This window comes from Salvelinus alpinus, chromosome 11, assembly GCF_045679555.1.
Source record: "Salvelinus alpinus chromosome 11, SLU_Salpinus.1, whole genome shotgun sequence".
NCBI classification, from domain to species: domain Eukaryota; kingdom Metazoa; phylum Chordata; class Actinopteri; order Salmoniformes; family Salmonidae; genus Salvelinus; species Salvelinus alpinus.
The window spans coordinates 29403916-29635623 of NC_092096.1; the positions used below are offsets into that span (position 1 = coordinate 29403916).

At 43.3% G+C, this 231708-nt stretch overlaps 2 protein-coding genes and 1 long non-coding RNA gene across 8 annotated transcripts; 1 reads left to right on the forward strand and 2 right to left on the reverse strand.

Moving 5' to 3' along the window:
• Nucleotides 1-15689: 15689 nt before the first annotated feature.
• On the forward strand, nt 15690-72927 carry LOC139533901 (pleiotrophin-A-like). 4 transcript variants are annotated; one of them, XM_071332385.1, is made up of 5 exons: nt 15690-15858; nt 56104-56198; nt 56528-56701; nt 65482-65643; nt 72081-72927. In XM_071332385.1, exons 2-5 carry the CDS (start codon nt 56105-56107, stop codon nt 72134-72136), a joined length of 486 nt encoding a protein of 161 aa, XP_071188486.1. In that variant the 5' UTR covers nt 15690-15858; nt 56104; the 3' UTR covers nt 72137-72927. The 4 variants fall into 4 exon arrangements, with proteins under 4 accessions (XP_071188486.1, XP_071188483.1, XP_071188485.1 ...); XM_071332382.1 differs by lacking the exon at nt 15690-15858 and adding an exon at nt 25272-25607; XM_071332384.1 differs by lacking the exon at nt 15690-15858 and adding an exon at nt 25651-25733.
• LOC139533902 (uncharacterized) lies at nt 57311-63223 on the reverse strand. The gene is made up of 2 exons (XR_011666880.1): nt 58648-63223; nt 57311-58352 (listed from the first exon to the last, which is right to left on the reverse strand). It is a non-coding gene; the product is annotated as an uncharacterized lncRNA (long non-coding RNA).
• A 176-nt stretch (nt 72928-73103) lies between the features above and the next one.
• Nucleotides 73104-153300, reverse strand: LOC139533900 (muscarinic acetylcholine receptor M2-like). Of its 3 annotated transcripts, XM_071332378.1 has the most exons (3): nt 153087-153299; nt 149203-149353; nt 73104-83229 (listed from the first exon to the last, which is right to left on the reverse strand). In XM_071332378.1, exon 3 carries the CDS (start codon nt 83163-83165, stop codon nt 81648-81650), a length of 1518 nt encoding a protein of 505 aa, XP_071188479.1. In that variant the 5' UTR covers nt 83166-83229; nt 149203-149353; nt 153087-153299; the 3' UTR covers nt 73104-81647. The 3 variants fall into 3 exon arrangements, with proteins under 3 accessions (XP_071188479.1, XP_071188481.1, XP_071188482.1); XM_071332380.1 differs by lacking the exon at nt 149203-149353 and having other exon boundaries at nt 153087-153300; XM_071332381.1 differs by lacking the exons at nt 149203-149353; nt 153087-153299 and adding an exon at nt 86757-86931.
• Nucleotides 153301-231708: the final 78408 nt, after the last annotated feature.

Consider the following 231708-nt stretch of genomic DNA (forward strand, 5'->3'; position numbering starts at 1 on the left):
GTTAACAAAATTTGGAAAAAGTCAAGGGGTCTGAATACTTTCCGAATGCACTGTATGCAGCTGTCACCTTTCCAATATCTCTTAGGAAATATATGGTACAGACTAGCGTGACATAAAACGACAACAATCGTAGTAACAAAAAAATCTATTCCATCTAGTGAAGTACCTACTAGTACCTGTGTTGTGAGAACAGTACTTTACCACTAGATATCAGTAAGTATCCAGACATTGCAACGAGCAACCGTTATTACTGTGAAACACATTGCAAAACTATATTGTAGACTGTTACTTACTGCTGGTAAAGACATGGTAGTATTACTTAATAGGGTATAAATATACAGACATGGTCATCCAATGAGATATGCTGTTATTATTATTATGTTATTACTTTTAATTCTAGATGACAAATTGTCCTAAATATGTCAGACACGAAGGGTTACTGTCATTTTATTAGCAAGCAATTCCAACAGCCTCAACTAAATGTTATTGTCTCCAGTCTCTCTCTTTCTCTCTCTGTCTCTCTCTCTAGATGGAGAGTGGCAGGTAGGCAGTGCGACGGACGCAAGCTTAGTGATTATTTCTCCCATACTGTCCAACATTCTCTCAGTTAGCCAGGCAACTTGGGGCCTTATTGGGGCTCCAAGTTGACAGTACAGGGGACAGACTCTTTTCACACAACTTCGAAACAAAGTGATTTTCGTAGCAGGTTAGGGCAGCATTTTTGTCTCCTAACCTGCTACATTAATTATCCTAAACTGCTGAGTAAGTTCTCCTAACCTGCAGCAAAAAAGTCACTTCCTAATGGAAGTGGTGAAAAGAGTGTTTTTCCACAGTACAAAGTGAGTGTGCGGTGCACTTCCCCAAGGGTTCTGGGGAGAGGAGAGGGTGCTGGTTCCCCGTGCCTGTCCCAAAATGTCCTCTTCTTCTTAAGCTGACAGCACTGTATGAGAGTTTGCTGAGCACTGCCCAGCGTTGTAGTCAAGTTCCTAACCTGGACTCGAGTACTACAACACTGGCACTGCTCCCAAGTGTTCTGTGAGAGAACAGAGTGCTGGGGCCCAGTGTCTGTCCCTAAATGCCCTCCTCCTCTTGGTTCGATGTTAGAATTGATCAACGAGGCGATGTAAGTTGTGATGGCTTGCTGGATCAAAGTACAGGTTGATAGTGTTGAAATGGACTCCACCCACAATGACCAGCAGTTTCTATATGTCATTCCCATTATGGACAGTTGCCAGGCAACAAAACCGAAACTTACAGTCACATTTCACTCTGCCTGGTCCAGACAGAAACTAAGGCTCAGGCTCAGGGGTGTATGCACAATACTACCAACCAGTGGAGGCTGCTGAGGGGAGGACGGCTCTTAATACTGGCTGGAATGGAGCGGATGTAATGGCATCAAACCATGTGTTTGATGTATTTGATACCATTCCACCTATTCCGCTCCAACCATTACCACGAGCCCATCCTCCCCAATTAAGGTGCCACCAACCTCCTGTGCTACCAACCCACATAATGACAATCTAACAGTCAGATAATAAGTATTGTCTTGTCAAACCAACTGGTATCCGTATATACGGTAAATATGCAAAGAGAAACAGTTTTTACTGTGAAACATTGCAAAACTACATTGTAGACTGTTACTTACTGCTGGTGAAGACATGGTAGTATTACTTAATAGGGTATAAGTATACAAACATGGTCACCCAATGAGATATGCTGTTATTATATGTTACATACTTTTAAATCTAGATGAAAAATTATCCTAAAGTAAATCCAATTTGTTTCAAATATGTCAGAGACCAAGGGTTACTGTCCTTTTATTAGCAAGCAATTCCAACAGCCTCAACTAAGTTTTTTTTTCTCTCTCTCTCTCTGATGGAGAGTGGCAGGGAGGCAGTGCGACGGACGCAGGCTTAGTGATTCATTATTTCTCTCATACCGTTCAATGTTCTCCCAGGCAGCCAGGCAACTAGGAGCCTCATTGGGTCTGAGAATGGCTGTCAATCCCCCTAGGTTCTAATGAGCTTGGGCAGTTTGACATGCAGTGTTCCCTCTTACTATCCTCCCTGGGACTCGTCTCAGTGACGGATGCCTTCTGGAGAGTATCAGGACCCCTCCACCAGTCTCACACCACTATCAGGGCATTACAGAGCTGATAGTACATGGGACAGACGAACACGAAGTGATTTTCGTAGCAGGTTAGTGTAACGGGTGTCGTCCGGAAGGAAGAGACCACTGCGCAGCCTTATTAGAGTTCCACATAATTTAACTAAAACGAATACAACGACCGAACGGCTTCGATGTGCAAACTCCCTGCACACTAACAAAGAACAAGATCCCACACAGAAAGAGGGTAAAAGGGCAGCCTAAGTATGATCCCCAATCAGAGACAACGATAGACAGCTGCCTCTGATTGGGAACCACACTCGGCCAGAAACAAAGAAATACAAAACCTAGAAATACAGAACATAGAATGCCCACCCAAATCACACCCTGAACAAAACAAAATAGAGACATAAAAAGGATCTCTAAGGTCAGGGCGTGACAGTTAGGACAGCATTTTTGTCTCCTAACCTGCTACATTAATTATTAGTGATGCACCGATAGGATATTTTTGGCTGATACCGATATCTGATATTTTCCTTGCCAAAAAAAAACTGACAGCACAGTATGACAGTGTGCTGAGACTGCCCAGCATTGTAGTCAAGTTCCTAACCTGGATTCGAGTACTACAACACTGGCACTGCTCCCAAGTGTCCTGTGAGAGAACAGGGTGCTGGTGCCCACTCTATTGATAATGTTATTATCAATTGAGTATAACGGTGTCACATTTATTGCAGCCTCGTATAAACCGATTCAATAAGCTATTAATCTGCTGTGCTACAGAGAGAGAGAGTGTCACGACTTCCGCCGAAGTCGGTCCCTCTCCTTGTTCGGCCGGTGTTCGGCGGTCGACGTCACCGACCTTCTAGCCATCACTGATCCATTTTTCATTTTTCATTGGTTTTGTCTTGTCTTCCATCACACCTGGTTCCAATCCCATCAATTACATGTTGTGTATTTAACCCTCTGTTTCCCCTCATGTTCTTATCGGTGATTGTTTGTTCTATGTATTGGTGCTAGTTATGTTCTGGTGTGCGACGGGTTTTGCACCCGCTTATTTTATTTTGTATATGTTGGTTTCCGGAGTTTTTGAATTTTTATTAAACTGCTCCGTTTATACCAAGTCCACTCTCCTGCGCCTGACTTCCCTGCCACCAGCACGTACCCATTACACAGAGAGAGAGAGAGCCTCAAATGATCACAGTGTGAATAACTATCAATGGAACAGGTCTGTAGAGTAGTCCTTGGGTAAATAGTGGAAGACATTAGCAGATGAATATCCTCAAGCTGAAACACAACTGTAATTGTTACAGCCCAGAGATGGAAGAAGGCCATGGTGCTTGGACTGTATGTCATGCTTTATCAATATTTCCTATTCAGAAAAGAATAGTTGTGTGACGTGTCGACCAATCATTTCCATTCCCTTCACGTTCTGAGTAGTAGAGGACCACCAGCGTCAAAGGAAATAAACCTCAAGCACATCCATTTAATCAGAGGAGAATTTCATTTCTGCTTTGCACACATTAATTGAGGCCTCTATATAAATTGGATTAAATGCACAATGTCACCAGACTGGCCAGGCTGGCTGCTTACCAAGTACCAGTTACCTTTTCGGTCATATTGATTTTTTTTATCCCTTCTCTGTATGGGTGGAGGAACTCTTGACAACAATCTCGTTCAAATATTTTTTATTGAACACATACAAGAATGGTGTATCGGTATAAAAGCCAGGTATACAGTTCTTATCTATACATAAAATAGCAGACAGAAACAAAAAGACCCAGGGTTCCGGGTACAAAACAAATATTACAAAACAAGACATACAGAACATGGACAGGTATAAAGAAAGAGGGTAGGTGTCCCCCCTTACCCCTCCCCCCCTTCTTCCCCCCCTTTATCCCTACCCCTTATTACCCTCCCCACTGCTCGGGTGGCGGTGCCAGCACACGCTGACCAAAGGTGGATTAAAATATTACAATTGAGAGTGCGTTAAAGAGTACAAATTCACAGCGCCACATGGTCTAAGTAGTAGAGGAAAGGCTGCCAGATTTGATCAAATGTTGATAATTTATTGTTCAGAATATATCTAATTCTTTCTAAGTGTACAGTGTTTGCCAATTCGCTGAGCCATAATTTGGTAGTGGGCGCTTCCCTCTTTTTCCAAAACAACAAGATTAATTTTTTTGCCGAAATGAGACTGTAAGAGATGAGTTGTTTTTGGGGGTTGGTTAGTCCGATTAGGGAATCAGACACTCCCAGGATTATCAGAAGCGGGTCTGGATCAATTGAAGTCTCCAAAACTTCCGAGAGGATCCTAAAAATTCCACTCCAGTATCCATACAAGCTAGAGCATAGGGCAAAGCAGTGGAGTAGTGTACCCTGCGCAGCCTGACATTTATCACACATAGGGGATGTATCAGGAAATATCCTATGCAGTTTGGTTTTGGAATAGTGTAATCTGTGTAATACCTTGAATTGTATGAGACGGTGTCTGGAGTTAATGGAGCAGGTGTGGATGTACTCCAAGCTATCTTCCCAGTCTGACACTGAGATGTCAGTCCCTAGTTCTTCCTCCCATTTTGCCTTAATGGCATCTGTAGAAGGTGTGCTAACAGATTGAAAAGCATCATATAAACGAGATATCAGTTTGTCTGAGGTGGGGGATGTTTTTAGGCATCCGTCAAACATGGAAGGCTTAGCGTTCCCGAATGTTGGGAGGTGTTTTCTAACATAGTCTCTGATTTGTAGGTATCTGAAGAAGTTACTTCTGGGAAGATTATAAGTTTCCCTCAGCAACTCAAAGGAAGCAAAGGTCCCTTCTATATATAAATCCCCTATGGTACTTATCCCCAACTCTCCCCATTGCTCAAAGGTGTTATCAAGGTTAGAGGGGGCAAAGGAGGGGTTCCTGGCAACAGGGAGCATGAATGACATTGGTCTAAGCTCGAAGTGGGTTTTAATTTGCTTCCAGATTCGGACTGTGCTATGTATAATAGGATTGTTACGATAAAGTGACCTCTCCAGATTGACAGGCGACAAAATCACAGCACCGATAGAGAAGGGGTGACACTCCTCACGTTCCATACTAAGCCAGCTGGGTGACGGACGTGCGTCATCCAGCAAAAACGTAACCGCGCGGAGGTTAGCGGCCCAGTAATAAAATATAAAATTTGGGAGAGACAGTCCTCCTTCCATCTTGGATTTGCAGAGGTGTTTTTTACCTATCCTGTGTGTTTTATAATCCCAGATGAAAGGATTGATAATTGAGTCCAGTTGTTTATGAAAGGATTTAGGTATGAATACTGGGATGTTCTGGTATAGGTAGAGTAGTTGTGGGAGGAAGACCATTTTAATGGCGTTAATTCTTCCGAGCAGAGAAATTGGGAGAGTTCTCCAAAATTGTATGTTTGTCTTGAGTTTTTGCATCAGAGGGGGGAAATTCTCTTTAAATAGTAAGGAGTATTGTTTGGTAACTACAATTCCTAGATAGGTAAATTTTTCTGAAGATAACTTAACTGGAAGATGTTCTAGCCAGGAGGTGTTTTGTAACCGTATGGGCATTAATTCACTCTTGTTCCAATTTATTCTGTATCCCGAGAAGGTACCAAACAAATTAATCACATCAAGAATAGCTGGAATACTAGCTTGGGGTTCTGTTACATAGAGGAGAATGTCATCTGCGTATAGGGAGATCTTATTTAGAGTATCTTTAGTATTATAGCCGTGTATTGCTGGATCAGATCTAATCGCCTGAGCGAGAGGTTCAATGATTAGGGCGAAGAGCATAGGCGACAGCGCACAACCCTGCCTTGTCCCTCTGTAAAGGTTAAATCGGGGCGACAGTGATTGGTTAGTGAGTATTCTCGCACAGGGGTTCCTATATAAAAGCTGGATCCAATTTATGAACCCATCTCCAATATTAAATTTCTGTGGGACTTTGAACAGATAGGACCACTCAACTTGGTCAAAAGCCTTCTCGGCGTCAAGAGATATCACGGCAAGGTCCATGTTGGTTAACCTCTGAGAATACATAATGTTGAAGAGGCGCCTGAGATTGAAGTATGAGTTTCTGTTCGGGATAAAGCCGGTCTGGTCCGAGTGGACCAATTTGCCAATTACAGTGCTAAGCCTGTTAGCCAGGGTTTTTGCTAAAATCTTTTGGTCTGTATTAAGGAGGGATATTGGTCTGTATGACCCTACCTCTTCCGGATCTTTACCCTTCTTATGTATAACTGTAATGAATGCTTCATCCAAAGTAGATGGGAGAGCTCCCTCCTCCTTGGCCTGAACCAACATTTTGTGCAGGTAGGGAGAGAGCATGTTGCTGAATGTTTTATAGAATTCACCAGGGTATCCATCTGGGCCCGGGGTCTTGCCACTCTTTAGAGATTTAATTGTTTCTCGAATTTCTGCTAGAGAAATTTCCTTATTCAGGAAGTTAGAATCTTCCTGGTTCAGGGCAGGAAGATTACAGTCCTCCAAAAAGTTTTGCATAATTAAGGGGTTAGGATCTGCTTTAGATGTATATAGAGTCTCATAAAACTGTCGGAATCTGTCATTGATGTCTTTGGGGGAAGAGAGTAATTCCCCAGAAGTCGATTTAACTTTGTGAATCATTCGGTCATTCGGTCACTCACTCATTTTTTCGAAGTTGTCTGGCGAGTAATTTGTGTGGTTTTGACAACAATCTCAGACAGACATGAAACCAATGGCAGAAATTAGACTCCATCCTCCTTGGGCCTCACATTCCAGATCTCCAGGATTCACTGGGAGCCCAGCTGTTATTGGGTGTGCAGCCCTGCATACCTCCACCGTTGCAAATAGAGTTTAAAGGAGCAACATCAGTTCAATAACCCACACCTGACGGGACAGGTCAATACAGCACACCCACTCTCCACTCCCCAATCTAATTCTTATTTTTATTTTTTATTCCCAAGCTTTCCTTTAAACTCTAGCTGAGGGAGAGAGTGATTACAAGGTTGTTTCTGGGAGATGAATTTGTGCTCTGCAATGACTCAAATCGTTATTAGTTTTTTCTCTGGCTTCATGATGGTACGAGCGAGGAAAGTGCTCCTGCTGTAAGGAAGGTTTTCACAATCACCTTCCTGAAATTGTGCTTCATGTTATAGATTTTTTTCCCTTCAATGTCCTGAAACGGTGACTGGGGACAATTATGGAAACACCCACTCTGGAGAGATAAGAAACGTTACAATGTGATTCAGATCACAGACGCAGGCACTACATCACGTAGACATCTCCAGACTACGGTGTTTAGGGTAGCGATCATTTTATAAGGGCTGATCAAAAAGGTTGGTACCAAACCAATGTGGCAGATTGACCATCTCCAAGTAGGTCACATGGCCTACAGTGCAGAAATGGTCATTGTCACTGGTGAGGGGCCTAATCCACTGTGGTATGCTGGGATAGGCTCTAAACTCTGGGCCGCACAGGGAAGAGAAGAGGACTAGCTTCACACCACAGGCAGATAAGGAGGTAGTAGCTAGAGGAAACTGGGAGTCTTTTTAGAGCCAAGATGGATGGTTGTGATGCTCCATCATGGCACAACAGGGCCTCTGTCCCCATGATAGGGGATATTAAGCGCTGTCCTGGGAGAAAGGATTCTGCCCTCAATAACTGTGTGCTAGTGGGGCATATAAAATATGGGAATGGTTAAAAGGCGCTATATAATCCTCCATTGACCTCTACCAGCCACCTGCATCCGTCTCAGAGCGGAGGTGGAGTTCAGGGACACATCCGCTGCCGCTGGCTGGAAATAGCGTGACTTGTGTGGGGTTGATTCATGACATGATTGGGTCCTTGGAGACAGTGGATAGTAGATGGTGCCGTACAGTAACAATACATGTATCTTCGTCTGAGACATCACTGTTATATGTGATTACATTGAGAGTAAGAGATGACGTGAAGCCTCTGCATATGTCGTTTTCCCATCCTGATCATGGGGGGGATTTAATTAATAAAACCTCTTTGCTTGCAGGAAGCGATTGTTACCTTCTCAAATTCGACAGTTTCCATGGGACTGAGAATGCAAATAATCCTTTAATCTTAGCAGTCGGTCTCAGCCTCACAGCCGCCCTCCTGCATCCCTCATCACATTACAACTCACACAACTCACATTGGTCCTAGCAACCCTTTGTCCCATGTCAAATGCTTCAGGCTCGTACCCATTGTGGGGTTCTAATGCTTTTTATTAGTAATTTCTTAGAGGTTTGGTGCGCTGGCCTCCTACTGAGGGGAGATGGCAGAGAAAGTAACATTCAGTAAATTATCTTCCCAAAGTGCATCAGCCCAGTCTTTAAGCACTGACCCGTCATACTAGTGTGTTAGTGTAGGAAATCCCGGGATACTTGAACTGCTGAGGGCAGAGAAAGTACCATTCAGTAAACAATGAGGAAGTAGAAGGTCTGAGTGAGTCATCAGGGAGTTTTAACCTACAGATAACGAGGAGTAGGCATGCAGGTGACATAACAGGTCACACAAACAGGTCACCAAACACTGTGGTGCCCTGGTTTAACCGACAGTTACTCATAGCTCAAGTCCATTCAGAGTTTCAGTCATCAGTGTACATTAGCCTACATCCTCTTTGTCATGCAAGGAGCCAAAGTGGCGCCGATGAATGAAACGGGATGCCTGTCCCCTTACTCCTCCTCTGTGGGTGGACGCTGGACAGACTTAGTGCCGTTGCCAGGCTACAGCAGAGGAATGTGCCGCTTCGTTGTGTCATTTAACAACCGTGTGGATGATGTCACTAGTTTTGTACCTTATTCGTCTGACATTTCTATCGAGGAGGACCGGGGATGTGTCCCTGACTGACTTGCAGAACTGCTGACAGTAAATGTCAACTCTAAGGCCTAATGATTTTTAGTCGTTGACATGTTTTAATGTGTCCGTTATAGTAGAGCGAAACCAGTCCATTAAAGAGAAGATGGCAGAGAGTGGAGAGAAACTGATAAGGTCTATTTTGTATCGCCCAGTGCCTTTCAGAGTGAAATAATGTGACTTTTTGAGGAAGTTAGAAGGCTTCGTAATAATTGTATTTGGGGAAAATGACAAGGAAATAGAATTGGGGCTATAGTCTTAAATCCTGGTTTATAGTCCTTCGTTCTCTTACTCATAGCAGACCATCGACCATCCAGCAGGCGACGGCTCCAGTCCGTGACTGTCACAGATGGACGATGCCGAAGTACCTACACATCAGGCGTGTATTAGTGTGTCTGCACTGTTCATAAAACAACAAAGTCCCCTTTCATCATTCTAATAGCTGGTTATTAAAGATAGTCTCCTATTTTACCCTCTGCAACGTGATAAACGATGGCCATAATCTGACTGCCATCTGTATCGACTGGGGCTGGGTCTGGGGCTGGGACTGGGGCTGAGACTGGGGCTGGGACTGGAGGAGTGGACTGGAGGAGTGGACTGGAGGACTGGACTGGAGGAATGGACTAGAGGACTGGACTGGAGGAGTGGACTAGCCCTGAGAGGAGAAGAGATAGGAGAGGCGGGTTGTTTAAAATAGTAGCAGTGCAATCAACCATTGATCTGGGGGACAAGGGGGGAGAGGGAGCCGGCCCTGCAGCGGCTCAAATTAATGCTAGGGTTTACATTTTGATAAACAATGATGTATGAGCCGATGCGGAGAGACGGGAGAAACGAAGCGAGATAATTGTTTTGTTGGTGTTCGCTCCCTCGTCCATGGTGCCCAGTGAAGGTCATGCTTTATTGAGTGTTTGGCAGCGTTTTTATCCATAACCATATTTGAAACACGAAACTATGGATAATAGCACTATTGATTCTAGCGATCGCCGGAATCGTATATTTTACGAGCCTTCAACGCGGCCCATAAAGATGCAAAATGAATTTCTCCATTCAAGGTGACAAAAAAAGCTGCCCATTAGCCAAGAGGAATTGGAGGCTGTTATATTTCTAATGCAATGCCATTGAGGGGGAGTAAAATATACATATGCAATGGTTTACAGAAACGGTAGTAGGCCCTATAGGTGTCAGGTAAGTGGCATTCCATTTGTAGTTATGGACATCAGAGGCTGATGTTTCATTGCTGTGAGGCAGCTCTGAATGATGCAGTTGACTGCTGCTCAGACAGTGGAGCAGAGAGGGAGGTGACATGATCATCATGACAACAGTGATGCAGTCGCTTTGGGTTATCATTGCCTGTAGAGAGAGGACTGCTGCAACCGCTCTCTCTGTCTCTGCCTAGCCCTGGTCCCAGATCTGTTTGTGCTGTATAGCCAACTCCAATGGTTGTTGATATGCCAGGCATAGCAGGCATAACAACCACCATAGTAGACTACACAGCACAAACAGATGTGGCACCAGGCTAGTCTCTGACACACTCTCAGCCCTACAGCTTCATAGTGACCTCCTTCTCTGATAGTCTCGTCACTTTCCAGTACAGGGTGATTGATGTATGGCGTCCGCTGGGTGGATGGTGGGATGGTTGTTTCCAGTACAGGGTGATTGATGTATGGCGTCCGCTGGGTGGATGGTGGGATGGTTGTTTCCAGTACAGGGTGATTGATGTATGGCGTCCGCTGGGTGGATGGTGGGATGGTTGTTTCCAGTACAGGGTGATTGATGTATGGCGTCCGCTGGGTGGATGGTGGGATGGTTGTTTCCAGTACAGGGTGATTGATGTATGGCGTCCGCTGGGTGGATGGTGGGATGGTTGTTTCCAGTACAGGGTGATTGATGTATGGCGTCCGCTGGGTGGATGGTGGGATGGTTGTTTCCAGTACAGGGTGATTGATGTATGGCGTCCGCTGGGTGGATGGTGGGATGGTTGTTTCCAGTACAGGGTGATTGATGTATGGCGTCCGCTGGGTGGATGGTGGGATGGTTGTTTCCAGTACAGGGTGATTGATGTATGGCGTCCGCTGGGTGGATGGTGGGATGGTTGTTTCCAGTACAGGGTGATTGATGTATGGCGTCCGCTGGGTGGATGGTGGGATGGTTGTTTGCAGTCAGACACAGACCCTTATGATGGGTTTTTGTGTGGGGTGTAAAGGTCAACGCGGTGTGGAACTCCCCTGCCCAGAGCAGACCTCCTCTCAACCTCATTAGAGAAGAGCACAGAACTGCCAACACCAGACAAACTCATCTGTCTGCTAACAGACTAATAAACATGTCAATGTGTCTGGAACGCTGCCCTGTCTGACCCCCAGTATGCAAAAATCACTTAATAAAGCTGTTATTGAACACAAACAGTGTATCATTCTAACAGCACCTGCAGATTGAAAACCAGATGAGGAAAGGCGTAATGAAATCAAAATGGCCGCCCTCTTTGACCACGGGTGACCCCACTGAAATTTGATGGGAACACGTCAAGTTCCAGTATCCTGCACGGATATTAACTCTAGTAATAACACTAGATATATTATTAACAGTAGTTACAGTATATTTCAGCCCTGAGAGAAGCTTCAAATGAATGGTACTTCATTCTCATCAAACTGGGGATTAAAGATAAATCTGCCTTTATTTTGTTCTCTTGTACAATAATGTGTGATCTTTACAGGTTATGTCTCTTCATCAGTTGGAATGTCATGCTCCTTATTGCCATGGAAATTAATGCACACCCAGCGCACTTCAAAGCATTCACATTTGAGTTGTGAATAGATTTTCATTAATAATCGAAATGAGCTCTGAATATTGTGATCAAAGTTAAAATCTGTGTTTAAAGAGTTCCCTTTTTATTGTCCGTAATTACAGTGGATTATGTGGGATTAGTTGGGAAGCAGTGCCATTAGATTAGAGATTATGTCACTCGCTCTGATGTCCCAGGTTGTTTCATAACCTTCGTTTTTCTTCGTCCTACCAGAAGTGTTCTCAGTGATGACATCACTCACCAGATGCTATAGCTAAAATCCACACCCATACATGTACCTATAGATAACACAACTACAGATATAGGATCTTAATTTGATCACTCTTTTGTTGCTGAGAATTTTCCTCCGCTGGATACGCAGATAAGCTTCTGTGATTTCCATTAACTCACTGAAAACTCACACTAACACACGGTTATATTAACAGTATTGTACTTTTCGTGTATCCTACTTTTTAGTCCAGCTAATAGCATAACCACCGATCAAGCAACAATATTGACTAAACTTTACAATCCTGTTGCTGAAGCAATATTTTGCTGTGACAATTTACACCACTGTCCAAAAGTTTGGGCACTTAGAAATGTCCTTGTTTTTGAAAGAAAACCACATTTTTTGTCCATTAAAAAACATCAAATTGATCAGAAATACAGTATAGACATTGTTAATGTTGTAAATGACTATTGTCGCTGGAAACGGCAGATTTTTTATGGAATATCTACATGTGTACAGAGGCCCATTATCAGCAACCATCACTCCTGTGTTCCAATGGCAGGTTGTGTTAGCTAATCCAAGTTTATAATTTTAAAAGGCTAATTGATCATTAGAAAACCCTTTTGCAATTATGTTAGCACAGCTGAAAACTGTTGTTCTGATTAAAAAGCAATAAAACTGGCCTTTAGACTAGTTGAGTATCTTGAGCATCGCCATTTGTGGGTTTGATTACAGGCTCAAAATGGCCAGAAACAAAGAACTTTCTTCTGAAACTCATCGGTCTATTCTTGTTCTGAGAAATGAATGCTCTTCCATGATTGAAATTGCCAAGAAACTGAAGATCTCATACAACGCTGTGTACTACTCCCTTCATAGAACAGCGCAAACTGGCTCTATCTAGAATAGAAAGAGGAGTGGGAGGCCCCGGTGCACAACTGAGCAAGAGAATAAGTACATTAGAGTGTCTTGTTTGAGAAACAGACGCCTCACAAGTCCTCAACTGGCTGCTTCATTAAATAGTACCCACAAAACACCAGTCTCAACATCAACAGTGAAGAGGTGACTCCAGGATGCTGGCCTTCTAGGCAGAGTTCCTCTGTCCAGTGTCTGTGTTCTTTTGCCCATCTTAATCTTTTCTGTTTATTGGCCAGTCTGAGATATGGCTTTTTCTTTGAAAATCTGCCTAGAAGGCATTGTAATGGTTTGATGTTACAGTATCCATTACCATGAATCTGCTCTAGTCCAGTCTTGACTCTAACCCAAACTGCTGGTTGAGGAAGACTGATTACAGATTACGAGGCACTTTCTGTGTGTCAATGCTATGGATTTTTTATTACTTTTGTACTGGCTGGATTGACAGTGAGCACCTGTGAACGGCGAGGCAGCAGCCCACTAAACTGAGGGCCTGCTGCCCCGTGCCAATCAAAAACAATTCAGTGTCTGCTGAAGAAGCAGCACGCCCTAGTAGTGAACGAAAGCCATAAATAACGCCAGCGCTTGACGCCGTCCCCATCTGATTATTGACGTTAACTAGGTTTGGTTTCTTATAACTTTTTTAGTAGTACTTTCTCAATCGTTTTTTTTAAACATTTGTCCCACAAAGGAGTTTAGAAGGAATGGAGATTCAACCTGTTTCTCCTCAGGCCTCCGGCGAGGTCTATGCTGCCTGTGGTAATTTATTTTCCAATCGATTTCCACTGCAGGCCCCTCTCTCCTATCACTGTTGTCCAGTGATCAGCTGGAGTGAGACAGAAGTGTTTTATTATGGGGGTATTGCGATCTATATAAACTGCATGGAAAGATACTCTTTATAAAACACAGCGAGGCAACCAGATGGAGTGGTATGTATCACACCGTTTACAGGTCACTGTTCTGTCTGCCTCTGTGGTAGGAATGGAGGGGAAAGGATGGGGTGAGGAGGGTAAGGGTGGGGTGAGGAGGGTAAGGGTGGGGTGAGGAGGGTAAGTCGTATGTCTAGTCTGCATCTTCTGCCACGTAACAGCTATCAACATGAATGTTTCGGAGAGAGACAGTTCCTCAATGTCCTCAGGTGATACTGAATAGAGAGGTTAATTTCCTGGCCACAGCCCCATCTCTGTCTTGCTCTCCAGCGCTTTACACAGGAAAGATAAAAAGCTAGACCTGAGAGCAAACAGCCAAACCCAGTGGCAACAGACAAAAATGACAAAGAAAGAGCAAACTGACCTAACCAAACACAGAGCTTGTGGAATGCTCCCGAGGGCCCAAGGTTCCATCATCTGTAGCAGCCCAAGTCAGGCTTGATTCACCTTAACTCTCTGTTCAGTGTTCACTCCCACTCACACTAATCTCAGTGTTCAGTCTGCTGCCAAGATCACTGACAGTTCGCTCAGAGAAACACAGAGGTTTTCCTCCTCCACGGTTTAATGCTACTGTCTGTCTGTGTCCGTGTGACGTGCAGCAGACAACTGGGAGCACTGTTAACCCTATTCTTTATGAATGGCTCACTTCCTCTGTTGCTATGAAGGGACTGGTGTAGTCACATGGGCCAATCAAGGGCATTCCTAGATGACATAGGGATGTGTAAGGTGCATACTGTACATTAGTTACAATGCATACTGTAGGAGGTGAAACCATTATCTTCTTATTAGAATGACAGAGAGAAGCATTTCTCATGGATTTCGACCACATGGCTCCAGTTCAGACTTCCACAGTAATTGTATGTATGTATTTTAACCTAGTTTGAGACCGAGAACACAACACTGCATATTAGGCAGATACATGAGAAAAGGAAAATTATTATTTTTCACTAGATTTGTCATGTTTACAATGTACTTTGAAAGGAGAGAACGAGCGAGGTGTGATATTGTGATAGTAGAGAATAATGCACAAACATGTCTGAAGTTTGTTCTAAACAGGATTCATAATCAGAGCACACAAACAAAACATGAGTTCAATATTTCACCAGATTATTTTGAGACATTTCTTGAAGAATCTTCGAGGTTGATCAATAAAAGTCTGGAAGATAGAACACATATAAATCACATATCTAACAGAGGTTTTCGTCACCTCAGGGAATAGATTTCAATTATAAGCAGTGACACAATACTGCAAGACCTGCCCCCCCTTTCTCTCTCACTTTCTGCCCCTCTCTCTATTCGTCTATCTCTCATCTCTCTCTGCCTCTCTCCCCTCTCCCTCTCTCCCTCTCACACCCAGTCCCACGCTGCTTGCAGCTCTAGTCATTATTTTAGTGTAGGTACATCATCCTCCCGATCCCAGAAGACTGAAGTAGAACTTGTATTCAAATGCCAAAAAACAAAGAAGAACTGGAGGATTTAATTAATACAACCTCTTTTCTTGCAGGAAGTGATTGTTTAGCTTTGTTTGACTGCAAAATTCCTTTTTGTGTACAAAATGGACCCTCAAATAAAACATTTAGAATTATAGTTCTGCCGCATACGATTGAAAAGCCATGAATAAGAATAAGAGCATCCTTGCACATTGAAATAAGCCATTAAAAATGCATGAGTTTCTGAGGTGAAGTGTCTGTAGGTGGATAAGCGCATGGCGACTGGGTGAGAGTGTCGAGCTGAGAGACAGATTGCACTCGTCCAGGCTGGCTGTTGCTGCTGCTGCGCCAGCGCTGTCACGCTTCAACAGCCAGACAGGGTGTTTGGCTCCTGCAGATTAATTGTCAGGGCTAAATTAACTTTCCTTCCATCCAATTGCAACCTAAAACAGCCTTGGCTTTCGAGGCTCTGGGTTCTCGAAACAGGGGAGAAGGGCAGCACATCAGGAGCTGTCAGATCCCACACAAGTCCACAGAAGCATCAGGAATCAGTTCACTGGGAGCACTAGACTAGGATTCATGGTGTCTGCTGTCTGAGTGGGTACAAGAGAGAAGGCTTCAGTTGGATCAGTATCAGAGGTACATTCAGTTAGAGATATTTAGTTCAAACTGTAATGCATTGTGTAGTAAAATCCCTTGACACAGGGAGAAATTCACTTTGAACTGTGCATCCTATTCATATGATACAATGAGGCAGCAGTAGTAGTAGTTGTGATAGTAGTTGTAGTATATTCAAGAAAGAGTACACGTCGACCTGAAAGACTTTTGCATAATATAGAACAATGAAATGTTCCTCAGAAAGTGCATTGCGAAGGCTTTCATTATAGGGAAACATCATGCTGGTAAGGGTTGTCTTGGGTGGGTTAGAAAAAACCCTCTTTACTTTTATAAGCAGTGGCACAGACGCATAAATATTAATACTCAGCCGAGAGCTCATGATTTTTTTATGCAACTGAGAATCTTTTGAAATTAAATCGGCATAATAGAATTTCTTTCATTACTTCATTTTGAATAAATGAGGGCCATACATTTTTTGGGGAGTTTAAACAGCGTTGGAGAGGACTTGATCCCGATAAGAAAAGACTGTATTGTGCACCTATTTGTTTTCCAGCCAGTGAAACACCCAACAACATGGGACTGAGTGGCCTCGTCTTTGACATGTTTGCCAACCTGTCAGATTGTGTGAGGTTTTTCAGGATTGGAGTGGGTCCTGTGACACATCCAGCCTGGTTGCTAGCCAACAGACCCTCAAAATCACATACAGTGTGCTCCAAAGTAATGATGAGTGAGAAAGTTAAAGACCCACAAATAGCACACCCCAAGACAACCTCTCACCATTACAATAAAAGGGGAGGTTAGCATTTCTTGGGGGGGTATGATATTTATGCCTCTAACCTTCTCACTCATCATTATTCACGTTTCATTCAGGATTATCCGTAATCATGGTTCCATCCATATTAATGTAAAAGTGTTTACAAACATATTTTATTCTTATTTACAATAAACGTGACTCTAAAGTGACACAATACATTATTTACCATTCATTTTTATTGGGCACAAAATAATCTGAAACACAACCAAATCAAAATGCAAATGAGTCACAATCTTGATGTAGTCATTATATTTTGTGAATATGGGACCAAATACTTAACTATTTACATATAAGTGAATTTGTCCCAATACTTTTGGTCCCCTAAAATGGGGGAACTATGTACAAAAAGTGTTGTAATTTCTAAACGGTGTATCCAATATGGATGAAAATACCCTCAAATTAAAGCTGTCATTCTGCACTTTAACATCATAGTCATTGTATCATTTCAAATCCAACGTGCTGGAGTACAGAGCCACAATAACATAAATGTGTCACTGCCCCAATACTTTTGGAGCTCACTGTAGCTGGCGATTAGCGTAGTCAGCCAGATACTCATTTGGCCGTCATCTCAGCCTGGAGAGTCCTGGAGGCAATTATGAAGTGAAGAGCAGATGTCATCGGATTCTGAGCGTCTTAACAGATAATAAATAAATGGATCCAAAGAGTACCGAAGGACACTGACATGTAATCACCAGGCTGATAGATTTTAGACGCTCCACGGTGACATGCAGTGAAGAACAGAGTTACCCCCTGAGAACTCCTCAATGATTGGGTCAGCAGATTGCCATCACTTTCACCTGTATTGATGGGTTCCATTCCCTAGGCCCCTCCCCCTCTTGGTTTTGTTCGATCTCAGTCTCTTCCAGTGCCCCAGAGGTGCTCCAAATGTGTTTGTATGAAGTCAGCCTGTTTGTGTGTGTGTAAGAGAAATTAGATGGGGGTGGGGGCATGAAGTCCACATGCTGAAGTTGGACCATAAAATTTTAGGTCAAAACTTTCAATCACACAGACGGTCAGAGACTGGTCTAGACATTGTCTCCATTTGTTCTCTTACTGTCTCTGTTGGACCTAAAGTTGATAAGATTCATTGGATAAGGACCACTGTGTAGTATGGATCCAGACAGAAGAGATGGAGTCTTGCATGTGTTATAGTTCTATCTAAACACAGTGTGTTGCTGTTCTGCTGTGCTGTGTGACACTGGAGAGGACTAGCTTGACAGACAGTGGCAGCCCAGCCTGGCTCTGTGCTATTCTGATCGAGACGCATGGAGTTACCTGTCCTCAATGGCCAGAGTGTTAGCTGTCAGCCTGGCTCTGTGCTATTCTGATCGAGACGCATGGAGTTACCTGTCCTCAATGGCCAGAGTGTTAGCTGTCAGCCTGGCTCTGTGCTAGTCTGATCGAGATGCATGGAGTTACCTGTCCTCAATGGCCAGAGTGTTAGCTGTCAGCCTGGCTCTGTGCTATTCTGATCGAGATGCATGGAGTTACCTGTCCTCAATGGCCAGAGTGTTAGCTGTCAGCCTGGCTCTGTGCTATTCTGATCGAGATGCATGGAGTTACCTGTCCTCAATGGCCAGAGTGTTAGCTGTCAGCCTGGCTCTGTGCTATTCTGATCGAGATGCATGGAGTTACCTGTCCTCAATGGCCAGAGTGTCAGCTGTCAGCCTGGCTCTGTTTGCGTGGCTGATTTATGTAATTTCCACTCCTCCACTCGGAATGGACTCTCGCTTCCATCAAGGTAGAGGAGTTTAGACTCCTTTCGACCCAGCAATAAGTTCAATCTCAATTTCCACTCAGACACATAGCAGAAATGGAACATTTGCAAGAATGAAAAAAAAAAGTAAAAAAAAGTAATTCTCCCTTTCCGCCGTATGCTCCCTTTTAGCGATGTTTCCCCAACAATATTGCTCTCTGCTCAGCAATTTTCTCCCAGCCAACGTATTTGTGTCTGGGAGATGACAGAGCGAACGACAGCCGGGTCTCTGGGCCTTGGGTAGGTAGGTGTTTCATATGTCATAGAGGGAGCGGCACGACGGCGTTAACGGGGGATTTCATTTGGTTTCATCAGATAGACGCTCGACACACACACACACACACACACACACACACACACACACACACACACACACACACACACACACACACACACACACACACACACACACACACACACACACACACACACACACACACACACACACACACACACACACACACACACACACACAGTCCTTAGGGACTCGGATGGGGCTAACCTAATGGTACAAACAGGGATGGGATGGGGCTAACCTAATGGTACAAACAGGGATGGGATGGGGCTAACCTAATGGTAGAAACAGGGATGGGATAGGGCTAACCTAATGGTAGAAACAGGGATGGGATGGGGCTAACCTAATGGTACAAACAGGGATTGGATGGGGCTAACCTAATGGTACAAACAGGGATGGGATGGGGCTAACCTAATGGTACAAACAGGGATGGGATGGGGCTAACCTAATGGTACAAACAGGGATGGGGTGGGATGGGGCTAACCTAATGGTACAAACAGGGATGGGATGGGGCTAACCTAATGGTACAAACAGGGATTGGATGGGGCTAACCTAATGGTACAAACAGGGATGGGATGGGGCTAACCTAATGGTACAAACAGGGATGGGATGGGGCTAACCTAATGGTACAAACAGGGATGGGATGGGGCTAACCTAATGGTACAAACAGGGATGGGATGGGGCTAACCTAATGGTAGAAACAGGGATGGGGTGGGGCTAACCTAATGGTTGAAACAGGGATGGGGTGGGGCTAACCTAATGGTAGAAAAAGCCCTTATACTCTGCCAGGTTCATAGGGCCAACAACCAGCTTAAACGGATTAAAAATAATGAGGTAGGAACTGGACCTGCTGGAGAGAGCAATTTTCAACGTCCTCTGCTTGTGAATTGTGTTTTTGAGAGTGGTGCCCTGTGATAATGGTGAATCCACAGTTGTTCTGGGTTGAATGAATAGAATAAAACGGCTGGTGTTGACCGAGACCTTTTTCATCGCGTCTCAAATTCATCGTGTCTCATTTCTCATTCAATAAGTTGATGAAAATGGCATCATTGAAAGAGCTCAAGAGGGACATACTGGGACATATAACACACTTAGGGGAGGGGAGCAAATGGAGTGAGTTCATTATTGATGAGAAGAATATGAGAAGGAAGGGGATGGTGGAGTGGCATATCACCACCTGGGACCATGACTCATACTGATGAATGACCATTGATGATGTTTTCCTGATGATTGTCTCAAATTAAAGAGTTACTTTAATTATAGTGTGACACCGATAGAAGAGGCTGCATGTGAGCTGATGGTTCAAATTGGCATTTTAAGCATATAATGCAGTGCAGAGCTTCCTCTTCCTCTACCAACAACACAGGGTGGGTCCTCCTCTATAGATTGGACAATACTCAGTCCTTTCATTTTGTCTAATGCGGTAGAGAAAGGCACTTTCCAGCAATCTAAATACATTCCATAAAGAGATTAGATCTTTTCAAACAGATATTTGATTTCAAATTGGATTGATGAAACAGACATTCAACAAACATTCTGATAAATACTTCGAAACCAGCATCAAAGGCCTGTCTAATAGTACGTCTAGGCTCAAGCTCCTGTTATGAAACACAAGGCTCTTTTTTCAATGTGTGTGTGTTTGTGCCCGCATGCCTGTCTGTATGGGCAGTGTTAGTCTGACGTCAGTATTGTACATGGGCTGTGGAATGTCCAGCGTTAATGGCACGGGTTATTGATTCAGTGTGCTGTAATCTGTCGAAACCGGTCGGAACCAGCTGCAACAGGGGGCGACGCTTCCTATAAGGTCATCTGCAGCCATCTGCTCCGCAGCGGACGTGATTATCCTCCTACCACTTGTTAAAGTGCCACCATTAAGAGGATCCCACAGCAAATTAGAACTGAAGTTAATTGAGAAGACGGAGAGTTTTCAGAAAGTTACTTTCTTTGTCGAACGCAGTTGTAGTCGACAGAAGTACAGTGCTGTCGATTGAGAATGATACCAGTTAAAAGTCTAACTGATCCAAACTCCTATCACTCAATAGTATTTTGACTATACTCATATCGAAAAAAAACAATTTAAAATAGTTTTAGATACCTTTTAAGGATACATTAAATATAAAAAATTGGCCAAATTATGTATAATTTGTATTTTATTTAATGCATTTGAAATACATTCCAAAAATATATTACGGAATGTATTTAAAATGTATATATAAATGTATGTCAAGTCTATATCACAATATATGTTAAATGCATCAGAAAATGTATTTACTATATTTCAAAATACATTCTGAAATACATTAAAGAATCAATTTTAGAATCTATTTTCAAATGTATTTGTTGAAATATTTGGTAAATATATTTTAAAATGTATTTGGAAATGTTTAGTAAAATATATTCCAACATTCATTTACATATATTTGTAAGAAATATATTTTTAGATTAGAATGTATGGCAAATACAAAAAATTGGCCAAATCATATTGTAACAAAATGGTGACTGTCTTAACAATGAAACTGTCATAGTATGCTCTTTGGTATCACATGCACTTATATCAGTCTCATGAAGACTGCAGAACTGGCAGTGTCCAAGCATAACCTTTAAAGGGAAGTTTCTAAATGTTTCAACTTCATATTCATCATCACTCAACAAATTGGATGCAGTCTATTCCAGTGTCATCCGTTTTGTTTCCAAAGCCCCATATACCACCCACAACAGCGACCTGTATGCTCTCGTCAGCTGGCCCTCGCTACATATTCCTCGCCAGACACACTGGCTCTAGGTCATCTTTAAGTCTTTGGTAGGTAAAGCTCCGCCTTATCTCAGCTCACTGGTCACGATAACAACACTCACCCATAGCACACACTCCAGCAGGTATATCTCACTGTCATCCCCAAAGCCAACACCTCCTTTGGCTGCCTTTCCTTCCAGTTCTCTGCTGCCAATGACTGGAACAAATTGCAAAAATCGCTGAAGTTGGAGACTTATATCTCCCTCACTAACTGTAAACATCAGCTATCTGAGCAGTTTACAGATTGCTGCAGCTGTACACAGCCCATCTGTAAATAGCCCATCCAATCTACCTACCTCATCCCCATATTGTTTTTATTTACTTTTTTGCTCTTTTGCACACCAGTATTTCTACTTGCACATCATCACTCCAGTGTTAATTTGCAAAACTGTAATTACTTCACTACTATTGCCTATTTATTGCCTTACCTCTTCACGCCATTTGCACACACTGTATATATACTTTTTTTTCTATTGTGTTATTGACTGTACATTTGTTTATTCCATGTGTAACTCTGTGTTGCTGTTTGTGTTGCACTGCTTTGCTTTGCTTTATCTTGGCCAGGTCGCAGTTGTAAATGAGAACTTGTTCTCAACTGGCCTACCTGGTTAAATAAAGGTGAAATAAAAAAATAAAAAAATAATCTCCAGCACCACACTACCAGCAACATATGTGAAGATGGCACGTTTCTATGTTTTGTAGTAACAAACATAGAGGAATATGTGTTTCCAATGACATCAACCAATTAGTAGACGGTTTGAAACACTTACCTAGCAGTGATTACAGCTGGGAAACTCTAAGAGCTTTCCACACACAGATTGTGCAACATTTGCCCATTAATTTTTTCAAAATTCTGCAAGCTCTGTCAAATAGGTTGTTGAACATTGCTAGACAACCATTTTCAGGTCTTGCCATAGATTTTCAAGTAGATTTAAGTCAAAACTGTTACTCGGCCACTCAGTATCATTCAGTCTTCTTGGTAAGCAATTCCAGTGTAGATTTGGCCTTGTGTTTAATGTTATTGTCCCTCTGAAAGGTGAATTAATCTCCCAGTGTCTGGTGGAAAGCAGACTGAACCAAGTTTTCCTCTAGGATTTTGCCAATTCCTTATTTTTTTATCCTGAAAAACTCTCCGGTCCTTAACGATGACAAGCATACCCATAAGATGATGCAGCCACCACCATGCTTGAAAATATGGAGAGTGGTACTTAGAAATGTGTTGTATTGGATTTGCCCCAAACATAACACTTTGTATTCAGGACAAAAAGTTAATTGCTTTGCCAATTTTTTTGCAGTGTTACTTTAGTGCCTTGTTGCAAACAGGATGCATGTTTTGGTATAGTGTGTAGGCCAGTGCCAAAAATCTAAATGTAATACATTTTAAATTCAGGCTGCTATACAACAAAATGTGGAAAAAGTCAAGGAGTGTGAATACTTTCTGAAATGAAGTGCCCTTTAATATAGACCACATGGAGAATTCAATCAATTAGATTTTCAGTAAAGGCTAAAGTGACAAAAATCAGTATTTTGACATGTCTCTCCGTGGACCCTCTGAGACTTCTAGGAAGATTTTAAGCCACAAACACCCCAAAATGCTTCAAGTTTTCATCATTATTGTAAAGCCATAGTTATTTCGTTGCTTTGACAAAGTTATTTCTGATTTTTTTGATTTTATTTCAAGTGATTAGTGATTTTTACATATGTCCCTCATTTTAAGGTCAACCCTGTTACATGAACTGAACTCTTGTTTTAAGAAACTATTCCTTTTTAAAAATGTATTTCAAAAGAAAAATTGAACATCTAATAGTCAAATCATAGTGTAAAAGCAGGTGAGCTGGTTCTACTCTTTTTGGCTGTTTTCTGGTGCTTTGTGGTGAAAAACTGAACGGCTTGAGCATAATTTGTCAACCCTGTTACCCATAGATAGACAGGCTAGAAATGTATAAAAAAAATGTATATATTTTTTGAGGGGCACTCAATTGCCCCTCCCTGCTGCAGTCAACAAGCTTCCTTTCCCCCTGTCACAAGGGGCTTCATGGCTGATTTAACTACTAATTACCAGTTTGAGTGCCGTTCAAGTGGATTTTCCCCAGATGAGGTAAATTCCAACTCCCCACTTGGATACGAACACACCATAACCCAGCTAACCATCCACTGTAGATCCATAAAATACCACTCATTGGAAGCACAAGACCTACACCTACATTTTGACATATTGTGGAGTGTTGTACGAAGTATAGTTTTTATTTAAACCGATAACTCAAATACCATATTTTTTAAATAGCTTAGCTTTCTTGTCATTATTTAATTAAGCTAAAGAGAGGCTCTTACTACAGTAATACATTTTTTCTTTTGAGATGGGAACATTTTATTTTATAAAGTTGAACATTCTCTTTATGAAAGAATGTTACATTTAGGTGAAATCAAAAGTATATTTTTTTACTCACCATAACAATTTTGGGCTTGGTGGACCAAAAAATAATTATCGCCATTGATCAATATGTAATCAGTCATTTAAGAAGCTGACAAAGGAACCACTTTGACCACCCTGTAGACTAGATGTCACTGCCATTCATTTCTGGAATATTGTCAGTCATTACATGCACTTGAGCAAAGATGCAAATGTATGTACATGTACACTACCGGTCCAAAGTTTTAGAACACCTACTCATTCAAGAGTTTATTTTTATTTTTTGAAGACATCGCAACTATAAAGTAACCAAGAAAGTGTTAAAAATAATCAAAATATATTTTACATTTGAGATTGTTCAAATAGCCACCATTTGCCTTGATGACAGCTTTGCACGCTCTTGGCATTCTCTCAACCAACTTCCAGCTTTTCCAACAGTCTTGAAGGAGTTCCCACATATGCTGAGTACCTGTTGGCTGCTTTTCCTTCACTCTGCGGTCTGTTACTTAAACTCTGTGAAACATTTATGTGGGCTGCAATTTCTGAGGCTGGTAACTCTAATAAACGTATCCTCTGCAGCAGAGGTAACTCTGTGTCTTCCATTCCTGTGGTGGTCCTCATGAGAGCCAGTTTCATCATAGCTCGATTTTTGCGACTGCACTTGAAGAAACTTTCAAAGTTCTTGAAATATTCCGTATTGACTGACCTTCATGTCTTAAAGTAATGATGGACTGTCATTTCTCTTTGCTTATTTGAGCTGTTCTTGCCAGAATATGGACTTGGTATTTTACCAAATAGGGCTTTTAAATGTATACCCCCCTACCTTGTCACAACACAACTGATTGGCTCAAATGCATTAAAAAGGAAAGAAATTCCACAAATTAACTTTTAAGAAGGCACTCCTGTTATTTGAAATTCATTCCAGGTGACTGCCTCACGAAGCTGGTTGAGAGAATGTCAAGAGTGTGCAAAGCTGTCATCAAGTCTGTCTTCAAGGTAAAATATATTTTGATTTGTTTAACACTTTTTTGGTTACTACATGATTCCATATGTGTTATTTCATAGTTGTGATGTCTTCACCATTACTCTACAATGTAGAAAATAGTAAAAATAAAGAAAACCCCTTGAATGAGTAGGTGTATCCTGTCAGAGCCCATCTGTAGCTAACCCCACCCCACCCCAACCCAAATCAACCCAACCTCTCGCTCTCTCGCTCTCTTTCTCTGTCCCCAGTGTGACTACATAGCTCCAGTTCTGTCTCTAAGTGCTCCCTCTCCTCCCTCCTGTCTCCCTCTCTACCCCCTCTTTTTCTCTTCTCTCTCTCTGAGTGCTGCTCCCCTGCCAAGCGGGCCGTCCCTGGAGTGACCTTGTGGCAATGAGATCCTGATCACGAGTCAGGAAACCAAGCTTTTCAGAACGCCCTCCTCTCTCAGCAACAGAAATGAGAGGGTGAGAGAAAGAGAGAGAGAGAGAGAGAGAGAGAGAGAGAGAGAGAGAGAGAGAGAGAGAGGGGTGGAAAACAGCTATCGTTTGCCCAGACTTGTGGAGAGACAAGAGTGAGAGTGTAAGTGAAAGAAAGAGAGGGAGGTAGAGAGAGAGAGAATTAGAGAGAGAGAGACTGACAGCAGGGGTGAGGAGCAGATGAGAGGAGAGTTCACAAACTATTGCAAAGCGTTGGAACAACCACCAGACCTCCAGTTCAAAGTAAGTACTTATAACCGGAGCAAGGTGCACACTTGGATGTGTGGTGGTAGTTGGGTGACCAGGAGAGATGTGGCGTGTGAAGCTATTGGGGCTGAGATGAGGAGGGAGATTTCAGAACTGTGAGAGGTAGACACGGACTAGCAATGTTGGGAGGCTGTGGAGTATGAATGGGCCGAGACTCAATCAGATGAGTCCAACTGTAGCCTAGACAGATATGGACAATTAGTGATGGCAGAAGGAGCGTAGGGGGAATGTTTGTGTTGTGGGATAGCGGAACTGGTGTCTTTGAGTTGGCAGCATCATTATTAACTCTCTGTTTAGTAAGTGTTCTCTGGCTTGCTTTGTTTTGGATGTCGTGCCACGTCCCAGGCTAAAAATACACTAAACACTGCGACAAACCAAAGTATAGCTCGAGAGCCTTTTTGTGAAGTTTTTTTTCTCGATTATAATTTATGGTTTCAGATACTAATCACCACAAGCTATGGGTGTTTTTTTTGTATCCCTTTCAGCACACTGCTGCTGTAAACCATCTTGATTGTCCATGTGTTTTCCATGGTTTATTCAGTTCTGAACGTGAAAGGCTCAGGTATATGAACATAAAAGCTCTTGTTTTTTCATTATTAACAAAGGATTTATAATTTAAATTGGATATATTTCCCTTTCAGGCTTCGTATGAGAGACAAATAGAGCAGTAAAGAACAAGAAGCTCAAAACAAGCTCATGAGGAAATGAAAACAATAGTAGAGAAAGCTGCTTTGTGTTTACCGTCTCCATGTAATATTTAGTGTTTGCGTTACAGTAAGGGATTAACTCCAAAAGTAGCATTTATCCAAATACTTAGTATGCTGTAGGACTCGTTGCAAACTTCAAGACTTCTAAGAACATCTATGTTTCCTCTAGTCTAAAACCATATTTCATTTTTCTTCATATTGTAGCACAACTGCTTGAATCACTCCATCAGTCAAGTTTCACAATTCTACAGAGGTGCACGCCCACCAGACCATAACCCATTCATTCTCCGAGCATATCATTAGACTAGTCATTTTATTGCCTCTGTTTGGTGTCCTCTTATAAAGACCTAGGCTTGCAGTGTATGTGAGTGTGTTTGACAGAGAGTATTTGTGCGTGGCCGTGCATGTGCGTGCGCATGTGTGTTGTTGGGGACAGTGTTTTTCCCAGGATATTGTAATTTGGGTCAGGCCTGACTGGAATGAGAATCCGAGGGCATCGGTATTGTAGCACTCCTATGGTTGAGCTGACCTTGCGCCTGTGTTGCCATAGTTATGTTCACCCCTGGTATAGGAACCCAAACTTCAACCAACATCTCTGGCATTCCTACTGTGTACAAAAGAGCCCTGGTCTCGATCTAGCTTTAAATGAGCTTTGGCCAGTTCATTGCTTTAGAAGTAACACACGGTGTGTTCCTAATGAAAGAGCTGGGAGATTAAACATGAGGCAATAGGTGGAGAGATGAGCTTGAGAAACCAGCTTTGGTCAGTGGTAGGTCAAGCTCATTGAGAGACCCGAGGTGGAGCTGAGCTGCCTGGATGGAAGCCAGGAGGGTGAGCTAACTCTCACATAACCAGTCCCATTTGTAAATGTGCACTGGCATTTATGTAAGGGCTGCCATTTGAGGAAGATAAGGCGAGGCACATTTTACGGATCCTGCTTTCCCTCAATGTTAAGTTGTCCCTCACATTTCAAACACTTTATATGTGTGACACTGAGAGATACTATTCAGCATGGAACACAAAGCCAATGCATTTCACCCATTTATACAAATGCTGTGTCACGTGACCACTCTCCATGGAAGACCTGGAGCAATAAGGTAGAGAATGGTCTGTGAGATGCCTAAGAAGGCTGCTTCACAGTGGGGAAGGGAAGCACTCTCAAAGGAGCCAGGTCAGGTCTATAGGGAGCAAGTGGCTGAGAGAGGGTGGGAGGGATAAGGAAAATGCACAAACATCCTCACATTGAGTGGTTGGTTCATTCTTGTGGTGTACACATTGACCCCTCACATCACATGTAGGCTGAATAGAGATGGGGTCTGGGGAGGGAGGGAGAGGGCTGCTAGACCCAGTCTAGGCCCTGAGCAGCCGTTCCCCTGTTTGCACCGAATAGCCCTCTCTGGCTCTCGTTATGCCAATGACGACCTAGGAAGTTGGCAGTACAGCACAACAGTTCTGGGACCAGGCTGAGCTCGGAAGTGCATGGGCTGTATGCTGTTTGGTACTGTAGCTAGACTAGAGCCGTCAGCTGGGACCCTGCAATAAGAGAGGCAAGGTTCAGCAGTATCCACTATCGCAGAGCTAGAAGAGGCTACTAAGATACTATGATACTAAGAGATGACTAGCTCTCTATTTCATCAAATCTTCTCAGAAAGTCCATAGGTAATCATGGCATGGGATTTAGTCTGAGCTGAGGCCCTGTGTCGTTTAAATGGTTAAATTGTCAATTGAGGAAATGCACATATTCTAATTGAGATGTCAATTAGACGGCTATTTCATTACAACAAAACCGTAACAATCTCTGGCTTACTGAACATCCTTAAAGCCAGTGGCCCATTGCTTGACATGACAGAGTCTCTTTGTAGGGAGGAACATCGTTGATGGCGCTGGCAATGACTTTTGTTGTGGGGAATATGATGGGTGCATTTTTGTGTGAATCATGTCTGTGTCCATCTGTTCGTGTGTCTGTCTGTGTTTTTGTCTATCTTACTGTGTGTGTGTGTGTGTGTGTGTGTGTGTGTGTGTGTGTGTGTGTGTGTGTGTGTGTGTGTGTGTGTGTGTGTGTGTGTGTGTGTGTGTGTGTGTGTGTGTGTGTGTGTGTGTGTGTGTGTGTGTGTGTGTGTGTGTGTGTGTGTGTTTGATGGGACAGACTTCGAATCACATAACCACGTACATCGAACTTCAGATTCAGACCACCTTTCCACTAATGGCCAAATAATATATTCTTAGGAATTTTATGAATATAAACTGTCTGGAGAGTATCTGTATTGTGGAGAGCTAGTTTGCCTGTGGTCATATAAAGATCTGTCTCTGACTGTGACGTACTGTGGTTTGGCCCTTGTATCGGCCTCATTGGCTGTATGAACCTCTGAGGAACAGTGACGGCCAGAGGCTTCCACCCTGATCAATTAGTTCATTAGTCTCCCACAGTCACAGCTTGGCCGGCATACTCCTGGCTCCGTCCCTTGGCGTCTGATTGGCCCACACTGCTGGTGAGGTCATAGGTCAGGGTGTTGATGTCTGTCTACTGTACATACCAATTACACAAGAAAGGAAAACTCGATATGTGACCTGACAGGGTTTGTGTGTGTGTGTGTGTGTGTGTGTGTGTGTGCCTGCACGTGTGTGCATTCCCATGCATGCGTATGTAATCAGTCAAGTTGAATCAGATGTTTGTGACTGTGGAATAGAATGCAAATAAAGCCTCCCTACATTCCTGTTGAATTTTAGCCCTACTGTCCAAGTATCCTTGCCTCAAGGGGTGACTGGTGCCCTGAGAGAAGTTTGGAGTCCAGTGTCTGTTTGATAGAAGTTTGGAGTCCAGTGTCTGTTTGATAGAAGTTTGGAGTACAGTGTCTGTTTGATAGAAGTTTGGAGTCCAGTGTCTGTTTGATAGAAGTTTGGAGTCCAGTGTCTGTTTGATAGAAGTTTGGAGTCCAGTGTCTGTTTGATAGAAGTTTGGAGTCCAGTGTCTGTTTGATAGAAGTTTGGAGTCCAGTGTCTGTTTGATAGAAGTTTGGAGTCCAGTGTCTGTTTGATAGAAGTTTGGAGTCCAGTGTCTGTTTGATAGAAGTTTGGAGTCCAGTGTCTGTTTGATAGAAGTTTGGAGTCCAGTGTCTGTTTGATAGAAGTTTGGAGTCCAGTGTCTGTTTGATAGAAGTTTGGAGTCCAGTGTCTGTTTGATAGAATTTTGGAGTCCAGTGTCTGTTTGATAGAAGTTTGGAGTCCAGTGTCTGTTTGATAGAAGTTTGGAGTCCAGTGTCTGTTTGATAGAAGTTTGGAGTCCAGTGTCTGTTTGATAGAAGTTTGGAGTCCAGTGTCTGTTTGATAGAAGTTTGGAGTCCAGTGTCTGTTTGATAGAAGTTTGGAGTCCAGTGTCTGTTTGATAGAAGTTTGGAGTCCAGTGTCTGTTTGATATAAGTTTGGAGTCCAGTGTCTGTTTGATAGAAGTTTGGAGTCCAGTGTCTGTTTGATAGAAGTTTGGAGTCCAGTGTCTGTTTGATAGAAGTTTGGAGTCTGGTGTCTGAGTGTGTATAGGATGAGCATGGCTCCTTTTCTGTGTTTGTGTGTACAGGCTGCAGTTACCACACCATGGGGGACCAGCCTGTTTGTGTTTGTCTAATGAACTGAGAGAACACAGGAGGGAAACGATAGGAAGATGGAGAGAGAGAGATATAGGGATGGAGAGGGAGGGAGAGGACAGAGAGAGAGATAGGAAAGAGATAGCAAGAGAGAGCGAGGCAAGAGAGAAAGCGAGAGAGAGAGCAAAAGAGAGAGCGAGAGAGAGAGAGAGGGCAAAGAGAGAGAGCAAAGAGAGAGAGAGCAAAGAGAGAGCGCAAAAGAGAGAGCCTGCGAGAGAGGGAGAGAGAGAGAGATCGAGAGAGAGAGCAAAAGAGAGAGCAAGAGAGAGAGAGGGAGAGAGGGCAAAGAGAGAGAGCAAAGAGAGAGAGCAAAGAGAGAGTGCAAGAGAGAGAGAGCGTGAGAGAGAGCGAGAGAGAGAGAGAGAGAGCAAGAGAGAGGCAAGAGAGAGAGGGTAAAGAGAGAGAGAAACAGAGATAGAGAGCAAAGAGAGAGAGCAGAGAGAGCAAGAGAGAGAGAGAGCGAGAGAGTGGAAAGATAGATAGAGAGAGAGGAAAGAGCAAGAGAGAGGAAAGAGAGAGAGAGTGAGAGAGAGCGAGAGAGAGGAGAGAGAGAAAGAGAGCGAGAGAGAGGAAAGAGAGAGAGAGGAAAGAACAAGAGAGAGGAAAGAGAGAGAGAGAGAGTGTGTGAGAGAGAGAGGAAAGAGAGAGAGAGAGAGTGTGTGAGAGAGAGAGGAAAGAGAGAGAGAGGAAAGAACAAGAGAGAGCGAGAGAGAGCAAGAGAGAGAGAGAGTGAGAGAGAGCGAGAGAGAGGAAAGAGAGAGAGAGTGAGAGAGAGGAAAGAGAGAGAGCGAGAGCGAGATAAACGTTCTGTGTTTGTGTGTACAGGCTGCAGTTACCACACCATGGGGGACCAGCCTGTTTGTGTTTGTCTAATGAACTGAGAGAACACAGGAGGGAGAAGATAGGGAGATGGAGAGAGAGAGTAGATAGAGGGAGGGAGAGGACAGAGAGAGAGCAAGAGAGAGAGATGAGGTAGAGAGAGAACAATGAAAGAGAGGGAGAGGGAGAGAGAGAGGAGGAGAAAGAGAGAGAGAAAGGGAGGGGAAGAGAGAAAGAGGAGAGAGAGAGAGTGAAAGAGAGGGGAAGAGCGAAAGAGGAGAGAGAGAGAGAGAGAGAGAGAGAGAGAGAGAGAGAGAGAGAGAGAGAGAGTACGAAAAAGAAAGAAAGGGGGGGAGTCAGTGGAATAATTGACCGAGAAGGAGAGATGTAGGGATCTATGCTTTCATATCTGTGTCATGTGGCGTTATGGATTCTTGTATGTGGTGTGTAGAAGTGTGATTCAGAGCCATTCATCAATCATAAAGCAAAATTCTACATAGTGACATTTTATAAAAGGATGGCATGATAAAATCCATCCTTACAGTACATTGCATTGTTAAAATCGACTGGTTTACATAAGCTAAGCAGGGTAGGGCTGGGTTAACCCCTGGATGGGAGACCACATAGGAAAGTGTGGTTGCTGTTGTTGGAGGTGGTGCTGAAGGGCCAGTAGTAACCTTTTCTCCATATGATATTAGGGAAACTCTCCAAGTACTGAACATGCTGTAATGGCTTTCTTCTTCCTCCTCTGATGAGGAGTAGTAGGAAGGATCGGAAGACCAATGCGCAGCGTGGTACGTATCCATAATGACTTTAATAAGAATGAATACAACAAAATACAAACTAACAAAGTGAAACAAAAAGGAAAACCGAAAACCGTTCTGTCTGGTGCAGACACACAAAGACTGAAAATAACCACCCACCAAAACCAACAGAAAACAGGCTACCTAAATATGGTTCCCAATCAGGGACAACGATTGACAGCTGCCTCTGATTGAGAACCATATCAGGCCAAACACAGAAATAGAAAATCATAGAAAAACTAACATAGACAACCCACCCAACTCACGCCCCGACCATACTAAAACAAAAGACAAAACAAAGGAACTAAGGTCAGAACGTGACACATGCTTACTGTTGCATTTAAATGCACTATATAAATGCAACAATCCATTACATACAACATTAAATGTGTCCTTTTATGCGTATTGGGAAAATAAAACTTTCCACGTCCCTTTCAGCATCCTTTCCTGGCAATAGAGGTGCCTATATAACATTTAACACAACTTGGGAGCACAATAACATGACATACAGTCTATGTGCCACCTCCAATGTAAAAATCTAAATGTTAAAATCTATGAAGGCAATCAATGCTAATCTCATTTTATTTTACCTGACCTTTTAGTTGCACTGTGGCTGAGTTACTTCGATCCACCGTAGAGGATTTTATTCAATATTATGGCCACTGTTAATCAGAAAGGAGACTGTCGTAAGGCATAAACAGTGCAGGGCTAAAAAGGAAATACAGAAAATGATCGAGACACCCACCAAGAATACTCCCCATATTGGTTTGATGAACCACAGTCCGTCCTTAGGGGACTGTCAGTCTGTCTGCCCTTGACAGGTAGGCTGTACAGACAGACAAAACTGAGAGCCATTTCCACTGATGTGGCCAGTCCACTCAAGGTGAATGGAAAGATTAACTGAGCGCGAGCAGTAACCTGCAGCATTCTACCACTTTGTTTTCTTATTCCATTCTCACTGCTAATAGGATGGCTAATGCAAATGAGAGATGCAATGGAGTGGGGATAATAGCCTAATGACAAGGCATTGCACGGCTCAAATGGAAAGTTCTGATGGAATTAAGTTAGACAGCCTATAGTCGATATACTGTGATGCGTAGATGATTTCGAAACTCTACACCTCTGTGTAGCTAGCTGATTGATGAATGTTTATGATGAATGTAAGGATGTTGCCAACAGACCATCATCACAAATGACATTCGAGCCAATCCTTTTGTCAATAATCTGTTTGTATCGGTCTCTGACTTGATCAATTCTTGTTAAAAACAGGAGCATACGTTGCATGTCCATGATCAAGCCTGCAATCAACGCCAGATATCCTCTTATCTTTGCTTAGTTCTGGACGTGTTTTTCTTTTTTTTTATCGGCATCAGTTATGGATGACGGCTGTTTTTAAAGTTGCCTGAATTGGAGATGTTGCAAAAAGCTATATTTCAAAGTCCTTGTTAAAGTCAAATGTAATCAGACTTTGTACACTAAAGATGGAGCTTAATCCTACTCCATTTATAACTCACCAGGTTTTAATCGGACTCTGTGGAGAAGTTCACAAGCTGATAGCCTTCTGGGATGTTTTTATTTCTTTGAGGGCTGCATTCAGGAGTGAGAGAATGATTTGATAACATTACCACATAGAATGGCTAGGGGGGGGATTAGGTAAGCCCACTCTATGGAGCTAAGACCAAAGCGGTGCTTGTGCCCACCAATAGGTGATCAGAGCTTCAGGATCACAACAATTATGAGGAGGGTTGCCTTCAGCAGCGCCTCAGGGGGACGTTCAAGAACGCTTTTTATCCCTGTTCTCATTAAACCTCCCACTAAATTCCCCCAAACTGACTTGTGTGGCTCAGAAATCCCTTTGCAAATCCCTCACTAAGGAAACAATCTTCAATGTGCTTGAAGTTGCGTCTTCAATGTGGTGGATTATGGCTCACACATACTGTGTTTGTTGTGGAGAGAGGGAGAGAGGGATAGAGAGAAAGAAGGAGAGACAGAGAGGGAGAGATGAAGAGAGAGAGAGAGAGAGAGAGAGAGGGAGAGAGGAAGAGAGAGGGAGAGAGAGAAAGAAGGAGAGAGACAGGAGAGAGAAAGGAAGAGAGAGAAAGAAGGAGAGAGAGCGGAGAGAGGAGAACGATGGAGAGGGAGGAAGAAAGATGGAGAGAGAGGGAGAGAGGAGCACAATGGAGAGGGAGGAAGAAAGATTGAGAAAGGGAGAGGAAGCGGGTTGGAGAAGGAGAGAGCGAGAGACAGACACCCCATTAGTCATACATTAGTATTCTGTCCACAGCTCATAGTGAGAGACAGCCGGTCTACACTAACACCAGAGAATGGGATGGCTCATTAGAACTTTCTACTCTTTTTTTACCAATAGCTCAAATTCTCCTGACCCTATACAAAAGGCAGAGAAACACCTCCATGTTTCAGAAGGCAGAGAAACACATCCATGTTTCAAAAGGCAGAGAAACACCTCCATGTTTCAGAAGGCAGAGAAACACATCCATGTTTCAGAAGGCAGAGAAACACATCCATGTTTCAGAAGGCAGAGAAACACCTCCATGTTTCAGAAGGCAGAGAAACACCTCCATGTTTCAGAAGGCAGAGAAACACCTCCATGTTTCAGAAGGCAGAGAAACACTTCCATGTTTCAGAAGGCAGAGAAACACCTCCATGTTTCAGAAGGCAGAGAAACACATCCATGTTTCAAAGGGCAGAGAAACATCGATTCCAACGAAGTTCAGGGGTGTACTACTTGTGTTAGCGAACAATCTTCCATATTCTCCTCAGGAATTTTATGTCTCTGGGAAAGGGGGGAGAAACCCAGGTCCAGAGAGAAAGGTAGTCGGGCAGGTAGAGGAAATTGTTGAAGCAAGCTTGTTTCTCGTACCCCTCGGATGAACACTAACGGTTTGCCCCATACATGTAACTGGGTAATGCCCCTGGTGATTTCAAATCAAATCAAATCAAATTTTATTTGTCACATACACATGGTTAGCAGATGTTAATGCGAGTGTTGCGAAATGCTTGTGCTTCTAGTTCCGACAGTAATAACCAACAAGTAATCTAACCTAACAATTCCACAACTACTACCTTATACACACAAGTGTAAAGGGATAAAGAATATGTACATAAAGATATACTAGGAACGCGAAGCGAGGCGGCCATCTCGGTCGGCGCCGGAAGTTGGTTAGATTTGAGTCTGCTGGTTGAGGGGGCTTTTTTGTCCTCCCCCTGTGCCGGTCTCCCAGGCTAGACACCCCTGGCGCTGCTCGGAGAGAGCCTCTGGGGGCTAAATGGACCAGTGCATTGTGAGCTGAACACTGATGCTGCACTGTGGACACTGTCAGACTGTTGTGAGAAGGAGCCAACAGCTAAACTGGCATCAACAACCAGAGTTGGGTAGGTTACTTTCTAAATATAAGCCGTTACAGTTACTAGTTACAGTGTCTGTCCAAAATGATCAGTAACGTACCTTTTGGATTACCCAAACAGAGTAACGTACTCTGATTACTTTTGGATTACTTTCCCCTTAAGAGGCATTAGAAGAAGACGAAAAGGATCCCTCAAACGCATTTGATGTGACATCATAGTGGTCTCTGATTCGCTCAGGTGGAACAAACTTAAAATTGTGCCTGTTTTCAATGCTGAATTGAATGTCATTGAGAAAATAGAAAGTTGTCATGTCTTTTTTTGCAAACATCCTTTCTGAATTTAAATGTAATCCAATTAGTAATAGATTTTTTTTTTAAGTATTGGTAATCTGATTACAATATTTTAGCTGGTAACGGATTAGTTATAGTTGTTTTTGTAATCAGATTACATGTAATTACTTACTCCCCAGCCCAGTGAACAACCAATTTATGCAACTATGGTGGATGTGTAACCAGGACAACCCAGTACAGCTCAGCTTGGTTTGACTCAGTAGTGTGAAAACGGTATTAGATAACTATACAAACACACACCCAGACAGACAGGTCAAGATCATAAAAAAACGTGTGATTTGAAATGAGTTCTTCAGTTTTCGCGTGCCGATCTGTTGTGATGTATTCTCTGAGGGGGAAACCACATATGCCATAACTTGTTTGTCTGTGTGACCCAGTTCAATGTGACAGAGGTGGTCAGAGAAGGCATGACACGTTGCACAATCAACCACACTTCAACTCATGGAAAAGGAGTGTGTTTCTGCCCAGTCTGGCGTAATGTTCTGTGGCATGTTGAAAGGGCCCGGTCAATGCTCTGGGCTGTGCTGTGTCTGTGAGCAGGTGGCCGGAAACTATCTTGAATCCCACCATGACCAGAGACAGTGATGGAACACTGCCAGAAACATTTTGTTCTTCTGAGAAGAAACATAGGGATTGAGTGGAGGTTGTCATGTATGCTGGCTCCCAGGAGTGTTGTTATTCCCTTTGAGGAGGATGAAAGTGGAAAGCTATAAGCACTCTATAGCAAAAAATAGCTCCTCAATGTACTTGCAAGTTGTCCTTTGGAAAGAAGCATGTATTTAGGGTCTACTAACCACCGGTCCTGGCAACCCACACTGCGTTCACCTGGCAACCATCATTGCGCACACCTGCTCCCCATCGTTAAGCACACCTGGACTTCATCACCACCCAGATAACTCTCCGTTCATATAGCCCTCAGTTGCCTCATTCATCAGGCAGTGTTGGTTTTGGTTACGTTCAGTATGCAGCTTCTGTTTTGTATTATTGTCATGTTTATTATTAAACTCACCTTCTGCACCTGCTTCCTGACTCCCTGCGTATACGTTACAGATACTCATGTTGGTGGGTTATCAGGGTGTGCATCCCAAATGGCATCCTATCCCTAGGGGCCCTGGTCAAAAGTAGTGCACTATATAGGAATAGGGTGCCATTTGGGAACCAGGATAACAATACATGTGTGATGGATGGGGATAGCATGTGTTGAAGAGGCCAGTGATGTGAACAGATGAAGTTGTAGACAGGGTTGGCAGATCCTCAGTAAGGAGAATACATGAAATAGCCTCTGAAAACAAACTGAGGCGGGAATTTCACATGCAAATGCTTTTACTCGTGTGTGCGTGCGTGCGTGCGTGCGTGCGTGTTTGGGACCTTTGGTTTTGGCAATGGGAGTGGATAAAGCTGACTAAGACATTGTGGAGTTGATGTTGTATTTTATGTGTGGTACTCTGATTCAAATGTGCCGCAAATGTGCCGCAAAGGAGACGCTAATTGTTTCATGACAGAATAGTTCTGGTTAGTATGGCTTGAGACGATAACATTCAAAATACCTAGCTAACAGTGGAGGCTGCTGAGGGGAGGATTGCTCATAATAATGTCTGGAATGGAGTCAATGGAATGACATCATTCCATATCATTGGTTGATTCCATTGACTCCTTTCCAGCCATTATTATGAGCCGTCCTCCCCTCAGCAGCCTCCACTGCCAGCTAACTATTAACACTTTTAGGCTGCTGGAACATTTTCATAATAAAGGGTGGACTTGACTTCATACAGTGCATACAAATATGAAACTCTTTAATGACAAATCAATGCAACGACAAATATTTTTTCTCCGATGAATCTTTCAGCATCAGTAAATAATGTGTGCATATACTGTAGTACATTCCACAGCCATAGCACATAGAAACAGACAAACAAGCTTCTGTCGGTTTTATTGTGGAATAAATTAGGCAGCGTTGCTGTGTATTGAATTCCCATCAGCCCTCTCTGCTGACTGACGTCACAGGGCCCCAGGCGTTGGATCTCTCATGGCTCTGCTGCACATGTTTTCGACAGTGGCTGGCTGGCTGCATGCACTTCATCAAACAGCTCTATTAGCCCTATATCTCTACACTAGCAGATCATCCAACAGCTCTAGTATCCCTATATCTGTACACTAGCAGATCATCTAAAAGTTCTAGTATCCCTATATCTACACACTAGCAGATCATGCAACAGATCAGGTATCCCTATATCTCTAAATCAAATCAAATAAATCTAATTTTATTGGTCACATACACGTGTTTAGCAGATGTTATTGCGGGTGTAGCGAAATGCTTGTGCTTCTAGTTCTGACAGTGCAGCAATATCTAACAAGTAATATCTAACAATTTCACAACAAATACCTAATACACACAAATCTAAGTAAAGTAATGGAATTAAGAATATATAAATATATGGATGAGCAATGTCTGAGTGGCATAGACTAAAATACAGTAGATAGTATAGAATACAGTATATACATATGAGATGAGTAATGCAAGATATGTAAACATTATTAAAGTGACATTATTAAAGTGACTAGTGTTCCATTTATTAAAGTGGCCAATGATTTCAAGTCTGTGTATGTTGGCAGCAGCCTCTCTGTGCTAGTGATGGCTATTTAACAGTCTGATGGCCTTGAGATAGAAGCTGTTTTTCAGTCTCTCGGTCCTAGCTTTGGTGCACCTGTCTTGACCCCGCATTCTGGATGATAACGGATTGAACAGGCAGTGGCTCGGGTAGTTCTTGTCCTTGATGATCTTTTTGGCCTTCCTGTGACATCGGGTGCTGTAGGTGTCCTGGAGGGTTGATAGTTTGCCCCCGGTGATGCATTATTGTGCAGACTGCACCACCCGCTGGAGAGCCCTGCGGTTGTGAGGGTGGTGCATTTGCCATACCAGGTGGTGATACAGCCAGACAGTATGCTCTCAATTGTGCATTTGTAAAAGTTTGTTTTAGGTGACAAGTGACAAGACAAATTTCTTCAGCCTCCTGAGGTTGAATAGACGCTGTTGCGCCTTCTTTATCACACTATCTGTGTGGGAGGACCATTTCAGTTTGCCAGTGATATGTACGCCGAGAAACTTAAAACTTTCCACCTTCTCCACTGCTGTCTCGTCGATGTGGATAGGGGGGTGCTCCCTGTTTCCTGAAGTCCATGATCATCTCCTTTGTTTTGTTGATGTTGAGTGAGAGGTTATTTTCCTGACACCACACTCCTAGAGCCCTCACCTCCTCCCTGCAGGCTGTCTCGTCATTGTTGGTAATCAAGCCTACTACTGTTGTGTCATCTGCAAACTTGATGATTGAGTTGGAGGCGTGCATGGCCAAGCAGTCATGGGTGAACAGGGAGTACAGGAGGGGGCTGAGCACGCACCCTTGTGGGGCCCCAGTGTTGAGGATCAGCAAAGTGGAGATGTTGTTTCCTACCTTCACCACCTGGGGGCGGCCTGTCAGGAGGTCTAGAACCCATTTGCACAGGGCGGGGTTCAGACCCAGGGCCTCACTCTTAATGATGAGCTTGGAGGGTACTATGGTGTTGAATGCTGAGCTATAGTTAATGAACAACATTCTTAAATACAACTTAACTGACCACAACCAGATACAAAGCATTCAGAAAAGATATTGAACTATATACAGTACCAGTCAAAAGTTTGGACACACCTACTCATTCAAGGGTTTTTCTTTATTTTTTATATTTTCTACATTGTAGAATAATAGTGAATACATCAAAACTATGAAATAACACATGGAATCATGTAGTAAAAAAAAAAAAGTGTTACACAAATCAAAATATATTTTAGATTCTTCAAAGTAGCCACCCTTTGACCTCATAACAGCTTTGCACACTCTTGGCATTCTCTCAACCAGCTTCATGATGAATGCTTTTCCAACAATCTTGAAGGAGTTCCCATATATGCTGAGCAGCTGTTGGTTTCTTTTCCTTCATTCTGCGGTCCAACTCATCCCAAACCATCTCAATTGGGTTGAGGTCGGGTGATTGTGGAGGCCAGGTCATCTGATGCAGCACTCCATCACTCTCCTTCTTGGTCAAGTAGCCCTTACACAGCCTGGAGGTGTGTTGGGTCATTGTCCTGTTGAAAAACAAATGATAGTCCCACTAAGCGCAAACCAGATGGGATGGCGTATCGCTTTAGACTGCTGTGGTAGCCATACTGGTTGTGTGCCTTGAATTCTACATAAATCACTGACAATGTCACCAGCAAAGCACCACCACACTTCATTATCCATGCTTCATGGTGGGAACCACACATGCGGAGATCATCCGTTTACCTACTCTGCGTCAAACAAAGACACGGCGGTTGGAACCAAACATCTCAAATTTGGACTCATCCGACCAAGGGACAGATTTCCACCTGTCTAATGTCCATTGCTCATGTTTCTTGGCCCAAGCAAGTCTCTTCTTCTTATTGGTGTCCTTTAGTAGTGGTTTCTTTGCAGCAATTTGACCATGAAGGCCTGATTCACACAGTTTCCTCTGAACAGTTTATGTTGAGATGTGTCTGTTACTTGAACTCTGTGAAGCATTTATTTGGGCTGCAATTTCTGAGGCTGGTAAATCTAATGAACTTATCCTCTGCAGCAGAGGTAACTCTGGGTCTTCCTTTCCTGTGGCGGTGTCACGCCCTGGCCATAGAGAGCCCTCGGGGTTCTCTATGGTGTTTTAGGTCAGGGCGTGCCTAGGGGTTTTTCTAGTCTTTATTTTCTATGTTGGTGTGAGTATGGTTCCCAATTGGAGGCAGCTGATGGTCGTTGCCTCCAATTGGGGATCATACTTAGTCTGGTCCTTTTCCCACCTGTGTTGTGGGATATTGTTTTTGTTTAGTGCTAATGTGCGCTACCAACTGCACGTTCGTTTATTCTTTGTTGTTTTAAGTTTCACTGAAATAAATATGTGGAACTCTACGCACACTGCGCCTTGGGCCACTCTTGTAATGAACGTGACAGGCGGTCCTCATGAGAGCCAGTTTCATCATAGCTCTTGATGGTTTTTGCGACCACACTTTTCAAAGTTCTTGAAATGTTTTGGATTGACTGACCTTCATGTCTTAAAGTAATGATGGACTGTCATTTCTCTTTGCTTATTTGAGCTGTTCTTGCCATAATATGGACTTGGTCTTTTACCAAATAGGGCTATATTCTGTATACCACCCCTACCTTGTCACAACACAACTGATTGGCTCAAATGCATTAAGAAAATTCCATAAATGAACTTTTTACAAGGCACACCTGTTAATTGAAATGTATTCCAGGTGACTACCTTATGAAGCTGGTTGAGAGAATGCCTAGAGTGTGCAAATCTGTCATCAAGGCAAAGGGTGGCTACTTTGAAGAATCTAAATTCTAAAATACATTTTAATTTGTTTAACACTTTTTTGGTTACTAGATGATTCCATATGTGTTATTTCATAGTTTTGATGTCTTCACTATTATTCTACAATGTAGAAAATTGTTTAAAAAAAAGAAAAACCCTTGAATTAGTAGGTGTGTCCAAACTTTTGACTGGTACTGTATATATTTTTTATTATCTTTGAGAATTTAGAACTAACCATCAAATAAAAGCTAGACAGTCAGCGAGAATAAAACAAAGTTAAAGGCCATTCAGAGCACCTGCCCATTGACTTTGTTATAATGTTTGATAAGAACACAGCATTATCCATTGCAAAATGCATAGAATTGCAAAAAATTTAATACTGCAAAATTGTCTCAGCTCCATGTCAAACTGTGTAGAATTGTTGGAAATTAGCTTCGAAGCTCTCCTAGAGTTTCCACTTCCTCTTCCAGTGAACTGTGGGGAGGTTACATTAATGAACCTTTCTACCAAATCCATTCATTTTAAAATGTTGATTACTTCTACTTGCCATTATCATTCACCTGATGATAAGACAAGACACACATCTTTGGGTCGCCGGTTGGCCTGGGAGGGGGTCCCTGGGCAAGAACCATTTGAGCAATGTTTCTCAACCTCCGGTTCTGGGACAAGCATCGGTCCCAGAGATGATGCTGACCGGTACCTCTGATGGTTCACTGACATGAATGTTTTTGTCAGTTTTAAAGTTAGTTACAGTATATTGTAATCAGACCCTTAAGTAGGAAGTACCATAGCTTACAGAAAACATTGGAGAAACACAGGATTTGAGGAATATACTTGTATACTGGAGGCATGGCCCATCCCATGGCCCTCCATCCAAATAGCCCCGAAGACAATGCAATAACATGACTTGTTTTGGCTTGGAGTCATGTCCTTGACGTAACAGGGTTGTCCAATCTGTTCACACCCACCATTTTCAATAAATAACCTCCCTCTCTGCATCCCGAGGAGCTGAAAATAAGACTGTCTCTGAAAGCAGGGATATAGTGCATCTAGCCCATAATGACAGATGGTGTAATTCATTTAAATTAGCAGAAAGTCAGAAATAGAAGTGCAAGTAGTTAAATAGAGACAGCGCTCCATCCACGTGCCTGTAAATATCTTCTGGTTCCATATTCAGAACACACACACACACCCACTGGGCAAAAATTGGTTGAATCAATAATGTTTCCACTTCATTTCAACCAAATAATTCAACGTGATGATGTAGAATCAATGTGGAAAACTGATTGGATTAGAAAAAAAGTAATCAATGTTAGGAAATTTCATCATTTTTTCGGCCAACCTTTAAGCTAAATCCAATAACATGGTGAACTATTTTGTTGATTTCACGTTGAATTTACGTTAGTTGACAACTCAACCAAATGTCAATCAAAACTAGACGTTGAACTGACATCTGTGCTCAGAGGGAATGCAGTGTTTGTTTGCCGACAGACACTAGAATAAGACTCTCTGGAAGAGAAATTAGACTATTAGATGTACATGGCAGACGTGAGCCTCTCTCTCTCATGACAATCTGGTGCTTGTACCACGGAAGGTGATCATTCTGCTTTGACTACTGTTGCATACTTGCTGAATTTTGATTGATTGGGCACTATGACCAAATGTATTTCTCCATTCAGACTGTGTTGCCTGTCTTTGTTGTTTAGTGTCCAATCCAAAATGGTGGGCACTCAGGAGAAGCACCAGTGTCAAATTCCTGTTCCGCCACTACTCGCATTAGATCAGCGTCTCATAGGACTGATATTTGAATGATTCAGGCTCAGTGGAGACTTGGTGTAAAATCAAAGCCTGCCAAAATGATTTGTTATCATAGGTTAATAGTTTTCGCCTCAGGACACAGACCACCCTTAACATGCCAGACACAACAACTCCTTCATAGTCCATGCATAAGGGAATACATGATCTGAACGTCACAAACATGTTATTCAGCCATAGTACTGAGCCTGCCTGTTTATGAATGACTGGAAACGTCCTATATGTGAAATCATACAGTAGCCCTCTATCACTAGGAGGATTTGACATTTTACAGTAACTCTCATAAATGTTATAACACTGGTCCTCATTTCTCCAGGCAGTACCTAGGACAGCCCAGAAGAGGGCAGTGTGTAGTTAATGAGAAGGACTAGAACTCAAGCGTTTCCATGACTTTGAATGCAACAAAAGCTGTTCTCTCAAGAGACAAAAAACACCTACACATGGAGGTCTCAGTGAAGTTGTGACCATAGATATAATTTAAGCCGCTGAACAAGAAATATTATGAACAGAAATCAATGGAAACACCCGCTATACTAAGACAAAAAAGAGACTCCAGATGTGTGGAAGCCAAGCAAGGCAGAGAGCTGTAAGCATGATGAAGCACAAGGCCATTGCTGCCTGTATTAGCAGAGGAAGACAGTAGAGCCTGTTCAGTATTTCATGAGAGAAGGGATGTGGGCTGCATTCAGCAAGTCACAACGTTTTGGAAGAAATAGAAACTGATAGAAATATAAACTGTAGAACAATCAAGCCTCTGTAGAAGAAGGAATAACGTCCGCTCTATTCTTGACTTTCGACTTGCAACGTTTCATAAGGGTTGCCTATTGAACAAAGCCCTGGTGCTCGTTTAGGATTACACAACAGAATGGAGGGGGAGAGAGGTTGCTGTCTGTCTGCAACTACGACAGATCATGAGAGCCTTCTGCTGTCTGTCAGTTGACTCCAGTCGGTGCCCAAAGTATTTAAAAGCAATTGGATCTCTACGTCATACAGTTGGAAGATCCCAGCCGCATCAGAATTAACAAAATCTGTTCTGGAATCGTAAGAGCATTTGTTCATGGTGGAGTATTGAGGTGTATTTAACACAAAAGCTTCTGTAGGTCTATATGATAAACGCTTTATAAATGAAAATGTCACGGTATAATAGTAAGGGTTACGATACATGAGCACTCTAACACTTGGTGGGAGAGGAAGATTAGGTTTTAATCATAGGAAGGATGGTAAGAGGTATAATTCAGCACACCCACTATTTACCACCAACATGTAGACATTTACTGTATGTCGTCAAAACGTAGTAACTTATTCCTGATGCCGATATTAAGGTTGCCTTCATTTCCCCATCTTCATACTCCAAGCTAAGGACCTGCTCCAACAACTTGCTTACGATCAAATCACATGAACTTGATTAACCTTTGAGGGCTATTAAAATTCAGTTATTGATCGAGAGCTCAAAGAACATTTTCAATCCTGTTTAGTCTAGACTACTATCCACCGAGACCGATCACCACAGACACGACATCATCCCCGGCTGTTTATCTACACTTCAATGTTAACTCCAATCTGGACAAACAGAAACGACTGAACAGAATATATTGCACATCCACACACAAGTACAATAGAGGAATGCTTTCATATTGAATTAAAACCCTCCCTCTATGGATATCTAACCTGAGACAGGTGCTTGTGGAATATATTAATAAAAACAACTTGGAAAAGGTGTTTGAATGTTGGGCACAAGCACTAATTTGTTCACTCCACACACCTGCTACTAGCATGTGGGTACATCTGGAGTCAATTAGGACGTCAGTGACAAGGGTCTCAAGAGAAAATGACTGAAAATAACCAGCCACAATTCACTTGTACAAAAGTGAACAGGTTAGTGATAACAAACTAAAAGTTTTAATTATCTGAAAAGGAACTGAAAAATATAGGTTGTGTGGAGGACTGGAATCAATGCGACACAGGACATGCATTTACTTTGTTTAAGGGAACACAAACCAATATGATTTTGGACCACCTCAAGAGGAGCTATAGAAGGACAGGGTCATTGTAATATCTGGAATGGAATATATGGAACTGTATCAAACATATGTATATCACATGTTTGACTCTGTTCCATTAATTCCATTCCAGCTAGTACAATCATCCCATCCTCCTATAACTCCCCCCACCAGCCTCCACTGCATTGGTCTTATATATCCCACACACAGTAGCAATCTCTTGTCAGGGTAAGCTGAGGTGAGACACTAAGCGAAGGGAATTTACTACTGTTGGCTTTTGTGTATGTCGTAATCTTCACCTAAGCCTCGTTCCCTCGCCCAGCTTACTGTCTTGTCTCTGTCTTTTACAGGCTAGTTTCCTAGAGGACCTTGGTGCATTGAGTAAAGACACCTAGGTACCCCTGACTCTAATAAGGAAAAGGTAGACACTGCCTAGACATGGTTATGCTTGGAATGTCAAAAGTCCATTTGGGACGCTGGTTTCCATATTCTATTCCCTTGCGCGAACCATGGGTTATCCATTTGTGGGAGCTGTTCTTTTTTGTGCCCTGAGTGGTAGGCCTGGGATGGTGGTTTAAATGGGTACGAAAGTAGTATAGGATTAGAGGTGACTGACAGCTTTATATCTCCTCTAACAGCTTTAGCCAGGCTGGTTCCATCTTGTTCTCTAGCAGCTTTAGCCAGGCTTGTTACATCTTGTTCTCTAGCAGCTTTAGCCAGGCTGGTTCCATCTTGTCCTCTAGCAGCTTTAGCCAGGCTGGTTCCATCTTGTTCTCTAGCAGCTTTAGCCAGGCTGGTTCCATCTTGTCCTCTAGCAGCTTTAGCCAGGCTGGTTCCATCTTGTCCTCTAGCAGCTTTAGCCAGGCTGGTTACATATTGTCCTCAAGCAGCTTTAGCCAGGCTGGTTCCATCTTGTCCTCTAGCACCTTTAGCCAGGCTGGTTCCATCTTGTTCTCTAGCAGCTTTAGCCAGGCTGGTTACATCTTGTTCTCTAGCAGCTTTAGCCAGGCTGGTTCCATCTTGTCCTCTAGCAGCTTTAGCCAGGCTGGTTACATCTTGTCCTCTAGCAGCTTTAGCCAGGCTGGTTCCATCTTGTCCTCTAGCAGCTTTAGCCAGGCTGGTTCCATCTTGTTCTCTAGCAGCTTTAGCCAGGCTGGTTCCATCTTGTCCTATAGCAGCTGTAGCCAGGCAGGTTCCCTCTTGTCCTCTAGCAGCTTTAGCCAGGCTGGTTCCATCTTGTCCTCTAGCAGCTTTAGCCAGGCTGGTTACATCTTGTCCTCTAGCAGCTTTAGCCAGGCTGGTTCCATCTTGTTCTCTAGCAGCTTTAGCCAGGCTGGTTCCATCTTGTCCTCTAGCAGCTTTAGCCAGGCTGGTTCCATCTTGTTCTCTAGCAGCTTTAGCCAGGCTGGTTCCATCTTGTCCTCTAGCAGCTTTAGCCAGGCTGGTTCCATCTTGTTCTCTAGCAGCTTTAGCCAGGCTGGTTCCATCTTGTCCTCTAGCAGCTTTAGCCAGGCTGGTTCCATCTTGTCCTCTAGCAGCTTTAGCCAGGCTGGTTACATATGGTCCTCAATCAGCTTTAGCCAGGCTGGTTCGATCTTGTCCTCTAGCAGCTTTAGCCAGGCTGGTTCCATCTTGTTCTCTAGCAGCTTTAGCCAGGCTGGTTACATCTTGTTCTCTAGCAGCTTTAGCCAGGCTGGTTCCATCTTGTCCTCTAGCAGCTTTAGCCAGGCTGGTTCCATCTTGTCCTCTAGCAGCTTTAGCCAGGCGCCAGGCTGGTTCCATCTTGTCCTCTAGCAGCTTTAGCCAGGCTGGTTCCATCTTGTTCTCTAGCAGCTTTAGCCAGGCTGGTTCCATCTTGTCCTCTAGCAGCTTTAGCCAGGCTGGTTACATCTTGTCCTCTAGCAGCTTTAGCCAGGCTGGTTACATCTTGTCTCACGCTTTGAAACCCTTCGCATTGTAATGCCAAGCTGTCGTTGAGGAGGGGGTGGGGATGATTGTGGAAGTGGTGTGTGACACAGGAGGTTGGTGGCACCTGAATTGGGGAGGATGTTGTCGTGGTAATGACTGGAGCGGAGTAAGTGGAATGAATCAAATACATGAATTCTATGTGCTTGATCCCATTTCATTGCTCCGTTCCAGACATTATTATAAGCCGTCCTCCCCTCAGCGGCCTCCCTTGCTCTGTGAATGTGTCGGTTTGAATGAACATACTGTATTGTAGATGGGTCTTCACTGCTCAAAACAAAGCTTCTAAAATCGATTGAGTGTTAACAGTACTATCATTTTAAATCAGTCCTCTTAGGTTTGGTTTGTTCTTTCAGTTCAATACTTTTTCTACTTTCAGGTTAAGTGAAACATTTTCAGTTGCTGATTCGTTGCAAATTCATGGTTGGTAAGTCAGAAGTATAGAGTCAAAGTTTGATTCCAAAAAGTATTGAGTGATGTTAAAAGTAAGCCTGTGGCCTTTAAAGTTCTGCAGTAGACTGTTTTGCACCTATAGTAGTGAAGTCAAGACACAGTCAAGCTTCCACCGTCAGAGCTAAAGAGCACATTGGAGCTGGTGTTTGCATAACATTGTGGGTTTAACATATTGATATCGCACTGCAGTTAATTAAATCCTTGGGGCCCTTCGACACTATTCATGCATCTATAATGTTAATGCAAATAGTTTATTGTTAAAGTATTATTCATTATTTAGCCTCACTGTCTTTGGCACTGACATTCACGTTGAAAACTATCAGTCCTTTGTGATAACCTCCGTCGTCCACTCAGTTTCCTATGACTGACATCAAAACAACGCTCCATAGCTGAAAGAAAGTAGCATAAACATATGAACACACTGCCTGTGTGATAGAGGGAGAAAACCAGAGAGCACGTACGAGAGGAGCGACAGCGCTTTAATCAAAAGCCCAACAAACTCCCCAAGGCGTACACAAATGCTGTCTTTCAGACCTGATTTAATGAACTAGTGTCTCAAGGTGCTTTCACCAACGTCTCTTCAATTGTCTCTTCAATTAGGAGGACTGATCTAAATTGGAAGCTTTTGAGAGAGAGCTGATAAAGGTACACACACACAGAGAGAGAGAGAGAGAGAGAGAGAGAGAGAGAGAGAGAGAGAGAGAGAGAGAGAGAGAGAGAGAGAGAGAGAGAGAGAGAGAGAGAGAGGGAGATGAGGAGAGAGAGATATGGAGATGACTGAGGTGCTAACAGTGTGAGGCTAGAGGGACAGGCTGCTGTCACTTGGCTGACAGTCAGGCCTGCATGTTAGAGAGGATCAGAGGAACACAACTGGCAAGAGAGACAGGATCTAAAGTGAACAAAAAAAGCTGCTACTTCCAGCAAACAAGAAGGATTCAAAACAAGACGAAATGAAGGACGGATTGGAAAGGGGATACCTAGTCAGTTGCACAACTGAATGCATTCAACCGAAATGTGTACTCCGCATTTACCCCAACCCCTCAGAAAGAGAGGTAACACATCTCTCCAATAGCCAGAGGCTTCCCACAGCTAATTCAAGCGTGACTTCCACCCGTCTCACTATGATGAATTCTGATCAAAAACGAAGAGGGGGTAAAAGCGCTTCCGGAAAATGGTAATATTTCAGCTCCGCCCTAGTACCGCCATCTCAAGTCCCCAAGTCCCTGTTAAAAATGAATATTCATAAAATATGCTAATTTGCATGAGCCAGAAACGAAACACAAACAAACATGGGCATCTTTGTTGAGTAAAGCCTTCGAATGCAGAAGACAGGAGGACTAATGGTAATGCACCGTAACAGTGTTTAACATGCTAAACTGCTGAGGCAACGCAGCTCGAGCTGCACGCTAGCCTGCAGGGGTGCACGGAGACGCTTAAAGGAAATCTTTTTACTTCGATTTTTTCTGGAGAGTTGTGACGATCCACATGAGCACAAAGCTGCTCATTTTTTGAGAGACATTTAGGTAGAGTAGACTTTTCTAAAACAGACATGGGATTCCCATCTGTCTTACTTCAAACAGCTCACAGCTCAACAGATATACTGGCAGTCAAGTGGAAAAAGATCTAAATAAGAGATATTTGCATTGAGACTGTTTATCATCAAGAGGGGCTGTTTGTTTGGAGAGTTTATACTCTGGTGGTGGTTAATGGACTGTATGCTTTTTGCAAGGGAGAGATCCTAGGATCTTTGGATAGTGCGTGTGTGTGTTTGAAAGTGTGAGAGAGAGCGATTGTTGAAGAGAAAATGGAGAGGGTTTAGGGTGTGGGATACAGAGAGTGGGTGTCTAGATGCTAAATGTAATTTGTTGAATGTAATGGAGGCATTCACGCATAATTTGATGTCTTCCATTTGAGTCTTTTCAGCTCTGCTGCACTCACTGAGCCCCTGCTTGTCATCATTATTAATGTGTTTTATCATTAAACAAGCCTGTTGCCTCGGCTATGTAGATTCCTGCTCTATTCGGCACCTTGCAACGCACACACACACACACACACACACACACACACACACACACACACACACACACACACACACACACACACACACACACACACACACACACACACACACACACACACACACACACACACACACACACACACACACACACACACACACTGTTTGTGTTCATATGAGGATATCTCTGGAGATTGGTAGTGCGTGGCTGTTAGTAGAGATAATGAGGACGGTCTGCACACAGTCACACAATAATACAGCAACACAGTCACACAATAATACACTCACAAAATAATACAGTCACAAAATAATAGTCATACAGTCACACAGTCCCGAAATAATACAGTCACAAAATAATAGTCATACAGTCACACAGTCCCGAAATAATACAGTCACACAGTCACTCAGTCACTGCCTGACCTTTCCAACTGAGAAATATGAATACACACACCATACACACAACATACACACCTGAACACTGAAAAATGGCGACAAGCCTCAATGAAGGATGGAGGATCATGAGTAAAGACTTGCTCCCCCTCAGCTTGATAGCTCCAAGGTTGATGTACGGAGACAACATTTACCCACAGCCATTGTTAACCATGACTTTGACTATGTTCCTCTGGCTGGTGGAGGTTTGTTAACCGTGACTTTGACTATCTTCCTCTGGCTGGTGGAGGTTTGTTAACCGTGACTTTGACTATCTTCCTCTGGCTGGTGGAGGTTTGTTAACCGTGACTTTGACTATCTTCCTCTGGCTGGTGGAGGTTTGTTAACCGTGACTTTGACTATCTTCCTCTGGCTGGTGGAGGTTTGTTAACCATGACTTTGACTATGTTCCTCTGGCTGGTGGAGGTTTGTTAACCGTGACTTTGACTATCTTCCTCTGGCTGGTGGAGGTTTGTTAACCGTGACTTTGACTATCTTCCTCTGGCTGGTGGAGGTTTGTTAACCGTGACTTTGACTATCTTCCTCTGGCTGGTGGAGGTTTGTTAACCGTGACTTTGACTATCTTCCTCTGGCTGGTGGAGGTTTGTTAACCATGACTTTGACTATGTTCCTCTGGCTGGTGGAGGTTTGTTAACCGTGACTTTGACTATGTTCCTCTGGCTGGTGGAGGTTTGTTAACCATGACTTTGACTATCTTCCTCTGGCTGGTGGAGGTTTGTTAACCGTGACTTTGACTATCTTCCTCTGGCTGGTGGAGGTTTGTTAACCATGACTTTGACTATGTTCCTCTGGCTGGTGGAGGTTTGTTAACCATGACTTTGACTATGTTCCTCTGGCTGGTGGAGGTTTGTTAACCATGACTTTGACTATCTTCATCTGGCTGGTGGAGGTTTGTTAACCATGACTTTGACTATCTTCCTCTGGCTGGTGGAGGTTTGTTAACCATGACTTTGACTATCTTCCTCTGGCTGGTGGAGGTTTGTTAACCATGACTTTGACTATCTTCCTCTGGCTGGTGGAGGTTTGTTAACCATGACTTTGACTATCTTCCTCTGGCTGGTGGAGGTTTGTTAACCATGACTTTGACTATCTTCCTCTGGCTGGTGGAGGTTTGTTAACCATGACTTTGACTATCTTCCTCTGGCTGGTGGAGGTTTTTTCTATCAAATCAAATCAAAGGTTATTGGTCACGTACACAGTTTTGCAGATGTTATCGCGGATGCAGCGAAAGGCTTGTGTTTCTAGCTCCAACAGTGCAGAAATATCTAGCAATACAGTAAGATCTGTTTTTTTCTGGGGTTTTGTGAACTTTTATGTTGTTCAGGTCATACTGTTGTTCCGGTCATACTGTATACCTGGTGGCTGTGTTTGCAACCAGTCTTTCACTGCACTCCGTAGTCAAGATGTTTTTCATCTGTTTAGAAATGTATCTTAAGGTGTGATGATGAAACAAACAGGCAAAAACTGAACAAGAAATACATCATTTTAATGTACTGTGTGTCTGGATGAAGCATTTTTCTGCTTCTCTAAAATATAACTAAAACATCTCAGAGGTGTATATCTATGCTACTTTCCCCAAGGACAAATAGAAAAATACTCAAACTTCATTTTCCCTTTCAATAAGAGTCAACAGAAAGTAATAGCTAAACCAACAAGTGAATTGTGTTCTTTTGAGATAGTCTGGCATCACGTTTTAAACTAGGGGCCACCATCGAGAGTGACGTGATGACCTGATCTTACTAAGGCCTGGAGTTTCTCACAAAGTCAGGAAAAACTCCTGGCCCTCTCATAGCTCTGTACCAGGCATTAGAGGTTGTTGTACCTACTGTAGCTTTATTATTGCTAAGTAATAAGATATCACAATGACGTCTTAAGGAGTATATAAACCCGCCAGGTGTCCAGGCAGTTATAGGACTCTGTAATCTGAGTAATCTGTCATTTCCAGAACTAGGTTTAGCACCCTGGTTTAGTGACATTGATAGCCATCTCTCTAGCCTACATAAACACCGTTACACCGTTATTGTAGGTCACCTTCTCACTAAGATAACAGAATATTGTCATGTACGCATTACATTTTGCAACAACAATACTAGGCATAGGACAGGGAGGGAGTTACTTCTCCCTGTTCACAAGTTTTAGGCCTATTTGTTTTCCTAATCTGTGAGCGGCTGAGGTTGGATGAACAGCGGAAAGTTTATTTAAACCTAAAACAATGCTTTGGAAGGCTACACTTATCTCTAAATACGATCTATGTATAATTGAATTCTTGCTGGTTTAAGAAAATGGGGATTTGCCTCTGAGCCTTCAGGGGGATAGAATTCAATGCATGTTTTATTTATGTATGGCTACTTACCACAGCATGCTAGTGCATGAATCCCCCTCATTTGTTAGGATATTTCCCTCTATCATACCAGTAGAGAGTTGTAATGGTTGGATTACCATTTCATCTATTCCGTTCAAAATATTAAAACATGAAAAAAATATAAAGTGTACATCTTCATTCTTTGGAGGATGACCGTGGTCCAGTATTTTGCATGTAGCATTAGAAAGCTAATAGAAGCTAGTAGAAAGCTAACACCCCCCAGTCGTTCCTCTTTCTACTGTCTTTTCATTTATTCGTTTTAACGGCTCTTTTCTTCCACGGCTAAAAACTTTATTGCCTCCGTTCCTTTGGTTGAAATGCTACTGAAAGGATCAGATAATATGAATAGATGATATGAATAGAGGCTTTAACTATTGAAGCAGTATCAATGAGAGAGGGAGTGGAGCGGGAATGGAGGGGAAGGAGTTTGTGGTGAGCTCCACAAACTCACTGAGCGCCGCCACCGCTGTTCACAGATCAATGGGGAAATGGAGTGTTTGATAGGACTAATTCTGCCTGGCTCATGGACTGTGTCTGCCACAGTGTTTCTGTCGAGGGCTGAGGAGGACTGAGGTGCATCTGCCTGCTTGGCAGCTGGTGAACGCATGTTCTCCTGTGGTCCCTAAGCCATGTCATCCTCCTATAACGGATTGATTGGGGTTGGGCCTCACATGCCTACCCAGCACTCCACACTGTGATCTTCCCCGCTGATCCACAGGAAAGAATCCCACTTCATTGTGACAGATAGGAATAATGACTCATCGTATTAGGCCTTCTCATTTGGCTTCCAGTGGTATTCAAACTTTTTTAGCTTGCACTCCATTTTTTTCACACCAGAATTTCTGGGGAACCTACTTTTTTTTACAATAATTTCTCGCAACCCCACCCATCCCAAATCTAATGACAACCTTTGAAGCGGTAAATGTACATTTTTTTTTACATCAACATATAACCTTCAATTCTTATTGAAATGAAAAGTAACCAATAAATACTGTGAAGTTGACCATGCATTTGGATTTAGCTTTTGCAACAACGCAGATCTACAGACTGGAATCAAATAAATCTCTAACCAAAGAAAACACAGGCTTCAATCATGCCTGTAAACCTGGCAGTAGTGCTGAAACATTAGTGCTTTGAGGTCGGTTTGGTTTCGGTTAGATTATATATATTTTTAAACGTTTTCGATTTCGATTATTTGTGTTGAAGGCTGTAACAACACAGAATAAAACAATACAAGTCCCATGATGGTAGTGACTGTTCATTACTTCTTATCACTTATTAACTATAATTTATTCACATTACTTTACTTTAATAAAATATTTAAATTGTTGTGTATATTACATTTGTTTTATTTGATTACTTTCTTAATTCATTCCAAGTCATCATTTAATCTCAATAGAGCTGCTGCCTATGCTGTCTGACAAATCACAATTTTGTAGTTCTTCAAAGTAAGTAACACATGCTTTTATGACTGCTGAATACCAACTATCAATTACTTTGATCATGTATTTTCAGGTAGAGATACCTGGCCAAGCAACAGCTGATCTCTACATCCCCTCACGATACCGCATTCTTGTCTCCTCTGTAGCAGGCGTAAAGAAACATGCATAGTTTCATAGTGTACTGTCTTTGGAAACACAGACCGGACAATTAGATTATGGTCATTGTAGTTAATTACCATGTTTTATGCACTAAACTATGTAGAATATTGGCCTGCTGGAAACTACAACTCCCTACTACATCACACAGTTCAGGCTGGATCTGATTAATCTATAGATATACTGTGCAATTTGACTATTGAGCTCAAAGAAAAAAACTGAATGATATAGAACTGATGTTGGTTAATCGCTCAGCACTAACCGGCAGCAAGCCAACCTGTTACCTGGATGTCTTGTCTAACAAGCAAAGAAATTATAAGCTTCTTGTAGCAATACATATTACCCAGAATGCATCACAAACCCTACCAATTACCTAATTGACAATCAACTTCAATAAAGGTATGAAAAAGGTACAAACACATTGAGGCAATATATTCCACATGATAAATATCCCCACATCAATAAATGTGCTTTCATAATAAACAGGTGTTAATCGACGTCTGGACATACATAATCAGGCAAGACTTTTGCTTATGTGACAGAGGACATTGGACAATAGTCACGAATACATTCACTCAATAAAATTGTATTTTTCAAATAGTCTTTCTCAAAAACGTTTGTATATTGTCCCATACAATAATCTGTACTCTTATTTTACGGTAAAAAAAAAAGATAGAAAGATAGAAAAATGTACAATTTTGGCAACCGAACTGGAGGTTCATGACCCCAACTTTGAATCCCACTGTCATAGGGTGACTTGTTGTGTCTGGTTGTGATATGAGAAGATATACATTTGAAATTATCTATGGGTGGTGGGAGGGAGAGTGGGAAAAAATCGTAACTTTATTCCCAAATACAAGTTAAATATCATACGATAACCTGGGTATGTTACAGTATGCATGGTGTGTACAGTATCTGAGAACTCAGGTATTATCAATCGACTCTGTAGTAGTAGGGCGGCAGGTAGCGTAGCAGCTAGAGCGTTGGGCCAGTAACCAAAAGGTTGCTGGTTTGAATACCCGAGCCAACAAGGTGTAAAATCTATGTGCCCTTGAGCAAGGCACTTAAGCCTAATTTGGTCCAGGGGCACTGTGCTAGTATGGCTGACCCTGTAAAACAACACATTTCCCTGCACCTATCTGGTGTATGTGACAACAAAAACATCTTTCTTTTTTACAATGGAAATCCAGGTTACAATGGAGACGCACACATAGCATCTAAAAGTCAGGTGTACTGAATCAATCCATTCATCCATTATGGAAAGTGTTGTCATGCTCTGAGAGACAGAAAGGGATTTGGTGTAAATATTTCATGCACAGCACCAGTGAGTGAAAGGTGGAACACTTGATTCCATTGCAATGAGGGAAACCCTGTCTACCCCTCAGCAAACTATTCTGTCTGAAAAGAATGTACTGAACGCTGCAGGAGGTTGATATCCCCCTTTAACCTGTAGCCCTCCTCAACTACACCTGGACCTGGACTGTAACTCATCTGCAGACTGTTTATGAATCATTAAGGGGAAAGACTTCTCCTTTGAGAAGTCACAATGCTTTAGCTTCCAAACTCCTGGTTGCAAACCAGAAGTACGATTGGGGAATTTCTCAGAAACAACTTTAGACTTTGCAGGTTGTCAATTTTTAGAAACGATCAAAGGTGTTGGACTAACAAGATTTTTCTTGGAATAGAGAGAGGAATGGAACATTGACTGAACAGTTTGACTGACACAAAACTGCTTCTGGCAAGAAAACAGTCTGTCTAAAGAGGTTCTCAAATCAAATCAAATGTTATTCTGCCTCTCAGTTAAAGTGGGCATGCTGTATGCTTCCACTGTTGGGGGTTCAAGCCCTGTATTGTAAGGGTTAAGATGAGTTAAACTCAGAGTAGACTCATTAAATATAGATGCACTGAGAGCAGAAGTGAATTCAACCAGTGAGCGCTCTATTAATAATGGCTAATAATAAAATAAAGGAGAGTTTGAATGCCATCTTTTTAAATTGATTATCACGTTGCCTACATCGCTAATAGACGTGACGTGCATCAACTTCTGCAAAGTCTCAAACTGGAGAGGACTAAAAATACAGGGCCAAATGTGTCAGGGCGGGGGTAAGAGCCATGTCAGCTCATGATTAATTAAAATTGACAAATGTAAATGATTTCCCCGCCAGGCTGTACCTTTTGCAGTAATTTGGGCACAGTGGAGCATTTTGGCATCCAAGACGCTCGGTAATTGCTTAAATCTCACGCTGATTCCCCTTCTGTGGGTTTTTGGGTATCTCCAAAATAAACAGGGGGAAAGTGAAAGAAGGAATGAATGAGAAACGGGGATGGTGCGCTAATTCCACCACCCAGAGTTCCCTAGCACAGCAGCACCCGCGATTAGAACGGGGCTTCTCTTTATTGGGCCGCTGGGAGGCCAGAGAGCGCCTGGATGGGAAACAATTAGTCTATTCATAAAGAACATGCAAAAAAAGGTTTATTTCTATTTCCAAATCGTCTGTATCATTGTCTGACAGCCGATAACTTCCCCATGTCATCATACACATCTGTAGACACGAGCACAGTGCAGCACACAGCAGGCCATTGTAGCAAATAACAACCATTTATTCCACAAATAGCCTGAGCTTGCCTTCACTGTGGTTCTTTGTCAGGTCTGCCCCTTCATCTGAAGAAATGAGAGGGTGGTGAAGGGGAGGCCTTCGATGGAATGTCTCCCACAGAGTTACATATGTTGCTGTACTTGTTATTCCTCTGTGTCTGTTCTCCCTCTCTCCTAGCATGTCAGGGCAGCAGCAATGGACGCTTCTGGCCGTCATGGCCCTCCTGGTCCTCACAGTGACAGCAGGCGAGGGGGGGAAAGCTGAGAAACAAGGTGAGAAACACCGGCAGATTGGCAGCAGTCAGACAGACAGATGATATGTGGATGGAGGGGGGTCTCCTATTACAGTACCTGCTACAAGGTATGAATGGTAATTTGATGTAAAGCTCAAATCAGGTCAGATTTGTGCATAAATACACTTTAAGCAGGGGGGCTCACTGCAGACTCACAATGACAGACGCATATCTCGGTGCTTTATATATTTGAATACTTTCACCTTTCACGGTGGTAGTGTAGCTCTAGCCTGGCCTAATTACAGCCCACATAATTATGTCCCAGACATGACTGCAGTATAAGGTTGGTGTGTGTGTGCGATCCTGCAGGGAAGAAGGAGCGTAAGTCGGACTGTGGGGAGTGGCAGTGGAGTGTGTGCGTGGCCAACGAGGGTGACTGCGGCCTGGGCACCAGGGAGGGCACACGCACTGGCACCGACTGCAAGCAAACCATCAAGACCCAGCGCTGCAAGATCCCCTGTAACTGGAAGAAGCAGTTTGGAGGTGTGTGAGTGTGGTCATGGGGAGCGGACTCACATTTATAATTCAGCACGAACATGACTTGTCTAGGGATTTTATGTCTTTTTGTTTAGGTAATATTTTTTTTATGTGTATCCATGTCCATTAAAGGGGAAAATATTCTGCTACTCAATGGAGTAGGATTTCAGTTGTGTTTCCAATTCAGTCTTCATGAATGGACATTCCCAGAGAATGATTGCCTGGTTCAGGAAATTACAGCCTGGGTGTATACAGCAGAGATGTGAGTCATCTCCAAACAGAGCATGGGCTACCTGCCACTTTCCCTACTAGCTTCCTCCTGATTCAGCTCACACCCAGGCTTGAACCCAAGATCTCTGCTTTGCTAACACACATGACTGCCCACCTGAGGAGTTTAAAGAGGACTCTGAATATAATGTCAGCGCCACCTGAAAAGCTAGCTATTCTCTGGCGCTAGTGGAGACACTTCAGGCTGAGGAGTAAGTTTCACACATGCCCATATGCTACACGTGTTCACTGCCAAGTTATAGGTACAGAGGCACACGCTTTTAGAGCACTCTGTTTTGAAGATCCCTGTAGAATTCCCAGAACAATGGTCCTGTCAACCCCTCCTCATCCAATCAATCAATCAATTTTATTTTATATAGCCCTTCGTACATCAGCTAATATCTCGAAGTGCTGTACAGACACCCAGCCTAAAACCCCAAACAGCTAGTAATGCAGGTGTAGAAGCACGGTGGCTAGGAAAAACTCCCTAGAAAGGCCAAAACCTAGGAAGAAACCTAGAGAGGAACCAGGCTATGAGGGGTGGCCAGTCCTCTTCTGGCTGTGCCGGGTGGAGATTATAACAGAACTATGCCAAGATGTTCAAAAATGTTCATAAGTGACAAGCATGGTCAAATAATAATCATGAATAATTTTCAGTTGGCTTTTCATAGCCGATCATCAAGAGTTGAAAAACAACAGGTCTGGGACAGGTGGCGGTTCCATAACCGCAGGCAGAACAGCTGAAACTGGAATAGCAGCAAGGCCAGGCGGACTGGGGACAGCAAGGAGTCACCACGGGCGGCAGTCCCGACGCATGGTCCTAGGGCCCAGGTCCTCCGAGAGAAAGAAAGAGAGAAGGAGAAAATTAGAGAGAGCCAAGATTTTCAAAATTTCCATAAATGACAAGCATGGTCAAATAATAATCAGGAATAAATCTCAGTTGGCTTTTCATAGCCGATCATTAAGAGTTGAAAACAGCAGGTCTGGGACAGGTAGGGGTTCCATAACCGCAGGCAGAACAGTTGAAACTGGAATAGCAGCAAGGCCAGGCGGACTGGGGACAGCAAGGAGTCACCACGGCCGGTAGTCCCGACGTATGGTCCTAGGGCTCAGGTCCTCCGAGAGAAAGAAAGAGAGAAGGAGAAAATTAGAGAGAGCCAAGATTTTCAAAATGTTCATAAATGACAAGCATGGTCAAATAATAATCAGGAATAAATCTCAGTTGGCTTTTCATAGCCGATCATTAAGAGTTGAAAACAGCAGGTCTGGGACAGGTAGGGGTTCCGTAACCACAGGCAGAACAGTTGAAACTGGAATAGCAGCAAGGCCAGGCGGACTGGGGACAGCAAGGTGTCATCATGCCCGGTAGTCCTGACGTATGGTCCTAGGGCTCAGGTTCACAGAGAGAAAGAGAGAACGAGAGAATTAGAGAGAGCATACTTAAATTCACACAGGACACTGGATAAGACAGGAGAAGTACTCCAGGTAACCAACCGACCCTAGCCCCCCGACACAAACTACTGCAGCATAAATACTGGAGGCTGAGACAGGAGCGGTCAGGAGACACTGTGGCCCCATCCGAAGAAACCCCCGGACAGGGCCAAATAGGAAGGATATAACCCCACCCACTTTGCCAAAGCACAGCCCCCGCACCACTAGAGGGAAATCCTCAACCACCAACTTACAATCCTGAGACAAGGCCGAGTATAGCCCACAAAGGTCTCCACCACAGCACAAACCAAGGGGGGGCGCCAACCCAGACAGGAAGATCACGTCAGTAACTCAACCCACTCAAGTGACGCACCCCTCCTAGGGACGGCATGAAAGAGCACCAGCAAGCCAGTGACTCAGCCCCTGTAACAGGGTTAGAGGCAGAGAATCCCAGTGGAGAGAGGGGAACCGGCCTGGCAGAGACAGCAAGGGCGGTTCGTTGCTCCAGAGCCTTTCCGTTCACCTTCACACTCCTGGGCCAGGCTACACTCAATCATATGACCTACTGAAGAGATAAGTCTTCAGTAAAGACTTAAAGGTTGAGACCGAGTCTGCGTCTCTCACATGGGTAGGCAGACTGTTCCATAAAAATGGAGATCTATAGGAGAAAGCCCTGCCTCCCGCTGTTTGCTTAGAAATTCTAGGGACAATTAGGAGGCCTGCGTCTTGTGACCGTAGCGTACGTATTGGTATGTACGGCAGGACCAACTCGGAAAGATAGGTAGGAGCAAGCCCATGTAACGCTTTATAGGTTAACAGTAAAACCTTGAAATCAGCCCTTGCCTTAACAGGAAGCCAGTGTAGGGAAGCTAGCACTGGAGTAATATGATCAAATTTCTTGGTTCTAGTCAGGATTCTAGCAGCCGTATTTAGCACTAACTGAAGTTTATTTAGTGCTTTATCCGGGTAGCCGGAAAGTAGAGCATTGCAGTAGTCTAACCTAGAAGTAACAAATGCATGGATTAATTTTTCTGCATCATTTTTGGACAGAAAATTTCTGATTTTTGCAATGTTACGTAGATGGAAAAAAGCTGTCCTTGAAACAGTCTTGATATGTTCGTCAAAAGAGAGATCAGGGTCAAGAGTAACGCCGAGGTCCTTCACAGTTTTATTTGAGACGACTTTACAACCATCAAGATGAATTGTCAGATTTAACAGAAGATCTCTTTGTTTCTTGGGACCTAGAACAAGCATCTCTGTTTTGTCCGAGTTTAAAAGTAGAAAGTTTTCAGCCATCCACTTCCTTATGTCTGAAACACAGGCTTCTAGCGAGGGCAATTTTGGGGCTTCACCATGTTTCATTGAAATGTACAGCTGTGTGTCATCCGCATAGCAGTGAAAGTTAACATTATGTTTTCGAATAACATCCCCAAGAGGTAAAATATATAGTGAAAACAATAGTGGTCCTAAAACGGAACCTTGAGGAACACCGAAATGTACAGTTGATTTGTCAGAGGACAGACCATTCACAGAGACAAACTGATATCTTTCCGACAGGTAAGATCTAAACCAGGCCAGAACTTGTCCGTGTAGACCAATTTGGGTTTCCAGTCTCTCCAAAAGAATGTGGTGATCGATGGTGTCAAAGGCAGCACTAAGGTCTAGTAGCACGAGGACAGATGCAGAGCCTCGGTCTGACGCCATTAAAAGGTCATTTACCACCTTCACAAGTGCAGTCTCAGTGCTATGATGGGGTCTAAAACCAGACTGAAGCATTTCGTATACATTATTTGTCTTCAGAAAGGCAGTGAGTTGCTGCGCAACAGCTTTTTCTAAAATCTTTGAGAGGAATGGAAGATTCGATATAGGCCGATAGTTTTTTATATTTTCCGGGTCAAGGTTTGGCTTTTTCAAGAGAGGCTTTATCACTGCCACTTTTAGTGAGTTTGGTACACATCCGGTGGATAGAGAGCTGTTTATTATGTTCAACATAGGAGGGCCAAGCACAGGAAGCAGCTCCTTCAGCAGTTTAGTAGGAATAGGATCCAGTATGCAGCTTGAAGGTTTAGAGGCCATGATTATTTTCATCATTGTGTCAAGAGATATAGTACTAAAACACTTAAGTGTCTCTCCCGATCCCAGGCCCTCGCAGAGCTGTGCAGATCCAGGACAGCTAAGCCCTGGAGGAATACGCAGATTCAAAGAGGAGTCCGTAATTTGCTTTCTAATGGTCATGATCTTTTCCTCAAAGAAGTTCATGAATTTATTACTGCTGAAGTGAAAGCCATCCTCTCTTGGGGAATGCTGCTTTTTAGTTAGTTTCGCAACAGTATCAAAAAGAAATTTTGGATTGTTCTTATTTTCCTCGATTAAGTTGGAAAAGTAGGATGAGCGAGCAGCAGTGAGGGCTCTTCGGTACTGCACGGTACTGTCTTTCCAAGCTAGTCGGAAGACTTCCAGTTTGGTGTGGCGCCATTTCCGTTCCAATTTCCTGGAAGCTTGCTTCAAAGCTCGGGTATTTTCTGTATACCAGGGAGCTAGTTTCTTATGACAAATGTTTTTCGTTTTTAGGGGTGCAACTGCATCTAGGGTATTGCGCAAGGTTAAATTGAGTTCCTCAGTTAGGTGGTTAACTGATTTTTGTCCTCTGACGTCCTTGGGTAGGCAGAAGGAGTCTGGAAGGGCATCAAGGAATTTTTGTGTTGTCTGAGAATTTATAGCACGACTTTTGATGCTCCTTGGTTGGGGTCTGAGCAGATTATTTGTTGCGATTGCAAACGTAATAAAATGGTGGTCCGATAGTCCAGGATTATGTGGAAAAACATTAAGATTTACAACATTTATTCCATGGGACAAAACTAGGTCCAGAGTATGACTGTGGCAGTGAGTAGGTCCAGAGACATGTTGGACAAAACCCACTGAGTCGATAATGGCTCCGAAAGACTTTTGGAGTGGGTCTGTGGACTTCTCCATGTGAATATTAAAATCACCAAAAATTAGAATATGATCTGCTATGACTACAAGGTCTGATAGGAATTCAGGAAACTCAGAGAGGAACGCTGTATATGGCCCAGGAGGCCTGTAAACAGTAGCTATAAAAAGTGATTGAGTAGGCTGCATAGATTTCATGACTAGAAGCTCAAAAGACGAAAACGCCATTTTTTTTTTGTAAATTGAAATTTGCTATCGTAAATGTTAGCAACACCTCCGCCTTTGCGGGATGCACGGGGGATATGGTCACTAGTGTAACCAGGAGGTGAGGCCTCATTTAACACAGTAAATTCATCAGGCTTAAGCCATGTTTCAGTCAGGCCAATCACATCAAGATTATGATCAGTGATTAGTTCATTGACTATGACTGCCTTTGAAGTGAGGGATCTAACATTAAGTAACCCTATTTTGAGATGTGAGGTATCACGATCTCTTTCAATGATGGCAGGAATGGAGGAGGTCTTTATCCTAATAAGATTGCTAAGGCGAACACCGCCATGTTTAGTTTTGCCCAACCTAGGTCGAGGCACAGACACAGTCTCAATGGGTATGGCTGAGCTGACTACACTGACTGTGCTATTGGCAGACTCCACTAAGCTGGCAGGTTGGCTAACAGCCTGCTGCCTGGCCTGCACCCTATTTCATTGTGGGGCTAGAGGAGTTAGAGCCCTGTCTATGTTGGTAGATAAGATGAGAGCACCCCTCCAGCTAGGATGGAGTCCGTCACTCCTCAGCAGGTCAGGCTTGGTCCTGTTTGTGGGTGAGTCCCAGAAAGAGGGCCAATTATCTACAAATTCTATCTTTTGGGAGGGGCAGAAAACAGTTTTCAACCAGCGATTGAGTGCTGAGACTCTGCTGTAGAGCTAGTCACTCCCCCTAACTGGGAGGGGGCCAGAGACAATTACTCGATGCCGACACATCTTTCTAGCTGATTTACACGCTGAAGCTATGTTGCACTTGGTGACCTCTGACTGTTTCATCCTAACATCGTTGGTGCCGACGTGGATAACAATATCTCTATACTCTCTACACTCGCCAGATTTAGCTTTAGCCAGCACCATCTTTAGATTAGCCTTAACGTCGGTAGCCCTGCCCCCTGGTAAACAGTGTATGATCGCTGGGTGATTCGCTTTAAGTCTAATACTGCGGGTAATGGAGTCGCCAATGACTAGGGTTTTCAATTTGTCAGAGCTAATGGTGGGAGCCTTCGGCGTCTCAGACCCCGTAACGGGAGGAGTAGAGACAAGAGAAGACTCAGACTCAGACTCCGACTCGCTACATAATGGGGAGAACCGGTTGAAAGTTTCTGTCGGCTGAATGAGCGACACCGGTTGAGCATTCCAACAGCATTTCCCTCCAGAAGCCATGAGAAAGTTGTCCGGCTGCGGGGACTGTGCGGGGGGATTTATACTAACGTTACTATCTGTACTTACTGGTGGCACAGACGCTGTTTCTTCCTTTCCTACACTGAAATTACCCTTGCCTAACGATTGCGTCTGAAGCTGGGCTTGTAGCACAGCTATTCTCGCCGTAAGGCGATCGTTCTCCTGTATATTATGAGTACAGCGACTGCAATTAGAAGACATCATGTTAATGTTACTACTTAGCTTCGGCTGTTGAAGGTGTTGACGAACCATGTCCAGATAAAGCGTCCGGAGTGAAAAAGTTGAATGAGGGAAAAAAGTTGCGATGGAAAAAAAACTAAAAATATAAACGGTAATTAAAAACAAAAACAAAACAAAAAAACGTAAAGTTGTCAGCTAGCAAAGTAAAGTTGGCAGCAAAACGCACAGCAACAAAACGCACAGCAACACGTCTGCAGATTCAACAGGAAGTGACGCAATGGATTGTGAGATTTAACAGAATTTAGATTTAACTCATCCCCCCCTCCACTCCCCTCAGCCGAGTGCCCTGGGATTTCAGAGCCAGGTGACAGTGGCCCAAGCTTTTATCTGAGAGGAGTAGGGAAACGAGTGTCACAGCCAAGAGGGAGCTACGCCAGAGTCCAACAAAAGGAAGGGAGAGAGGGATGGAGGGATGATAAACACAAACACACACACATGAATGCGGACACACATTCTTACACACAAGAACGGGGCATGGCTATCCTTTCCTGGAACAGCCCTGCATCCTTGGGGGAGGAGTTTAAAGAGGACTCTGAATATAATGTAAAATAAGATCCTTAATGAAATCCAGTCTGTAGACTGCTTAAATGTTTTCTTTCCATAAAGAGAATAAAATATAAAGTGAAAGAGTGGAGGCCCTTTTTGAAAGGCAGAGAACGCCAGACAGTCTGTGTATGGGAAAGACAGATGGAATCTTCAGAGTGGAGAAACTGGGCAAAATGGAGCCTAAAGGAGACAATCCGGTCTTGGCAGGGAAAGCCATACACTAGATAATAACACGGTGCACCAGTTGGTGGTTGATAAAGAAAGTCCTGGGGCTGAGAATAGTTGGAATGTAAATCTTTTTGCAAATATTACAGGTTCTGGTGTTTTTGAGTAGAAGATCAGATTATTTAACGGATAAAACTAAAATAAATCAGACATTTTATGAAAAAAATCCCCTTTCCAGTAAAAGAAAGGATGTTCCACAACAGTTCTTTATTGCTGATTCTAGGCCGATAAATGTAATTACATTTAATTTTCTACTTGATCAGTTGTATTCAACCTATGGGATGTCTTCTGGGTGCTACAATCACCATACAACATAGTAAATATCAATCTGGGACAGTCAAATTAGTATGATATGGTATGTATTCATTTGTGGATGTCCATCATCCATTTTGTATGATATGTTACAAATTACAATTCTTATGATATGTTACCAATTGAAATTCATATAATATATTACAAATCTGCAATACGTATAATATGTTACGAATTCCAATTTGTTGTGAATGTTAGCTAGGTGGCTAAATGGCTAACACTAACATTAGCTAGGTGGCTAACGTTAGCGAGGTTAGGGTTTAGGGTTAGGGTTAAGGATAGGGTTAGGTGAAAGGGTTACGGTCAGGGTTAGGGGAAGAATTTTCTAACTTGAAGTAGTTGTAAAGTAGATACAAAGTAGTAAGTAGTTGCAAAGCTGCTAATTAGCTAAAATTGTCTATGATGAGATTTGAACCTGCAACCTTTGGGATTTTAGATGTTTGCGTTATACGCATACCCATCCACCCCGACCAACCATCCACCATTCGTTTTTGCCTTAATTAATCTTCTGTCTTATGTAACAATACCAAACATATGCTATGTTACGGTTAGTCTATGAGACCAGCCTGCTAAAGGGGAGCGTGCGTTACCACTAATGGCCGACAAAAGCTTTGTGTTTTTGTATCTTAACCTACACTGCCGTATACTACTTCCTTCACAGAACAGCGCAAACTGGCTCTATCTAGAATAGAAAGAGGAGTGGGAGGCCCCGGTGCACAACTGAGCAAGAGGACAAGTACATTAGAGTGTCTAGTTTGAGAAACAGACGCCTCACAAGTCCTCAACTGGCAGCTTCATTAAATAGTACCTGCAAAACACCAGTCTCAACGTTAACAGTGAAGAGGTGACTTCGGGAAGTAGTAAACAGCGTTGTACGAGATCTTCAGTTTCTTGGCAGTTTCTCGCATGGAATAGCCTTCATTTCTCAGAACAAGAATAGACTGATGAGTTTCAGAAGAAAGTTCTTTGTTTCTGGCCATTTTGAGCCTGTAATCGAACCCACAAATGCTGATGCTCCAGATACTCAACTAGTCTAAAGAAAGCCAGTTTTATTGCTTCTTTAATCAGAACAAGAGTTTTCAGCTGTGCTAACATAATTGCAAAAGGGTTTTCTAATGATCAATTAGCCTTTTAAAATGATAAACTTGGATTAGCTAACACAACGTGCCATTGGAACACAGAAGTGATGGTTGTTGATAATGGGCCTCTGTACGCAAATGTTGATATTCCATAAAAAATCTGCTGTTTCCAGCGACAATAGTCATTTACAACATTAACAATGTCTACGCTGTATTTCTGATCAATTTGATGTTATTTTAATGGACAAAAAATCCTGTAAAATGTGTTTTGTATTGAACATGTATCTCTGTTGTAACCATGTCTCTGTAGGTGAATGCAAGTATGACTTCCAGGCCTGGGGAGAGTGTGACTTGGTGACGGGAAAGAAGAACCGGACTGGGGTGCTGAAACGCGCTCTCATGGATGCCACCTGTCCTAACACAGTGAGCGCCACCAAGCCCTGCGGCAAGATCCCCAAGACCAAGCTGCAAGGTAGGCTGAGGGGGAGTGTCGGAGAGCATATCAGCAAAGCCATAGATTTACATATATGTCTTTACCAGTAGTGTATATCCTGAGGGATTTGATTGGTAAGCTAAACCACTGCAAAGGGAACACATGTTTAGTGAATGTTTAACTTACAATACCAGGATTTTAAATTTATTTTATTTTATCTTTATTTAACTAGGCAAGTCAGTTAAGAACAAATTCTTATTTTCAATGACGGCCTAGGAACAGTGGGTTACCTGCCTTATTCAGGGGCAGAACGACAGATTTGTACCTTGTCAGCTCGGGGATTCGATCTTGCAACCTTTCGGTTACTAGTCCAAAGCTCTACCCAACCACTAGGCTATGCTGCCGCCCCAAATAGTGTAGGTACCAGTCAATATATTACTAGTCTAAAAATGTATACAGTACCAGTCAAAAGTTTGGACACACCTACTCCTTCAATGGTTTTTCTTTATTTTTTAAATATTTTCTACATTGTACAGTAATAGTGAAGACATCAGCACTATGAAATAACACATATGGAATCATGTAGTACCCATAAAAAGTGTTAAACAAATGAAAATAGCCTTTGCCTTGATGACAGCTTTGCACACTCTTGGCATTCTCTCAACCAGCTTCACTTGGAATGCTTTTCCAACAGTCTTGAAGCAGTTCCCACATATGCTGAGCACTTGTTGGCTTCTTTTCCTTCACTCTGCGGTCCAACTCATCCCAAACCATCTCAATTGGGTTGAGGTCGGGTGATTGTGGAGGCCAGGTCATCTGATGTAGCACTCCATCACTCTCCTTCTTGGTCAAATAGCCTTTACACAGCCTGGAGGTGTTATTTTACAATGATGGCCTACCGCGGCCAAACCCTCCCCTAACCTGTATAACGCTGAGCGCTGCTCTATGGGTCTCCCGATCACGGCCGGATGTGATACAGCCCGGGATCAAACCAGGGTATGTAGTGACGCCTCTAGCACTGAGATGCAGTGCCTTAGACTCTGTGCCACTCGGGAGCCCCTATCCTTTCCTGTGGCGGCCCTCATGAGAGCCAGTTTTATCATAGCGCTTGATGGTTTTTGCGACTACACTTGAAGAAACTTTCAAAGTTCTTGAAATGTTCCTTATTGACTGACCTTGAAGTAATGATGGACTGTCGTTTCTCTTTGCTTATTTGAGCTGTTCTTGCCATAATATGGACTTGGTCTTTTACCAAACAGTGCTATCTTCTGTATACCACCCCTACCTTGTCACAACCCAATAGATTGGCTATAATTCATTAAGAAGGAAAGAAATTCAGCATATTAACTTTTAACAAGGCACACCTGTTAATTGAAATGCATTCCAGGTGACTACCTCATGAAGCTGGTTGAGAGAATGCAAAGCTGTCATCAAGGCAAAGGGTGGCTACTTTGAAGAATCTCAAATATAAAATATATTTTGATTTATTCAACACTTTTTTGGTTACTACATGATTCCATATGTGTTATTTCATCGTTTTGATGTCTTCGCTATTATTCTACAATGTTCAAAATAAAGAAAAACCCTTGAATGAGTAGGCGTGTCCAAACTTTTGACTGGTACTGTACATGGTTGGTAGAGGACAAAACACAAAGTTAAAGGATCCATTTTAAACACAATAGTCAATACATTGGAGAGTGAATCTCCATAAATGTGCGGAAGCGTTGGAAGATGATATTACTTTTGGTTAATTAAACCGTCAGAAAAGGACAATTTTCACCTGCTCCCTTTATGCTTCATATTTAAAGCACGTTGCCACTTTCAGTCCACTTTTTTCATCCTTTAACCTTGCTAACGTATATTTATTAGCATATTATTTGGCAGTACTTTCACAGCTCACACCGATGACATCCTGCTGAAGATGATTAATTCTGCGATAGTGCTAGACTTGTCAGAGATTCATGTTTAATCCAGCCCCGCTATGGTGGAATTAGCCCCTTCACTGAGCCTAAAAAGTTCAGTCGGAGTGAGTCTTCAACTAGGGTGAACTAAGGTAAATACAAGTATTGAGCAGTACACGTATGAAAATGTAATGCTGCGTTCCCTCAGTAACTGCCAGTAGACATCTAGACTCATCCATTTAAAGAAGACAATATGAGACGTCAAGAAACATCGATTTTTCTCTTTCAATTATGTAAAGCAGTGAGACTGAGATGGTCACCGAACATGACATAGAGGATTGCAGATTGTGGTTTTAGTTGGCAATTCCCCCAACAGACATTATAGATTTCTAATGTATTTAGTCTTGGTTCACTTCACCCGTCTGATACAATGAACTAGATGAGTATCTTAATAGAATGAAATTGCATATTCAATATTTAGGTGAGTCACAGTTAGCCCTGTTTGTCTAACTACTTCATTCAATGCGCTGATGAACATTGGCATTCATCATTCCTCAAACCGTGTTTAACATAAGACATTTTTCGCCATTCAGTTTGTTATAAGATGTATACCTCATGTCCAAACTTTACAAAATGTTCCTAAAGTAAATCAGATGAATGCTTTAGTTCAATGCTCCATCATTAACACAGTGACAGAATGTTACCAACATATAGAGGCCAACACAGAGATTTTCATCTATTTTCCCCACATAAAGGCTTTATTAACAACGCCCACTTGTCCGTTATTTAGCTGATGACTCCCACTGTTAAAACCAATCAAGTGAGAGCAGAAGTTGTTTAAAATCTAATGAATGCTGCATGATGTTGCCAGTAAAGGACTCATGAGGCTAGTGTGTACATTGTGTCCAATCTGACTGCGTTTTGACAAGTAGGCTACTGTGGTGATATGTTGAGAGTGTGAAACTGGATACAGGGTAGATTTGGCAGCAGCCCTGACAGTAATCTGCTGTATGAGAGGGTGTGCCAGAACAGAACAGACTCTCCAGGAGCAACTGGACCAGAGCATTGTGTGTCAGGCAGGCGGCTAACAGTTAAGACTGCTCGAGGACAGATAAAAACACGCACTCCTGTCAATCTGATTGGGATTTTGGGTTCAATTCAAGTTTCCCTCGCATCCTAATAACCTGGGAGTTCGGGAAATCAAAAGGGTAAAAAGCTGGTAAGACAAATCTCACTGTGACGGAAAAAAACATGTCAGATTGACAGTGGAGTGGAACCCCTGGCTTGGGTAGTGGTTCTCGAAAAAACGACAATATCTTTAACATAAGCCGAGCAAAGCCTATTTAGGATGTCACGTGTAAGGAATCTGATCCAAATTAAAATCATATTTGTGTTGGTGTATTTCTTCGGTGCACATGTATTTCAGTGACAGAAATAGCAAGGTGACATACAGAAATAACATTATTTCTGCAGTGATTAGCATTTAATGGTAATCTCTATACAGTATGTGCGCGCGCGTGTGTGTTTGTGTGTGCGTGCGTGCAAGCACATGTACATGATTGTATAGCACTGTACCTGTATGAATTATCATATACTCCCAAATGAATCCTGTGTGATGGAGGCCAGTCCTGTTTTAAGTTGGGCCTACTGCCCTGGGGAGGGTGAGAACCACAGTATGAAAGGAGGAGTGGGGGATGACGGTGGAGAAGAAGAATGGAGAGAGTTGAAAAGAAAGACCTGCTATCTGAGAGTATGATTACCCATGTCTGCCATTTGACAGATAAGCCCTGGTAAGCTAAGGGGTTACTGGGAAACAGAGAGGCTGACGATGTTTGTGTGTGCGTGTGCGTGTGTGTGTATGCGCTTGCCGCTGTGTGTTTGTGTTGGAAGGGGATTCCAGGCCAGGCAGAGTCACAGAGGAGGGATCAGAGGACTTGTAATGAACTCCGGCTACAGAGCGAGGGACTATCTCACTTCCGTCTGGGGCCACCATATCCGCCCAGTCATATTTACAATTCTAAACAGCCACCTTGTCTGCTGCTGCCAGGAGCAATGGAGAAAACATCTGTCAGGCCCATAGTCTTGAGGAGACAATGCTGCGAGGCAGCGAGGGAGCGATCTGAGATTCAGTGTCAGCTTCTCCCTTGTCTAACCTCAGGTAGAGATGGGCCCCACGGAATGAAACGGAAAGGCCGGAAAACAGAGAGTGACCGAAATGAAGCAGAAATGAAACGTTATGAATACCTGTAGAATTCTCCTATTCTCCTCCCTCCATACTCAGAAGAATGAGCAGGGGAGCCACAGTGGGTAGCGGAGAATGTCAGAGATGATTTTCGGGGAAACAAAAGGCTTTATAGAGATCAAAACCCTGTGGCTGCCGTCGAGGAGTTCTTTTGGAGCCGGCGATGGTTTATCATTCCCTTGAGAAGGGCTGTGTCGTTGTGTCTCTGTGTACGAGATAGCCCATTCAGACACCGAATTCAGTTTTATTGCACTCAGCCTGTTTCACGGCATCCCGGTTCAAAACATATTCTCTCAGAGCCGCTCTGATTATTATGAGTCTGTGTCAAAAGTGCGGTGGCAGAAATGAGAGCGGAGAGAGTACACAGTAATGTGCCTATGCAGCAGAAAGCACTCCGGCATGGTGAGAGCTCCAATCTCACAGACAGAGCTCACAGAGGGAATATGATTCTCTCTGTCTCCCTAGGGAGCCATATGTGCTGACAAAGGCAAAGGCAAAAACACAGTTAAACAAATTAAAACTGGCCAAACAAATGGAGCGAGGAGCAATTTTCTGTGTTTTGTATGAACACCCCCAATCTCCAAACTCACAGAACTCTCTTGGCTTGTCCACAATATGATTGCAATACATGTGCTTATGAGAAATGTATAGATTAGATAGCAGGTCCCTGGGGCATTGATGTCAGCATTATATTTTAGGAGGATTCGAGTGACAAACATTATGCATTTTGGTAGCACAGGCAACATCTGGTAGGCTATCACCAATCAGTTAGACACTTGCGATTCATGAGTCATCTCTAGGTCTGTACATTGGCCTGAGGCATATCGACTCTTACAACGAGTTCATTTATACCCACTTATTAATGATTTGGCAATTCTATACGAGCAAGGAATCATTACTTCTGTATTTACCGATGGATTGCATTGTTTGTTTATCAGGGATAAAAGATTAGCATCGGGATGATTTACAATACTTTATATGCTGATTATCATCACATTCTTCACGTTAATGCTCCACTGCTGATCGGATGTTTCACATAGATTATTAAAGGGCATGTGAAGGATAAGCAAATGATTCCTCAATGTTTACATGAATATATTGGCTAATGCTGCATTGATGGTGAATAGATCGATTCATGTGCTGTAAATTTAAATCCAGTTTGAATCGTTCTAATATGTTGAAGTGGAGCAGCAACATACAGTAAGTAGTATTGATGGAGTGTTTAAATGTTTTATGTTGAGGGCGTTTTTCTCAGATTAGCTGGAGAGGGTGACAAGGCTTTCATCAACAAACTGACGTGGGAGGACCTTAAATTAGTGGCAGGTGGGAACTTGCTTTAGATCAGGTACAAAACAATCAGGTGTTGATTACCAGTTGACATCCTCGTCTGTTACCGCCCACCAACAACATCCCACCCTGTAATCTACAATGATAGGAGCTCCTGGGGGAAACAGACTTTAGATGAGTCCTGCCTTTTCCTTGTTGTTTACTTTCCCCCTCACGCTCTTCTAAACACAGACAGACATGCAGACATGCAGACATGCAAACAGGCAGACAGGCAAGCAGACAGGAAGATAGATAGATAGATAGATAGATAGATAGATAGATAGATGATAGATAGATAGATAGATAGATAGATAGATAGATAGATAGATAGATAGATAGACAGACAGACAGACAGACAGACTAGCAGACAGACACACAGACAGATAGACAGGCAGATAGATTAAACAGACAGATAGACAGACAGTCAGACAAGCAGACAGATAGACAGACAGACAAGCAGACAGACAGGAAGGCAGATAGACAAGCAGACATGCAGACAGATCGACAGATAGACAGATGGATAGATAGATAGATATATAGCAGAATATATGTATGGAGGGTGGGTTATGTTGCTCCTGTTCATCAGACCAGAGACGGGGTATGGACTGTGGTTCCTGTCATGGCTGTCAGGTACTAAAGCCACTCTTGTGGGACGATGATAAAGCACTTTTCATGTTTGTCCACATGCACAGTAAACCTGCAATCCTCAGGCCAGCGGTAGGATTAACAACACACCCAGTGAGTGTTGAATGAGTGAGTGAGACAGGAGCTTGAAGTGAAGTGCCAGTTAAGGCCCAAATAAAAATATCAGAAGATATTCCCTGTTTGAAGACCAATGACAAGTTCCACTAAAACCCAAATGGTTGATGATATCTGAAAAACTGGCAAATTCACTTTTCATGGAAGACTGTCTGAAAGGCAGGTTATGGTCTTCAAAAACCTTCTGACTGCAGGGTAAGTGACAGTATGGATGTAGATTCTAACCTGATGCCCACCTGTTCTTGCAGATGCCAAGAAGCCGAAGCGGGATGGGAAGAAGAGGGAGCGCACTCCGATGGACTAGTGGTGCATCATGGGAATCAGGGAGTGGAAGTTGATGCTTATACTGCCCTATCTCAACATGGTTCCTATTTGTTTGTCCTGTAGGTTTATAGGGGCCTGTAGCAGCTACACAACAAAGAGTTGGATAGTAGTGATAAAATGTATTTCTTTCCAAATTTCTCATAGGAAAATCTTGTAGGGGATTTAATACTCTGCGTGAATAATACAAATTAAGCATTTCTTACTAAAATGCTTACCTTATAACATTTTTCAGGGTCATTTTTGGAAAATCTAAATAAATTGGATTTTTGTTCATATTACATAACATCCTTTTTGTTCGAGGTGACAACTATTCTCACTCAAACAATTTTTTTTTTCTTGCATGTCTTGATTTAAAGCAGCTTAAAGTTAAAACCTCATGCCTTTACTGGGGTTTTAAAGGTTATTTTGCTGGTACCCTCAACAGCAAAATTGCTAACAACTTTTCTAACAGTTTTTGAGGGCATACATTAATAAGAAACATAAGTACTCATTGATGTAAAGGAAATTCCTTTTCTAATGTTATCTACAGTGAAAGATGTAAACTATTGTCAGATGACTGTATAAATTAGCTACTGTCCTGTACAGTTGTTAGTGTGTAAGAGCTTGTGTCCAGTATTAGTTCTGGTCCTTCTGCTATTATACCTCACTTTGTAGTTCCCCCGCTCTCCAGTTGAACTCTGAGTAAAACTGTTATTGTAGTTTACAACTGGAGTTGACCTGTCCTAATTATCGATTACATAAAAAAAAATAAAGTTTGAAATGATGTCCAAATATGTGTGATGTTTACTCATCCTGATTGAAGTAATTACATGTTCATATGAAATTATGGAGGCTTAATATGAAAGCTAAATAAAAACCTAATGTGTGCAATTTCCAATTCCGACCACACAAGTGATACATTTCTCCACACCACTATCATTTCAATAATCTGGATACAAAATACCATGAAACGTTTTTCATACATTTTATTTGAATTGATTTAAAAAATGAATATGCCACCATAAATCCACGGAATATGGTTAATATTTTACAGCTTCATAAGTGAGTGAGTGGCCAGTGATATTAACACTCAGCTTCATTGTCCAGAACTATTAAACAATCAACTAATGGAGCAAAGGAAATCATTAACATTATTACTGTACATTAGGGGTGAGGGAGTATCATATTAGGACAAGGGAGGGTGAGAAGGGAAGAGAACATTCAGATAGCTATTAAACATGTGTAGACTTATGTACATTTCAACTGTACCTCATCCAAATGACATATAATGTATACTATAGAGATATATACAATTAAAATAATACGTTTTAAACAGACAATATATCGACCGTATTAGGAGCCATGAGCCACAGTGGATGAGAGCACAATGATTCGATTTACATACTGACGCAACTGAAAAATGAACACCCTGTACACTCGTAAGAAAAAAAAGGAGCTATCTAGAACCTTAAAGGGTTCTTCGGCTGTCCCCATAGGATAACCCTTTTAAGAACTCTTTTTGGTTCCAAGTAGAACCCTTTTGGTTCCAAGATAGAGCCCTTTTGGGTTTCATGTAGGACCCTTTCCACAGAGGGTTCTATGTGGAACCAAAAAGGGTTCTCCCTGGAACCAAAAAGGGTTCTCCTATGGGGACAGCTGACACCCTTTTGGAAGAGTGTACACTGCTGTATATACATTTTCCACAATATAAGTTTTCATCATTTGTATTCTGTTTGTCCATTTGAAGAGATATTTAAATGAAGTCACACCTACAATGGTTCAAAATGGTTCATTCCCTCAAGACAAGACTTTGAATATGTTTCAATAACAATTCCCCCAGATATCTGGAAGAAGTCCAGATGTTTCCAATACTACACTGCATGTTGTAGCAGCTGGTCTCACAGTTTCTCCCTACGGTCAGTCTGTGTCCCTTTTCGCTCATCACTCATTTACAAGTTGAGACAAAATGGATGCCAAACACACATCCCTCTTGGCTGATCATCAGCACTTCATTGTTTGTCAGTAATAGGGTTTTTTCTCTACAGATTCAGCAGGTTACCACTTGATTCTCGTCTTCGACTGATCGTCAGTCTCACAAAGCCCAAACATGGGACAGAGTAAAAAGAAAAGTTAACTGGGACAGTTGAGTGTACTTTAGTTCAGTTTGAAATGTCACACGGCAGTGGTCCGTTCTCTCAGAATTGCATTTGTTTTCTCATTCACTTAACGATGATTCTTTCTTTCCCACCATAATATTGTCACTCCAATAAACACATGTTCAGTCTGGATGCAGTACTCATCTAACACATACTGATACACTGTTCAATTCTAGATTTTGTACAACAATATAATAGATATAGCTTTATAAAACGTGATATAAAATGTACAGTATGATGATCATATTGTGTTTACATGTGTTTAGGCAAAAATAAATGTTTGTCTTGTATCTTTATCTTTCAGAGTGTGTCTTTGGAAGCCACTTGCTTTTGAGACACTTTCAAACAGGGAATGTGAGGTGAGGACAGAAACAACATTGTTTGTTGAATCCTTTAGTGTTTCTTGCCCCCCTGAATGCAATGTGTGGCTTGTGTTTCTATGGGGTTGTCTTTATTTACAGATGCCACTTGGTGCTTTGACATGCTGAGGGTCTCTTATAGAGCAAAGCAAAGCACGCACGCACGCACGCACGCACGCACGCACGCACGCACGCACGCACGCACACACGCACACACGCACACACACACACACACACACACACACACACACACACACACACACACACACACAATTGTACACAGACAGACAGACAGACAGACAGACAGACAGACAGACAGACAGACAGACAGACAGACAGACAGACAGACAGACAGACAGACAGACAGACAGACAGACAGACAGACAGACAGACAGACAGACAGACAGACAGACAGACAGACAGACAGACAGACAGACAGACAGACAGACACAGAGGCATCATGCCCATAGGGGGCATAGAGACACGTGCCCCCCTCAGATTTGTCCTGTTTAATTAATATATGTGTGTGTGTGTGTGTGTGTTGTTGTCGTTGTTTTCTCTGTACTACTACCCACCATACTACTAGCCACCTTGCAATTTTATAAAGTTGGTTTTAGCTAGCCCAGATAGGTTCCCAATCTCCCGACCACATAAATAGCTACCATGAAGCCATTTCAGGCTATCAAGTTAGAGTAGCTAGCTTGTCTAACTATCTTAGCTGGCATGCCTGCTGGCAAGGTTGGCAGACTTTAGAAAAGCAAGCAATTACTAAATGTACTGAATAAGACTCACATTCCTTTCAATCTTTTACCGAGATTTTAGCAGAGATGCAGAGAAGCATATTTAGTTTGTTTAAAAAAAGAACCACCAGTCAGGAGGATGCAGACAGCTCACGAGGTATAGACACATTTTGTTTTGACATATAATTAAGCATAATGATTATGTCTCTAGATTGCAGAAAAAAGCTATTTCAGGTGTTTGAAAAATGCCAAATTAGCCCCCCTCAGGACCACCCCCCAGCCATCTTCACATACATTTTTGGGGTGCATGACATCCTTGCACACACACACACACACACACACACACACACACACACACACACACACACACACACACACACACACACACACACACACACACACACACACACACACACACACACACACACACACACACACACACACACACACACACACACACACACACACACACACACACACACACACACACACACACACACACACACGTGTTAAAGTACCCTCCAAACCTCCAGGGATGAATTAGATACGTTTTCCCCCTTTTACAAAACCTATGCCTTCCACGACCACAAGGAAGAAGGAGAAAATAAACATTTTAGGCTTTAGATGATCTTGTGCTTTTCTACATCTATGACTGTCACCTTAAATTGCACCACCATCTAACAAAGATTTCATCAACTGAAAATATAAAACATCCATTTAAATATCAATGAGCAATTATAAGAATGGGTAATAAGTAATAAGGCACTTCAAATTGCTCAGTATACAATGTGGCGATATATTTGTCGGTTCAGATACACTTCACATACCACATCGCCTTGGAAACACGGCTATAAGTGGCAGAAGCAGCCCAACTATCTCAACTGGAAACAGAGACTCAGGATGCTCCCATCTCAATGGGTACTAACCCTCTGCTCAAGAACAGACCAAACAACACAGTAACAATCTAAATAAATACTCTTTCACACATTTGTCAAGTACACTATCAAAACATCACAATTCTAACTAACTAACTACTAAACCAAAAAATCCCCCAACATTTAATCAATCACAATCAAACATTTAGGGAAAAATACATCTCCCTAAAAAGGTTTAGCCCTTTGAAACAAGCCGTGTGAAGAGGAGCCCAGCTAGCTCAGACGGCACATGATGATCTGTTGACGCCATGGAGACAATGTTTATGTGATGAAAGGGAAATAAAACAGTGGAATGAGGCTCTTTGTACGTTGACAAGTGAATCCACTCAATGAGAAATACACCCCCCCACATGGACAGAGAGCTATGTCCTGTTGTTACAGTATGGTAATAAAAAGTCTAGCCAAAATCCATCTGAGAGTTACTGTACTCCATCACTTTGTTTCCATCATTCTCTAGACTATACAGTAACGTGTGATTCCTGAAGGACGGGTTATTTATTTTATGGAAACCTTCGGCTGACCCTGTCTGAAATGTCTGACAGTATCCAAACATGGAACCTAAGATGTGAGAGCCTGTTGTGTATCCTGTGGACGACAGGCCGCCTCTCTGCAACTGTGACTACAAATGCGGGCTTATCGGACCGTACAAAGTGGACAGCGCAGGATTTCTTTTGTCCTGTTAGTCAAACAATATGCTGTTGACAGGTGAGGAGTGCTAAAGGGGTGTGAGCTTTCCACTTTGTCTGAAAGCAGCTGAAAGAGCATTCCGCGGAGACTCAGTGAGTGACAGCCATCTTGTCTGGGGGCGGTGAACCCTGTCCCTCCATTGGTGATAAATGGCTGTCACTTTCCATCAAACACCCAGATAACTGTTCTCAAAAAAGACCCAGACCACCAGTTGTGTTGGAGAGCACTTACTTTCCTGCTGGTATCACTCAAACAACAGCTTAGCCTGAGCTGAATCAGCCGTTCCGTTCTGGGAAGCCAGGAGGCTCTTAGCAACACCAACCACTGAGACGTGTGACAGATGACACCCAGACATGGGTCCACTTATCAACCTGACGGATGGCTGGATTGTGAACTTGGATGGATGCCTCGCGCACACTGCTGGGCTCGGGCAGTCGAACAGATTGACTGAATTATACGTGCCAGGCTTCCAGAGGACAACCTGCATTTAAATAAGGAAGACTGCAAGGATTCAGATTTATCCTCTTCCACTTCCTTTGCCATCACTATTTCCATTAAAAGCAGAACTTATTAATAATTACTCATGACCTAAATTTTGTGTTATTTTGACGCCTCTAGTGAATTTGCAGTAGGTTGCGTTGTCTTTTATCTTTATAATATTGGGGGCGATGTTAGTCATAACAATGTCATTAAGGGGGAGGAGACACTGGGGGACAATGTCAGAGAGAGAGAGCGAGAGAGAGAGAGAGCGAGAGAGAGAGAGAGAGAGAGAGAGAGAGAGAGAGAGAGAGAGAGAGAGAGAGAGAGAGAGAGAGAGAGAGAGAGAGAGAGAGAGAGAGAGAGAGAGAGAGAGAGAGAGAGAGAGAGAGAGAGAGAGAGAGAGAGAGAGAGAGAGAGAGGGAGAGGGAGAGGGAGAGATAGATAGTAAATGTAAATATGTTGTTCCTTATGTTTCACAGGCCTTTAAACAATGCCTGATATAGGGGACGTCACAGTCACACATAACGGGATCAGGAGCAAGTGGGACACTAAGTGGGACGGGAGGGGAGGGGCTGTGTAAACCGAGCGCGTAACGGCCAATCTTTAATCTCCAGTAGGTGTTCCACATCATTTTATAATCTGATCAGGCTCATGGTGAGTTTCCATTAAAGGCCTGTCCCATATCTCTCTTTAAGGAGCCTGCCTTAAGGGGTTGCTCAATGCTGGTGTCATTTTCTGTTAAGCCCCCCTAGCAACCAACGTGGCGACCATCCCATGGCTGCTTTATATTCATTACTTAAATTGGAATACATTAGCATGTCAGAGATAAATGGACTGTGTTGGAAAACAGCATACGGTGTGGACGAAGTGTATGGACACAAACAGTATGGCACAAAACCATGGGAATTCTAGTATCGTATTATTTCTAACGTCATTAGACTGTGATCTCATTAAAACAGACATACATAAACAGTACAGACTTCATCTATATTCTATATTCATGTGATGAAACACACACACACACACACACACACACACACACACACACACACACACACACACACACACACACACACACACACACACACACACACACACACACACACACACACACACACACACACACACACACACACACACACACACACACACAGTATTGTACAGCTATACCTTGTGGGGACACACAATTCAGTCCAATTCAAAATCTTATTTTCCCTAACCCCTAACCCTAAACTTAAAACTAACCCTAACCCATACTCTTATCCTAACCCTAACCTTAACCCTAACCTTACCCCAAAAACCTAGCCTTAACTCTAACCCTAGCTCCTAACCCTAACATGCTGACCACACCGCTCACGTCGCGTGCGCTCGTTGCAAAATAAATGTAAACATACATGTTATTCAATTATTGCATGCCGCACTGCTCGCATGCGCCAACGAGCGTCTGCGTTCCCAAGCACTAAAATAGAAGTCAGTTTTATTTGTGACGCTGAACACGGTGCAAGTCCTGCCTCTCCCATCTCCTCATTGGTTTATAGAAGCAGATACCCACGTGCCATCTCCTCATTGGTTATACCCACGTGGGTGATTGAAAGATGAACTGAGTTCGGTTGGTCGTCATGGTAGCTATATAAACTACATAAAGTCCAAAGAAGACAAAGCGTGGAAGGAGGAGAGATGACTAGAAACGATTCGGTTGACCGTTTGATGTGTGGATGAATTGTCGGAGTAGAGGACCTTGTGCATTTCAGGTAAAATAACAACTCAACGTTTATATCCCAGGACAAATTAGCTAGCAACAGCAAGCTAGCTAGCTAAATTGCCATAAATGTTTAATACTTTTTGACCTGTCCACAAATTAATGTAATTGGTTCAGAGTTAGTTTTTATATTTTAACCTGCGTGTCTTGATCGCGTTTGGGGGCACAAAATCAATTTTGGCACGATGGCGCATGCCGGTTTGGGTATGGTGTGACCCTTGCTACTAACCATAACCCTAATTCTAACCTTAACCCTAAACCCCCCAGAAATAGCATTTGACCTCGTGGGGACTAACAAAATGTCCCCAGTTGTTCAAATTTTTGTTTGTTTATTAATAGTTAAACACCTCCACACACTCACACTCACACACACACACACACTCACACTTTCAAACACACACACACACACACACACACACACACACACACACACACACACACACACACACACACACACACACACACACACACACACACACACACACACACACACACACACACACACTCTCAGACACACACACACACTCACACTCTCAGACACACACACACACACACACACACACACACACACACACACACACACACACACACACACACACACACACACACACACACACACACACACACACACACGTAGATGAATTAGTACATCTAACATCGAGTAGCCCTTATAATTCACAAGGCCATGGCCTGTAATTATTGGTATTTAACCCCATTCCGGAGTAACAACAGAAACATGGACTGAAATAACCTCTAAAATCTCCACGATATGACACTCTTTCAATCACTCTACAACCTTGGTAACCCCTACTCAACGAATAAAAACCACCTCTGATGACAGCAAGACAAAAATACAATCCTTTTCAATCTTTCTCTTCATTATCAGTCAGGACTGACATACAACAGGTGGGTGGCTCTTGTTACAGGCTGTAACATCTGCAACATAGCAGGATCAAATTATGTTGAAATTCCAATCTCAGGAGAATATCCAACTCACCCCTGGAAAAGCACAAGATCCCTTCCTGTATAATTGAATAGGCTTTGGCTCCAAGCCCCTGCCAACTGCCACCCTCTGAATGAATTTACAAGCTCCAAGCATCAATACATTTTTAGAAAACAGGCTCCAAAAGGGTTCTGAAGCTGTCCCCATAGGAGAACCCTTTCTGGTTTCAGGTAGAATCCTTTTTGTTTACAGGTAGAACTCTTTTGGGTTCCATGTAGAACTCTCTGTGGAAAGGGTTCTACATGGAACGCAAAAGAGTTCTACTGGAACCAAAAGGGGTTCTTCAAAGGGTTCTCCTACGGTGACAGCCAAATAACCCTTTTTGGTTCTAGTTAGCACCTTTTTTTTCTACGAGTTTAGACTATCTGACAAAAAAATATCTTAATATACAATCAAATAAACGTCAAACTCTTCATGTAATGAATTGTAAGAGATCAAATCAAAAAGTATGTGGAAAACGAATAGCAAGCTAAATAATGTAATTGAACAATGCCTTTTTGGATGTATTTTTACATTATCTATTTATTTGTTTACTTATGACCTTTTTTCAAAACAAGTTTCCTAACCTCAGTCCTACGTTGTGGTGAGAGGTGACCCTGGCCAGGCCTGGTCTCTGTCCTGCTATGCCCTTCAGGGGCCACTTATGGTCCATCCCTGGAGATAGGAGGGCTCCCAGCCATGTTACTCAGTCGTATATGAACATGCCAGAGAGGCAGTTTAGACAAGCTGCTCTGCTTTGTGTTCCGCCAACACAGAGAGCCACCAGCATACAGATAACAGTTTGTAGTATGTACTGTATGTCGTTGTGCTGTCTTCACTGGCGGACATCTCCACTGAAACTGTGTGATGGATCATTCTGTCACGCTCAGACAGATGCACACACACACACACACACACACACACACACACACACACACACACACACACACACACACACACACACACACACACACACACACACACACACACACACACACACACACACACACACACACACACACACACGTTTAGATTTTGCGTATACATTGATATATACAGGTTTCTTTTTTTTACACTGAATTTCAAACGGGAAGTATGTGAATTCAGTCAGCCCTATTTTCCCTTAGAATTCGTCTTGTGCAGTGCAGAGCTCTCTATCCAACTGACCTTTTCATGTTCGATGTATTTGTTCTCCTGGCTGTGCTCTTCTTTGTAAGTCTTATGTCTCAACAGTTGCATCACAAATCTCATTCATCAGAGCCAAACCCAACATGGCTGCAGGATACATGTTTTCTTATGAGCCGTAGAGTAAAAACAAAGGAAAGGGACCACATCATAAACCTCTCTCTCTCTCGCACACACTCACGCACGCACACACATGCACACACGCACACTCGAACACTCGCATCCATATTCATCTAGCTGACCTAATGTTTTTGTACTGGCAGAGGAGGAGATGTTTGAATGTCTTTTTGAAAGTGGCATTGCAGAGGGCATAGCAGGCGGGGTTGATGGTGCTGTTGATGTAGCACAGCCAGTAGCCGATAGTCCAGACCGTGCTGGGGATGCAGCTGGAGCAGAAGGTGTTGATGAGCACCATGACATTGTAAGGTGTCCAGGTCGCCACAAAGGCCACCAGGATGGCCATGATGGTACGGGTCACCTTCTTCTCCCGAGACGGTGGCGCTTTCTTCTTCTTGGGCGGCTGCTTGGTCATCTTCACGATTTTCCGCGCCACGTGATTCTGCTTCTCCGTGGCAGGGACAATCTCCACCGTGGCGTTGGAGGGCGTGTAGCAGTCCCCCTTGGGAGACTTGGTCTTAATCTTGATGCAGGTGAGTTTGGAGCCGCCTGCCTTGGCCCGGTGGCGGGTTGGCTGCTGAACGAGCTCGGTGTTGCAGTTTGCTCTGGATGGCACCGCTTCTTCTTCTTTGTGGTTGGACGCAGCTGCACTGCCAGATGTCGAGTCGTTGGAGCTCTCTTTCTCCTCTCCGTGGGCACAGTTCTCCCTACCCCTGTCCACACCCTCCATCTCCCCCTCTCCACCCGTGGTGGATGGGCCCTTGCCGTTCTGCAGTTTACCGTCGTGCTGGTTGGCCACGTCATCTGTGGCTTCGATCCTGCCCTGCTCTGTGTCCTCTGCTGTCACGTTGTTGTTGATGGGCTTGGCAGAATTACTGCACCTTGCCTGCTCGTGGGACAGGGCCTCTAGGTTGGGCCCTGACGGCTTCCTGGTCTCCTTCTTTACCCGGCTTTTACTGGCTATAGAAATCTGTATGTAGAGAATGACCATGATGATAACGGGCAGGTAGAAGGCTGCGATGGCCGTGCCGAAGGTGACTGCTGCATTAGAGAAGAACTGAATGTAACACTCCCTCTCAGGCACTGTCCGCCCGCCCACGATGAACTGCCAGAATAGGATGGCCGGGGCCCACAGAATGAAGGACAGGACCCAGGCAGCAGCAATCATCATCCCTGCCATCTTGGTGGTCCTTTTGACAGGGTAGCTGAGGGGCTTTGTGACACAGAAGTATCTGTCAAAACTGATGATGAGTAGGTTCATGACAGATGCGTTACTCACTACATAGTCCAAGGCTAGCCACAGATCACACACCACAGGCCCTAAGGGCCAGTAGCCAATCACTATGTATACTGTGTACAGGTTCATGGAACACAGCCCGATGATTAGGTCAGCACATGCAAGGCTGAATAAAAAGTAGTTGTTGACCGTCTGTAGGTTCCTATTGACCTTAATGGAAAGCATGACCAGGATATTTCCAATAACGGTGACCAGGCTGAGGGACCCAGCCACCAATACGATGAATACCACCTCCACAGTCTTGTATGGGCTTTCGGGTTCAATGACAGGCCCTGCGTCAGTGCCTTCTGAGGCATTCCAGTAGGTGAAGTTGGTGAAATTGAACATCTCCATTGCATCTGGTCTTGGGGATGTTCTTCTATTCAGTTGGAGTTCAGGCTTTGAATCGCCTTTGCACCTATGGAGGGAAACAGAGGAAAACAATGGATTAGATAATTAAGTATCCTACAAGCATCCATCAAAATTCGAATTTGGGGAAACTACTGAAAACTAGGGCTACTTCCACACATATAACATCATTAACATGTATCTTTATTTAATAATAGTGAATGTGTGCGACAAGGTGATTAGCGGAGATATGCTATGAAAACAAAGTTGTTTACAAACAACGACGAGGACTAATGAGATTGTCAAGTTAAAACAAGACATTCGACAACTTGCTGGTGGTATACTGCTGTTGCAAACAGGCCTGGTAAACAAAACTATTGTAGCCTACATGGGAGGAGATACTTTCAACAGGACAACGAGACAACCAGAAGTTGGAGAGGAAGCCACATACTGACAACAGTTACAAGAGAAGACCCTTTTTGTCTCAACAAAAGAAAACAACACCGCAAATGAGATGTATTTCCTCCTATTGTTTACAAAAAAGCAATTGAATTGCGTTGTGTTAGGTTATCTTACATGCAACAACATCTATTACTGGTAGGCGGTGATTCAGTGTAGGCCTAACAGGGCCATGCAGTTCTAGCAGGAGCTCCCCACATCTACAGTAGCAATGCACTCTCTCACTATGCTGTTCCTTCCACCATTTCACTTCATGTTTTCACCCCGTACCTGATAAGCTACGTGCGTTTCAGGCAGGTAAGAGCTGGTAGTATTATATCCAGCTGTTTGGGGGACGGGCTCTGCAGCTCAAAGAAAAGACAAATTGATCCATGTGTTTTCAGGCCCCTAGTATTTTACCTTGTTTCGTGGCCTGTAGTCTATCCTGTTAGCCTGCCTCAGACGAAGCTACCAGTCTCAGGGTAAAGTGTTTGGAGGGAACATGCTCTCAGAGGGAGGCTCTGCATGTTTGCTACATCTCTGACAGTTTAATAACGGTTCAGCTGATGGGCGATCTCATTTGGTGTACAGCATCTGACTGAGTTACTCAGATTGTCTCTGAGTAATTTGTCACTTTGAGTAGTTGTTTTGTGATACTGGATGGTTCAGCGACCTGTTTGATTGTCACCATGTACAATTGGTTGATGTGAATGGGACTTAATGAGGAGGTATTGGCTGACAGCTCACTAACTGACACTGAACAACTCCTTCTATCTTAGGTCCTTTGCCCCTTAACAGTTGAACACAGCCTCTGAATAACTAGCGATACAGTAATTTACTTATCTGCTCTGACAGAAATCCCTAATCATTGCATTAGGCACAGAGCTAAACTGGACTAATCCCCATCAAATGTTTAAGTCCACCAATTTATATGTTAAAACATCCAACAATACAAACAGGACACACTTGTGGCTCACTAGAGAGAAGTGGATTAGAGAAAGGAAGTGGATGATTCAGTGAGGAGAGACTGAGGATGGGGGAGTCAGTATGTCCCTCGGCACATCTTTGTCCACCTCCAGCTAACATAAGCCTCGTCCCACACCTGAAATCTCTGCCATAACAGCCAAAGCTTTGCCCTTCCGGAATCAAACAGAGACAGTCACAAATCCCCTCTCTGTATTACCATGGCACATAAATGTTGCTTAAGGGCCTCTAGAGAAAGTCTTCTTCTAAATGTCTCCTCACCTTGTCATGGTGACATCACCCTGCTGAAGACATTGCATTCACACTCTAGGGAGCCCAGCCAGTCAGTATTTGACATTTCCCTTGAGAGGATGGGACACAGATGCCAGATGCCCGATCTGGGGCTGCAGTCTGGTTACTCATTTGACTAAATGGGTAACACCTTATTTGTAGATGCTCTACGGACTATCAGTAACATTTCAACTAACTATCTACTAACCCTAACCCTAGTCCTAACACTAACCGTAACCCTTATCCTAACCCTAAACTTAAGCCTTACCTTAGCCCTTATTTTAAACCTAACCTTTACCCTAACCCTAACCTTAGCAAGTAGTTGCTTATCAATAGATAATGTGTTGATAGTATGACCATTTGTAAAGTATCCAGACTATCCAAATCAAACGTGACCTAGATGGTGTTCAACAAGTAATATTTATTTTCTCTCTAAAATGTAGGGGTCAAAATCATTGACACCCCTAAAGATTCTTATAAATAAAATAGTCAAAAGTTTAATATTTTATCCCATGTTCATAGCACGTAATTACTACATCAAGCTTGTGACTACAAACTTGTTGGATGCCTTTGCATTTTGATTTGGTTGTGTTTCAGATTATTTTGTGCTCAATAGAAATGAATGGTAAATAATGTATTGTGTCATTTTGGAATCACTTTTATTGTAAATAAGAATAGAATATGTTTCTAAACACTTCTACATTGATGTGGATGCTACCATGATTACGGATAATCCTGTGAATAATGATGAGTGAGAAAGTTACAGAGGGTCAAAGATCATACCCCCAAGACTTGTGTCTTGCCCAACTCACACCTCCCCCTTGAGCTTAATGAGCTGGCCTAGGTTATCCCTGCTTCAAGCCTATTACCCACAGGCATTGCCCTTCCAGCCCAGTCCCGATCCCAGCAACACACTGATACCAGTGGCGTAGAGCTCGGCGGCCGACAGCTGGAGTGGAAGAAACCTTTTTATTAAAAACCACTCAGTGGGGTGTCCAGCTCAGGGGTAGGGCGACCCGTAGTTCATCAGGCTCTATCCTGGATTATAAGACCAGGGAAACTATAAGACCAGGGGAACTATAAGACCAGGGGAACTATAAGACCAGGGAAACTATAAGATCAGGGGAACTATAAGACCAGGGAAACTATAAGACCAGGGGAACTATAAGACCAGGGAAACTATAAGGCCAGGGAAACTATAAAACCAGGGGAACTATAAGGCCAGGGAAACTATAAGACCAGGGAAACTATAAGGCCAAGGAAACTATGAGACCAGGGGAACTATAAGACCAGGGAAACTATAAGACCTGGGGAACTATAAGACCAGGGAAACTATAAAACCAGGGAAACTAGAGTGATGGGTATACTTTCTACGCTTGGCAACTGTTATTTTTAAATAAATATTTTGTTTTACACCTTCGGGTGCGCGTCACCTGTGGACCTGGAGTTACTCACCGTAATGGGACCTAGTGTCCCACGACATTAAATGGTATAGTCACCGTGTCATGCCTTAGTCCCACGAGACTAAATGGTATAGTCACTGTGTCATGCCTTAGTCCCACGAGACTAAATGGTATAGTCACTGTGTCATGCCTTAGTCCCACGAGACTAAATGGTATAGTCACCGTGTCATGCCTTAGCCTAACATCCTAAGACATTGCTATACACACCCCATGCATGGACCCACATGGTAACAAAGAGAGGAGGCCCTCTGTTTTATTTTGGTCACTCTAGCAAGAGGAAATCCACTCCCTGTTTTTATTTAAGCAAAGCCTTTTACAATCAGTCTACTTGTCCTATGGATACCCAAGCCAATCCTAGGGTATCCAACCCGATCCTGTTCCTCCTAAAGAAAAATACTAATCATATGACCATGCCCGTGTGGGTAAAAGAACGGAGGCTTACCTCTAAATGATGTCTTAGAAGAATTCAGAAAAAGGCTCTGCCCCCAACAACAGTGTTCCGAAGACTGAAGCAAAAACAACAACAGTAAATCATTTGGCAAAATAAATCCCCAAAAAGAGAGAGGTCCAAAAAATAGGCTCTGAAACAAAGAAAGCAGACCCCTTCTAACATGCAAAGACATATATATTCAAGGCTCCCTCACACACTCCTCCCCACAAACCGGTTACATGAAATTCATACAATACTGTAATTTCCCCTTATTCAACCACTCCCTTAAAACTGGTTACATCTGGTCTATAATGGACTGCCCCTCCCCAAACCCCCAGTCCCCGTTGTTATTGTCTTCTTCCAGGACGTCAAAAAAGGGGGTGAGTGGAAGTTCACGTTTCACTGCACATCCCCTCCGTTCTGGTAATTCCCCCGGCTCCACTTTTGGGTGAAGGTGAAGGTGCTGACGATGGAAGTAAGCCTGCTGATGCTGCAATCCCTGGCTGACCGCGAGCGGAGATGCTCGGCCCTCTCGTTCCGTTTTTTCTGATTTTCACGATGAATTCCCGCCTTTATGGCCTCCTGCTCCCTTCGACTCAGAATTAGCTGTAGCTTAGCAGGAGTGAGTGTTACATCCAACCCCCGAGTCACAACACATGCTCACCTCTCACCATTACCAATAACAGGGGAGGTTAGTATGTCTTGGGGGTATGATCTTTGACCCTGTGTAACTTTCTCACTCATCAGTTTTCACGATTCATTTCTCCATTGTTTTCAGCATACAATGTAGCTCATTATTTGAATTCTTTATTTTATACAGTCTTTATTGCTCATCTTTATCAAGGGTGTCAATCATTTCTGAACTCACTCTATATCCCCCAGTGATTGGTGCTGAGACACAAAACGTGACAGGGAGATAATGGTGCCATTACAGCCTGTGAGGTGAATAATGACATCTCCCCTGCAGTCGTTGACTTACAGGTGTAGGCTTCCAGCTGTACAGCGGCCCCGCTGTGCGTGTGTACAGTTCAAATCACCTGAGGCGAGGCCTGGAGGCTCAAGCACGGCCATCAATCATTGAGGTTGCCTCTCATCAGTCATCAGTCATCACTGAGATCCAGTGCACCTGGGTGATCTACACCATAGACTGCACTCATACACAAAAGCACACATCTCAGGCTCCTAAAGATGGCGATTTTATATGTTTATTTTCTATTGCCCTGTCATGTACACTGTTTCCTCCTTGGCTAAAACATATTTTTTAATGTTAGATTATCTTATGAATATATCTATATTTCTATTGCCATCCTGTGATTTGTGGTGTAGTCCCATCTCCCATGTCATTGATTTCCACGGTCCCCATTTCCCCATGTTTAGTAAGTTTAAAAGAAAAACGCCAAGGAGAGTCTGTTGCTGCTGTGGGGTGGATGTGTGAATAAATAAGTTGAGTATTGTTCCACATTTGAACTTAGCTGGTCCTGGAGCTGGATCACTAGAGCTAATAATTGCCTGTGCCCTTTGGGAGGCAGTGTCACGACTTCCACCGAGGTCGGCTCCTCTCCTTGTTCGGGCGGCGTTTGGCGGTCGACGTCACCGGCCTTCTAGCCATCGCCGCTCCATTTTTCATTGTTCCATTTGTTTTGTCTTGTTCCCCGCACACCTGGTTATCATTCCCTAATTACATTGTGTATATATTTTCCTCTGTTCCCCCCATGTCCTTGTGTTACATGTTCAGTGTGTTGCGCCAGGCTGGTTATTGCCCCCTGGCTATTCTTGTGTAACCCATAGGAGGTTGGATTTTTACATTTGTTTTTGTGACTGTATTTAGCGTAGTTCTCTTTTGCATGTTGGCTGGAGGTTTGGCGCTGTTGCGTCCGTTCGTTGTGCTTCTGCCCAATAAAGAGTGCGCCTGCTCACAACTCTCTGCTCTCCTGCACCTGCCTTCAAACACCAGTAGCGCATACGCTGACAGGCAGGGAGGGCCAACTTCTCCCTTTTTCTGCATTTGTGTGGGTATCCTTCACTTTGTCTGTACCGTCTAACGCCAGACAAGTCAGATCACCAGTATGCAAAACGTTAAAAAAACTTTTCTTCCGAAATCTAATAAATCAAACTGATAGTTTTGACCAAAATGTTTTTTTTAGGTATACTTTCCAGGTAATATTTGTTAGATTCACAAGCGATGACTTCTGACTTCACCTATGTCCTGGGAGACACACAAGCTTAATTTCATCTTGATTCTGTATAAAACATGCAAGGGAATGTGATTACAGGGGAACGGGTTATTTAGCTGCACTTAAAGTGCTGCATTACGCTGACTCCCCAGGGTACAGATTCTCATTCCCATCTCCGAGCACTGATTCAAGGTTTCAGATGATTAGATGCGTTTTTATTGCCTGCCCTCCATGGGAATACACAGGGTTAAGGCCTTTGTTTACTGCGCTGTTTGTGGCGAGGCATGCCTGGAATACACAAGCCTTCCTCACTGCACCACAGCAGAACATTTTTTCGGGATAGTAAAACGTTTTCAGTGTACACGTAAACGACTAAAATCAGACATAAAGTATGTAGAAAAACAGATAATGAGAACTAACAATCTCTCAAATTAAAGTCGGGGAGAAACCCATTAATTTTGTTATAATGTTTGAGTCACTCAGACAGTGTAACGGCGGTCCTCCTCCTCTTCATCCGAAGAGGAGGAGCAGGGATTGAACCAAGGTGCAGCGCGTTGAAATGACATGAATGATTTATTAAATAAACAAAACGAACAAACACGAAAACGAACTATACTTGAAAATGATACAAAATAACAAAACGAAAGTAGACAGACCTAGACGACGAACTCACATAAAACAAGAAGAACGCACGAATAGGACATATAGACTACACAAACCGAACAAACCGTACACAGTCCCATATGGTGAAAACATCGACACAGACACAGGAGACAACCACCCACAAACAAACCTTGTGAACAGCCTACCTAAATATGACTCTCAATTAGAGGAACGCCAAACACCTGCCTCCAATTGAGAGCCATACCAGGCAACCCTAAACCAACATAGAAACAGACAACATAGAATGCCCACCCAAACTCACGTCCTGACCAACTAACACACAAAACTAAACAGAAAACAGGTCAGGAACGTGACAGACAGCATAAGAACATGACAGAAGCCGTGGCAAATTGTATAGAATTGCAGGAAATAAGCTTTAAAACAAGTCTCTGCGGCCAAGAGGACGGCCTCAAATATGTTCGGTCAGAGACATCACCACTGGTCACGCCCACTACCACGCCCCCCCCCCACGATCAATAACGTTCAACACTCCTCTCAGTGGTATTACATGGGTCTGTTCCAGGAAGAACATATCAGGTTAGTTACTAATGCTGCTGAGCTTAAGGGCAGGCTGATTCCAGTGCAGTTAGTCGTGGGGAAATAAATGCTGATATTGAATGTCTGCAGTTCTATCTAAAGAGGTTGTCTTAGGATCAAAGTTGTCTTTTAGTGGAATGTCAGAATCAGACTACATGTTGCTCAAGTCACCAATGTGTACACACACACCTGAAAATGTTATGATGTGAAAATCAGTCAGAACAGCATTTAGACTGTACTAGGCGTTGTGTCCGTGCCCTATTGTCTGTACAAACCCATTTGAATGAAAGTGTTTTGGAATTGTTTACAGATGAAATGTTGATCTTTCATCTCAGCAGAGCTCCTGTGGATTTTCAACTGCCGCTGTGAGGTTGACAACCCGGTTAGGTAAATATTGGCTTGTTTCATCACCAGTGTGTGTTAAGTGCATGCAAAATGGGAGATGGTATTGAATACACCCACACACCCACACATCAATAAACTGACAGTATGCTATATTTGTGATTCCTATAGGCTACTGGACATTGAGGTGTTAGTCATTGGAAGTTTAATGGTTGTGATCTTGTCGAGTTGGTGGATGCCGTCTTAGAAAATTTCATCAAAAAATGAAAAAGGCAATTTCCACGATCTATTCTCATTAGGCTATATGGTGGTGAATGCGTTCATGAAGACTGTAATCTTCAGTCACTGGATTATGTATACTGTATGTAGTTTATTCAATATGGTTTGCGTTCATTTCCTTGGAGCATCAAACCCAGTGGGATCATAATGTGAGCCACAGGACCTTTCCCTTGACAGCAGCCTGGAGAAACCTATACATTTGAACCCAGAGCGTGATCCACATCTCATGGGATGTTTTGGCCTTTATATACCTCCCATGGAAAGATGTCTCTCTGATATTGCAAACAGCTTGGGAGGCAGACAAGCAGTCATCAGATCAAATCAAATGTGATTTTTCACATGCGCCGAATACAACAGGTGTAGACCTTACCGTGAAATGCTTGCTTACAAGCCCTTAACCAACAATGTAGTTCAAGAAATAAAGTTGAGAAAAGATTTACTAAATAAACTGAAGTGAAAAATAAATCTCAAAGTAACACAAGAAAATTACATAACAATAACAAGGCTATAAACAGGGGTACCGGTACCGAGTCAATGTGCGGGGGTACAGGTTAGTCGAGGTAATTTGTAATGTGACTATGCACAGATAATAAACAGTGAGTAGCAGCAGTGTAAAAACAAAGGGTCAATGTATATAGTCCGGGTGGTCATTTAATTAATTATTTAGCAGTCTTATGGCTTTGGGGTAGAAGGAGCCTTTTGGTCCTAGACTTGGCGCTCCGGTACCGCTTGCCGTGCGGTAGCAGAGAGAACAGTCTATGACTTGGGTGACTGGAGTCTTTGACAATTTTTGATGCCTTCCTCTCACACCGCCTAGTGTATAGGTCCTTGATGTCAGGAAGCTTGGCCCCAGTGATGTACTGGGCAATACGCACTACCCTCTGTAGTGCCTTACGGTCAGATGTTGAGCAGTTGCCATACCAGGCGGTAATGCAACTGCTCAGGATGCTCTCGATGGTGTAGCTGTAGATCTTTTTGAGGATCTGGGGACCCATGCCAAATCTTTTAAGTTTCCTGAGGGGGAAAAGGTGTTGTCGTGCCCTCTTTACAACTGTCGTGGTGTGTTTGGACCATGATAGTTCATTGGTGATATGGATACCAATGAACTTGAAACTCTCTACCAGCTCCACTTCAGCCCTGTCGATGTTATTAATGGGGGTCTGTCCGGCCCTCCTTTTCATATAATCCACAATCTGCTCCTTTGTCTTGCTCACATTGAGGGAGAGGTTGTTGTCCTGGCACCACACTGCCAGGTCTCTGACCTCCTCCCTATAGGCTGTCTCATCGTTGTCGGTGATCAGGCCTACCACTGTTGTGTCGTCAGCAAACTTAATGATGGTGTTGGAGTCGTGCTTGGCCACGCAGTCATAGGTGAACAGGGAGTACAGAAGGGGACTAAGCACGCACCCTTGAGGGCCTCACTGTTGAGTATCAGCGTGGCAGATGTGTTGTTGCCTACCCTTACCACCTGGGGGCAGCCTGTCAGGAAGTCCAGGATCCAGTTGCAGAGGGAGGTGTTTAGTCCCAGGGTCCTTAGCTCACTGATGAGCTTTGTGGGCACTAAGGTGTTGAACGCTGAGCTGTAGTCAATGAACAGCATTCTCACATAGTTGTTCCTTTTGTCCAGGTGGGAAAGGGCAGTGTGGAGTGTGATTGAGATTGCGTCATCTGTGGATCTGTTGGGGCAGTATGCGAATTGGAGTGGGTTTCCGGCATGATGGTGTTGATGTGAGCCATGACCAGCCTTTCAAAGCACTTAATGGCTACCGACGTGAGTGCTACGGGGCGGTATTCATTTAGGCAGGTTACCTTCACTTTCTTGGGCACAGGGACTATGGTGGTCTGTTTGAAACATGTAGGTATTACAGACTCGGTCAGGGAGAGGTTGCAAATGTCAGTGAAGACACTTGCCAGTTGGTCCGTGCATGCTTTGAGTACATGTCCTGGTAATCCGTCTTGCCCTGCGGCTTTGTGAATGTTGACCTGTTTAAAGGTCTTGCTCACATCGGCCATGGTGAGCGTGATCACACAGTCACCCGGAACAGCTGGTGTTCTCATGCATGCTTCAGTGTTGCTTGCCTCGAAGTGAGCATAAAATACATTTAGCTTATCTGGTAGGATCGCGTCACTGGGCAGCTCTTGGCTGTTTCCCTTTGTAGTCCGTAATATTTGTCAAGCCCTGCCACATCCGACGAGCGTCAGAGCTGGTGTAGTAGGATTCAATCTTAGTCCTGTATTGATACTTTGCCTGTTTGATGGTTCATCTGAGGGCATAGTGGATTAGTGTCCCTCTTCTTGAAAGCGGCAGCTCTAGTCTTTAGCTCGATGCGGATGTTGCCTGTAATCCATGGCTTCTGGTTGGGAAATATACGTACAGTCACTGTGGGGACGGCGTCGTCGATGCACTTATTGATGAAGCTGGTGACTGAGATGGTATACTCTTCAATGCCACTGGATGAATTCTGGAACATTTTCCAGTCTGTGCTATTAAAACAGTCCTGTAGCGTAGCATCCTCATCATCTGACCACTTCCGTATTGAGCGAGTCACTGGTACTTCCTGCTTTAGTTTTTGCTTGTAAGCCATAATCAGGAGGATAAAATGATGGTCAGATTTGCCAAATGGAGGGAGAGGGAGAGCTTTGTATGCGTCTCTGTGTGTGCAGTAAAGGTGTTCTAGAGTTTTTTTCCCCGGCCACTAGGAGCACCGCTTCTGGATGAGCATTTTCTTGTTTGCTTATGGCCTTATACAGCTCGTTGAGTGTGGTCTTAGTACCAGCATTGGTTTGTGGTGGTAAATAGACGGCTACGAATAATATAGATGAGAACTCTCTTCGTAGATAGTGTGGTCTACAGCTTATCATGAGGTATTCTACCTCAGACGAGCAATACCTCGAGACTTCTTAAAAAATAAAACATTGCGCAACAGCAGTTATCCACTTCCCTCCGTATTATTGGCCAATGTGCAATCACACATTCTTACAATGAGATTTGGGCCTTGTCTTGACAAAGCAGTATATCCTTCGCTTCGGGACTCATAAAATAAAAACATCATCCAGTTTGAGGTGAGTAATCACTGTTCTGATGTCCAGAAGCTCTTTTCGGTCATAAGAGACGGTATCAGCAACATTATGTACAAAATGAGTTACAAACAATACGAAGAAATAAGGATTAGGAGCCCGTAAAACGGCAGCCATCCCCTCCGGCGCCATGTTTCCTCAGCATGGAAATGTCTGAGCAGGTGTGACAAAGCATACAGTTCACAGGCGCCGCTGAAGTGGCAGAGTGGACACAAAGCGCAAGGGGTTAATGGAGAGTTGACAAGCAGTAAATGACATTCAAGCCGGTGGAAAAACACTCTGGGGTGTGCAAACACTGCCTGCTGTCCTCTCCAGAGATCACTGACGGGCCATGTGGCACTGTACGTGTGTAGAAGATGGAAGTGTGTTGTCTGTGTGTGTATGTGTGTGTGTGTGTGTGTGTGTGTGTGTGTGTGTGTGTGTGTGTGTGTGTGTGTGTGTGTGTGTGTGTGTGTGTGTGTGTGTGTGTGTGTGTGTGTGTGTGTGTGTGTGTGTGTGTGTGTGTGTGTGTGTGTGTGTGCGTGTGCGTGTGCGTGTGTGTGCATTTGTGTGTGTCTGTGAGTGTGTGTGCGCATGTGTGTGTGTGTTGTGCATGAAGAGCAGAGTAACCTTGATCCTCCCAGATAGTATGTGACACCTCCTCATCAGCTTGGGTCGGTCCCCACTGTGAGGGTTAACCGAATCATAAAAACACCTCTGCTCTCCCTCCATTGCTTCCATTGCTTTAGATCACATGTCAAACCCATTCCACAGAGGGCCAAGTGTCTGCGGGTTTTCGCTCCTCCCTTGTACTTGATTGATGAATTAAGGTCACCTATTAGTAAGGAACTCCCCTCACCTGGTTGTCTAGGTCTTCATTGAAAGGAAATAATAAAAACCAACAGACGCTAGGCTCTCTATTGGTTGAGTTTGACACCTCTGCTTTAGATGAACCCCCTCTACTCCTTAGAAGATGCAGAGCCCACAACCTGACCTTTACATGCCACTTCCTAGAAATTACATTCATCCTGATTTACCACAAATGATACTTCCCCTATACCAGGTCTGTCAGTTTAAGGTGCCCTCTATTCCTCTCCCCTGTCTGCACGGCTCTCTAAGAATGCACATATATGTGCTTATTCAAATTCTGGCTAGTTTTCTACAGCAGTCTCCAACGCCATCTGTGAAAAATGACAGTGTCATGTACGACCTCTAGCGTCCTGTCAGACCACACCACCAATAGGGCTGTGCTGATTTACAGCACTAGAGGAGGAGCTCTTTATACAGGAACAACTTAGCAAATGCCACAAAATAGACCTTGGACAATGTAATGCAAAGGTTCAACTCATAGGTAATTCCTGAAGATGAAGCATTAGCCAACTATAGGACTAACTGTTGTGCTCTACAACGTTTATCTGAAAAATGTAGTCCTTCCTAACCCAGTTATGCAAATACCACAGTATGACAGTATGAATATGCAAAGTTGTTTTTGTCAGATGAAGAGCAAGAGAAATATAACCTATCACTTAGCTTGCTTTCAATTGGTAACAGTTTCTGAGCCATATGGGCAGGTCAAATATCGCACAGTGATTTGGCAAAATTGCTATGGAAAACAAAGATACACACAGCCCAAATTCTAATGACAAAGTCCTCAATGTAATAAAAGTTCTCAAGCAGACGAGTCAATTTCCTCCTGTCACATTGAGTGTCTGCGCGTGGCTGCCGCCACTTGACAAACACAATCACACTGCTTACCCAATTGCTACCAATATTGCCTTTCACTACACATTACTGCGTTCATAATTTACCTTCGACCGAAAAACACTTGACGTATGTTTCCTGTGTTAGATGAACGGTAATTAGCAGTCTTTATGTATTGGTGAAATTCGGTGCATTTTCAGTAATCTTGCGATCATATAAAATCTAAACTAGATACCATGTTTTTGAAGTTAGGACAACCATTGTTTATGCACTGAAAGAATGCAGACCTCCTATACAAACAGGGATAATTAAGTTAAATTAGACTTTATAATACAGCAAGACTTCTGACACGGCAGAAAGTAAGAGTTGTTATCTCTAGTGAAGTCTTGTTTTGGCTCATCCTCTGTGGAAAGTGTCCCAGGTGTCATTGTTGGCAGACGGATGTGCCATGTTTTCCACTGGGCTACAAGGACAGTAGCGGCACCCCTGAAATAGCTAATTATGGACAGGCAGAGATATTAACGCCAACATCTGGCAGCCAGGTCATCACTCTGGCGGAATGCCGTAGGTGACAACTGCCGGGACAGGCATCATGTTTGGGAGGGGGTAATGGCATGGAAAGAATGTACACAATGGTAACTGTCACTGGTTCACCTTGATGGGTTAACACTCTAAAAACAGACACTTCCCATCAGCTTGTCACTATATTTGCAGTATTCTTCCCTGCGGTGCTAATGACTGGCAAATATACAAATATTTGTTTTTGAATCGAAATATAACTAAATCCTGCTGTGGCATGTAGCAATATATAGTGCTGGGTTCAGCCTCATTGGAGAAGACCGAGGTATCCTGGAAAACAGAATCACTACAGTGTTGTGCTTGGCTGAGGCTACGGTCATGAAACTTATTACACTTGTGTCATGACGTTGCCCTCTTTGGGTACAGCAAGCCCCATCCCCCTCTCCCTGCCTCCTACAACTAGGCTGCTGTGGTCAGAGAGGTCGTAAATTCCTGGAAGAGATTGTCTCCTCATGGACACAGTATAGAGACAGAGTGAGCTTTCATAGAGAACAAAGGAATTTCTTCCACCTCACAGAAGTTGAGGTCCGAACAACATTTACGTTCCGGAGAAGGTATAAAAGATCGGTGAAGAATCCAGCTACGAACTGGTCCGTTTGTTACAACTTGGGGAAGCTCATGGGAGACGGTGCGGCTACATTACCATAACGCTGTTTATATAATAGCCTCAGATATGAGTTTTACATCTAATTGTTGTATAAAATGAATGAGTGAGGATGATACTATTTGTAAAATTGTGTAATGTGATTTTGGACTGTTTAATGAAGGAAACTCCAATTCCCTTTTGAGTTTAACTAAATCAGAGGACCGCCCATGAGCCCAGTTAGGGTCAGGCATCCTGGGACAAGCCCTTTTCTGCAATTCCGAATAAAACCCATTCTATAATTAAACGAATGAATGTCACTCTGAACTATCCCCTCTAACGACATACAGAGAGAGAGAGACGGACAATTCTACAAAAGAAACAAACTTTTCAACAGCGATCAAGACGACACACTGAGCGTAAATATATATATTGATTGCAGTTGTTCCCGAATGAGTGAGCGTTCATGTGCAAAGGATTAGTGTTTCAATTGTTGTAATTATCAACTCTGTAGTGACTTCTCAGGTGAACCCCACTCCCCCTTTTGTCTAACAAGCCGCCATGCCTGTTTAGCCCACTAGGGCACATTCTCCTATTATTTCTTGTAACCATATTTACTTTGTTTGTTTGTTTGTTTATGCATTTCTGTGAATTATTTAGTTAGTAATAAATAAATGATTTAAGACAATATGGATGACTCATAGTGAAGACTGGGTTCGTGCAGATAACCAACAATTTACGACGTTTGGAATGAGACTAACGTGAGGTAAAGTAAATAATTCATTAATTAAGAAGACGAATTGATCAGATATGAAAATATCTGAAAAGTTATTGTAGGAAAATTATAACTTTATAATCTGAATATTTTCCTTGGTGCCCCGACTTCCTAGTTAATTACAGTTACATGATTAATCAGTTTAATCGCGTAATAATAATTACAGAGAGTTATTTGATAAATAAGTCTTCAGTTTAATGATGCCAAAGACACGACACATGGTAATGTGACGCTCTACATGGCCACTGTCATCAGTTGAGCGTATCTCCCAGGTTATACGCTCCCGTAGAGAATGACAATATATCCTGTTTCCTTTTTTATACTGCTGGGGGACTCTCCTGTTGTCCACAGCCATCCATACTGTGCATGACAATGAGCGGGACTGCCGCTGGCTCATTGTGGTTTTCACACGGTTCCGCACCGCCTCTCCACTCTCTAGGTGTTTGTGGCTCAGTAGTCGTATCATGTTGCAGAAATAACCCATTGGCCCTGCCCTGCGCTGAGGCCTCCTCTATAAAGCTTGGTTCCATTACGCCCTGTTCTACAGTGAAGGTCCAGAGCCAGTTGTCTCACGGGTACAGGGAGAGGAACAGGTGTCTGGATATTTTACAGATGCTGGGAACAAACTTGGAGCAACATGGAATTAGGGAATTAATGGAAACAATTTGGTCCAGTAATTAGATTATGGAAATGAAGCACACCTGGTGTGAAGGAGCACATCCTCCAATCTGATGAACAAAGTCTTCAGTGATTATGAATAGAGCAATCTACAGTACACTACATATACAAAAGTATGTGGACATCCCTTCAAATGAGGGGATTTGGCTATTTCAGCCACACCCTTTGCTGACAGGTGTACAACATCGAGCACACAGCAATGTAATCTCCATAGACAAACATTGGCAGTAGAATGGCCTTACTGAAGAGCTCACTGACTTTTTATTTAGACAATGCCCCCGTGCACAAAGCGACGTCCATACAGAAATGGTTTGTTAAGATTGGTGTGGAAGAACTGGCCTGCACAGAGCCCTGACCTTAACCACACCGAACACCTTTGGGATGAATTGTAACGCTGACTGCGAGCCAGGCCTAATCGCCCAACATCAGTGGCCGACCTCACTAATGCTCTTGTGACTAAATGGAAGCAAGTCCCCGCAGCAATGTAGAAAGCCTTCCCAGAAGAATGGAGGCTGTTATGACAGCAAAGGGGGGGACCAGCTACATATTAATGGCCATGATTTTGGAATGAGATGTTCGACAAGCAGGTGTCAACATAGTAGTGTATGTAAGGACTTTGGAATGTGATGATTTGGCGAAATGGAAGTGTGAACAAAAACGTTATTTATATTGGTCGCTGAATGTTGATAATACTGGTATGATATGGTTAGTATGGTGGTTTTGAGGATTTATAACGACTCTAGCTGTCACGCCCTGGCCATAGAGAGGCATTTATTCTCTATTTTGGTTAGGCCAGGGTGTGACTAGGGTGGGAATTCTAGTTTCTTTATTTCTATGTTTTCTATTTCTTTGTTTTTGGCCGAGTGTGGTTCCCAATCAGAGGCAGCTGTCTATCGTTGTCTCTGATTGGGAATCATACTTAGGCAGCCTTTTTCCCACCTGTGTTTTGTGGGTAGTTATTTTCTGTTTAGTCTCTGTTACCTGACAGAACTGTTCGCTTTCGTTTTGTTACTTTGTTCGAGTGTTTCTTTGATAAATAAAATCATGAACACTTTCCATGCTGAGCTTTGGTCCCCTCATTCTGACGACAGGCATTACACTAGCCTCATTCTGTGCATTGCCTTTTCACTGCATTAAGAGAGTTCGTCTCTTTCTCTCTCTCTCTGAATGTATTACATTGAGGACATCAATTGACTCTGGGTAATGAGCCCTTATTGCACGAGTTGTTGTACAGTGCATGGCTCAGTCTCATAATGTGTGGGATGTGGAGGACTCAATGCACTATCCACTTTATGGGAGAGACAAGGACAAGAGATATGCATTCAGGTCAAGATGAAATGTTTTCTTTAGTAGATTAAGGCCATTCGAAACGCCTCGTCTGATTGGTTTTACTCTCAGCACCAAAATACCAAAGTCATGACTCATAGAGTACTTTAGGTTTTATGCCAGTATGAACAGCCAGGACATCTCGGTGATTGGATGAGTCAAGTGTTATTTGAGAATGCACAGTGAATTGCACACCGGATTCAGCATGGTATTCAGGGGACAGTCTTTCCTAGAATGTGTTATTAGATGTTAACTTGCTGGTAGGTACTATGTTTTAACTGTCATACAGCACAAGCGGAGTCCTCTCACACGTACAGTGCATTCGGGAAACTATTCAGAGTCCTTCACTTCCCCCCCCAAAAAAAAATTACGATGCAGCCTTATTCCAAAATGGATTAAATGTATGTTTTTCTTCATCAATCTACACACAATACCCCATAATGGTAAAATGAAAACAGGTTTTTAAAAACAGAAATACCTTATTTACATAAGTATTCAGACCCTTTGCTATGAGACTAGAAATTGAGCTCAGGTGCATCCTGTTTCCATTGATCATCCTTGAGATGTTTCTACAATTTGATCGTAGTCCACCTGTGGTAAATTCAATTGATTGGACATTATTTGGAAAGGCACACACACCTGTCTATATAAGGTCCCACAGTTGACAGTGCATGTCAGAGCAAAAAACAAGCCATGTTGAAGGAATTGTCCGTAGAGCTCAGAGACAGGATTGTGTCGAGCCTCACATTTCTGCAGCATTGAAGGTCCCCAAGAACACAGAGGCCTCCCCTCGCACCCCCCTGATTCAGAGGGGTTGGTTTAAAGGCATTCAGTTGAAGGCATTCAGTTGTACAACTGACTAGATATCCCCCTTTCCTTTCCTTTCTTAAATGGAAGAAGTTTGGAACCACCAAGACTCTTCCTAGTGCTGGCCGCCCGGCCTAACTGAGCTATCGGGGGAGAAGGGCCTCATTCAGGGAGGTGACCAAGAAGCCGATGGTCACTCTGACAGAGCTCCAGAGTTCCTCTGTGGAGATGGGAGAACCTTACAGAAGGACAACCATCTCTGCAGCACTCCACCAATCAGGCATTAATGGTAGAGTGGCCAGACGGAAGCCACTCCTCAGTTAAAGACACATGACAGCCTGCTTGGAGTTTGCCAAAAGGCACCTAAAGGACTCTCAGACCATGAGAAACAAGATTCTCTGGTCTGATGAACCAAGATTGAACTATTTGACCTGAATGCCAAGCGTCACATCTGGAGGAAAACTGGCACCATCTCTACGGTGAAGCAAGGTGGTGTCAACATCATGTTGTGGGGATGTTTTTCAGTGGCAGGGACTGGAAGACTAGTCAGAATTGAGGGAAAGATGAACGGCGCAATGTACAGAGAGATCCTTGATGAAAACCTGCTTGAGAGTGCTCAGGACCTCAGACTGGGGCGGAAGTTCACCATCCAACAGAACAACGGCCCTAAGCCCACAGCCAAGACAATGCAGGAGTGGCTTCGGGACAAGTCTCTGAACGTCCTTGAGTGGCCTAGCCAGACCCCGGACTTGAATCCGATCTAACATCTCTGGAGAGACCTGAAAATAGCTGTGCAGCGATGCTCCCCATCCAACCTGACAGAGCTTGAGAATTCTGCAGAGAAGAATGGGAGAAACTCCCCAAATACAGTTGTGCCAAGCTTGTAGCGTCATACCCAAGAAGACTCGAGGCTGTAATCACTGCCAAAGGTGCTTCAACAAAGTACTGAGCTAAGTTTCTCAATACTTATGTAAATGTGATATTTCAGTTTTTATGTTTAATACATTTGCAAAAATTTCTAAAAACTGTTTTTGTGGGGTATTGTATGTAGATTGATGAGGATTTTTTTTTTTTTAATACATTTTAGAATAAGGCTGTAACGTAACAAAATGTGGGAAAAGTCAAGGGGTCTGAATACTTTCTGAATGCACTGTATCTAATCAGTATAATGGAGTTTATCCTACTTCAATCACAAATGGAATCTTAACCTTGTAAACTGAATAGAGTTACAGCAATCATTTAAATTCACACCATAGATATAATAAAGCATTAATACTTTTTTCCAAATATAGGCCCCCTCTTTAAAGAGAACACAGGACGCCTGTGTCGTTCTCCTTGCCATGATGTCGCTCTCTCTCCTTCTGTGTGAATCAGCGGGGCTGTCTACTCAATCTTAATTGCCCTGTATAGTGTTCTGCCAGCATCGCCGTCACCACGCTCCTGTCCTCTCCCCGTCCCCCCTCTGTGTCCTGCTTGTGATGTATTGCTCCTGCACTCTCCGTAGATGGAAAGTTCTGCTGCTCATTAAGATGGAGGAAGATAGCAGGAGTGGAAGGAAAGGCAGAAGAAAGGAAGGAGATAAAACATGGGCCTGTTGGATTTCTTCCACTTCATTGTTTTCGTATTTTCAACCTCTTCCTCTCCCTTTCTCCTTTGACGCAGAGCTTGACATCGTCCTTGAGCAGGTTGTTCCATTCACCTGTATGTTCTTGCCTGCTTTCCTGGCTGCTCTTGTTTGCACAGGTCAGATAGAATGGATGTATAACACATAGGAATAGCTCAAGGGAAAATGTGCTATAGTTAAAGGGAATACCTATAACCATACTACCCTGTTCACATTACTTGGCAGTTTTTCAGCAGGGTCAAGTTGTCTCTGAACCGCACCTTTTGAACTGTAGCTTGACTCATTTTCTTACCGCCAGGTACAATCCAGGACACACTCTTGCAACCTGTCTAGCTTCCTCACAGTGGGTTGTGGGAATTGCGGTTCAAGAATCATTAATGTATGAAGGTTCTCTGTGGTCATTGACCTGCAGTAGAATCTGTCTAACACTTGTAAAGAGACAACTTCAACTGTGTCAGATAAGGGAGAAACAAAATGTGCCACATGCCAGACAAGTGGGCGACAACATCCCTTGCAGTAATCTCCAGCCCAAAGCCCTGTGGGGTGTGATGTGTGACTGGAAATGAAACAGGCTGACGGATGCTAATCCACGGAATACAACCTTGATCCAAGCATCAGATTCACAATGCACAGCAATCACAGACACTAAGACTTTGAGAGGCGATGTCATGTCAGGACAGGTGGGAGCAGAGAGGGTGATCGTGACAGAAATCACTTAGGTAGGTCTTATCTCTGCTTCATTTTACTGTCATTACCTCTCATTCCCCTCCCAATGCAAAAGCCTCAGTATAGATTAATTCATGACAGGTTGTATATAACCCGACCACGCATCTTGCTATTAGCACAGAGTTAAAAAGAAGATGGAATTCACACGGTACCTCAGAGCCCGTTAATGGGATTTCTCGCAATGTCTGCTTTCCTGACCTTAACACGCCTGCATAGTGTGTTAATCAGCTTCCATCAGTCACTCAACATTGCTTATTGTTTATGACTTTTTCTGTGTTGGACCTAACATTATAACACTTTAGATAATGGTTACATATTTTCACCAATACCAGGTATTCTTGATCAGTCCTCTCAAAAAGATGCTTATGAATGTCCTAATACCCATTGACATTGTCAGAACAAGCCTCTTAAAATTGCTAAAAAACGAACTCCTCCAATTAGCTCTGTCTCGAAAGCCCAGCTTTATATTTCACAGGCACTGTCATAAATTAATCACGCTGTATATTAAACACTTCAGTTTCCCACTTTTCTCTCAACTCATTTGCATTACAGTGAGGGGCTGTCCCGGCAGGAATAGCTGTCCAAAACAGTTACTGCTTCATTAAATGATGTTCACAGAGTTTACTAATAGTGCCTGATTTCTTAGACAATGATCACATAGTTTACTTTTCAAACATGAACGGCCACAGGGGAAGAAGTGCAACAGAGTTGTATGAGCAAATTCTATAATTGAGCCAGGTACGCAGTACGATCAAGGGACTTTCCACTGAGGAAGATCAGCCTCAGTATTCATACAGTTCTTCAACAGGGACAGACAAACCAATAAGCCGTGAAGCCAGAACAAAATCAGCCTCATTAATTAATTAGGAATGTGGACGCAAGAAGAACTTATGATGCAGCGCTTTGGCAAATTGAAGACCCAAGGTCTCAGCTGCACAGTTAGCCCCCCTCTGCTCTCTTGCTCTCTCTCTCCTCGGCTGCAGAATTGCATTCCCCAGTGTTCTGATGGACACCACAACTCAGAATCTCCAGAGACACCAGGCTGCCGGACTTTGGCACATAAATCCCCACTCTCATGCCCCTCAAGACACGGCTAATTGGGTTTGCGGATTGGTAGGAGCAAAGACAGTGCGCCCAACACAGCATCTCATTAAAACTCGAGCCCAGAGCCAATCAAAAATCAAGGCCCAGCAGCACTGACTCCGATTAAGGTTATTTTTGTTTGTCAATGTGCTGACTTTGTCAGGGGACCCGGGCCTGAAGGAAACTTGCTGTCAAATCTGATTCTGTTAATTGGTGATGTCAGTTCTGAGTTAATGTGGCCTCTGGTCAGAAATGCCTTGAAAAGGGCAGTTCTTTGACCTGGATAGTTCTGCACTTCTGACTGCAACCACTTCGACACCATTTCTTCAGAATAGAGAAGAACCCTGCTCTGAAAGAGCACATCTAACTTCCAATTTGCACACAGCAGGCAACAGGATTACCACTTGCAAACCTAGTGAGTTATTCAACAGAACCAAAATTAGCTAAACATTACTGTTTCTCCTTTTGAACAGACGTATTCAGCTCCTAACTGTTTGCTCTACTTCAGTTGATTCGTACGAACTTTGTCCTGGTTTGCATCTTGCTTTGGGGTGTACTAGCAACACCTTTCCATAATGCCCTGACAGTCTTGCGTGTGTACAGCAGGCATGGCATGAAATCTCCATGAGAATTCACACTTGTGATCCTTTCACTACCTACTATGCCAACAGCCTGAGGTTTCACCAGGAGGGTTAGAGACAGGAAGCTAAGACATACAGGTGTCACTTCACTGAGGAAACACGTCTTGTCGCTACACATCATGTCAACTTGTCCACATTCATTAATGTGTAGATGTATGTACCAGCTATCGGTAGTTCCATTGTTCTGGGCTTTCCATCCCCAGTCAACATGCTTGACATTTAGCACGTGGACATACAGTATAGAGTATTGGTTTGTGCTAAATATGGTTTTGGAGAGACATGACTTGACCCAATTGATGATGACAAATGCAGAGCATAGCTGTTGCTAAGCAGGATACTGAACTTTATTCATGGTTCATTAACAGTTACAAAAAGCGAATTGCCGACTGATTGAAGGTATCCTATTTGTGCATTGATAATTGATATGTTTTAAAAAACGTTTTACCTTACTCTGAGCTAATGACTGCTGTGTGAGTTACTAGTCTTTTTTTTTGAGTTTATGTAGAACAAAACATACACTGCAACAGCAGAAATCGAATGCTGATTAGGGTCCTACTAGGACTTGTATGTTATGTCAAATTAACCAAGAACGAGCATAGAGCAGTAATCAGACATTACGTTTTAGAGGGCCTCAGGAAATGCCAGCATCGAATGGCTCTCTTCTACAGAAGTACATTGTGACAAAGCATGTTTCTGCACGACTGGTTTCTCAAATGTATCAGAGCCTGCTGGAAGAGCTTTCTTGCTGCAAGTCTAAACAAACATCAGCAGACTCCTCGGGGGAAATCTGATATCTTTACTAATGGAGATCATTGACGGATTTCATTGTCAAACATATCAATGAAGTTATTCACGGTCACTGCCGAAGTCAAGAGGTTCTAAGAGTGTCTGAAAGACTAGAAAGACAAAGAACTAAGGGTTGTTTTCTGGTACATTTGGTTAATATCAATAGTTGCGGTTTAAAATCTATAACTTCAGAAACTCTGATCTGAACACAGTGTAATTGCTTCCTCTCATGACAGTGTCAGAATTTATATCAATGCCGTTACATTAGCTGTGAGGTTCCAATGGTGGAATCTTTGTACATTAACATTTAGAGTAGAGGTTTTTCGATGGAGTAGCCTATCTTTCACTGTTAGTCTGTAATGCTTCTGCCAATTTTCCTTTGTTAGAGTTTTGAGAGAAAGATAGGATGAGCAGAAAAGGGTGGGGGGGGGATTCATTGGCAAACATCCAGTCAAGATAGGGTAAACAACAAACATTATAAACTGATACTGGTCTAAGAAACGAGACAGTGCAAGCAAAAGGCTGGACATTAAGAGAAGCGGTCGATCTACGGGGGGAGAAGAGCTGGATGGAAAGACTTCAGATCAGTACCCTATCTTGTTTTCTGAGATGGGGCTGTGCAAATGATTTTCCAAGCTGTCTGAGCTATGAGGAAAATGGACGCTGCATTGTAGTATTAGTCAGCCCCATCAGCGGCTACAGTACTTGATCGTCAGAGACCTATAAATGATAGACGTTAAGAACTGTTTTATGTGACAATGGAAGTACCTCATAGCCTCACAAAGGCCAGTAGCCCATTTTGAACATGGTAACTCAAGTGATGAAAAATTAAAGAGGCACAATTCTCTTTCTCTACAAACTTTTAAGCTTTGAGCACAATTGACCTATTACTCCGGTGGGGGAGATGATAGATTCGGATTAATTAAAATGCATGCAGCTCTTTCTGCAAAAGCCAGACGAGGATCAATCATTCACAGAGAAATGACAGTGATTTTGATCCCCCTCTTTGTCATACGATTCAGATGAGGGTAACTGAAAAATGATAATTGACCAGAATGAAAAAGTCCTTGTCTCTTGAGATTAAATTCACTTCTGTCTCAGCCCTCGGTGGCAAGGCCGACCCACCAGTGTAACGATAGTGAATCAGTCAAACACAGAGAAAAGTTGACAAGCTGAACTATGAGGAGCCTTGAACTGCAACACCGTGGATTAACAGAAGCCCAAATTATCTGTAGTCTATAGTCCCTAATATTTCTGTTAGAAAAAACATGATTTTAGTAGTTTTCTCACATAGTGTGATGGTACATGATCTATTATTGTACAATACATTCGGTAATGTATATAAGTGTTTACAGTATAGCAGCACTTCCTCCACACGCCAAAAATATGAAAATGACCCTTTTAAAAATGAGTCAAACTTGTTTCCTTTATTTTAATAACATGCGCTCTTCCCAGGAACGCTAGCTGTTAGATGTTCCAGTGTTTACCGGGAAAGCTTCAAAAGGAACAAAGCAATGCAATATGTTCCAGTGTTTACTGGGAAAGCGTCAAAAGGAACAAAGCAATGCAATACATGTATTGGGCAATTCAAAGGCACCTTGTAAGCATTTCGAAGTGTTCTCCTACTCACTGTACTTCTTGGAGCACAATTTTGCGCTTTTGTGCTTGTAATATATCCCAGCTAATAGTTCTCTCTTTCTTAGACCATCAACGGAGTAAAGAAAACTCTGCTATTTGCCTGAAATAAGTCTGCAACCTTTATTCCAAGAAAGTAACCTTTTCACTTCTATCAAGTTGAAATGTCATCCTAACAGAAGTAGCTGTGTTTGCTGGTATACCTAAAGATAGCTCTGCAATGCTGCTATAGGGCACCACCATTCACCAGGTCAGATTAGTTTGAAAAGGGAAGGAGCAAAAAAGACTGGGATATGGTATTGCTGTGTGTTCTGATGCGAAGCAGCATATATACTGTACACTGTATAGCTCTGGTAACGACACAGGCGTCACATATCAGAAATCCCATGCATCATTCAAGTTTCAAGTTTTAATGACACATGCACAAGTACAGTAAAAATGCCTTTCTTGCAAGCTCTAACCCAGTGGTCACCAACCAGTCGATTGGTCGATCTCCAAGGCATTCCTAGTAGATCACCAAACATTTCTGCAAAAAAACCAATGATAAAGCCTTGCATTCCTATTGTTTTTATTCTCTTCACAGTGTTGACGGTAGGTGCACTTGATTCAGCAGCCCTAGTGCCGGGAAGGCAAAGTGTTCCCATTTTCAAACATTTTATGTGTCTGAAGGTACAACTCTGCATACCCAGCAGACCCAGAGAGCAAATCAAGTGCACCTATAGGCCTCCCGTTGGCCAATCAGATAGCTCAGATCACCGTGTCTGTACAGTTTCCTCATGCCAAAAGAAGCCTGGAAGCCAGCAAAGTTGATAATGTGAGACTTCAAAACCTTTAAAACCATGACTAGAGAGAAACTCAACGAATACAGCGAAGAGTGGCTGTTTTTATGGGTTAGTTCATGTTTAAGTTGTTATTCAGCACTGTCAACACATCGTTCAGCACTTTTATGAGCCATAAAATGTGCATTCTCCTTACTTTCACTCGCGCTACAACCAGCACTGCAGCTGTAATGAATGAGTAGCAAAGGGTTTCGATAAGCTCGAGTTGTTATTATTTGCGCCTTGTGTCTTTTTTAATATCAAGGAATATTTCACTTTCTCTGGTCATAGGAGTAACAACATGAATTGGTGCATGAAGCAGAAGTAATGCAGTGCGACTTAAGTTTCGTCATCAGCTGGAAGACTGTGTCCCCTTTTCTCAACGGAGGGCGGGAGTGAGGAGGGATGGTAAGTCGCGTGAGAGGCAGCCTCACTGCTGCTCACTCCATCCCTCAGACTGACCATCAGATACAGGCCATAAGTCCAGTAAAAAAAGAAGCACATTATTATACTCACTTAGCTGTGCCTCACAAGTAATACAACACATAATATATTACCAGTGTGATCATGTACATACAGTTTTGAAATATAGTTTTAAAATGGTCTGAGAAGAACAACACCGGCAGGGAAATTCAAGCTTAGCCAATATGCAGTGATAATGTATTGGGTCTATAGTCTGCTGCACAAACCTCATTGCTACAGAACTGTTTTTAATTGGTTAATGTTGCATAGGCTTGCATTTTGACTCAGAAAGTGATCTTGACTCAGAAAAGGTTGGTGAACACATCTCTAAACCCAACAATGCAGAAATCAGTAACAATGTAATACTAAAAATAACAAGATAGAACAAAAACACACAAGATATAAAAATAAGAAATAAGAAGAACACAATAAAGTAAGTAAGCATAGTATACACAGGGTCAGTTCCAGTACCATTTTAACAATGTGCAGGGATACTCTAGGCTCGATGTGTTCATCGTTTAAGCTAAAGGTCACACATTACACTAGGGATGGCTCCTGCTGAGAACCTCAATGGGCCAAAGGTGAAACACACTGTGCTCTATTCTGGGCAATAATGAGATGCACTGCTTCCTGTTTACCTAAATGCTAAACTAAGGCATCTGTTGAAATCCTTAAACTTTTAGATTCACCAATTTCAACCACAGCACTCCAGGTTTTCCTGCTTATCCCACCACAACAACCGGTGCTTCAGAATTAAATGTCTCCCCAATAAAAAAGAACAGATTAGATTAGTATAGATATTTTATTTGAGGTGAATAATGGATATTTAGCATTCTTTAAAATGCTCCCTAGGTTGTGTTGGTTTGCTTTAGTGCTTATTTGTTTATTCTCTCATGTCTCAGCGTGATTTATCCTTGTCCCCCGTTGAGCTGTGCAAAATGAAGTGTAGCTTCTCTCCTGGAGGCTGCCACCAGATACTTCCTGGAAGTTTGGGTTTTACTCAATACGATCCCCTCGCAGAGGAAAATATGGATTTATTTTTGTTAATGTGTTGGCAGTTGCAACATTTTAGGAGTCAGGCCTCAAACTACTCTCTTGTAATGTGTTCTACTCAATGTGAAGCTATGAGGTAATTGTTGTATCTACCTTCTTGCCCTTTGTGCTGTTGTTTGTGCTCAATAATGTTGTACCATGTTTTGTGCTGCTACCATGTTGTGCTGCTGCCATGTTGTGTTGCTACCATGCTGTGTTGTTGTCTTGTGTTTTTTTTTTATATCCCCCGTCCCCGCAGGAGGCCTTTTACCTCTTGGTAGGGCTTCATTGTAAATAAAAACTTGTTCTTAACTGACTTTCCTAGTTAAAATAAGTTTTAAAAAATTCACTCTCCATCTCTCTTAGCCGTTCCGTCTCCCTGGTTAGCTAGCTGTGCTTTCTCATAATCTGATTAGGAAATGCCATTTGAGGTCTGATTAATCAGCCTAATAAGGGCTCTCTCTCTCTGAGCCTTCGTCCCCGTTAGGAGATTAGCATCAGGCTGTAGCTGTATGATTGGGCCTAGTGTAGAGACTGACTGTGTTGAATCTGCTCAGTGCCGATGTGATGAGGAGGGCTGAGCAGCCAACTCTTAGTTGGTCCTATTGATCTGATCGTTTCCAAATGAAGACGGCTAACCGGAGAAAGCCAAGAGTTGGTTAAAGGTGGAGTTTCGTCTTGGCTGCGGTTGATTAACACGTTCCCCTCTTATCTCAGGATGAAAGCAATTGCTGTATTGGCTTGACAGCAAACAGTAATTGCGGGGGATGTTTTGGCCGTGAAGGGAGGTGAGTTTAGGCTCATCAGGCGTAGATGACAGAGGGATGAGAAACGTTCAATAGTAAATTGGTTACAGGAGCCAGCCAATACAAATGCTTATCAAGTGTCAGTAATCAGGGTGAGTGCAGTCTCTCAGATTTGGCATAATGTTAGTGTTACAAATGGATAATATCATGGCCTAACACACTGGGCACACCTAGGCTGGGACAAAATGCATGACGTTTAGAAGGGCAGTGTCGGAGGAAGAAATATTGTTTGTTTGGGTGAGGTAAGGAAATTAGATTATTCCATCTGGCTGTGACCCGGCGTTATGATGATTATCATATATATTATTATACTCAGTAATGCATTTATTCTGGCAGTGATGGAGCGGAGTGTGGTTTTAATCTGCCAGCGTCCCGCCGTCACACGTTCATGCTGTGGCTGGTTTGATAAACTGGTGCTAAGCGCTCCGTGCTATGCGTGGTAAAAAGGGAGAGAGGGAGTTGGCCACTACCAGGCAACCGTCCAGCTGGACAGTTCCCTGCCCCAAGTTTGACATTGGTACACTGCTTCCTTATCATATGTGACTGGGTTGGAAAGGGAAAAAGAATGGACATCAAGCATGTATACAAGTTTTACATGAAACTATGATCGTTTTGGTTTCGCTGACTCCTTAGCGGGGTGTTGCATTTTACAACCATCTCTCTTGAGCAACCGTTGTGTTATCTAAAAGGAAAAGGTCAAACGTATTACCCACGTTTTCCTTTTCAATGTGTATGTTTTACATTTAGATTGGAGTTTTGTCTCGGGTCACAGGCCCAAATCTCTCTCTCTCTCTCTCTCTCTCTCTCTCTCTCTCTCTCTCTCTCTCTCTCTCTCTCTCTCTCTCTCTCTCTCTCTCTCTCTCTCTCTCTCTCTCTCTCTCTCTCTCTCTCTCTCTCTCTCTTTCTTATGTAATGTCTGCCTCTGTATAGCTGAGTAGCAGGGTTAGTGGGCAGCCCTCTCTATTCTGAGACAGAGTCATGAAAGGATCATTATCAGTGACCCCTGAAGTAATAAAAGCACTGGCTTTGTGCATGAGGAGGGAGAGGCTGCAGCGAACAGGCAAAGAGGCCAGGCATCAGTCTTTCGGATGGGACGTTAAACGGGTGTCCTGACTCTCTGAGGTCATTAAAGATCCCATGGCACTTATCGTAAGAGTAGGGGTGTTAACCCCGGTGTCCTGGCTAAATTCCCAATCTGGCCCTCAAACCATCATGGTCACCTAATAATCCCCAGTTTATAATTGGCTCATTCATCCCCCTCCTCTCCCCTGTAACTATTCCCCAGGTCGTTGCTGCAAATGAGAACGTGTTCTCAGTCAACTTACCTGGTAAAATAACGGTAAAATAAAAAAAATAAAAAAAATCAGTGATGGGTCACTACAGGCAAAGAGGCCAGGCTTCAGTGATGGGTCACTACAGGCAAAGAGGCCAGGCTTCAGTGATGGGTCACTACAGGCAAAGAGGCCAGGCTTCAGTGATGGGTCACTGCAGGCAAAGAGGCCAGGCTTCAGTGATGGGTCACTGCAGGCAAAGAGGCCAGGCTTCAGTGATGGGTCACTACAGGCAAAGAGGCCAGGCTTCAGTGATGGGTCACTACAGGCAAAGAGGCCAGGCTTCAGTGATGGGTCACTACAGGCAAAGAGGCCAGGCTTCAGTGATGGGTCACTACAGGCTCTTAGCACAGTGCTTTTCAAATCTTTTTTCCCCTCCCGCCGACTTCACACGGGGACAGTTTTCTCTCACCGCAATTTTCACTGGAGTAATTACAAAAAGTTTCAAAGTGAAAATCTGTCAAGTTACAACAAGTGTTGAGAAGAGCAGGTTGCGGGGTAATTTATATTTCTTATTCGGTGGGTTTGAATTGTAACTTGTTTATTTCTTGTTGGGGATAAACTATTTAGGTTGGGTGATGAATTTTTAAAAAAGCTTTAGAAATGCCCATTGATGGATGGCATAGGCCCTTGGGTTATATTTAGAAATACTTTAGAAGTATTTATCTCTCAGCCTAATAATCCAAGCAATCAGAAAATGGTGACGTGTGTGTGCGGGTGTGAGTGTTTGTGTGTAACAATGAGGTGCATAGTGGTGGTTTCCATGATTCCATGAATGTTGACATCTGGAATCCGTGTGGACATATGATAGTGTATTCTACATGCTTGTGTAGATGGGAGACTCTGCACTCAGCAGATGTTGCAGATAATCTGATTGACAGTTGGCTCCTGGTACTGCCCCGCCCCGTACCAGTTTAACATTGATACCTGAGATAGGTTGTCTAACCATGTTCTCTGTTAGCGTAGAGGGATGGAAGTGCTGTATGTATAGGTCACACATGAATCTAAATGCATTCAGCAGATCTCTTGCCGTACAGATGATAGATTGATATTCCACACGTTTTTTTATTTTTATTAATGTACAAATGAAAGCTGGTGAGCAGATAGGAGCAACTCCAGCGTATCGTTTGCATATAAGACAGCTGTAATTGTAACGATGACACTGCTAGTCAGGAAGCAAGTGGTGAGTTTATTATTATTATTAATAATAATAATAATGATGATGATGATGATGAACATAGAGTGATACAAAACAAGCGCCACGTCTGGACATAAACACATAATTAATACTGCCTGAAGAGTGATGCTAGGGAGTGCCAGATAAAGGGGGAGTAATCAGGGTAGTGATGGAGTCCAGGTGTGTGCCTCATGATGAGGTGCAGGTGTGCATAATTAGGGTTGTCAGGTTTGTGTAATGATGGGTTGCCAGGTGTACGTAATGATGGGTTGCCAGAACCGGGGGTTAGTAAACCGGCGACATCGAGTCGCAGCGAGGCAGCGGGAGTATACATCAGATTCATGAGCACTCAATGTTCCCAGCGCTGACCAAAGCGCGTTCCATTTCTACCTACCTGTCAAAAACACATTTAAAATTGGGAAATACCGAAGAACTAGTGTTTTTTTTCCTTTGGCACCTATTTGGTCACAGAGAGAAGGCATCAACAAGATCACATTCCATACTGCAATGTGTTAATTATCTGATGGATTACGATGTTATGATTCTGTCTGTGCCTACAGCCCTCTGTTGGGCAGCCAGTGAGCTCAGAGACGATTCATCAGACCATCAAGCATGTCTTTTGAATGACACTCAGAGCAGATAGCTATGCCAAAGCCACAAAGAAGGAGATTTAAAGGCCTGCTTGTCTATTCAGACAGCCCTATTGGATGACACTAGGGAATATTGTTCTTGAACTGCTGTAGACGTGGATAGATGAAAATACATAATGTCCCTCTCGTTGGCGTTGTGTCAGAACACTAACACAGTTTATTAGCCTGAATATGACTGCTGTAGGTGTTGTGAAGCTAATGGGGTTGAGGAATGCTCAAAGAAATGCAGCAACATTTGGCCACTGATATTGAATCCCTAAATGACTCGATGTGCCTCGCCCATCGTCATTTCAATATGGCCTATAATATCTTTTGATAAACTAAAATCTTATATGATTTCACAGCCGTCAACCATTTCAGTGAAATCAAATGTGCCTAGACTTCAAAGACGAAGTCCTCAGCAATATTGTGCAAAAAAATCCAGACGACTAATTTTCATATGCCTTGAGCTAGGCCTATATATATTATATTCTTAATTGCACTTCTCTTAATGGATTGACCGGATAGTGGGGTTTTCTCTCATCAGACCCGCTGATTGGCTGAGATGAATGGGGGCCCAGTGTAATGGCTAGTGAGAGTATAGCGATTTTCATTATGCCTAAGTCAAAGAGAGGGCATCTGAGAAATGACCACACATGTGAAACATTGATCACATCCAATTAAGTCAGCCTCTCCACTCCCCCATGATAGACTGCTTGCCTGGCCTGCCTGCCCTGCACAGACAGAGGCCTCGGAAGCTACCCAGCTCATCTTAATCTCATCAAGACTACGCCTCTCTTTCCCTCTACCTCAACGTCACTCATCTGTCCACACATTCATTAATTTAGTCATTCTGTCAATTTGTTATTTATGACAGGTTTGTTTATTCATTAACTACACAGAAAGATGATCAACCCCTGAAGTCTCCCCGGAGGCACCAAGACTATAAAGATCCATCCTTTCTACTATATTCCATTACAAAATCCAGTGCCAGTGGAAGGAACCACTACTCCATCACACTGCACAGTACAGGGCAAAGTAAGATGGCCAATGCAGGATATCAAACCCCTGTCAGCTGAAGGTTACCCAGCTCCAATATAACAACAGAACGAGACAATTAGAGAGGGGGAATAGAGTCATCTCTGGCACTCTTCCACCCTCTAAGCATTGGGGAAAAGTTCCTTGACAATGTCCATCCTGTTGCATCCATTCAGAGGCAGGGATTACTTAATGCGATTACCAGGGCCGCCAAATCAGCCGTGGTGAAAAGAGCCACGTAATTACAGCTGCGAGATGAGGAAGGTGTTTGACAGAGATTAGGAAAGGTGAACTGCAGTGTCCGATAGGGACACAATACTTTTATATGAAACACTTTTACTAAAAGTTCAGGAAGAGTGCGTTTATAGAAACAAAGAGCTTCTCGACAGGTAGACGTTTTGTCTCCTTATGAAGGTCACACTGTGTCCCATGCTGCTCTGGAATGTTTAAGTACCATTGATAGTCTACATTCTTCAACATAATGCTGAAATGATTGATGATGGTAATCATAGTAGGCTATAGCTGGTTTGACCCAGATCTGACATGACCAGATTAGTTTACCTGAAGGGAAGTATGACAGTAGGTTTGCATCATCAATGAGTTCGGCCTTGACAAACCATGACAGTAAGTCTACCACCCCATTCACCCTGTTACTCCCTGTCTAGATGTCTTTCATATGAGGAATGGTATTCATTCTCTCCCGTCATATGGGCATTGACATTTCATTTGCTACCAAAGGCCCTCCTGTGGATACGGTTACATGTCTTGAGTTTCATTTCTGAAGATGAACTCTGGGAGATTGAGACCTTCTTAATGATACATGGATGAACATTTGATTTGTAATTACGCAGATGAAGTTGCTCGGCGATATGAGCGCTATCATGTTGCTTCTCCACTAAATGGATTGGATGTGAGAAGTAATTAGGTGCTTGCCCGTCTCTGAGATTGTTTAACCGTTTTAACTACATATCTAAGCAATCTATCATAAGGCCAGCAGCTAAACCGCCCTGCACCCTCCGTTAAAGTATTGAGCAGGATATCAATACTCTATTGTTTTTCTAAATAAGCACTGATGACCGCCTGTTAAGGTGTAATGTGTTGACAGTAAGATGGAGAGGTCACGACCCTTAAGGTGCCATTAGCGTATCACTACAGGGACTCTATGTGACGCATGTGTATGTTTAGCACGCACATGGCTGGTAGATGTAGAGAAACATTCAACACCTTGTCATTTAGTTTGGTCTTTCCTCCCTTTAGCACATCATTCAGAGCACGTAATTACTTTCCCAGTAAGACATTTTTCTTCAAGTGTGCCTTTAAGCTTTATGTTGAGTCAAGCGGTTGGCAGCTCATTTGAATTGGGAGACATCACTTGCAATTTGTGTGAAGTAGCATTGCTTCAGTTACTTCACTTTGCAATAAAGGAGCTTAATGTCCAGGCAGCTATAGTAGTTGTTTTCTTTGGTTTGGGACAGAGGAGGCTGTGAATGGCTTAGTAGTCTTGAGTTGGAAATTGTGTGTTGGTGGCATGCTATGCTTGTTGCTTACATCGGAAGTTATGAGAATAACAGAGAAAAAGGTCATGTTTAAGTGTTAAATTAAACATCAACTTATCCGTCGAGGTTGAAATAACATTTTGTTTGTATCCTATTGGCCTAATCTGTTTTGTTGTAAAGGACAGTAGATTTGAACTGTCTCAAACCCATCCCAGGGGGACTAACAGTCACACCAATGTGCTTGTATACAGGGCCACATTGTTCTCACATATTATATTCGAGTAGATTTAAGTTAATTAAACGTTTATGTCTGCATATGACACCACAGCGACAGTGGTTCACAATGCAGGTCGGGGCTCTCAGAAGAGTATGCCACCGTGTTATATCATCTGGTACTATGTCATCTGGTACTATATCATCTGGAACTATGTCATCTGGTACTATATCATCTGGTACTATGCCATCTGGTACTATATCATCAGGTACTATATCATCTGGCTTACCTGCAAGAAATTCATTATGTATCTATCTCTATGTGACTGTAGCCTACATTTTACCCTCATCCAACCGCTGCCAATCATAATTTCTTGGGGGAGGGTGAGAAGGAAGGCAGCCAATGAGAGTATAAGGGAGTAACAGGAAATCGTGTCCAAAGTGACACCCACAAGGTCTCTGATTTACAAAAAAGAAGAGGAATCCCGTCTTTCTATATATCACCTACATGTATACCAAGGAGAGAAATGAGGCTTATCGCCGAAGCAGTCGGCCATCCATCAGCGATTTCTCACAGTTTATCAGGCTGCCCTAGTCGAAACATACACAAGGATGTCAGTTTATCAGGCTGCCCAAGTCGAAACATACACAAGGATGTCAGTTTATCAGGCTGCCCAAGTCGAAACATACACAAGGATGTTAGTTTATCAGGCTGCCCAAGTCGAAACGCACACGATGATGTCAGTTTATCAGGCTGCTCAAGTCGAAACACACACGATGATGTCAGTTTATCAGGCTGCTCAAGTCGAAACACACACGATGATGTCAGTTTATCAGGCTGCTCAAGTCGAAACACACACGATGATGTCAGGCATGAATCAAAGGATGACACCTCACATTCAGGACTTAGACGGGTGCCCTTTCCCCATTCCCAGAGCTGGCCGCTGTCCCTGCTGTGTCTCTGACAACCACTTTAACCTCTATGAATCTGAGGACTTCGCATGTTGGAGAATTTTGGAGTATGTTGAAGCATGTTGGAACATATCGGAGCATGTCGGAGCATGTTGAAGAATGTTGAAGCATGTTGAAGCATATTAGAGCATGTTAAAGCATGTTGAAGGATGTCGAAGGATATGGAAGAATGTTGGAGCATGTTGACGCATGTTGATGGACATGTAGTTTTGTGAGTTGTGACTTGGGTTCTGTCACTAGAGAGGTCACTGTATGTAGCTAATAATTGCATTGGCAGTTTTTTCTGCCCTGTAACATCTTTGCTGTTTTACTTATTAATGTAAATACAATTTGATTACCTTAATCTAACCTTGGATTAAATAATGATACGAGAGAAAGTTGAGGTACTCTCACCACTCAGTTTCTTGTGATTCCTACTGAACTCTGTAGTGTTAATCCCATATTGAAGGTGAACATTTCGAATCCCCAATTCATTAGTAAAAACCAGAAGTCACCAAAACGTCCATGTTTTTCTCCTGAAATATCAGAGTGCATAGCTTCCCTTTGATTTCCAGTTGTTATCAGTGATTATGAATGAGCTGGAAGAAAAGCTTGTTGTTGTTCCTCCTCCTTCACCATAACAACCTGCACATCTAAAGGACTGCTGCATGCACTATACCCTGCCTGGAACAATCCACTTTCATTCAGAATGCAGTGGAACGAGGAGATGAGAGTTTCGGGGGAAGGGTAGGGTTCTGTCTCTTATTTTTAGACTCCCTGCTGATCACTCACTTTCTGCCATCTATAAATTACCACGACAGTTGTCCCATTGATATGATTAACTAGATTGTTTATGACAGGAGAGGTTGTAATTAATTTAGCATCAACCCAATGTTGTACCGTTATGTAGCTCTTTGTAAATGAGCAAAGCACACAAGTAAAGAGGATCTGGCTTAGATAGTTAGTTGGACTCACATTTTTCTGGTCCCCTTTACTAATGGAGGAAGTGAATTATTTAAAATTGAGATATCTCTAGGAATGCAAGGCAGGGAGCCAGCTGTGATCCACCCTGCCACACAATTCTCTGTTCTCTCTCTCTCTCTCTCTCTCTCTCTCTCTCTCTCTCTCTCTCTCTCTCTCTCTCTCTCTCTCTCTCTCTCTCTCTCTCTCTCTCTCTCTCTCTCTCTCTCTCTCTCTCTCTCTCTCTCTCTCTCTCTCTCACTCTCTCACTCTCTCTCTCTCTCTCTCTTCTTTTCTCTCTCAGTCAGACTGTCCATCAGCATCAGAGAGTGGATGTTTTGGATGCCCCATTTGTTTAACTGAACGTCTTTCTATTATGAAAGTACAGAGAGAGTGGGTGCATCCATTGTAGCGCTGCAGGGCCTCCGAGGCTGCATGTCACTCGGGTTCACCATGTACATTTTCACTATAACCCACAATGTCTGGGTTGTACTTTGCCAAGATCAGACTTTTCCGAGATCAGACATGAGCACCCCACTCTACGGGCCAAGTGTCTCAATAAACCTCCTAGCTGATCTTCCATCGTCGGCTTCGACATCTCTAAGCGGGGAAGTCACCCAGAAAATTACATTTTTACAAGTTACACACTCACTTGCTGTCAAATGCAAATTCTAGTGTGTGTGACTCCTTTACATTTCTTAATTAACTCACTCGGAAGGAAAGCTAAAGGCTTGTAATGGAAGATTATGTATACATTCAATTGGTGTTGAACACAGACGCAATATTTGGTCTTGGGCCATTATGAGTGCGGCATTGCAATTATAATAGTGGTGATGAATGGTAATGACCCACAAGTGTATGGCCTTATCGTGGTCCCCCTGCTAATGCTATTGCTAACAGACTCTTGTTGGAGTCGCTTTATGGCTGCACACTCCTGTCTCAGAAGACAAACAGCCTGGATAGATAATTCAATATGTTTTCTCATTAATGTACAGCTAGGGGCCCATTTAGATTGACGCAAAGCTAATGTCTTTCCAAGGCGGATTTTGGACTTCTTTTCTACACTTCAGTAAACTTGACTAAGAAATAGCTAGAGGAAGAGTAGACATAGCACATCCATTCACTCTCTTTGGGTGTTACAGGTCGTAGCATATCCAGTCACTCTCTTTGAGTGTTACAGGTCGTAGCATATCCAGTCACTCTCTTTGGGTGTTACAGGTCGTAGCATATCCAGTCACTCTCTTTGGGTGTTACAGGTCGTAGCATATCCAGTCACTCTCTTTGGGTGTCACAGGTCGTAGCATATCCAGTCACTCTCTTTGGATGTTACAGGTCGTAGCATATCCAGTCACTCTCTTTGGGTGTTACAGGTCGTAGCATATCCAGTCACTCTCTTTGGGTGTTACAGGTCGTAGCATATCCAGTCACTCTCTTTGGGTGTTACAGGTCGTAGCATATCCAGTCACTCTCTTTGGGTGTTACAGGTCGTAGCATATCCAGTCACTCTCTTTGGGTGTTACAGGTCGTAGCATATCCAGTCACTCTCTTTGGGTGTCACAGGTCGTAGCATATCCAGTCACTCTCGTTGGGTGTTACAGGTCGTAGCATATCCAGTCACTCTCTTTGGGTGTTACAGGTCGTAGCATATCCAGTCACTCTCTTTGGGTGTCACAGGTCGTAGCATATCCAGTCACTCTCTTTGGATGTTACAGGTCGTAGCATATCCAGTCACTCTCTTTGGGTGTTACAGGTCGTAGCATATCCAGTCACTCTCTTTGGGTGTTACAGGTCGTAGCATATCCAGTCACTCTCTTTGGAGGTTACAGGTCGTAGCATATCCAGTCACTCTCTTTGGATGTCACAGGTCGTAGCATATCCAGTCACTCTCTATGGAGGTTACAGGTCGTAGCATATCCAGTCACTCTCTTTGGGTGTTACAGGTCGTAGCATATCCAGTCACTCTCTTTGGGTGTTACAGGTCGTAGCATATCCAGTCACTCTCTTTGGGTGTTACTGGTCGTAGCATATCCAGTCACTCTCTTTGGGTGTTACAGGTCGTAGCATATCCAGTCACTCTCTTTGGGTGTTACAGGTCGTAGCATATCCAGTCACTCTCTTTGGATGTTACAGGTCGTAGCATATCCAGTCACTCTCTTTGGATGTTACAGGTCGTAGCATATCCAGTCACTCTCTTTGGGTGTTACAGGTCGTAGCATATCCATTCACTCTCTTTGGGTGTTACAGGTCGTAGCATATCCAGTCACTCTCTTTGGGTGTCACAGGTCGTAGCATATCCAGTCACTCTCTTTGGATGTTACAGGTCGTAGCATATCCAGTCACTCTCTTTGGGTGTTACAGGTCGTAGCATATCCAGTCACTCTCTTTGGGTGTTACAGGTCGTAGCATATCCAGTCACTCTCTTTGGGTGTTACAGGTCGTAGCATATCCAGTCACTCTCTTTGGAGGTTACAGGTCGTAGCATATCCAGTCACTCTCTTTGGGTGTTACAGGTCGTAGCATATCCAGTCACTCTCTTTGGGTGTCACAGGTCGTAGCATATCCAGTCACTCTCGTTGGGTGTTACAGGTCGTAGCATATCCAGTCACTCTCTTTGGGTGTTACAGGTCGTAGCATATCCAGTCACTCTCTTTGGGTGTCACAGGTCGTAGCATATCCAGTCACTCTCTTTGGATGTTACAGGTCGTAGCATATCCAGTCACTCTCTTTGGGTGTTACAGGTCGTAGCATATCCAGTCACTCTCTTTGGGTGTTACAGGTCGTAGCATATCCAGTCACTCTCTTTGGGTGTTACAGGTCGTAGCATATCCAGTCACTCTCTTTGGGTGTTACAGGTCGTAGCATATCCAGTCACTCTCTTTGGGTGTTACAGGTCGTAGCACATCCAGTCACTCTCTTTGGGTGTTACAGATGCATCTTTTGGGACAGTCCTGTTGGGCTACTCTGTACCAGTGCTGTGGAGCACTCTGAACCTGATGTCTGCTGTGTGACTGTACACCTCAGATGTTGCTGGGATGAGCCAATCTCATACCTGATCTAACTTTTATTGGACTGCTATCACTGTTTCCACAGAAACTAGCCTCTCATTACCCATCAGTGACCCTGATCAATCCACTGATGATGCAATAACCTTTTTCATTAATACAAGTGGGCTTTTTTAAGTGTCGCTATTGGGCTGTTTGGCTATTTATATGCCCATGTGGAAACCTCCTTAATGTGTTAGAGGCTGGTCCAATCATGGCTTCACCTCCTCACTGTTTGGAGGCCTATCTATAGGACATGCATAATTCACTGAGCGTATCTGAACTCTGGGAATAGATTCATCACCACAAAGGGAATAGATGGCTATGTTTGATTGGTCACATGTTGAGTGGATAGGAACTCCCATAAATTCTGTGCCTCAATAACAGTTCAGTGGAGGTGGGAGACATTAATTTAATATACTGTATATTAATGTTATGTAGAATAGTATGAATAGTCTGCCGAGTGCAGCAGAGTTCTAAGGCACTGCATCGCAGTGCTTGAGGCGTCACTACAGACCCAGGTTCGATCCCAGGTTCTGTCACAACCGGCCGTGACCGGGAGTCCCATGAGGCGGCGCACAATTGGCCCAGCGTCATCCGTGTTAAGGGAGGGTTTGGCCGGGGTGGCTTTACTTGGCTCATTGTGCTCTAGCGACTCCTTGTGGCGTGCCGGGTGCCTGCAGGTAGACTTCGATCGTCAGTTGAGCGGTGTTTCCTTCGACACATTGGTGCTTCCGGGTTAAGCGGGCAGGTGTTTGGCGGGTCATGTTTCGGAGGACGGATGACTAGACCTTTGCTTCTCCCGAGCCTGTGAGGGAGTTGCAGCGAGGAGACAAGATTGCAATTGGATCGCAATAGGATATCACAGAATTGGGGAGAAAAAGGGGGTAATTTACAAAAAAAAATTATTTTTAAAGAATAGTATAATATTAACCCATAATATGTGTTGATACACTATTCACTATTATGGTGATACTGAATCCCGCATGACAAATTAAGCCTATTTCCAGCATTCGTGTAAGCCTGTAAATGTGTTTAGCGGCATAGCCCAATCAAGCAGATATTCTGAGACATTCCCCTGTGAAGAAATCCCCATCGGGCCACTCGCATACCTGACTGTAATCAATGACTTGGTTCCTGTAATTACTGTTTACCTTCGCTCATTATTCTCCCAGCTTTAATTCAACCATACAATAGTCTTCATGTGGAGGAAATGTGACCTTAATTGGGTAGTTTCCATGGCACATACATCCTGCAACGGTGGTATTGTACATTGAAGGAATAGAGGTCAGAGATCAAAGCTGCCTAAGGCAGAAGCTTTTCAATCACCCTCCCACACATCCGTCCTCTCTCTTCTCTCTTTGCCTTTGTGTCCATTTAGAATCTCTTTGTAATTGTCCACCGGGTCGACCAGAAACAAAAGATGATCAACAGTTCTTTGGAAGACTGAGCCACAGCAAATTGCTCACACATAGCGGTTCAAACAGCAGTGCAGAGCGATTCATATCTTGACATTTAGAACGTAATTAAAAGCGAGGAGTGAAATGACCCAAGCACGGTCAACCACTTATTACACACACACACACACACACACACACACACACACACACACACACACACACACACACACACACACACACACACACCACACACACACACACACACACACACACACACACACACACACACACACACACACACACACACACACACACACACACACACACACACACACACACACACAGGCACACACAGGCACGCACAGACACACACAAGCACGCTAGGGCAACAGAGATTCGGTTGTCACATCTGATATATCTAGTGAGAGAATGCCTCACGGCCACTTGTTTCAATCACAAATAAGCAGGCTTCACTGGACATAAACCCATCGGCTGAGTGGTGGCTGCCCCTTTATGCAACAGACCTGATAAGGCCACATAGAGCTAGTTGTATAGAAATAATAGTTTGATATTGATTTTCATTTTGTCATGGTAGGGTATTCTGTATAGAACTCTGTAAGCTGATATTGGTATGAGAAGGTATACATAAACTATGGAAACAAGTCCTGATGCTCTGTGGCCTGGAGTAGAGATTTACAGTATAATCAGGAAATTGTTACGTTACCATTCAATATTCTCCACTACCCTAACATGCATCCCACCCTGTTTCTGTGAATATTCTCAGGGTGCTGTGTGTTATGGCATTCCATTCAAGGCCTATCAAATAAGATGACATGAGAAACATTGTTCGTCATCCCATAGTGACTGCCAATGCTGTTTCTTTCCTGTGCTCTATTCACTCAAATGTTCTCTGTAAGTACAGTGCTCCTAAAAAAGAACAAGATTGAGGACAGCAGCAGACATTTCCGTTTGACGCCCCCACACTCCTCTAATGATACACCGCCATGTCTTATTTGTGCATGTAGAGACGGCTGTTGGAACATTTACAAGATACAGTACATCAAGCATAACAAAAGCCAGGGTTCAGTAGAATATTTTTCCCGGTAAATATTACTGCACCATCTCTATTTAGAAAAGGGAGCTGGTTTGAAGACATTTTCTTCAGGAGGATGGGGCGGCAGCGTAGCCTAGTGGATAAAGCATTGGACTAGCAACCGAAAGGTTGCAAGATCAAATCCCCGAACTGTCAAGGTACAAATCTGTCGTTCTGCCCCTGAGTAAGGCAGTTAACCCACTGTTCCTTGGCCGTCAATGAAAATAAGAATTTGTTCTTAACTGACTTGCCTAGTTAAATTAAGGTAAAAAAAGATACAGCTGAAATACTTCACAAAGTAGTCGATGGATAAGTCAAAAGTGTCTGTAACTATCAATTAATCAATAACCACTTTCAGAAATGAGCTCAGCTAGCATGCTTCTGGTGTCCTCATAAAAGCCTTCGCTATTTTCCATTGACAGAACTGGTGGTGACGTACAGACGTTGCCAGGTCCGGAATCCAAACTGAATAGCCAGTCTCCAGACCTGAACCCAATAGAAAATCTTTGGAGGGAGCTGAAAGTCCGTATTGCCCAGCGACAGCCCCGAAACCTGAAGGATCTGGAGGAGTGGGCCAAAATCCCTGCTGCAGTGTGTGCAAACCTGGTCAAGAACTACAGGAAACGTATGATCTCTGTAATTGCAAACAAAGGTTTCTGTACCAAATATTAAGTTCTGCTTTTCTGATGTATCAAATACTTATGTCATGCAATAAAATGCAAATTAATTACTTAAAAATCATACAATGTGATTTTCTGGATTTTCTAGATTCCGTCTCTCACAGTTGAAGTGTACCTATGATAAAAATTACAGACCTCTACATGCTTTGTAAGTAGGAAAACCTGCAAAATCGGCAGTGTATCAAATACTTGTTCTCCCCACTGTATATGGTGGCGTACAGTTCCACAGCATTCTAACCTAGCACATTGAAATATGCCAAATCTGCTCACTAGGTGTTAATCACATCAGCTTTTAAGTATGCAACCTGCTTTAATTCTCCCATTTCCATGCCTAATTGGCTATCCGGCGCACACATTGACAGAAGCAGAAACCCGTGGACACTGTATATGAGAGGCTAAAGCAGTGTAAACTAAACAGTGAAGCAAGGATCTCCGGCTCCTGGCAGACAGTTATTTAAAGGTGCTGCTCTCTTTTCCTTCTACCTGTTTTTTCTACCTCTAAACACTCTCAACTCCCCATCTTCCTCTCACCTCACATCTTAATTCTGCCCCTCCGTCTGTCTATTTCATATAATATCCTTCTTGAGACATGTCCACATCTGCCCCCATCTGTCTCAGATTCCAGACCCCATACTCAACTTCTTTACATCATGGCACAATTAGCCAGCTGAGAATGTTCTCACTATGTCATTAAGATTCCAGCGATGGACCATGCTGTGTTGTCATGTGTTGCTGCCTTGCTATGCTGTTGTCTTAGGTCTCTCTTTATGTAGTGTTTTGTTGTCTCTCTTGTTGTGATGTGTGTTTTCTCCTCAGGAGGAGAAGAGGCTGAATCACCCAAATTCCTGTGTTGAACTATGCGAGCAAATCCCATGAAAACCCAGCCTCTCCAACACCTGCCTTTGAGAAGAAATACCATGTCAGTCAGTGCATGTGCTCAACAGTATGTTATTACCAGCAGCACTGAGGACCTCTCACCCTGCATGTGCACAGGCCTTATTTATTTCCATGGTGTTTTCGTGTCTCTTTAAATCACCATGTCTGCCTGTCATTTGATACACTGGTCTAGTAGTATGAAGGTGTGATGAACTATTAGATCTATTATAAGTCACACCAGGATTGATTCATTGCTTTCAACCCATTCGCATTCGGGGAACCATCCGCACTCTGTCCCTTTGTCCAACGCTCTATTTCTACCAGGACAATAACGCTCAATATGGGCCTCCTCAATCTTGTCACTTTAAGCGCGATCAATGCGACTTTCCCTCCGACTGAATGGAATTGGATACCAGCTCTCCTCTGCTTCTCTCACAGTGGATACAACATAACAATCAATACAGTCTGCTGAGGGAGAAACACAGCAACAACCAAAAAACAACTAAGAATGCCTAGGCTGAATTAAATGCTTCATGAAGGTTGAGCTTGATAAAAATAAAATGCTGGCGTTTACCAACAAGCCTTTGGACACCGCAGAGGTTCCTCTCCAGCATTAGAATGTAATGAAATTCATTCAGTAAATAACTGTAAATAGCACACTTGCAAGCCTAGTCTTGAAAAGGTTATATTTTTCATTGTCAAAGCCTTATTGTTAAAAATATATATATTTGCTCATAGAAATGGCATACAAGAGTGACCATCTAAAAAGCGTACCATATTGCATAATTCAAATAACGCCACAGAACACTGCCTTAAGAAAAACACAAAATGGCTATAGAGTTTTATATAGAGTGGGAGACGACTACTTTTTTGGGTGGGACATCACAGTGTTTGGGGGGGGGGGAACAAAATTTGAACAATTCGTTTTATGGGTCACCCCTCTTCCTAATAGGTGAATTGTCATATGACACGTGTTCATGGTGATGATCAATGAGTTGTCAGTGGGTTGCAGAGTGCTCCACTCCAATGAGATGGAATGAAGTGAGTCTTGGACCACAGTCCTCAGCAATGGAGATTCATCTACATGAACAGTTAAGCCTCCTGTTGGTTGGGAGAGGTATAAGTGCCTGGTGTTTGGCCGTACTGATTGTTAGTTGTTTGCCTTAAGGATTCCGTTGAACATTGTGCGTGTGTGGATGTTGTTGGGGGAAAATGGTTCTGCTACAGCCTAATGCTATGTAAACACTTGAGTTGAATAGTCCTATATGTACTGTATCAACTGGTAATTTTCCATAACTGTCCAGTACTCTCTTCACACACCGCACAAAGGAGTGAATTGCTGCTGGCTCCTTATCGCTTCGGGTACTAGAGGCCCAGTACAAGGCCAAATTCTTCTTCTATCTGAATATACTTTACAGAACTCATCACTACCCTCTCTAAGACACACAGGCTGTGAGAACGGGTTAGAACCTGTTCTTGTTTGTTCAATGCATTAAGGAAGTGGAGCCAAGTCCCCCGTATCTCTCAACTTAGCAGCTCTTTGTGTAGAAGAAGTATATCGTGACTGTGTGATTCTGTAACTTTTCAGTTCATCTCCGGTTTATCCTGAGTGTGATCTCCCTTGCAATTGCTTGAATAAACTCTTATTAACTTGATCATGAGCTCTGCCTGATCCTTGGAACGAGTTTTCCTCAACAATGTGGATAGATCTGTGTGTGTGTGCTCAGGTCTACGTGTGCATCCCTGTCTGGCCTTGGAGCCCGGACTGAAAGCAGGGCAGGGTTGGAAGGTTACTGGTTGCTAATTGGAAGGGCACTCCCACTGAGCTCTCAGTCAGCACTGGCGCTGCCCTCTCCTGTCAATCCCTGCCAGGGAGCCGACGAGCACGGCACCACACTGACCTGACAGTCCTCTGGGAAGTGCTCCCTCTCACACGGCAAACAAACCACCGCTTTGATGCTGCAGCTCCACCAACAACACCACTGTTGAGAGGCAGACACTGCCACTGCAGCACCGCAGCACCATTTACACACAGACCTCTATCTCCATCAGAGATGCAGAAGAGCTTTGAACTGAGAGGGAATGTGTGGCTGGCAGGGTGGACTGATACTGTGTCCTCTGTTATCTCAGCATTACCAGTGAGGCTGTTGATATGGAGCACTAGGCTAACCCATTGCTGTTGTTTATATGGAGCACTAGGCTAACACATTGATGTTGTTGATATAGAGCACTAGGCTAACACATTGCTGTTGTTGATATAGAGCACTAGGCTAACACATTGCTGTTGTTGATATAGAGCACTAGGCTAACACATTGCTGTTGTTGATATAGAGCACTAGGCTAACACATTGCTGTTGTTGATATAGAGCACTAGGCTAACACATTGCTGCTGTTTATATGGAGCACTAGGCTAACGCATTGGTGTTGTTTATATAGAGCACTAGGCTAACACATTGCTGTTGTTGATATAGAGCACTAGGCTAACACATTGCTGTTGTTTATATAGAGCACTAGGCTAACACATTGCTGTTGTTTATATAGAGCACTAGGCTAACGCATTGGTGTTGTTTATATAGAGCTCTAGGCTAACACATTGGTGTTGTTTATATAGAGCACTAGGCTAACACATTGCTGTTGTTTATATAGAGCACTAGGCTAACACATTGCTGTTGTTTATATAGAGCACTAGGCTAACACATTGCTGTTGTTTATATAGAGCACTAGGCTAACACATTGCTGTTGTTTATATAGAGCACTAGGCTAACACATTGCTGTTGTTTATATAGAGCACTAGGCTAACACATTGCTGTTGTTGATATAAAGCACTAGGCTAACACATTTCTGTTGTTTATATAGAGCACTAGGCTAACACATTGCTGTTGTTTATATAGAGCACTAGGCTAACACATTGCTGTTGTTTATATAGAGCACTAGGCTAACACATTGGTGTTGTTTATATAGAGCACAAGGCTAACACATTGCTGTTGTTTATATAGAGCACTAGGCTAACACATTGCTGTTGTTTATATAGAGCACTAGGCTAACACATTGCTGTTGTTGATATAAAGCACTACACTAACATATTGGTGTTGTTCATATGGAGCACTAGGCTAACACATTGCTGTTGTTTATATAGAGCACTAGGCTAACACATTGCTGTTGTTTATATAGAGCACTAGGCTAACACATTGCTGTTGTTTATATAGAGCACTAGGCTAACACATTGCTGTTGTTGATATAGAGCACTAGGCTAACACATTGCTGTTGTTTATATAGAGCACTAGGCTAACACATTGCTGTTGTTGATATAGAGCACTAGGCTAACACATTGGTGTTGTTTATATAGAGCACTAGGCTAACACATTGCTGTTGTTTATAAAGAGCACTAGGCTAACACATTGCTGTTGTTTATATAGAGCACTAGGCTAACACATTGCTGTTGTTTATATAGAGCACTAGGCTAACACATTGCTGTTGTTTATATAGAGCACTAGGCTAACACATTGCTGTTGTTTATATAGAGCACTAGGCTAACACATTGCTGTTGTTGATATAAAGCACTACACTAACATATTGGTGTTGTTCATATGGAGCACTAGGCTAACACATTGCTGTTGTTTATATAGAGCACTAGGCTAACACATTGCTGTTGTTTATATAGAGCACTAGGCTAACACATTGCTGTTGTTTATATAGAGCACTAGGCTAACACATTGCTGTTGTTGATATAGAGCACTAGGCTAACACATTGGTGTTGTTTATATAGAGCACTAGGCTAACACATTGCTGTTGTTTATAAAGAGCACTAGGCTAACACATTGCTGTTGTTTATATAGAGCACTAGGCTAACACATTGCTGTTGTTTATATAGAGCACTAGGCTAACACATTGCTGTTGTTTATATAGAGCACTAGGCTAACACATTGCTGTTGTTTATATAGAGCACTAGGCTAACACATTGCTGTTGTTGATATAAAGCACTACACTAACATATTGGTGTTGTTCATTTGGAGCACTAGGCTAACCCATTGCTGTTGTTTATATAGAGCACTAGGCTAACACATTGCTGTTGTTTATATAGAGCACTAGGCTAACACATTGCTGTTGTTTATATGGAGCACTAGGCTAACGCATTGGTGTTGTTTATATAGAGCACTAGGCTAACACATTGCTGTTGTTGATATAGAGCACTAGGCTAACACATTGCTGTTGTTTATATAGAGCACTAGGCTAACACATTGCTGTTGTTTATATAGAGCACTAGGCTAACACATTGGTGTTGTTTATATAGAGCACTAGGCTAACACATTGGTGTTGTTTATATAGAGCACTAGGCTAACACATTGCTGTTGTTTATAAAGAGCACTAGGCTAACACATTGCTGTTGTTTATATAGAGCACTAGGCTAACACATTGCTGTTGTTTATATAGAGCACTAGGCTAACACATTGCTGTTGTTTATATAAAGCACTAGGCTAACACATTGCTGTTGTTTATATAGAGCACTAGGCTAACACATTGCTGTTGTTTATATGGAGCACTAGGCTAACGCATTGGTGTTGTTTATATAGAGCACTAGGCTAACACATTGCTGTTGTTGATATAGAGCACTAGGCTAACACATTGGTGTTGTTTATATAGAGCACTAGGCTAACACATTGCTGTTGTTTATATAGAGCACTAGGCTAACACATTGCTGTTGTTTATATAGAGCACTAGGCTAACACATTGCTGTTGTTTATATAGAGCACTAGGCTAACACATTGCTGTTGTTGATATAAAGCACTACACTAACATATTGGTGTTGTTCATATGGAGCACTAGGCTAACACATTGCTGTTGTTGATATGAAGCACTAAGCTAACACATTGCTGTTGTTGATATGAAGCACTAGGCTAACACATTGGTATTGTTGATATGAAGCACTAAGCTAACACATTGCTGTTGTTGATATGAAGGACTACCCTAACGAATTGCTTCACACATTCACTCTTTTCTTTCAAAGGTACATTTTTACAGTGTTATTAGAACAATTGGAGAGCATCCATTTAAGTCACACCAGGCGATATCAGCGATATCAGTGTGTAGGAATGTTGTGGGAGCTGGGGAAATAGCCGTTTAAATGGTAGACACTTTTACTGCGCTTTGCTCGACAAATTCATTTAGACAGCCATTGATAAGAGTTCAGCGACGAGTCAGTTTTCCTCCCATATGAGATGCTTTTCTCAGTCTCCTGAGAGCTTGAACAAGCTGCTGAAATTCCACACTACCACTCTAATGAGCAGTGACAAAATGAACAGAGATAATCTCCACATCAACCTTCAGAATGTCACACACACACACCTCACAACTATGCTGCAGTGACTGACTGGCCCATGCCCCAGGCACTTATGAAGATTCACCTCAAGGAATTATACAGAGGAATGGCAGAAGATTGGATGTGGAATGATTCATATATATTTTACCTTTATTTTACCAGGTTAGTCTCATTGAGATTGGCCATTTATTTTACAAGAATATCTAGCAAAATAGGACAGTCCTATACCTCTGCACTCTAAATAAATGGACCAATCTCTAGCTGCCTTCAAGTTGTCTTTACGTTCCCAGGAGGTTATGTGTAGAAGTGAGGAGGTTGAGTGAATACATAATTTCCCACACATCACATACATATTTCAGATAATGAAATACAACCTGCCAGTATGTTGGGGTGGCAGGGTAGCGTAGAGGTTAGAGCGTTGGACTAGTGAGCATTGGACTAGTAACTGAAAGGTTGCAAGTTCAAATACCTGAGCTGACAAGGGAGAAATCTGTCGTTCTGGCCCTGAACAAGGCAGTTAACCCACTGTTCCTAGGCTGTCATTGAAAATAAGAATCTGTCTTAACTGACTTGCCTAGTTAAATAAAGGTACAATTTCAATAAATGTTGAACAGGATGATAATGATCTACCGACCATGAAGTCCAAAATATTTTATTTCAGATAAAAATTCATAAAGACGATCGAAGAAAATGACACACGCTTATACCAGGGCAGACATACGACTTTTCAAATAAACATTAAGGTATGTAGATTTTAAATCCATAACAACACAGCAGGGTGTATGCTTCACTGTCAGTTAGAAGTGAACTAGTTCTGTGTAGTCAAGTAAAGGATTTAGGATTTAGGGTCTCCCTTATGTTGCTGTGACTCATTGGTTGAGATTTACACACGGGCAGTGGACTGTGCACATTTTTAAGCCAACCGAAGGCTGCAAAATTTCACACATGAAAATACACAGAGCTCATGCATTAAATACCTACTTAGCTCAGATACAGGACGGATGTTAATGGCCCAAGCTTGAGGGTGTGAGCTTTGGCCAACAGATAATCTTCTCTATTTGCAATGAATAAAAACTGGATCATAGGCAATATGTAACTTTGCTTGACAAAGAACTTCAAATGCGAGCATGTACACCTTTGAAGCTCCATTTCCAATATATTTGACCAAACGTCTTTCTCATTCGAAGACAACATGGAACAGGCTCCCTTGGGGCAGATGTGAAAGTCCATTTGGAGTGAGGAGCCATTAGCGTGCAGTCATGATCCAGCACTCAGTTTGTCGTTACATTCTAGGTGTCCTTGTTAGATATAGCACTAGTGAGATGAATGGAGCAGGGGCCAATGCTAACAGTAGAGCCACCTTCACATACCAAACATTAGTTGTGAAGAGTTTCAAGATATTTTAAGAGAGAAGGAGTGGTGAAAGGGAGGTGTTTGTTGATTGAATACTTTCATGAGTAGAACTGATAATTACGGTTGTGTATGAAGGCCAGTGACTTTGTTCAAGGTTGGAACATGTAACCGCCATTGGATTTGCTCTCTCAGCCCTACTGCTTGAATTATAGTCTCCTTCTCCAACCCTAAAGCACCTGTAAATCACGATTTACATAATACATACACTCCACTAGACTAAGCTAATTATGATACGCAAAAGTGTCTTTGGCCGCCTCACATGTAAATGAGCATGGTCTAAGTTCAACCTCACATGCCACATCTATAAAACCCATGCCACTTTGAGAACATTTCCCCTGAGCACTCAGTTACCCATAGTTCCCTATGTGGCGCTAACAGGCAGCCTGATGTTTAAATGCAAATTTTGTGTCACAGCACCTTGCAGAAATAAAAATACTTTAAAAAAATAAAATTTCTTAAAGAAATGTATTTCACCTTTATTTAACCAGGTAGGCCAGTTGAGAACAAGTTCTCATTTACAACTGCGACCTGGCCAAGATAAAGCAAAGCAGTGCGACAAAAACAACAACACAGAGTTTTGAAAACGCTTTACCGGCCACTACATAAAAACACTCCTGGAACTCTACCTTAAGTGGAGAATGAATGTAACACCTGCTTATGAACCGAACCGCAGGCTGCTAAAGAACACGAGGTATTAAAATAAGGAATAAAAAAGACAACAGTTATTAGATGAGAGATAAGCCCTGTGGCTATGGTTGTGTTTTGTACACTGTCATCCCAGAGCAGATTCAAATATGATATCGTGTTCTGTTTATGAGACGCGGGTGTGTGCATTACAACGCATTCTGCCGGGCAATACCCTACTCTGCCTGTTATGAGTAATCACACTGAAACAAGAAGGCAGTGAAGAACTCACAGAGCCCCTCAGAGATGAAATGGCACCCTTGAGGCGTGACAGGAGTGACGGAGGTCATTTTCTCTTCAATGCAGATAATGTAGAGCTGGTGGGCTACCAGATCGTTTCTCTTCACATTGTCCAACGTCACATTGTCCAAATGATTTGTCCCCTGGTGAAATTGTGCTTAATGATCTTTGTTTCTGTGGCAATAATTCCTTCATTAGGCTAATAGGAGAAGTCGTTAGTTTGATCAGACACACATAAAGGAAAGTACACTCTGGTGGGAGCTGATCACGTGGAACGTGTTGGAGGATTTTGCATCACTGTGAGAAGTTCTTATTCCGTTGTTTAAGGTATTTCTGGCTCTTCAGGGAACACCTCATCCTGACAGTGACAGTCACATGATGACGATACTGGAAATTCAGAAAGATTACATGACATGTCATTGCCGGCGCCCATTTTGCTGATGGTAATATTAGAAACCATTCAAGGTCTTACATTAGTGTTTTGCACATCCTCGCTATTTTGAACATAAGCTATATTTCTCAACATCTGGTTACTTCCTGATGCAGATTGCTAGCTGACTAAACATACAAGTGAGGCAGCTTGTAAAGTAGCGATATGGTGATGGAAGACATAAGGAGGCAGCTTCTGCTGAGTTCCAATAAAGTTGAGTTCTTCTTCTCTGTCTGTGGCGCAAGCTGCATCTGTCCTGCTTGGAGAGTTATCTGTGTGTCAGTGAGAATAACCATCAGGGCTGTAAAGTGTGCTCTGTGGTTCTCCATGGATCCTGTCTGGCTGTGGCTGCTGTCTTTGTCCATACTCCATCACCTTAATCTTCCCTCATAAATTACCCTACCCTCTGGGGGGGGGGGGGGGGGGTGATTTAATAAAGCTGCATGCCTGTCCCAACAGACAGTCATTGCTGATTTACCCTAGGCCTGGCATTGCTGTGTGTGTGTGTGTGTGTGTGTGTGTGTGTGTGTGTGTGTGTGTGTGTGTGTGTGTGTGTGTGTGTGTGTGTGTGTGTGTGTGTGTGTGTGTGTGTGTGTGTGTGTGTGTGTGTGTGTGTGTGTGTGTTTACAGGAGGATCATGTGTAAAAATGAAAGTGTGTGTACGATTATGTGACTGAGTGGGTTTGTGAGGTCAGAGCTGGTGTCCTTGTGTTGGGTGTTGAACATAATGATCTGAACTACTGTAGTAGGTTAGAGGTCATCTGGTGATTGAGGCAAGGTTTAGATTGTAGCCTATCACTTGTACATACTCTATTACACTTTGTAGCTGAGAATACGCAACTCAAGATTGAACTGAATCTACTTGGGTTTAGCTGCAGGACATTTGAAACTAATTACAATCAAGACTTTACCCGCCTGTGATTTCAGTGGTAAACAGAAGCCTTCGAGGTAAACAGTAAATTCAATTGTTTCTGATTAGGCAGAATTAAGATATTACGTAAAAGTAAGCATATGCTATCTCTACCATCAATGCCTGAAATGTAGTGTGTCAATTTAATCTGTTAGTTTAAGTTACCCCATTCAACCTTGTAAAAAAGCTACAGATAGCAGCTTATGACGGAGAAGCAGATATAACGGAGAAACTACACCCTACCCCTTTACTCTCTCAGAATCACCCTTATAAATATGGCAGCTGCTCCTCTCTCTCCCCTGCCGGTAGGTAGAGTACAGGTGGTGAGGCAGGAAGGCCCAGAGGGCTCTCCGTACTGAGAGGATGCCTGCCATCATCACCCCTCCTGGGTCAGTACAGGTCCAGAAGGGTCAGGGGAGCTGCGGTGCTGCGCTGGCTGTAAGACGTCTTAATGAGGCCCTCTGTCTCTCTGACATGCCTCTACGGCGTCCTGACTGGGTGACAGAACCATTTATCTGGGAAATCTCTCAGCTCAGCCCTCCCTGAAGAGAGGGGTGCAGACTGCAGATAGGTACGGAGCATGCTCACACAGTATAGCAGACCTCCAAGGGTGTCTAAATAGGATGTTTCCATATGCACTGGCTTACTGTGAGCTAACGCTGGCCAGTTTGTCTTGTTTGTTATGTCAACCAGCGTGTTTTGTATCAGCTCCTGCTTTTCACCAGTCTCTCTTTTCTCATCCTCTTGGTTTTGACCCTTGCCTGTCCTGACCCTGAGCCCGCCCACCTGACCACTCTGCCTGTCCCTGACCCTGAGCCTGCCTGCCGTCCTGTACCTTTGCCCCTGTTGCTGTAATAAACATTGTTACTTCAATGCGGTCTGCTTCTGGGTCTTACCTTTATCCTGATAATTTATATTATGTTTTTAGAGTCATCGCAATTTCCCCTCACGCAATCCCTGGTGAAATTGATGTTTTATGTCCAAAGACTCTAGCATTTCCATTTGATACCCCTTAGAGACTAGTATAATTCTCCTTTTACAGAAAAACATATTTGCACCGCTATGAACTGTTAAGTGCTTTGAAAATACCCCATAGCAAGAATAACCCATTAAACAGGCCTGCCAGTCTTTCCATTTTGAAATACTCAGGAGGGAACGCCCATAATGCAATGTTCTAGTATTCGGTGTCCCTCTGCGCCAATTGCCAGGACCCGGGCTCCAAGTATGGGCTGCTGCTCTATCACGGTTCAGGAGTATGACGAGGCTTGACTCTCAGGGTTCTGGAGCTGTTATAGATCTTAGGGTCTATTCTAAAATGTTCGTCAATGAGAATCACCTCTTAGCTGACGTTCTTAACCAGCTCTCCCTGTTGTCTACTATGTGCCTTCCTACCAGCTGTAGTGCTTGTCTCTGCTCGCTTCCTTCTATAACGTCTTGATTATACCATTTGGAAAAGCTGTTCGTCAATCAGCCTCTGCTGGTGTGTGACGATAGGCTACATCTCTGCAATGCAGATCTCTCACCGCTCTCTATTCCATATCTCTGTATATTTGTTAAAATGATGGATATCTTTGTATTTACTTGAATTGTTATTCTCAGACTGCCTTCCCTAGATATTGATCAACCTCAAATGCTCTCAGCAACCTTTCATCAGTTACAGATGAGTTGCTTGCAGTTGTCTAAGAAAGTGGTGCGTGCTATTTTATAGGCACATACCGTACACATGTGTTTTTGTGTTTTTCTCCATGGGTGAATATGTCTGCAGCAGCTTGTTCATTCCGACGTACCGGCATGAGTCTCAGACACCGGGGGCTGGAGTTGACCGTGTTCAGACAAAACATCTTCTCGGCTGCTCCCTGTATGAATACCAATGCAACTGAATCAAAGAGAGTGATTAGAGGGGTCTGTTGTTTAACCCCAGGGCCGAGCGCTCCAGTTATTCATTTGTTTACTTAGCTATTAGCATTGCTTTCTGTTTTTCTCTCCCACTCAGTATGTCCCAGTATATGCCTGCTTTGTGTTAACTGCGCTCATTAAGGAGAACGAGGAGAACGAGGAGGCGGAAGGCCTTTCCCGTCACGACACCAGCGAGGTGATTTAGAGAATGACAATGCAAACATTTTAGTAGTTGACCCTGGGGCAGGTAGAGCCCGTGGCTGGCACTTGTTGTCCTAGACCTTGTCACTCATAGAGTTGTCATACCTATGACTAATATAGGTTAAGATGAAGCTGGCCAAGTGAGCAGTCCCTACACTGATACCATGAATTATGGTATTCCATGTTTTCCTGGCTGACTACATCAACTCTTTTTTTTGTGTGATTAATTTAGCATGCGGGAGGAAGATTATGTTGAAACAGGTGTTGATCTTGCATAGTGCTCTTTGGAAAATGCATTGTGTTCTATTTTGGACTCCTAATATTCTTGATATGATTTAGAGGTTCTTCTCTCATCAACTGAATAACAACAAATTTGTCTCTGTACATAACACTGGAGATGACTGGCAATCATTAAGCATGACATCCATCCAGAAACTAGCAAAATGGACTGAAGGATTCATTTATGCTAATAGTGGAAGACATTGACAAGAGGGGTGATTGCTTATTAAATCTTTCTCTGGAACTAGCGTATATAATTGTACACAGTCATGAAACCTCCACTCAACCAGTCTTCTATTGCAACTTTTCAATCAAACGCTTGCCTCTTGTACATTTCCCATGTAATCTGTTTATGAGGCAATTTCAGATTTGTGCGTAAACAGCCCAACAACTGCACAATTAGCTCAATGTGAGAAGAATATCAAAGAGATTCTGTTGCCACCCCCCTCGCTGCTGTCTGACTACAAAAATAGCCAGTTGGAGAATGGACCCCCCCATTTTAATAGCTAAAGGAAGCAGGCAGTGAATAATACAGGCTAGTAAACTGCACCGATAATGACATTCAGAGGTCAGAGGATTTTTTTTTCTTCCCCCATATTATCTAAAACCTGATAAGCAGGTCTGTTCACTCTGTGCTCTCGGACAAAACCATGCAGCCTCTGTATATCTATTCAACCTCATCCCATCCCCCTAGAAATCCCTGCTATTGAAAAGTGGGCTTTTACAGTGTTCATCATTCTTTGGAGGAAAGCAGTCTATTCTGCTGAGCTCTGACTTTACACTGGGATAAAAAGATTTCTGCCTAAAGTTCAGGGGAGAGACTGGGAGAGAACAGTGCGAGGGTTAGCCAGCCACAGGAGGGCTGATAAGAGGTGAATAAATATTCAATCCATGTCATAAAGGTTAGCTCACACATTATGGCCAACTACTGTCTTTCACCATCCAGCACAGTGAGATTTGATTGATTTGATTTGATCAGGTTAATCTTGATGGCAATGCTGGACTTTCCTTTCAAACCTACCAGTATTAAATCTATGTAAATCAGACCTAAACATTTAAAGGCTGTGAGAAATAGGAACGGTGCGTGTGGAGCGTTGTATGAACTCATCATCAGGCAGTAGAGTGAATCAACGGTGGCACTCCCAGAGGTTTAGTAGCTGATGGGAAAAGAACGGAGGAGGGGTTTTCTCTGAGATTATATAATTACATTCACAACTAGAAAGAATTCCGGCGAGGAGTCCTTTAAAAATAGCAGGGGATATTCCTGGAAAAGCAGGCGAGGATATCTGGGTTAAACAAAGGTTACAGGATGGAGAGGACGTCTTCTCTCTCAACTCTGATGTAATACTATCTGAGGTCAGAGGTTACTACAGTGACAGAGATTTAGGCTATTCTGTTCCTTTTGTAGTTTACACGATGCAATTCTCATAGCTTTCCTGTGAACTCCTGGCAGGAACATATAGGAATATACAGCTTTTTTGTGTGAATGAATGCATTGTTTATGCTGTCGATTTGAACTCGTACTGTTGAACTTGTACAGTTTGTATGTTTGACGTTGCAATTGCTGCAATACCGATGGCATCTCAATGGCTCTTATCAGATATTGCTATTTTGCGTTGTTTGGTTCCGTTTCCATCGAGAATTGGTTTGTGTTTAATGGATACAACGCTTATTTAAAAATTGACTTTTTGTTTTCTAATTTCCTGCCATTAACAATGGCCATAGTAAACGCAAACGCTGCTGTGTACGAGAGACAAGATGGGAATAACTACCGAACCTAGTAGATCCCGTCCCAAACATCACACTCCCACGGGCGAAGACCAGGACATTGTGTTGTCATCTACAGTCAACAATGCACGGGGATGGATTATCAGAAAACAAAAGGAACTAGTATGTTTAGTATTCAGAAGGTCTAGTCACAATCTGCCAATGGCAAAAACAAATTTGTCCTCAGTCCTCTCCCCACCTCGGCCCTATCTTCAGGCCCTTCAGATAAATATCCCAACATATTCCTTCAGCATTTATTATTTCACTGTTTTCCACTGTAATGTTTATCTTGCCCGTGCAGAATAGCCCTCTGCTGTCAGATGGGTCCATGTGGGAGAATTGAATTCTTCAGTGAGTGGTGAAGAGGACTTTACGTTCCTGCACCTCACTGATAACTTTCTGCATTTGACCACGTATTGTGTCGAGCTGAGTGGCTCCTGAAAGCAAAAGTACTGTAAGTTGCTTCTTCCCGAAAGGATGCTAAATAGATTCAGACTCTTACTTCCGTTAAAGTTTAGAGTTGAAATGTGGACAAATGTTTTGAAAAGGAAATAGAGGAGATTGAATTAGGGCAGACTTGAAATATGAATGCGACTTTATCTTTACATTTTCATATTTTGTTGCCATGTTTAGGTACTCTTCAAGGAAATAAAAACAATTTCACACACGCTTTCCGAACATTTTGTTTTTTATTCATAATGAAATCGGAATGCATAACGCATTACCTATCCAAGTTTGGAAGGCGTGTTTCGAATAGTCAGCCGTTTATTTCTCAGACTCAGGTTCTAACAATGGAACGTTCTGGGACTCAGATGGCTTCCTAATGAATTAGTCAAGCCTCGATATGAAAACCTTGGCTGTCAACTGGATGGCACCCAGGTATGCTGCTTCTACAAACGGCAAGAGAGAAAGTTCTGGAAATGCTCCATTGACATCCAGGTGAGTGGTCAATTTTTGCCTCTGTCTCGCTATTTATTTCCATCTCTCACTCTCTTAGCTGGCAGTCCTATCTACAAAGTCATATTTTTCTCCAAATGCCACTTTAAGGGCAAAAATAGTAGCTTATAATCATGAACTCTGTAATCTGAGTAGATTTACATGTATGTGTACATGGGGTTTTGACCCCAAAAGTGTGAAATACCTCTATTGGAACTGGCCAAAACAGGCAGCTTAGACACCATTTCCATGCAGCAAGTCACCCCTCCCAAACTCTCTCCATTCCGCAGCCATTTTCCAGAGCGATTTCTGAGGATAATAGCACTCACAAATCATCCGCTGGGCAGTGGAGCCTGGGAAATTGATGTCCCTTCATTTCAAAACAATGGAGGTGCCTTATGAGGGGGCTCATGATGTCATAACTTCAGGGGCTGACAGACTGGGCAGGGAGAGGGAACGTGGCCTGTGGACGGGCGCAGGGCCAACAGAACCCTAGGCAGGTACGACTCAATCAATCCCTGCACTGGGGAGACTGTGGTCCAAGTAGCCAGCAGACATGCTCAATCACATCTCCTCACAGTGAACAAATTGACAGCCTTTACTCTGGGAATCAGCCCTTCCTAATCCCCCCAGTCTGCCAGCTTTTTTCTCTCCTTCCCAATCTTACACGCACAGAAACAGGTAATTCAAAGGATAATCTAAGACCATGTACCTCATCATTCTGGCAGACACCGTCTGCACAATGCCTCATTGGGTCAACCGGGCAAAGCATTGAGATCAAAAGTAATCCAAGTTTTTCAAAGTTGCATGATAAACTGAAGACAAAAAGAGAGAGAGAGAGAGAAGTTTGTTTTTTATACGTCTCTCAGTCCACTAATATACAGTCAGGCAGGCTAATATCAGTGTGGATTAAAGAGCTCCTGGGGTTTGTGTGAGAGACATTGAGTAATAAATAATTCATGCAGGCCAGTGGAGGAAGTCGATAAATCTCCAGTTTTTGAGTCCTGCATGTAATTTAGATGGCTGGGCATCGTTCTAACGGACGTTCCACTGATTTAAACCCGCAGATGAGACGAATAAAAACATAATTTTTAAGGGGAAATTCAAATCATCAACCCAATCCATCAAACCCATTCTGTGTTCTTTTGATTAATGCTGCTCCCCTGTGGGTTTATGTGAGAGCAAGGGTTACCACACCTTCCAAAGAAAAGATTAAAAAGCCACTTACATACTGAATTACTCCCAAGCACGGATGAATTGGTAGTGGATTAACTTGGCTGGGTTCCTGGCTACACACCTGGTCTCATACATACGTATGGAACGCTACTGCGTTTTTGAACGAGTCGCCCCACGGTAGTAGAACCTTTTCACACCGGAGGCACTGTGTCCTGCCTCACCAAATCCAACCATCACTTCAAAGAGACAGGACAAGGGTGATCTTTGCATGACGGATGGGGCTTTCCTGGCTCTAAGCACTGGGGAATGAGTCACTATGCGTATCTTGGTCTCGCACACCATGGCCTTCCAACAGTCACAAATAACACAGACACTAGAACGTCACCCAATCAGGATGGAACCAGCGCCACCCCATTCAATCTAAAATGGATGCCTGGTCTGGTTTGTGGAGATCATAGCAAGGCTGACAGGATACGCATCCCTGGGAATGTGAGGGGACGGTGTGTGGAGTGATGACATATGATTTTCCCTGTGCTGTCACCGAGGCTGTGGCATGGATGGCTGCTTTACAGACTCTGAGCCAGGGACTGATGGCAGAACGTGAAGAAAACAGACGGGGGGGGGGGGGGGGGGGGCATCTCTGTCTGCTTACGTTCGTCAGCGAGGGTCACTGTCATGACGAATCCTCTGATGTAAATGAGGCTAACCGCACCGTCTGGAGACACACACACACCTCTCTTTCTCAGAACAGAGCACATCTCCAGGGCTGTCAGACAGGGTTGTGAGGTTAAGGGAGGTTGGCGCAGCAGAGCAGGAGCAGAGCAGGCTGACTGTCAATGCTGTTGACAGCAAGACGGACTAACCAATGCTTGAGGGAGCAACAGGCCCACTTTCCCTGTTTTATTAACACACTGTCCTGTCAGGCATGGATGTCTCCCAAATGCATACTAACCCTTCTTCATCATCCTTCATGACGTGCTATCATCCACCTTCATTTCTTAAGACATCAGTATACACTCATACACATCCTATCATAAACACCCTACTCCTCCCCCCTCCCCCCTCCCCCCTCCCTCTTCCTCTAAACCCAAACAGTACGCTTTCCCCCCCCGTTCAGGCCTCAGAATCCATATATGAGAAGTTATTGGGCCAGGCCGGCTGGAGGTAGCACATTCATTTCTCACCACTCTGTGCCTCGGAGGAGAGTCGGTGATCCCAGTCAACATTAACATCAGCTTTCTGGAGCAGGGCCTCCATTAAGAACCAGCTGCATGGGAAAAGCCCATCACTGCGCTAAGGCGAGCAGCAGAGCTAGAGAGAACACACGAGGGGAGGGAGGGAGATGGAGACAGACAGGAAATATGAGGCGACTGTGGGGAGAGGAGAGGGAGAATAATGAACAGAAACAGAAGGAGGTCAGGTTGGGATGGAAAGGAGAACAACTGAACCAATAAATCACAAGTTAATAGATAATTGGAAAGACGCCCCCTTGGGATCTCTTTCCAGAGCCACGAGACTACACAGCTTAATTCTCAATTAACTCAGTCTAAGAATCCGGTTCCTTCTGGATTAATTCCAAGGTATGTGATGCCTGATGTGATGGCAGACATAATGATTCTATCCAGCCTGTTTAACATATTTTTGCTTACAGGTTCATACCGCCAACCGGGGAGTCACTGTCAACACACTAAGAGACAGGAGGCCATATTGGTTTGGATCTATGGAGACGTATTCCAAATGAATCAGGCATAAATCAACTAGGAAGGCTGAAGTAGTGGTACTACTCTGGAGACCTTTCCATCATAGCCAATAAGTGGTTGAGTTTGATCCTCCAAGTCTAAGCCACTGTCATCCTGTTCACACAGGTTAAAATGTTAGTCATTGTTTGCATGTTTTTTTTTCTCATTCATGTCACCTAGACTTAATGCTCTCTCCTGACACTAGTGAGTTTAAGTGCAGTTCATCATTCCACTGCCCAAAACTGTGAAAGCTGTCACGCCTCCAGACTTTAGTCAATAGGCAAGACCATGGTGAGTCACCACTGGCTCGCAGAAATGTTCTCTCACCATGCACATAATAATGAGAAGGATCCGAGTGACCTTAAAGGCAAAATGAGGCAGTTGGGTCAACAGCACCACTCAGCCAACACCAGCCAATTCAGAACCAACGTCTGTGGAGTAAAGATGATATTTACATTGAATGCACATACGTTTAGTCTACTATATCAACAGTGTTTGTCTGATGAAATAAAGCAGAGCAGATTTCTCATTCAACTTTTTTCGGCATGTATTCATCTTTATACAAGCCTATTGTTATATATCCAAAGACATTCTGTTATTTACAGAAGAAAGTAGTTACTCTTTGGCAACCAATCCCTCCCTTTGCAGCCTGCTGTTTATACTCACAACAGGACTTGATTGTTAAAATGAGCTGCAGACTTTTCTCTAATGAAAGCCAGGGGTATTTAAGGATGGGGACTGACTAGTAAAAACAGCGAAAAAATGATTTCAAAAAAGTACATTGGATTTTGTCTGTACCTACCGCCACCTCAGTACGGAGGCCAATACGTTTACAGACACACTCATCACACGGCATCTGGTCTGATATATCTATGGCCAGGTGGCCACCATCCTGACTGATGAGATAGACCAGTAGGACAATACCCAAATACCTTCCACCTCCACGTTCACGGAACACGTTGAAGCAGAGAGAACATTGTCTCCTGCATTCTAAAAGCTCCCATTTATCACTTGCCTCTGAGCTGAAGCCCCTCTGATTTTGTCCTGGAATTCTTTTTTTATCGCTCGCTTGCCTGTTCATTGTTCTCTACTCGTCTTTGTTCCACCTGGTCTGACAAGCCCAGAGTTTTTCTCTGGTTGTGCTTCTTGTTCTTTTTCTTCAGCGTCCTGACTCCTTTCTTGGATGGTTTCTGGAGAGGTCTATCAGAGGGTGTGAATTCAGAGAATCTATCCCCCGAGTGTGTTTGTGTTACACTGACACACTGTATTCTCTGGGCTCCCTCGGCAACCTTGTCTCTGTCAACTCAAGTAACAGCATATCAGACAGGCCGTTCAGTTTGACACGGCTAACTGACTCAACGGGGAGTCTAAAGATAATAACGGAAAGAATAAATCCTTTCATAAACCCACAGAACTTCCATATAAATACCACATTGAATCAGCGGGGGGAAGGCATGCACAGTTCCTAAAACACACACAAATAACTGAAATACACTCCTTCTCCGTGGCATTTATTCCAAATGTCAATTCAGCCACCTGGAAAGAGTTTTGTCCACAATGGTATCTTCAAGAATGTCAGGTCTAGCCATGGACCTGTGTGCAGCAGGTCTATAGGCCAAATGGCTGGTAGTTTCTCTCACTGACAGCTTGAGGTTGAGAAAGTTAGCTAGATATCTAGGTATTGGATGATCCGGACATGTTGTGCTTATGGCTTATGGAAATGTCTCTGAAATATCATATGTCTGGAGTCGTCCTGGTCTTGTTTTGATAGTGGAAGTATGTCATTTCCCTGTTTCCTCTTTGTCCCAGTCGCTCTTCCTCCTTGGGATATATCTACATCCTCTAGTGATTTCCCTCCACTGTCCCCCTGGGCACAGCTAGACACACATCTTTGCTCTTTCTGAGAAATAACAAGAAAGAAAACAGACATCTACGAAATGCCATCCAAGACTAACAAGGCAGTGGTTTTTACAACCGTTATCTGGCATTTGTCTTGCGTTTACGTATAGTTAGACAGAATGGACAGCCGCAGTAAATCTGACCAGCTGAGCACATAAAAGAACCGGGCTTTACTACACAACATAGTGGAAAAAGAAACAAAAGGTGAGATGAGTTATACCTGAAGCTACAGTATAAACAGGTCTGCACTCACAAATGCACTAGAATAAACTGAGACACCGGTGAATCTGTAACCTCAAATGATCATTGCCTGCATTAGTATTGCTCGGTTTTAACACGTATTCAACATGATCCACCACCATTGGGGTAGGAGCGTTGGGCCAGTAACCGAAAGGTTGCTGGATTGAATCCCATAGCTGACAAAAATAAAAAATGCGGAAAGACACATTTCAATTGAATGCATTCAGTTGTACAACTGACTAGGTATCCCCCTTTCCCTTTCTGCTCCTTAAATTAGCCAGCGTCTTGGACAGGAGCATTTTTCTCTGCTATGATTCCGTCATTATCTTCAGAGCCTGTGTTTAGCTGGTGAGAGCATGTAGGCCTGTACAAAATGGAGCTTTTGTGTGAAGCAGTAGCCTCTCCACTACTCTAATTGAAGTTCAATTTTCGCAGATTGCCTTTTTTTTCTCCACTGACACTGGGATGGGAGAAGCACAATTGCTTTGTAAAATTGCATAGGCAATTTACAGACTCGCTTCTTTGGCACATTCTGCAGTTCTGAACATTCACAAAAAAAGAGATAGTATTTATGTTGCAAGAGGCTCGCAACAGGACTAAATGGAAAAATGGATTGATGCTGTAATTTCGTGCCAATTCCTTTCAATGGTACGTTTTGGCAGAATCTACTGAACTGAGAATTAAATAAAGCGTTCTAGTTTGACGGGGCATTTAGGGTTCCTTAATGGTCGGAGGACAGGACCAGGGCAAAGGTGACATAGAATTACAGAGGTTTACAATAAGGATTAGTAATTAAGATGTTAAGGCCTTTTAAGAGTACAATTGAATTTAAAGTGTGAGAATGACCTTTAAAACCATGTTAGTCTTTTACATAGGGGCTCAAAACACTTAGTTCTTGAAAGTGAATGGCTGAGGATGGGAAAACAACAGATCCACTAGGACAGGGGAAATTCTGAATTAATTAAAGAAATACACATGATTAACCTATCTGTCACGATCGTCGTATTGTGGAAGAGAGGAGGACCAAGGCGCAGCGTGATAACAATACATCTTCTATTATTGAAGACGAAAACGAAACGAAGAACACTATACAAACTATACAAACCAATAAAACGACAAACGTGAAGCTATAGAACAAATAGTGCTGACACTAAACACTACACATAGACAATCACCCACGAACTACCTAATGAATTTTTTATTTTATTTTATTTCACCTTTATTTAACCAGGTAGGCAAATTGAGAACACGTTCTCATTTACAATTGCGACCTGGCAATATATGGCTGCCTAAATATGGTTCCCAATCAGAGATAACGATAGACAGCTGTCTCTAATTGAGAACCAATCTAGGCAACCATAGACATACATACACCTAGACTAGACACTTTAACCAACTAAACCACAGCACCCATAAACATACAAAACCCCCTAGACAATACAAAACACATACATCCCCCATGTCACACCCTGACCTAACTAAAATAATAAAGAAAACAAAGATAACTAAGGCCAGGGCGTGACACTATCACCTTGGTAGACATGTCAACCTTTGGGGGGAGCCCAGTATCCAGGAGAAAGAGGGCATAATTGTAAGGTACATTCTTAGAAAAAAGCATTCCAAAAGGGTTCTTCAGCTGTCCCGATAGGAGAACCCTTTTTGGTTCCAGGTAGAACCGTTTTTGGTTCCAGGCAGAACTCTTTTGGGTTCCATGTAGAGGCCTCTGTGGAAAAGGTTTTACATGGAACCCAAAAGGGTTCTACCTGGAACAAAAAAGGGTTATTCAAAGGGTTCTCCTATGGGGACAGCCAAAGAACTGTTTTAGGTTCTAGATAGCACCTTTTTTTCTAAGTGTGTAGATGAGAAACAGGAAAGAGAGATGATGACGGTGATCCAGGGAATGGTGAATGAAGAGAAAAGGACGGGCATAGGAGTGTGGAGTGTGTGTGTGTGTGTGTGTGTGTGTGTGTGTGTGTGTGTGTGTGTGTGTGTGTGTGTGTGTGTGTGTGTGTGTGTGTGTGTGTGTGTGTGTGTGTGTGTGTGTGTGTGTGTGTGTGTGTGTGTGTGTGTGTGTGTGTGTGTGCGTATGTGTGCCAGTGTGCTGTGAGACCATGAGTGTATGTGCGTGTGTATCTGTACGTGCTTCCTGGAGTGTGAATGTCAAATGTTTGAGATGCTATCTTTCTTTCTGACATAACACAGACCCATTCAGACAGTCTCACTGGTCCTGTTAGTGGCTGTGAATGATTAAAGGCCCAGTCCTGTCAGACTCTGCCTGAAAGAGCTCAAACTCACCAGGACTGTAAGGAGACATTTTTTCAGCCTCGTATCATCGTCCCTCTTCCTGTCTAATTGCTCGTTAGTGTTCATGACCCGAAAGGGGAGAAATTGACACGAGGCTCCCTCACAAACATTCACACAGTCAGCAGCAGCAACAGCAGTAGCACTGTGGTGGAAAACATCCCTCTAGAGTCCAGTATATTCTGTCTGGGTAGAGTTGGTAACAATAACAGCCAGATGAGCCAGGCTGGCTGTATCATTCTCTACCTACTGAGTCTAGGGGGGGGGATTGGAAAAATAATCACCCCTTAACACTTTCCTCTCTTGAACTCATTCTCTGTGTCCCTCGCCATCAAATGTAACTCCAATAGCCAACCTGTGTGTGAGAGGTCAGAGGGCAGGGAGGGAAAACCATCTCTCCATGTCTTCTGTCTTCCAATCTTCCAATCCCACATCATGGAGGAATTAGATCTGGCTGCAAAATGACAATGTCACTGCTCCGCCATGGTTCCAACGGGAGCGGGGAGTGCTGAATGTTTTATGGAGCCAATAATAATGGAGCTAGAAGCGCAGTCCCGGATTTATCCGGTGCCGAGGCTTAGTGCAATTAAGCACCGGGATTGACAGCCGGAATTATTACTGGATGAGTGGCAGGACTTAGGAACACCTGAGGCTTCCTCAGCTGTGTCTGAGAACCGAAAACAGGCAGAGAAATATCTTGTGATATCGATGGTACTACTACTTAGTAGTACTACTATTACTAAGCAGTCTTGGGTCTCTGTTATGGTACAACAAAGGATTCGGCACTGTTTACAGACAGCAGTGGGAAGCTCTTTCTTCCATCTCTAATCTGTGTCCCAACAATAGCTGATAGGCTAGCTGCTAGCCCAAGGGTAATGCAGTGAACCCTCTTGATTAGAATGGAACAGTGTCACGATGCACCACAAAGACACTGCAACCTTTTAGATGCCTGGCTAATTCAGAGGGAGGAGACCAGGAAAGGGAGTTAGAGAGAGATACAGCGTGGATGATTCATTACAATGATATCAACAGATCTTCAATTTTCTCCGGCCATGATTAAAGCATGTTGACGTTTATTGGGATGAATCTTGTCCTGGAGGGTTACGTTTAAAATCCGACTGTATGACTTTGTGGCTGTGCCAGCTAGTGACTACCCTGCAGAGCTTCCTCCAGTACATAAGCTTTTACATAAGTCATCCCAATAAATGCCAACCTGCATGATTTAATGTATTCAGGTCTCCCCCTGTGGGACACTAAACAGATCACCTAGAACCAATTTTGAAGAGTAATGGCTTCTGATGTATTCTATCAAGCTTTTACACTACAATCATCACTGGGTTCATCTGAGGAAGTGTAATTCACCACCGTATAGACTAGAGAGCCCTGAAATACTAAACAGCAAGCTTGGGTTTTACAACCAATTACCGGGTCACTACATCTCTTCAGCATTTTTTTATGAAATATGCTGACACAATGCACAGAAGAAGAACAAAAACACACAACATACCGCTTAGTTCAACGACCTCCAATAGTCTTTGTAGGAAATGCAATGACACTATTTTATTTGATCCATACTTCACAGTGCTAGACAAAGATCTGGAGGAGCATCACTCAGTGCTGTGGAGTTCCTACAGTACAGTCTGTATAAGTTCTGAGTCCTTCAACGTCAGATGAATAACCCATCATCTGCTCCAGGTGTAATGACTGCTGTTATGACAGTACAAATCAGCTGGATTTTATGCGCCGTGACTGGTTTGATTGTCCGATTTTTTCGATGTTCCTTGAGCTGAATCTCAGGCTTGCGAGAACCCTATTGTTACAGAATATAGGCTACAGAGTTGCATCAGGAAAGCATGCAATGTAAGTACTTATTTGGACCGGAGATGGGCATGCTGTATCTCAACACATCTCTGTGTTCTGAGTGGTGGTGACTAGCATGGTCAATGTTGCTGCTCAAGAACCCGTCTAGAGAGGACTTCCTTACCGCTCCATTGTGCTGAACACGTTAAGAGTAGAAGGTTTGCACATGCTCTTATTCCATTCTCCCATTTTAGCTTAATTACATCCTCTTCCTTTACAAGCCTCCATCGCTGGTGCCTCAGCTTATCCATACAAAGCAAAAATAACCTTTTAATTGCATAGGAATAAAATTAAAAAGTGTGATTTAACACCAGCAGCACAGTGTAGATGTGTCAGCCTGCTGTGGTTGAAAGTGTGATAATCAGGCATTCCTTTCAACTGGTGCCATCTCTCAGCTCCACTGATGTGCACCGCACCACCGCTCGATTAGTCCCACCACCGCTCGATTAGTCCCACCACCGCTGGATTAGTCCCACCACCGCTGGATTAGTCCCACCACCGCTGGATTAGCCCCACCACCGCTGGGTTAATGCTCTAAAGGCCTATGTCCGTTTAATCAAACACATAACCGACTAAATGTAAACTTTTAAAAAGACACCTTTGCTCCTCACTGCTATATCAAATGCACCCCTGGTGCCAGCCTCGCAAACGTTCCATTAGAGCCTGGGTTCATTTAAAAGTGACCATACCTGATGCGCACATGGTGGGAATGTATAGGCAAAGCTGGAAGTGTATTATGTGTTAAGTGTTAACTTTGCAATTGTATTAAACAAGTGAGTAATTATCATGCCTGTTCTGCTCCCACCCTCAGGGGGAAACATCTTGTTTTCAGGGATACAGTATTTTCAACCTAGCTTCCTTTCCTCCTGAAAACCGGATGCGGGGACCCCGCTCAGGTGTTTATTTTACATCTGCTACCTTAGTTTACTCTGCTCCTAAACAGCTGCTCTATCAAGTGAGGCAGGGAACCTGTGTGACTTCAAGAGCTGTTCAAGTGGCCCCTCTCACGCAGACACTTGCTGCTCTCCTAACAGACCACAACTCTATAGATGGCTGATATGCAAAACATGAAATCCATTTAGAAAAGTGTAAGTAACTAATATGTTCTGGAGCAGCAACAACTTAAAAATCACAATAGGTCATTAATCTTAATTACAATTGTCCACCATACCTGCTGGGGGCATCGGCTCACTGCATGTCATGAAGGGGTGAGGAACTCCAGCTGAGCTACTATACAGTAAACCTCCACTTTCACTGTCAAACAGTCACCATTGTGCTCAGCCCAGGAAGAAGTCTCCGGATGGGGTCAGCTTGGGATGACCCTATAGAGAAAACACACAAATAGCATCTCACTGAATGGTAACTCTCTCTGCCAAATATAGCCCGTCAATATGTCCCACCTTTAGTGGGATGACATTGAACAAACTCAACATCTATCTCATGGTTGGTGTAAATACATTGGAGAATGAGTGTAAAACAAAAATGAACACTGATAAAAAACGACCCTATAGCTAAAAATGAATAAATCCATAGCTTCTCCCTACACACAAACTCAAATCCCATTCTTCCTCTTTACTCACATTGTTAGTAAGCCAGCATGTCATCCACAGCAGCCAATATGCAGCGTAACATATTCACATTGATACAGCTCTCCAAGTCTATAGAATATAGGTTATGAGCCCTATACAGCGTGTTACCCTAAGGGTTAGTATATGCCTATACAGTACAGTATGAGATAATCATGGTCATAAACCACAACGGCACAGGGAAATGATGCTTACTCTTTAATGGTTGCGTCTCTAATGTGATATCGATAATATATTGACAGTTATGTACTGACTGTGTCCTCGATGTGTAACCTTAGTAAATCTTTACTGAAGAAGCACATGAAAATACCAGCAAATGCTACCATAAGTGGTAAAAAAACAGGTCCTTTCCAAAACAACCTCGCTCGGTACAGCTTGTATGATAACCAATACGAAAATAGCTAGAGTATTTACCTGTGAATAAGTCGACAACGCATTGTATAGATTTCACTGACAGCTTAAAGAATTGTGCAACTTTTTCACACAAATTGCTAGGACTGTGCTGCGTGACCCCTTGACCATGCAGCTTAATACATCTTAAACTGTAAAATATTATACAAGTGTACTGTTGCTCACCCCACCTGCGGTGGAGGAGGGAATCAGGAAAAATCAGTCGAGTAAGCGTTTCAGCAATTATATAAGGGCCTTTGTATATTTTCAGAAATGTGATGTTTGTGACAGGGAATATGAGGTACAAAATACCTTCTCAAAAGCTCGCTCACATAATAATGTAGGATACAAATAATCTGATGCAATGGTGTGTGTCTGATCTGCACCATAGCTGATGGCAAGCACGTCATATTGAAAAACGAAATACACAAAATGTATTCCGGGTCTGTGCTGTACATGGCAGTGCTGTACAAAAAACAATCATATTTTCCTCTGGAAATGGAATTAGGTTACCCGTGCATGTTATATTTGCGAAGATAGCGCAAAGGCAATACCAATAACCATTCTGTTAAAGGCTCTTAATTGTGAGCACCAGAATGCACCCTATCAGCCAAGCTGTACCAGAACCAAATACACTTTGCAAGAACCAAACCACTACCAACAATTATTCAGTATTCAATTGGTCTAGTGTTGTCTGCCCAGTCTTTATCTCACAAAACCAATTCATTTCAACAATGAATTCAGGGTCACATTGTTCCTAATAATTACCAGTGCACTTACGCACGTAAAAGAGAGAGTGCAGAGTCCGTGCCTTTTTGTTATAAATGATGACCACGTTTTTCAACCTGCACCTGGACCTCAAATGCATCAAGTGCACTAATTAATCAAACACACCAGACACATTAGCAAGAGGTACATTTGCATCCGTCTTCAAAGGATTCGCCCCCTCTCCAATCTGTTAAATGGCCAACGTCATTTAGACTTGGGAGACCAATCAGTAATGCAAGCACTGATTCTTCATCTATAAAAAAAGTAATATTTTTTTCTCATCACCTGTCAACTCGATCAAAAACAATCATATTTAACAGTTTACAGATGGGACAGTCGAGACAGTGTGTCTTTATCCCGGTCTGATAAATGCATATCCTGATGTGAGTCTATGGGGCTATTTATGAATAGCCAGGCACATTTATTCTCCCGCAGTGTGACCAGAGTTTTATTGGAGATCACAGGGACCCATACATCACATGGAGATGGTAATCGATGCAAAGCACATTTTTCTTTTCCAGACTCAAAAAGCTTGACACGACTGTGACGTTGTCGTGAGGAATTTCACCAGCTTCCAGCGACCTCAAAACACAAAAGCAGTGGCTCATTTCAAAACTTGATTTTGACGCAATTTCGGAAACACATCATGCAACCTAGATAATGAGGCAAGCCCTCTTATTTGATCTGTTGAGAAATCTGGAATCGCTCACAATCTTGTTAATGCTGTCCGTTATACAATCATACAATCTGCTAATCTGTGTCAACATGCACCAGCCATATCCAAACTCATCCTTCGGGGTTGCTCGCGCAGTGCCAAGCGCGCTTTTACGCGCACATTCAGTGAGACATGCAGCTTCATCACAGTCGAACAAACCCTGTTGTTTGTCACTAAATCGTAACCCTTCTCTCAACACCACTGCAAAACAACCACGAGTAAACTCATTGCGCATTGGGTGAAATAATTGAAGATCCTCTCTTTAACATATTCCAGCACGTATGTTCATGCAGCGTGCTGTCCATTTATCGTTATGATGGTGGGGTGCATAAATTAATGGAGGCTGGCGACGAAATCGACAAACCATTCCCTGTCTTCCTTTGTGGGGTAGGGGACACAGCAATAGCATTCTGTCCCCACTGGATGGACAGAGTCGTATTTGCACGAGGTATGAAGGTCTCCAAATCAAGGACATCGAGTCCAAATCATGCGTCAACTTCCGGATGCTTCATACTTCACAGCAAAATGACTACGATTATTCTATATTTTTATTTAAACACAAATATACAAAACACAAATCAACGGTATATTTAAATGGTATACCCTCTTTGTGTCGCACAATGGAATAACATCTTAACGCAATACAGTTCTAGTAGCCCATAGCCCAAGCGGAAAATTCGATTGTTGAACTTGCTTTGAAAAACAATTTGCCAACTCTCACGAAATGCTTGCTGTTATGCTGGAGAGATGCTTGGCACGGGGATGCGCAATACCATTCCCATAGAGAAAGGAACCGTTCCATTGATGGATCGGCAACAGACATGCAAATGGTGGAAAATGTAATATTCCCTTTATAATCATTGTAATTATTAAGACAACTAATTAAATATTATTATCGTAACATTGTATAACACCCTTGTATATATCGTTTCATTTATGTTGGATGCAGAAACAATCCACTGAAAATAAGATGTGGATCATATGAGAATTAAATACTTTTTACTTTTCCAAAATAAAAGAGAATCATTCCAATATTGACGACAACAGCAGGTAATAGAATGCAATCTCCATAGCACCATGATCATTTATTTATTTGCTAAGCTGAATTTCATTGCGCAATGTGACAATTCCATTCCGCATCATGGCATGGCACAATATACAGATACCTATGTCTAAAGCGCAAACCATCTCCACTCCCATGTCACTGATAAACACGTTTATTACATCTTCCGATAGGAAATATGACTCCTTACTGATATGTTCTATTGTATAGCATTTGGTTGATTCAGTATAATGTAGTGAATGCCCAAGAAAGACATTCATATACCATAGGTCAAGTCGAACCTTGCTTGTTGCGCACAAAGTTCTGTCAGTATCCTGCCACGTCTGATGTTGTTACATTATACACGTATCCCAAGTAGATTCATATAAAAACAATCAAATGTATAGGCTACTATAAAGATTGCACGATTACATTACACGCGAATGTTATGCGCCCGTACACTGACTGAGCGAATTTTTATCTTGCGCAATTATCTCCGTTCTCCAACCAAACATTCTTAAGATTTGCGTGACCTATGTTGTTGAGTTAATTACCTGCTCTCAGGCTTTTCTGCTACTCGTGCAGCGGGTTTCCTTCGTCCGGTGCTCTCTGGAAGTTAGTTGGTCCGCTTCATCACACGGCTGCACGTCTGAGGACATGCTTGTAGAGTAAAGCTGGGGAGGCAAAGCTGGCTTCTTGGCTGGAGAAAGTGGCGAGGGAGGAGAGCGTGTATGTGAGAGACAGAGAGAGAGAGAGTTGGAGAGTTAGAGGGGGGCGGTGCAGAGTGCAGAATTTCTTAGAATATTTGTTGCCGGTGAAATCCCCTGCGTACCTGTCTTGCTTTTTGACGAACAAAACCGGCGGTGATGTTATACACTGATTGTATGCAGAGTTGCAAACTGCGTGATAATTATATTGTATACTATACAAATTATACATGTCCTATCATGGTTGCATTGTTTGTGCTCTGAATGTGCCTAAACTTGATTTGCATTACTTGTGAAATGTCGTCTGGGTAGCCAAGGCCGTTTGTTTGAGCGGATTGCGTTGATGCCTTTCAGCACCATGGAGAGCGCACACGACGCGTGAGCAAGAAAACTGGGGGAGAAAGTCAAGAAGAAGGTAAAGCTGCTGGTTGATCGTCTTCAAAACAGACCTCTGCAGAGGAGGATTAAAATGAGTTTAGCCATTTTACATACGGTCAGTACGTGTTGAACTGCACAGCACTCTCAGTGATATGAGATTTGGTTAGCCGCTGGTTAAAACGACTTAACCTACCCCAGAACAATGCCTCCTCATGCTGAATGAGCGCAGCATTGACTGCCCACAGAGGCGTCAAGATCATAGGGAGCACATGGGCGGCCTCAGATGTGTCCTGTTTCATTTTTTATTTGTTGTTGTTGTTTCTTTTTAATACTACTAGCCACCTAGCAATTTTGATGGCTTACAGGCTATCAATCAAGTTAGAGTAGCTAGCTTGTCTAACTATCTTAGATGGCATGCTTTCTGGCAAGGTCGGTAGACTTTAGAAAAGCAAGCAATTACTAAATGTACTGAATAAGACTCACATTCCTTTCAATCTTTTACCCAGATTTTAGCAGAGATGCAGAGAAGCATATTTAGTTTGTTTAAAAAAAGAACCACCAGTCAGGAGGATGCAGACAGCTCACGAGGTATAGACACATTTTGACATATAATTAAGCATAATGATTATGTCTCTAGATTGCAGGAAAAGGCTGTTTCAGGTGTTTGAAAAATGCAAAATTCTCCAACCACCACCCAACCACCCTCATGTACAGTGCATTCAGATTGTATTCAGAACCCTTGAATTGTTGCACATTTTGATATGTTACAGCCTTATTCTAAAATGTCTTAAATTGTTTTTTCCCTCATGAATCTACACACAATACCCCATAATGACAAAGCAAAAACTGTTTTTTAGAAGTATCCAGACCCTTTACTCAGTACTTTGTTGAAGCACCTTTGGCAGCGATTACAGCCTCGAGTCTTCTTGGGTATGACGCTACAAGCTTAGCACACCTTTATTTGGGGAGTTTCTCCCATTCTTCTCAACAGATCCTTTCAAGCCCTGACAGCTTGGATGAGGAATGTTGCTGCACAGATATTTTCAGGTCTCTCCAGAGATGTTAGATCGGGTTCAAGTCCAGGCTCTGGCTGGGCCACTCAAAGACATTCAGAGACTTGCCACTCCTGCGTTGTCTTGGCTGTGTGCTTAGGGTCGTTGTCCTGTTGGAAGGTGAACCTTTGTCCCAGTCTGAGGTCCTGAGCGCTCTCAAGCAGGTTTTCATCAAGGATCTCTCTGTACTTTGCTCCATTCATCTTTGCCTCGATCCTGACTAGTCTCCCAGTCCCTGCCGCTGAAAAACATATCCACAGCATGATGCTGCCACCAATATGCTTCCCCGTAGGGATGGTGCCAGGTTTCCTCCAGGCGTGACGCTTGGCATTCAGGCAAAAGAGTTCAATCTTGGTTTCATCAGACCAGAGAATCTTGTTTCTCATGGTCTGTGAGTCTTTAGGTTCCTTTTGGAAATTCCAAGTGGGCTGTCATGTGCCTTTTACTGGGGAGTGGCTTCCGTCTGGCCACTCTACCATAAAGGCCTGATTGGTGGAGTGCTGCAGAGATGGTTGTCCTTCTGGAAGGGTCTCCCATCTCCACAGAGGAACTCTAGAGCTCTGTCAGAGTGACCATTGGGTTCTTGGTCACCTCCCTGACCAAGGCCCTTTTGGTACCCTTCCCCAGATCTTTACCTTGACACAATCCTGTCTCGGAGCTCTGCGGACAATTCCTTCGACTTCATGGCTTTGTTTTTGCTCTGACATGCACTGTGGGATCTTATATCGACAGGTGTACTGTATCCCTTTCCAAATCATGTCCAATCAATTGAATTTACCACAGGTGGACTCCAATCAAGTTGTAGAAACATCTCAAGGATGATCAATGGAAACAAGATGCACCAGAGCTCAATTTCAAGTCTCATAGCAAGGGGCAGTTCTGTTTTTTTATTTGTAATACATTTTCAAACATTTCTAAAAACCTCTTTTCGCTTTGTCATTATGGGGTATTGTGTGTAGATTGATGAGGGAAATAAAAAAAAAAAATCCATTTTAGAATAAGGCTGTAATGTAACAAAATGTGGAAAAGGGGAAAGGGTCTGAAAACTTTCCAAGGCACTGTACTTTGTGCCCCCTCAGATTTTTGTGGTGCATAATGACCCTGACTGCTCATGCACCCATCTCCCCCACAGGGCGGGCAAGATAATGGCTACCGAGCAGCATCCGGCCTTTGTTTACATGTATAGCCCATCACACAGACACATACTTTACATTATTATCTCCCTATCCCACCATGTCAACCTGTAAATTCTTATTGGCTCTTGTTCCAGCACAAGGCACGGTCCAAATGATTGTTTGTCATGGCCTCATACATGTAGCCTACAGGCCTCTTGAGATGTACATCTCTTGTTGTTTCAATTCATTGTGAAGCTGATGGGATCTTTTTATTATGAGACAATGATCTAAGCAACGTCTGGAAATAATTATTTTCTACGATTAGCTCTTGTATAACAGGGATGTTATGATTCGCAAGCTCTCAGTGTGTTTGTCTGTTTGTTTCCCACATGATATTGTTCATTATTATTCCCATTCACTTCCTTTCACATGGCTTGGCATTGGTTATTCTGGGGATCATTCCAAAGCAAACAGTGTAGTTGAAACATTTGGGCTCGGAATGTTCTACTGACATCTACTGGGGAAGTCTCTCTGAGTCCTGCTGTGTGTGCTCCTCCCAACACACAACACCTCTATATCAGCTGTGTTAAAAAAATGATAGAGAACATTGTATATAGGAGTATACCATATCACAACCCTATGGAGACATTTTAATGCAAGCGACATACAATGTAGACATTGACTGTCTTCAAGTCCTGTAAAAGATTGACAGACAGACAGGGAATTTGAAAAGCAGCCCAGTGTAAGGGGTGCGTAACTGGTGGCAGGGAAGACAGACGCAGGAGAGCAGAACTAGGCAGTAGCCGGAGAAGTTTAATTCCAAAACCGACGGCATCAAGAAATTAACAACTTGGGTACAAAACCCGACGCGTACCAGTCAACATGTGCACAAGCACTTACAAACAAACAATACCACACAAAGACATGAGGGGAACAGAGGGTTAAATACACAACACGTAATGAGGGAATGAAAACCAGGTGTGTGGGAAAACAAGACAAAACAAATGGAAAATGAAAAATGGACCGGCGATGGCTAGAAGACCGGTGACGTTGACCGCCGAACACCGCCCGAACAAGGAGAGGAACCGACTTCGGCAGAAGTCGTGACACCCAGTGTCATAAACAGACCCACCTGCCCCCAAACTGCCTCTTTCCAGCTCTCCTTTCTCTTCAACTTGACAAAGCCATTACTCCAAGAAAAGCAATTTTCAGTTTTTAAGCCATTATTGTTAGACTATTGCTAGTTGCCAAATTGGGAAAGGGGTTAGTAGACACTGTATGGATAGAAGAAGTTCTAACTGTAGCTTTCAATTAAGACAGTGGACTGTAATGGTGTTTTGGATTTTGCAAAATATACTCCTGCATTAAATAAGAATTCTGCCTTACCGTGTAGCAAAGTAGCGGTTGTTAAATTGGCTAGCAGTAAGTGGATGGAATGCCTACATATAATCTACTTTACATAATGTGAAGTAGAGGGGGGTCTGTGAGGAAAAGAAACATGAACCGGATAAAGCCATGGAGGTCAGTTGTTTTCTGGAGATGTGAAGTGACAAGTTTATATTTTCATCATAAGTGCAAATGTCAGCATTAAGCATCTCCCAACACTGTAAATTAGGAAGACAAACAAAAAGCTGCTGTTAATGCTCTTGTTAATGGGAGATGTGTTATTAGTCAAGTCTGACAAGAACCAGGAAACATAGGACAACAGTCTGATGCATACGCATGCACGCACGCACGCACGCACGCACGCACGCACGCACGCACGCACGCACGCACGCACGCATAAACACACACAAACATAAACACACACACACACACACACACACACACACACACACACACACACACACACACACACACACACACACACACACACACACACACACACACACACACACACACACACACACACACACACACACACACACACACATTAAAAGAGGAGAGGATGATCAAGAGCAGCATATTGAAGTGGCACGCTAGAGACAGCTAAAGGTTGGCCTCAATTAGAGGGCAGATGGAGAGAGAGTATCTTCTGTTAATGGACTGTCTTTCATCGAATTAAGATGTGTTAAAGACCCACACGTGAACCAAAAGATTCATTAACTTCTTATGGCTGCATACCGGGATCGATATGACAGCAGCCAGATAAAGTGCAGGGCGCCAAATTCAAACAACAGAAATCTCATAATTAAAATTCCTCAAACATACATGTGTCCTATATAATTTAAAGGTAATCTTGTTGTTAATCCCACCAAAGTGTCCGATTTCAAATATGCTTTTCAGCGAAAGCACTACAAACGATTATGTTAGGTCACCATCAAACCACAATAAGCACAGCCATTTTTCCAGTGAAAGATAGCAGTCAGAAAAAGCAGAAATAGAGATAAAATAAATCACTAACCTTTGATTATCTTCATCAGATGACACTCATAGGACTTCATGTTACACAATACATGCATGTTTTGTTTGATAAAGTTCATATTTATAACAAAAAGTCTGAGTTTACATTGGCGCGTTACATTCACTAGTTCCAAAAACATCAAGTGATTTTGCATAGCCACATCGTTTCAACAGAAATACTCATCATAAATGTAGATGATAATACAAGTTATACACATGGAATTATAGATATACCTCTCCTTAATGCAACCGCTGTGTCAGATTCCAAAAAAACTTTACGGAAAAAGCAAATCATGCAATAATCTGAGACGTAGCTCAGCACAATAGTCAAATTAGCCGCCATGTTGGGGTCAACAGAAACCAGAAAATACATGATAAATGTTTCCTTACCTTTGATGAACTTCATCAGAATGCAGTCCTAGGAATCCCAGGTCCACAATAAATGCATGATTTGTTCGATAATGTCCGTTATTTATGTCCAATTAGCTACTTTGGTTAGCGCGTTTGGTAAACAATTCAAAAGTCACAAAGCGCGTCCTCTATAACGTGACAAAATGTCCAAAAGTTCCATAACAGTCAGTAGAAACATGTCAAACGATGTACTGAATCAATCTTTAGAATGTTGTTAACATACATCTTGAATAACGTTCCAACCGGAGAATTAGATTGACTTCAGATGAGCGGTGGAACGGAGGTCCTCCTCATGTGAATGCGCATGTGAAAGCATGGTCAGCTTGTGGCAGTTACTCATTCCGGTCTCCTTCGGCCCCCTTCACATTAGAGTCATCAGACAAAGTTCTATTGACTAGGAAGTGAAAACTCATCAATATCTCGCTGTAATTTCAATGAGAGCTTGGTTGAAAATCTGCCACCTCAGAAAAAATTAAAACAGGAAGTGGAACTTCTCAGGATTTTGCCATATGAGTTCTGTTATACTCACAGACATAATTCAAACAGTTTTAGAAACTTCAGAGTGTTTTCCATCCAATACGAATAACAATATGCATATATTAGCAACTGGGACTGAGGAGCAGGCAGTTTATTATGGGCACTTCTGTGCACCTTTCATCCAAGCTACTCAATACTGCCCCTGCAGCCATAAGAAGTTAAGCGGCTATTCTTCCACTATGTATGTATTCAGAGCCATACGTTCTCAAGCACGGTGTTACAAAATACAGAAGATCTTTCTTCCTTCAGTCCAGTCCAGTGTAATAACCCAGTAATGCTCTTCTCTCCCATGAGCAGGCCTTGGGGAGGTGGAGTACAGTGGGGAGTCCCAATGGAACCCTAGAGCCCTGTCTGCAGCCGTGTCCTGATTGACATCAGGATATCAATATGGTCCTCTTCAAATACTCGTGTTCAAGTGCTCCCCTGGTTGACACAGTGTGTTGGAGTTACTGGACACTCATTAATCCTGGAGCTATCAGAGGATCTTAATTTGACCTATATTGTGACAGCAAAATAATCCTGCAGCAACAGGATTGTAACTTTTAGTCTATAATGTTGCTTGATCGGTGGTTAGGCTATTAGCTGGCCAAAAGTAGGATACATGAAAAGTACAATACTGTTAATATAACCGTGTGTTAGTGTGGGTTTTCAGCTAATTTATTTAAATCAGGAAGCTCATCTGCATAGGGGTGCAGGAAAAGTGAGTCCCGAATTCCTTTGGGGAAGGATAGTAACATATGTTTACCCTTTTCCCTGCTCCAGTATCAATATATATCTCCTCCAGTGAATGTAGCCATTTGACCCAGCCTAGTGCCAAAACACCTATTTCTACTTTTCAACGGATCATCCCGACCTTGACCTGCTAAAGCAGGTGTGATAACCATACACACACTGTGGACCATCGGGGGCAGGGTCCACAGGGGTAAAGAGCACTACAATATTGTTGGGCAGTGCATCCTTGAGAGTACACATGATATTATGGCACTATCATATCTTTTTACATGAACCTCTCACATCAACAATACATTGTAAAGTACGTATCCCCTCAGTGAGCCCCTGAACCAGAATCCTCAGGGTGTGGTGTTACAACAGATACATGAGTATGTAGCAGTTTGTCTTATTCAGGCCTGACAAGTCAATGACAAATTGGGCTGCTCTGAATCCAACTGGGACCCTGGCGACGAGAGGTGTGAAGGGAGAAAGAGGGAGAGAGTGAAACGCTACATCTCACAAAATATGCACAAATCAATGAAGAGGCAGGTGGAAGACATTTAGATGGAAGCCAGGGACAAGCAGCTGACACAATTTGTTCCGTTACTCATTGATTTTACCCACCAGTGAAAAGGAAGGACATTTGTTTTGGTTTATAACCAAATCAAACATGTAATATAACATAGTTAAGTGCAAAATATCACATAAAGCGAAGGGGATGAGATGTTGAAATGATTCACTCAATTCCATTGGTTATACAGCTCTTGCTGCTTGAAGCATGACCAATCACATTTCTCGAAGTCTCCGGCCAGCTAATTAGCACTCTGCTGAACAGCGCTTGTTGACACATGGGGCCTGACTATCATGCAATTACAACACATATTAGCATGAACGTGTTGCTGTTGCAATTTCTTCAGAAATAAGCTGCAATGTTCTTTAGTTCCAGCATTCCCTAATGGTCTCACTCAGATTTCTGACTGGTGTGTTACAGTAATGAATGTATGTAATGTTTTGTTAGCATCAGCCCATAATAGGTGTGTTTTGGTGTCAGTCAGGTGACCTGGTAGCCACTCTTTGCACTATGTTTGGCCCCATTAACACGCTCTCAGCTTCAGTACTATGACATGCCTATAGTGTCTTGTATAGTGTGTTTACAGTAAATAATACAGTAAATGTTCATATCATACAGCTGTCATCCTACGGTATATGTTTTAGACAACACGGTCTGGTTAAGTATCTGTGTTCGACAGTATGTTCCAAACCTCGGCATCTCTATCTTCATGGCTCTTTTTGTTGTCTTGTTGGCCATTTTGTAGAGGTGTCTGTCCATCTTCCATATTTCCAGTTTCCACCTTAAAGTCTTGATTGATTTGATGTCAATCAGTGAATCACTCCCGTCGCATAGTGAGGAGACGAGCGGCAGACAGGGCTGACATCAAGCTTAGGGTTCATTATCTTCCATTCACCATCTCTGTTTCAGTCTTCAATGTCCCTAAATTAGCTTATTAGCAATTCTTTAGATTGAGGGCTGGTTTATAGCATCTTAATTGAGAGTAATTAATTGAAGTGATAGCGATGGTAGGTTGGACAAAGCACTGAAATCTGCCCAAGTAGATGAACCATGAATCTGTCGCTAACGGTGACCGCTCAGGAAAGAAGACCTCAAATCGTTATTCTGTTGTTTGAGACTGCGAGAGGACAGGAAGATCTACATATCTGGAACGTATCACTGTTTGCCAAGCTGATGTATCGATTATTAAATGGAACGTTTTCGCAATAGAGACCAATGGGTGTCGTCACAAACAGTCGTGCAGTCAGAGACGAATAGAAGAATAGACAACCATCAGCCTGTTTATTGTCACTGTTCACCTCATATGACTGTCATATGAATGTGTGTTCATACCCAAGTGCACGCCTGCTCTACCTCTCTTTTTCTGTTCACTTTCTGTTCACAAACAAATGGAAGGAGATCCATATCTGTATTTGCTACTTTGGTTCATAAGGCTATATTGGGATCGGATTGGTCTGTCGTATTCAATATAGTCAAGTTGTTTGAACAATGACACTTAGCAGTGCAGCGCACTCTCTCTGTGACTATTTACAGAAGAGGAGTTGAAGCCTGTATCGTGGTGTTACTGTTGAGGTCATTTAGTCTGAGCCTGGTAAATACACCTTATGCGTATGATCTGGAAACTCTTAGAGGCGACTTACTGAGACAGTTGCCGCGATACACTGCACGTAAGAGCCAATTTGGCCTTTGCTCGCCTCCGAGCTTAGTGATGTTTCTGCCGCGGCTTACCTTTCTTAGACTAACCTATTATCTGAAGAATATAAAACATTCGCTGCAGTGGTAAAGCATATTGTGTGCATAGTGGAAAGTGTTTCTGTGCATGCAGACGGGGGGATATTTAAAAGTAAAAACGCCCTGTCTTCTTCACTTTGACTTTTAAAATCAACCTCAGCAGAAGGCTATGCCATTTCACTGCAGACTGCGGAGATGGCCAGAAATGACTACAAGCCCAAAATCAGTGAAGAAATCAGGAAGTGAGAGAGCCTTACTAGAACATATTTTTGTGGTGTACTTACCATGACAAGGTCACTGCCCTAATTACTAGTAAGAGCAGGAGTTTAAAAACACTCTGCGGCGTAGTTGCATAGCTGTGAGGATAGTAATGACACGTTGACTTGCAGAAAAATCTTTTAAATAAACTGTGTCCATTGATACAGAACCATATCTGTATGTCATGTTCTCCAAAGACAGCATATCCTTATTAAAAAGTTTGAAAATAAACTTCATTTAACCCAATGAGTCCCACCGACCCGGCAGCATGATTTTAGACTTCTACCGCTTTTAAACATTGTGTGTTTGAGCTACAGACTACAGACTGTACCATTGGATGTGCCTATTTATTCTGCACCAACCATTGTGTGATTAACAGAGGCTGAGCTAGAGAAGTGTCTGTGAGACAAGGGCGGCTCCCGAAGGGGCCCGGGGCCAGGTCTTTTTTACAAAAACATCTGTAGAGTCAGAATCGTTTGAGCTACAAACTATTAAACATTATCTATGAAAGCTATTTTGCTTCATGATGCTCCCAAGCTTCATAAAGTTGTTAGAAGGTAAGGGGTTCCTCTACGTAGAAGATCATAGGAAATCCCAGGACATAGTGTCTATAATACTGTAATAAGGTCACAAAGTTGCTGTTGAAAACTCCACACAGTTGTCACTGACTAGTTAGATATACAGATTTTTGCTTTGGCTGGCGGTTTTTGTTGTTGTTGAAATTTGTCAATAAAACTCAGGAATGCAACTGTTCATGTCAAATTGGATTCTGCTTGTAGCCCTGGATGTCCTGAAAATAAAATGGTAAAACACTTCATTGTGAGGCTGAATATGAGGGCTGGACATGCAGATAAATAAAAGTCAGAGGAATGAAAAGCCAATTTTTGCTGGGGTCTCGGGACTGATAGGGTTAACAACTATCTGCCAATAGTACTTGTCAGCAAAAGGACAGTGGCTTCATAAACATGTGTTTCTCGCTACAGATTATGTATCATTCAGTGAAGACATTCTCTTTGACCGACTTCATAGGAAACGGCAGACACACATAACCGACTCATAAAAATGCACATCTCCTTTTATGAGAAATGCTTTCCTGCATCCGCTCATATTGTCACTTGGACAACAACTCACAGGAAATGGGAATGGGCACTATCCCGTTGTGCCAAATTGCGCATATCAGTGTTAGGAAGATGAGATTTAATTGGGGTCCAAGGTTCAGATTGTTGTAATCAACCCCAAACTACGAGGAGCTCTGTCAGGCCTGGCAACCACACTTGATAGGTAACATTTTGGATTGGAGAACGAGAGAGAAAGGAGGGGACAACCAACAGTCACAGCCAAACACGAGTGCAAGTTATTTGTGACAAACAAGGGCTGAGGATTGCATCAAAAATGCCGCTTGAGGGAATAGCAGCTGTTTTACGCGCTATTGCGCAATTTATATTTTTTCCGCTGATCTTAACTTTTTTTGTCCATAATGTTTCCGCCATCGTTTCCTATGACTGAAAAGAGCTTCTGGACATCAGAACAGCTATCATTAACCTTGGATGAGGTCTTCTACTTCAATGAGTCGGAGGCGAAGGACATCATTTATTGATTATCCCGGAGCAGGTCCAAATCCCGGAGAAGGAGGAGAGTGGATACACCGCCTCTACCCTCCGTTCTATTGGCAAACCTGCAATCCCTGGAGAATAAACTGGACGAGCTCCATTCGAGACTATCCTATCAACGTGACCTGAAGAACTGTAATATGCTATGTTTCTCAGAGTCATGGCTGAACAAGTACGTGGAAAATATAAATCTAGCTGTTTTTTCTATACATCGGCAGGACAGAACGGCAGCGTTGGGGAAACTCAGGGGAGGGGGTGTGTGTCTTTTTGTTAAAAACTACTGTTTCACAATCTCTAATATTAAGGAAGTCTCGAGGTTCTCCAGACACAGCTCTGTGATGGAGAGAGAAGGGATATTTGTTAATTTTTAACACAGAGCTGTCTCTGGAGAACCTCGAGACTTCCTTAATATTAGAGATTGTGAAACAGTAGTTTTTAACAAAAAGACACACACCCCCTCCCCTGAGTTTCCCCAACGCTGCCGTTCTGTCCTGCCGATGTATAGAAAAAACAGCTAGATTTATATTTTCCACGTACTTGTTCAGCCATGACTCTGAGAAACATAGCATATTACAGTTCTTCAGGTCACGTTGATAGGATAGTCTCGAATGGAGCTCGTCCAGTTTATTCTCCAGGGATTGCAGGTTTGCCAATAGAACGGAGGGTAGAGGCGGTGTATCCACTCTCCTCCTTCTCCGGGATTTGGACCTGCTCCGGGATAATCAATAAATGATGTCCTTCGCCTCCGACTCATTGAAATAGAAGACCTCATCCAAGGTTAGTGATAGCTGTTCTGATGTCCAGAAGCTCTTTAGTAGTTAGAATAGAATAGTAGTTAGAATAGTTAGAAGTAGTTAGAAGTACCTTATGATAAGCTGTAGACCATTCTATTTACCAATAAAGTTTTTATTTATGTTTTTTGCCGCTGTCTATTTACCACCACAAACCGATGCTGGCACTCAACAAACTGTATAGGACCATAAACAAACAAGAAAATGCTCACCCAGAGGCGGCTCTCCTGGTGGCCGGTGATTTTAATGCAGGAAAACTGAAATCAGTTTTACCTCATTTGTACCAGCATGTCACCTGTGTAACTAGAGGTGAAAATACTCTAGATTTCCTTTACTACACACACAGAGACGCATACAAAGCTCTAGATCTCCTTTACTACACACACAGAGACTCATACAAAGCTCTTGATCTCCTTTACTACACACACAGAGACGCATACAAAGCTCTAGATCTCCTTTACTACACACACAGAGACTCATACAAAGCTCTAGATCTCCTTTACTACACACACAGAGACGCATACAAAGCTCTAGATCTCCTTTACTACACACACAGAGACGCATACAAAGCTCTAGATCTCCTTTACTACACACACAGAGACTCATACAAAGCTCTTGATCTCCTTTACTACACACACAGAGACTCATACAAAGCTCTTGATCTCCTTTACTACACACACAGAGACTCATACAAAGCTCTAGATCTCCTTTACGACACACACAGAGACTCATACAAAGCTCTAGATCTCCTTTGCTACACACACAGAGACGCATACAAAACCTTATCCTCCAGATTCCTGCTTATAAGCAAAAACTCAAACAGGAAGTACCAGTGATGCACTCAATACGGAAGTGGTTACATGAAGCGGATGCTAAGCTACGGGGCGGTTTTGCTTGCACAGACTGGAATATGTTCTGGGATTCATCCTATGGTATTGAGGAATTTACCACATCAGTCACCGGCTTCATTAATAAGTGTATTGATGACGACAATGTACATATCCTAACCAGAAGCCATGGGTTACAGGCAACATCCACACTGAGCAAACACACAACACAGTCGTGAAGAGGGCACGACAATGCCTCCTCACCCTCAGGAGGCTGAAAAGATTTGTCATGGGCCCTCAGATCCTCAAAATGTTCTAAAGCTGCACCATTGACAGCAACTTGACTGGCTGAAACCCCGCTTGTTATGGCATCTGCTTGGCATCCGACTGCAAGAGGCTACAGAGGGTAGTGCGTACGGCCCAGTACATCACTGGGGCCAAGTTCCCTGCCATCCAGGACCTCTATACAAGGCAGAGTCAGAGGAAGGCCCTAAAAAAAGACTCCTGCCACCCAAGTCGGCAAGCGGTACGGAGCGCCAAGTCTGGGACCAAAAGGCTCCTGAACAGCTTCTACCCCGACTCCATAAGACTGCTGAACAGTTAACCACCTATCTGGTGTGTGTATTTTTTAAATGGCTACCCAGAATATTTGCATTGACCCCCTTTTTTTTGCATTGACATTCTTGCACTGGCTCTATGCACACAGTAGTCTCTACCCACACACTCACACATACTACACTGACACTCCTACACACACACACTCACACACACACTCACACACACACTCACACACAGACACACTGTCACACTCTCTACGTGTACTTCTGCTAGTCTGTTTATTATCTATCCTGATTGCATAGTCACTTTTACCCCTTCCTAGAATATTACCTCAATTACCCCTGCACTTTAACTCGCTACCGGTACTCCTTGTATATATGTCTACACCTGTTGTATTCGGTGCATGTAACAAATACAATTTGATTTGATTTCTGAGGCAGGCGGGGATAGATGAAATAGTTTCAGCCCAACCTGGGGTCTCTTTGTCTCAAAACGAAATGAAAAGTAACAATCAATCGTGCCAAGTGGAGCAAGACAGGTATAAGGAAATTGAAAATGATTCCCTGTGCATGTAGCAGTCGTTCCCAGACAGGAAGAGACACATTCATCAGCCAGCTCTGGTCACGGCAGAAGGCAGGACAGGAGCCATAGAACCATCTCCTGAAAAAGCCATTGTTATCAGCCTTTCTCTGGCTTGAAATACAAAACCAGCCTCTCTGTGTCACGGATCCCTCCGGAACTTTCATTATGCACACCTGGCTCCTATTCCCAGTGATTAGTAATTGTGTAAGTGTGCTCTTGGTTTACCAGTATCCTGTCGATTATTGTTACAATGTCCGTTGGTTCGTGTGAGTACCTGTGCTGTGTGTTTTGGCTTTCGTGCCATTGTGGATTGCGCAGATGATTGTGGGGTCTCTTTTGTTTGGGTTTCTACCCTGTGTTTTGTATAGTGTTTGTTTGGTCTTTGGTCTTTGTCCCTGTGCCTTTGCACGGCACGCCGTAATTTGGGTAAAAAAATAAATATATTACGCATTCCTGCGTTTGTCTCCCGAATCATTCATACCAACGTGACACTCTCTCAAAACTGGAAGAGGCTTTCCATCACAAACAATATGGATTGCTATAATCTATACTTACTAACTCAATACAGATCATTTCTCAATTTAGAAAGGACAAAATATTCCGTTATGTGTTCCATTTATGATGTGGTTTGTCATTCTTCCATGATCAATTAAGCATAAAACAAAATCATTGCTGTAATAGGCTTTTTCTGTCACCATCACATCAACACCAATGGGGAAAAAAAGATTTCCTTTTGTGATGTGCTTCACCGCTGGTGTACAGGGAAGAGTGTTTAATTTTTACAGCCATTGTTAAAGTTTAGCAATATGGACAGTGGAGGTGTAAAAGAGATGGTGCTTGGCCATGAGTTTAAATCACTTGGCGTGATGAGGGCAATAACAAACCACTGGAGAGGGGAAGAGGGATGGCAGGGCCCTTTATATTCCACTAATGATGCTGTACATTTGAGTGGTGGTAACATTAAGCATCGTCGAGCGAATCTAAAGGGAAATCATGCATCACAATTAATTGGGAATCAGGAAGTTGGTCAAGTTTGCCATTTTCTACTTATGGTCAGGTTTTTAGCTCGGCCTTCATTTCTGTTTATTACCCCCTTAGTTGAATGATCACGGAGGTTAGCAGTCCATTCTCCTCTTCTTGGAGAACAGAGGAGTTTCCTAGCAGTATGGTAGAGGCAGGCCTGACGAGCCCTAGGCCAGGCTATCTCAAGGGTGAGGAGGGATGGAGATCTAATGAGGAAACATCACATATTTATCTTCCTTTCTTTGAAACCCCTGAGCGTCTTGGCCCTGAATGCTGTGGCTGATTGCAGTTATTTAGTGTGTATTTAGTGTGGCTGGGGCATTGGTGCTGCTGCTCCGAGTAGTATTTACCTGTCTGGACCAGTGGAGGCTGCTGAGGGGAGGATGGCTCATAATAATGTCTGGAATGGAGTAAACGGAAAGGCATTAAAACATGTTTGATGTATTTGATACCATTCCACCTATCCGCTCCAGCCATTACCACGAGCCCATCCTCCCCAATTAAGGGTGCCACCAGCCTCCTGTGGTCTGGACTGTATCTGATTGGAATTTAGGAGCAGTTAGTTTTGTGCCTGGTCTGTTTACTCTAAATCAAAGCCAGATAACAGCCACTTTTGGGTATAAAGTAGCCTACGTTTGTGCAGCAGAAAGTAATGAGACTGCACCCCATTTTGGCAAACCATTTTCTGGTGTCATCTCACATGAACCTCATAAGTATGGTAATGCCTTCTATCATTCTGCCACAGGCTGACAAATTCCATCATTACTCATCATACAGCATCCATTCTTGGTACATACAATATCCCTCAAGACATGTTCAAAATGATTTATTTTTACACTGATGACATCTTAATGTTATTGTAAGTGACAAACGTGCTGTAGTTGCTGCTAGATGTGTATACTGCAGAAATGCACACACAGACATAGACATAGCCAGACCAATTACAAACAATGCAGGATTTTATTAAGTCATTCTTGCTTTTAGTACACCAGACAGACATTAGACTTGTTGATTTATGGAAGTTTGAGTTATGAAAGTTCCTATTTCCAGATTCCGTTTCTTCACTGCTCTTTCTAGTTCCTGCAGTATCTCTTCCTGCCTCTCCTTCCTCACCATATCTTCTCACCCATTTCATCCTCTCTCCCTCCCTCTCTCCTTCACTTCTTCCTTATCTCTCTCTCTCAATTCAATTTAAGGGATTTATTGGCATGGGAAACATATGTTTACATTGCCAAAGCAAGTGAAATAGATAATTAACCAAAGGGAAATAAACAATAATAAATTAACAGTAAACATTACACTTACAAAAGTTCCAAAAGAATAGAGACATATGTGATGAACACGAGGGGAGACAGAGAGCTGGTTTCAAGTGCAGGGCACAGCAGGTGTTTATTGCATAGGACCACAGGAAGAGGCAGGTAGTTGGGTCCAGGCAGACGGTCATACACACAGGGTCCAAAAGGGCAACAGTACAGGCAGGGAAAAGGCTAGTAACGTAGTCCGGGAGATCAGGCAATATAGGTAGATAACAGGAAATCCGATAGGCTAAAGTACAGGCAGGGAATAGGCAAAAGGCGTCGTTAGTGAGGCAGACAAAAACTATTACACACAGGAGGGGTAGATCACGGGAAAAACAGAGCTCTGAAAGACATGTGTCACAAAACAAACAATATCTCACAGTGATGGGGTGCAAATAACTGAAGTAGATAGTGTGTGATAATGACATACAGGTGTGTGAACAGGTGATTAAAATTCAGGTGATTGGGATCTGGAGAGTGAGCTGCGTTCAGGGGATCTACGTGTTTGAGAGTGTGAGCTGGAAAGTGGGCTGGAAAGTGAGCTACGTTCAGGGGATCTATGTGTTTGAGAGTGTGAGCTGGAAAGTGGGCTGGAAAGTGAGCTGCGTTCAGGGGATCTACGCGTTTGAGAGTGTGAGTTGGAAAGTGGGCTGGAAAGTGAGCTACGTTCAGGGGATCTACGTGTTTGAGGGTGTGAGTTGGAAGCAGATGTTACAACATATCAAATGTCATATTATGTATATAGTGTTGTAATGATGTGCAAATAGTTAAAGTACAAAAGGGAAAATAAATAAACATAAATGTATTTACAATGGCGTTTGTTCTTCACTGGTTGCCCTTTTCTTGTGACAACAGGTCACACATCTTGCTGCTGTGATTGCACACTGTGGCATTTCACCCCATATATATGGGAGTTCAACAAAATTGGATTTGTTTTCGAATTCTTTGTGGGTCTGTGTAATCTGAGGGAAATATGTGTCTCTAAAATGTCATACATTTGGCAGGAGGTTAGGAAGTGCAGCTCAGTTTCCACCTCATTTTGTGGGCAGTGTGTACATAGCCTGTCTTCTCTTGAGAGCCAGGTCTGCCTTCAGCTGCCTTTCTCAATAGCAAGGCTACAATCACTGAGTCTGTACATAGTCAAAGGTTTCCTTAATTTTGGGTCAGTCACAGTGGTCAGGTATAGTCTCTGTTTAGGGCCAAATAGCATTCTAGTTTGCTCAGTTTTTTGGTAAATTCTTTTCAATGTGTCAAGTAATTATCTTTTAGTTTTCTCATGATTTGGTTGGGTCTAATTGTGTTGCTGTCCTGGGGCTCTGTGGGGTCTGTTTGTGTTTGTGAACAGAGCCCTCTCTCTCCATTACAATCTCAAAGTCCTTGAGTCTGGGTACTGGGATGGTTTGTGGGCATGATGAGTAGGTGATTGCTCATTCCCAATGAGTCCCAGGACCCCTCCATTCCTGGCAGCTAGTTGGGTGGATCTCTGGGATGTCTGGAGGGAAGCCAGCCAGGCCAGCAGAGTCCTGCAGCGAACAGGGGGAGACTCACTCTGCACCACTGTCCGTCCCCCCCCCCCCCCCCCCGTCCAACATCTTTAGGAATCCTCTGTACCCCACTGGTTTGACCAGCACTCAGGACATTCAGATAGAATGCTTGAGAGTGAAGCGGATCCCTTCAGATTGTCACAGCGGTATAACCTCACTGTTGGACTTAGAGAATAACTTGTAGATGTGTGATACGACAGTACAGAGAAAGGAGTAGTGAAGTGATGCAGGCTATAGACGGGGGGAACAATCCCTCTGCAGTAACGCAAACAGCAACAGTGCCTCTTAATGTCCTATAGTGACAAGTCCCTGGCATGAGGGGACCCCTAACATCAATGTTTAAGATGGCCGTAAACGTTATATTGGGCTTGTGTTTGCTCTCGGCCCTGAGCAGATAACCATACAGAGCCTTGAATAAACCCACCTCCTCCAGGAAATGTGTATATGAAAAAGTAAAGTCAGTGAGATTCTTTGAGTAGTTGAACAACTATCAGGAGTCGATCAATTTCACGCTTGGTGAGAAGAAGATGCAATGGTAAGAGAGAGGATCTGAAATGTATTTTTTTTAATGAATGATGTGGGATGTCGAGCTGTTGGATCAATATTACTGTGTGAATCTTGGCCGTGTTTTGCATTATACATTAGTCAATACTGAAAGGTGTAAATAATGTAGCTGAGTAGTAGACCACTGTCTAGACTGTCTGCTCAGTCTGATACATCTATTTCTCACCTTCAGGTTCAAAGGAAATGAGCCATTTTCCATTTTCTCTCCTGAATGCACTGACCATATCCCTAACTGCATAGGTAACATGTTTTGTCATCTAAGTCAATTGCATTGACAAAATATTTATTGTCTACAATTTGACCTACAATTTGAGTCTGACAAATTGTTTGGCAGTGAATTGTTGGAAGCACTTCAGTTTAGGTCTCTATTTCTGCCCTACGCAATGCTGAATATCAACCAGTTTGTGCAAGAGATATTGGTATTTTTGTGGTATACTGTAGACCCAGAACTCACCTTAGACCACTGTTTGTTGACTCATATGAAAAACCCACTGTATACATCATGCTGTAAAAGGATGGAGAGAAAAACTGAGAAAGCAGATGAAAAATGGGACGTGAGAAGGTGGGATTGTCATAAATCATATGGGTGGATTTCCATGTACACCTTTGTTGTTTAGTGTACACTATTTCATTCCTCCCTAGAAATAATGGCTCGCCCTGACTCTGTGTGTGCATGCGCGTGTGTGTATGAGTGTGCATGCGTGTGTGTATGAATGTGCATGTGTGTATTGTGTGTGTCCCTGTTTGTGTTAGAAGAAATAATGTCTCATTGCGCCGCCCCTCCCACCTCCATACTTTGCCCTCTCTATCAGAGTCACTGAGCACCCAATATTTCACGGCAGCAGCCACAGTGTGTTGAATTATGCTGCCTTCACTTTGTATTCAGCCTCTTAAATAACATCACTTCAGTTAGCCTCAAAACTCCCACTTGAGTATGAGGGTGTTAGGAAAAGGTCCTGAGCAAGTTGGAGTCAAGGGTCTTTCTATGGGGAAATACCCTCTCAGAATTACTTCAGAGCTTTCCTGAGGGGTATACTACGACGCTAGCTTGATCTATTCAGGATTATCTAAAGCTAGCCAGTTTCAGTTCCAACTCAGGCTTCATCCATGTTACGAAGGTGGATATTGATCCTGCACCTGCGCGTGCATGTCACACATGGATTGGCCAACGAGTCGAAAGCCGAACTCTTCATTGAGACAATGTTGAAACAGCTATCCATGGGCGAGTCAGTGCCACGTTTACATTTTTGCTGAATAAATGAAAGAGAAGTAATTTAATCTATGGTGGGAGATATGCTACTAGAAGTGCCTTTTTTTAAATTAAGCGAATCGTTTATGCCGTCTTTGGTGTGCTTTATCAATGAAAGAGAACCCCTTTTTCCACTCCTATCGATAAAATCATTGTTTTTAGTCTAAATAAAGTTACTGCCCGTGAAGTTGCAGATGTATTCTGTCACTAAATGTGTGCAGTGTGATACGTATTTTAATATTATTATTCTTTTTAACACATAAAACATTTGAATAATAAAAGATTTAATCAAATGAAGGGGATGATGAGTCAATCTTTGCGAGAGGGAGGGAATATGATTTCATTGGTCCTCAACTCGCAGCTCAGACACTTAATTCAGGATTAAATGACGTTAGCCGTCCCTGAAACATGTTAGAGTTTAGGATTCGTTGCCATGGAAATGTACCTGGCTAAAACATGAGCCACCTTTGCGTCAACGGTTATCCCGAGTTGAACTCAGAATTGACCAAAGTTAGCTAGCAAAGTCCTCTATCCTGCTTTGTGGTATACCCCTGGCCTCTGAACAGAACATGGAGTTCTTAGCAGCACTACAAGTGGTTACTGATCATGCTCAGTAAGCAGTGGAGCCTTTTTGCAGTCTCTCAATCCACTGCATGATTGCAAATATTGGATATTTAAATGAAGTCAACAAATGTATTTTTACCACTCACGTTGCCTCTGGGTAGTTGATGTAGCTACAGCAGAGAATACTCAGCCTGCTCTTCTCTGATAAGATAAACATCTTATCTGGTGAAAATTGATCCATTCTCCGACCTCAAGTCTTCTGAGCAATTACCTGATTAACCCAGTTAGTCTGGATACTTCATTTCTTATGGATCTCTTCCTGTGGAATGCTTAGATAATGGCTGGGATATACAGTTGAAGTCAGAAGTTTACATACACCTTAGCCAAATACATTTAAACTCCGTTTTTCACAATTACTGACATTTAATCCTCGTAAAAATTCCCTGTCCTGGGTCAGTTAGGAGAGCAGAGAGAATAATTTTTTTCAGCTTTTATTTATTTCATCACATTCCCAGTGGGTCAGAAGTTTACATACACTCAATTAGTATTTGGTAGCATTGACTTTAAATTGTTTAACTTGGGTCAAATGTTTCGGGTAGCCCCCCACAAGCTTCCCACAATAATTTTGGCCCATTCCTCCTGACAGAGCTGGTAAAACTGAGTCAGGTCTGTAGGCCTTCTTGCTCGCACACGCTTTTTCAATTCTGCCAACATATTTTCTAAAGGATTGAGGTCAGGGCTTTGTGATGGCCACTCCAATACCTTGACTTTGTTGTCCTTAAGCCATTTTGCCACAACTTTGGAAGTATGCTTGGGGTCATTGTCCATTTGGAAGACCCATTTGCGACCAAGCTTTAACTTCCTGACTGATGTCTTGAGATGTTGCTTCAATATATCCACATAATTGTCCATCCTCATGATGCCATCTATTTTGTGAAGTGCACCAGTCCCTCCTGCAGCAAAGCACCCCCACAACATGATGCTGTCGCCCCCGTGCTTCACTGTTGGGATGGTGTTCTTCAACTTGCAAACCTCCCCCTTTTTCCTCCAAACATAACGATGGTCATTATGGCCAAACAGTTCTATTTTTGTTTCATCAGACCAGAGGACATCTCTTCAAAAAGTGTCCCCATGTGCAGTTGCAAACCGTAGTCTGGCTGTTTTATGGCGGTTTTGGAGCAGTGGCTTCTTACTTGCTAAGCGGCCTTTCAGGTTATGTCAATATAGGACACGTTTTACTGTGGAAATAGATATTTTTGTACCTGTTTCCTCCAGCATCTTCACAAGGTCCTTTGCTGTTGTTCTGGGATTGATTTGCACTTTTCGCACCAAAGTACGTTCATCTCTAGGAGACAGAACGCGTCTCCTTCCTGAGCGGTATGACGGCTGCGTGGTCCCATGGTGTTTATACATGCATACTATTATTTGTACAGATGAACGTGGTACCTTCAGGCGTTTGGAAATTGCTCCCAAGGATGAACCAGACTTGTGGGGGTCTATACATTTTTTTTGAGGTCTTGGTTGATTTCTTTTGAATTTCCCGTTATGTCAAGCAAAGAGGCACTGAGTTTGAAGGTAGGCCTTGAAATACATCCACAGGTACACCTCCAATTGACTCAAATTATGTAAATCAGCCTATCAGAAGCTTCTAAAGCCATGACATAATTTTCTGGAATTTAAAGGGACAGTCAACTTAGTGTATGTAAACTTCTGACCCACTGGAAATGTGATACAGTGAGTTATAAGTGAAATAATCTGTCTGTAAACAATTGTTGGAAAAATTATTTGTGTCATGCACAAAGTAGATGTCCTAACCGACTTGCCAAAACTATAGTTTGTTGACAAGAAATGTGTGGAGTGGTTGAGAAATGAGTTTAATGACTCCAAACTAAGTGAATGTAAACTTCCGACTGTAACTGTACTTGGTTTCAACTTCAGGTCTTATCTGAACTCATCTCTGTCTACTCACTCTCCATATCCCCCTCTGCCCTCATAGAAGACAGTCTGTAGATGTAATTGCAGAACGAGTAAATGGCTACAGATGTAGGATCATCATTTGATCACCCTGTTGCAGGATTACTTTCCCGATTAAATAGTCTATTTGCCTGGGGGCTAGGGTCAGTCTGTCGTATCTAATGAAATTCTGGTGTCCTGTGTGAACTTAAGAATGCTCCCTCTAATTCTAATTCTCTCCCTCTCCCCTCTCTGAGCCCTAGGATGATGCCTCAGGACTACCTGGCCTGATGACTCCTGGCTGTCCCCGTCTCCAGTTGTGCTGCTGATCCAGTTTCTGTTGTTTTGCCTGTGGCTATGGAACCCTGACCTGTTCTGCAGACGTGCTACCTTGTCTAGCTGCTGCTCCAGTTTCAACTGTTCTGCTTGCGGCTATGGAACACTGACCTGTTCCCCGGAAGTGTTACCTTGTCCCGGAACTGCTGTTTTTGATCCTCTCTCTCTCTCTCTCTCTCTCTCTCTCTCTCTCTCTCTCTCTCTCTCTCTCTCTCTCCCTCCCCCTCTCTCTCTCTCCCCCTCTCTCTCTCTCTCTCTCTGCCCCTCTCTCTCTCCCCCCCCCTCTCTCTCTCTTTCTCTCTCTCTCTCTCGCTATTTCTCTCCCTCTCTCGCTCCCTCTCTCTCTCTCTCCCTCTCTCGCTCCTCTCAACCTCTGAATGCTCGGCTATGAAAAGTCAGCTGACATTTACTCCTGAGGTGCTGACCGATTGCAGTCTCTACAACCACTGTGATTATTATTTGACCCTGCTGGTCATCTATGAACGATCTGGCCTTAATGGCCTTGTACTCTTATAATCTCCACCCGGCACAGCCAGAAGAGGACTGGCCACACCTCAGTGCCTGGTTCCTCTCTAGGTTTCTTCCTAGGTTCCTGCCTTTCTAGGGAGTTTTCCTACACACCGTGCTTCTACATCTGTATTGCTTGCTGTTTGGATTTTTAAGTTGGGTTTCTGTATAGCACTTTGTGACATCTGCTGATGTAAAAAGGGCTTTATAAATACATTTGATTTGATTTGATCCTGCAATACCAGAATGTAAAACTTGTTGTGTAATTGTGGTTTAAAAAGGCTTCTGAAATGTTTGTATTTTCCACTTAGAAATTTCAGACTTTATTTTCCCTAGGAAAAATGTATCAACCCCTATAAAGATTTCCATGAATTATAATCCATATAATAATTCAAATGTCCTGTTGCTGCAGGGTTATTTTCCTGCTGTAGCAAACTGGCTCAAATTAAGATCATACATCTATCTGTATGATCAACAGTGAGCTATTAGCATGACACTACAAGGCTCCTGGCTCTGCACTCTGATCTATATTTGACCTGCTGTAGCATTTATACTTGTTTGGGGATTGAAGGGACAGAGGAATCAAGGAAATACAGTAAACTACTACAGTAGCTCTTGCTGCTGGTATAGAACAGTACCTTTATGAGACAACTGGACTATGATGGCTAATAAGGAATACCACCACTTGTACGCCCCCACCAACGTGTTCATGGGTAGAAGGAAAACAGCCTTTCTCAAATTAACGTCAAAAGTTGCATTTTTCTGCATTTTACCTAACTCTAACCCTTTTCCTATCCTTAACCTAATTCCCCTAACCTCCTATGTTCATTCTGCTAACCTGCATCGTAAGTTCTCTTAACCTGCTACGATAAGTCAAATCTTTCAAAGCTGTATCCCATCTAGTCAAAACCCACCAATGTTGTTTCTGATGGTGGTTAGGAGGTATATAATAATAACTAATAACAACATATACCTAGACTATTAAATATGGATTTAAGATACTTTTTAAACAAGCATAAAAAAGATGCAACAAAACAAGAGATGATGCAAAACAATTGTCTGTAACTCATGAAAGAAAAAAGAAACATAGAGATATGTTCTTCTTTAAGCTAATCTTGTAAAAAAAAAAACGTGTTAACTACAGTGGTCCGGAAGCATCAATCCACCTGATTGACAGGCCAGATGAAAAGTTCCTCAGCCAAAGCCTTTTTTTCTCGTTCTCGCCCGTCTTTTCCTCCCTCCTAGTTTCCGGCGATAAGAATGCACAGAGTAATTACTGCCCAGGGTTACTGGTTTTACAGCAATAGCGCTGCTTTGGCTGAATAAAATGGGAAAACGACAGCGTGTTCCCGGACAGATAAAAAATCCTTTGGTCCTCACTTTTCAGGCTTTTAATACAACACATTCTTTGATTGCCGTGGCTGTATTTATTATGCAAGAGGAAGTGACCACTCGAGCGCTTCCCTACATAAAGGTTAAGTGATAACGCAGGGCACATCACACAGTCAGGAAATGGCAAATATTTGCTCTTATTGATTTCATGTATAATAAACATCTAGGAGGAGTTACTGGAATCTTGTCTCTATAGCTCTTGACTGCAGTTCATAAAATAATTGAACTATTTCACCTATTTCACCTTATCCAATATAATCCAGTGGGTCACCAATCTGCCCGCATTGATTGCATTGACATTGTTCCAAAGCGTTACAGGGATTTTTTAGAAGCGTCCAAGTCAACCCTGTGTACACACGGTGTAATACATTATTAAATTACTCTAAGCCCATTCGGTTGGATTACGATATGGTAATATCAGGTTTGTGTCTCTCCCTCCTCTGTTTCCTGTCGGAGGAAGGATAATAAATAGCATATTAAAGCAGTCTCACTTTATTGTGCCACGGCAATTCTCCGTGAAGGACAATAAAGAATGGAGGGAACATACTGTACGTGTGCATACCAATCAACTGTGACTGGGTCCCCCGTGGCCCCGCCGCCTTCAACCTAACCGGCTTCCTGCAGCGTCTTCAGAAGCAAGGGCTTGTGGGTAGACACAGAGCACTGCGGTCAATTAAGACTTTTAAGCGCCACTTTATTCTCACAGAATTCAGGGAAGCACTGACCTGTCTACTTTCATAAATCATGACTCTCCACATCAGTGTGTTATTCAGCAGCCTACTGTATTGACCTCATCGACAAGCTGATTGAAGATGTTGTAGTTGGAGGGGGTCCTTCCCCATGACTTGAGTGTGGTTTGAGGTCTGAGTTGATGGAAAAGAACCAAAGCACATTGTTCCATTGTGACAGCTGCTATCACAGTAGCAGACAAACCCAGGCGGCAGCCGCACGATTAAAGCATGGTTGTTGATTAATGGTGTGTACTCTTGGTGCCTTGCAGGGGAGAATATGCTTGTCTCAAAGAATATGCTTGTCTCATTAGTTGAGAATAATGAAAACAAAGGAGCACAAGGCAAGACAGTAATATTATTGATTGCTTTAGAGGGAAAAGATGGCATTTGTTGTTTACGCTTATCGCACAGTACTGTATGTGGAATACACACAATATCATTGTTGTAATGGACCGTCTAATGTAAGAGCCATGTGGTAATGTCCATTTTAATGTTTAACCCATCGGCCTAATCTTTCCCTGTTAGTGTTTGATGGCAATTAAACACTTTATACTCAATTATGTCATCATTAAGTAAATTTTGTTAGGGTGTGTACACAACTATATGAAGTTGTGTGTGTGTGTGTGTGTGTGTGTGTGTGTGTGTGTGTGTGTGTGTGTGTGTGTGTGTGTGTGTGTGTGTGTGCACCCTCCCACACACCTACTTGTGTGTGTCCTATACATGGGATCGATTTCAAATTTCATTCGACGGGACTTTAAAAACCCTGATAACGTCTCAGATCCCTTCACTTGATCACTTCAGTGGCAAATTATGTATGAGAATCTGAAGCGCCTCACATTGATTTGTGAAAATGCTGCCCCAGGATTACTTGTAATCGCTCAGGCAGGAACACCGAGGTCCGCTCGATAGGTCTGGGACTCAGGCTGTGTATCAAATTATACAAATGACGACTCAATAGGGGCAACACTGGAGTGCTGCTCAGATGTCCTGATGAATATTAGATGGAGACAATGCGTTGTGTTTACCTGTGCGTCGGAGTGGAGGTTGACTGAGAGGCATGGCCTGGCTCCAGTCATGTAGGCCTAGATTTATACAAGCAGCCTGAATGAACACAGGGAAATTCCTGCTCACTACAAGTCACCTCCATCAGCTCAAGGCAGAGCTGCCCTGAACCTTGGAGTCCCACAAGGGCACCACATGCTACATTTAGATGGATGGCAGGCTTCCAGGTTAGCTCACTCATTTAAGCATGTATTATTAAACAGGATTGTGGGTGGTCCGTTTTGTCACCAAAGCCCCATATACTACCCACCACTGCGACCTGTATGCTCTCGTTGGCTGGCCCTCGCTTCATACTCGTCGCCAAACCCACTGGCTCCAGGTCATCTACAAGTCTCTGCTAGGTAAAGCCCCTCCTTATCTCAGCTCACTGGTCACCATAGCAGCACCCACCCGTAGCACGCGCTCCAGCAGGTATATCTCACTGGTCACCAAAAAAGCCAATTCTTCCTTTGGCCGCCTCTCCTTCCAGTTCTCTGCTGCCAATGACTGGAACGAACTGCAAAAATCTCTGAAGCTGGAGACTCTTACCTCCCTCACTAGCTTTAAGCACCAGCTGTCAGAGCAGCTCACAGATCACTGCACCTGTACATAGCTCATCTGTAAATAGCCCATCCAATCTACCTCATCCCCATACTGTATTTATTTATTTATCTTGCTCAGTATCTCTACTTGCACATTCATCTTCTGCACACCCTACCATTCCAGTGTTTAATTGTTATATTGTAATTACTTCGCCACCATGGCCTATTTATTGCCTTACCTCTCTTATCCTACCTCATTTGCACATGCTGTTTATAGATTTTTCTACTGTATTATTGATTGTATGTTTGTTTATTCCATGTGTAACTCTGTGTTGTTGTATGTGTCGAACTGCTTTGCTTTATCTTGGCCAGGTTGCAGTTGCAAATGAGAACTTGTTCTCAACTAGCCTACCTGGTTAAATAAAGGTGAAATAAAAAAGAAATAAAAAACTCTCGCTCCAGGAAGTAAAATTGTCATAGTCTTTGACAGAATTCCTATTACCTATGATTAGATTTTGTGATGGCCCAAAAAATCTTAGCTTTAAGATCATGTGATTCAGCAGCTGTCAGATGGTCAGAAATAAATATTACATGCTAGGGCCATAAATAGCAGTATTGTTGCTTCTGCATAACTAGGCCTTCAAATAGTGATATTGTTCTCATTGCATATCAATCAGTTGATCTGGTTTTCAGCTGGTGTTTCCTCGTATGCCACCATGTACAGATGGTTTAGTGCATATTTAATGCAGTTTCTTTATGCTCCTCAGTGCCTTCCTCTATTCAATAGGCTTTGACTATAACACGCATAGAATGAGGTAGCAGTTTTTCCACAGGTCTCATTTGGTAGCTAATTGAACAAATGTACTGCCATGCCTGCTCCCGCTCTTCCCCCCTGGTGCTCGAGGGCGCCAGGCTCCCCAGCATTACGCACTCCTGCCACCATCAGTACGCACACCTGCCTTCCCCCGTCACGCGCATCAGCGATTATTGGACTCACCTGGACTCAATCACCTCTGTCATTACCTCCCCTGTATCTGTCTGTTCCCCGCTTCAGCATTGTTTGTCGAATGTCGTTGTTTTGCCCGTGGGCTGACGCTGTGCCTGTCTCGTTTCATGTCTGTTCCTTATTAAATGTTGACTCCCCGTACCTGCTTCTCATCTCCGGCGTCGGTCCTTACATTTACTGTATAAGAAAGGCCACCGAGGAGGCAACAGGCCTTGAGGACTTAGCCTAAATGCCAATTCGCACTGTGACAGTTTTGGCTGATAGCCCCGCTTCCCAGTTTAAATTGAGTTCACCTCTGAAGACTCTACGGGATCGGGTTACATACCCACATCCATTGGAGGCTGGGAAGTCCCGCCTAAATTTTCATTAGCTGGTCCCGACTGTCTGTCAATTTGTGGCGGAAGGGTACATCACAAGCTGCATAGCATTGGGAAACTGAGAGTCTCACACATCGATAGGAAGAAGTCCTATCATCCTATGACAATCACCAGGGGTGCAACTTATGTTTTAGAAGTGGGAGCGACAGATTTTTTTTTTAGACAGTCGGATAAACACTACCAGCCTACCCGACCGGTTGGAGGCATCCGCATTGCCCTAAAGCACACTGATGCCTCGTTTTGTATCACATTCCAATGATGAAACTGGGTTGGACAAAAATACAATTTCAGAATATAGGGGAGACATGTCCCCCCTGACCCCAGTGAAAGTTGTGCCCCTAACAAACACACATGGTTTTATATCGAATTAGATTATTTTTTAAACAAAACATTATTTGTAGATGTGAAACAAAACAACTTTATGTTCATTACAGATGTATAACTTTTATAGGACATGAAAGCTGAGATCGTAACGGATTTGTAGAGTCGCTAGCCAACTCGCGGTGGGTTTCACAAGGGTAGGGAGAGAAATGAATGAAAGCTGTGCCACAAAAATAACCCACTAGTTTTATGATGAATTATTACAGTAATAAGGCAGCTGAAATCTTATAGGATGTCATTTGTAAAGTTGATTGGAAATGTATGTAGATTATCCCCCCCAAAATCATTTCCCCCCATTTTTCATGAATAGGAAGTTAATCATACGTATGTGATTTTCATATTTTCATCATATTTGTACTATCTACTTGAGCTTGTCTCTTCAAACGTGAGTACATCTAATCAATAAATAACTATGTTTTACCAGAAAGGTGAGATTCTTATCTTTCTTCCAATATGCAACATATAACTTGTTATTGTTATGGCCCTCTCATGAAAAGTAATTAGATCCGGGCATAGCCATACAGCCACCCGGAAGACCAGCCACTATCACTGAACTGGACGTTTATAAGGCTGGATCCTAATATACCATAATTACATATTCTGGCTATGGGTCTATGTAAACCTCTGTAATTACCCAGAGTATGAAACAATGAGCAGATTAATCACTGGATTAAAATACAAATTTGTATGTATACTACTGGTCAAAGGTTTTAGAAGGGTTTTTCTTCATTTTTACTATTTTCTACATTGTAGAATAATAGTGAAGACATCAACACTATAAAATAACACATATGGAATCATGTAGTAACCAAAAATATATGTTATATTTGAGATTCTTCAAATAACCACCCTATGCCTTGATAACAGCTTGCACACTCTTGGCATCCCTCAACCAGCTTCACCTGGAATGCATTTCCAGCAGCCTTGAAGGAGTTCCCATGTATGCTGAGCACTTGTTGTCTGCTTTTCCTTCACTCTGTGGTCCGACTCATCCCAAACCATCTCAATTGGGTTGAGGTTGGGGGATTGTGGAGGCCAGGTCATCTGATGCAGGACTCCATCACTCTCCTTCTTGGTCAAATAGACCTTACACAGCCTGGAGGTGTGTTGGGTCACTGTCCTGTTGAAAAACAAATGATAGTCCCACTAAGCCCAAACCAGATGGGATAGCGTATCGCGGCAGAATGCTGTGGTAGCCATGCTGGTTAAGTGTGCCTTGAATTCAAAATAAATCACAGACAGTGCCACCAGCAAAGCACCCTCACACCATCACACCTCCTCCATGCTCACGGTAGTGTCATGACGTGGTCCTCTTTGGGGATAGCGAGTACCACCCCCCTCTCTCTGCACCATCTCCCTTTCTCTCTCACCACCTCTCTCTCTTCCCCCTACACCCAGGCTCTGTTATGCAGGTCATAAATTCCTAGAGGAGTCTCTCTCCTCATGGCCAGACAATATAGAGAGAGTGAGTTTCACAGGAGAACAAAGGAACCTCTTCCACATCACAGAACTTGAGAACTGAACAATGTCCATGTTTTGGAGAATGTGTACACGGTCGGGGGAGAATCCAGCTTCGACCGGTCCATTTCGTTTAATGTTTGTGAAACTCATGAGGGACAATACAGCCACATTACCATACCTCTGTTTATACAAGAGTCTCAGTTGTGAGGCTTGCATCTAATTGTTGTATAAAATGAATGAGTAAAGATGAAACTATTTGTGAAATTATGCAATGTGATTTTAAACTGTTTATTGAAGGAAACTCCAATTCCCTTTGGAGTTTAACTAAGTCATAGGCCCTCCCCATGAGCACAGACATTGACCTGGCGTCATGGGACAGCCCTTTTCTGCTGTTACGAATATAACCCCCACCTGAAGGATTTCCCAGCAGACCAGCTTACCTCAATTACCACGAGAGGGCTAAGGTTTGAGCAGAGACCATAAACCTGAGTATAAGCTAAGGTTGTAATGGTTGTTGAAACTCTGAGACTATCGATACCGACAGAATAAGAGCAAATCTTTGATACGAATTACTAGTCTGCAGCTAGGAATTCTATACCATTGAATGCGAATGCCGACAACCGCCGGAACATCTATTCTATAAGAACATTTCTGAATGTTACTCTGAAGTAGCCATTCTAACCAAAGACTACAGGGACGCAGAGAGAGGGGAGAATGAACTTCCAACAGAAAGAAGGACGTTTCCAACAGAGATCCCGACGACACACTGAGCGTAAATATATATATTGATTGCAATTATTCCCGAATGAGTGAGCGTTCATGTGCAAAGGATTAGCATTTCAATTGTTATAATTATCAACGGTGTAGTGTCTTTTTGTCTTTTGCGCCCTTCTCAGTCCCTTTGTCTACCAAGCCGCCATTCCGGTTTAGCCCACTGGGGCACATCCCCTATCATTTCATTGTAACCATATCTACTTTGTTTGTTTGTTTATGCATTTCTGTGATTATTAATTAGTTAATAAATAAATGATTGAGACAATTGATGTATGGATGATTCATAGTGAAGACTGGGTTCGTACAGATAACCAACAATTTACGACGTTTGGAATGAGACTAATGTGAGGTAAAGAATAATTCATTAATTAGAAGACTAATTGATCAGATATTAAAATATCTGAAAGTTATATTAGGAAAATTATAACTTTGTAATCTGAATATTTTCCATGGTGCCCCGACTTCCTAGTTAATTACATTTACCTGATTAGTTAATCACATAATAATAATTACAGAGAATTGATTTGATAAACTTACAGTCTTCAGTTTAATGATGCCAAAGACACGACAGTGGGAAATACACCCACACCGTGTCTCACAAAGACACAGCGGTTGGAACCAAAAATCTCCAATTTGGACTCCAGACCAAAGGACAGATGTCCACCGGTCTAATGTCCATTGCTCGTGTTTCTTGGCCCAAGCAAGTCTCTTCCTTTAGTAATGGATTCTTTGCAGCAATTCGACCATGAAGGTCTGATTAACACAGTCTCCTCTGAGCAGTTGATGTTGAGATGTGTCTGTTACATGAACTCTGTGAAGCATTTATTTGGGCTGCAATTTCTGGGTCTGGTAACGCGAATGAATGTATCTTCCGCAGCAGAGGTAACTCTGGGTCTTCCATTCCTGTGACGGTCCTCATGAGAGCCAGTTTCATCATAGCTTTTGATGGTTTTTGACTGACTTTCATGTCTTAAAGTAATGATGGACTGTCATTTCTCTTTGCTTATTTGAGTTGTCCTTGGTCTTATTTGGTCCTTGGACTTGGTCTTATACCAAATAGGGCTATCTTCTGTATAACCCCCCCCCCCCCCCCCCACCTTGTCACAACAAAACTGATTGGCTCAAACGCATTACGAAGGAAAGAAATTCCACAAGTTAACTTGAAGAAGGCAAACCTGTTAATTGAAATGCATTCCAGGTGACTACCTCATGAAGCTGGTTGAGAGAATGCCAAGCGTGTGCAAGGCCATTATCAAGGCAAAGGGTGGCTATTTGATTTGATATATTTGTTTAACACTTTTTTGGTTACTACATGATTCCATATGTGTTATTTCATAGTTTTGATGTCTTCACTATTATTCTACAATGTAGAAAATGGTCAAAATAAAGAAATACCCTTGAATGAGTCGGTGTTCTAAAACTTTTGACCGATAGTGTACATGTCGTCATACGGTCAATCAACGCCACTGGCTACCGTGTATAAAACCGCAACAACGGCAACAGATTTATTAAGAGAGCTGTATGGGAGAAGATAAATGCCAAATGACATAATACAATCAGACATCTCTGGAATTGAAGGAGAACATTGAGAGATGTTCCTATTTACTGCAGACAAATGAATATAAAGCAGGAGAAATGTCAAAAGCGATGATGACAAAACAAAGCTCAGAGCGCGGCGAGTACTAAAGAAAATTATGGAAAAACTGAAGCATCTCAGCCCCTAATGAAATTGATGGCGGTTCACATCTCCGATTTACCGTCATGAAAGTAGGCCACGCCGCCAATTCTATTAATCTTGTTCATAGATAATGGCCGACAACTATCAGCCATAACAGCCACCATTGATGCTGAATATGGAAAAGAAAGTGGACAGAGATGAAAGGTAAACAAACAGAGTGTTGTGCAGTGGCTGGGGTTAAATTACAGGGTCAGACTCTTCACAGGGTAATGCCCTCCAGCACCAACTCAATGGAGTAGCTACAGGTGCAATCCCCACTTCAGCACAACAACACTCATAAAAATGTTCTTATTATGACACTCTACCAAAGCAAAGCCAATAGTAGTTCGCTTAGCATTAGATGGCTTTCAGCAGATATTAGATTAATTAATCCTGTGATGGCTGTTAGAGACAGAAATTATATTAAAGAGGGGCTGAACTCACTGATTTGGCCTGGCTTTGTAGCTTGCTCATTAAGAAATGCAAGAAGCCATGAGCGAGAGGTGTTTTGGGAGTGTGGTTTGATGTGGATGTGATATCCCAAACAGCCACCATACCAAACACGCGACGCAGCATGACAATGTGAACGTGATTGCTTCCTTGTTTCTAGAGTTGTAGCTTGTTTTTAGAGTAGCAGCTTGTTTCTAGAGTAGCAGCTTGTTTCTAGAGTAGCAGCTTATTTCTAGAGTAGAAGCTTGTTTCTAGAGTAGAAGCTAGTTTCTAGAGTAGCAGCTTGTTTCTAGAGTAGAAGCTTGTTTCTAGAGTAGCAGCTTGTTTCTAGAGTCGAAGCTAGTTTCTAGAGTAGCAGCTTGTTTCTAGAGTAGAAGCTAGTTTCTAGAGTAGCAGCTTGTTTCTAGAGTAGAATCTAGCTTCTAGAGTAGCAGCTTGTTTCTAGAGTAGAATCTAGCTTCTAGAGTAGCAGCTTGTTTCTAGAGTAGAAGCTAGTTTCTAGAGTAGCAGCTTGTTTCTAGAGTAGAAGCTAGTTTCTAGAGTAGCAGCTTGTTTCTAGAGTAGCAGCTTGTTTCTAGAGTAGAATCTAGTTTCTAGAGTTGTAGCTTGTTTCTAGAGTAGTATTTTGTATCTAGAGTAGCAGCTTGTTTCTAGAGTAGCAGCTTGTTTCTAGAGTAGCATCTAGTTTTTAGAGTAGTATTTTGTATCTAGAGTAGCAGTTTGTTTCTAGAGTAGTAGCTTGTTTTTAGAGTAGTATCTAGTTTCTAGAGTAGTAGCTTGTTTTTAGAGTAGTATCTAGTTTCTAGAGTAGTAGCTTGTTTTTAGAGTAGTAGCTTGTTTCTAGAGTAGAATCTAGGTTCTAGAGTATTAGTTTGTTTCTAGTGTAGTAGCTTGTTTCTAGAGTAGAATCTAGTTTCTAGAGTAGTAGCTTGTTTCTAGAGTAGTATCTAGTTTCTAGAGTAGTAGCTTGTTAATAGAGTAGTAGTTTTTTTCTAGAGTAGAAGCTTGTTTTTAGAGTAGTAGCCTATCTTTGATGACAGCTGTTTTTGTGATGCAAATGTTAGTTCACAAATGTGAGAATGTTTGAGTTGGAATAAACACAAGCCGTTTAAAAAAAACGCTTTTTCTTTCAACATAACATTTGCGATGATGTCTTCTTGTTTGTTGTGTAAACAAGTCAGAGGCGCTGCGTGCTAATGGTTAGTTTGGCTGTCTGTAAATAAATGGTTGGTTGTTGGTTGATTCTGTTGAGAGATTGAATAGCGTGCACCAGATTATTTGATTACTGCCAACTGTGATTAGACTGCCAGGCAGGCTGCGTTTAGACAGCAGCCCAATTCTGATATATATTTTTCACTAAACCAATCACTGATCAATCAGATCAGCTCTGAAAAGGATCTGACGTGAAAAGATCATATGTGTTTGGTCAAAAGACCAATTAGGAGAAAAAATATCAGAAATGGGCTGCCTGTGTGAATTAAGCCGCGGTGGCCCTGTGTGAGCAGGATTGAAATGAAAACCTAACCCTCATGCAAGTTGTGGCATCCTCAGTTACACAAATATCATAAAACTCTGTTTTGGAATATGCTGAATTTTTTACGAAAATTGTTCTATTTACACTTTGTAGTCAATTTTGACACTAGAATAAATGTTTCTGACGTATTGTTGCCACATAGGCCGTTTTTAACCATACAAGTTGGTTTAGTCGCTCTTAAGGCAAAAGTGTGGTTAGCATGCAGACCAGGATTACATTTCTTCAAGGTCCATTTGCTTCCTTAGCTTTGATTAGAATGTTTCATATTATTTTTTACATATCCTCACACTCACAAAGTCATTATTTCCAACTTGCTTCTTTTCAGGGCCATTCACGTTTTACAGCACTGACCACTAAAATGGAGAAGCAGCTTGTTTGTAAAGTTGTCCTCTTATGGGCCCTTTAACAACAGCATGCCACAGGGGAGGATCACTGGGCACTATTCATTTGTCTAACTGATCATAAAATCGGTGTTTCACATCAAGCCTGTGTTAGATTTTTGAATGGAGTCAAGGACTGCCAAATTAAATTCCGGGAAAATATTAAGTCAATAATGGTCAAAAATACAATCAAGATTTCTGCTGGAATAACCTTACTAGCCCCTCATATTCCCTTAGTATCTATATTAGAAGTCCTCACTTCATCTTGACTGGTATCCTCCAGTATGTCATATACAGTACATGGGTTGCATACATGATCCAGCTCCTTTAACAGTGCTCTTTGCCATGTAAGTTCGGAGCTATAATGACATTTCAATTAGCGATGCCCCCCACGGGATGAATTCACAGTCACTGGGACTCTGGCGAAAGGGAAAGCTGTGCATCCTGGGAATGCATAATCTGATGAATGGCTTCTTAATGGAACGACTAAAGAGCAGCGACAGACAGAACAGCTGGGCTCTAGTCTTCTCTCCGTCTTGCACGTCTCCTTTCTGCTAAGCACTAATACACACCTTTTTTGTTCTGCCCAGCCCCGGGCGCTCTGAGTAGGAATCTATTTCTTTAAAATGTGTATATACACACCAGCTATAAAGAGACACAGAGGTTAAAGGGGTTTTTGAGGAGAGGATACAAACCAAGGGCATTTTCTCTCTCAGAAAACGGCTTTGGGCGTTTCAACAGAGACGGGTCATACTGTTTACTTTTTGCCCCTCATGGTTTTACTTGTGAAGATATTTTGGTTTTCCATTTTCTGTTTCCAAATTCTATTTGTGATGAATAATTGATGCCAGAGTGTTAGACGTGTTGTGGTGGCAGTTTACCTGCCAGCCAAGCTAAGACTTTGCTCCAACTGACAAGGTCAACACTTCCTGTGTTTCTGGAGTCTGATCCTTCCCCTAAATCCCACTAGAGATTGTGTGTAAATCCTTCTGCCATCTGTGGAGCTTTCTGTTGGGAACAAACAGGTATGTGTAATATCTGGCTGTAGTATCAATGGTCTGCTGTGATCTCTGAACTGTGCTGGGACTGGAAGCTATATGAAGTCTTTGTCAGGTGGATTTTGATTGTAAATCTCATGGATGAGCTTGGAGTGTTTTGTTTTTTTGCAGTCAGCCTTTTGCTCTGGCCTTGTGTGAGATATGACACACATGCAGACTGCAGAGACCTCTCTTTGTTTGTCCAGAATTCCTTCTTTGTTGTTTCTCATCAAAATCTCTCTCACCATTCCATTCCTTATTATGCTCAACATTAATCTAACATCATTGAGGCCTTCATATGGGGACCTCTTGCTTTGAAGCCTTCCAACTCTAGCTTTGGGTACTTGATGGAACCCCATCACTGCTGATACAATGGAGAGTCCACCCCACTCTGTGAAGGATGGCTTACCAGAACTGTGAGGCCTGCTCTCACTCTGCAAGCCTCTTATTGTTTAGGATTTTCAGAGATATAAAGCTATTTCCTTATCACTGTTTCTGCTTTTAAGCACTGTCTAGCTGCTCTCCCTCTCCCAGACAATCTCTGTGCTTCAGTCTTTCCTCTCTTGGGTGCCTCCGTGTTATCTCTGGCTCCAGCGGAGCATCTATCATCACATTACAAGAGTTGGTGAATAGGAGGGCCCTACACAGGACCCCTCGCTTACTCCCCAGATCAATTATGGATGCATCTGTGTGTTCATCTCCGAGCAGGGAATGTACTTTCTATTATAAATACTGATAACGTGTTTCCTCAACTGTCCTCTTTATCCATCTCCGCCGGAGTTTCAATAACACCCTTCACAAGTAACAAATAGGAAAACATGCCCGCTGTTCTTTGAACTGTTCGAAGTACTCCAAAATTCCACGTAGTCCGTCTGTACGTGAAAAGTTAGGTAGGAACACAACATGCATTGTTGGTTCTCCATTTGAGTGTCTTCGTTCTGGAAATACACTATTTATTTTTCGTTATCTGTACGGACCAGTTCCCATACGACTGAATGTTTCTCGTCAACAGGCAATGCTGTGACTTGAAAATAATAAGAGGAGAAGTGCATCCTAGATGGTTTTGGGAAATGATTCCCAGTATGTGAGTTCCTTGAGTTATGGAGCTTTGGAGTGTTTGTGGAGAGAGGAATATCTATGAATACAGTGTGACATTTCTCAGACAGAATTGTGCACAGGTTCTGATTGCATTGCAATGACCACAGATGAAGAAAGATAGGAAACTTGAATAATGCGTTGTCAAGAGGCAATAGAGTCAATGTCATACAGGACATACAAGAGCAAGCCTTATAAGGGAGTCAAGAGGACAAGGGACTGATGGGGTCTTTTCTTAGTACCTGTCTAGAAATGATACTCTTTTGGTATGATAGCTTGATGGTATGATAACATAAGTTTTACCTTCAGGTAATCTTTTCTATAAAAAGTTTAAAGATGATATCAAAATGAATCGTAAAAGGCTTTAAAGCATTGAATGAAAAAATAAAAAGGCTTTTGAGTCTTGTTTCAATGCTGACCTTCTAGTGTAGGCTTGGCATTAATGTATGTGCCCTCTGTCATCTCTGGGTCTGCATGGCAAATGGCCCAAGACAATGCTCAAGGACCAGTCAAAGATAAGATTCCCCCGTTAAGGGGCCAAAAGGCCTCTCTCTCTCACACCGTATCCAGCGGACTGACTACTTGAATGTGTGATAAAATTATATATTGCAGCCATGTTTGGTATCTATTTTATACTTGTCCCCTGAGGAGCTCTGATGCTATCTAATGTGTATGGATGTATGATCTCTGTGGTAACTTGTACCTGTACAGGGTGAACTGTAAACTACTGTATGTAAAGGAGTTTTATTGTCTTTAGGAATTCTACCTTAGTTGCATTGGTCTCATCCCCCACAATACCTTTGGATGCTGTGACATCCTGTAGAGATTGGGCCTGAGTGATCAGGTTACTGTAACTAGGTATCATTTAATTGTTCAATGTTGGTTGGTTTTGGTTTGAAAAAGTCACACCTTCAAATGTTATAAATGGAATGAAATGCCCTTTTCTGCCTCTTATCCTGTATTCCACCCATGGAAAAAGGCTGTGTGATAGATGCTCATTTCCAAGGCTTTTAGACCTCTGGCCAGGTAAATTTTGTTCATACATTGCTTTGTAACTCTAAGGTTTTCATGGCTAGAATAATGTCATGTAATGCTTATTAATGGTTTGCAACTTAAGCTTTATTCCATGCATAATTAATTGTTTATTTTACAATGTCATTAAACCTATTTGCCTTTAGAATTCCATTCTCAGACCAATTCTTGCTAGTCACGGATAACTCATTGCCTAATGCTTGCTTGCATATTTTAATCATTTTTATGGAGTCAGATAAACAGTTTAATAGACTTTGTTAGCATACTAATTCCATAGTCTTATTACGGGTTGAAAGTGATATGTATGTATGTGTGTGCGTGTATATATGCGTGTATATCAAATCAAATCAAATATTATTTGTCACATGCTCCAAATACGACAGGTGTACTGTAGACCTTATAGTGAAATGCTTACTTACCAGCCCTTAACCAACAATGCAGTTTTAAGAAAATACAAACAAACAAAAAATAATAACAAATAATTAAAGAGCAGCAGTAAATAACAATAGCGGGTCTATATACATGGGGTACCGGTACAGAATCAATGTGAGGGGGCAACGGTGTCAAGGTAATTGAGGTAATATGTACATGTAGGTACAGTTATTGAAGTGACTATGCATAGATAATAACAGAGAGTAGCAGCAGCGTAGAAGGGGGGGGGGGGGCAATGCAAATAGTCTGGGTAGCCATTTGATTAGCTGTTCAGGAGTCTTATGGCTTGGGAGTAGAAGCTGTTTACAAGCCTGTTGGACCTAGACTTGGCACTCCGGTACCACTTGCCATGCGGTAGCAGAGAGAACAGTCTATGACTAGGGTGGCTGGAGTCTTTGACAATTTTTAGGGCATTCCTCTGACACGGCCTGGTATAGAGGTCCTGGATGGCAGGAAGCTTGGCCCCGGTGATGTACTGGGCCATACGCACTACCCTCTGTAGTGTCTTGCGGTCTGAGGCCGAGCAGTTGCCATACCAGGCAGTGATGCAACCCGTCAGGATGCTCTCTGTCACACCCTGATCTGTTTCACTTGTCTTTGTGATTGTCTCCACCCCTCCAGGTGTCGCCCATCTTCCCCATTATCCCATGTGTATTTATACCTGTGTTCTCTGTTTATCTGTTGCTAGTTCGTCTTGTTTGTCAAGACAACCAGCATTTTTGTGTTTGCTCCTGCTTTTCCCCAGCCTCTCTTTTCTCATCCTCCTGGTTTTTGACCCTTGCCTGTCCTGACCCTGTACCCACCCGCCGGACCACTCTACCTGCCCCTGACCTTGAGCCAGCCTGCCTTCCTGTAACTTTGCCCCACCTCTGGATTACTGACCTCTGCCTGACCTGACCCTGAGCCTGCCAGCGGTCCTGTACCTTTTCCCCTGTTGCTGTAATAAACATTGTTAATTCGACACGGTCTGCATCTGGGTCTTATCTTGATACCAGATACTCTCGATGGTAGAGCTGTAAAACCTTTTGAGGATCTGAGGACCCATGCCAAATCTTTTCAGTCTCCTGAGGGGGAATACGTTTTGTCGTGCCCTCTTCATAACTGTCTTGGTGTGCTTGGACCATGTTAGTTTGTTGGTGATGTGGACGCCAAGAAACTTGAAGCTCTCAACCTGCTCCACTACAGCCCCGTCGATGAGAATGGGGGCGTGCTCGGTCCTGCTTTTCCTGTAGTCCACAATCATCTCCTTTGTCAAGTTCACGTTGAGTGAGATGCTGTTGCACCACACGGTCAGGTCTCTGACCTCCTCCCTATAGGCTGTCTCGTTGTCGGTGATCAGGCCTACCACTGTTGTGTCATCAGCAAACTTAATTATGGTGTTGGAGTCGTGCCTGGCCATGCAGTCATGAGTGAACAGGGAGTACAGGAGGGGACTGGGCACGCACCCCTGAGGGGCCCCCGTGTTGAGGATCAGCGTGGCGGATATGTTGTTACCTACCCTTACCACCTGGGGGTGGCCCATCAGGAAGTCCAGGATCCAGTTGCAGAGGGAGGTGTTTAGTCCCAGGGTCCTTAGCTTAGTGATGAGCTTTGAGGGCACTATGGTGTTGAACGCTGAGCTGTAGTCAATGAATAGCATTCTCACATACGTAGGTATTCCTTTTGTCCAGGTGGGAAAGGGCAGTGTGGAGTGCACTAGAGATTGCATCATCTGTGGATCTGTTGGTGCGGTCTGCAAATTGGAGTGGGTCTAGGGTTTCTGGGATAATGGTGTTGATGTGAGCCATGACCAGCCTTTCAAAGCATTTCATGTGTACAGCCATGTGTGCTACGGGTCGGTAGTCATTTAGGCATGTTACCTTCGTGTTCTTGGGCACAGGGACTATGGTGGTCTGCTTGAAACATGTTGGTATTATTTCGGAGCCGGTGTATATATATGTGTGTGTGTGCATGTGCGTGTGTATATATTCAATATTACTTCTCTACACTACCTCCGACATAAATGACCAGACCAAACAATAGAAGACAATAGAAGACTGCACTAAGCTCTACTGCATCTTCCCAGCTCAGCCGCTGTGGACTTAAACAGCCATGTTAATTAAATGCTAAATAAAGCTGGGCCATTATATTCAATTAGGCTTTGTTTACATAAGCAATTACCTTCTAATTTAATAAGTTACTTTAGGGGAAACCTGATTGGCTGAATAATGATGTTTACCATTGTCTATCAAACACGGCGGCTCAAGGTTAACCCCTCAGGATTGGCTTGGCTGCTTGCTGTCCTGCTAGTCCAGGTGTAGTTATCACGTTACTTTGTCATTGCTAGGTAATGTGTTTCCTCTTTTAGGTTGACCCTTCCGCATTATGACTTTCATGCATGAGGATGTTAGCATCAAACATAGTTACAGTCCACATCTGGACACAGAGACAGGCTGAACTGCTTTGATGAACACCCAATGTCTTCCTCGGCAGAGGCTTTGCTTTGGAGAATAATGTTAATGGAAAGGATTGGACCCACTGCAGGTCTCTTATGTGTTCTATTCTCACCACACTGAAGACTATCTGTTATGTGTTAGTTCCAGGGGCAGCGGGAGGCTCATGGGGAGTTACACAACCTTTGATTATTCCTCTCCTCTTCCTCTTCCTCTTCCTCTCCTCTTCCTGTCCTCTTCCTGTCCCTTCTGTTCTCTTCTCTTCACCCACACCTATGATTCAGAACAGTTCTATTGCTGACACCAAGCACAGAGACAAGGGTTGGTGATAAAGAATAGAGTCCAATAGGAACACCGTTTGGAATGAAAAGAAGGATGGAAAAGGTTCTATTCTGAGCACTGACACTTCATTTGGAGACATGTTCTCAGTAGCGGAGGTGACACTTACCCATTGTCAAATCATTTTACCCTTAATTTGGGGGATTGTTATTGCCTTGGTAATGATGTTGGAACATTCCGCAGTGTCGCTCCTACTGAACAGGTACAGTAGATCTTGACTCAATGTTCTCTTCTCTCACCATACAGACTTATACAGCCCATATTAGTTCCAAGTCTACATGTTGTATAAGCCTCTGGCATGGCTTTGCTGAGTGTGAATAATATGGAGAGTCAGTCCTAGGTTCCCTACTGACTCTCATACTTTATTTACCAAGTTGGCTGGCAATCAATTTCATACATTGCAAGTAAATATGTTGTTTGTCCATGGGAATAACAGAATGTATTGCAAAATGATTTCTTTCCAGTCGTACTTTTTACAAAGGTTTCCACCCACTCCGTATGTATGATGTAATAATTCACCACAGCTATGATGGACTTGTGTAATGTGCGCTGGCACCAGTGATAGCCATAAGAGTGTGTGTGTGTGTGTGTGTGTGTGTGTGTGTGTGTGTGTGTGTGTGTGTGTGTGTGTGTGTGTGTGTGTGTGTGTGTGTGTGTGTGTGTGTGTGTGTGTGTGTGTGTGTGTGTGTGTGTGTGTGTGTGTGGGGGGGGAGCCTGGGCAGAGATGAGAGATGAGTAAATAGCATTGCCATACTGACTCAGAGCATGTGTTTAGACAGCTGTGGACCTTCTTGATGGGAAGTTAATCATATAGAATGTGTATGGTGTTGTAATAGAATATGCAGGTGTTTTCAGTGTCATTCAGATGAGGGAGAGCCCTTGATCTCGTTACTTGATTATGTGTGAAACAGGAAACATAACATGATATAATACATATATAAACCCTTTAAAATCCTTTGTTTAATTGCATTAAATAATACATGACTACTTTAATGTGCATCATTAAAGCTTGATTATTAACATAGCTTTTTGAAAATTCATTTGATGTAAGGCATCAACAGACATGTTATAAATTACCTATATGCTTGCATATTCTGTATCTTACTGGATGTTGCTCATCATACAATGTTTTAGCACCTCCAGTTCAACCCGCATTCACACAAGCCAAGTGGTTATACATAAAATATGTTTATTATTTATTTATTATTATTACGTTGTCATGGTTATGGTTTCAGGTGTGCTGCTGATATACTGCACAGTAAAGTTAAACGGTCAACCTGTGGCGGGGGTCTGACTGAACATAAAAAATAATGTTACTCATTATTGTTGAAGTGGACTTCTTGTTGATGTTTCTCCAAGAGGTGCAAATATATCTCCACCCTGGGCAGCTAACAGTATATCAGAGCCTGCTGAGGAGAGGGGAGAGGAACTCATTAAATTATTATGTGTGAGTTGTTTGTCAACTGAATTATTCATAGTGATTTGATTGCTATGGATGAAGGATTTAGAGATTCATGGAGAGAGGAAGCTCTTGTTTGTTTGGCTGCCGGATTTCAGAGCTGCTCAATCTCAGGAAGTCTGAGATTTTAGAGGACAAATGTTTTGTTTATCTGCTCTGGACTATGAATTATCAACTGACAAATAATGTTTTGCAAGTTTGTGGTGTTTGCATTTGTTTATCTAACTCCCTATCTCTTTATCACTTTTTCAGTCTGTTGTTTAGTTTCCCTCTCTTGGGTCCTTATACTCTCTCTCTCGCTCTCTATCTCTCACTCTATCTCTCTCTCTCGCTCTCTCTATATCTCTCCCTTGCTCCCTCTCTCTCTGGTCACACTACTGTATGAAACACATCCCTCAAAATAACAAAAGGAGCATTATCTTTGAAACCCTTTAATCAATTCATAATTTTTTTAATTAAGCAAGTCCTTAGTGTCTTGTCCCTCGGATCCTATGATTTGTCACTGAAGTAGAAGAAATGAATCAGTACAATTTCTTCACCAACAGCCCTTATACAAGTGCACCAGTGAACTCAGCTCAACTCAGCTCTCTTCTCCTCCGCCTCTGCAGCAGGTCTGAGGAAAGGATAAGTCCACTTCACCTGTCAGGGGGTCATCAGATGGCTGCACTTAAGCGAGAGGAAGGGAAGCCTGGCAGGCCATTATCTTTATTTCACCACACCTGGTGTGTGTTCTCAGTCTGGCTCCATTAAAGGGGCTGTTGACCAGGCAGAGAGACACCGTCTCCTGGACTCATCCACTAGTCTGTCTACCGGGAGCCTGTCGAGGGACACTTATAAAAGAAACAACAGGAAGTGACCTACTGTGTGTTATATGTGTGGCTCTTCATAACTTCCTATCTTCATTTCCACATAAAAACAGATAGTGAGACGATAATAGCACATGCACATCTATTCATAGTGTGATGCCTATGCATTTAGCCTACTGTACACATACAGATGTGTCTGTCTGTCTGTCTGTCTGTCTGTCTGTCTGTCTGTCTGTCTGTCTGTCTGTCTGTCTGTCTGTCTGTCTGTCTGTCTGTCTGTCTGTCTGTCTGTCTGTCTGTCTGTCTGTCTGTCTGTGTCTGTCTGTCTGTCTGTCTGTCTGTCTGTCTGTCTGTCTGTCTGTCTGTCTGTCTGTCTGATATGTAACCAATGATGAGAGGCTTGGCGCAACCACCATCAGGGACAAGTGGACATTGACCACAACTTCAGCCAACTCACTACTAACACCATCCATGTTCCCAAACACCTCTCTGCTCCAGCCCTGAGCACTCACTGGAAGGGAACCACATATCCTCACTTTCCTCCACCTTAACAGGAGACTCACTAGGCCTACATGCTGCAGGAACGGTCAACTGGTTCTCAACAACAGGAAGTGATAACACCAGTGGATCTGGCTTCTTCGCAAACCTAATTTCTTCAAGCTTCTGATTCTCATCACAAGACACAGTCGTGTCAACCTGCAAAACCATGACTGGGTCTTCCAGCGGATCACCACTAATTTCACAAAGTGACTGGGAAGTATCACCCTTCCATAGCTCAATGAGAAACAGGTGAGCTAAATCAACCCCTGACCCCCAAACAACCTCATGGTCAGGCTGCTGAGGAACCACAACCTTCCCTACTTTGGCAAAGAACGTGTCAGTTAAAGGAACCAAATGATCACTGACAACCTCTGAAACTAACAGATCACTTGGGGAAACCAAATATGTTCTCAGACCACTAAGATAACCTAGTTGCTCACTATTACTTCTTCACTAGGGAGAACCATTTCCTGAGAACCACTGTCTAGTTTGTCAAAAAATGTTTTCTCCAAGTCCCAACATAAATCATCTTCCGGTCACACTTTATTTGGATAGTTCGGATTTTTGATGTCATACTATCAACAAACGATCTGTTGATTTGAAGCAACTGCTTGCTAAGGTTACGTTTAGGGTTAAGGTTATGTTCAGAATAAGGGTTAGGGTAAGGGTTAAGTTTAATGTTTGGATAAGGGTAAAAAGCTAGAGTTAGGGTTAGTCGATAGTTAGTTGAAATATTACTGATAGTCTGTAGAGCATCTACAGATGGACTGTCCAAATAAAGTGTTACCCATCCTCCTCTCTATCTGGTTTGCCATCAGCACTTCCCTGAACAGGAGTAACTTCACAAAGTGGGGATATGTCAAAACTCTCCTTGAGAGACTCCGCCCCCTGAGACACCTGACTTTTCACTGGTGTGACCCAAACCTGATCACTAGGGTAAGCTAGCTCATCACTCTGATCACTGAAGGAAAGTGGTTTAGTAACAACACTTTCTGACTGACTGACAACACAAACTTTCTCCCCTTTATGCTGTCCTTCATTGATCTGCTGTTTCAAGAATGCTATTTCCTGTTCTAGCCTCGCAATTTCCAACTACCCACTGGGCAAAAACTGGTTGAATCAACATTGTTTCTATGTTATTTCAACCAAAACTTTCTATGTGATGATGTTGAATCGACGTGGAAAACCGATTGGATTTGCAAAGAGTCATCAACGTAAGGGCATTTCGTCTTTTTTTTCACCAAACTTTTAACCTAAATTTTTTGTTGATTTCACATTGAATTCACTCAATAAAATGTATTTATAAAGCCCTTTTCACATCAGCAGTGCTTATACAGAAACCCAGCCTAAAACCCCAAAGAGCAAGCAATGCAGATTTAGAAGCACAGTGGCTAGGAAAAACTCCCTAGTAAGGCAGAAACCTAGGAAGAAACCTAGAGAGGAGCCAGACTCTGAGAATCAACCAGGCTCTGAGAATCAACATGAAGTCCAGATCATTCTACAAGATGTTCAAACGTTTATAGATGACCAGTGGGGTCAAATAATAATCTCAGTGGTTATAGAGGGTGCAACAGGTCAGCATCTCAGGAATAAATGTCAGTTGGTTTTTCACGTTAGTTGACATATCAACCAAATGTAAATCAAAACAAGACGTTGAACTGATGTCTGTGCCCAGTGGGATGTCTTCCTCCTGACTGCTATCCACCAGAACCGGGGGCAAGAGGTCATTCCATTTCTCTGATAACTGCTCTGCAACCTCTAACTTGCTCAACTCCTCTGCTATTTCAACCTCTAGCATTTCTGCCACCTGACATAACTGATCCCTCGATAGCTTGAGAAAACCCCAACTATCCTCTACATCTGCCCAAAACACTGCTGGCTCAAACGGCCCCGTAGTCAAAATCAGTACACCAAACCGAACCAATAAATCAACTGACGAAAGTCAGTTAGTCACTGGCTCACCGCTAACTAACCAATACTGTACATGCACACACTCAAAGCCCCTGAGATAACCACTCCTACCAGGCAAAAACCAAACCAGCATGCCATGCACGAAATCCACACACCATTGCCACAGTTAGCCACTAGCCTAGCACTAACACAAACTGATTTACCAATGCTACAAACCATTGCAACCGTTAACCGTTCGCCTAGCGCTAACTCAAACACATGTGGAACCCTGACCTGTTCACCGGACGTGCTACCTGTCCCAGACCTGCTGTTTTCAACTCTCTAGAGACAGCAGGGGCGGTAGAGATACTCTTAATGATCGGCTATGAAAAGCCAACTGACATTTACTCCTGAGGTGCTGACTTGCTGCACCCTCGACAACTACTGTGATTATTATTATTTGACCATGCTGGTCATTTATGAACTTTTGAACATCTTGGCCATGTTCTGTTATAATCTCCACCCGGCACAGCCAGAAGAGGACTGGCCACCCCTCATAGCCTGGTTCCTCTCTAGGTTTCTTCCTAGGTTTTGGCCTTTCTAGGGAGTTTTTCCTAGCCACCGTGCTTCTACACCTTTGAGATATCAGCTGATGTAAGAAGGGCTATATAAATAAATTTGATATGATTTGATGTGCCACAGAGGACTCGAGAAATCTAATCTTGCACACAGCACTAACAAAAGCTACCAAAATCATAGCCAAAACAGTCAACACATAATGTTCTGGCCCATGAGAAAAACACCTCATCAGCTCTACGGTAGCTCTACGGTGGCTCTACGGTAGCTCTACCAGCTGCAAACAATTGACTACCTTCGCGGGTGTGGCAACACCAAACATCAGCTATCTTGCTAACCAGCAACCTGAAACTGACATTAGCCCTACTGATTACCTCACATAGGATGCTAGCTTGATTGGATTATATTTTGTTCAGATGGTGACAAAACAAACATACATTTGTAAAAAAGGAAAAATACCAAAGTTATGCTCAAACAAAAGACTCAAAACCAAATGAAAGGCCTCCTGGCCAACAAACAATCCCAGCAGCCTCACGGCTTGCAAGCAGGGATACTGACTGACGATCACCTTAATTGGCAGCACTTGATGTGCTTACAATCCAGGCTCAGCATCTGGACAAGGTTTCTGCTGCCCCCTGGGGGAATGGAGTTTGTACGTGGCATTGACCTGTAGTGTGCTATCTAAACTGCCTAACCTATTCCACAACAATAGAACATGAGAGTTACATTGAATCTAACAGGTCACACATCCAGATACCAAATAATATGTTCATATACTCTTTTAACCTTAGTGTTTAGAATAGGCAATTGTATTTCCACTAACCATTTCAGTTGTTTGGGTTATATTTGAAAGCCTTAGGGTCGAATTGAGGGTTAAACTAATGCATTCTGGGAAATGTAGTATTTCCCCCATATTGAACTCAATTGAAATATATTCACTTAGAATATCCACATGCAGGTTTTGTTTTCAAATCAAATCAAGTTATATTGGTCACATACGCATGGTTAGCAGATGTTATTGTGAGTGTAGCAAAATGCTTGTGCTTCTAGTTCCGACAGTGCAGCAATATCTAACAAGTAATATCTAACAATTCCACAACAAATACCTAATACACACAAATCTAAGTAAGGAATGGAATAGGGAATATATAAGTATAAATATATGGATGAGCAATGTCAGAGTGGATTAGGCTAAGATGCAATAGATAGTATGGAATACAGTATATACATGAGATGAGTAATGCAAGATATGTAAACATTATTAAAGTGGCATTATTAAAGTGACTAGTGTTCCATTTATTAAAGTGGCCAAAGATTTCAAGTATGTATGTAGGCAGCAGCCTCTCTGTGCTAGTGATGGCTATTTAACAGTCTGATGGTTATTTAACAGTCTGATGGCCTTGAGATAGAGGCTGTTTTTTAGTCTCTTGGTCCCAACTTTCTTTGATGCACCTGTACTGAACTCGCCTTTTGGAAGGTGGCTCGGGTGGTTGTTGTCCTTCATTATCTTTTTGGCCTTCCTGTGACATCGGGTGCTGTAGGTGTCCTGGAGGGCAGACCGCACCACCCTCTGGAGAGCCCTGCGGTGGTGGGCGGTGCAGTTGCCGTACCAGGCGGTGATACAGCCCGACAGGATGCTCTCAATTGTGCGTCTGTAAAGGTTTGTGAGGGTTTTAGGTGACAAGCCATTTTTTTTTCAGCCTCCTGAGGTTGAAGAGCAGCTGTTGTGCTTTGTTTTCCTTGTTTTCCTTGATCATTAACTTTAATAGCTGGTCCTGAAAATAAATGATTTCAACAATATCAAATATTCATGTATATAACAACGTTTGATGTTTTATGTACAAGATTTCTATTTGTATAGACTACACCTAATATAGAATAGAAGAGGCATTTTAATTGAATTTACTTTCCCTGAATTCAATTGTATTTACTTTAATAAAAATTTGAATTGCAATTATGTATCCTGTTTACGACTTCAATTCAAATGTAATTCAAATTCAAGAATTTAACAAAAGGAACATTACCTTTGAAACCCTTTATTAAAGGTAGACTCAGCAAAATGACTTTGACACGAGCAGCACCGGAGATATTGAGATAAGTGAGATGCAACACATCGCTCTCACACAGTCACACACAGTATCTTTGCATGTGAATGGGTTCACTTCACACTGTGTACAGAGTGGTAGACACAGGACCAAAACAGCGGAGAAGTTAAGCCTTGCGCTTCAACGCTCTTAGTTGTTGCGGAAATTGACCCACTATTCTTTTGACTTTCTGCATCTACGTCATATTGCTACCTTTAATCTACCTTTAATCAAGTCCATTCTTTTAAATTAAGCATTTTCTGCCCCAAAGAGCATATTCACCACACATGGGAATGTCTTGAATGTTATAAACCATAAAGTCATTTGTGTCTTGTCCCTCGGGCACTATGATTTGTCACTGAAGTAGAAGAAACAAATCAGTACAATGTCTTCACCAACAGAGAGAACATCCATTTGTCTTCCTCTAGGGTTCTGTGCAATTGCTTTAATTCAACTGCACTCAGCACTCTTCTCTTCCGCCTCTCCACCAGGTCTGAGAAAAGGACAAGTCCAGGGGGTCATCAGATGGCTGCACTTAAGCGAGAGGCGAGAGGGGTGGAAGGCTGGCAGGCTATTCTCTTTATATCACCACACCTGGTGTGTGTTCTCAGCCTGGCTCCATTAAAGGGACTGTTGGCCGGGCAGAGAGACACCGTCTCCTGGACTCATCCATTAGTCTGTCAACAGGGGATCCGTGGAGGGGCACTTATAAAATAAACAATAGGAAGTGACCTACTGTTTTATATGTGTGGCTCTTCATTTCTTCATATCCACAAGAAGGCAGGGAGGCTGAGATGGCGAGACAATAATACCACAGGCACATCTATTCATAGTGTGATGCCTATCCATATAGCCCCCCCCCCCCCCCCCCCCCCACACACACACAGATGTCTCAATTTGTATGTATATTGTGTTGAGAGAGGAGAACATTTACACAGAACAGAAGACACATTAGTAGTCATTGTATTTCCATCTTTGAAAAGCAAATTCATCTAAGATTTTGTTGCATTTTTCACCAAATGTACACAGTTTGTTTACGTTTCCATGCTGTCTGTAAATTGATCCGGCAAATCTTCTGTGTAGGTAATTTATGTTGAGATCTTAGATGTATGGTAAACGCCCCATCAATGCTTCAGTTCTATATGCCTGCTGTTAATAGAGGAAGGCCCATCAGGATCTACCTGTCCTCCAAACTGCTCTGAGCTACCTCAAGATACCATCCATCTTATTCTGCAGCAGAAATGGAAAGATGCCGTCTTTATCTCCGCAAAGGCTCTTCCACTTTTCATATTTAGTTAGTTTTGTGAGCCAACAGATAATTGAATGACATAATATTTTAAAATGGAGAGTACGCAGCCATACAAACCAAACCCCTGCGACACAGCTCCTATTTGGGAACACAGTTTAGTGTAGGATTGTTTCTCAGATTCCCTGGTGTGCTCCATTATAAACAGAACAAAAACACATGCGAGCATAAACCTCCACGATTTATTCCTTGAATCTGAACATTCTTTCCGGCTCCCTCTGTTTCCACCCCTCCCCATTGCTCTCTGATTCTCAGCTCAGCTCAGCTCTCCAGGAGCTGTATTAGGTTCTGTGTAGCACTTCTACCTCGCTCCCTGCACTCTGTGGGAGCTCCAAACAGGTAGACAAGTGGACCACAGCGTGTTCTATTCCCACTCCCGGTTGGGAGCTGAGGTGAGTGCCAGGCACAGAGGCAGAGACACAGGGAGACAGAAGGGGGAGAAGGATCCTGAATAAGTACAGTGCTGTAGCTATTTAAGTGCGTTGGTCAAAAGGGCCCCTCCTTTACGCCCCCCTGGAGTGGGAGATATGCGCCGTTTGATCGACAGCCATGCCTCTGGTGCCTAGGAATATATTCTCCCTGCGCAGCGCGAGAGTGGATGTACAGGGATGGAAGAAGAAATTAATACGTGGAGAACCAAGGCAGGATTCACTGACAGTGTAGCAGGGGCCTTGTAGGGCCCTATAATGTTTTTGCCTGATTCTGGTTTCCCCCAAATTCTGCTTTCTCAGTTTTTCCAATTTTGATTCAGGTTTTCACTCTCAAAATCTAACTTTTTTAATAGAAAAACAACTAAATTGGAAGTTCTATGTCCAAAATAATGCTTAAATCATATCAGAAGACCACTTTTGAGGTCTGTAAAAATTCTTAGAAATGTAGATGTTTGGGTGTAGTTACCCTTTAAATCAACTGGGCACCAGTCAGAGACCATTGTTTGGTTAGGGATGTTTCTGTAGCGCTCATGTGACTGCAGAATTTGAAAAAGAAAATGGCCACTGGACTGAAGCAAATAATCATTATATCATTTTGGCAAGTAGTTAACAATTAATTGAGAAGGTTTAGGGAAAGCATTTCCATCTACCAGTAGAAGTTGTCATTACATTAGCCTCAACGCTAACAGCTACACAAAGCGGTAGACAAATGAGCACACACAGACAGGGGCATTTCTATGCAATTGCCTCTTCAGAAAGTTGAAGGAAAATATGAATCACTGAGGGATTTTGTTCATGTCCTATGATAATCTTGGGCAAATGTATTAATTTTCTAATCAATTCAATACATTTAATTGATTCCCTACTAAGTTCAATACATTTTAGAATATTATTGAATTCCATTTTAATGCATTATCCTCAATGTCTATTTTATAGGGCCCGTAGTCTAGACATATGTAGGTCTATGGTGGCCTAGATTGGTTCCCAATCAGAGGCAGCTGTTTATCGTTGTCTCTGATTGGGGATCCTATTTAGGTTGCCATTTTCCAGTTTGGTTTGTGGGTTATTGTCTATGTGAAGTTGCATGTCTGCACTCATTGTTTATAGTGTTCACGGTCATTTTGTTAGTTTGTTTAGTGTTCTTCGTGTTCATTCGTCTTACATTAAAAGTATGTATTCACATCACGCTGCGCTTTGGTCTCCTCACTACGACGTTTGTGACACCTAGACTAGTTCTCCTCAACGTGTATTTAATAGGGCCCTAGACTAGTTCTCCTCAATGTGTATTTTATAGGGCCCTACAATTGTTCTCCTCAATGTGTATTATATACGGCCCTAGACTAGTTCTCCTCAATGTGTATTTAATAGGGCCCTACAATTGTTCTCCTCAATGTGTATTTTATAGGGCCCTACAATTGTTCTCCTCAATGTGTATTATATACGGCCCTAGACTAGTTCTCATAAATGTGTATTTTATAGGGCCCTAGACTAGTTCTCCTCAATGTTTATTTTATAGGGCCCTAGACTAGTTCTCCTCAATGTGTATTTTATAGGGCCCTAGACTAGTTCTCCTCAATGTCTATTTTATAGGGCCCTGCAATTGTTCTCCTCAATGTGTATTATATACGGCCCTAGACTAGTTCTCCTCAATGTGTATTTTATAGGGCACTAGACTAGTTCTCCTCAATGTGTATTTTATAGGGCCCTGCAATTGTTCTCCTCAATGTGTATTATATACGGCCCTAGACTAGTTCTCCTCAATGTTTATTTTATAGGGCCCTAGACTAGTTCTCCTCAATGTTTATTTAATAGGGCCCTAGACTAGTTCTCCTCAATGTTTATTTTATAGGGCCCTAGACTAGTTCTCCTCAATGTGTATTTAATAGGGCCCTAGACTAGTTCTCCTCAATGTTTATTTTATAGGGCCCTAGACTAGTTCTCCTCAATGTTTATTTAATAGGGCCCTAGACTAGTTCTCCTCAATGTTTATTTTATAGGGCCCTAGACTAGTTCTCCTCAATGTTTATTTTATAGGGCCCTAGACTAGTTCTCCTCAATGTGTATTTTATAGGGCCCTAGACTAGTTCTCCTCAATGTCTATTTTATAGGGCCCTGCAATTGTTCTCCTCAATGTGTATTATATACGGCCCTAGACTAGTTCTCCTCAATGTGTATTTTATAGGGCCCTAGACTAGTTCTCCTCAATGTCTATTTTATAGGGCCCTGCAATTGTTCTCCTCAATGTGTATTATATACGGCCCTAGACTAGTTCTCCTCAATGTGTATTTTATAGGGCCCTAGACTAGTTCTCCTCAATGTCTATTTTATAGGGCCCTGCAATTGTTCTCCTCAATGTGTATTATATACGGCCCTAGACTAGTTCTCCTCAATGTTTATTTTATAGGGCCCTAGACTAGTTCTCCTCAATGTTTATTTAATAGGGCCCTAGACTAGTTCTCCTCAATGTTTATTTTATAGGGCCCTAGACTAGTTCTCCTCAATGTGTATTTAATAGGGCCCTAGACTAGTTCTCCTCAATGTTTATTTTATAGGGCCCTAGACTAGTTCTCCTCAATGTTTATTTAATAGGGCCCTAGACTAGTTCTCCTCAATGTTTATTTTATAGGGCCCTAGACTAGTTCTCCTCAATGTGTATTTAATAGGGCCCTAGACTAGTTCTCCTCAATGTGTATTTTATAGGGCCCTGCAATTGTTCTCCTCAATGTGTATTATATAAGGCTCTAGACTAGTTCTCAACAATGTGTATTTTATATGTCCCTTGACTAGCTATACTCAAATTGTATTTAATAGGGCCCTAGACTAGTTCTCCTCAATGTGTATTTTATAGGGCCCTACAATTGTTCTCCTCAATGTGTATTATATACGGCTCTAGACTAGTTCTCATAAATGTGTATTTTATAGGGCCCTAGACTAGTTATCCTCAATGTCTATGTTTTAGGGCAATAGTCTAGTTGTCCTCAACTTGTATTTTATAGGGCCCTACAATTGTTCTCCTCAATGTGTATTATATACGGCCCTAGACTAGTTCTCATAAATGTGTATTTTATAGGGCCCTAGACTAGTTATCCTCAATGTCTATGTTTTAGGGCCCTAGACTAGTTATCCTCAATGTCTATGTTTTAGGGCAATAGTCTAGTTGTCCTCAACTTGTATTTTATAGTGCCCTAGACTAGTACTGCTCAATGTGTATTTTATAGGGTCCTAGACTAGTACTGCTCAATGTGTATTTTATAGGGTCCTAGACTAGTACTGCTCAATGTGTATTTTATAGGGTCCTAGACTAGTACTGCTCAATGTGTATTTTATAGGGTCCTAGACTAGTACTGCTCAATGTGTATTTTATGGGGCCCTAGACAAGATCTCCTCAATGTGTATTTTACAAGGCCCTAGGCTAGTTCTCCTCAACGTGTATTTTATAGGGCCCTAGACTAGTTATACTCAACTTGTATTTTATAGGGTCCAAGACTAGTTCTCCTCAATGTGTATTTTATGGGGCCCTAGACAAGATCTCCTCAATGTGTATTTTACAAGGCCCAGGCTAGTTATCCTCAATGTGTATTTTATAGGGCCCTAGACTAGTTATCCTCAATGTGTATTTTATAAGGCTCTAGACTAGTTCTCAGCAATGTCTATTTTATAGGGCCCTGGACTAGTTCTCCTCATTGTATATTTTATAGGGCCCTACAATTGTTCTCCTTAACGTGTATTTTATAGGGCACTAGACTAATTCTCCTCAATGTGTATTTTATACGGTCCTAGACTAGTTATCTTGAACTTGTATTTTATAGGGCCCTAGACTAGTTCTCATCAACGTGTATTTTATATGTCCCTAGACTAGTTATCTTGAACTTGTATTTTATAGGGCCCTAGACTAGTTATCCTCAATGTCTATGTTTTAGGGCAATAGTCTAGTTATCCTCAACTTGTTTTTTATAGGGCCCTAGACTAGTACTGCTCAATGTGTATTTTATAGGGCCCTAGACAAGATCTCCTCAATATGTATTTTATTGGGCCCTACACAGGTTCTCCTCAATGTGTATCTTATAGGACCCCAGACTAGTTATCCTTAACTTGTATTTTATAGGTCCCTAGACTAGTCCTGCTCAATGTGTATTTGATAGGACCCTCGACAAGATCTCCTCAATGTGTATTTTATAGGGCCCCAGACTAGTTATCCTCAACTTGTATTTTATAGGTCCCTAGACTAGTCCTGCTCAATGTGTATTTGATACGACCCTCGACAAGATCTCCTCAATGTGTATTTTATAGGGCCTTAGAATAGTTCTCCTCAATGTCTATTTTATAGGGCCCTAGACTAGTTCTCCTCAATGTCTATTTTATAGGGCCCTAGACTAGTTCTCCTCAATGTCTATTTTATAGGGCCCTAGACTAGTTCTCCTCAATGTGTATTTTATAGGGCCATAGACTAGTTCTCCTCAATCTGTATTTTATAGGGTCCTAGACTAGTTCTCAGTAGTACTGTACTTATTTCTCTATGTGGGAGAGACTACTCTTATTCCACACAGACATCTCTCCAACCAGGATGGTATCTATCGACCCAACCCAACCAGCCGGCAGAAGAGTGTATCCAATGCTCAGACCGACTCAGACCGCCTGCTGTGGGGAGGCCAAGTGGGGGTGAAGCTTCCAGTTAGCTGGGTCTGAGTTTCCTTGCCATGGTCTTTGACTTCTCATGGGGGGCTGAGAGATGGGCTCTCTTCTGTACGCCTGCAGACTGCAGACTCCAGTCATAGCACTGAGGTCCAGGTTAACACAGGAGAACAGCAGGATTATTCGCAATTTCCTGCCTATTGGATATTTTATTATCTGTAGAAAGCATGGGGCTTCTCATAGCACACAACTGGATAAGAAAATGTACATGATGTGTGCAGGTCTCCATTTCATATAACTTGTATTAACACTGCAGATTAAAAGCGAAAAATGAGATGGGTAGATGCCATATAGATTGTTGATTATTTTTGAAGCAGACAGTCAAACTGTGTACTAAAACCACATGTGAATAAGTCAAAAGTGTGCACTGAATAACGATGCAGTTTCCTCTGTTACAGTTGTTTACCCAATATATATTTTGTTAAGGAATGTATCAAGTTCTTCTCTCGTATAGTTAAAAATGGAAAGGTGCACGGAGGGTTTAAATGTAGAGAAGTTCAAGCGAATACGTGCCCTACCTGTCCCAGGGGCTCTCTATGAGTAGCACAAACCAGAAACATAAGTGAGCTGTTGAATCATTGATAGCAGGAGGCTATCTCATCTACCTCTACTCATCTACCTCTGGGTTCAGGGACCTGGGGTAGAGAGGAAAGAGAGGGAAGAGAGGGAAGCTTGAAAGTAAGACGGCCGGGCCGATGATCTCCTCAGCAAGAAGGTAGAATGTAGTGAAGCGCTGTTTGTGGGCCACCCACTGTGTTCTCTTCCTTTTAGCACCACATGAGCTCATCTATGAGACGGCCTTGAAGTAGCCTTGATGTAGTCTGGCCATTCCTCAGCCCTCCTCTCCTCTCTTCTAGTCATTTTATTTCTCTCTCTCTCTTTATCTCTCGTTCTTTCTCTCTCTTAATGATTTTAAGTTTGAAAAAAAATAAAAAATATTTTTTTATAAAAAGAGAACAGGGACCGAAAATTAAAAAGATAATTTCTAATTTCTTATTGAAAAATAAAGAAGTGTAAAACAAGATACTTAGACTTCTGGTAGAGCCTATATTAATCTCATTTTCCGACTGTTCCATTTCACCAGTGACCAATGTTTTGAATTACGAAAAGTTATTTAGCCTCTCCATAAAACAATGGAGAGCTGCTAGTGTGGAGCTGGAGGAGGAGTATAAATTGAGTAATGAGTTTGTGGGGTGGAGTGTAGCGGCTGATGTTCTCATGAACTTACATGTGTAAAAGAACGTGGACAGCGGTTTTCAGAAAAATATCCACAATAAGCCATAGTAATAAAGTTGGATCAACTCACTCGCTCGCTCGCACGCTCGCACGCACGCACGCACGCACGCACGCACGCACGCACGCACGCACGCACACACACACACACACACACACACACACACACACACACACACACACACACACACACACACACACACACACACACACACACACACACACACACACACACACACACACACACACAAACACACACACAAACACACACACACACACACACACACACACACACTGCTGTCATGTCATGTGTGAGCATCTGCATGTGCAGAGAATACGAGATATCAGTCTTGCGGCACACAAACCAGCCAACCTCTCCCCCTCCAGCATCATCAATCTCTAGTCTCCAGCTCTCCTACTCTCCTGCTGATTTTCCTCAAAGTATTCCAAGCAGGGAAAGCCTGGGGCTCATCTCAAAAACACCCAGCCATAACAATGGTTGCTCACCCCACGACAGTCTGGCCATTCCTCAGCCCTCCTCTCCTCCCATCAGCCCTCCTCTCCATTCGTTCTTTCCCTCTCTCTCTGCCTCTCACTTTCTCTTATCTCTTATCTCTCCCACCTCTCCTCTCTTCTAGTCATTTTATTTCTCTCTCTCTCTCTCTCTCTCTCTCTCTCTCTCTCTCTCTCTCTCTCTCTCTCTCTCTCTCACTCTTTCTCTCTACCTCTCTCTTCATCCACTTCCTCTCTCCCTCTCACCAACTATTTTGCTTCCTTGCTGCTGTAACTACGCTTGCTCTCTCTCTCTCTCTCTCTCTCTCTCTCTCTCTCTCTCTCTCTCTCTCTCTCTCTCTCTCTCTCTCTCTCTCTCTCTCTCTCTCTCTCTCTCTCTCTCTCTCTCTCTCTCTCCCCATCCTCATCTTTCCCTCTGTCTCTCAGACCCTCTACTTCCTCCCTCTGTCTCCTGCCCTGTGGCAATCATCTTGCCATCAATACATTTCTACCATTAATAACTTTAGCGGTCTTCCACGATTGCTGTGTCAATGTGCAGTTACATAAGCCTACAGCACATTAGGTACTGAAACTTACGCATGTTGCTGCCGGCAGGCGGCCAATGAATTTCAGCTGGTGGATATATATATAATATTATATATAATATATATATAGATATATATTTTTTGTTTTGGATGGGGTTGTTAACACAGCATGAGCACTGACAGTCTCTTAACTATGTGTCTTGTCCCTGTCAGAGCCATGTGAAAATAAATCAACTCAGATTAGTTGATGAGATTAGGCTTCTAAGAGGAAGGCTGCAGACTGGACTGCTGGATGTGTCATTAACAGACTAACAACAGACAACACGCGGACGTGACATCCATGATATAGTTTAACTGGCCCGGTACGCATGCTTTATGGGAGTGCTCTTTGAATGTGACCTGACTCACCCTGCCGCTGGCCAGCAGCACGCCGGCCGAGCCACGCACAGCCACAGTTGGACGTAGGTGACCGTGTTCCTGAGAGCAGAAGATGCTGCTGGGCTGAACTTTGACCCTGCTTGGTATCAGTGGGCCAGTTGGTGGGCAGCCAGAGGGCCAGAGGATTAATGACAACAGAGCAGACACTCAGGCTCAGGGACAACACAGTTCTAATTAGATACATGGGAGAGGAAAGAGGCAAAGTGCCCTTGTCTGACTGGGTATATACAGTGTACTGGAATCAGGAAGGGAGTGGAATGCCTAGCGTTGTAGGCTGGGGCCTTGCTGGTTTGTGTATGTAGAGAGTGTGTGTGTGTGCATGCATGTTTGTGTGTGCTCAGCTTGTCTGATTACCTCACCATGATGTCGTCCAAGTCTTATAATGAAGTAGGGGGGGGGGGGGGGGGCAGCAATCAAGCTCAATTTTCATTGTTACCAAAAATAAGAATGATTGTTTTCCTGTGCCAAAGTGTGAAATTGCCTTTGATATCGGTGCGTGCCGAGCGAGAGGGCAAGCTGCCGATCTCATTGTGTTGCTGCACGGTGGGCAGGGAGCCATGGAGAGTCTATAGAGGTCGCCACGCTCCTTCAGGAGGTTGACATTACACATAGGATTACAGCATGCGTGTTCCCTTCCATCAACCTCACACATAATGCACTGTGACATTCCACCTCTTTCATGTTCAAATCCGTCTTTTTACTCCTCTTTCTGCTATTGGAGGAAGCATGCCCACCGTTTTCCATCTCTCTCCCTCTCTGTACCTTGGCATATGTTCTACAAGTGTCTGGAACTCTATTGGAAGGATGCAACACCATTCTACCACGGGAAATTCCATCATTTGGTGTTTTATTGATAGTGGTAGAAAAGGGTGTATCAGGCACCGCTCCAGAATCTCCAATAAGAGTTCAATTGGTTGAGATCTGGTGACTGAGACGGCCATGACATATATTTTACATCGTTTTCATGCTCATCAAACCACTCAGTGACCACTCGTGCCCTGTGGATGGGGGCATTGTCATCCTATGGGGGCATAGCCATGGTAGCCAAAATAATGGTCAAAAATGTGTTCTGTCCAGCATTTTAATACATGGCCCTAAGCATGATGGGATGTTAATTGCTTAATTAATTAAACCACACCTGTGTGGAAAACCTGCTTTCTATATATTTTTTATCCCTCATTTACTCAAGTGTTTCCATTATTTTGGCAGTTACCTGTATGTCAGAACAGATGAAGCTCTGATAAAAGAATATGATAATTCTAGTGTTCCTCTCCTCTCCTCTCCTCTCCTCTCCTCTCCTCTCCTCTCCTCTCCTCTCCTCTCCTCTCCTCTCCTCTCCTCTCCTCTCCTCTCCTCTCCTCTCCTCTCCTCTCCTCTCCTGTGTAGTGAGAGTGCTGGTCACTGGGCTGTGACTTGCTGTTAGTATTTAGACTGCAGTCTCCACTCTGTCCAGCTGACTCCCCTGTGTGTGACCGTCACAGGCCACTGACCAGCAGCATCTCACACCAGGCCATATTTTTCTCAGAGGAGGAAAACCTTGCAGCATGCGCTTATCCTCTCCTCTGTCTCCACCCTAATTCTCTCTCTCTCGCTCTGGTTTTCTGTCTCTCTCGCTCGCCCTGCCCTGCACCACACAGTGTGTGTCTGATAACCTCTCCCGGGCTGTCAATATGTTGACACACCGGTGTCACCATCATACTGTCTGGATTCAAACAGCATGGAAAGTCTACATTATATTCACACAGATGTAAACATTTTGACATGTGGTCCATGGCATACTGTGTTTTGTATTTTGAATGTCCAATACACAATACTTTCAGCAAAAAAACACACACACACACACACACACACACAAAGAACAGAATAATCCACATATGTAACAGCTGTAGTGAACAGTGTTAAATTCCTCATTGAGACTGACTGATTTTATAGCACGTGAAGGTGTCTTAGGCTTTTGTGGGACAGTAAAAAGAAAAAGAAAGGGGAGTCCCTTTACAGACCCGTCTTGCATTTAATGGATCACTTGCCTTAGAGAGGTTGGATCGTGATATTCATTATGCGGTGCTGCTTGTAGCACTACTGTAAAGCACTGGAAGTTTCCAGCTAGGTGTGAACAAACATTTAATGACAATTGCATATTCATACTGTATGGAACTCATGTTGAGAATCCAAAAAACTGTAGTTGCCTATTGCATGTATTTGTTGCTGAATTTATTATTTTGGGGGTATCTGTACTTTACTTTACTATTAATATTCTGACCGCTTTTACTTTTACTTCACTACATTCCCAAAGAAAATATTGTACTTTTTACTCCATACATTTTCCTGACAACCCAAAGTACTCGTTACATTTTGAATGCTTAGCAGAACAGGACAATAGTGAAATTCACGCACTTATCAAGAGAACACGTGGTCATCCCTACTGCCTATGTTCTGGTGGACTCACTAAACACGCATTCATCTTTGTAAATAATGTCTGAGTGTCAGAGTGTGCCCCTGGCTATCCATACATTTTAAAAACAAGAACATGGTGCCGTCTGATTTGCTTAATATAAGGAATTTGAAATGATTTATACTTTTACTTTTGATACTTAAGCATATTTTAGCAATTCAATTTACTTTTGATACTTAAATATATTTAAAACCAAATACTTTTAGACTTTTACTCAAGTAGTATTTTACTGGGTGATTTTCACTTTTACTTGAGTAACTGTCTATTAAGGAATCTATAATTTTACTAAAGTATGACAATTGGGTACTTTTTCCACCTCTGGTAATACACACCGTATTACCAGTGGTGGAAAAAGTACCCAATTGTCATACTTGACTAAAATTAGAGATTCCTTAATAGACAGTTGGAACGGGCTCAACTTTTATAGTACTGTAATGACCTGACTAGATCATAAAGGAACAATTGTCCAGACAGAGGTTTGAGTTTACGAATTGATGGTTTATTAACCCAACTTTACACAGGCTACTGTTTGGCCGTAGCCCACGCCAAATAAATGAAAGATACCCCACAAGCCAACCGTGACCTTCTCTTGTGAAGCCCAGACGTAAGAGAGAGAACAATGGCTAAACCTGGTCTTAACTTCCAATGCTCCATCCTCCTGCCCAACCCCCCTCCACGCCACTCCGCCAACCACCAGGATGCCCGGCGTCAGAACATTCCAGGCATCCCCGTGATTGGCAGATAGCAGGTTGATTGGCATGTCGGACCCCGCGAACACTGGTAAGTACAACACAACCCACTAATAGCCTACCACATAACACACCGCTGTCTGTGTGGGTCGCTACACAGCCCCCCCATCACAAAGTCCCTCGTCCCTGAGGGAACAAACAAAGTCTCTGAAGCAACCCAGAGGTCTCCTTTGCCTGCGTGGCCGTGATGGTCGCAGAGTGTCCAGATGTGAAACAGGGGGCTCCATCCGTGGCAGGGGGCTGCCCCTCTGGGACCCAGGGGATGAAGGAAGGGATATGGGGGACAAGGAAGCGGGAACAGGGAATACAGTCCGTGGCTCCGGGGAACCACGCAGTGACACAGGGAGGGAGACAGGGGGAGTGGGCTGTCTGGAGCCTTGTCTGCGGCACCTGGGGGTGGGTGACTGGAGAATGTCATTGCCAGAGAGGGGAATTGTGGGGGTCCCTGGGGTTTGGGGAGCAGAGGCCCCTCTGTATGGGGCTAACCTGTCCCGGTGCAGTGCCACCTTTCTCCCCCTGGGAGGAAGCTGCACCCGGTAAACAACCTCCCCTACCCTCTCCAGGACACTGCAGGGTCCCACCCAGTGACTGTCCAACTTGGGGCATCTGCCTTTTTTCCTTACGGGGCTGTAGAGCCAGACCAGCTCCCCAGCCACAAAGTGCCTTCCCCGGGTGTGCACGTGATAGTTCCTTTTCTGCCTCACACCTGCATTCACCAGCTGCTCTCTGGCGAAGGTGTGGGCTGTCTCCAGGCGGTCCTGGAGTCTCCGGGCATACTCCGGCCCCGGGGGAACATGAGGGCTATCCAGGGGCCGACCAAACGCCATCTCCGCAGGGGTGCGGATCTCTCTCCCCAGCATGAGGAGGGCAGGCATGCAGGAGGTGGAGTCTTGGACAGCGGAGCGGCATGCCATGAGGACCATAGGCAGGTGCTTGTCCCAGTCACGCTGGTGTTTGGCAGAGACGATGGCCAGCTGCTGTCCAAGAGTTTTGTTGAAGCGCTCCACAAGGCCATCACTTTGAGGATGGAGAGGAGTAGTGCGGGTCTTGTGCATACCCAGCCTCTCACACATGGTGGCGAACACACGGGACTCAAAGTTTCTGCCTTGGTCACTGTGGATGGACTCCGCAGCTCCAAACCTGCTGAACATCCCCGCTGTCAGGGCGTCGACGATTGTCTCTGACTCCTGGTCAAGCGGAGCATAGGCCTCGGGCCATTTTGTGAAATAGTCCATGGCCGTGAGCACCCAGCGGTTTCCACTGTCTGTGGTGGGGAATGGCCCAACTACATGGGAGCCCCCACTGGGAACTGTTGGAGCTGAGCATGAGAGCAGCCTGGGGGGCCCTTTCTCGCTGTGCAGTTGTCACAGTGGCGGCAAAAGTCCTCCACATCCCTCTTGTGCTGCCCCCAGTAAAAGCCCTGACGGAGGTGGCGCAGTGTTTTTGTGACCCCAAAGTGTCCAGTCCCCACCCCCCCCCATGAGTACTCTGGAGCACAGCCTCCCGCAGTGCTTTTGGGACCACCACCTGCCACCTCTCCTCTCCCGTAGCTGACTTCTTCCATGCCCGCTGTAGCACGCCGTCAGCCAGCCGCAGTCGCTCACACTTTGACCACAACCCTTTGGTCGCGAGTGAGAGCGCTGTCACCTCTTCCCATGGTGGCCTCACCTGCGCCTCTACCCACTGTAGCACTGGCTGTAGTCCCATCCCTGCTGCTGCCCCCATTCAGCGACGTCGACAGTCTGCAGCTCACAGCAGACAGGCCAGCTCGGCTGACACACTGTGGCACAGACCCCCTCCTCTGCACACAGCTCTCTCTCCAGTCCCCCTCCTCTGCACACAGCTCTCTCTCCAGTCCCTCTCTCCGCTCACAGTGGCGGCAGCCGTCTACAGTACAGGGCCGACGGGACATGGCGTTGGCGTTGGAGTGGCGTGCCCCTGCCCTGTGCACCACTGTGAAGTCATACTACTGAAGCTCCTCCAACCAGCGTGCCACCTGCCCCTCTGGCTCTCTGAAAGGCATGGACCACTGGGGAGCAGAGTGGTCAGTCCTTACAGTAAAGGGCAGGCCACCCAGGTAGTACTTGAAGTGTTTGACGGAAGCCACAACAGCCAAGAGCTCCCGCCGGGTGACACAGTAGTGGCGCTCATGTTTGTCAAATGCTTTGCTGAAGTACGCCACCACTCTCTCCCCCTCTGGCCCCACCTGGGCCAGCACCCCACCCATGCCCACATTGCTCGTGTCTGTGTCCAGGATAAAGGGCAAGGTGAGGTCAGGGGGGCGAGCATGGGGGCCTCGATCAGTGCACGTTTGAGGGTGTTGAAGGCCTCCTCACACTCCACTGTCCAAGTGAAAGCCTTGTCCTTCGGCAGGCCCAACCCCACTCCATGCCACTCCGCCAACGACCAGGATGCCCGGCATCAGAACATTCCAGGTCGCTACAGTACCGTCAAAAACATCACCCTATGTGAGTGCAGTAACCAACGCTGTGTGGAACAAGGACAAAAGCTCCAATGATCAGAAGTAATGGCTTCTTCTCGCTAAATGAAAGCATGGAAATGATCTGTCCACGGAGCGTAAGTGTCACCAGAGATGTCCTGAGGGAGGGCACTCCTCCGGTCTCCCTGTGCTATTGTTCTTAGCGGAAGCCTTGTGCCCTCCACGGCTTGATCAATCACAAGCTCACAGAAGCCTGAAATAGCCCCTACTCAATCACTCACCCTCCCAACCACCCTCCACTACCAACGCCACCCTCAACCACCTGCTCCCTTTACTGGCAGCCCCGCTGGCATGAGGCAGCTAGCTGGCTGGCGTATCCTCTGTGTGGAGGATGGGGGGAAGGGGAGGAGCGGCAGGGGGAAGGGGAGGAGCGGCAGAGGCAGGGGGAAGGAGAGGAGTGGCAGAGGCAGGGGGAGTCAAGCGGGAGATTGACTTTAGCAGGGAGCAGAAGGCCGTCAGCTGAACGCCTGAGATGTTTCCTTCATAGCAGGCAGCTTTCACAGCAGATTAGACACTTTCCAACTGTCTGGCTTTCAGTTTAGTGTACAAGGCCTACCTGCACAGAATACTGATGTCCACTGTAGTGTAGAGTTCTTCAGGCCTTTATCTTCAGAATGGCTCTCTCTCGCAGAGTGTGTGTGTTTCTCTCTGTGTGTGTGTTTTCTGTGTATGTTACCGACAGTAGTGCGACAGAGGATCAATGACGAGCACGCTTACTCTCAGTCACCACCATTCACGCAGTAGCATCTAACCTAGTGTACATGTTGTTTATGGCTGAGAATAAAAGCTCAAGCTCCAGTGAAACGGAAGGGAGTGACTGCCCACAACAACTCCATATCAGCATCACTGTGTTCCACGGTGGGAGTCGTTGGTCTTTTTTTATCGGTTGACAACCAACTCTATAAGGCTATAGTTGCTATAAGCCCTCTTTGGCCCTGGCAGAATGCAGCCTCTCCATGATAAGGGGCTCTGTCCTTGTCATGAGGAGTGATTTCCTTCTGTCAACTCACAGGCAGCCCTCTTCCTCATCCCTCCCTTTTAGTTTACCCCTCTTCTCCTCTCTTCTCCTCTTTTCCAACCTGACAGATTCACTCTCTCTTCCCTCCCCTGCCCTCCTCCATCCCCAAAACAAGCCTCTCTTTCCCTTCAGGGACTTTCATGTCCACCAGGCGCCAGGGGGCTCAGATCAGAAGTGATTGTCTGCATCAACAGAGCCGAGAGAAAAAAAGACTGCTGCTGTCCTTGTACTGTGATCACACGAGCAGGCATCCATCTTCTGATATTCATAAGCTCTTATGAGCTCTTATATAAAAGTCAGACATGCATTATGAGAATAATACGTCCTCACTACGCCCACTCTTTTAAAGTGTGGATCTCGGCAGATAAGCAGATGAGAGTGAAATGTGAAATCGTCTTCCCAGTCATTTAGATATATCACCACCCACATACCTCATTTATGGTTCTGTCCTGGTCTCCCGAGGCGTCGCACCTCTTGTGTTCAACAGCTCTGTGCATCAACGTGTCAACAGCTCTTGTTTAGTAATTAGAGCTCATGATAATAGAATGAATCCCACAATACCAGATACTCATCTAATCTCCATCCTCCTTCTTGCCCTTATACAATCCCTCTCTTTGAATCAAAAACATCAGAACATGAGGAAAGTATTCAAGTTAGTCAACTTCTGCAACTTCTGCTTACAGTTCTGCTTACAGTTCTGCTTACAAATATGGGAGCGTTTGAGGACTGCGTCATGTTTTTTCATGCAACACTAGAATAGGACAAACTCCTCAGAACAGATCGTTGATTTGTACTCAGCGATGATTGGAGACAAAGTGAAGGGGATTACGTGGTGATACAAGGTCACGGAGTGGGACTGACTGTGCCTGGCCATAAAGTCACGGAGTGGGACTGACTGTGCCTGGCCACAAGGTCACGGAGTGGGACTGACTGTGCCTGGCCACAAGGTCACAGAGGGGGACTGACTGTGCCTGGCTACAAGGTCACAGAGGGGGACTGACTATGCCTGGCCACAAGGTCACGGAGGGGGACTGACTATGCCTGGCCACAAGGTCACGGAGGGGGACTGACTGTGCCTGGCCACATGGTCACAGAGTGGGACTGACTGTGCCTGGCTACAAGGTCACAGAGGGGGACTGACTGTGCCTAACTACAAGGTCACAGAGGGGGACTGACTGTGCCTGGCCACAAGGTCACGGAGTGGGACTGACTGTGCCTGGCCACAAGGTCACGGAGGGGGACTGACTGAACCTGGCCACAAGGTCACAGAGGGGGACTGACTTTGCCTGGCCACAAGGTCACAGAGTGGGACTGACTGTGCCTGGCAACAAGGTCACAGAGTGGGACTGACTGTGCCTGGCCACAAGGTCACGGAGTGGGACTGACTGTGCCTGGCCACAAGGTCACGGAGGGGGACTGACTGTGCCTGGCCACAAGGTCACAGAGTGGGACTGACTGTGCCTGGCCACAAGGTCACGGAGGGGGACTGACTTTGCCTGGCCACAAGGTCACAGAGTGGGACTGACTGTGCCTGGCCACAAGGTCACAGAGTGGGACTGACTGTGCCTGGCCACAAGGTCACGGAGTGGGACTGACTGTGCCTGGCCACAAGGTCACGGAGGGGGACTGACTGTGCCTGGCTACAAGGTCACGGAGTGGGACTGACTTTGCCTGGCCACAAGGTCACGGAGGGGGACTGACTGTGCCTGGCCACAAGGTCACGGAGGGGGACTGACTGTGCCTGGCCACAAGGTCACGGATTGGGACTGACTGTGCCTGGCCACAAGGTCACAGAGGGGGACTGACTCTGCCTGGCCACAAGGTCAAAGAGGGGGACTGACTGTGCCTGGTCACAAGGTCACAGAGGGGGACTGACTCTGCCTGGTCACAAGGTCACAGAGGGGGACTGACTGTGCCTGGCCACAAGGTCATAGAGGGGGACTGACTGTGCCTGGCCACTGGGACAGAGATAAAATGTCAGTACCACTGGAAATAAGAAAAAAAATAATAAAGACTGTCAGTTTGCTTACATTGACTTGTAACGGGTCCTTTTTCTTTCTGCGCCTCAGAGATTTGAATCTCCCTCGCTAAATCTTCCACCTCCTGTCCTTTGTCTTAAACGAGGTTATACGCATTTGAATGTTGTTTTTGAACTTTCGTTAACCATTTCGTCTCTGTAGATCAGTTGTAATATGTGTGTACGTTTCCACAAATGAGTCGTACATCAGTTATGGTATAATATAATATATATAGTATATAACTATATACGTCCCCTCCAGTTGTAAAGAGAGAGAGCCCCAGATATTATTTCAACCAGTTTGAGAGACTTAGATATAATGTTATATTCTGCACACAGCAATGCAACAGGTAGGCAGTTTAAAAAAAAGAGCCAAATCCCCCTTTTTTGGCAACAATGAAAACACAGCACGTTGACAGGATACAGGAAGAGAACCCACCACTTCAAAAGATTCACACACCACTTCATAATAATCCCCCGCAATAGAAATCAGATGGTAAACCATCGATTTTTTTTATTTTTTTTTATTTCACCTTTATTTAACCAGGTAGGCTAGTTGAGAACAAGTTCTCATTTGCAACTGCGACCTGGCCAAGATAAAGCATAGCAGTGTGAACAGACAACACAGAGTTACACATGGAGTAAACAATAAACAAGTCAATAACATGGTAGAAAAAAAAGAGAATCTATATACAATGTGTGCAAAAGGCATGAGGTAGGCAATAAATCGAATAATTACAATTTAACAGATTAACACTGGAGTGATAAATCATCAGATGATCATGTGCAAGAAGAGATACTGGTGTGCAAAAGAGCAGAAAAGTAAATAAATAAAAGCAGTATGGGGGGTGAGGTAGGTAAATTGGGTGGGTAGTTTACAGATGGACTATGTACAGCTGCAGCGATCGGTTAGCTGCTCGGATAGCAGATTTTTAAAGTTGTTGAGGGAGATAAAAGTCTCCAACTTCAGATATTTTTGCAATTCGTTCCAGTCGCAGGCAGCAGAGAACTGGAAGGAAAGGCGTCCAAATGAGGTTTTGGCTTTAGGGATGATCAGTGAGATACACCTGCTGGAGCGCGTGCTGCGGGTGGGTGTAGCCATCGTGACCAGTGAACTGAGATAAGGCGGCACTTTACCTAGCATAGCCTTGTAGATGACCTGGAGCCAGTGGGTCTGACGACGAACATGTAGCGAGGGCCAGCCGACTAGGGCATACAGGTCGCAGTGGTGGGTCGTATAAGGTGCTTTAGTAACAAAACGAATGGCACTGTGATAAACTGCATCCAGTTTGCTGAGTAGAGTATTGGAAGCTATTTTGTAGATGACATCGCCGAAGTCGAGGATCGGTAGGATAGTCAGTTTTACTAGGGTAAGTTTGGCGGCGTGAGTGAAGGAGGCTTTGTTGCGGAATAGAAAGCCGATTCTTGATTTGATTTTGGATTGGAGATGTTTGATATGAGTCTGGAAGGAGAGTTTGCAGTCTAGCCAGACACCTAGGTACTTATAGATGTCCACATATTCTAGGTCGGAACCGTCCAGGGTGGTGATGCTAGTCGGGCGTGCGGGTGCAGGCAGCGAACGGTTGAAAAGCATGCATTTGGTTTTACTAGCGTTTAAGAGCAGTTGGAGGCCACGGAAGGAGTGTTGTATGGCATTGAAGCTCGTTTGGAGGTTAGATAGCACAGTGTCCAAGGAAGGGCCGGAAGTATATAGAATGGTGTCGTCTGCGTAGAGGTGGATCAGGGAATCGCCCGCAGCAAGAGCAACATCATTGATGTATACAGAGAAAAGAGTCGGCCCGAGAATTGAACCCTGTGGTACCCCCATAGAGACTGCCAGAGGACCGGACAACATGCCCTCCGATTTGACACACTGAACTCTGTCTGCAAAGTAGTTGGTGAACCAGGCAAGGCAGTCATTAGAAAAACCGAGGCTACTGAGTCTGCCGATAAGAATATGGTGATTGACAGAGTCGAAAGCCTTGGCCAGGTCGATGAAGACGGCTGCACAGTAATGTCTTTTATCGATGGCGGTTATGATATCGTTTAGTACCTTGAGCGTGGCTGAGGTGCACCCGTGACCGGCTCGGAAACCGGATTGCACAGCGGTAAAGGTACGGTGGGATTCGAGATGGTCAGTGATCTGTTTGTTGACTTGGCTTTCGAAGACCTTAGATAGGCAGGGCAGGATGGATATAGGTCTGTAACAGTTTGGGTCCAGGGTGTCTCCCCCTTTGAAGAGGGGGATGACCGCGGCAGCTTTCCAATCCTTGGGGATCTCAGATGATACGAAGGAGAGGTTGAACAGGCTGGTAATAGGGGGTGCGACAATGGCGGCGGACAGTTTCAGAAATAGGGGGTCCAGATTGTCAAGCCCAGCTGATTTGTATGGGTCCAGGTTTTCCAGCTCTTTCAGAACATCTGCTATCTGGATATGGGTAAAGGAGAAGCTGGGGAGGCTTGGGCGAGTAGCAGCGGGGGGGGCGGGGCTGTTGGCCAAGGTTGGAGTCGCCAGGAGGAAGGCATGGCCAGCCATTGAGAAATGTTTGTTGAAGTTTTCGATTATCACGGACTTATCAGTGGTGACCGTGTTACCTAGCCTCAGTGCAGTGGGCAGCTGGGAGGAGGTGCTCTTGTTTTCCATGGACTTTACAGTATCCCAGAACTTTTTGGAGTTAGAGCTACAGGATGCAAATTTCTGCTTGAAAAAGCTGGCCTTTGCTTTCCTGACTGACTGCGTGTATTGGTTCCTGACTTCCCTGAACAGTTGCATATCGCGGGGGCTCTTCGATGCTATTTCAGTTCGCCACAGGATGTTTTTGTGCTGGTCGAGGGCAGTCAGGTCTGGAGTGAACCAAGGGCTATATCTGTTCTTGGTTCTGCATTTTTTGAACGGAGCATGCTTGTCTAATATGGTGAGGAAGTAACTTTTAAAGAATGACCAGGCATCCTCAACTGACGGGATGAGGTCAATATCCTTCCAGGGTACCCGGGCCAGGTCGATTAGAAAGGCCTGCTCGCAGAAGTGTTTTAGGGAGCGTTTGACAGTGATGAGGGGTGGTCGTTTGACCGCGGACCCGTGGCGGATACAGGCAATGAGGCAGTGATCGCTGAGATCTTGATTGAAGACAGCAGAGGTGTATTTGGAGGGCAGGTTGGTCAGGATAATGTCTATTAGGGTGCCCATGTTTACGGATTTTGTACCTGGTGGGTTCCTTGATGATTTGTGTGAGATTGAGGGCATCAAGCTTGGATTGTAGGACTGCCGGGGTGTTAAGCATATCCCAGTTTAGGTCACCTAACAGAACAAACTCTGAAGCTAGATGGGGAGCGATCAATTCACAGATGGTGTCCAGGGCACAGCTGGGAGCTGAGGGGGGTCGGTAGCAGGCGGCAACAGTGAGAGACTTATTTCTGGAGAGATTAATTTTTAAAATTAGAAGTTCGAACTGTTTGGGCATAGACCTGGAAAGTATGACAGAACTTTGCAGGCTATCTCTGCAGTAGATTGCAACTCCTCCCCCTTTGGCAGTTCTATCTTGACGGAAAGTGTTATAGTTGGGTATGGAAATCCCAGAATTTTTGGTGGCCTTCCTAAGCCAGGATTCGGACACGGCAAGGACATCAGGGTTGGCAGAGTGTGCTAAAGCGGTGAGTAAGGCAAACTTAGGGAGGAGGCTTCTGATGTTGACATGCATGAGGCCAAGGCTTTTTCGATCACAGAAGTCAACAAATGAGGGTGACTGGGGACATGCAGGGCCTGGGTTTACCTCCACATCACCCGAGGAACAGAGGAGTAGTAGGATGAGGGTGCGGCTAAAGGCTATCAAAACTGGTCGCCTAGAGCGTTGGGGACAAAGAATAAAAGGAGCAGATTTATGGGCGTGGTAGAATAGATTCTGGGCATAATGTGCAGACAGGGGTATGGTGGGGCACGGGTACAGCGGAGGCAAGCCCAGGCACTGGGTGATGATAAGAGAGGTTGTATCTCTGGACATGCTGGTCTCAATGGGTGAGGTCACCGCATGTGTGGGGGGTGGGACAAAGGAGGTATCAGAGGTACGGAGAGTGGAACTACGGGGTCCATTGCAAACCAAAACAATGATAATGATAACTAGCCTGAACAACAGTATGCAAGGCATATTGATATTTGAGAGAGACATACAATAAGGCATAAAGTGATTGCAGGTCTTGATTGGGAGAGCTAGCTAAAACAACAGGTAAGATAACAGCAGCAATAACAGGGTGCTAGTCTAACACAGCAACAACAGGTAAAAATGGCGACGACTAGGCAGAGAGGGTCGGATTAACTACACACAGATCCTGAGTTAAAGCACAGAGCCGACAGATAAAACACAAATAAACGGAATGGAGTACCGTGAATTAATGGACAGTCAAGCAGGCATCAGCTATGTAGCCAAGTGATCATAGTGTCCAGGGGGCAGCCGTAGATGGAGCAGGGAGGCCTCCACTAAGCTAGCACGCGGCGTTTAAAGTTAGTAGCCCGGGGGGTGGTCTGCTCAGACGGAGGGGGTCTGCTCAGACGTGGTCGTGTCGACAGAGAATCCAAGCCGGATGGCGATGGCGAAAGAGAGGTTGTGAATTGTAGAATTGTATTTGCTAACTGGTGCTAGCTTCGTGGCAGTGGCGCTAGCTGCGCTAGCTGCAAGCTAGCTGTGAGGATCAGAAGTAGTGGCTCAGGGATTACGGCAGGAATCCGGCGTTGTTGTCGAGAGACAGTCCGATGCTGGTAAATTGGTGAGTAATATCCAGGCTAATAACAGGGCTGGTGTCTGTGCAGAAGGTAAAAGCTGCTAGCAGCGGCAAAAAATGGCTAAATTAGCTTGTAGCTGATTTAGACCAGTTGTGATGGATTGGCAGGGCTCTGTGTCGGCAAAAAAAGGTCCAGTCCAATTGGCAAAAGAGGTATTGTAGCCCAAGAATTCGCTGGTAGACCTCTTCGGCTAGCTGGCAGATGGGCCTAGCTCGAGGCTAGCTCAAGGCTAACTGGTGCTTGCTTCGGGACAGAGGTGTTAGCCAGTAGTAGCCACTCGGTTGCAGCTAGCTAGCTGTGATGATACGGTGTAATTGTCCAGAGCTTGCGTCAGGAATCCGGTGATGTGGTAGAGAAAAAGCAGTCCTATATGCTCTGGGTTGATATCGCGCTTGCAGACTGGCAGGTATTGGCCCGAGCTGAAGCTGGCTGTGTCCGAGTTAAGGGTGAAGACCGCAGCAGTGGCTAACTGACTACTAGCTAGTAGCTAGTTATCTGGCTAGCTTCTGATTGGGGTTACGGTTCTAAAGTATAAAAAAATAGCAGGTCCGTACCACATTGGGTGAGGCGGAATGTAGGAATGTATATTCAGTTCCTAGATGGAAAGTGAAATTAAAATATATACGAAATGTATACGAAAAATACGAGGACTATTTACACGGGACAAGACAAGACAAACACACGTCCGACTGCTACGCCATCTTGGATTCCGATCGATGCCAGGGGCTCAGCCTGATGAGGACTGCCTAACTGCCGTGGACAGCTCCTGAAGAGTAATGCCAGAGTCCAAAGCAGCTCCCTGCTCAGGGCCCAATTGAGGAAGTCCATGTAACAACTATTCAGCACACAGAGGATCACAATCCTCCGCCTTATAGAGGTCAGAGTAGAAATCCACGGCATGTTGGAGCATCTCACCGTCATCCGTGGTCACCTTCCCATCAGGGAGACGAAGGCAGACCATCTGTTTACGTTGCAATGTCGACTGCCCTAGCTAAAAAAAAAACACTAGGAGCATCCATATCCTTGAGGGTAGCAAAGCGAGACCTAATCAAGGCACCCTTCTATCTTTTATGTAAAAACGACCTCAGTTCATGTCTCTTGTCCTATAAGTTCATGGCTTATCCGGGGTCATCTTGAGTGAGATTTGATGTCCTGTTCAAGGGCCCTGATAGTCTCTACAACTTCAATACTAGACAGAGCAGTGTACCTTTGACAAAACACACATATTTGGGCCTTCCCAACCTCCCACCATTGTCTCAAGGACTCAAAATTCCATTTAATAACTCTCCATTCTTACCCAAAACAACAAAAACTTTTCACAAAACAAGGCGTCATGTAATAACTTAACATTAAAATACCAATAAGGGGATGACCTTCGTGGACAGAACAAGTGAATATCAACAGTAACAATATGGTGATCAGAAAAACCCACAGGAGCAATGTCACACCTTCCAACCCTACTACAGTAGTGCTCAGATACACACAACCTGTCTAACCTTCCAACCCTACTACAGTAGTGCTCAGATACACACAACCTGTCTAACCTTGCTGCACTGACACCACCTTCATTAACTTTTAGCCATGTGTACTGCCTAACTTTTGCATTTCTTACTCTTCACACATCAGAAAGCTCAAACTCAGTTAATAGACCAGGCAGGCAAGTGGCTGACCGCAGGTGAGGTTCTTCAGCAGTGCGATCAGCAGTAAAATCCACTGTACAGTTCCAGTCCCCCCCTAAAACCATACACCCCTCTTGGTCTTAAGGTTTCCTTTAAGAAGGATCAAATACAGAAAAATGCACCCTATGAGGCATGATAATTATCAATGTTTTAATTTAATTTAATAAGCATGACGCTTATGGCCAACATCCCCACATACTGACTTTCAACGATAACTCCAAAGTCTGCTCCGGTGAGTCCAAAAACATAAACACCTGTCGCCGAAACGACATAACCTGTTTCAGCTTTGCTTTATCTTGGCCAGGTCGCAGTTGTAAATGAGAACTTGTTCTCAACTAGCCTACCTGGTTAAAAAAAGGTGAAATCAAAAAAATAAACAAATAAAAAAGAACCTGGTGTTTGCAACCCAGCGGGACAATTTTAATTGAACTTGCAAACTTCCAAACCGCAATAACTTGCGCTCCAATAGCTCATTGAGAATAAAAGGTGGTACATTCGAAATCGTAACCCTTGTTGACGGAGAAAAAAGTGGCGTAACTTGAATAAACATACCTTTAAGAAGTACGCCATGCTCAACCATACGATCTACAAGACGCTCTTCTTTAAGAAAAACCACCACCGCTTTATTCATCCGCGACGTATAAGTAACATTTTCATAGCCTACCTTCTCTCCTACGGCGACCAAAAACTCCTCCACAGTGACAGTAGCTTCAGTAACACACGTGTCGAAGTGACAGGGACGGCGTCCCCATGGGGGTCGCCATCCCCACCAAAACCAGGGCAATTCCAACAAGAAATACAATACACCTAATTCTACCACTGGAGAAAACATCATAATGCATAGAAAAAGCTAAACCACCAAGAAAAGAGAATAAAAAGATAACACAGGCGATCTAACTCCAGACACCACTCACACTCGCTCATACAACTCCCAGCATGCACCAACACTCCCAGCATGCAGAGAGAGAAAGAAAGAGTGAGAGAGAGTGAGAGAGAGAGAGAGAGAGAGAGAGAGAGAGAGAGAGAGAGAGAGAGAGAGAGAGAGAGAGAGAGAGAGAGAGAGAGAGAGAGAGAGAGGGAGAGAGAGAGAGAGAGAGAGAGAGAGAGAGAGAGATGAGTGAATAGCTGTAGCCCAGGGAAGAAGTTACAACATTCTCTCTCTTAAACAACATCTGAACTACCTGCAACAGCCAGATGCCCCGCGGCTCATTAGCTATGCAAATGTGGCACACCTGACATTCGTCTTAATGGGAGCCAACCAATACTCCACAGTGAGGCGGCCATCAGTCATCCCGTATTGGATTACGCCAGACAATGGAATTGGATATGCTAATGTATGCATATCATTGCAGGTAAAGTGACATGATATCCTGCAGCAGTGCATCAGAGTGAGTTAAGGGAGGGGCCCTCACCATAGCAACATGTAGGGTGGGGAGGGGCCAGGGTGCTCTGGGTGTTACGCAACACCACAGCAGGGTGGACACAAAACAATGTCATCGTTTATACACAGCTGCTATCTTCCTCATAACACTGCCAACAATCCTGTATATTCAACGCTGTAGATGTAGTTACGTAAGGGGTCTTTGATTTCTCTCTCTATTTTCTCACCTCTATTTCTATTTTTCTCCCTTTCTTCCTCTCCTCCTACTTTCTTTCCCTCCCTTTTTTCCACCTCTCCTCTCTCCCCCGCTCCACCCCTCACCCCTTGCTGTGTCTCTGGCCGTGCTTAGTGGGCGCGGGCCGCTGTGATCCTCTGTGAGCGCTCTCAGGATTGGCCCTGATGATGCATCACCAGCTGGAAGGCACAGAAGAAGAGAGAGAAGAGAAGCGATCTAGCTATCTCCTCCAACAGTTCACTGAGGATCAGTGGTGTTCTCCTGCTTTCATCTCAGCAGCTCTCGACGAGCTGCACCTGCATGCCCTTTATCTGAGCCCACACTCTCCATCCATCTATTCCATCTATCTACTCATCCATCTATTCCTCCATTCATCCATCCAGTCTGGCTCTGCACATACAGCAGACACAGATACAGCATTGTTGGCGACAAAAAACACTTGTTAAGGATTTTGCCCCGTGAGAAATGTTGCTGTGGGTTGCAACACACAGCACTTTCATCACTATTTCCCTTTCCTCTATTTCTCTGTTTGTGATGGAGACATCCCTCACACATGTATGTCTGAATGCCACTCTTCATGACCCCAGCACTGGTCCCCCCTCTCCTTAATGTGTGGGTGGAACGTTCCCAGCCATTGGGAGGCACCTCGGAACACTGCAGCATTCCGTATTCCATCCATGATTTCCCTGGGCACCCATAAAGCATTGCACCAAATCTGGGATCCAGTTCCCTGGTGACCCGGCCGTACCGCGAATCCCCGAAGTTCCTCGCTGACGTCACGCCATGAATATCAGCCTTCCTATTCCGAAGCCATGTGGAGGTAATCGTTGCCCCGGCCGACTCCTGGGAGATGAAATCCCCCTTTCTCTCTCAGGTTTTCAATAATGGCCCATTAAGCTGATGCATGTAGAGTTGACGTCATAATAACATGGGTTCTTTTAAACTGCAGTTTGGATCACCGCCAGTTAGGAGGGTTCGACTCCTCCAGGTTAGGTGGCTTTTGTTGATTCAATGCTTAATCTTTACATATCAAACACAATCCACTCTGAAGAGATCGATACTGAATGGATGAACGGTGTGGACGTCCGGGCTGGCATTATTCCCCGCTGACGGTGAAGCACGTCTTTATCTCCCATTTCTCAATGACCTCTTCTAGTTGTTAAGAGCAGGTCACGCACCAAACTTTCCCAGTTCCTAGGAGAGACACAAAAGCACATTCATGCCCCTGGCCGCTGAAAATTATTCGACGTCTACTCTCTTAACTCTCTCCCCCTCTCCCTCGTTCCCTTTATTCTCTCTCACAATTTCTCTTTCTCTTCAATCCCTCTTGCTCTGACTCTCTTTCTCTCCCTCTCTCTCTTTCTCTCTCTCTCTCCCCCCCTCCTGCTATGAAACATTTAGAGATGCCCTGAGCCTTGGTATCTACCGGTCAACCTGCTCCAATGGTCTCTCTACTATCTTTTTATTTCTCCCAGTATTTCTCTGTGTTCTCTCATATTTTCTGTTTTGTGGCACTGGAGCAAGAGCCTCTAAACCCCTAAATAATGGATAGAGTTGACACTCGGCCATTAGTATCACTATATTCCTATAGTGTACAAGAGATGCATTGTTCTTATATCTGACTGAATGGGTAAATGATGCAATACGTTACCACTATAGGTTAAGTCCTATGAGATCCAATCAGCAGTGAGGCAAAAAGCTATGAAATAGTCTCTCTTTGTTAAAAATACGGCTCTGCCAGAGTGGAACTGGAATTTGTTGATAAAGAACCTTCCCTTTATATCTTAAATGCCTTTCATTTGTTATGGAAGTTTATCTTGCCGTTTTGTAAGACACAGAATACAAAGTAAAACTAATAAAGGCATGGTAAAAAAAAAAACGTCAAACTGACACCTGTAAAATACTGTAAAACGGCACGCACACACACATACACATGATGGAGCCGCAGGAGAGAGGGTCAAGAGCTTCAAGTTCCTCACTGAGGACTTAACATGGTCCTCTCACACCAGCACAGTTGTGAAGAAGGCACAAAAGCCTTCTAATTTTCCCTCAGGAGGCTGAAGAGATTTGCATGGCCCTACAGATCCTCAAGAACGTTTACAGGTGCACCATCGAGAGCATTCTGACTGGTTGTATCACTGCCTGGTATGACAACTGCACCACCCTTGATGGCAAGGCCGTATAGCGTGTGGTGCGGACGGCCCAGCGGCTCACTGGTGGCTCCCAGCCATCCAGGACATTCGTGTCAGGCCCGAAAAATTGCCGGTAACCCCAGCCATGGACTGTTCTCTCTGTTTCCCTCCGGCAGGCGGTACCAGAGCATCGGACCAACAGGCTCCGAGACAGCTTCTTTCCCTAAGTCTTAAGACTGCTGAACAGCTAACAACAGCTGCCCACCCTCTTCCACAGACTATCTGCACTGACTCTATGATCACCCACAGGTCTTTATCCACACAGTCACACACACATTCACTGCCCCCCCCCCCCACACACACACACACACATACACCGACACTCACACACTCACAACTGATGCTGTACACACTCACCACGCCCACTGCTGCTATTTTGATTATTATTTGTCAGGTTTTGGCCAAGACTGTTCGGGTTTTGGTCACTAGATGTCCCCATTGCACCTTTTTTGTACCTTTTGTTTTTTCTTGCTCTAATTATTGTTTGCATCTGTGGGTCGTTCCCTTGTTTGTATTTAAACCCTGTGTGTTCCTCAGTTCCTTGCTCAGTGTTTGTAAGTTAGCACCCAGCCCCAGCCCAAGCCTTGTTTTATACAGATATTTCTCTTGTTGGATTTTCCAGAGGTTCTCTGGTTTAGTTCTTGTGTATTATTTGAGTAGTCTTTTGAGGTTTGTTTTTCCCTGCTGTTTTTTACCACTTTGTGGAGTTTCTTTTGTATTTTGGAGGATTTCCATTTTGTGCCTCTTGGCTTTATTTTTGGACATTGTGGATTTAGTTTCTTTGCCTGAAGATTTTGTTCTTTAATTAAACCACCATCTCTAGTACTGCTGTGTCTGCCTCATCTTCTGGGTTCTGACGATTATTAGTGACTGTTTCTCGCACCGGGTCCTGACAATTATTGACTATTATCACCATTAGTATTTATCCTGCGACCAGTCACTTTAACCTGTTGACATATACATACCTCAATCACTCCAGTACACCTGCACACTGGAATCATGGTACTGCCACTGACCTGTATGTAGCTTGTATTCTCATCTTAGTTTTTTCTTCTCTCGTATTTCTCCTGTGTTTTCTATATTAGTAATTGTATTACTGCATTATTGGAAATAGCTGCAAGTAACCATTTCACTGTACTGTTTTACAACTGCTGTATCCTGTGCACATGACAAATACATGTTGAAACTTCAATACACACACGCATACACACGCAAACCAATGCACACATGCATACACACACACACACACACACACACACACACTGACATGAAAACGGTAAAGTAAGGAGTTCTGTCTGCATTACGCTACCCACTCCCAAACAGATATGTTTACTAGCCCTTCTGTTTCCTCTGTGTTAATGTGTCAGCAGTGACTCGGGGCTATGACAGCCTCCTCTGATGTCTTGGAAGGCTGTACTGACTCCTGCAGGATGTTGAGGAGGAACTGTGGGAGCATCTGGTGAGAGAAAGCACTGCTACGGAACCCTCCTCTTCAAAGCAGCCATGCAGCAGCGTCTGCATTTCTCCCACTGCGCTCATATATCCTCAGCAAAGCTGACAGTACTATCACCTGATCATTTTATCTGATATCATTGTGTAGATATACGTTTCAAACACAGGAGGTTGGTGGCACCTTAATTGGAGATAACAGGCTCGTGGTAATGGCTGGAGCGGAATTGAATACATCAAACACATGGTTTAATGCCATTACATTCACTCCGTTCCAGCCATTATTAAGAGCCGTCCTCCCCTCAGCAGCCTCCAAGACAAAACGCACCAAACACACAATATATTTGTTGCCAAACGCCATGGGAGTGGCTCTGCAGAAATTTGAGAAACAATAATAATAATAATAATATTTCATTTCATTTGTGAAGTGCTTTTCTCACACCCAAGGAAAAACAATTATAATAAAAAGATAAATCCAAAACACAGAACATTGCAAGCAGATCCGGTGGACAGGAAAACAGAATTAACATACAGTAGGTCCTTGAAAGCTTTCATGAACAGCTCAGTCTTTAGCTGTACCTTAAACGAGGCCAGAGACTCTGCAGCCCTGACAGTGACTGGAAGTGCGTTCAGATGATGTGTTGTTTGCAGTGGGGCCGCACTTTCCATGCAAATGGGGCTGGTAGTGAGAAGAGGTTGGCGTGAAGACAGCTTGTTGTGTGTGGGGGTGAATGCAGTATCTTCACTGAGGAAAACACTGACTGAGGAGCTGGGGGTTGTTGACGTTTGTGTTGCAACCACTTGT

Coding starts and splice junctions, on each gene's coding strand:
- LOC139533901 (XM_071332385.1), top strand. CDS start 56,105: ATGTCAGGGCAGCAGCAATGGACGCTTCTGGCCGTCATGGCCCTCCTG. Junction 56,199..56,527: donor GGGGAAAGCTGAGAAACAAG/GTGAGAAACACC, acceptor GCGATCCTGCAG/GGAAGAAGGAGCGTAAGTCG. Junction 65,644..72,080: donor CCCCAAGACCAAGCTGCAAG/GTAGGCTGAGGG, acceptor CTGTTCTTGCAG/ATGCCAAGAAGCCGAAGCGG.
- LOC139533900 (XM_071332380.1), bottom strand. CDS start 83,165: ATGGAGATGTTCAATTTCACCAACTTCACCTACTGGAATGCCTCAGAA.